General features: G+C 39.0%; 3 protein-coding genes and 1 long non-coding RNA gene across 7 annotated transcripts; 3 read left to right on the top strand and 1 right to left on the bottom strand.

Annotated features, from left to right (window-relative positions):
• The first annotated feature begins 24,846 nt into the window (after positions 1 to 24,846).
• On the top strand, positions 24,847 to 102,689 carry card14 (caspase recruitment domain family, member 14). Of its 4 annotated transcripts, none has more exons than XM_073026160.1 (21): positions 24,847 to 24,937; positions 47,653 to 47,875; positions 48,506 to 48,643; positions 50,838 to 51,163; positions 54,347 to 54,517; positions 55,177 to 55,296; positions 55,764 to 55,889; positions 56,953 to 57,105; positions 58,116 to 58,235; positions 59,951 to 60,081; positions 60,280 to 60,368; positions 73,012 to 73,084; positions 74,307 to 74,496; positions 76,903 to 77,026; positions 86,322 to 86,565; positions 88,833 to 88,896; positions 90,387 to 90,513; positions 91,848 to 92,009; positions 92,794 to 92,918; positions 96,631 to 96,746; positions 101,121 to 102,689. In XM_073026160.1, exons 1-21 carry the CDS (start codon positions 24,881 to 24,883, stop codon positions 101,323 to 101,325), a joined length of 3,084 nt encoding a protein of 1,027 aa, XP_072882261.1. In that variant the 5' UTR covers positions 24,847 to 24,880; the 3' UTR covers positions 101,326 to 102,689. The 4 variants fall into 4 exon arrangements, with proteins under 4 accessions (XP_072882261.1, XP_072882264.1, XP_072882262.1 ...); XM_073026163.1 differs by lacking the exon at positions 24,847 to 24,937 and adding an exon at positions 35,802 to 35,914; XM_073026161.1 differs by lacking the exon at positions 24,847 to 24,937 and adding an exon at positions 35,815 to 35,914 and having other exon boundaries at positions 47,630 to 47,875.
• A 1,185-nt stretch (positions 102,690 to 103,874) lies between these two features.
• Positions 103,875 to 111,632, bottom strand: anapc11 (APC11 anaphase promoting complex subunit 11 homolog (yeast)). The gene is made up of 2 exons (XM_073026169.1): positions 111,373 to 111,632; positions 103,875 to 104,303 (listed from the first exon to the last, which is right to left on the bottom strand). Exons 1-2 carry the CDS (start codon positions 111,479 to 111,481, stop codon positions 104,158 to 104,160), a joined length of 255 nt encoding a protein of 84 aa, XP_072882270.1. The 5' UTR covers positions 111,482 to 111,632; the 3' UTR covers positions 103,875 to 104,157.
• Positions 111,633 to 111,761: 129 nt separating this feature from the next.
• On the top strand, positions 111,762 to 140,080 carry LOC140714700 (uncharacterized). The gene is made up of 4 exons (XR_012095975.1): positions 111,762 to 112,108; positions 130,810 to 130,936; positions 131,199 to 131,243; positions 139,105 to 140,080. It is a non-coding gene; the product is annotated as an uncharacterized lncRNA (long non-coding RNA).
• An 8,157-nt stretch (positions 140,081 to 148,237) lies between these two features.
• On the top strand, positions 148,238 to 243,016 carry gna13a (guanine nucleotide binding protein (G protein), alpha 13a). The gene is made up of 3 exons (XM_073026194.1): positions 148,238 to 148,805; positions 213,514 to 213,564; positions 235,432 to 243,016. Exons 1-3 carry the CDS (start codon positions 148,293 to 148,295, stop codon positions 236,002 to 236,004), a joined length of 1,137 nt encoding a protein of 378 aa, XP_072882295.1. The 5' UTR covers positions 148,238 to 148,292; the 3' UTR covers positions 236,005 to 243,016.
• Positions 243,017 to 243,793: the final 777 nt, after the last annotated feature.

A 243,793-nucleotide genomic window follows, 5' to 3' on the forward strand; every position in this document is an offset into this window, starting at 1 on the left:
AGGAGGCCAAGAGAAATATATCAGGAAGAGACCGGGAGTTTCCTGAAGACAGTCGTCACCCCCTTCAGAAGAGCCATAAGGTTTGGCTAACTTTAAAAATGCTGAGAAGCTAAACGGAAGCAAAAGTACATGTGATATACCTATCTTGAGAAATATTTATTATAATGTGGATTTTATATTACTTAGTTGTTATTCTTTTCCCCACCAAAATGAGAATATATATATATGTAATGTATGTGTGTGTGTGTGTGTGTGTGTGTGTGTGTGTGTGTGTGTGTGTGTGCATATATATATATATATGTATATGTATATATGTAGATATAGGAGAAGTACACGGAAATCTTTTCTGTGTAATGGATTCGTTCACTGACTTTTATGAATACTGCAATGGGGGCCGTCAACTCACAAGGAGGAGGGGTTATCCCCCACAGCTAGACATTTCATCTAGCTCAACGCAGGGTCATCTACTAGAGACCTCAGCCTTGGAATCACACGTTCGTTGCCATTTTTGTTATTATATGCGTTTCTTGGTTCTTATTTGTTCGGGGAGTAGATCGATTAAGTTTTATTCTAATTTCAATGATACATTGACAGATAAATACAGATGGCTAAGGACAAGGTAAAATTAATTTCTTTTAATGTCAATGGGCTATTAAATCCAATCAAACGTAAAAGAATTTTATCCAATTTGGAACAATTTGATTCATACTGGGAAAAATGGTTTAACTACATAATGCCTCATAGGCCTGATTTTATTCTCACAAATCAATGAATCTGTTGTAAAAAAAAATCACTCCCTACTTGTACATAGTTCTTTCCTTTTGCTTGTTTTTTTCTTTCCACTCTTTTCTATAAGTGTGTACCTCAGATAAATACTTTGTGGAGATTTGTGATTATATGACATATAGGTACAATGTCTGAAATACATCTTATGGAAATGTTTGTTTGATAATGAACTTCAATAAAAAAATAAATTACAAAATAAAAGAATTTCTGATACAGGATTTGGTATATTCAAGCTGATGAACGGCATTTTTAATATGTTGCCTAGATTTTATTCTTAAGCCATTGGTCATCATTATACTTGAGACTTACAACAACATCCAGCAATTGTGTGTGGAATTCTGAAGTAGGTGTTGATGATACCGTGCATCCCCTCAAGGTCTACTGTCTTGTTGCCATCTCCAGCAAGGTCTCTGGATATCCATGAGTTGATGAAAACGCCAAGTATTTGCAGACTATTCTTTGTGTAAGTTATCTGAAATTCTCACACTTTGCAGCAAAAGATGGAAATTATTTTGTTTTAGTGGCATTATGGGACAAATCTAAAGCAACAGATATATTGGCTGATTGGTGAGAAGTAAGGAACAAGCAGTTGTTTTAAATATCGTTATTATTTCCACTTCTACAAGGGCTTTAATAGGATTTCCTAAGTCCTCAATTATCAGTGTAAATGTTACTGAATAAGTAATGTTTTTTTGTCAGATCAGTGAGGCATTGACCATTAAATCAATTTAGATTTAGTACAAAATATAAAAGGAGATAAAGATAAATTTATTTAATTGCAATTGCTTCACATTAAGAACTTGAATCAAGGGGGAAATCTTTCCAATAGTTAGATTAGCACTTTGCACAGAAGAAGATGGTTGGATGTCAATCATCTATCAGTATGTTGCTGCAGGAATTTCTCAGGTCAGTACCCTAGTTTTAGAACATAGAACATTACAGCACAGTACAGATATTACAGTCCATTATGTTGTGGTGATCTTTTAACCTACTCTAAGACTAATCTAACCCTTTCCTCCTACATAACCATCTATTTTCCTATCTAAGAGTTTTAGGTGTCCCAATGTATCTCTCTCTACCACTACCCCAAGCAGGTGTTCTATGCATCCAACACTCTGTGTAAAGAACTTACCTCTAGCATCCTCCCAATACTTTCCTCCAATTACCTTAAAACTATACTCCCTTGTATTGGCCATTTTCACCCTGGGGGAAAAGCACTCTATGACTATCCACTTAATCTATGTCTCTCAGCATCCTGTATACCTCTATCAAGTCACATCTCAACCTTCAAAGAGAAAAGCCCTAGTTTGCTCAACTTATCTTCATAAGCCATGCCCTCTAATCCAGACAGCATCCTGGTAAATCTCCTCTGCTCCTTCCACATCTTTCCTATAATGAAGTGACCAGAACTGAACACAATATTTCAAATGTGGTCTAACCAAGGTTTTACAGAGCTGCAACGTTGCCTCATGGCTCTTGAACTCAATTCCCTAACTAATAAAGGCCAACTCACCATACGCCTTCTTAAAAGCCCTATCAACTTGTGCAGCAACTTTGAGTGATTTATGGGTGCGAACACCAAAATCTCTCTGTTCTTACACACTGCAAAGGGTCCTGCCATTAACCCTGTATACTGTCTTCAAATTTGACCTTCCAGAATGAATCACTTCACATTTTCCAGGTGCCGCTTCTCAGCCCAGCTCTGGATCCTGTCAGTGACCCATTGGAACCTACATCAATCCTCCACACCCTCCAACAACTCCAACAATCTTCGTGTCATCTGCAAACTTACTTACCCACCCTTATACTTTCTCATCCAAGTCACTTATAAAATTTGCAAAGTATGGAGATCCCAGAACACCAATGGTTCTTGACCTCTAGGCAGAAAATGCTCCATCTGGGCAAGCCAATTCTGTATCTACACAACCAAGTTTGTTTGAACCCCATCTGACTTTCTGAGTGAGTGTATGAACGGGACCTTTCTCAAACACCTTATTAAAATCCATATATACCACATCCACTGCTCTACCTTAATCAATATTCAGATTTCCGAACAAACCATGAAACCAAGAACACTACCCCTTTTGCTCGATTTATTTATTTTTGTAATTTTTATGTCTTGCATTATATTGTTGCTCATAACAAATTTCATGGCATATGTCAGTAATAACAACCTGCTTCTGATTCTATATGTGATTCTCATGCTCTCCAAAATAGATATTGTGGAGAGAATTAGGAATTGAATTGTGACAAACAGAATGCTTCCCCATGAAGTTTAGAGTTAGGCAAAGTTACCCACTCCTATCTTGTTTGTATGTATTGCCCATATCACTTATTGGGAGCCTTGGATCAAGGCTTCCCTGTAGATGGATGATGTCATTGCTTGATCCATAGTTGGCCCTCAGATTATTTATCATCAGCAACCATTATGCATTGCCATTGGGGTCCACAGACTACCATTGGAAGAATATGGACACACTCTTTGACCCAACCACCCTCCTTATCTTTCACCTAGTTTTACTACCTGATGATCTGATTTGGAGAAGGCAGGCATCCAACAAGTGCAGGCTGGAGTAGATAGGCATGGTCCAGCTAAAATTGAAACAGTGGGAGCAGTCAAGAAGCTGGTAATCTCGGGGTTGCTGCATATGGCAAAGTCTGGCGCTTACCCTTCTGACCATGGCAGTTACTCGAGTCATCTTCCAGGTCATCTAGATGGAACGCATCTGACTGGATGCACAAATCTTCAGAGAATTAGAAGAAGCATATTCAATACTCATCCTTGTGCGCGACTGTATGACGCTATGCGTCAAACTAATTTACACAAGCACCAAGTGTTACTTTGTTCTGAAATGTTACCTGCCCCTGGCCTTTGTGCCAGTAATGTTCCATTCATTTGAAGCTTGCTGAACTACCTTGTCCTTTGTAGCATGGTTTCTGCAAAAGAAAGGTCATTTGACCGTTAGGTACAGGGTGTCCTATAGGCCCTGCTGAAGGACACACTGAGTCAGGCATCATTTGTGGAGGGAAACAGACAGTGAATGTTTCAGGCTGAGGCTGTTCATCTTGACAGAAATAAAGAGGGGAGAGAGCCAGTATATAAAGAAGGAGTGGAGCAAGGACAGGCGGGGACACAGAATCATAGGCAAATGAGGAGTGGGGATGATGTCACAATCTGAGAGGTGATAGGTGGAAGTGACAAAGGGCTGAAGATTGAATTTGATAGGAAAAGAAGGTGGAGCATGGAATAAGGGGATGAAAGTAGGAAGGGGAGCCAGTGGGAGGAGTGTGAGGGATAGGCCAGATGGAAAGGATGAGGGAGAGGAAAGAGAGGGAGATGGAGCCTGGCAGGTTGGTTAGGAGGAAAGGCAAGCAGCCATTTGTCACTGTTGTATCCTTGATACGTACCGTGGTCTACTAAGAACAAACCATATTCTGGAAGAACATAACTAGAACTTTTATTTAACAACAAACAGCAACCATACGAGCTTCTCAAACATTCTGTCAGTTTTGCACATGCTCCAAACTCTGTCACGTGGCACATGATATCACCACAGTCACTTCTTTCTGTTATTACCATTCCTTCACTCTCATTGGGTTCTAAATGTAGGAAAACCCTGTCCAACACAGATGGGGAAGTCCAGAAGGACAACAGTGGTGAAAAAGACAGTTCACTAGCACATTTGCAAGAGTAAAATGAGATGGCTTTACAGTAAACACATAACAGAGTACGGAAACTATATATTATCAATTACATCTCCTATGGAAAAATAACACTTTCCTGTATATTCATAAGCCTGAGTGTTCCATCGCATTTGCAACCAAAGCAGCAATAAATTAACATTGATAGAATGAATTCTGTTGCAATTAGTACCCACACTTTGTAAGAATTTGAGCTGAGCTGGGCTCCAAGGTACTCTGGTGTAGAATAGTATTGAGTATTGGGTAATTTGCATCAGTCATTTGCTTGAATATATTCATTGTGCATAATTTTGTGAATATATTTTAAAAGATTTGATGTATTGTTTCACTGAGACATAAAATACCTTTTTTGGTGCTTTTGTAAGATCTTTAGCAGCCTGACAAAGGGCATCCAGTAGTTTGCCATTGTAACCTACAGAAGGCAACTCCTCCATTTCTGAGGGTTTTACAGATACTTTGAGTATTTTATGACTGACTTTGTGATAGGTGAAAATAATTGTGTATGTTTTATGCTTAAGCACAGAGATTAAAAAGGACATTAGAGGTGGATATATTTTTCTACATAATTAACTTAAACCTTAACTGTTGCAGCCCAAATATTCTTAATCTGTATTTGAATTCAACTCTGCTCCTTTTAATTCTGCATAATTTCTATATTTCCCCAAATCATATTATGTAATATTTTGACACCTGTATAGTAATTATTGTTGAAAATTAAATCTTTCATTTGTCTGAATATCCTGCAGTCCTGCCTTGGGATGTTTAAAATGGGAGAGTATCAACCATGTTTCCTAGCAACCTAATCAATCTGTAACCATAGCAATAGAACATTTCAGCAGGGTATACAGCCATCTTTTTCTATGCCATTCTCTGCTGAAAGTAAGGTTTCGCCAGACTTGATTAGTTTTATTCAAACATTTCCTCTTTAAATCCTTAAATACAAAGTTTTGTTTTATCTTGAGTTTAAAAATACATCAACCCATTCCATTTATTTTAGTTATTGATTACAGTGCAGTCATTTTTAGAATGATACTTTTTGAACACTCTCAAAATGTGCAAGAATACCTCATTACAAATGGCACGTTCTTGAGAAGCCTTCACAACTGCAGTGTTCACAAGTCTGTCAAAGGGAAGTAAGGAGTGAATTACGTTTACTTATTTGAAGGAAGTTCTTGACTCATGCAGCCCGAACTCCTTATTCACCAAATGTATAAATCAGATTAAGCATTATTTATTTATTTTTATTATTTAGGGATACAGGATGGTAAATGACCCTTCTGGCTCAATGAGCCTGCACAGTACAATTATACCCATGTGACCAATTAACCTACCAACCCGTATATCTTTGGAATGTGAAAGGAATTTGGAGAAGCCGGAGGAAACCCACACGGTCACGGGAGAACATGCAAACTCCTCACGGACAGTGTCAGGAATTGAACATGGGTCACTGACATTGTAATGTGATACACTAACCACTACACTACCATTCCACCCTTGAGCATCTTAAAAACTACTGATTTTTTTAAATTCAAATCACTTTTAAAGGGTCTAATTAGCAATAAAATAGACTTTGTAATTGGTGATAAAAAGCTAGCACTCGCCACAGAGGACCAAAGTGAAACTAATAATGTCTGGATTTGTATATTTTGAATACTAATGTGCAGACACCAGTTGATTTGAATTTGCCAGCGTGTTAAAAGAGATTGTGGTCATTTTCTTGATAATTTTCTTGTCTTTGTGATGCTAGTTTACAACAAAATCTTCAGAAATATCTAAGCTAGCTTGCTCATGGAATAAAACCAGTAAAATCTGAAAATGGTTATCAACTCAGGCAGCATGTGAGGAGTGAAGGGGCAGATCGCATCTGTTTGAATGTGTATGACAAGTAAGGCTGCTGAACCAAGGGTGGTAATTAACTTAAAATGAGATGCTACTATTGCTATCACAGAGCAGGGCTGACAACTCAATGTTCCAGTCGATAGAATCTTCAAGAAATATTCGCATACATTAAAGGCCAGCAGATATGCAGTGCCTTTTTCATAGTGGAAATGGAACAGATAATTAGTCTGCTTCCCTCATTTGTATTTTCTCCAAGTCAAGATTTTAGTAATCCCCTTGGCACCCACTTTGACTTTTATTCACATCCATTTTGCCATTTCACCAGGTGGCCATTTTAAAATGGCCACTGAGTGTATACTTGTGGTCTTCTGTTACTGTAGCCCATCCACTTCAAGATTCAACGTGTTGTGCATGCAGAGATGTTCTTTTGTACATGTAACACGTGGTTATTTGAGTTGCTGTCATCTTCATTTCAGCTTGAACCAGTTTTGCCATTCTCCTCGGACCTCTCTCATTAACAAGGTATTATAATCCACAGCTTGCTGGATTTTTTTTCTGTATTTTGGGCCATTCTTTGAAAACTCGAGAGACTGTTATGTGTGAAAATCCCAGGAGACCAGCAGTTTACTCAAACCACCCCATCTGGCACCAACAATCTTCCCACAGTCAAAGTTGCTTAGCTCGCATTTCTTCCCCATTCTGATGTTTAGTCTGAGCAATAACTGAACCAAATCATGTCTGCATGATTTTATGCTTTGACTTGCTGCCAAATGATTGGCAGATTAGATATTTGCATTAATGAGCAGATGTACCTAATAAAGTGACCATTCTTCTGCCTTCCAGTGGTATCCCCTTGAGTCCCCTCCCCACTTCTCTCCAACTTTTCTGCTTTTTAGCCTGTTTATCTGTCATTTCTTATGTATATTTCTGGTGCATGGTCATCAACCTCACAAGTCTTTTCCCACAAATGGTTCTTGACCCTGCTAAGCTTTTTCACATTTTCTTTTCTTCTTACAGCCTCTTGTAGGTTTTTTTTTGGCTTTCAGCTTCACAGAGGTACAAGGAATGTGCCTCGCTTTTGTAAAATATCTCTAGCAGTTGTAATGTTCAGAAATAAGTGACTGAATGCAAAGGCAGAATTTGAAGTGACAACATCTGCGAAAATGATGATACACGAGTATTCATAAAGTTACACCCTCAAAATCAATGAAAGACCATGTGACTTGATCCACCTTAAGCTCATACTGCTAATACTTGTGAATTCTTCAATTAGCTTGCAATATTTTGGCCCAAGTATTTTTAAGAATAAGACGACCAGTGTTGTAGTGGCATTGGCGCCAGACTTTTAGGCAAGTGGTCCTGGGTTTGAATCCGGACGGTTCCTTGCACGCATTCCATCCATGTTGGGTTGAGTATCAAGCTAGCAACTCAGCCTCATAAAAAGAAACAGGCAAAAATGCTAAAGAAACGGCAAGGTTGCCACCCAGTGTACCACAAGGTGTGGAAAAGAACAACAACAAATTTTAAGAATGTTTAATTATTGTTATCATATGGATAGTAAGTCTGTGATTATCTACCGTCTGCACTTCACATTATTTTAGGAAAAACTTCAATGTAATACCATCATTTTTGTACATAATTCCAGTTCCTAAGTAGATACATAAATACGATTATTAATAAATTTGAGGTGTTACAGCTTAATAAATTGGGCTCAACCACTTTGACGAGATTCAAATCTCTTTTTCATTAATATATGTAAAGAAAAACTAGCAGATGTAGCAGTAAAGCTTCTGTGTAAAATGATTGAATGTTATCAATATTACTGCTGGGATATTTAAATTTCTATTATCTATCTCACTGAGAGAAGCCATAAGGACTCAGGTGCAAGAAATGGCAAATTTGGACTGGCAGTGGAAGGTTTTTCAAATCTGAGTATTAAAGACGCCAATGACAACATTACTGCAAAGCATTTCAGTGAAAGCAATTCGGAGACGAATGATGTTTATATCAATAAAGGCAAATATTATCATGAACAGAAAAAAACAAAAGCAATGAGATTGTTAACTACTGAACAAAATTGCCATATGTTATAAATGAAATGTGCCAGAATAGTGATTTTGTACATTACTTTTCAGGTTCTGATTTAGCCAATATTTATTTCATTTGATTATTTTGCCTGGAATTGTTTTAATTCCATTTTTTCTGTTCTTTCATTATTGTACACTGTGCCTTCCTTTACCAATGAGTGTCTTCCAGTGAAGTATATTTCAATGTGTGAAAGAATCTCACTAATACTGACCCAAATACAACTTTCACTTGCTTTACACAATTCCTGTCTTCATGTCGCCCTAAAGCATTGGAAATTAAGTACTAATTATTGACAATGTAGACATGACTTTCATTAACTGTACTGCTCTGGTTGCAATAACAGATTGATTAGCCTGACCTACTCAGTTCCTCCGGCATTGTGTGTGTTTTGATTAGATACTATTTCCAGAGAGAGTGAGAGGGAAATGCTGAGAAAAGGGAGATGAGTCTAAGTGGGTGTGGCCATTTTAATCGCTGAAGATGTTGGTGAGCTTAGAAGAACTTTTCCAAGGGTTAGGTTTGACATTGTCAGCTACACTGTGAACTTTTTTCAGTTATTTAACTACTTCAGCAAAAAATGCATTTTGGGACTGGTGAAAGAATATGCAGTTCCTTTACTGTATTTGTGTAAAATTTCTCCCATCAACTTTAAGGCATAGAGTTCAAGCTGATACCAAAACACATTTCAGGATCGGAGTCACTGCCTTACAGTATATGGCATGAAAGTTGTTTTGTAGAAACAGTACAGTGTAAAGACTTAAAATTACTATGAAGTATAAAATAATTATAGAGTGCAAACAAAAAGAATAATGAAATAGTGTTCATGGATCATTCAGAAATCTAATAGTGAAGGAGAAGAAGCTGTTTTTGAATTGTTAATTGAGTCTTAAGGCTCCTGTGTGTTCCTGATGGCAGGAATGAGAAGAGAGCATGTCCCAGGTGGGGATGGTCCTTAACACCCCCTTCTTGGGACACTGCCTCTTGAAGATGTCCGCAATGGTGGGGAGGGTTGTGCCCTTGATAGAACTAGTCCAGTCTACAACCCTCTGCAAGTCAAGTCATTTTTATTGTCATTTCGACCATAACTGCTATGTACAGTACATAGTAAAAATGAGACAATGTTTTTCAGGACCATGGTGTTACATGACACAGTACAAAAACTAGACTGAACTACGTAAAAAACAACAGAGAGAGAGAGAAAAAAAAACAACTACACTAGACTACAGACCTACCCAGGACTGCATAAAGTGCACAAAACAGTGCAGGCATCTTTTTTGTGATGCCTGAATAATCACAAAAAATTATTTGTGATTTTTTGTCACAATAAATAAATTTTATTGTGACAATAAATTTACACATAAATTTATAAACAGTAAATTTATAAATTTACTTATTTATATAAGTATAAATAATAAACAGGACAATAGGGCCTCTTATGATCCTCTGCACTGGAGGAGCCCCCATACCAGGCTGTGATGCAAGTCAGAATGCTCTCCACAATACATCTGTAGAAATTTGCAGGAGTCTTTGTTGATGTACCAAATCTTCTCAAATTCCTAAGGAAGTAAAGCTGCCTTCTTCGTGATGCATCAATGTGTTGGGCCCAGGACAGAACCTCCAAGACATCCAGGAACTTAAAGTTCCACCGTTGACCCCTTAATGAGGATTAGTGTGTGTTCTCCCAACTCCAGCCACCCCACCCCCATCCTGAAGCCAAATTTCCCCACCGTCTCAAAATGAAAACAGTGCAGTATTCTTAAAGGACATGATGTACTATGGAGCTGTGACCTGAATAAAACAAAAAATATAACAATAATATTATTACATGTTGTCCTGTCTTTAATTATTTTCAAATAAATATGAATTAATATCTTATTATTAGTATCTTTAAATGTGTTAATTTCAAATTCTTTACGCTTATTCGATTTTAAGCATTCTTTTTTGATTCTGTACAAGATAAGGTAAGGAATTTGTATTTTTTCCTAAGTCATAGCAGTGTACAGCCCTGAAACTGGCCCTTTAGCCCAACTCACTGATGCTGACCAAGGTGCCTTCATTAATTAGTCCCATTACCTGTATTTGACCCATATCCCTCTAGATCTTTTCTATTTTTGAGCCTATTTAAATGTCTTTTAAAGAATATGACTGTACCTGCCTTAACCACTTTCTCTAGCAGCTCATTACATATTTTCCTCACCTGTGGGGGAAGAACTTGTCCTTCAGATTCCCCTTAAATCTTTTCCTTCTCACCTTAAATCTAAACCCTCCTTATCCTGGGGAAAAAAACTGTGACCCTTCACCTTATCAATTCCCCTCATGATTTCACAGGCTTCTGTAGGGAGAGCCTTCAGCCTCCTTCACTCCAGAGAATACAGTACCAGCCCATCCAGTCTTTCCTCATAACTCAAGCTGTTCAAACCCAGTGACAACGCTATGAATCTTCTCTGCTTTCCTGTGAGCTTAGTCACATCCTTCAAATAGTTTGGCAATATACAGAGCGTGACACAATATTCCAGATGCGGTCTCACCAGCATCTTAAGACCATAAAGCTTAGAAGCAGAAGTAGGCCATTCAGCCCATCAAGTCTGCTCTGCCATTCCATCATGGCTGATCCCAGATCCCATTCAACCCCATACACCTGCCTCTCACCATATCCTTTGATGCCCTGACCATTCAGGAAACTATAAACTTCCGTTTTAAATATATCCATGGACTTGGCCTCCAACACAGTCTGTGGCAGAGCAATCCAGAGGTTCACTGTTCTCTGGCTAAAAAAAAATTCTCCTTACCTCTGATCTAAAAGGTCACCCCTCAATTTTGAGGCTGTGCCCTCTAGTTCTGGGTATCCCCACCAGACAAAACATCCTCTCCACACCCACCTTATCTCGTCCTTTCACCATTCAGTTTCAATGAGATCCCCCCACTTTCTTCTAAATTCCAGTGAGTACAGGCCCAAAGCTGCCAAACACTCCTCATATATTAACACCTTCACTCCCAGAAACATTCTCATGACCCTCATCTGGACTCTCTTTTCTGAGATATGGGGCCCAAAACTGTTGATAATACTCCAAGTGCAGCCTGACTAGTGTCTTATAAAGCTTCAGCATTATCTCCTTGCTTTTATATTCTATTCCCCTTGAAATAAATGCCAACATTGCATTTGCCTTCTTTACCACAGACTCAACCCGTAAGTTACCCTTCTGGGAGTTTTGTCCCAAGTCCCTTTGCACCTTTGATGTTTGAATTTTCTCCCCATTTAAATAATAGCCTACACTACTGTTCCTTTTACCTTAAAGCATTTCCCAACACAGTATTCCATCTACCACTTTTTTTCCTATTCTTCCAATTTGTCTAAGTCCTGCTGCAATCGAATTGCTTCCTCAGCACTACCTACCCCTCCACCTATCTTCGTATCATCCACAAACTTTGCCACAAAGCCATCAACTCCACTATCTAAATCATTGACAAACAATGTGAAAAGTAGTGGTCCCAATACTGACCCCACTCATAACTGGCAGCCAGAAGGGGCCCCCTTTATTCCCACTCTTGTAACATGGCATCCCAACTCTTGTACTCAGTGCGCTGCTCGTTGAAGGCAAGCATGCCGTGCACCTCGTCTACCTGTGTCACCACCTCCAGGGAACAATGTACTTGTACCACAAGGTCTCCCTGATCCACAGCACTCCCAAGGGCCACAGAGCGTGCTTCACCCTGTCTAACTTCCCAATACATGTCACTTTGCAATTGTCTGAGTTAAATGCCATCTGCTACGTTTCCCACTTTCCCAGGTGATCTATATCCTGTTGAATTGTCCACCGTACCATTAATTCTGAGGTTGATTGCAAACTTACTAGTCACACCTATTTTCTCATCCGAATTATTAATATTTATCAGTAACAACAGGGGATCCCTGTGGCACAACACTGGTCACAGGTTTCCAGTCTGAGGAAACCCTCCACTACCATCTTCTGATTCTTTCCACCAAGTTAATTTTATTTGTAATTGGCCAGCTCAGCCAAAACCCCATGGAATCTCACCTTTTGACCTGCATAGACTATGGGAAGTTGTCAAAGGCTTTGTTCAAGTCCACATAGACAACATTTACAGCCTTCGTCAATGTTCACCTGTTTATAAAGTACACATCTGAGAGACCCGTTTTTCCATGCAAATGACAACTTTCCCCAAATATGATATTCCAAATTAATGACAGATGGAAGTTTTGTAGAAAGACACTGAGAAGTTATTACCAGAATAACCTGAGGTGGCTGTCTCTTTTTATTCAAGAGCAGCTGTCCACAAGGGGTTGGGCACATCAATTTTATTCATTTACTGCATTTTGTGTCACCAAGATATTCCGAATTCCTTAAACCAATTGATTAACTTTGAATCTAGATGATTACTCTTTCAAATCCCTTGTGTCCTGAGTGAAAAGAATGAAATATATCTTTCACCAGTTTGCCAAAAAAAAGTCACTCTTGCTTTCCTCGGTGTCCTTTCTTGTGTCTCCTTTCTGGAGCTTCAGGTTTTCCTCTGCAGCTTGTTTGTTATTGATTTTCTTGCATGAAAAGTCACTCCTTGTTACACTGCAAAGTACATCTTAATAACAATCACCTCTTTAAGAAACCGGTTCAAGATAAAACTGTTCAAAGCTCAATTTGAAATGCAACAAAAAGATGAACATCATTGTAATTAGGATGAAATTGATTAGAAAATTGTTTTTTTTTTTCTTGTCTACTACACATAAATTCTTTCATTCCCAGTTGCTTTGTGCTAAAAGGAAACTTAATGAGAGGGGAGAGACTACTGAACCGTTTATCTAAGAATCAGTCTTACTTTTTCTCACTGACGTGCTTTCGGGCCCATCAATTTTGCTGTGTCGCCTCTTTGCAAAGTCATTGATTTTCTAGCTGGAAAAGGATATTATTTTTCTTAGAGCTTTGGGTTTATTGTTTACCTCAGCATGCCTGTGATGTTGGCCATTGATCCTTTCTGTGCCCAGTCCTCCAGGCAGTTTTCTGCCTTAGTATCCGTGGAGTAATTGTTATCTGTAGATTGTAGTAACTAAAGTGAATTGCATGATCTAAATCGCTTCTGACTTAATTGAAAGCAATCCAGGGAATATATTTACCTTTGAATTCTTGACAAACCGTTCTTTCCAAAAACATCATAATTTATTACCCCCCCCTGATATCTGGTTACATTTTTCAGTAAGAAAATACTGATCAACATAACTAAATCAGAAATAGGTCACAAAATCAACAATGCTGGTACATACCACCTGATACTTCAAATGCAATAATTGTGTTGAATCATTATGAACACAACTACAATGAGAAACAATCTCGAAGTAACTTTTCTTTCTTTTTCAATCTTTTTATTAATATCAACATATTGAAGATAACAGATATTGGTACAGAATTATTGGGATTACATAGTTAATAGTTAACATACATGAATAACTATTTTTATAACTATGTCCTTTACAAATGGAGGTTCAAATTATTCAAGTAAAATATTAAAAGTTATTCAACAAAAGGAAGAGACTGAATATCTAAAGGAAAATTGCCCAGATATTTAGTTTCATTTAGCTTAGTCTATCGTCACGTACACCAAGGTGCAATGGAATCCTTTGCTTGCATAAAGTTCACAGAGTAAACAGCATGCAATGTAATAATAAATACAACAACAAATAAAATAATGAGTTCAAAATGATAGAATGATGCAAAGATTGTACTGGCAGTCTGAAGCAGAGCAAAATGAAATCCTGAAGTGACGATAATGTAATAGCGAGATATTCTGTTCATAAAAATTGGGATAAATCCAGTCTAACTACAAAGAGCAGATTTCCACAAGAAAACAGAGTAAACTCTTTGATATCATGGCAGCATTAAAACGAGTCAAGCTGAAGTCAAGGAACTCCAATGAGAAAACATCTCACTCGCTGGCTTCTCCATTCTTTTTATCCAAAAAAAATGTAGCAGTTTCTTAGTGTAGCACATTCATTTTTACCTTGCTGGTCTCTCTGAAACTTGAAAATCTCACAATCTTCATTTTCATTGTTCCTACATATTTTCAATTGCCCAGACAATTAGGTTTTGAATTCTTTCATCAGATTTTTGCACTTCTCTCTCTCAAACTGTCTGTGCTTTTGATCGCATGTCCTTACATCCTCTAAGCAGAGATAAAACCAATAATAACATACAGGAAAAAAGGGGGTGATGAGGAGAGAATGAAAAGGCAGATTGAAAGGCAGGAGTGATTAAGTGTCAAAAAGAATGAGTCTAAAGGCTAAAGGAAGATTGTAAAAGAGTGAGTAAAGGGGAAAAAATCAAATATGGAAATTAATCTCAATCATTGTTAAAGGCATTTGTAGAGTGCCTGAGAGAAAGATGAGGGACAACAGATTTCATTGGAACACCATAAGGATTGAGAGTGAGAAAAAGAATTTGAGTGACAGACAACTGAAGCTCTGGATCATTAAGATCATAATAAATAAGAGAAGAATTAGGCATTCAGCCCATTGAATCTGCTCCACCATTCCATCATGGTGGTTTTATTTTCCCTCTCAATCCCATTCTCCTGCCTTCTCCCCATAACATTTGATGCCCTTACTAATCAGGAACATATCAACCTCCACCTTAGATTTACCGAATAATCTGGTCTTCACAGCCCTCTGTAGCTATGAATTCCGCAGATTCACAACCCTCTGGCTGAAAAAATGCCTCCTCGTCTCTAATTCTAACAGGACACTCTTCTATTCTAAAGCTGTGACCACTAGTCCTTGATTCTCATGTGTACACTGAGCAAAGACATTTTGCAAAGCCATGACCCAATGTTCAACTATTTGAGAAAATACTCTTCACAAATTTGAAACATTTCGAAGAATTCCACAATCACTCAGGAACCTTATAGTCACTATTATAATATAAAAATATGCAGTCAATGGCACAATGCACAAATAGTAACCAAATTAATAAATAGATTATGTGTATAGATTCTGAGTCGATGATCTGAAATGTTTTTCCTGGTTCTCTCCCTGACCTGTTAAATATTTCCAACCTTTACTAATTTTATTTTAGATTTTCAGAACCCACTGTTATCTGTATTAGGTATTAGTTGAGGGAAATATGATGGGTAGAACACAGAGAATTTCCCTCTCATCTCCAATCAGACTTGCAGCGCACACAATTCTGGAGGAATAACACACACAAAATGCAAGAGGAACTTAGCAGGTCAGGCAGCATCTATGGAAAGGAATAAAGAGCCAACATTTTTAAGCCAAAACCCTTCATCTCAACAGAATTTAGGGTGTGTTACTCTGGATTTCCAGCATTTGCAAAATCTCTTGTGTTTAACATCCGAATATAGTACATATTAATATTTTATCTACTGATTTCAATCATAAGCATACATACTGTAGGTCTTTTGGCATTTTTGGCTTTGCTCCAAAAGTCTTTGAATGTGTTCTTCGCAAAAGTGGGTACTTCTGGTTATTGGAATTCAACTTGAAATGCAGCAACTTTAGATACCTAAAGAACAATATATAAATCAAAATCAATAATAATACCAATCATAGATTGGGTCAAGCTCTACTTGAATTATTTCTTGGACAAAATTTTAACTTCCTTTCTTAAAATTGCAAACAACTTTAATTGACTTAACAACTATTAATATAAATAATTAATCTACGTATATACTTATTCTAATTCAGTTTAGTAATATATTTATCATGTATTACCACAAAGTTAACAAAGTTTGTGACATATACAGGTGATATTAAACTGATTTATCCTTTTTCCACCCCTCTCCCTTGATCACCATTACTATCTTTCCACCCGTAGTCTTAGTCTTTCGCCTTCTTACCCTGCTATCATGCCACTTATCAGTACATCTCTCAGACAGATGGTATTTTCAAAGCAATGTGTGACATTTTCAAAGTAATATTAATGAAAATATAAATCTGGCTTTGTTAACATTTTATCTGTCGTAATGCAATGAACAACTATTTCTGGGAGATTATTTGAGATTATTTCATTTCAGTTTTATAAGCTCAAAAAAATCACCTGTTCAACAATGGCAGTTTTACTTTTTCTATTTTGCAATCTATGCATGTTATCATGCTTATTTAGGAATCTTAAAACAATCTTGACAAGCCAGTTTATCTACTTTCCATCTTTCTATATGCCATCACTAAGAACAGCGTGCTCTTTGGAGTCAAAGTCATTTGTTGTTGAAGTATGTTACAGGTTAATTAAATTTGATTTAATTAAATCCAGTATCACTCAATTATACTAAGGTAAGCTACTCTTTCACATTTCTTTTCATGATTGTTGCATAGAATCATCTTGGCAGGAAATTTAAAGTACTCATTCTGCAGCTTATTTGTATTCCACCATTCGTATCACAAAGCTACACCAAAATGCTTGCACTTTTAAAGTTATTTTTCTTTAATTAACATGCCTACAGCATTTCATAGTTGACTCCTTAAATTTTTTTCAAAATGAATTTATGATGAATTAAATTTAAGCTAATTGCCTAAAAATCATTGTGCTTTATTGATTTGCACTTTAATTTTATGGACAAAATGATTAAGTTATTTCTAAGAATACTATTAAAATTTAATTTACCATGCTTATGAATAATTTTGCATATAATTCTATTCAGTTTTGCCCTTCTCTGCTCTACCTCATGCCAAACTCAGGATTTTTTTGTTTTGTTTTATCTCTATGAGTTTAATGAAGAATAATTGGACTAAACTTGGAATTGCATTAGAAATATTTGAAAAGGGGAAAAATGGTTTAACTACATAATGCCTCATAGGCCTGATTTTGTTCTCATAAATCAATGATTCTGTTGTAAAAAAAATCACTCCCTACTTGTACATAGTTCTTTCCTTTTGCTTGTTTTTTCTTTCCACTCTTTTCTATAAGTGTATACCTCAGATAAATACTTTGTGGAAATTTGTGATATATATGATTATGTGATATATATGTACAATGTCTGAAATACATCTTATGGAAATGTTTGTTTGATGATGAACTTCAATAAAAAAAATTTACAAAAATAAAGAAATATTTGAAAAGATTGAAGAAATGTTGAACATCCGAAATAGCTGAAAAATATTACTGGAAATGGAGAGAAATATCAAAGTAGTTCCATGATTAAACTAGAAGAAAAGCCAAAAGCAGAATAGATCAATATTAGTTAAAATGTGTGTAACTCACTCGGATGATCTATACATAATGTATACATGGCACATAAAGAAATCAGCTGTCCACAGCCTTTTAATAAAGAATGCAGGCAAGCTCCATGACTAGCAAGTGGAATGGAACGATCATATCTCCCTGTTAATAAGGGTTATGTGGCGCAATACTTACTTGGTTTATTTTTTCCTCAGTTAAGATAGAAAGCCTCCCAGAATTATCATAGTATTACAGGAAGATTGGTAATATGTTCTAGTGTGGCATAAATATTGGAATATTATCAGATCCTAAACTTGTTAGCTTACATTACACTAACAGCAAGCCCTAAAGTGTACTCTGCAGGGTGACCTAAATGAGCATTGAAACCATCAGTGCTGTCAGACAGATATTATTTGAAAAATAATGGGTCATGAACTTGGATCTCGTTGAGTGAATACTGAGCTGGAGAATAAGAGAAATTTGTTGCATTTTCAAAAAGAAGTTTATCAAAGGTGTTTAGGTAAGGGAAATGAGAACCTCGAAATATTGTCTTAGTGATTTATTTATCTTTATGGACTTTTCTTCATGATCAGGGATGAGATCCTGCAAAGCCTGGAAATATATTTTATCCTGAACTAACTTGCGCCTCCAGTTCCAGATTTTTATGCATCCTATGTCTGCTTCTCAAATATCAGGTTGCCCCACCATCATTGGCCATGTCTTCAAGTATGTTGATCTTATACCGTAGGGAGTATTCTGTAAATCCTGCCTCTTCAGCTCGTTTAAGATCTTTGAGCAAGATTTTAGTCATCCTCTATCAACTTTGACTCTAAACTACACCCATTTTCGATTTTGACTTTGTAAAGCATGTTGGCGTGTTTCCATGTTAAAAAGTTCTATTTTGAGAATTTTATATTTAATTTGCAAAATTATAATTAAAATAAATTGATTCCATGCCAAGAGGCTAAATTCAGCAGTGATAAATGATAGCAGAATCTCAGAAAGGAAGACAAAAGTTTCAGCAGTATGCCAGAAGCACAGCTATCAATCATGATAGAGCCACTTAATTCAGTATTCCAGCTGTCTGGAGAGCAACTGTTGATCTGACATTGGTGTTGATCTGACGTTGGTGTTGATCTGACGTTGGTGTTGATCTGACATTGGTGTTGATCTGACATTGGTGTAGTTTCTGCTATAATTTGAAAGAGTTACCTGGTTGGAAGCACATGTTGTGATGATACAATATCTTGCATTTATAAAGTCCTTCCATTTAAAAATGTCATTGACCATCTCAAATGAAAAGAAAATCACACCTTTCATTGAGGTTCCCTGCCCCACAGAGCCTCTCACACTGAAAGAAGTTGTGTCGGGCAAATTTAGTTGAATAAGTTGGATTGTGTGATCAATTTCAAATAGGTTCTCAGTTTTCACAGATTAGCTTGAAGGGTCCAGGAACAAACGGTCAGTTTCCCACAGATTGATCTAAAGAGCCCAGGAGAAAAACTGTGGGATTCAAAAAAAAATCTGGTTCCTTAGATATTTTCATCAATAAAAATAAAAAAGAAATTAGATAAATGCTGTTTGATAGACCGTGATGACATTGCTAACACCTGTACCATACTGAACCAGTAAATGTTAATAAATGACACAGTTTATGTCTATGTTTTTGCGTGGCTATGGCCGTAACCAAAACACAGAAGTAATTGATAATCCAATATGTGAATTACCAGCTCCAGTTAGTTAATGTACATAACTGACATTCCTCAGACTGCTAAAGGCTTTCTTCGAATTTTTTGTACTGGGGATCCTGATTAACAGATTCTTTGTACATTGGTATATTGAAAGCTAAGGGCTAAGCTACCAAAGTGACGCAATTGAAACATACTTTGAAACTGATTCACTGTTGTAGTAACATTTAACAAAACATTCAAAATCAATGTAGAGAGCAAATAATGTTGTGTCGGGCAAGTTTAGGCATAATCAAGGACAAAGGGCTATTAAAAATAAATAGCATTTATCAGAAACATTTATTAATGCTTAATGTATTTGATTTCCTTGTGGCTCTTTCTACCTTCTGATAACTCACTTGTTAAAATGTACATTTCAACCTTCAATAAATCAATATCGACTTCATCTAACTGGGCGCACGCTTGCTTTAAGACCATACAATAGTTTATGTTCAAACCACACCATAGGATATGGCATTCCAGTCCAGATTGTAGCTGAAAACTATTTGCATGACCAGAAATTAAGCCAAATTCTCAAATTACCATAACAGAGGATCAGGAAGTTCTGTCCAAATTAACACCCAACCTCCCACACCCAACTCTGGGCACTATTCCAACCTTCTAGAAACAGATTGTCTCATTGATATTTGTGGGAATATGATATTAATAAACCATTTGTTGTCAAAAGTGATCAATGTTCAGACAACTTTCCATGTAATGAAATTTCACTATGTGTCTCAAATCATTCTACAAATTCTACTCTTTCAAAATCTAAAACTAGGAAATATTTGTTTCATGTCTTAAATATTATCACAATGATGCTTGCCCATTCGATTTTAGCTTGTAAATCTGATATTGAAATCAGGTGATTTGGAAAATATTTAATTTATTGTTGAAACTATCATGGCCTATTTCATTAAGAAAAGAGGAGGAATTTTGTTTTTGCTTCTTGGAGGATAATGGGTTGCTTATGAGGCACTGATGGGTAGGATAAGATTAATGATAAATGTGGGTGAAACCTCTTAAAGAACGACACAGACTTTAATGGATTAGCTCATTTCTTTTTGTCCTTTTTGGTAAGTGTTTTTTGTGAAGGGCTACAGTTCCAGTCACACAGTGTTCCTCTTTTTCTGTATTTAATCAAAGATGTAAAAAGTTCACTTATTACTACAGAAGGCAAGACTGGAATTCAGAGCTATGAACCAGTGTCCTAAAAGAGTCAGAGATTAAAATTCCTTGTGAGATACTTCGTTGCAGTAATTAAAAGCTAATTCAACAACAAATATATGGTCCACCATGGTAGCACAGCGCATTACAGAATTCAGGGTTCAATTCCTGCACCTTGTACATTCTCCCCATCAGCGTCTGAGTTTCCTCAGGGTGCTCTGGTTTCCTTCCATAGTCCAAAGACGTACCGATCGGCAGGTTAATTGGTCACTGTAAACTGTCCTGTGATTAGGCTAGGGTTAAATAGGCGGGTTGCTGGGCAGCGCGACTCATTGGGTTGGAAAGGTCAGTTCCACACTGTACCTCTAAATGAATAAAATAAATAACATGTTCCTAATTGCTGCTTAGAAAATAAAGTATTGAAGATTTTCAGACATTACATGAGGTTCTTTCACAACTGTAAATGCAGTAAATATGCTTGATCCCAGAGAAAAAGAGCAATTTTCTTTCTAGGTCAATTATGGTTTTCAAAACTTCCAAATGCCCGGGCACCAAAGAAATATAAACACCAACTTGTTTCTACTTTTGGCACTGTGCAGGTTATTGGAAGCTCTGGATCAAAATATTTTCTGTAATTAGCCCCAAAAAAAACTAAGTAATTAGAGATGATCAGACTTCTGTTCACAACTTGGTAGAAATCTGAAATCCTAAATCCTTCATCTCATTTTTGAATGTAATAAAACAGCTTGTGACATTTACATGAGACCTGAGGGAATTGGGTTTGGCTCCTAGATTACTGGCAATTACTTGCAGCTTCCATCCCTTGTGCTGCAGGCAAATGAGGTTCTATTTTGATAGTACAATACACTGTTGGAAGTGAAGGCACAGTTCAACTGCGCAGTTAGTGTTGCTTTTAATCATGAAATAGTTTCTGTCCATGAGTTCACTGCTGCAGTCAGTAATAATGCCAATTACAACTGTAAATTTTGAAAATGAGTATCTCAGGTTCACAATGATTACCCATTATAGGTAATTCCAGAAACGTCTAGTGAGCATACTTGCAACGAAGCATGTATGTTCATATGGGTTGCTCAGCGACCTAATGAAATTTTTGTTCCTGGCATTTTCATGCTTTAAGTATTCATCCCATCCTCTTGTGGCATTGTTCCCAATGAGTAAACACTTCTTCTCTCTGTAATTCTTACAGTGACATTTTTTTCTCTTGCCTATTGCAAAGACGTCTGAAGTTGGAATGCATTAGCGAGTCAAATTAAAGCCGACCTTTCCTCCTCTTGTGAGGATGCGTCAGTGCAACTGCCAATAAAATGAAACCTACTCAACCATTTGATGGTGACATTGATGGTACAGGAAATGAAGTTTTTGTTAAATATTTTTGTCTGGAATATCCTACTTGCTTCTTTGAGGATTTTTTTTCACTCATTTTTTTCAGGATCTAGGTATCCCTGGCATAACGTGAACCCGGATTGGAGGGAAGCATATCTGGAGTAGCATTAAAAACATAAAAAAATTGGAGCACATCACTTCTTTGTGTTCTCCCCACACCCTTTGACTCACTTGTATTTCAAGTCTCCACCTTGAACATACTCGGAGGCACCACCTCCAATCTGCTCTGGGGTAGAGAATTACAATGATCCCGTGAAAGAAGAAATTCTTCTTCTTTTCCATCCAAAATGGGTAGCTACGTGTTTTGTGACCTCTATTAGGAAAAACATCCTCTCAGAATTCAATCTGTCAGCTCCTCTCAGAATTTGGTTGCTTCAGTTTACTGAAGGTTACTGGAAGGGGTTCTGAGAAGGTGAATCCACTTGCATGGGCAGAGGCAGATAGACTAGGGATCGTCAGCTTGGCTTTCTATGTTGGAAATTCTACCTCCAAATGATGTCTACGTCGATGTTAACAAGGCTGTTGACAAGCTCCCGTATGGTAGTCTGGTCCAGAAGGTGGGATCACATGAGATCAAAGGTGAGCGAGCTGATTGGATATAGAATTGGCATCGTGGCAAGAGACAATGGATGTTGGTAGAAGGTTGTTTTTCAGATTGGAGGCCTGTGGCCAGTGCTGTGCACCCTGTTGTTTGCATATCCAGTAGTGATTTGGAAAAGAATATAGGTGGCACAATTAGTAAGTTTGTAGAGGACACCAGATTTGGTGATGTGATAGACTGTAAATTTATCACAGGATCACTGGGAAAGTGGGCAAAGAAGTAGCAGATGGAATGTAACACGGACAACTGCAAAGTGATGCATTTTGGGGAATTAAACCAGGGCAGGAGATACACAGGTCTTTCGGGAGTGTTACAGAACAGAGGAACCTTGAGGTACTAGAACATTGTTCTCTGGAAGTGGTGAAGAAGGTATATGGCATGTTTTGTACTCTGACCTTCATTGTCTCCCGAATCCCTTAGACCATATATGTCAAACTCAAGGCCCACGGGCCAAATCCGGCCCGCGGTGGAATTATCTTTGGCCCGCGAGATAATATCTAATTATTATTAAAGCTGGCCCCAGTAATCAAAGCGCCTATGGCGTATGATATGGCTAATGCTGAGTTTATTCAGGTACCAGGTTTTCAGGGTTTTTAGTGTTTATTCGGCAGTCTTGCTCGGCAGTCTTCTTCATAAGAAACGGAATTTGTAAAGTGAAACACTTTGTAGTTATAGCAGAGACTGAGACACATGAGAGCAGGCTGAAAAAACGGAGGCAACGAAAGCTGCGTTCGCACGCGTCCGACTGATCCGGCCTGCATGAAGCTGCATTTTGCTCAATCCGGCCCGTGACCTAAAATGAGTTTGACACCCCTGCCTTAGTGCGATATATTAAAGGGTCCAGTTGTCCTCTTCATTTCGTCCTTAGGTTGTATGGTTATTTCCATATTCATCTCCAGCCTTTCCTCAGACCACCTTTGTTCTCCTTACCTTGACAGCTTATGCATTACTCCTATTTTTTTCCTCAGCAATATAGAGCTTCTGGTTGCCTTAATTATATCCTCTGGAATTCTCTGTCCAATCTTCTCTGCTTTTCTCCTGGAATAAACTTCTTTAAAGCTAATATTTTATTCAGACCATTATTACCCAGAACCCCCCCCCTCCCCAATTAGTTTTCTTGAACTATTGACATGTTTTTTTACATGTATTAAGTACATTCTAGTACATTGTTGTAATATTAAAGGTGCTTCCATCACTAGTCACCAAGATATTTCTTGTTTTTGCATTGCTCTCTGTAAACACTAGGGAATTATGTGTGAAAATCCCAGGAGATCCACAGTTTCTGATATATTAAAACCACTCCATCCGGCACCAATAATCATTCCACAGTCACTTGGATCACATTTCATCCCCCATTCTGATGTTTGGCCTGAACAACAACTGAATCTCTTGATCATGTTTTTATGCATTGAGTTGCTGCCACATGATTGGCTGATTAGTTATTTATATTAACGAGCAGGTGTACCTAATAAAGTGGCTACTGAGTATTAATACTGCCTGACCTGCAGAGTTCTTCTAGAATCTTGTTTTTTTTCCACTCTCTATTCTGGCATCAGCTTCCCTTGGGTCTCCCTTAGGTTAAAGACCTGACTTACAAGGACAGATTACAAAGAGGAAATTGTCAGCCTTGATTAGAGATAGAGAGATGATCTCAATCAATATTTGTTGAACAGTGAACTCCATAAGAATAAATAATCCCGATAACTATTATTAAATTAAATTCACAATAGGACAATATGTCGTGAATTGAAATGGGAAACTTATGACTAATAAGAGAACGTTCATATTAAGTCTCCGTATTGTTTGACCTCTTAAATTATTCTCCAGATAAGCATTTTATGTGCAAGGAGGGTAACGATCAATCTCAAAAAATAAAAGAAGGAAGACTTTTTGCTCGATATTTTTGGAGCTTTCTTATCAAGTGCCTTGTGTAATAGTACTGACATGAAAGAAAATTTGGGAACCTGAGTTGATGCAAGTGATGTTTTACATGAATAATAATTGTATGTTAATCATAAAATTCTTTCACGAAGTAACCGCCTTGATTGAAGCGATGTATTATACTGTCAAAGGAAATGTTCTGAAGGGGATTTTGATTCTGAAGCACTGGAACAGTTGAAATATTCCAGAAAGCTTGTGTGACTGTAGAAAAGATTTGCTCTGTTATTTTCATTCTGTTATTGGAATGAATTATTAGCATATTATGTTTTGATTTCATTCTGCTTCATTTGTTTGCAGCAAAATAATCAACTTATTGGTCCCCTCCAGATGATGCTGTAAAGAGGAAGAAATTACTTAATGTGGCCGTGAAATGTCATTTTATGACATGGGAGGAAACATTTCAGCCCACCAACTCTGCTGACAGATGAGAGCTGCCCATTCTAATGCTGTCTTCTGATGATAATTGTAGCCCTATCGGTCACGGCTCACCAAGTCCGTATGTAAGTATTTGTTGAAAATAAGTGTTTCTTGTCTGTACCATCTTTTGGGCAGTTCCATCCCCATAGTAACATTTGCTTGCAAAAGCATAGGGGCATTTAAATCCCATATCTGATGAACATCATCAACATGTGATTTTAGCTTTACGCCCACTCCTCAGATGCTACCCAATCCTCCCTATAGAGTGGCGCCCAGAATCAGAATCAGGTTTATTATCACTGGCATGAGATGTGAAATTTGTTGACCAGAAACTATATGTAATACTCTGAGAATCTAGACAAAGGGAGGAGGGACTGTAATTTGACAAAAGAAAAATCGCTTCAGAATGAGAAACATGTGGAGTTAGGTTTCGGCCCGAAACGTCGTCACTACCTCCTCCCATAGATGCTGTCTGGCCTGCTGAGTTCTGCCAGCATTTTATGCTTTTATTTTGAGTTAAAGGTACATTGATTGCTTTAAAAAGTAATTTAAAACAGTACAATGAAGTTATTTTATCTGTTGTTGTTGCTGCTGCTCTCAGAAACCACTTGCAAAAGGCCATAGGTTTTCCCCCTGTTAAATTCTGAGTGTTCTTTGAACTCACTGTATAAAACAAGTGAACTTGGCTCTTTTCTCACTGCAGTTACTAAATATAACCAAGAGGAAAAAGATAAACTGAATCTTCCTGTTTGAAGTTGAAGAGCACTGAAGCTAAAACATAAGTAAATGCTGAGCTGATCAAGAATGAGTATAGTTGCCCATAAATTCCACATAACTTGGTTCTATTACTTGTAGATCTACCTAAGCACCATAATTCTTTTTAACATTTAACCCATTCTGATCAAACATTAGAATGTGGAAGAAATATCCTCAAAGTTACTTTGCCAATAAAAAGTAAAGTTGGTGGTTTAAGTATCTCAGAAACTGCTGCTCTCTGGGAATTTTCACACACAACCATCTTAAGTACTTACAGAATGTGTGGAAAATGACAGAACATCCACTGAGTGGCAGTTCGGTGGGCAAAAACACCTTGCTAATGAGAGAGATAAAAGGAGGATGGCCAGACTGGATCATGCTGTCAGGGAGGTGACGGTAACTCAAATAACTACACATACAACTGTGGTGTGCAGGAGAGTATCTCTGAATGCACAACAAGTCGAACCTTGAAGTAGATGGGCATCAAAAGGTCACGGAAATATGGTCAGTGGCAACTTGATTGGGTGTAGAAGCCAGCTAATAAAGCTGCCGCTGAGTCTATATATCAGGTTTCCTTGTGGACATGTGCTAATCCTCATTGAGGGGTTAGCGGTGGAAAGGACGAGCAGCTTCAGGTTTCTGGTTGTCGGCATCTCAGAGGTTGTGTACTGGGCCCATCATACTGATGTACTCATGACAGAGGCCTACCAGCGGCTGCACTCCATTGAGAGCTTGAGGACACTTGGTACATCACTTGATTTCTACGGATTTACTGCGGAGAGCATTCTGATGGTTGAGTCACTGACTGGTTTGGAAGCTCCAGTGCACAGGGCGGTCGTAGATTCGCCCAGCTCCATCACGAGCACAAACCACCCTGCCATTGAGGACATCTTCAGAAGCTAGTCGGGACATGCCCTCTTCTCATTAGATGCAGGAGCCTGAAGACCCACACTCAAAAGGTTCAGGAGTTTGCCCTCTGCCATCAGATTTATGAATGGTCCATGAATATCACCTCACTTTTCCTCTTTTTCAGTATTGAATTGACCTTATGCTTCCACCCTTCACATACACGAGAAGTAAAACTCTTTATGTTACATCTCCATCTAAATGTGCCATGTGCAATTTATAATAAACAGTATGTACAACAGGACAGTCAATATAACAGAAGTACAATTGTATCAGTGTGAGTTAATCAGTCCGATGGCTTGGCCCAGAGCCTGTTGGTTCTGGCTTTTATGCTGTGGTACCGTTTCCCGGGTGATAGCAGCTGGAACAGTTTGTGGTTGGGGTGACTCGGGTCCCCAATGATCCTTCGGGCCCTTTTCTCACACCTGTCTTTGTAAATGTCCTGAATAATGGGAAGTTCACACCAAAGATGTGCTGGGCTCTCTGTACCACTCTCTGCAAAGTCCTGCGATTGAGGGAAGTACAGTTCCCATACCAGGCAGTGATGCAGCCAGTCAGGTTGCTCTCAGTTGTGCCCCTGTAGAAAGTTCTTAGAATTTGGGGACCCACACCAAACTTATTCAACCGTCTGAGGTGAAAGAGGTGTTGTTGAGCTTTTTTCACAACACAGCCGGTGTGTACAGACCATGTGAGATCTTCAGTGATGTGGATGCCAAGGAACTTAAAGCTGTTCACCCTCTCAACCCCAGATCCATTGATATCAATAGGGGTTAGCCCGTCTCCATTCCTCCTGTAGTCCACAACCAACTCTTTTGTTTTTGCGACATTGAGGGAGAGGTTGTTTTCTTAACACCACTGTGTCAGGGTGATGACTTCTTCTCTGTAGGCTGCCTCATTATTATTTGAGGTAAGGCCAGTCAATGTAGTATTTATCTATTTATGTTTTATTGTAACTTACAGTAATTTGTAATGCCTGCACTGTACTGCTGCCACAGAACAACAAATTTCACAGATAATGTCAGTGACAATAAACTTGATTCTTATTCTTAAGCATCTTGGTGTCCCGTGGTGCAATCATTAATGACAATGTCCTTATCCCATCTTGGGATTGATGCTTAATGATATGAGGCATTGTACTCTCCACATCCTGTTTTATACCCTGCATCAGCACACGCAGGAACTGGACCTCTCTCTGCTATAGCACTGATTTGAGGCACTATATCGTTAATTAACTTTGACCAGAAGAAATAAGGTGCCAGTAAGTAAATATGAGCAGGAAAATGAAGTTCAAAAATGGATGACTCTCCAGACCCCCTGAATCCATTTGCAAACCTCTTGGGACTCGTGGATCTCAATTTGAGATCCTTTGCTGTGCAGGGGCAAGGTCAAATTGCGGTAAACAAGACATGAAATTATAGGCTTGTAAAACCGAGCTGTTACTAGGTGCAGCAAATCATATCACTCTTGTAATTATTGACAACTCACATCTGAAGTTGTGTGGCTTCCACTCAAAAACCTTTACATAAAAGTCAAAGGCATCATGTTTGCCTGTCATGTGAGAGTTAATGGAGTCCATCAAAGAAAGCAGATGTTTCATTTTGCAGAACTATCAAATTTCATACTCAAAAAAAAACTTACAAGTGCAGTTAACTGCATTGTTTCAGAAAGCAAGGAAATCACCACAAGTTTTTCCTAATCCATCATTTTTACACTGGATAGGAACAATCTGTACATTAAAATGCCACTTGATCAAGCTTGAGACCAAGGCAAAACCATTTATACAATGCAATCATCTTTAAGAAATCTGCCTATTCTACTTTAGCTTAATCTGGATCAGGGGTTCCCAACCTGGGCTCCATAGACCATAGTATCCAATACATCTTCAAGGAACGGTACCTTAGGAAGTTCAGGATCCCACCACCCAGGACATGCCCCCTTCACACTGTTACTGTCAGGAATGAGGTACAGAAGCCTGAAGGCACACACTCAGCAATTCAGGAATAGCTCTTCCTATCTGCCTTCCAATTCCTAAATGGTCACTGAATCATGAAAGCTACCTCACTATTTTTTTATTTGTTATTTAGCACTGCTTATTTTAACCTAACTACTTAATAGACATATGTATATATACTTAATGTAACTTATTTTTTCTCTACATTTTATTTATCATGTATTTCACTCTAATGCTTCCGTAAAGTTATCAAATTTTTGAAGACATATGCTAGTGATATTAAATCCGATTCTGATTCTAATTCTAATTAATGGTAGGGGTTTGTGGCATAAAAAGAAGTTGGGAACCCCTGATCTAAATAGACAATTAAAATAATAAAGTAGAAAGTTTGTTCATTGTAATTGAAAGGAATATAAAATATATTTTATTTATTTGTGATGCATGTTCAGATCTTCCATGTTTTCTTTAAGTTCTTTCAATTATAAATATAATTTTTTAAAGAAGCATTGATATCATACTTTGGGACCATTTGAGACCTTGCAGGCTGGGAATACATACACACAACTCTTTAAGAAAACTATTAGAATGATGCTATTGAAAATCAAGTTAACCCCTGGACTTCTATCAAGTTTCTGCGTATTTCTTTGAGTCTTAGGAAATTTGACTTTCAGAGAGCTTTTTACTTTCTCTAGATAGGTAGATAGATACTTTATTCATCCCCATGGGGAAATTCAACTTTTTTCCAATGTCCCATACACTTGTTGTAGCATAACTAATGTATAACTTTCCCAAATAATGTCAATGTTGATCATCCTGCAAATTTGTGCCAAAAAGTGACAATTCTTATCAATAGGCTCATTTTACTTACTGTAGCTCCAAAATAATTTGATACAAGGAGGCACAGCTTATTGTTTCAGAAAACAATTTTTATTTGTATCCTTTAGCTCAAATATTGATAATCAATTGAATAGGTGCCGGTAGGTAAACAATCGCAGGAAAATATAACTCCAGAAAATGGATGGTCTTACAGACTCCATAGAATCCGTTAGCCTCCTGGGGGCTACGGATCTCAATATGAGCACATTTGCTGCACAAGAACAAGTTCAAACCCCAGTAAACAAACTTGAAGTTGTTTGTGTGCACAGTTGAACCATCCTTGTCTACAGCAAATCATATTTGTCTTATTATCGTTAACAGTAAGTCCTCAAAATCACAAAACCATAACAGCAAATGCAGCTTCTGTGTGATTAGTTTTAGGATATAGGAAATATAACTAGCAATCATATAGCCCACTGAGTCTTGTCCACCACTCAGTATGATAATAGCTAAATATATGTCTCAAGTCCAATCCCTATTCTTTCTTCATATACTCTAAATTAATTATGAGCTTTTCCTTCATATTTCCAGTATGTTATTAGCATTTTGATGCAATCTTTCCTTAATTCTTTGACAACTGACAGAAATATGGTCAAGGTGTAGAAGTATAGCCTCTTCCCCATCTACCACCTTACATCCTTCTGAAAAAAAAATCATTCAAAAAATTTTGAACAGAGTTAGGTTATGGGTGTAAATGCATACACATTTGTATCATACACAAAAGGAAATGTACATATGCTCCTCTTAAAGCAAACTAAGTTAAATTACTGCACCTCTTCCTGGCATTGAAGTTCAAAGTTCAAAACTTGGAAGTTAATTTTATTATCATAGTACATATACATCACCATATACAGCCCTGAGATTCACTTCCTTGTGGGCTTACTCAACAAATCTATAGAATTGTACCTAAAACAGAAGTTGAGTGAAGTTATCCCCTTTGTTCTAGAGCCTGATGTTTGGGGGTAGTAACTGTTCCTGAACCTGGTGGTGCAAGTCCTGATGCTCTGTACCTTCTACCCGATGGCAGCTGTGGGAAGAGAGCATGTCCTGGGTGGTGAGGAATGTTATGATTGAATTAAAAATACTCCACACATTATAGGACCTGCCTCAAAGGCCCTATTAATTAAGAAACCTCCTCTTAAGCTGTTTCTCAGGTGGGAGATGACCTGCTTCCACAAGAGCCCTGTAGGATGTTGGTTGGCTGATAAGGCCAATGTAGACTGCTACAGATGGGGGCTGAAGATGCCTGACAGAATGGGGCTAGTAAAGTAACATGGGGGCCGGTACTCACTTCCTATTGGTTTTGCTGGACTGCTGAATGTTCCTGATAAAGATACTCAGAGTTCTTAGGTGGTCCTCCATTTTCGGCAGTGTTTAGACAGGGATTCCCTCAACTTGGTAAGGATGCCACCTTTTAAAAGAGCTTTAATATCATTCTTACAGTATTTTCTCTGTCTTTCTCATAATCTTTTACCATGATGGTATCCACATGTGAACAATGCACTTTATCTATTAAACTGAGTGAACAGAATTAAAAACTCAATGCAGAGCATTCAGGGAAAAATATTGGTGCTGTTGTCCTTCCAGTAGATTTGGATTGTCTAGATGCAGCTTTGGTATGGCTGCTGCACTTAACCTTACAAAATCTCATCACCGGTAGACCATGAATTTATTTTTCTAGGAAATGGTCAAGAATCTAGCTCTTCCTCCAAAGATATTTTGTGTGTACACTCCTTGTCCCAACCACCATTGATAACTCTGCTGGGTCCCAAGCTCTTGGCTTAATCTCTAAGTATCTCCACTGCCCAAGCCTATCTTGAGACCTAAAACTTCCAAATTTGATTAAGGCCTTCATTATCTCCCTTTTTGTCTCAATGATTATCTGTGATTTCCCCTTTTATGAAGTTACTTTGATTGTGGTTATTTTGAATTGGTCAGCACAGTGTGCAACAGGTAGAGAGTCTTGCCTCACAGATAGAGTGACCACTTTGCTCCCATTTCATAAAGAAGCGCAAGTTAGTAAACCACTTCAAATTTCCCCGGTGTGTAGCGAGTGGTGGGGAGTTGATATAAATGTGGGGAGAATGGGCTCCATGAAAAGTTAGTGGGGAAATAGCATCATTCTGTGATTTAGCATAGATTTGATGGGCCATAATGGCCTTCTTTGCTGTAAGCAAATATACTCTAGAGTATTCTATATAATAAGTATGTGATATAAATGCAAATTATTCTTGTTTTTTCACTTATTAAGTGTTCCTGCTATATGAGAGAGGTGGCTTTATGAGTAAAATTCATATTCCAATATGTCATCGCTTCCAGGATAAGAAAACATCATGAGGGTCTCAAAAGTTGCCAGGTCTCAGGCAAACATCAGTAAAGATCCGATCATGAAATTATTGACAGATTTTGGAAATCTGAACAAAAAAACAGGCAGCATCCTTGGAGAGAAGAATAATCAACCATTCAGGTTGTCTACCTAACATCAGGACTGGAAATGTGAGAGAACTATTCTGTTTAAATCTACAGTAAAGGATGGGTGGAGGTAGCAGAGGATTTAGTCTGGAGCAGGGCTTCACAACCTATGGTCCACAGACATAAGAACATAAGAAATAGGAGCAGGAGTAGGCCATCCGGCCCATCGAGCCTGCTCCACCATTCAATAACATCATGGTTGATCTGACCATGGACTCATCTCCACCTACCCACCTTTTCTCCATAATCCTTAATTCACCCAACTATGCAAAAATCTATCCAACCTTATCTTAAACATACTTAACTGAGGAAGTCTCCACTGCTACACTAGGCAGAGAATCCATAGATTCACCACTGACTCTGAGAAAAGCAGTTCCTCCTCATCTCCATACTAAATCTACTCCCCCGAATCTTGAAGTTATGCCCCCTAGTTCTAGTCTCACCTACCAGTATAAACAACTTTCCGGCCTCTATTTTATCTATCCCTTTTCATAATCTTATATGTTTCTATAAGACCTCCCCTCATTCTTCTGAAGAGAGCAAGATTGCTTTGCTTAATGATATTGGTCCATGGCATAAAAAAGGATGGGAGCCTCTGGTCTAGCGGGGAAAAAAGGTTTGAGTGAGCTTTCTTCATCTCCTGCCCTAACTTTGGGTCTGACTACATGACCTATTTAGTATTATCTTTGTGTTAAGGTGGGAAAACAGGAAAAGCTTCAAAAAGAAAGGGGAAAAATATAAGAATTTAAAATAGGAAGGATTATTGACACAGCAGACTGGATACTGATTGGGTTAGATAGTAGCAAGGAAAATCATAGGGAATTCATATTCGTGCAAAGATAAAAATGCACATAGTTTCCTGTTGATTCAGACAGAAAGGTAAACAAAATCTCAGACAAAATAGGCAGTCTTGAGCAATGTCTGGCCTATAATACATTTACATGAGCTGCACAGAGGTGTAACAGATAGACTGCCAGCACTGTGTGGGGACTGCAGTTTCCCAGTGGGGTTTCCAACAGCCTTTGATTTCTGGCAACAGTCTACATCATTAGGTATGGTAAGAAGGATTATTAGTTAAAACATTAAAAAGGATGTATTTTATTTTGTAAATCCACGTGGGTGATTTATAAATGGTTTAAATGAAGATGTTTAGAAATGCTTGATTTTTGTAAAAGGTCTTGGAGTGGATTGTTCTGTCTACAATTTGCTGTTGATGAACATATGGTGTTACTGCAAGATAACTTAACAAGGATTGGCCTTGATAGGAAGGTAATTTGTACCTGCTCTTATTTTGTTCTAGGAGGCTTCTTATCAAAAATTATCACTATAGTAATGAAATTTGAATGGTTTGTATGCGTTATTTCCAGCATATCTGTTCAACGGAACCAAGGTGTGACCATGTACAATTGCACCTGTTATCAGATTTTTAAAAAAATCTTCTGTATGAATACTTGCTGTTTAGGTTCAGCTTGTTATCTTATGTAAATGACATTTAGAGGGCATGCTTGCCTTTCTTTGTTGAGGAACTGAGGCCCAGAGTCAGGAAATTAGATTGCTCGCATTTGTGTTGCATTCAATTCTGGTTGCCCCATTATAAGAAGGCTATTGAGGCTTTGGAGAGGGAGCAGAAAGAGGTTTATCAGGGTGCTGCCTGGACTAGAGGGCACATGCTATGAGGAGAGGCTGGAGAAATTGAGTGTTTTCTCTGGAGTAGCAGAGGCTGAGGAGGGAAACGTTAACAACTTTATACAATTATGAGGGGTGTAGAGTAGACAACCAGTATCTTTTTTTCAGGGTGGAAATGTGTAATACAGAGGGCATGCATTTAAGATGAGAGCTGATAAGTTGAAAGGAGATGTCCAGGGAAAGTTTTTTTTTACTTTGAGTGGCAGGTGCCTGGAATGCAGTGCCTGGGCAGTGTGGAGGCAAACACAATAGAGACAGGCACATGAAGGATATGGACATTGTGTAAGGAGAAGGGATTAGTTTAGTGGGGCATTTCATTACCAATTCAATTAGTTCAGCACAACATTGTGGGCTGAATGTCCCTTTCCTCTCTGTATTCTGGGTTCCAAAACTGTAATGTTGATTAAGGTAAATCACAAGTGTAGTTTCAGATGTATCATTGAAGAGATCTGCTTCATTGAGGAGAGGCAAAAGAATATTAAGAATTTTTCAGTTTTTCATTGAATATTTTATTTTTTCTCCCCATTGATTAAGAACCCATGTAAGTGTTGAGACATTATATTGCAACCTTGGAAAACACCAAGCAGACTGCTTTTGAAGTAATGTGTGTAATTCTGGTGACCACACCAGAGGAAGGATGTGGTTCTTCAGGAGAGAGTGCAGAGGAGATTCAACACGATGTTGCCTAGATTGGAGGACCACAGTCATGAGGAGAGATTGGATGGGCTGGATTCTTCTTCTCTGGACTGATGACCCCGCAGAAGCGCATAAAATGAAGAGAGGCACTGATAGGATAGCTGGTCAGAATCTTTTTCCCAGGCAGGGTATCAAAATTAAAAGAAGGAATTTTAAAGGGGTTCTAAGGGGAAATTTTTTATACAAAGAGTGGGAAATTTCTGGAATGTGTTGACAGAGGAGCTGCTGGAATCAGAGGTAGTTGTTGTATCTGAGAAGAATTAGAAAGCCTATGAATGGACAGCCATAGAAAGACAGAGAGGTTCTATATTTGGGGCAAATGGAATTAGTGTGGATGAGTAACAAGGTCAGCATAGATGTTGAGAGCCATAGAGCTCACTTTGGTGCTGTAGGATACTACGATATCTGGCAGTGGAAGCTTGGGGTGAGGAATCATTTCTGGTAAATATAATATCTCTACAATTCAGTAAATCAGATCATTTTAAATTTAAATCATAAGCAATGAAGGGTGAAGGGAGGGCAGATAGGAAGAGTAAGTGGCAAGGGAGGGAGAAGGGTTGTGGGTGGAGTGGAAGACAAGGGCAAGGAGAAAGAAGGAAAGAGTACAAGGTTAATCTTGGGGGTAGGCAGATGGAAGAGGTGAAGAAAAAGGGGTGAGAGAGGGAGGAAGGCAGTTGGGAATGGAGAGTGATTTCTCCTGCCATTCCTCCTTCACCACTTTCCTCTCCTATTTCCACTTCCTCTACCATCCTGCTCACTTTCCAAATCCTTACCTCTTGCCTTGGCATCATCCACTACCACTGTCCCTCTCCTTCCTCCTATCCCTGCTTCTTTCCACACTTACCCCTCTGGAGCCCCCATCCCAATCCTCCTCTCTCTCTCCATTATTCACTCCATCCTGTCACACCTCCTCATATTTTACTCCATCACTATTTAACCCCACTCCACCTCTCCTACCCCCTCCCTCTTCCCAACATTCTCTCATTTCCTGTTCCCTCTCTTTCACGGCCTTGACTTCACTCTCTGAACCTTTACCCTTCCCTATGTCCAGCAGTCCCTCGCCAGCTCTTCCTTCCACTAATCTAGCTCAATTCTGCATCCTTTGCTCATCTGATCTACACCCTTTCCCCTCCATCACAACTCACTTCCTTACCTATCGTGTCTTCCACCTTCTCCCCTGTCCTCTCCCTACCACTCATCCGCCCCTCACCTCTCCCTCCTACTTTCCCCTCTCCTCCCCTCTGCCACCACCACACCACTATCCCCTCCCGCGTCTCCTCCCCACGTTTATCCTTTGCCCGTACCCTCCACTCTCTCCTCTCCTCTACCCTCCCTCCTTGCTCTTCGCTTTCATGATCTCCTCCCATCTTGCTGCTCTCTGATCCCTTCTTCCTCTCTCCCCTCTGCTGCCTCTTACCCCTCTCTCCTCATCACAACACCCCCATCCACTCCTCCTCTCCCCGCATCCTTTCACTTCCCCTATTCACATAAGAGACATTGAAAGCCAAAAGGTATTTTCTGAGAACAGACTTCCAAGGGTTAATCCAAGGCAGTAGCATTTTCTTTTATTTCCTGAAGACATTTACTTCCTTGTTTTCTTTCCTCTCTGCTCACAGCTCCATTAACTCCATTCGGTGTTATCTGCTTTGCGTAGGAAAAAATTGTACAGCAGTAGAGCGCCTTATCTGGTTTATTCAAACGGAGTTATACTCACACAGTAAGTGAAGACATTGTAAGGTTTTAAATATTATCAAGGTTGATACGTAAGTGATATGATTCTGCAAGATATGAACATTTTACAAAGCAGGTTTGCTATGTATATACTGAGTGACAATCGGAATTAACACCTGTTGCTATAATACAGCTTTTAATGCCTGTTTGTTTATCAGTGTTTCAGTCGATGCCTGCTCCTATCAGAGAAATGTTTTTTAGGAGCAGAAACGTCTTTACTTGTCACTGTATTGATATATTCGCAAGGAAAGGCTGAACGTGGGATTACACCTGTGAGTCATTCCAGGGTCAGCTTCCCAACTTCATTTCAGTTCTGTGCCAGGAAGAATTAAAGATTTCCACATTAGAAAGAGAGTGTTCTATTCTCCGTGATGAATGTTAAGAACAAGTTTGGGTGTGTGCTACACTTAGAAAATGCAATATAGAATGGAGATCTGCATATATCAAATTACAGAAATGCACAGAATGTTAATCAAATGTTAATGATTGATGCTGTTGAATTAAATGCAGTATTAGTTTGGGCATATAGGCTTGATAAAAGTATATAAAATTATGAGAGGCATATAAAGGCTGGACACGCAGAATCTTCCAATATCCATGTGACAAGTAACATGGTAGAAACGTCAAGTACTAAAAGCCATGTGTTTAAGGGTAAAGTTTAAAAGAGATATGTTTCACTGTATTATGTTCTATAAAATATGCAGGACAAAATTTTTACACAAAGAGTGATAAGTACTAGAATGGGATGCCAGGGGACGAGGTGGAAGCAGATATGGTAACAGTGTTTAAAAGATGTTCTTTTGGTACATGAATCTGCAGGGTTTGGAGTGATAGGGATGATGTGCAGGCAGAAGCTGTCTGCAAGGTTACATATTCTGACAGAGATTTGCTACTCCATTCCTAAATTCCATGTTGTTTATTTATAAATTTGTACACAGTACTGTTCACGATAACATATAGAGTCTCATGAAAATGAAGTATTTCTGGACTTGCTTCACAGTAGGATCGATAGGAAAGGACATGCCCTTTTCTCACTGTTACCATCAGGTCGGAGATACAGAAGCCTGAAGGCACACACTCAGCAATTCAGGAACAGCTTCTTCCCCTCTGCCATTTGATTCCTAAATGGACTTTGAAGCTTTGAACACTACCTGACTTTTTTAATATACAGTATTTCTGTTTTTACATATTTTTAATAATCTATTCAAGATACATAATTGATTTACTTGTTTATTTATTATGTTGTAATATTTTATTTATTATTCTCTCTCTCTCTCTCTCTCTCTCTCTCTCTCTCTCTCTCTCTCTCTCTCTCTCTCTCTCTCTCTCTCTCTCTCTCTCTCTCTCTCTCTCTCTCTCTCTCTCTCTCTCTCTCTCTCCCCCCCCCCCCCCCCCCCCCACCCCACCTCCCCAGATTACGTATTGCATTGAACCGCTGCTGCTAAGTTAACAAAATTTCATGTCACATGCCGGTGATAATAAATCTGATTCTGATATGGTGCAATATTCACCACTTGACATTGTGCTGTTTAGTTTCTGCAATGTTGTTCTGATTTGTTGTGCTAAACTTCCATGAAGCCTTTTAGAACAGCACCCGGAGGGTTATATTGAGAAGGTCTTTGGAACCGTTGTTTAACTTCTAAAATGACCGTCTAGACCTTGCAATCAGTGCTAAAATGGCAAAATCAGCAGCCAGCCTCGAAGAAGCATGGCCTGGATTTCCCCTTTCTATGCATCAGTGGTAACCAGGCCACTGAGGGATTGAAGGTTTCAAACTACAGTGATATTATCAAGCTGGTTGAGCAGTTATTCAGATTATAGAATTCCAACAGATGCAGTAAATAAAGCAAGAAACAAATGGCTTGAGTCATAACTAAGTTTTAAAATAGAACTGGGAATGAAGAAAAAACTTGGTCACATATGGATTGAGATAAATGTTGAATACTTAGTAAAAGACCTTGAAAACTGTAAATTTTAAAAACCATGGAACTTTTTAGCAGCTAAACTGAGGGAATGCTAATCAAAACAGATAAAAACAAGTTTCTAAGCTCCAAAGAGGTTGCTTATTTGTAACTTCATGGATTTTTACACATTTTTAAAATTCAGTAGCAAGCCACATCAGCAATTTCAGTTTTACAGAGAAACTAGTTCATAGAAAGTTGAAGCTTCCGTTGGTTGCAACTCATTGATTCCTTCAGATAGGATCATAGCTGTTAATCCTGTGGAGTTTGATGCACCATCAATAACTCTGAGACGTGGGTTAAGGTAGGCTTTTATTGGCTGGAAGAAAGCACAAGCAGCAAGTGACCACCACGCAACATCCTGGAGACAGAGGAAGGGACTGTGGCTCCAATCGCCTTTATACCGGGGTCTGTGGGAGGAGCCACAGGAGCAGTCAGCGGGGGTCTGTGGGAGGAGCCACAGGAGCAGTCAGGGTGGGTCTGTGGGAGGAGCCACAGGAGCAGTCAGCAGGGGGTCTGTGGGAGGGGCCACAGGAGCAGTCAGTGGGGGGGGGGGGGGGGGGGAGGCGTGTCCAGACAGGTATATGTAGTTCACCACAGAGTTCATAACAGGAATTTCTGGATGTGAAATCTGCGTATTTTATGTATGTTGATGACATTAGACTACTTTCTAATTCCCCTGAGCAAAAGGCTACAAACCTACAAGTATAAATATACTAATCAGGCACTGGCATCATCCAACCATTCCTTCATGTTAGATGGGGAATATTGCAGGAGCTTCCACTGCTCTTTGTCTCCTAGTCATTAAAAGTGGGTTTATTCGATTTTTTCTACAAGTTTTGGTGAACAACAACTTCCCATTTAGTCACATTTTTAACTTACATTCATTTATTCAAATGATAGATAATTTATATAATTCATACTTTTGTACAAAAGAAATTGGTTTTTTTTAGGAGAGAACAGAGCTGATTCCTTCAGCCGTTGCGACACAAAATTATTAATCATCATCCAATGACTAATAACTTTAAATGCTAAACAATCTATATTAAGTGTATGTACACATCTGCTTTACAGAAATTAAAATCAACTATTACTAAGCTTTTTACATCGTAAAATGTTTATGGTTGTTATTAAAGTGCACCAAGTGTGACGTAGGTCAGTGTCATTAATGAATATCAAACAAGCTTCTAGATTGGGGTACTAATGAGAAAAGACAGCTAATGTTGGCAGATGTTTCTGTTTACCAGCTGCAGCGTTAATTGGGGATTATCTCCAAGAATGACCTCTAGCTCCCGAGGAGACTATTATTTCTAACTGTCATATACTGTTCACTCGCTTTAACCCTGTCAGGTCTTTCAATCGCGTCTCTTCTACATTGAACAGTACAGCGCAGAAACAGGCCTTTCAGCCCACAATGTCTGTGCCAAACATGATGACAAATTAAACTAATTCTTTCTGCCCTCTTATGGTTCATATCCTTCCATTCCTTGTGTATTCATGTGGCTCTCTCAAAGCATTTTGAAAACCACAATTACGTTTCCACTGTAGTGGATTCTGGTTAATTGGGGCAGGGGCATTAGAGATAACTCTTAAAGAACAAAAAAAATTGAGAAAATTACTGGGATTCCCTCTGTTTATTTGGGACACTATGCCCCTTAATTGGGACAGGAGACTATGTCGAACAGTTTCTAACTAGCATTAGTCGCATGCACTTGCGTAGGCATTAGACACAACACCATGCTTCGAGCGAAGCGTCTTTAAATAGCACCAGTTCTTTCCGTTTGTGTTCAAAAAGCAGTTATTTTTGTTACTGATAGTTGACAAGAAATAAGTAAGACAATTTAGAATTGTCTTACCACAATTAAGAAGATAATTAAGACCATTTTGTCACTGTCATTTCCAGTATTCAGGGTTTGAGATGCCAGAAACAGCCAGGAATGAAAATGAAATGATTGCACACTTCAGCAAGTTAGAGACTGCAAAGAATTTGAAGCTTTTGAATTGTTGGTAGTTTCCGTTTGAAGATAACATCTTGAATGTTACAATCAAAGTGAGAATTGGCAGGATACAATCATCAAAAGCATTGTATAAAGACAGAGCATTGTCTGCACTAAATGTCTGCACTGATTTTGTTTATTTACAGTAAAGGAATGCGAAGCAGATGAATTCCTCTGTTGATAAGTTTTAGGAACTAATTCACAGTTTTATAGTAAGGTAGTAGCATTGGTAGTGTTCTAATTTGTTCTGTATTTCATTGAAATACGTAATTTTTTACACAGTTAGTCTTTTTTTATACCTTATTAACTATTTCCATGAAATTTCAGCTAATTGGGGAAACTGCCTAATTGTGCCAAAATGTACTGGTCCTGAAATGTCCAAGTGAACCGGAATCCACTGTATCACACCTGGCAGCACGTTCCAGCCACTTTCTTTAAAACAAAAACAAGCTTGCCCCAGACATCCCCTTTAAACTTTCCCCTTTCACCTTAATGCTACAACCTCTTATGTTTGATATTTCTATCACAGGGAAAAGATTCTGGCTCTCCATGCTATCTGTGCTTCTCATAATGTTATACACATCTATCATGTTTCCCCTCAGCCTCCAATGCTTCAGAGAAAACAATCCAAAGCTGAGCCACCTTAATCCTAAACCACAATAAATTGCATTTACCTTTCACTTCCATGCTTGAGTCCTCACAGAAGAATGAGGTGTGGCCTTGTAAAAGTGTGTAAAATCAAATCGATAAGATGAACATGTTGCCCTTCCAGTTCTCATTGAATCTTCATGGTGAGAGGGGAAAGATTTAAAGGTTTATTGTCAAAGTATGCATATACAATACAACTCTGATATTTGTCTTATCCAGATGGCCATGAAATACAGAAAGACCATACATCAACACCCCCCCCCCCCCACACACACACACACACAAAAAAGAAACAAAACTCACAAACCAGGTCAGTGGAACTAGGCAGAAAAATGGTTCAGCACAGCCAAGAAGGGCCAAAAGGCCTGTTTCTGTGCTGTAATGTTCTATGGTTCTATGCTTGTGTACATTGAGCCCTGAACAAATGTATAGCTCATATTCTACGCCACGGCAGTGTCGCAATTAGTGCGATCCAATACAGATCTGGCTGTCGGAGTTTGGAAGGACGTGTCCCCCTGTATCTCTAACTACTGTAAATAAGAGCAAAGAAATCCTACCTGTCTTTAGTATGCCATATTAGAATACCCACACGCTATGCCTGAACAACATTTAATATCTTAGCAATAGTATATTCTCCAAAAAGAGTAATTTCTCCATTTGACAAGCCTCTTAGGGATCAGTTTGTATGTTCAGAGGTTGCCAGGATATTGCATGTTCTTAGTGTACTCTCAAATAAGAATCCGGTAATTCCCTGTGATGTTCATTGCAACAAATTCTAGTCTACTCATGTTGCATGGTTTCCAGATTAACAACAGTGGACATGCAAATTTTGATTCATATGCTGAACTTCAAAGAACAGTGAAGAGATGAGTTTTTCCAGTTTTAAGACCATAAGACATAGGAGCTGAATTAGGCCATTTGGCCCATTGAGTTTTCTCTGCAAATTGATCATCAATGATTGATTTTGCCTCTCAACTGCAGTCCTCTGTCTTCTCTCCGGAACCTTTGATGCCCTTTACTAATCAAGAACCTATCAAACTCCACTTTAAATATACCCAAAGACTTTACTTCCACTGCCGTCTGTGGCAATGAATTCCACAGATTCACCACCCCCGGCTAAAGAAACTCCTCCTCATCTCTATTCTAAAGAAATGTCCTTATGTCCTTCTATGTTGAAGCTGTGCCCATTGGTCCTAGAATCTCCTACCATTAAACTTACAATTTTTGGTCAGTTTCAATGAAATTCCCTTCATTCATCTAAACTTCAACGAATACAGGCTCAGAGTGATCAAGCACCCCTCAAGTGTTAACCCTTTCATTCCTAGGATCATTCTCGTACACCTCCTCTGGACCCCCTGTAATGCCATTGGGTATATCTCTCGTTGCATATGTTTAAAGTGGAGGTTGCTAGGTTCTTGATTAGTAAGGGCATCAAAGGTTATGGGAAGAATGGGGTTGCGAGGGATAATAAATCAGCCTTAATAGAATGAGGGAGCAATCTCAATAATCCAAATAGCCTATTTCTGCTCCCATGTCTTACATAGAGTCCAAAACTGCTTACAATGCTCCAAGTGTCATCTGACCGATACCATGTAAAGCCTCAGCATTACACCCTTGCTTTTATATTCTAGTCCTTCTTTGTAATGAATGCTAATAATTGGATTTGCATTCCTAGCTACCGACTCCACCTGCAAGTTAACCTTTAGGACTCCTGCATGAGGTCTCCCAAATCACTTTACCTCTTCAATTTCTGAATCTGCTTCCTCTTTAGAAAATAGTCAATGCCTTTATTCCTTCTACCAAGATGCATGAACATACACCTCTTTGCACTGTAATTCCATCTGCCACTTCTTTTCTCATTCTCTTAATCTGTGCAAGTCCTTCGACTCTCTGATTCCTCAACACTACTTGCTCCTCCACCGCTCTTTGTATTGTCGACAAACTTGGCCACAAAGCCATCAATTCTGTCATCCAGATCATTACCATATAACAGGTAAAGTAGCGAACCCAACACCAACTTTTGTGAAACAACACTACTCAATGGCAGCCAACCAGAAAGGCCTTCTTTATTTCCACTGTTTGTCAATCTTCTATCTATATTAATATCTTCCCTGTAATACCATGGGTCTAATCTTGTTTAGCAGCCACATGCGTGGCACCTTGTCGAAGGCTTCTGAAAATCCATGTAAACAGAATCCATTGATTCTTCCCATAGATGCTGTCTGGCCTGCTGAGTTCTGACAGCATTTTGTGTTTCCATTGATTCTCCATTGTCTATTCTGCCTGTTATTTCCTCAAAGTGGCTACACAAGATTTCCCCTTAAGGAAACTATGTTGACTTCCATCTATTTTATCATGTGCCTCCAAATACCCCAAAGCCTCATCCTTAATAATAGACTTCAACATCTTGCCAAACAATTAAGTGATTTTAACTGACATATAATTAGTTTTGCCTCCCTCCCTGCTTAAAGTGTGGAATGACATTTGTGATTTTGCAATCCTCTGTAATCATTCCAGAATCTAGTGTTTCTTGAAAGTTTGTTACTAATGTCTCTACAATCTCTTCAGAACCCTAAGGTGTAGTGTTTCTGGTCCAGGTGATTTATCTACCTTCAGACTTTTCAGCTTCCAAGGCATCTTCTCCTTAGTAATAACGGCTATACTCACTTCTGCCCCCTGACACTTTCAAATTTCTGGCACCCTCCTGGTGTCTCTCACAATGAAGACTGATGCAAAATACTTATTCAGTTTGTCCACTATTTCTCTGTTCCGCATTACCACTTTCCAGTGTCATTTTTCTGCAATCCAATGTCCACTTTTGCCTCTCTTTTACCCTTTATATATCTGAAAAATATTTTGGTATCCTGTTTTATAGAAACATAGAAAATAGGTGCAGGAGTAGGCCACTCGGCCCTTCGAGCCTGCACCGCCATTCAGTATGATCATGGCTGATCATCCAACTCAGAACCCTGTACCTGCTTTCTCTCCATACCCCCTGATCCCTTTAGCCACAAGGGCCATATCTAACTTCCTCTTAAGTATAGCCAATGAACCAGCCTCAACTGTTTCCTGTGGCAGAGAATTCCACAGATTCACCATTCTCTGTGTGAAGAAGTTTTTCTTCATCTCGGTCCTAAAAGGCTTCCCCTTTATTCTTAAACTGTAACCCCTCATTCTGGACTTCCCCAACATCAGAAACAATCTTCCTGCATCTAGCCTGTCCAATCCCTTTAGAATTTTATACGTTTCAATAAGATCCTCCCTCAGTCTTCTAAATTCCAGTGAGTATAAGCCTAGTCGATCCAGTCTTTCTTCATATGAAAGTCCTGCCATCCCAGGAATCAATCTGGTGAACCTTCTCTGTACTCCCTCTATGGCAAGAATGTCTTTCCTCAGATTAGGGGACCAAAACTGCACACAATACTCTAGGTGCGTTCTCACCAAGGCCTTGTACAACTGCAATAGAACCTCCCGGCTCCTGTACTCAAATCCTTTTGCTATTACATTATTGGCTCGCTCACCTTCATATTTAATCTTTTCTTTCCTTATTTCTTTTTAGTTGCCTCCTGTTGATCTTTAAAAGCTTACCAATTCCCTATCTCCCCTCTAATTTTTGCTGTATTGTATGCCCTCTCCTTTTCTTTTATGCTGTCTTTGACTTCCCTTGTCAGTTGTGGTTGTCTCATTCTCCCTTTAGAATGCATCTTCTTCTTTGGGCTGAGCTGATCCTGTGTCTTCCAAGTTACTCCCAGAAACTCCAGCCATTGCTGTACTACCATCATCCCTGTTAGTGTCTCCTTCGAGTCAATGATGGCCAGCTGCTCTTTCAATCCTCTGTAGTTAATTTTACTAAACTGTAATACTGATACATCCATTTTTACCTTCATCCTCTCAAACTTCCAGATGAATTCTGTCATATTATAAACACTGACTCTGGAGGGTTCCTTTGCCTTAAGCTCCCTAATCAAACCTGGTTCATTATAAGACAGCCAATGCAGAATTGTCTTTTCCCTAGTGGGCTTGACCACAAACTGCTCAAAAAAGCCATCTTGTAGGCATCAGTTTTTTCTCCAAGAACTGGTAGAAATTGAAGTTTCTAATAAGTAAGTTAAATGATCAAAGTTTAAAGTAAATTTTATTATCAATGTACATATATGTCACCATATACACTAGGATTCATTTTCTTTTGGGCATACTTAATAAATCTAGGGAATAAGACCACCCAATTAGGCTGTTTAACCACAGTGTTAATACAAAAGAAAAGATACTAATAATAAATGAATAATCAATAAAAATGGGGAACATGAAATGAAGAAACCTTGAAAGTGAATCCATTGGTCATGGGGACATTTCAGTGATCAAGCAAGTAATGTTATGTGAAGTTATCCCCTTTGGTTCAAGAGCCTGATGGTAGAGAGGTAATTAATAACTCTTCCTGGACTTGGCGGTGTGAGTTTTGAGGCTCCTGTACCTTCTTCCTGATGGCAGCAGCGAGAAGAGAGCATGTCCTGATCGGTGAGGGTTCCTGATGATGGATGCTGCTTTCTTGTAACATCGTTTCAGGCAGATATGCTCAGTGGTCGGGAGGACTTTACCCATGATGGACTGAGGTGTATCCTCAACTTTTTGTAGGATTTTCCATTCAAGACCATTGGTGTTTCCATACCAGACTGTGACACAGCCAGTCAATATACTCTCCAGTACACATCTATTGAAGCTTGTCAAAGTTTTAGATGAATGTTGAATCTCTACAAGCCCCTAAGGAAGGAGAGGCACTGCCGCGCTTTCTTCTTAATTGCACTTATGTGCTGGGTACAGGACAGGTCCTCTGAAATACTAACACCCAGGAATTTAAAGTTACTATTCCTCTCCACCTCTGATCCTCTGGCTCTTGGACCTCTGGTTTCCTTCTCCTGAAGTCTATAATCAGCTCCTTGGTTTTGCTGAAATTGAGTAAGAGGGGTTGTGATGGCACCTCTTAGCCAGATTTTCAATCTCCCTTCTATTCAGCATCACCTTTGTTATGGCCTACGACTGTGGTGTCATCACTGGCAGAGCTGAGGATATGTATCCAGTTTCAGCACTTCTGAACACAAAACTGAATCCTGACACAGGAAGACAATGCTCTTACTATCATCCACACCAGTGTGATGATCAGAAACAATGTTAAGTATAAAACCAGTTGGAGACTCCTACACAAATCGGTATGTAAGCCTCTCACACACTTGGCATTGTCCTTTTATATTCTTGTGCATCCGTATGACGAACTAACTGATGTCAGGTGTGAGATATTCCCTTCTTAAACTGCAAGATATTTTTCCTGGTAGAGTTCCCAGGGAATCTGAGCTACTTGAACTTGGAATGGCCCTGGCATCATCCAGAGGTGTAAGAGAAGCCTGAGATCTGGTTAAATCAGATATGGATCTCAAGATATTACTTAACTTACATCTTGGAGAGGGTCAAGAAACACTGCAGTGAGTGGTACTTGGAACATTTTATGCAGGTTCCAGGATTTGGCGATTTCAGCGTCTATCTATTTTCTTTGTGTAGCATTCCCTGCCTTGCTAACTCTGAATTATTGTTTGTTAAAATTTTGAATCAATGATTATGATTTTATGACAGAAAATTCTCTAATAAACTCTTAATTCCATCAGAAAATACCCTGTCTCTTGGATCAAACCCTTCCAGCCACTTCCTCCCCAACTAAAAGCTGAATCACCGCAGGCACCTGTGACGAGAGACCCTGACGAGAATGGTGAGGACTCAAGCGTTGGAGTATCCGAGGCTAGGATCGAGATACAGTAGGAGACGGAAACGAGAACTGAGCACTAAACAAGACGCTGGACAATAACCCACATTGATCTTACAATTGAGCACTGAGCCTCCATTCAGCTGTTCCTTGTAAAACAAAATCTTTCTGCCAAAACATAGCAGCCAATTAGTGGGACAGTCCTGAATCCTTAAGGAGGCTATCCATACTCCAGAGAGTTAGAGCTTTGGAATTCCGGAACCTGGCGCGGCTGGATGTATATCATAACAGCACCATGGAGATGGGAGAGAACAATGGGGATGGTAGGATTTTCAATTGGTGAAGTCCCCTTGGAAGTGATTTAGTATGTGCAGACTGAGAGAATTATGTATTCAATCCAGCAACTTGGCAGATGTCCTTTCTCAATTACCATTTATCTTATCTCTACTCTTTCCCGGCCTCACATGTCCGCCCAGTAACACTGTTGTACTTCCAGCTGTTTTTCTTTCTCCAATTTCCTCATTTAATTGTGAACATTTAATTGGACTGACCTTTGATAGTGGTTTCCCGACAGTTATTGATCACTGCTACACACTGCCTCAATATGAGGCCCAATACTGGGCTCCTAAGTTTTCATTATTCAGTCCGATGAGTCACTGCACTCATAAGGATAGATGAGGCTAAGTGTTTGCAGGTAGATAAAGTCTTATGCTAAAATATTTAATAAAGGCATTAGAGAATGGACAGGAAAATTGTTGTCACTGTAAAATGATTGTTCTTGTCTTTGTGCATACTTTAGACTTTTTATTAATTTTAGTTATTATGATAAAAACATTATAGTTGCAATAGAACTCAAAAAGAATGTTGAGAACAGAATGGGAACTTGGTGATTGTCCTGTCACTGCGGTGTGCCACATTGAATGACATATCTACATGGACCATTACATTCAAAGCCAACCCCACACCAGATTACTATAATCGATTTTTAATGAAACTCACAGTCCACAAATGCAAAAAAACCCATAATCTGCTACTTTGAAGAAAAGGGCAGTAGGCACATGGGAACATTACCGCTTGCAAATCCTCTCCATGTCATATACTCTCCTAACTTTGGAAATGTACAGCCGTTCCTTTATAACACACACAAAGTGCTGGAGGAACTCAGCAGGTCAAGCAGCGTCCATGGAAATGAATAAACGGTTGACCTTCATTTATAAGCCTAGAACTCCCTATTATGTTCACTGCTAGAATTAAAGCGGTTCAAGTGGATGGCCCGCCACCACTTACTCACAGGAAAAGTTTTCTTTGCCAGTAACTCCTACATATTGCAGCTAAGTAAAGTAGAGTGTTTGTTAATGTCCCTTTTCAGCCGTTATTGATCATGGATGAAACTCCCTCAAGTGACAAGGAAATAAAAGATCTGGATGAAGAATCAATATGGGACCTAATTGAAAGCCAACGCCACATAATCACCAATAATGTTCGACCCTGCCATGTCACACCCTTTCTTCGCCAGTGTCATGTCATTGGGGAGACAGATGAGGAAGAAATTCTATTTGCCCCTCACCTTAAACACCGGTGCATGAGAACTGGTAAGGATTTGTGTTGCTGTTTGTTTCATTTCAAAAGCACTTTAATTTTGTCGCCTTGAAATGGGACACTGACCGCTTTGCCGTGAATTTTTCCGTGACAGTTAGCTATTTTAGGGAGATATCTTTCATGTTGGCCATCCTTCAACGTGTGAGTGAAACAGGCAATTAGAGCCAAAGCTGATCCAAGCAGATTTCTGCAGCTAAAAGACCCTCTGGACCAGATTTCAGTTAATGTCATAGACTTATCTGGTAGGTTGTGGAGGGAAAATATTACTGGCAGCACAATTCTGTTACATCAAAGCATTCTTTATGAGCTGAACTGCGTGTCTTCACAGCAAATTCAACTGAATCAGTAGATTTTTAAAAAATGTAGGTTTGTCTCACTTTCTGTTCTCAGGACCCTCAATGTTCCAGCAGGTTTCACTGGTGCAATCAGGGATGCATAACCCTTTTTGTCAGCACTAAATCACATAAAATGCACACTAACAATTAGCCAGATACAAGTTCATTAAACGATTTCAAAATAGCCAAACCAGTTGAAATTATTTTAACAATTTGATGTTGACATTTATCATTTTTTCCCATTATTTTTCCCTATCCAGCTCATTGGTGTTATTTTTTTATTTCTAGGATATATGCTTGATCTTTTGAGAACGCGTGGAAAGAAAGGAGCTGTTGCCTTTTTGGAGTCTTTAGGTTTCTATAATCCTGAAATATACACGTTAATAACTGGGAAAGAACCCACTAAGGATTGTAGCAGTATATTTGGTAAGATTGATTTTTATTTGCTTCTTTTCATACGTTTTACTCCCATTGTTCATATCCTGCATTCTTCATGCCAAGTCAGGAATTGCCTGTGAGAAGGAGTACTTTGCTTCCGAAGTTCACCTAAAACCTCTCTCAACCAATTTCTCTAAGATGCATAGGAATATTTGTCCACCTCTGAATCTTTCTAATATCTATTTTTCTATCCCTAGCATCCTCTTTCTTCCTTCACTAAAATGCTGTGCACAATAGCTTGCACTGAGATTGGGAATTTTACTCACAATATTTGAACCCAAGTACTAAGCAGTATTATCCAACATCTATAAGACATAGGAGAAGAATTAGGCCATTCGGCCCATTGAGTCATTCCATCTTGGTTGATTTGTTATCCCTCTCAATCCCATTCTCCTGTCTTCTCCCCATAACCTTTGATGCCCTTCCTAATCAAGACCTGCTAACCTACGCCTTGAATATATCCAGTGACCTAGCCTCCACAGCTGCCTGTGACAAGAATTCCACAGATTCACCACCCTCTAGCTAAAGGAATTCCTCCTCATCTCTGCTCTAAAGGAACATTCTATTCTGAGGCTGTGCCCTCTGGGGCTATATCCTTCATGCTTCTGTTGATGAAGTTTGAGGACAGTATCAGGTTGACTGTACCCCCAGCTGAGATGAACTCCAACAGCTGGCTGATAAACCACTGATATTTTCAAGCTCTGAGTGATAATGTTGCCGTGGTGCTGGCCAACCTGCTTACACAAGCTCATACTGCCATCTGCAGATGCATAGCAATCCTCCAGTATTTAAGAAAACATGCTGCTCTTGGAAAAGCTTCACTTAATTTGGATATATTCTCATTTTAAAAAAGCTGGTGTATAACAAAAACCTTTCCTGCCTCAAGATGAAGATGCACTGCAAATAAGCCAGCTATTTATAGAGCTGTGTGTACTTCCCTTTTGCATCTTCTGCCTTTTACTACTTCATAATAATTACCCCTCTCTAGACATTGCACAACTTAGCTTGTTTTTGAGTTGCTTATATTTGTTTTGTCTTGCTAAGTTATGAATCTAAGTGATTGCTCATCATGTGCCTACCAAGGCAGGGAGACTGCTCGGTTATTTGAGTGCATCGGGCTTTATCACTAAGCTGATTCTACAATGACCCAGTAATCACACAGATTCACTCGGTTGCAGAAATCACCAAGAGTAATGGAGCAGTACCTTTCATCTGATTTTCTCTCCAATAAACTAATTATATCTTCCTTGCTGCTGGCCTGTTTGCTCTCTCAGCACATTTGCCGTCGAGTACAAACTGGGGAAAGGGAAATAATTCTAAAATACAAATTTTAATTGCTTAGGTTCCAAGGAAAAAGAGGGGAGAAATTTTACTATTAGTCCCTGTGGGATCCTTCAGCACTTATTCCAAAGATTATATTTTACAAAGCTATCAGAATTTCATTTATCTCTGGGTAACCTTTATTAACTGTGTTTACAAGTTTAAAAAGCACAATTATACTCATTGTACCCTTTCTTTACAATGTCTCTCTTCTCTCCTTCCTGCTTGATTCTTGACACTAACCATCTTGACACATAAACTAATTAATAATCATCTTCAGTATACATATTTAAACCCCACCTTGGTAAGTCTTACCTAAATAACCTAATGCCTGTCAGTAGCTCCAAGGTATGATTAAATTTACATTACTTTTCTTGTAAATAATAATGATTTTCTATTAATAGAGCCATTTCTCTAGGGAAGGCAAAGACTGGGAATTGTAAATGGTGAAAGGTTTCTAATTTTTAGAGTTAATCCTCATATTTGTAGGAAGAGCAACAGTTATCAATGGAAAAAAAACACACATTTTTGGAGTTGTCCTGCAATAGTAATAGTACAACTGGAACAAAATTAACTTTAAAGGTAAAATGTCAGTTCAATAAAAAAAAAGCCTAGAATTCAGATGTAGATTCCAACAACATTTAAGAAACTTGAAAATGTTTTGCTACTTTAAATTGAGGTCCACAAAAATCTTATTTAATTGTTTTTAGTAGCATTGAGGAATCAGTTTCTTTTATCCATTCAAATATCTGATAGGTCTTAGAGTTTTCAAATATGGATGTACATAAACCAATAAACATTTAACAATAAGTATTAAAGAAAGGACAATGAAAATTGTTCCATTTTCTTCCTTTGGTTGTAGTTGAAAAAGGAAATTTGAATTTGATTCAGTTTCTGATGAATGAGGTAATGAAGGCTCAGAAATGGTTAGGAGAAGAAAAATGTGTCAAGCATCGGTTGAATGAGAAAGTTCAAAGCTTGGAAGCACAAAATCAACAACTGAAGACTGAGCTCAGGAGTTTGAGGGCAGCTGAGCTTAACTTAAGCAGAATGAAAATGGACTGGAATCGTCACCATGATGAAATGATTCGTCTGAAGGAAGAAAATTATCAGATATTAATGCGGTATACAAACAACCTCCAGGAGAAAGAAATGTCTGTGACACGAAGCAGAGAGTTGCAACAACAGGTATTGCTTTTTCTCATTCAATCAGACATTCCTGATATAACCCAAGTTCAGTTCGGAATGGTGTTCAGAATGTACTTCCAGACCTTTGACAGCATTTGTTCTGAGTAGGGAGGGTGGATGTGAACGGGAGGATGGGAATGTTATGAAGTTGTGAGTTGTGTGGTAAAGGATGGGTAGGAGGTGCGAAGAAATGCCAGTTTATTTTTTCGATACATTTGACTGTATAATATTGGAAGCCAGAGATTAAGTGAAGCCTGCAAGAGATTTTGAGACAGCTTCCTGATCTAGCTCATCTCAATAGTGAACTATCTTGTGTTTAGGTAGAGTAATTCCAACAGCTCTCCGTACTGTGCAGAAAGGTACACTTTGGGGAGATACTCCAAGAATCACTGAGTCAAAGATTCATGTTCACAGAAAGTCCCTCTGGTCCACCATGTGCATGTCAACAAACTGGTACCCACCCATACTAATACTGTGTACCTGTGCCTACCTTCTATGTGTTGTGATTCATCTGATTGACTGGAAGCTCCTTAAGTCTTGTGAGACCCTCCATCACCCCTTCAAGCAGATTCTGAATGAAAAAAATCATTCCTCATGTACCCTCTACAATTTTTAACTAAGCCTTTACTTTCTAGTTTTAGATAGCTCAGAGGTGGTAAAAAAAATTTTTACCATCAACTCCTCATAATTTTATGTACTTCTGTCAGGTTATTCCTTGGCCTCTTCTGCTCATCCATCCCTCTTCATAAATGAAACACTCCATCCCAAACAAATCATGGTAATATATGCACCCTCTCCCCTGTAATCACACCAACCCTTCTGTGTGGTCGTCAAAACCGAACAAATACTTCTGATGTGGATTACCCTGTGTTTTACACAGCTGTACCATAACCTTCCCTGATTTTATATTCTTTGCCCTGACAAATGAAGACAGGCACCCTGGGGAATCATTGGACTTGTACCTCAGTTCCCTTCTATTCCTTAATACTGTGTGTCCCACTCGTGTAACTTCAACCAAAGTGCATCATCTTGCAGTTATCAGGATTAAATTCCTCCTGTTGTCATACAGCTCCCAGGAAAACTTCCACTGAATCAGAAACCAACAGCTTTTCTGCCCTATAACACCTTCATACCATTCACTAATCCGATCTCTACCTCTGTCCCTATGCTCACAAGTTTGTGGCACCAGATGTAATCCAGAGGTCCTGCATATTATTCTGCTATCTAACTCTCTACATTCGTGTTTCAGGACTTCATTCATATTTTCATCTACGTCAATGGTACCAATGTGAACCCCTGGCAGTTTACCTTCACACTTTAGAATGCCCTGAAATCATTCTGTGACATCCTTGTCATTGGACCCAGGGAGGCTCCTTGCCATCCTGGAGTTATATTTACAGCAACAGAAGCACCTATCTATTCCCCTCTTTTTCCAGTCTCCTATTACTATCATCCCTGGACTCTTGTTCCTCCCCACAGGTGCAGCTAAGCCACCCTCAATGTCATAATCATAGACTCTAGGCACAACCTGGGTTCATGATTACAGCAGTAAAAGTAACTGCCTACTGGGTATCACTGCTATTCTGAGCTCTTTCCATCCCCCGTTCAACTGAGCTACCCACAGTACCATGCTCTTTATTCAAGAAAATTAATCTCATCAATTTTTAAATACAGAAGATCTGAAAAGCAATGAGAGAGAGTTAAGTCAGAGAATAGAGAATTGCAATTTGCTGGTATTCCAACAGAAAGGAAAGGTTCAAAACTTTGTAAATGATTCTTTTTCTTCTTTTTTATGTAAGTGAATTGATGGTCTTTTCTTATAACAACAACGAGAAGTCTCAGTAACAGGGATCTTTTATGCCCACATGCAGCCAAAAAATAATTTAACATGCTATATCCATTTGTTAGTTTTGGCCATCATTTGGAGTGTGCTTCAGTGATAGCAAAGTTTGACTTTGATCTATTTTTTTAGTATACCTCAGAGGTATAGCTTCATCTTTCTTTAATTTCGAATGGAAATAAATAGATATCGTAGTTTGCAAATATTTTAAATGAATAACCAATGACTGTTAAAAACATGAACAGAGAGATGGTCTTTGTTAGAACAGATGCACTTAAATACGGCAATCTTTCTCTCTGATTTCTTGAAATTGTATTAGGTTTGCTTTTAAACTGCCGTCTGCATTGTTTGTATTGTAGCACTGAATGAATTTATTTAATTATGCCATTGTAAAAATAAACTAATAAATCAAGGAGACATGCAGCATACGACTTCTCTCCTTCCCATGTTGCCCTGCCCTCCGACTAGATTTAATAAACTTTACTGAAGGCAATAGCTCATGAAATAGCCTCATCCCTCAACATCACGTTGCAGGTACCAACTGACTGCATTGTTAATACAAGGGTGAAAAATTACAAATGTGGATAATTAGGCAATAGAAGTTCTTTAATTTATGCCTGTATATTTGATAAGAGATTTATGAGAATGAATACTTATGGCTTGAAAATTGTATAGCCTTTTAAATCATTTATTCAATTTATGTTTTGTTGTATACAAATTACAAACTTTTGGAGTCCATTGGTTAAAATTTTGTCATTGTCACCTGCTCTTATTAATTTTTCCAAGTATTTAATTGAGAAGGGTTGTGGTTTAATTACAACAATTATATCTGATAGCTTTTTCTGCAACCCATATAAAAGTGATTTCAACGCATGTAGGTATTCGGCCACATTCATTACATCCCCAACTCCAAATCTGTTTTATTAGAATGTAGAGCCTAATTTGGAATGAAAATAATTCTAATATGCATCATTCAAAACCAGTCTGTTATACCATCACAGTAAATAAAGAGTGGGCCAGCAAATTAATTGCAACCTGAAGAGAGTTTCTACTAAATTACTAATTATAAGTTAATTCCAGTGGGGCTTTTCAGCAGTAACCTAAATGATATCGTTCTTATCAACTAACTATCTCTAAGCCAACCCTTTCACCTTATTGTTATTTTTAGAATACAATTATAAAGATCACTTCCAGTTAATAACCATTCTTAGAAGCAAAGAATATAGAATGCTAGACTGGTGATTATTTATAGATGGTTTTGGATTTCAAAGCACTTTAAGAAAAGAAAATCCCCTTTTTTATATGTTGGCTGAGTGCCAAATCCTGTTTGACTTCCTTTAAAGGTGGACAATCTTACAATGGAGAATAAGAAACTAAGAGTGGAATTTGATGTTGAACGAAGAATGTCATCAAAGCTACGAGAGGAATTCAAGCCCAAACAAAAAGAACTTCTACTTTTAAAAGAAGAAATTGATAAACTGAGACTCAGGATCCAAGAGTTACAAATGAATCCAGTAAGAATGTTGTATTTTGATTATTTTCATGTATTTATATATAAATTTCTTCATTCATTCAATAGCTAATTATTTAGTAACATTGGCACGTTGTACTCTGCATTTGAAATGTATTTCCATTTTGAATTTTGTTCTGATGTTATTAGATGGCATCCAGATTTTACAAGGGCAATACTATACTTATTTCATCAAGATCTTCAACCTGATATGTTAACACTGAAATGCTGCCTGACCTGCTGAGCAGTTTCAACATTTTCCATTTTCATTTCAAAAGCCCAAAACCTTATTGTATTTAGTTTCCTTACACTATAAAATACATTTACCACAATCAGCTAAGGATGGTTTCCTGTATGTTTCACTCAAATTCTTTTATCATCATTTGAACTTTTCTTTCAAGTTAATGTCAATACCAGAATATAAACATTTGTTTTTATGATAAATGATTAGATCTTATGGAGGATGTGAAAACACTTAAGAAAAAAAAATTATGCTTAATACAGTTTGTGACTTTGAAATGTTGTCATTGTTGTAATATTCACCATTACTTCTGTTGCCTCTATTACTATAGAGACCTATTTGCCTTTCAGAACATGAACAATTTACTTGAGCAACAATTTATGCATAAATTTCTAAAAACCATGTTTTTTAAAAAAAATTAGGTGACAATAGATATCTTGGAACAGGATCGTGTAGAAGCTCAGGAAGAAAGGCAGGATCTACTGAAAGAAATGAGTTCACTGCGCTTGGAACTGGACCAGGCTGAGCAGCTAAGGAATGAGGTGAACATGTTTGGGTCAGACTTTGTAAATGGTCTTTGAAGGTGTAATTAGAGAACTAGAAAGCAAAAGAGAAATGAACAGCTTCAAAGCTTTATCCCCTGAAAAGTATCACATGAACAAACTTTACATTTCAGATTGGAAAGAAGTTAAACATGAAATTGGTAAAAGGAAAAAAAATCACTCATTCAAAAGGGAACTGTACAGAAAATTTACCACAGATATTCCCATTTATATAAAGTGCAAAGATGAACAAAGTTTCTGCATGTCTAATTACTTCCCATTGCTTGACCATTTTCTACAGCCACCATTTAGAATGAATCCAGCTTTGATTTACCAAACCCATGCTCCTAAATGTTATTTGAACTTGTTAATAAACTTGTTATTTGAACAAGGCTCAACCTTTGTCCATCTGAAACATAAATCAGTATAAAAATATAACATCTGTTTTACTTCCTTCTACCTACCAGTATTTAGATGAGAAAGAAAATATGTTAATGGAATGTGCCACTTTGAAGATCGACTGTGATATGTACAAGGATAAAATCAGCTCACTCCAGTCACAAGTCTTAGAACTACAAAAGGAACGTGATGAGGTAAGAAAAGATAAACATGGCATTTTCTTTTAGTTATAAAAACAAGTAGCTCCCGGCCAAAAGTCAGGTGTTATTTAAGAATTATTCAAGCTGCAGTTGACAGATTTCTATTAAATGTATTCAAGGTTATGAATAAAACAGGAAGATAAATCACAGAGTAGACAAAATTACGCTGAATGATGGAACAATCTTGATGGAGTAAATAGTCAAACCCTGTTGTTATGTTCCTACATTCAGTTGTAACACTTTGTGAGGTTTCACTGCTAAGACTAATGTAATAGCTTCTATGTAGTGCTCCACTGTTGAGGTAATGGTTTCTCTGTCGCAGCGATGTTTGGGTTATGACTAGAGATAACAGGACTTTGGAATTCAGTGGCTGTCCAATGGGAGAAATGTTGTTCTTTCTTGTGCGTCTGGGAGCCGGGTTTTTCAGTCTTTTGTCGAGGAGAGAGGAAGAGGGAAGACGCGTATGGAGAGAGCTGATAGACCACTGACGGAGTGGACTGGGAACTGAGGGTCCGAAGGTCGGCGACGTTCGGTGGAGACCGATGGTGGAAGAATGACGACTGAGTGAGCTCCAGCGGGGACTTTGACTTTGACTTGGGCCCTTTTTTTCTGTTTGTTTATTTTCATTACTAACCCTATATTCAGATTAAGATTCATAAAGTCCATCATTTAATTGCATAAGGTGTACTGTCTGATATTTTGCATTGTGGGTTTGTAACCGGGGGTACGTTACACAGCATCCACACAAACGTGGTTACCCAGTTTGGCGGGACCGAAGGCTGATTCCCCTAGACGAACGCGAGCTGGCCGAGCCTGAGGGTCACACAGTCTTTGGGCAATCGTGTCCAAACATAATCCTGATTTCACTCGTGCACATACACCAAGAATTATTTGGAGTAAGACAGCAGGCTTTTGGTTTTTTTTTCATTCCATTCCCTGGAATAGTTAAACTATTTTTCAAATATTTCCACAGCAGAGGTTATCCAGTGCAACATAGACCTTGATAAAAATGTTATGTAACAATACAATTGTTGCTTGGCTTTCTTATTTTCCACAGGCTTATACGGCTAGGGATGAAGCCCAACTGCATATTAGCAAAATGATCATAGACAAGGATCTATGCCGTCGTGAAGTAATTGAACTTCAGGACACATGTCGTCAGCTGAATAAGGAAATTCTACAGATAAAGACAAACAAAGACAAGCAGGAGGTATAACAATTTTCCATCTGTTCGGAAACATTACGTTGGGGTTTCATCGATCTTTAAAGTAAGCTAGACTCTGTCTGGTGTCTAAAACAGCGCTGTGGCCGACTTCAAACCCTTGCTAAAGCAAGAGACTCCAGAGATCCCAGAGCAGGTCAGCATCTTCAATCTAGGCCTTTCTTACAGTTTTCAAAGTGTATCTTGATCAGCAGCTATTAAGGTCCACTTCCCTTTCCTTTCTTCTGACTTCTAATAGTACACTAGATAGATTTTGCTGGCCAGAAGCGAATGAAGAATGACAAAACGAATGTCCCGATCTTTCGTTGTTAATTGTTGCTTCAGAGATAAATGACAGCCAGCGGACTGAGCAAACAGCTTTGCTCTTCTGGGAATGGTACAATGGCATTGGTTACCTCCACCTGGCTGTGCAATGAAGGTGTCAGTTCAACACCTCATCCAAAATCAGCACCTCCATTGCTGAGTATGCCAAGGTCATGGGGTGGAATTTGAACTCGTGACTCTCTGACTGAAGTTAAGGGTGAAAGCAAGAGGTGAAACAGGTGCAAAACATTTTCTTGCAGGTGGATGCTTGCTCGTTACATTATGTCTTTGACATTTCCTATCTGTGCAGGCCTCACTTTTCAAAGGCCTTAAAAAGTGAGGCCTCTTTGCCAGAAGAATCTACGCAGTTTGTGATAAACAGCAAATCCAATAAGACAATATTATGGACAGCTCCCAGATTAGCTGAAACATTCTTCATTATATTATTAGTATGTTAATTTATTATTGTAGTGTATAATGAAGGATTTTGCGTTAGTTAGTTTGACTCAGGCCTGTACTGGCCAATTACAAAATACCACTGCATTATGAACAACAGACACCCATCATGAAGCTTACGGTTCCAATCAAGTACATTTTCTCCTTTATTGTAAGCTCGCATTGAAAGATGTTGGTATAGAAAGAAAGAACTTTTGGTTTAAATGTGCTTCAATTTCCCTTTCTTTATTCCCTGTCAGAAAACGACCATGGGTTATGAAACCCTACCACGTGAGAAACCCAAACTGAAGCGACTCCGAGCAGTGAAGCCCAGGACGGTCAGCTGTGAGAGTGATGCCAGCAGCAGCAGCCAGAATGATGTAAGGCAGGAAAGCTTCCACAAACAGTTCTCTAGACAAATCTGCCCACTGAGAGAAACAATAATGTTCTGTATCAGGAACATGAAATGGGACCATTCAGCTGAACACTCGCTACGGCATTTAGAAATCATATGAATCTACTCCCATATAAGTTGCATTTTTTTGTCATAGCACTATTACTACTCTAGGTACAGTGAGGTACAAGTATAATGAAAGACTTGCTTTACCAGTGGCTGAGACAAAAAGGTACAGGAACAGAAAAAACAGACTATAAAAACTAGACCTTATTACAAAAAGATGCTATAGAAAAATAACATCATTTAATCCTTTCAGTATATATTTCTATTCCTTTCTCCTTTACATATTTATTTAATGCACACAGTTTTCCACCGATCAACAATCCTCCCTAACGATACTTGGGAATTCTGAGAAAGCTGTTATTTGGGTCAGTTGTCTATTATAAATTGACAATGAATATATCCATTTAATTTTTTTTTAGACACGTTACTGATTTTTTTTTTGTTGCATTGTCCTGGTGATGAAGGATTCTGCATTAGTTGTTCTCATTGAAGACAGTCCTGAAAATACAACAGGCCATAATATTGTTCAATCGGGCTGGAGAAATGTCAGTTTAAGATGCTGTTCGTGTTTAGTGTGAGTCGACTTGCAGCTAGAAAATGCAAATGTTTGAGCAGTGTGGGTTTCTGGCAGAAGGCTCATCACAACAATAAAGAAAAGGCATAATGAATCAGCTTGTTATTCCTATAATTACTGTATTTTACTCATGCTTTATTTGTATCTGTAAACGTATCTTATTTCCTACTTTGTAATAATTTTAAGTTGAGCCAGAATGAAATTTGGCACTTGGATCTTATTCATTTTCTTTCTTCCTTATATAGTTGAAAATATTTTGTTTGACTGAAGCTTATATCTTTATAAAATTCCGTGAAGTAAGTTGTGAGAACAAGATGTAAATCTCCCATAGTAAATAGCAGACTTGTTTTATCAATAATTCAATTTCTGGTTGATTTCTACCTCATCACCAATAATCCAACAGTGATATCCTATTTTTTATTTATTCTTTTTTTTGTTGGGGGGTGGTCAGGGCATAGATAGGTAAAGACTTATTATGCTGTCCCTCACTTCCTTTGGAATTTCCTACTGGACTACTCCACATTGTAGAGTCTAGGGTCATAAAACTGTCAGATGACGTAAGGAAGATAGATTTCTTCCTCTGAAAGACATTGATAAACTATGTTCAGTGTTCAAAGTAAATTTATTATCCAAGTATGTAAATGTCACCATAATACCCTGAGATTGATTTTCTTGTAGGTACTTACAATAGAACAGATAAGAAATGTGGGTTCTCACAACCAGCAAATATTTTGGTTGTCATTATTTTCCTTTTTATAATTTCAGATTATTAACTGAATTTAAGTTCCACGCCTGCCTTATAAGATTTGAATTTGGGATTGTTAGACCAGGCCTTTGAATTACTATTTGATTTTATCAAAAATTCTATTCAGTCAGCATCCATAGAGTTTTCTTTCAGCCAGATGTTCCTCTTTTCCACTACCCTTTCTGAAGAAAGTACTTGCTGATTTCCTTGCTAAATGGCTGATTTTTAATTGTATTTTCTCTCAGTTTGTATTCCTAGTAGTTTTATTATATGTAATCAACAGCTGCAGAGTTTATTAGATCTTATCATTTTACAGGTCTACACAAATCTAAAGAAAAGTGAAAGCTGTGAGTCACTGAGCAGTGTCAGTTCTTACTGCGTTGAGCCACCAAGCAAGGAATCTATCTACAGGCGGCGAACTGAAGATGACATGGAAAAATCATTTAGGTAAGATGCACGCGCGCGCACACACACACACACACACACACACACACACACACACACACACACACACACACACACACACACACACACACACACACACACACTCACACAAAGTTCAAATAAGAAGACTTAAAATAGACAATTAGAGGAAGAATCTTTTTACAATTGGGTAACATTGCTGTTTTATTTCTCTTTTTACAGCAACAGAAATTCTATTGATGATGATGTTTTCACATCAGTAGATGATAGCACTGGTACAGACAGTTGCACTAAGAATGTTCCTGATGTCAGTGAGTTTTCAATTTCTCATTTATGTTCTGGGTATAGCATCAAAGTATGACTGAAATCTTAGCAACCTGATAAGAAATAATTTAATGAGCCAATCTCAACCATATTAATGACAGGCAACTTCAAGGGTAACGTAGCGATTACTGAGGGACTCGACACTGTATGAAGCAACTCTAAATAACTGAGTTCCAAGTCAAGGAAAGTACGTTTAATCATTTATTAGGAAACCAGCAAAGATAAGCAATCAAAATTAGTGATAGCAGAATAAGCAAAATAAGTGAAGTTAGTGAAACAAGCAAGTTAACAAAATAAGCGGTCAACAAAACATATCCAAACCCTACTCAGTGTGTCTCTAACTAAACTAATGGCACAAAGGGGGAATAAATGACTATGCTAATTTGCTTCTACCATTCCCCAGCCCAAAACAAACACAAAACCCAGCACAACACAAATACCATTCAGATAGACAGTAAATCAATACGTGGTTCCTACATCCAAGCCCCTATAATAATTACAACTAAATACAGTACTACAGCAATAGGAGACATGAAATCTTCAAAGATAAACATCTTAACATTTGTACAGATGTCCCCTTTCTACTTTTTCTTCAGATCAAGTCATGTAATAGTCACCTAGGCCAGAGATTACCAGCACTTAGCCCAGTTCAGAGTGATCTTTACCATCAATCTCTGTCAAATTAGTAAGTCAAATCAAAGTCATGAAACTTCTAGAGCTGTAGCTCCTCCAACCTCTTAATAAGCTGGTAAGGAAGGCGGGCTCTGTCGTGGGCAAAGTACTGGAGAGTTTAACATTGGTAGCTGAGCGAAGGGCGCTGAGTAGGCTACGGTCAATTATGGATAACTCTGAACATCCTCTACATAGCACCATCCAGAGACAGAGAAGCAGTTTCAGCGACAGGTTACTATCGATACAATGCTCCTCAGACAGGATGAAGAGGTCAATACTCCCCAATGCCATTAGGCTTTACAATTCTACCGCCAGGACTTAAGAACTTTTTAAAAGCTATTATTAATGCTTTTTGAGATAGTGATTTAGATGCATATCATATTTTTTTACTGAGTTAAGTATTGTATGTAATTAGTTTTGCTACAACAAGTGTATGGGACATTGGAAAAAAAGTTGAATTTCCCCATGGGGATGAATAAAGTATCTATCTATCTATCTATCTATCTATCCTGTCGAAGACAGATCCTGGTTATATGCCTGTCCAGACAGCTGAACTTGGAATTGGTATGCACTTGCAGCACAAATCATCTTCTGTCTCAAAAACTCTTCCCATGATCCTTGAGTTGCGAGGTGCTGTGACATCGACTATGAGCAGAATGTTTCCTGGCAGGAAATTGTGCTTTATACCTGACCATTTCTGATGTTCCTGTAACTGCGGTAAGTACTCCTTGGCCCACTGTTTCCAAAACAAGTTTGACATGTATTAGACCTACTTCCACCTACAATGAGCATAAATGTCTTCCTTTTGGAATTCTCCTGGTAGTAAGGATGGTGCGGTCTTCAGAAGCAATGGACAGTTGTGTGTTAGTGCTTCCAAATCATTGGGATTGGAGGATGCCTTAGTAATTGGGGACAACCATTGATAGTAGCCTTTACTTCACAAAGGACTGTGTGGATGCCCTCTTCGTCAAGATTCTGTATCTTCATGGTAGAATTGAAGACCTTTCACACTGACCTGATCAATCTCTCCCATGTTCCTTCATGATGTGAACTAGCTGGGAAGGTGGGGTTAAAAATTCACGTCATTCTGTTTTGAAGGAAGACATCACTGATCTGTGAATGGTTCCACTTTTCAAGCTTCTCCTAACTCGTGCTCAGCTCAAGCAAAGTTCATCGCATTATCAGAGCTCAGTTCACAAACCTGTCCACGCCTTGCTATAAAGCGTCGAAGTGCATTAACAAAGGAGTCTGTGGCCCAAAGATGATGCCACTTCAATATAAAAGCTCAGATAGCTAGACTGGAGAATATGATCCCATATCTCTTCACTGTACTGTACTTCTTTTGCTCCTCACCTCAAAAGGTCCAAAGTAGTTCACTTCTACACATGTAAACAAAGGTTCATCTGAAGAGGCTTTGTCCAGAGGTAGATCTGCCATGTGCTGGCATCCTGGGGCTGCCTGAAACCACCAACAAGCAACACACTGAGACAGGATTCTTCTTATAGCTGTACAAGCACAGGGATCCAGTATTTTTGGCACAACCTGGACTACATGTGGTTATGGCCACCATGTCCCACCTCTTGATGGACCTGCCTCAGAATGATGTCTGAGATGTGGAGCTCCTTTGCCAGTCTGACAGAATGTTTAGGTTCTTCAGGCATGGATGGCCTACTAAGCTGTCCACCAATGTACAAGGCACCATCTTCAAATATTGGATTGATCTTGAAAACATGGCTCATCTTCTTCACACTTTTTCCCCTTTGCAAACTTGAGAATTCATCTGGAATTCTCTTTCTTTGGCAAAACTCCATGATCTCCATTCCAGCCTTTCTGAGCTCCTCCCCTAAGAGACAACCTTAGCCAATCTGACCTTTGACCCTCTCAGTCTTTCACTCCAAAGAATCCCCTTGTTGTTCTTCATTCAAGAAAAAAGAGCAGGTTCTTAAATCTAAGAATCCAGGCCACTGTCTTCCACAAATGGGTTCAAGACGAGAAGCGATGGATTATACATGTTACCGAATCCACCTCCTCTTCAATCTGCTTTGCATTCATTGTAACGCTCTACTAGTCTTTGAGATCATCTAGCAGGAGCTCTTCAGAACAACTGAGATGCATAGGCAACATTCCCTTTCAGGCTGAAGAAGATACTGAGGCCCTGACACCAATGTCTCATTCTTCAGAAATGCTTTCACCTTCAACCCTCAAAAGGTCACATCTGTCAGGTTGCTTGAAGTGTTTGCACACCTCCATTGAGATGCCTGTGAGATCTTAAGAATTTCTGAAACTCGTTTTGCAAAGAAACCTGGAAGTTCTGTTCTTGATGTACTTCACTAACAAAGCACGTTTGTACTATGGGTCCAAAAAACTGAGTCATGAAGCTGCAAGTGGAGCTCCTTCCTCCACAATGCGTCCATACAACTTGCTATCATAGCAGCAGTGAGCTCCATATGAGGGATGGTAACTGACCACAATAAAGCTACCCTAGATTTTCTCACGATAAAAGCACTGTGCACCTGAGAGCACTTGTGCAACACTGGGTAGGCTACTGCTCTATAGCTATCTTTGCTTGCATCTGCAAAGTGGTGCGACTGTGCAGCAGTAACCTCTTCAGAATCAATGAGCTTCAAACATCCAACAACCTTGAAGTCTTCCAACTAACAGAGTTCTTCTAGCTAGCTTGTCCACGCATGAGCAACTGATATAGATATAGTGGGATCCTAGCCAAGCTCTTTCTTACATAGATCTTGTAGGATAGTCTTGGCAGATAGCACCATCAGACTCAAGATTTCTAACAATCATAGATGGAACAAACTGTGGAGAGGATCCACCTTCTGGTAAGTAGTCCCTCCTGAATCGTAACCTTAAACTTGAAAGTATCACATTGAATGCACCATTGCACACCCAGAACTCTCTCCACTGAAGGTATATCTTGATCCAGATTCTTCAGGTCTTTCGCTCTTTCCTCCTCTGATATCACCACTACCACATTTTGTTGCTTATGCACTTTGTGAGTCAAAACCTGCCTTTAGCACAAATGGATATAAGACCATAATAAGGAGAAACCGCTTCTTCCTCGAAGGACACTGGTAAAAGGCAGTCATCAACACAGAAGCAATGCAAAACCTTATCCACCATCTCACACCTGAAATGTTCGTCATTGTCTTCTGCACAATTCCTAAGAGCAAAGTTGGCACATCTTGGTGATGAATTGCTCCAAAGTGATATACCACCATTCTAAAGTCCACCGTTTCTTGGCTGAGAAACCTCAGCAGATCAGCATCTTCTACTGGTACTCTAACCTGATGAAGCATTGGTTCAATATCTGGCATGATCATCACTGGTTCTTTTCTGAATCTGGTTACGTCTCCAATCTGTGAGCTAGTAAGATCTAATGCTGTAAGAGCTGAGCATTACGTGGTGTTCCCTGAAAAGTCACTCCACAGTCAAATATGGCATGAAGTTTCCCTTTTCTGGGGTGGTAAACACCATGATGTGGGCTACCAAACTTCCCCATCACAGTGTTCCAGATCCTCTACTGAAACTCTCTCAGCATAAGCTTTGGAGATGACATCTTTCATGTAAGCTGTGTAATCAATGTGAAATGACAAATCCTTCTGAAAGACCTCTTCCTTAGATTTAGAGCATGCCATTCTGCAGTCTTCCTGTTTCGGCATGTTAACATACCTCAAAGGAAAACTAATCTGCTAGTGGCCATCGACCAGCTTTGCAGAATTTGTAACCAGTACCATGAACTTGTGATCTTCTCTTGACAAACCCGGTTGTTCATCGTGACTGCATTTGGGAAAGTCTGCCCCACACCGCTGCTGCCAAAGTTCATCCGAGTTCGAAACTGAGGCCCTCTTAACTGTCAGCTGTCTGTGAACAGTCTCTCCCATCACCATTGCCTCTTTTCATAGTCCAACCCAACATTATTCTAATTCATAAGGTCCATTATTAACACTGCGAATCATTTGCAATGGCTTAAATGCTTTAGGGACATTTTCCCCTATCAGCAGCTCAATTTCCGAATCAATCTCTGGCAAATGGATATTTTTCAGGTGAGACCATCCCTGGAGATTCCTCTGTCATGGAATGTTCCCTCCATCGATGGGCATACTTTCCTGTGTATCGATGTTAGGTAGTTCACAATAATTTTCACCATCTAAGCTAGCCTCTTCCAATCCTGAAACAACGTAGCTACTCATGACTTTCACCTGGCCCATGATGCGTAAGAGAATGCATGTCCTTTTTCCTGTGAGGTTGAGCTTGTTCATTAGGTCCACTGTGCAGAACACTGCTGTACACCCAAAGCATAAGTTACCTTTCTTAGACTTCATTTGTACTGGAATTATGGGAAGTTTGTAGTAATGGTGGCCAGTCCCTGTAAGGACATAGGTTGCAGGGCACTGCACACTGCTGTGTCTGATTCTTTCATGGTTTATTTTGATTCTGCGCCCTTTTCGTCAGAGTGAATATGAAACATAGAAAACCTACAGCACAATACAGACCCTTCGGCCCACAAAGCTGTGCTGAACATGTTCCTACCTTAGAACTACCTAGGCTTTACCCATAGCCCTCTGTTTTTCTAAGCTGCATGTAAGTATGCTGGGATGCTTAAAACTGCACGTCTTGCACGGAAGAGGCTTCCTTCAATCTCTGCTCATGTGTTCTGTTCACAAAAGCGCCAAAGTAGGCACTGTTTTCCTTTGGGAAGGCAATCTACTCACTATGAGCCCTTTTAAACTGCTGAGTGTTCACCCTCAGAGAACAGACAAGCCCCTTTGGCTGACGAGACCATTTCTCTTCCATTCCTTCCCAGTTCGGTTTTAGCTTCTCACCGTGGCCACGATAGTCGCAAAGCTGCTTCCTTTGGCCCCAGAACGAAGTTGTGACTGAGTTTTGTTCACACCTTTGCTTATTGCCAGTGATGTAGCCTCCTGTATATTCCCAAACACTAGGCGTGCAATCTCTACTTGCCTTTCAATAAAATCAACAATGCCGGTGAAAGTAGTTTTACAGTTGTGCCTTTCTTGCACTTAACAAACCACCATTCTCCATTTACCCCAAAGTACATGGGGCAATTTCTGTACGAGAATCAACATACTGGCAGGCATGTCCAGCTCATTCGTGTACTGCATTTCTTCCACGGCACTGCAACAACCTCTAAGAAAAAGACTGTAGTCTTGAAGAGCTTTCACATCTTTAGATTTGATAGGTGCCCAACAAAGAGCTTTTTGCATGTATGCAGATGCAGTTTTCTGTTCATTACCAAAGTATTCCTTTGGCAAAGCCTTAGCCTTGACATATCCTTTCTTACGTTCGACATGATGGCTACTTCAGACAGGTTCTCTAGGGCGACCCCTAGTGTACTGTTCAAGGAACTAGAGGTAATCACTATGGCTTGACAGTCCTGCCTTCAATACTGTTTACAAAAGCCTTCATGAATGCACGAAACTGCAATGGGTCGCCATCAAGGGTTTAATTCACTTTTTTAGGCAAACATGAAACGAGTATTTGTTGTGCCAATAAGGTTGTTATTTCATTTTGTTTCCTAAAAATATCCACAACACTGTTTTGACCTGTATCCTCTGAAACAAGGATATTTCCATGCTGTAAGTGAATACCCCCTTGAGCCTTTGAGCTTTTGGTTATGACATGGGTTCAGAGTCCCTGTTAGTGCAGACTGAGAGTAAATACCCTGAATTACCTCTTGGGGGTCTTGTTCATGTTTCACAGACACAAGGAACAAATGAATCCACTCTGATATTAAGTGGTTTTGTTTTCTTTATGCCTTTTCAATATAGGAATTCATGCCATTGAACTGTGCTGCTGGATCACTTTGAGCACTTACCACACTTAAAGCTCATTAACTTTGACCATATATCTGCGGCAATATCTTCCTCCAACTTAAGTTGCTCCTTCCTTTTCCGTAACTGCTCCTCCCATCTCCATAGCTCCATAGCTAATCATTCCTCTTGCTCTTCCAGCACATGTTTGTCCTTCAATAATCGTCGCTGTGCCATTAATGCAGCTAAATCAGCCTCTGTTTCAATGCATGCAGAGCAGGTAGTTAGTACAGAAGATTTTCTTCCTGCAACAGAGCTTCAAGTACTGACACTTGACACACCTTCGAAAGGTTTCACATCATCTAGTGGGTCATTTGCTATATGCATAGTCAAAACCTGTCTTGGAATTTGAGAAACATCGTCTATTGGGAGGTGAGACACATTTTCACTTATTGCAGCAACATGATCTTCACTGGAACTTATTTGGGTCAACCATTGTTTCACATCCTCTTTGAATGCATTACCATAGCTATCAAGGCTCGAAAAACATTTATTTTGTTTTCCTGTTCATCCTTGTGGAAGCAAAGAGATCAGTATTTGATATTGCTTAGCAAGGGCTTCACAGAGATTAGTCAAACTCTCAAAATGATATTGCCCTTGAAAGGCATTTTCCTAATTTTTCAGAATATCCTTAATTGATGGTATTAAGCCTTTAATTTTGTTCACATTTGATTTATATTACTTTTGAAGACTTTCGATTTTACTCACCAAAGCTGTGGCAGTAAGCTTAATTTCTCTTTTGCCAGCACCGACTTCCGGATTGCTGACATCAGTTCCATGCTTTGATTAACTCATGTTACTTTCTCCTTGTTGTGCAACTGGTAATGAACCCTTTGTTTGCCCATAGCACATATGCAAAATGCACCAGCGATATTCCATTCACAAACATAGGCAAGCAAACTGTCAGGTATCCATGGTGCTGAACAGAAAACAAATTATCAACATTCAATTCAAATGTTGAAAACTGGGATAACATTTCAGTACCTCAATAAAACAAAGAGACACCACAGGCAAACACCACATGACTGAGCAACATTCACCAATGGACAGACAGTGCTGACCATTCAAAACTGTGTTCAAACCACAAATACACACCACGAATCAACAAAAGGTTGCAGATAATCCTACCTCAAGTTGTGGTTCCAATTTCAGCAAAAGGTCCCAAGCAATCCTTTGCTGGTGTTTGTTTGGTAGAACTATCTTTGTTGACCAAAAATGTAGAGGTTACTTGAAAGCAAACAAAAGCTGCAGAGAGACTGGGTGAGAGGCTCGACATTGTCTGACGCACTTCCAAATAACTGAGTTCCAAGTTGATAGAAGTACATTCGATCATTTTATTACAAAACCAGCAATGATGAGTGATCAAAATGAGTAATGTCAGAATTAGCACAAGAAGCAAAAGAAGTGGAGTTAGCAAAAGAAGCGAAATAACAAAATAAGTGATCAACAAAAAATATTCAAGCACTGCTCAGCCTATCTCTAATTAAGCTGAACTAAAGCAACAGCACCAAAGGTGAATACATAATTATTTGATTCTACCACACCCCAATCCACGTTGACGAATTACCGTAACCCAAAATAAAATGAGCAACACAAAATATAACACAGACAGACAGAAAACAGGTAACACACTATGAAGGATAACTCATTATGTCCACAAGGTAGAATTTAGCACCTTAGTTAAAAATCAGACCCGAGATCTACGTGTAATATTAGCACCTTGTCACAGAGTTGTTAAAGTCCTTTAGAGCAGGTTTTAAGGAAGGGATGCGACCAAATTGACTTGCTTACTTTTCATAATCTGGAAGGTTTTGTATTGCCTGGCTTGATCACTGACAACTTGACAATTATCACCAAAACCTTCCTGGCCAAACAGCAGCCTTGAATGTGTAATTTCAAGAGGTGCCTGTGCTCAGTGACTTACATTGCCAAACACCGGAATGTCTTTCTACAATATAGGCAGAATGTTGATTGGAAAATGAGAGCAACAACATTCATTTGTGGACACAGTCCGGTTCTTCTCCCATATTCTTATTTCATTTGTTCGCTAAGTATTTTTAACATCTTGTCATGCTTATTGTAGGCGCGATACCAGTGGGAATTGGACATAACTTTAAAAATATTTCTTCTTATCTTTTTCTTTCCTGGATGCCTGCATTGCGTAGCTTATTCCAGCTGAAATCGATCAACCAACATTCTCCTAAGTCCTGACTTACATTAACATAAAATGAGCTAATTTCCAGGAAAGCTCCATCCTCTGGCATAATTTCTACACTTCATCAGATCTTGAGTCTTTTTGGCTTTTAAAGATTCATGGAAGATATAGTTGTGGAATAAAGAAGGAAATATCAGTGGGTGAAAGTAGCAGTTTTGTGCATCTGCAACTGAGTTTATTGTAACTCAGAGGAAAGCATGATATACAATAATGGTTTCAAATTCTTATCGGCCAAGAATGAGAGAATTTTAGCAGTTGGAATTTCTCAGCAACAACTATTTTTTGGTGAAGGAACAATTGTACATAACCTCTCATTTGAGGCCTGTCTGTCTAGGTATCATATCGGATATGAACATTGGTGACCATGGTTTTCCATACAGATCTATCCCTCTTTCTTTGGTTGACTTCCATTTCCTCGATGTGTAGCCACCTGGCTTGGCTTTTGATGTACATAAGCCAAGGTCTTCCTCTCGGTTTGCTCCCCTCGATCTTTCCAGAGAGTATGAGATTTTCTGGTTCATCTTTCCGCATGATGTGTCCGAGGAATCTGAGTTTGAGTTTATTGAGTTTATTGCTGCCTTTGAGATTTCTATTCCTTCTGGTTGTCAAGACCAGTTCATGGAAGCTATGCCAAGTAAATGGAGTTCTAATAACTGGTCATCCACCTGAAGTGTTACTTCTCCATCACTGCTTCCTGACTAGCAGGGTATTTTGAACATGCTCTGTGTGTTTTTGAGATAATTTGAGCAACTTTTCCACTTGTGAGTCCAGGACAATCTGAGGCTCTGGATACTTGGAGGAAATGGTGAAGAAAGTTGAGAAGGTTGTAATTCAGAAATTTGATCCTGACTTAATCCGATTTTATAGCATTTTTCTAAGATTATTCATAAATGAACGCTGAAGATCTTTCATGTTTTTATTCAGTCATGTTCTTGATCCGTGGCCTCTTTTCTAATTATGGAAACAAGCTTAACTGTTGCTCGGTTTTGCACTCCTTTCAGAGCATCCTGTAATGCTACTAACTATTTGACAACCAGTGTGGTGACGGTCAAACCATTCGGGGTCATAGCCAGCTGGTTGTGCTCGGCAAACAGTTAGGAGCCAGCTCCCTGCCAAATGCCTGCACCCAGGACCACAATGGAAGCAATGTGATGCGTGAAGAGGTAACTGGTAAACTTGGATTACTCATCAAAAAATCTGGCACGTTAAATCCAGTGTGCACCACAACCAGTGTGATCACTAGCACAGCCTTGTCTCTCCTCTCCATCTCCAACTTCCATCTTCCTAAAATGGCCAGAACTAACACCCCCACCACCACATGGAAAAGGTGTTCAGCTTCCTCCCATTTCCTTTTGTCACATCTTCTCCTCTTCCAAGAAAGAAGAACAAGTTCCTGAGTTGTTTTGAGAAAGAGCCCTTAAAGTTTAAATAGACATAGTACAGTGCTATAAGAGATCCTCCTCATCATTATCATCAGTCCATTTGAAGGATCTTGGCATGAAGTATTGACTGTTCATTTTCCTCAATAGATGCTCCCTTACCTGTGAGCTGCCCCAGCATTTTGTGTGATTACCAATACACAGTACAATGTTGTTTATATTAATGATGCTAGTAGGAAGAAAAGTAGAGGAGGCATGACAGTTCACTCTTCGATGTCTGATTCTGTTTTACATTCGGTAGCTTTATGCATTTGCTTAGTTTTGTATTTGAGATGTTTCATTCTGTTGTGCTTTTTGTCTGCCTTGCACACACTCTCCATGTGACCTTGTCCGTGACACTTCCTGTAGTCTTTTTTTCTTTGAACCAACAGTCACTTGCGCCACAGGAGGATTTGCCACATTGATAACGTTTTTGGCTTTTTGCACCGTTCAGGGACATTTTGTGCATTTCACATTCTAACTTTCTGTTCTATGGTTCTGCTGCATCCTTTGCTGCAGTGTCTAACGATATTGCAATGGTCAATGCCTGTTCTAAGGATAGGTCTCTTTCAGACAGTAGCCTCTTTTGAGTGCTTTGACTATGCATGCCACATACAAGCATGCCCCTTAATGCATCAGAAAGTCACAGTACTGGAAAAGTTTGTAGGGTGTTGCAACGTCTTCAGAAATGCTTTCATCCTTTGACATGTTCCTTTCGTAAAGTCTAAGTCTCTCAGCTATTACCAGCGGTTTAGGGCTCAAGTGATTCTGTAAATTGTAACAATTTCATCAAACATCTTGCTTGCTGGCTTTTCAGTGGTTACTAAGTTGCATAAGAGACGGTATTTTCTTGAGCCCATTAAGCTAAGAAGCATAGGGTCTTTCTTTTGCGCCTCTACATTGTTTGCATCACAATACAGTTCCACCGTCTCAATATACCCTCCCAGCCTTCAATAGTGCTATCAACTTCGTCGGCTTTCCCAAGTAAAACTATCGCCACATTATTTTGACTTTAATGTTTCGATGCAGTGAACTCACACCTTTGTTGGCACCCATGATGGCCTTCTCTGTACTGTTTAACTCTTGCTGTTTCATCCGGTAATCACGCTGTAGTTGTTGGTGCAGTTCGTGACACTCAGGTTCGTACTTGTAGCCGATGTGTTGTGTCTGTGCACAAATACACATCAGTTGAATATGGCTTTAACTGGGGAGAGAGAGAGAGAGAGAGAGAGAGAGAGAGAGAGAGAGAGAGAGAGAGAGAGGAGGGGAGGGGGAGGGGGGAGGGAGAGGGAGGGGGGGAGAGAGAAAGAGAGAGAGAGAGAGAGAAAGAGAGAGAGAGAGAGAGAGAGAGAGAGAGAGAGGAGGGGAGGGGGAGGGGAGGGGGAGGGAGAGGGAGGGGGGAGAGAGAAAGAGAGAGAGAGAGTGAGAGAGAGAGAGAGAGAGAGAGAGAGAGAGAGAGAGAGAGAGAGAGAGAGAGAGAGAGAGAGAGAGAGAGAGAGAGAGAGAGAGAGAGAGAGAGAGATGCCTGCATAGACAACAGCACAATATGTAGTGCTAAAGTGGGGGTGGGGTCATTGCTCTAAAGTAAATCGATCCATATTATTACATCCTTGGCGTCCCTGGTAATCTGTAGCAAACTGCACTGCTGATCAGTACTCGGTGCAGCGTGCCAATGAGCTGCTCCACTCAGTACACCTCACTATCTTGCTAATTAATTCTGGCAAACTCCTGACCCACATTCAGCTTTACCATAGAACCCTGCTGAATACACCTTGTTTAGCAGTTTTTCAAGTAAAAGATTAAGTGAGGAACCCTGAGCACAAAGCCACATCCTTTCACGTTACAACGCATCTCTGCAGTGCCCAAGTGTTGATATATATTTCACAGTTCCAGATAACTTGTGTAATCATGGGTGTGACATTAAGCTGCAGTGCTTGATATTTTCTGCTTTACAGCCAAATAGTGATAGCATCACTTAGAGCTGGAGAATGCACCTTCAAAGTTAAAACTAGATGCAATTTGGTCATCTGATCAAAAGCCACAAAGAAAGCGTTCACAGTTTGAATGTACACACTGAATTTAGTTAGAATTTAACTAGAGCTAAGGAAACTATGAATGGTTAAGTTTGTGAGAATAAATACACTTATTAAGTTTGCAAACACGAGGAAATCTGCAGATGCTGGAAATTCAAGCAACACACACAAAATGCTGGTGGAACGCAGCAGGCCAGGCAGCATCTATACGTAGAAGCACTGTCGACATTTCAGGCCGAGACCCTTTGTCAGGACTAACTGAAAGGAAAGATAGTAAGAGATTTGAAAGAAGGAGGGGGAGGGGGAAATGCAAAATGATAGGAGAAGACCAGAGTTAAGTTTGCAATTTGTTTTTACATTAGAGAAACTGGACTGAAGCTGTAAGTACAATGTAGCATTTAAACATTCACATAAATCATATCTAAATTCTGTCAAATTCATTTCAGTACCAATCAAACTGTCTGACTCATCCACTCAAAGATTACCAACTGGAGCCAATCCATCATCTGGGCAAGACCGGTAACAATTCATTTTCATTCATTTAAATATATTTCTTCTTGTATTTTTCAAATTTCTTCTTGTGTATCACTGAGGGGAACAAGTGTTTATTTTATGCAGAACAATAACAGTGCTTAATAAGGAAAGATTTCATAATACCAGCTTCCCCACCCATCTGTTCTGCCCACTTCCATTTTCCTTCCCTAATTCCCATATACTGTACTCGGATAAAATATTTTAACATCCATTGTCAGAGAAACATTTTTTCATTCTTACAATGAAGAAATCACTAAAGGTTGTATCACTGAAGGTTTTGTACCATAGATATCTCTGGGGATTATCTTAAGTTACATATTCCATGTCTACCACAATGATATTGTTCTCTGTGTATGGCCATGTAAGTGGACAATATAGTAAAATCTACAATAACTAACATTGTGCTGATTTACTGTGGAATAGCATTGTTACTGGCATCACCTTGGATAAATGAATACTATTGTCATCTTTAGCTAAATAGATTCTCCATATCTGTCTAGCAAGATACATAAAGAAAAACAGAACTTTCTAGCAATAGACTTCTCTCTAATTTCCTATTTATTTAAAAAAATTGCTGTCTTGAATAGCTCAACTTCGGAAATTTATTGAACGCACCTTCAGTAAGTGATGTTTCCAGCCTTTCAAAAGATTTAACCTTGTACAATCACTTTCCTATCAGAAGCAAAGGAGATCAATTGAAGTATATCCATCAAAAGGGAAGGCAGAATCATTATTGTCCCTTGCATTATCCAGTTTTCAAAAATAATCCCAAGTATTGCCAAGTAATAGAGTAAGATAGTCTCAGCTGCCTCTCTGGGTCCAACAAATGGTGCATATGTTTGTCTTGCACATTTTTCTTAATGATCACAAGACCCTATTGGACTCATTCTTAACCATATGTGCTGTATTTTGCACCTTGGCCCCTCTTTTGTGCCTTGTTTTGTTTTGCTGTATGCGCGTCTAAGGTTGAACAACAGTAAACTTGAAGTTTATGTGGTATCACAACATTTCACATGAGATTTGTATTTTTTTTCTTAAAAGAGGCTTTACCCTCACTGTGAGAAACTGAAAATAACTGACAACAGCTCTGTTCGAAGGTCTTATTTATTCCTGCAAAATAAGTGGAAATTAAAGTAACAGGTGTGGAAATTTTCCATGAGCACCAAATTCAACCCTTGGGATTTTTGTGATTTCATTTACGCTGCAGGCCTTTTCTTCCTGGACCTTCACAAGCAAAGTCAATGAGAGGGACTTCTTTATTTGAATTCAATGGAGATGACATTCTGGATCAGATTGAAATAATTGGCGGGAATGCAACAGGAATATTCATTCACAAAATTAAACCTGAATCTCCAGCGCATAACAGTGGCCTTGAACTAGGATTTCAGATCATGATGGTAAGGTATTAGACATGGTGCAACTTTTTTTGGTCTGCCTACAAGTTTAGAGGACAGATTGTGAGAAGCGTGTTTGGTTTATCATTAGCTTACGTGGATGATTAAATGCATCTTTTAGACAGCTGTTTTAAGATCATTCAAAACCAGTGTGCCACAGGCATTATCTAAGAAAGGATGTCCTGTCATTGGAGGGTGCCTGGAGGAGGTTCACAAGAATGATTTTGGGAATGAAAGGGTTAACATGCAGTCAGTGTTAGAGGGCTCTGGGCCTATGTTCGCTGAAGTTGAGAAGAATGAGGGAATCTCATTGAAACCTCTCAAATATTGAAAAGCCTAGATAAAGTGGATGTGAAAAGGATGTTTCCTATCGTAGGGGAGGACAGAGCCTCAGAATAGAAGGACATCCCTTTAGAACAGAGATGAGGAGGAAAGTCTTTAGTCAGAGGGTTGTGAATCGGTGGAATTCATTGCCATGGACGGTTGTGGAGGCCAAGTCATTGGGTATATTTAAAATGGAGGTTGATAGCTTTTTAATTAGTAAAGGTATAGAAGTTTAACAGGAAAAAGTGGCAGAATGGGGTTGAGAGGAATAATGAAACATCCTTGATGGACTTGCAAAGCAAACTTAATGGGCCAAATGACCTAATTCTGCCCCTATAGCTTAGAGTTGTGTGGTCTTACAACATTCTCTAACATTGGAGCAGGAAAATGGCCTCTCAAGCCTGTGTTGCCATTCAGCGTGGTCATGGCTAATCTGTGTCTTAACTCCATACAAGTTTCCCATATGTCGGTGAGGATGTACAGCACGGATGGTTAGAAAGTAGACGACATAATTATTGAGTTTCCTTATTCCATCTTGGAGTCACATAGATAAAAATGCATTGAATTAGCTGGATTGGTGTGGTGAACTACATATACCTGTCTGGACACGCTCCCTGCTGACTGCTCCTGTGGCTCCTCCCACAGACCCCGGTATAAAGGCGATTGAGGCCTGAGCCCGGCCTCTCTGTCTCCAGGATGTAGTATGGTGGTCAACCACTGCTTGTTCTTTCTTCCAGTCAATAAAAGCCGATATCTCGCCTTCACATCTCAGAGAGAGTTATTGATGGTGCATCAATTGGTTATAATTTATATCAGTTAATCAGAGTGGTTTACAGCTGCAGGAACAGATCTGTGACATAAAATACTAATGTAACAGAATGCATGTTTAGCAGGATCCTCAATTACAACTATCTAGTCGAGTGACCTGTCAAAAGTCATTACTCAAGGTGACTTGTGGGTGAGGTAACAAAATTCAACTATTGCCCTCAGAGCTTGGAGCCTCCTTGCAGAGGAGGAGGTCAAAAAGAAATTCAACTATTGCTGCATTTCTCACGGTACAGAGGTGGAAATTGATTCCCTGCTGTTATCTCCTATTTTAATGTCTGAATGCTCATGCACTTTATCTTTAAATGCTGGAATAACCACATCTTAATGTAAGTTAACAAACTGAAATCCATAAGATACTGTGCACACTTCTGTAATTGTGTCACTATCTCAAACTTATAACAAAATGCTTACTTAGTAAATACCCAGTGTTGTCAGAAGCATACCCCTCAAATTCTGACAACCACAACCTTGGTGCTAATAGCGCAAGCTAGGCTCCACAGTGTTAAGTTTTGTAACTTCAAAACATTTAACTAACTCAAAAGAAAACAAGGGAGCCAATGATGTGAGTCTTAAGTTTGTTCTTTAAGTGAAGCATGCACATATCACATGGTAACATTATGACGTAGACATTTCACATATTTTTACGTATAGCCCGTAATGAATTATTTAAACAAACAAGAATGCTTAATCAGCCAATGTATATACCAGTTTACTCAAATATTACTGAAATATTAAGTACTCAACATAAAGACTTAATTATAACACAACTATTTTACTATGACATCTTGACAAAGGTAGTCTATTCTTCTACTGTTTACAGCTCCTGTCCTTGTTTTCAATTTACAGATCAATTGTACAAATTATGTTAATAAGCTGAAAAGACTTGAATTTTTCTAGATTAATAATATCATAGATTCTACGACTCCATTAATAATATCATTATTGATGGAGCAGCGGTGGCGTACATTTTACAGTGCCAGATGTTTGGCTCAATTCTTCACTGTTGAACTGTTCTCCCTGTGATCACATGGATTTCCTCCAGGTACCCTGGTTTCCTCCCACATTCCAACAACGTCCAGGTTAGGGTTAGTCAGTTATGGGCGTGCTGTGTTGGCACCAGACACACGGAGACATTTGTGGGCTGCCCCCACCACATCCTTGAACTGCATTGTTCAGTGACACAAATGACACGTTTCACTGTATGTTCCGACGTACTTGTGACAAATGAAGCTGATCTTTTTACATCTTAATCTGCAGGTGGAATGCAGTGGCAGAGACCAAACCAGGACCATACTGGAGGATGCCAGTTTAGAGGAGGCTGTTTGGAGCTTGAAGCAGATTAAAGGAATATGCTGCATGGCCATAAAACACAACAGTCAGGGTATGTTATAGACCAACCAAAACAAGTATTTAATCATTCATCCAAAATGCCTGCATGTACAAACATTTGCATTTAGTCCATCAATGGTCTCCAAAAAGATTAAACTGATAATCTTTTAAAATTACTTAGATCAAAACAAAAAAGAGGGTCATAGTATGCAGATTACTTGTAGATGTTTATTTGGTGTCTCATTGTGATTTTGTTTAAATAGTGATAAGTTATCAGAGTTTCAAGCTGATTGAGTTACTTAGACTAGCTGCGTAAGAAAGCAGCAGTTTTCTCAGTTAATCTACTGACTCTGAGAATGTTTTCAAATGAAATTTCCTTTTAGTGCTATCAACACTCACAGATTAAATGAGCATGCTTGAGTAATGTTGCAATAAATTTTTAAAATTAATGATTTACCAAAGTTTTCCATTATATTGATGTTCTCAGCATTACTTATTTATTTCATTATTTATTGGTATTTGCAGCTTGTCCTCTTTTGCTCATTGCTTGCTTGTCAGTCTTTGTGTGTAGTTTCTCATTGATTCTGCTGTACTTCTTTGTCCTATTGTGAACGCCTACAAGAAAACGAGCCTCAGGGTAGTAAATGATGACATATACGTACTTTGATAATAAATTTATTTTGAACTTTGAACTTTGTGCAGGAATCCACATATTCAGATGCTTAAAAATGAATAACAATTACAGGTGTCCCCCCGCTTTACAAATGTTCGCTTTATGCCACTTCGCTTCTACAAAAGACCTACACTAGTCATCTGTTTTTGCATTACAAAGAGGATTTTCGCCTTTTGGAAAATTTTTCCCGTATAAGTTAGTGGTTCTTCGCTTTACGCCATTTCGGCTTAAGAAAGGTTTCATAGGAACGCTCTACCTTTGTAAAGAGGGGGACACCTGTGCTTACTTGTCTCCAGTTGATCATCACGTTTCTGTGAATACATTTTGTCAAAATTGCACACAAATTTAATTGCTATTTTAACAAAAATATTTTGCTGTATTAATCTAATGTTAAATGTGATATTTAGCTATGGAAATGGAATTAAGAACTTCAGCCACTGCCCAGATTTCCACCTTGGCCTACTGTTCAGACAGAGCTGGGTGGTGAGGAGGAATGAGGCCTTCCTGCTAAAATATTCTGATCTCCACCAAGACCCTCACACTTGGTTATAAAGAGTATTTAAGATTCAAAACTACAAAAAAATCTTTTAAAAACTTGTTTAAAATCATTAAAATAATGTGTAACTAACTAAACTGATTACTCCTCCTTAGCCAGACGGTTAGGGTTTTCGATCCTATGATAGCTTTGGCAGAGTGAAGATGCTACATATAACTGAGACCTATTTATTGTGAGTGCTTGAAGCCTAGTGGTTCCTCAAAACCCCTGACAATAGCCAGCATAATTCAGCCCAAGATTTTCTCTTCATTGTTCCCACTGTTGGAGATATTGTTTACAGCTGAGAGTAGTTTGTCAATTAAAAAGTACCGGTAGTCAAGGAAAAGGGAGTGACTTGGGGAAAAAATTGAGAAGGAAAAATAGAATCTGTGTTTACTTATTCTTAAATAGAAGTAACTTGGCAAAATTATATAGATTGAAACTGTACAATAGAAGACAAACTAAATGACTTTGTAGTGGTTATTGGAAAGAAACCAAAACTGATGAGCGACTAAGCCAGGGTAATCAACACTGTATGACAAACTTCCAAATAATGAATTTGCAAATCAAAAAAGGCATGTTCAGTACTTCATCACGAAGCCAGCAAAAAGGAACGAGTTTGTATCAATAAAAAACTAACAAACTAAATTAGCAATATAAGGATTTTAGCATTCAAATCAGCATAATTAAGCATTCTAATAAGCAATATACCCAAGCAAAACTAAGCCTAATTAGCAGTCGAACTAAATTAGTGTTCCTTTAACCAATGCTAGTGTACTTAAGCGGTCAACAAAAAGATATCATTCCCCATGTCTCACACCTTCTGGCTAACCACTAATTAACCCCAAGTGTGAATATGTAACTACCGGAATTCTCATTTGCTTCTACCACGCCCCAACCCACATGATGGATTATCATAATAAACATGCCACAAAGTACAATGCAGACAAAAAATAGACACATAGCTCGTATACAACAAAAAATGGGTACATGGCTCCTGCATCCCAGCACCTAATTATTTCACTGTAATAATAACAACCTACTACTAAAATAGGAGACATTAATTTTTCAAGGACAAACATCATAACATTTATACAAATGTCCTCTTCCTTTTTTCTTCCAGTCAAGTCATGTCGGTCATCTAGGCCAGAGGTTACCAGCACTTAGCCAGTACAGAGTGATCTTTACCACCACTCTGTGTCCAGTCAGTAGGTCAAGTCAAAGTTATGAAGTTAAACAACCAAAGTAAGTGAAGCTTCCAGAGTTGTAGCTCCTCAAAGTCTTGTAAAGGACACATCTTGGTTAAAGGCCTGTTCAGACAATTGGTCTTGGTCCTGCTGCACAAATCCTCTACTGTCTGGAAAGACTTGAATGACTCTTCGCATGATCCATGAGTTTCGAGGTCCACTGTGTCATCATCTATCTGCTGGGAGCAAATTGCTTTTTAGACCTGACTATTTCTGATGTTCCTGTAGCTGTAGTAAATAGTCCTTGACCCATTGTTTCCAAAATAAGTTTGACGTGTATTGGACCTGCATCGATCTTTACTGAGCATAAATGTCCTCCTTTTGGAACTCTCCTGGTGGTAAGGATGGTGAGGTCTACAGAAGCAACAGATGATTGGGTGTTAGTGCTTCCAAATCACTGGGATCAGGGGATATTTTATTAATTGGACGACCATTGATAGTAGCCTCTACTTCGCAAAGGACAGTGTGGAAACCCACTTCGTCAAGATTCTGTACCTTCATGGTGGAACTGCAAACCTTTCACACAGACCTGATCAATCTCTCCCATGTACCTCCATGATGGGAACTAACGGGGAGGAGGGGTTTAAAAATTCACATAATTCGTTTTGAAGAAAGACATCACTGATCTGTGAGTGGTTCCACTTCTCAATGACTTCTCTTAACTCACGCTCATCTCCAGCAAAGTTTGTCACATTATCAGAGCGCAGTTCACAAATCTGTCCATGTCTTCCTATAAAGTATCAAACATTAACAAAGGAATCTGTGGTCTAAAGAAGATGCCACTTCAATGTGTACAGTTCAAATAGCTAGACAGGAAAATATAACCCCGTACCTCTTCATTGTACTCCTGTTCTTTGCCTCAAAAGGTCCAAAGTAATCCACTTCTACACATGTAAACGAGGTTCATCTGGAGAGGCTCTGTGCAGAGGTAGATCTGCCATGTTCTATCATCCTGAAGTTGCCTGCAACCATTGACAAACAACACACTGAGACAGGATTCTTCTTATAGCTGTACTAGCACCGGGAATCCAGTATTTTTGGCACAACCTGGACAGCACGTGATCACGGCCACCATGTTCCACCTCTTGATGTACCTGCCTCAGAATGATGTCTGAGATATGAAGTTTCTTTGACAGTATAACAGGATGTTTAGATTCTTCAGGCATGGCTGCCCTACTAAACCGTCCACCAATTCACAAGATACCATCTTCAAGTACCGTACTAAATTGAGCTTGAAAAATAGCTGTTCCTTTTCACACCTTCTCCCTTTTGCAAACTTGAGAATTCATCTGGAAACCTCTTTCTCTGGCAAAACTCCATGATCTTTCTGAGCTCCTCCACTGAGAGATGATCTCTGCCAATCTGACCTTTGGCCTTCTGAACCTTTCTCTCCAAAGAATACCTTTGCTGTCATTCATCCAAGTCAGACAGAGTAAGAGCAATGTTCAATTGTTCTCTCTTCCAACCAAGAAATAAGAGCAAGTTCTTAAATCTAAGAATCTAGGCCTCTGTCTTCCTCAAACAGGTCCAAGAGAAGAAGTGATAAATTATACATGTAACCGCATCCACCTTCTGTTCAATCTGTATTGCATTCATTGTAAGACTCCTCTTAACTTTCAGATCAACTAGCAGAAGTTCTCAAGAACAATATAGATTCATAGGCGATTCTCTTTTAGGCTGAAGAAGATACTGATGCCCTGTCACCAAAGTCTCATTCTTCAGTAATGCTTTCACCTTTAAACCTCAAAAGGTCACATCTGTCAGGTTGCTTGAAGTGTTTACACACCTCCATTGAGATGCCTGTGAGACCTTAAGAATTTCTGACACTCTGTTTACAACAAAAGTTTGGAACATGGAAGTTTCACTCTTGATATACTTCAGCACCTAAGTACTATCAGTCCAGAAAACTGAGTCCTGAAGCTGCTTGTGCAACTCCTTCCACCACAGTGTGTCCGGACAGCTTGCCATTGGGCAGTGATGAGCTTCACACGAGGGGTGGAAACTGGCTTCAAAGGAGCATCCCTAGATTTCGCCATGATGGAAGAACTGCACCTGAGAATGCGTGTTCTTCAACGCTAGGCAGCTCACTGCTCCATAGCCGTCTTCGTTTGTGTCTGTAAAGTGGTGTAACTGTGCAGCCGTAACTTCTCCAAAATCCAGGGGTTTCAAATGTCTAACAACCTTAAAGTCTTCAAACTGGCAGAATTTTTCTAGCCAGCTTGTCCACTCTTAAGCAACTGATGTCATCCCAGGCAAGTCCTTTCATACATAGATCTTGCAAGATCTTCTTAGCAGATAGCACCACTGGACTCAAGATTCCTAAAGGATCGTAGAAGGAACTAACTATGGAGAGGATGTCATCGCAGGCAAGTCCTTTCATACATAGATCTTGCAAGATCTTCTTAGCAGATAGCACCACTGGACTCAAGATTCCTAAAGGATCGTAGAAGGAACTAACTATGGAGAGGATCCCCCTTCTGGTGGGTGGTCTATTCTGGATTGTGATCTTAAACTTGAAAGTATCAGACTGCATGAACCATTGCACACCCACTGAAGTATTCTTTCCACTGAAGGTATAGAGGAAAAGAGAGAAATTGATGGCCTGCATAGGCCATCAACTTTTTGTAGCAGGCAATTTTTTTTTTTTATGAGGTCAAGTTGCTAGCTCGACGGTCAAATGGAAAGTGTGCACAGGAGCCGGCTGGATTCAAACTCGGGAGCCTTCGCTCTGAAGTCCGGTACTGATGCCACTACGCCACCGGCTGGCTTCTGAAGGTAGATCTTGATCTATATCCAAATCCTTCATGACCTTTGCATTTTGCTCTTCTGCTATCACAGCCAGCACACTATGTCTGACGAAGGGTCTCGGCCCGAAACGTTGACTGCTCGTTTCAACGGATGCTGCCCGACCTGCTGAGTTCCTCCGGCTTGTTTGTACACTATGTCTGTTGCTTGTGCGAGTTGAAAGATGCCTTCAGCACAAATGGATGCAAGACCACGATAGAAAGACACCCCTTCTCCCTCAGAGGACACTGACACAAGGCAGTCATCAACATAAAGGCAAAGCTAAACCTTATCCACCATCTCGCAGCTGAACTGTTCTTCATTGCCTTCTGGGCATTGCCTAAAGGTGAAGTTGCTCCAAAGAGATATACCACATTTCTAAAGTCCACCAAATCTTGTCTGAAGTCATTATCAGGCCACCAGGGAAACCTCAGCAGATCTGCATCTTCTGCTGGTACTTTAACCTGATGAAACATTGATTCAGAATCTGCTGTGATCATCACTGGTTCTTTTCCAAATCTAGTTATGACTCCAATCAATCATCTAGTAAGATCTGGTCCCTGAAAAAGCTGAGCATTTAGTGATAGTCCCTGAAAAGTCGCTGCACAGACATGAAGTTTCCATTCTCTGGGGTGATAAATACCATGACGTGGAATATAGCAGACTTCCCCATCACTGCGTTCTAAATTCTCTGCTGGCACTCTCTTGAACACTTGGAGATGACATCCTTCATGAAAGCTGTGTAACGTTGTGGAATATTCCATTTGTGGACAGGGATACTTTTCTGTATATAGATGATAGGTAGCTCACATTAATTTTCACCCCATCTAAGCCAGCCACGTCCAATCTTGAAGCAATGTAGCTACACGCGTCTTTCTCTTGACCTGTAAGAGAAGGCATGTTCTTTTTCCTGTGAGGTTGGGCTCACTGTGTAATTCCTTGACCTGGGAAAGCATAGGTAACCACTGTCTTGTTACCTTTCTTAGACTTTACTTGTACTGGAACTATGGGAAGTTTACAATCATGATCACTAACCTATGTAAGGCCTTTAAAAGCCAGGGCAGTACTCACTGCTGTGTCTAAGATTTTCACAACGTGTAGTGATACTGCACCATTTTCATTAGACTGAATATGAAGTTTGCTAGGATGCTTGCCACTGCATACCTTGCATGAAAGACACTTCCTGTAATCCTTGTTGATGTGTCCTGTACACAAACAGCCAAAGCAGGCACTTTTTTTTGAGGAAGGTAATCTTCTCACTATGAGCCCTTATTTTTCCAGCAGAGGGCACAAATCCAATGTATGTTTACCCTCACAGAACAGACAAACCCCTTTGACTGACGAGACCATTTCCCGTCCATTAGCTCCAGTTTCAGATTTAGCTTTACTTCTCACAGTGACCACAGTTGTGGTTAATCTGCTTCCTTCTGCCTTAGAACAAAGTTTTGACTTAGTTTTGTTCACATCTTTGTTCATTACAGGTGATGTAGTTTCCTTTATCTTTCCAAATACTGGGTGTGTAGCAAAATTTACTTGCATCTCAATAAAATAAACAATGTAGCATTATGGTTGTGCCTTTTTTACAGTTTACAGACCACCAGTCTCCACTTTGGGCAATTTTCTAACGACAATTAACATATAAGCAGGCACGTCCAGTTGATGCTTGTACCACTCTTCTTCCAAGGCATTGCAACAGGCTCTTAGAAAAAGACGATAGTCTTGAAGGGCTTTCATGTCTTCAGATTTGATGGGTACCTACTGGATACCCAAGAAAGAGCCTTTTGCAGGTTGGCAGATGCAATTTTCTGTTCATTACCAAAATGTTCCTGCAGTAAAGCCTTTGCTTTTAGATATCCTTTCTTAGGGTCAACATGGTGGCAACATCGGACAAGTTCTGCAGGGCAACCTCTAGTGTACGATTCGAGGAAATCGAAGCAGTCCCTATAACCATCAGTCTTGCCTTCAACACTATTTTCAAAAACCCTCATGTATGCATGATACTGTAATGGATTGCCATTGAAGATTTCAATCTCACTTTCTGGCAAAGATGAAATGTGCCTCTGTTGTACAAATAAGGTTGTTATTTCATTTTGCTTCCTCAAAATATTGATTGTACTATTTTTGACCTCTTGTCATTGAAAGCAAGAGTGTTTCCATTCTGTAAGTTAATGTCCCCATGAGTACTTTGAGCTGTTGGATATGACATTGGTTCAGAGTACCTCATTAGTGCAGGCTGAGAGTGAACACCCTGAACTACCTCTTGGAGATCTTAAAAAGCAAACACGAGGAAATCTGCAGATACAAGGAAATCTGGCCTGCTGTGTTCCACCAGCATGTTGTGTGTGAAATCTGCAGATGCTGGAAATTCAAGCAACACACACAAAATGCTGGTGGAACGCAGCAGGCCAGGCAGCATCTACAGGGAGATGCACTGTTGACGTTTCGGGCCGAGACCCTTCGTCAGGACTAACTGAAAGGAAAGATAGATCTTTCCTTTCAGTTAGTCTTGGAGATCTTATTCATGTTTCACAAACACTTGAGGAAGAAATAAATCAGCATTGACATTGAGTGTTTTTATTTTTCTTTATGCCTCTTCAGTGTAAGAACTCACACCGTAGGACTGTCCTGCTGGATCACTTTGAGCACTCGTCACGTTTGGGGCCTTTAGCACATTAACTTTGACCATATCTACAGCAATTTCTTCCTCCAACTTAAAATGTTTCTTCCTTCTCCATGGCTGTTCCAAGAGGAGCACACCTTGGTGAGCCACATATCCACTTGTTACAGCAACACGACCTTCAATATAACATGTTTGGATCAGCAATTGTTTCATATCCTCTATCCTTTGCTGTCGGCTGCTGTTCATTTGGTATTTTTTTTTTTGTTGACAAAATGCAGTGCTTACTTGAAAACAAACCAAAACCACTGAGAAACTAGGCCAGGGTACTTGGCACTGTATGGCATGCTTCCAAATAATGAATTTCCAGATCAAAAATGGTACATTCAATTCTTTATTATGAAACCAGCAAAGCCAAATGATCTTGTAGCGATAAAAATCTAGCACAACTAAGTTAGCGGTCTAGCAATCTTAGCATTAAAATCAGCATAACTAAGCATTCTAATTAGTGATATAACTAGGCAATACTAAGCGTAATCAGTGGTCAAACTAAATTTAGCAAAGATAGCATATTTAAGCGGTCAACAAAAAAACTCATTCCCCATGGCTCACTCCCTCTGGCTAACAACTAACTAACCACTAGTGAATACAGATCTATACTCATTTGTTTCTATCACACCCCAACCCATCTGACAGATTACCATAGCAAATGTGCCACAAAATACAATACAGACCTAAAAATAGATTCATGGCTCCTAAAGACTTGTTAAGGCAAAGGCAACACGAGTGAATCTGCAGATGCTGGAAATAAATAAAATCACAAAATGCTGGCAGAACTCAGCAGGCCAGACAGCACCTATGGGAGGAGGTAGTGATGACGTTTCGGGCCGAAACCCTTCATCAGGAGTGAAGTAATGAGGGATGGTCGAGGGGGGATGAGAAGTGGGGGGAGGGATGAAGTAGAGAGCTGAGAAGTGATAGGCTGAGGGGATATGGGCTACGGGGAAGGTGGAGAATTATGGGAAATAAAAGAGAAAGAAAGGTAGGGCTGAGGGGAGATTATAGTGAGGGGGGGGAAAGAGAGAAAGAGAACCAGACTAAACTTATAGATAGGGATGGGGTAAGGGGGGGGCAGGGGTATGAACGGAGGTCTGTGAGTTGAATGTTAAGGCAAAGATTTTTTTCCACTTACAACCAACATCTTCAGGGCTATCATGAACTTTTATAAGGTAAATTCCCGCACTTGGGCAGCAAATATAAGGTAAACACTAATGTTTGTGGACTTTGCACTACATTAGATTATTTGTTGTAATTACTTAAAGTTTTCAAAAGTTGTTTTATGTTCTTTAATAGGTAAGAAATATTTTTCTTCTAATAAAATCTTGCTTGAAACTTTGCAATTACTTTTTTAAACCTCATGATCTTATTGAATTTAAGATCCCAGAAGGTAACAACTCAGAACTTATATTGTGTTATGCTTTGTTTAATTAGCTTATCAAACACTGGTGACAAATATTGAAAAAAAGATCATTACTTCAGGGGATTCCTTCTTCATCCGAGTCAACATAGCACTTGATAAAGACAGTGGAGCCCTGGGTGGATTTCTTGTCCAATGCAACGAAATCTTACATGTCACTGACACTATGTACAGGGGCTCTAGTGAGTGGAAGACCTTCAGAGTACATCCCCACAAAATGATTGACATGGATGGTGGTTCTGTTCCAAATTACTACCGGTAAGAATGTAACATCAGCTGTGCCTTCAGTAAATGTGAATCATATTTACTTAGATCTTTGCAGTAATTATGGCAACATGCAAAAATGATGAAAATATATTTTAATCATATATATGCTTGTCCATTTTAATTCCTTCTTAGTTGATCACTGGGAGTTGAACAGCTATAGCCCACAACAGTTAAATGTTGGGCTTTTGCATTCATTGGTGAAGGGACATTGAATGGTTTCTTACTGTTCCCCCACCTTTGTTCACGCAGCTGCGAAATAGAATAAGACCTCAACCTGTCTATTCTCTCAATATTATTTATTGTTTTTATTTTCTTTTTTTATGATTACACAGTTTCTCTTATGTGCTTTATTCATTGATTCTATAGTGTTTCTTTGTATTTACTGTGAATGCCCACAAGAAAATTAATCTCAAGGTGGTATATGGCGACATACACACACTTTGATAATAAATTTGCTTTAAGCATTGACACACCACTCTAAAAATTGCCTACGCGCTGCAAGAAACACTTGAACTTGTTCTCTGTGAATAGAACGTGGGAGTCTTTCAGAATAGAGAAGGCCAAAGAAAAACTTCACACCTCTCACCAACACTACTTTATCATTTCCTGTCAGTCACCTTATCTACAGACACTCCTGTGCCTGGAATCTATGTATTTAATCTATATTCATATTTATTGTGATTTTATTGTTTTTTTTTTGTTCTGCATTGGATGGAGTGACAATTATTTCATTTTCCTTTACACTTGTGTATAGGAAAAGACAGTAAACAGTCTTGCATCCTGAATCTTGAATCTTGGTTCTATTCCTTTCTTGGTAATTATTTTCCTTTTGCCTTATATTTTCAACTTTGAGAGAATGGATTGGCTAATTTTGTAATCAGCCTGGAGAGTGCATAACTAAGACTGACTGATATTTATTCACTCAGTTTTCTGGATAAAATTGAAAACTAAATCTCTGAGAAATGGTGCTACAAAGCCATGCATCATTATTTTTAAATACAAGTTTACCTGTCTCCTTTGATCCTAAATTTAATTACAAGACCCCACCTAAATTTCAGTTTTGCAGAAATTGCAGATTCTGGGGCATCAGGCCTCTCTCTCAAAAGGGTAGATTTGTGACCTCTGGCCTATCCCCTAGCCAATCACAGAGCTTGCCATCTTCCCACTCAACCCAGCATCATGACTTTTGCTGCAGCTGAGACTTGTGCCCAAACCAATCATGTCCCTCGATTGGAGCACTGAACTACAATAAAATTAAGGACTGATATTAATTTAAACATAACAGTAAACTACTCTGTAGGTATACTCTAATGGCATGATTTAAACATTTCAGAAATCTATAACATGCAAATCTATTTTAAATGGCTTTTATCCCAGAAGCCAATGACTTTAGCGAATTGCAGCAATGAATAAAATATTGCTCTTTGTACAATTCTGTCAGCCTTTTCTGCAACTTTGCTTCAATCTATTAAAGGTCATCCTACTTAATTATCAATGTATATTTCACAATGTGGAGTCATTCAAAGGTTAAACATGACCTGACCTACAAGCCACATAATCTATTTCTGTTCTCTTGAATCCAACAACACAGGTTGCAAACCAAAATTATAAATGCATTGAGTAAAATCTGTCGCACAGTTCAACTAATCAAGTGAGCAAGTAACCAAATTATACAGATTAGAAAGTTTGCTCAGTACTGAGTTAACTCCTTTCTTCTACCTGGTACTTACAGTATTAGAGCAGTTCTTTGTAATTTTGTTCTTCTTAGTTTATATTGAAGTCAATATGATGTAATTGAACTACATAAGCTTGAAATTATAAAACAACTTATGTATGCTCTAACACGAGGAAATCTGCAGATGCTGGAAATTCAAACAACACACACAAAATGCTGGTGGAACACAGCAGGCCAGGCAGCATCTATAGGGAGAAGCACTGTCGACGTTTCGGGCCGAGACCCTTCGTGACGAAGGGTCACAAAACGTCGACAGCGCTTCTCCCTATAGATGCTGCCTGGCCTGCTGTGTTCCACCAGCATTTTGTGTGTGTTGTATGTATGCTCTCTTTATTGTATTGGTTAACATAATGCCACTGGGAACACAATGAAATTTCTTTCCCTGGTCTGTGCTGAGTTACTATATATAGGTCAGGAATTCTACAATTGACTTTGACGACGCATGGAGATATCAGGTTTCCTGCAAGTGAAGAAACAATATTCTTTTAGGTTAAAATATTGATCATGCCTTGTTTCTGTTTAGGGCTCAACAGCTGTTGATAGGAACTATTCAGAACATGACTCGGCAGATTCCTTTCCCTAAAAAGGTGAAATAATACTTACTATTAAAACATTTTTAAAGCCTCTCACAAGTAGTGGGAGTTAGTATTTTATCAGTTAAGCAAAGTGATGAGGAATGGAAAACAATTAATAACTTGCACAACAAAAAAGTTGAAATATGCAAATTAAAATACATCAGAACTATAGTTTTCAACTTTTTTGCTTTATCCATTTCATATCCTGGATGTTAATTATGGAATATTACTAATACTGAGATTCATCTCCATAATTAACATCCAGGATATGAAATGGATAAAGCAATCTGAGTTAGAGTGATGGATTTCAGCAGTGTTGCTTCACAGAATGAATAATTTATTATATCAAGTTTTCATACAAGTAAAACCAATTGATACAAATATTGAGTAAACCTGGCATAGACTGGTTGTGATTAAATCAACTTACTGCAGAGCTGGGGCTTTAAGAGTACCTACTATGCTCATGTAATCATATTTAATACAACTTCCATATGCCTGCATTACAAACTAAATAATGGGTTTGCTTTATGAACCTAGGAAGGAACAAACGTAAATGTAGCACTGAAGCTAACAGACTAGTTGTTGAAGGAAGTTGTCCCAATGCTTGAGAAGCCGTGCATGTCTCATAACTGGAGAGTGCATACATGTTCTGTACGTGATATTCATATATAAAATCATATTGTGTGAGCTACACCTCTCTCAGCAACTACCTTATAAAACACAAAACATAGAACTGTACAAAGCAGAAGCCCCTTTGGTCCACACTGTTGTGCTAACCTTCTCACCTACTCCAAGATCAATCTAACCCTTCCTCCCGCATTGCCCTCCATTTTTTCTTTCATTCATGTACCTACCTAAGGGTCTCTCAAATGTCCCTAATGTATCTGCCACTATCACCACCCCCAGCGGCATGTTCTCTCCACTTACCACTCTCTATAAAAAACTTACCTCTGACGTGCCCCCCCGATACTTTCCTCCAATCACCTTAAATTTATGCCCTCTTGTATTAGCCATTGATGCCCTGGGGAAAAGGCTCTTGCTGTCCACTCTGTCAATGCCTTTTAATGTCATATATTCCTCAATCAAGTCACCTCTCATCCCTTTACTCCAAAGGGGAAAACTCTAGCTTGCTCAACCTTTCTTCATAAGATATGATCTCTAATCCAGGCAGTATTCTGATAAATATCCTCTGCACTCTCTCTACAACTTTCCCATCCTTCTTATAATGACGCGACCTGATCTGAACACAGTACTCCGAGTGTGGCCTAACCAGAGTTTACAGAATTCAGGGACCATCCACACACTGAACCAGGGAGAGAGAGAGAGTGAGAGTCCAACCATCCACACACTGTATCAGGGAGAGAGTTGAATTTAAGTGCTTACATTAATTTCACCCATATTGTCTGACCCTTCATCACAAAACCGTTTACTTCTTTGAACTGTTTCAAACCAGACTCACGCCTGGCTTTTCCTCATCTTCTGTACTGTGCTTGTTTTTTCAGCAAAAGCGGAAAAGTTCTTCCTCGAGTCAAAATAAACTTGTGCGAATTGTCAGTACTGACAAAAGTCAAAGAAATCCACTGTGGTTATCATTTGACTATGGCATCATTGACCCCGACAAAGAGCAAGGTCAGATTCAGATGTTGCATACTAAACTATATCTATTATGATAAATGTTGTTACTGATTATTATGCCTTTAGCTAGTTGTCATTCAAGTGGTAAGTTAATTATGCAAAAAAAATCTTCAAATGAAAGATAGGCTCAGGTCAAATATAAGCACAATACAGTAGTTCACTTCCATCTAAATCTCTATCCTTTTGTAGTAAGGTGCTGTCAAATACGAGCATTTTTCTCTTTTGTTTGTAATTTATTTGATGAGGAATTATATCTTAATTGATACAATTTCATATTGTTATTAACACTGACAGATTCCTGATGAAAGGTCTCAGCCTGAAGTGTCAATTGTTTATTTCCTTCCATAGATGCTGCTTGACCTGTTGAATTCCTTAGGCATTTTTGTATGTGTTGCTCATTTTGTCCTTACTGGCTTGGTGCCAGAGGTACTATTTTATATCACACTGAACAACAAAGATTTTGCTTTCTGAATACTTTTGGGTATATCTCATGGATCTTGGGCAGCTGATCATGAAAATTGCCAATGAAATTTCCCTATCACGCACCATTCTTTAGAAATTGCCTGTATCTGTTAATTTAATTCATAATTCAAGTCAGAATAACTGATGCCAAGATTAAGGAAGGCATTTTTGTTGGTCCACGAATCAAACAGGTCATCAATGACAGACAATTTGAAGAACTTCTAGTGGGGCCAGAGAAAATCGCATGGAAGACATTCAAGGATGTTGTTGAAAATTTTTTCGGCAACTACAGAGCACCAAACGAGGTGCAGCTGGTTGACAACATGCTTTAAGCATACAAAACCATGAAGTGCAATGTGTCACTAAAGATTCATTTTCTGCATTCCCATGTAGATTTCTTCCTTGCAAATCTTGGTGCTGTCAGTGATGAGCATGGTGAAAGGTTTCACCAGAACACTGGTTATGGAGAAACGGTGCAGGACACCTTGAATTCATCAGTGCCAGCTGATTATTGTTGAACACAAGTGAGAAGTCTCAGACACTGAGTACAAATGAAAATCATCAACAAAACATTTTTAGCTTAGTTGAACTTTTGCAAAGCATCAGCACCATTATGCATTAAACCTATTATATCCAATAAAAGTTAATGTCTTGTTTCTCCAAATTCCTACGTTATATAAGTCATCTGAAATTATATTTGAGTTCAGTTTCAAGCGGCCTATCATAAAAAAAAGAAAACTGTGAAGAAGAAAATTGATGTCCAATGTCGTAAATTAACTTTGTTATTTAAATTCTGGATTTACATGCAAAATGATCACATAATCATTGTGTTCCATATTTTATATTTTTACATTATTTTGTTTTAGACAACCAGCCTGTTGGCAATTGCTTTACGTTAATGCCTTATTCACTGGTCAGGCCTTGCCACCCACCATCTCTAAGACCAGTGATTATAGCACCCACCCGAATTGGAAAAGTTGTGCTTGAGAAACTGAAAGATCTACCGGACTATGAAAAATGTAAATCTGGTAAGATGTTTTTAAGTGGCACACAACATTTTGATGAAAATATACAAAGGAAAAAATAATTTATTTAAATGTTCACGTAGAACTTTTTTGAGGTAGAGAAATTTATATGTTCAGTCTTAGTTTTTAATTCACATCACTGCTGGAAATTAATGGAAGAACTTTGACTCAGGACATAGAAACATAGAAAACCTACAGCACAATACAGGCCCTTCAGCCCACAAAGTTGTGCCGAACATGTCCCTACCTTAAAAATTACTAGGCTTACCTATAACCCTCTATTTTTCTAAGTTCCATGTACCTATCCAAAAGTCTCTTAAAAGACCTTATCGTGTCTGCCTCCACCACCATTGCCGGCAGCCCATTCCACGCACTCACCACTCTCTGAGTCAAAAACTTACCCCTGATATCTCCTCTGTACCTACTCCCCAGCACCTTAAACCTGTGTCCTCTTGTGGCAACCATTTCAGCCCTGGGAAAAAGCCTCCGACTATCCACATGATCAATGCCTCTCATCATCTTATACACAATGTAGAATGTAGACATGGATGATAACTAATCTAAAATAGTCTGGCAAGACAGAACATTGAACTAAGGGCCTACATCTTGTTAAAATTAAGTTCACAGAAAGCTAAAGTGTATATACCTAGAGTATTTAACCTACAAGAAATTGCGTATCACACACAGAGGTCCCAAAAAATGTTCCAATGCTTCAAAATAAAATATGCATTATTGTAATTCATAGATTTTATTTATTTGCTCAGAAAATCTTTGTTATTTTCTTTAGAGTGCTTGAACAACACTGAGTATACTGAGAAGAACAAAAAAGGAGAAATTTTGGGTGTGCAAGAAGCACAGAATTTCCTTCGATCCTGTTACACAAGGAAGGGAGTAGAGACAGTAGTTGCCAAGGTAATAGTGTAAATTTCATGCCAATTATTGTGACTAATTTGGATTTTTGCATTCTTTCAATGTTCTTTTGTTTGCTTTATTATTCTTCCCTTAACGATTCTTGTTTAACTCTCCTACTTCTTGAGTAATATTGAAGATTACTTCTGCAAAATAGGTTTAACATTGTTTCTTTTTCACTTTTCCCATTGTTCCCTTTTCGTTGCTTAATGCAGGGGTTCCCAACCTTTTTTAGCCATTTGCCAATACCATTAAGCAAGGGGTTCATGGACCCCGGCTTGGGAACCCCTGGTCGTATGTATTGATAAAGCAGTCACAAAAACTTACAAAGTTATGGAGGATGAATTTGAGTGCCACTCAGTACCTGAGAGCTTTTGTGTAGTCTATTGTACAAACGACTTGGGTTTACTTAATGCATACATTCTACATTAGCACATACACTTTATAAATGCATGCTTTTTTAGGTACAAGAAACTGAAAGATAATGCCCATTTATCCCATCGACATGGGTAGCATGGTAGCATAGCAGCTGGTGCAATCCCTTTACAAAACCAGCAGTCACTGAATGGGGTTTGATTTCAGCCTCTGTAAGGAATTTGTACTTTCTCCCCATGACCATGTGGGTTTCGTCTAGGCACTCCAGTTTTGTTACACATTCTAAAGATGTACAGTTGGGGTTAGAAAGCAGTGGGCGTGCAATGTTGGCACCAGAAACGTGGTGACAGTTGTAGGCTATCTTGCTAATTTGATTTGACACAAAACAATGAACTTCATGGTATATTTCAATGTACATGTGACAAATAAAGTTAACCTCTTTAAACATCCCACCTCCATAATCAATATAAATGGAAGCCAATTCCATTTAATCATTTACTCTGCTGAAGAGAAACAGCTCAGGATAATATCATTTAATTTAAATACAGTGTCCAGAATATGAAAATACAAAGCAAGTTTTACAAATAATTAATAGTAACAGAAAACATATCTGACATTCTCCTTCCAGACTTAACGACATTTATTGCAACTGAAGCACAGCTGAGGTTAATTGATTCTGGTATAACTTGGGATAAAACGGAGACATTCCTGACTCAAATTAATAAAAAGTGTTATGCTTAACAAATAAATTAACAGAGAAAATTATTGCTGCATGTTTGATTTTATTTTCATTCAAGTTGTTTGTTTCTTTTTTTTTAATCTCTCCTGAAACTTATTTTCATGTAAACTGTATTTCTTTTCTCCTGAGGCAGTTTCATTTGTGCTGTCTGAAAGCTCATCAAAACATATGATGTTCAATCATGAGATGAGGTGCCACTCACTACCTTAATCAACTTAATATTTGGTTTTCTCCCTTTAACCATTACAGTGGATTTCAGTTGATTGGACCATTGGTTAATTGAGGAAGTGACTTATTTGGGCCAAAACACAAGTAATAATCTTGAAAATATCCAGGATTCCCTTTGTTTATTTGGGATAAGATGTCACTTAACTTGGGCAGGAGGCTGTTGCCGAACAGTTTCTAACCAGCGTCAGTCACATGCAGTTGTGTGCTTTTAGACACTCCAGTGTAATTAGAGTGGACAGCTTTTAAATACCGTCAGTTGCATGTGTTTTGTGTTCAAAAACCAGTGATTTTTGTCACTGAGAGTTGGTGAGACATAAGCAGTAAGATAATCCAGAACTGTTTTGATCCCTACATTTTTAAGCATTTGGGTTTGGAGATACCAGAAACAGCCGGGAGTAAAAATGAAACAATTTCACAACTTCAAGTTGGGAATTATGAAGGTCTTGAAGGAATCGGCAATCATCTTGAATGATGCCGTGAAAATGAAGATTTGGAGGGTGCAGTCATTGAAAGAATAAACAAAGGCAGCCCATTATCTGCTCTAGGTGTCTGCGCTGATTTTCATAGAATCATAGAAACCTACAGCACATTACAGGCCCTTCGGCCCACAATATGGTGCTGACCATGTAATCTACTCTGGAAACTGCCTAGAATTATCCTACTGCATAGCCCTTTATTTTCCTAAGCTCCACGTGCCCATCTAAGAGTCTTTTAAAAGACCCTATTGTATCTGCCTCCACCACCTTCGCTGGCAGTGCATTCCACACACACACCACTCCCTGTGTGAAAAACTTACCTCTCACATCCCCCTTGTACCAACTTCCAAGCACCTTAAAGCTATGCCCCCTCATGCTAGCCATTTCAGCCCTGGGAAAAAGCCTCTGGCTAGCCACATGATCAATGCCTCTCACCATCTTATACATCTCTAACAGGTCACCTCTCATCCTCCGTCGCTCCAAGGAGAAAAGGTCAAGTTACTCAACCTATTCTTATAAGGCATGCTCTCCAATCCAGGCAACATCCTTGTAAATCTCCTCTGCACTCTCTCTATAGTATCCACATCCTTCCTGTAGTGAGGTGACCAGAACTGAACACAGTACTCCAAGTGGGGTCTGACCAAGGTCTTATACAGCTGCAACATTACCTCACAGCTCTTGAACTCAATCCCATGGTTGATGAGGCCATCACACCATATGCCTTCTTAACCATACTGTCAACCTGCGCAGCAGCTTTGAGTGTCCTATGGACACGGACCCCAAGATCTCGCTGATCCTCCACACTGGCAAGAGTCTTACCATTAATATTATATTCTGTCTTCAAATTTGACCTACCGAAATAAACCACTTCACACTTATCTGGGTTGAACTCCATCTGCCACTTCTCTGCCCATCTTTGCATTCTATCGATGTTCCGCTGTAACCTCTGACAACCATCCAGACTATCCACAACACCCCCAACTTTCATGTCATCAGAAAAACTTACTAACCCACTCTTCTACTTCCTCATCCAGGTTATTTATAAAAACCACAAAGAGGAAGGGTCCCAAAACAGATCCCTGCAGAACACCACTGGTCACTGACCTCCATGCAGGATACGAGCCATCTAGAACCACCCTTTGCCTTCTGTGGGCAACCCAATTCTGCATCCACAAAGCAAGGACTCCTTGGATCCCATGCTTCCTTACTTTCTGAATGAGCCTCGTATGGGAAACCTTATCAAATGCCTACTGAAATCTGTTAACACTACATCCACTGCTCTATCTTCATCAATGTGTTTTGTTACCTCCCAAAAAATTCAATTAGGCTCATAAAGCACAACCTGCCCTTGACAAAGTCATGCTGACTATCCTTAATCAGGTTATATCTCTCCAAATGCTCATAAATCCTGCCTCTCAAGATCTTCTCTGACAACTTACCCACCACTGAAGTAAGATTTTGTTCACTTACAATCAATCAAGAGAACATGGCAGTGTACACTGGATGAATTTCTCTGTCGATTATCATTGGGAACTAATACATCGTGTTATAGCAGTGTACTAGTATTAATGGTGTTCTAATTTGTTCTGTTTTTTTTTCATTTAAGTACATAATTTGTTACTCAGTTAAACGGTATTTTTGTTTTCTCTTATACCTTTTTAACTATTTCCACGAATCTTCAGCTAATTGGACAAAAATGTACCCAATGTGTCCTACTACACTGGACTCCACTGTATTGTATTTGCAATTGGACCGACTGTGACTTGAATTAATTTGTTTTCGTTCAAAAGCAGCCACATTAATATCAATCTGGATTAAGCATTTTCTACATATCACTTCATATTACTGATGAGTTAACAGAATGAAAAAAAATAAATTCTATGGTATTTAATTGCAGAATGTTCACTGCCTTTTGGAACTTGGTCTGGACTGTGTGAAACAGTTACATAATGTTGAGATCTATCCCATTATCATTGTCATTCACCTCTGTGAAAAGAATATTAAGAAAATTAAGTGAGTATTACTTAACCCCCAAAAACTAAGATTATTGTTGAATTATGTATAAATGTTATTTAATCTCTTGCATTGATTGTAATTTGAAAATGTATCTGTCTTTTAAATATTATCTCATTCATTGCAAGATTTGTATTGCTGTTAGTGAAGGAGTTGCATCATCAGTTGTTTATTTATAGAAATTTTTCTTTTAATGATTTCTTAAGAGGTGCTAACAAACAAAGCATGTGATAGATGACTGCAACCCAGACTTATGAACACATCATGCTTCAGCCTTACAGGTAGAAGTTGCTCAGTACATTAACAAAAAAAATGGAGAGACAGAGACAGCAGATACTGGAAACCAGAGGAATAGATAAGCTATTGGAAGAACTCAGCAGGTGAAGCCCCATTGTGGAGGCAAAGAGATGGTCGACATTTTGAATTGAGTCCCTGCATCCTGAAGATTGTCTGTCAGGCGGTCCCGTAGGGTTTCAACCTGAAATGTTGCCCATCCATTTGTCTCCTCAGATGCTGTGTGACTTGCTGAGTTCCAGCAGTCTTGGAAAAAGTAACAGCTCCTGTAATCAGAATATCCGGCTTTGCAGCAACAATACACTGGCATGCACGAATGTTTGATCACACATTATTAAAGTGTACCAGGCTGACTCAGGAACTGCCCCAGCATAAACTTCCACGTAAGATATTTTTTATTTGATCAAGCAAACCTTATATGGTTTCAACGTATGCAAATTTATGTTGTTGGAACTTTTTCACTGTATCCTATTCATTTATGCAAAGTCTTTTGTCTGTGACATTTGAAAAAAAACGGAAGCTGTAAGGCACTTGAAATAAGCTTTTGTTCAGTTCAAATTGCAAATCAGCATCTTTTGTGACTTGTTTTTCACCATTAAATCTATCAGAATGATTGATCTGCTGGTTTTTTGAAGTCAACTTTAGAAATGTAAATTGCGTCTCTGCAATTTGAACTGGGTGAAATCTATGTAAGGTACAATATTCACATTTGTTGAATATTTTCAGCTATTATATCTTTTCTAGCATATCATTATGTGGTTTATCTGTTATCATTTTTCAAGATACTAATAATTTGTATACTGTCTATCATCAGAAGGAAGCCTTGGCTTCTCATTTAGAATGATTCATGGCTCTGGGCCTGTAATTGCTGGAGTTCAGAAGCATGAGGAGGGAATCTCATTGAAACCTAATGAACATAGAGTCAATGTGGAGAGGATGTTTCCAAAAATGGAGGCGTCTGGAAGCAGAACGCACAGCCTCAGAATAGAGGGATGTCCTTTTAGAAAGGAGGAATTTCTTCAGTCAGAGGATGAGGATTAATTGCCAGAGACGGATGTGGAGGCCGAGTTGTTGGGTATATTTAAAGCGGAGGTTGCTTAGTCAAGGTATCAAAAGTTACGGGGAATAAGCAGGAGAATGGGGTTCAGAGGGATAATAAATCAGTCATTGTGGAGTGAACTTGATGAGCTGAATGGTTTAATTATGCTCCTATGTCTTGTGGTCTCCATTAATTTAAATACTAAGAACTTTCATATTAGTGCTTAGATTGCAAAAACAAATGAAATATTAAATGAGAAAGCTGCCTTATGTAATTTTTATCAGAATATTTTTATGAACTGCTTCCCTTTAGTAGTTGATAGGAGAATCAGAATTTTTTTTATGCAGGACTTCTGCTACTTCACAGTTTTAGAAAACACTAAAGTACTCTTGTGTATGTATGGAACTTTTTATTGCATCTGCACAATAGATACAGCAAACCAGCATGAGCAGGTTTTAAGTCTCTTGTGTCTCCTGAGTTTAAATCTGTTTGAAGTGGTACTAACAACAGATGAGTGGATGCAATTGACTTTCAATGTCTTCTCCTTCATGCCTCTTGCTAAATTCCTAAAGATTTATATTTATCATTGACTTTAAAAAACATAGCAGGGATTCTGCAAGCCAGAAGATCAATATTTATGTCTGCAAGCCAATTTGCATGTGTGCTATTTGTTTGCAAGTCTTTTATTTTTGGCAATTTGGCATTGCATAAAAAAACTGCTTCTGCAGCATTTTGCAGCTCAGAATTGCCTCCAGCTTAGGCAGCAGCCTCCAGTCATAATTATATCAGCTTGTAACTGAGCTCAGACAATTTCTTCAAGTTGACCTGCAGGTAATTTCATCTGACTGATTCTTGTATGGCTGCAAAGATTATCATTGTATTTAATTTCTAACCCACTATAAGACTTCTGGTCACAATGACACTGAGCTGAGATATTTGTTGCGGTCGTGGTTTAGATTTGGTTGTTCATTTTTTCGGTTCGTAGTGATCTGAAGGTCTTCATTATGGCACAAAAAGTTGGAATGCAGGTACAGCAAGATTAATGAAATGTTCACCTTTATTACAAGTGTTCGGGAAAAGTAGGGAGCTTTTTTAGTGCAACTATGCAGGACACTAGTGTGACTGCATTGGAATATCTACATACATTTTTTGGTGTGTATTTGTTTCAGTCTCCATATTTAACATTATACGCTAACATCAGAAATGATGCAGAGAAGGTTCACAAGGATAAAGGGTCGTGCAAAAAGATGATTGATTGATTCAGTGGTGTTGCAGCGACAACCTTTCACTCAACATAAGACCAAAGAATTGATTGTGGACTTCAGGAAGGGGAACATATACCAGACCTTATTGAAGAGTCTGCAGTTTCAAGTTCCTGGGTGTCAACTTCTCTGAAGATCTATGCTGTGCCCAACCTACTGATGCAATTACAAAGAAGGCACACCAAACGGCTGTGTTTCATTTGGAGTTTGAGAAGATTCGGCATGTCAGCAAAAACTCAAGCAAATTTCTACAGACGCACAATGGAGAGCATTCTGAATGACCAATACATAGGATCAGGAAAAGTTGCAGAAGATTGGCCAGCCACATCATGGGCACTGCCCTCCCCTGTATTGAGGACGTCTTCAAAAAGGTGGCATCCATCACTAACGGCCCCCACCATCCAGGTCATGCTTTCCTTTCATTACTGTCAACAGGCAGGTACAGGAGCCTGAAGACACACACCCAACGTTTTAATACAGCTTTTTCCCCTCTTCCATCAGATTTCTGAATTGACTATGAACCCCTGAACACTACCACTCTGTTTTTGCCCTTTTTCCTTATTTATTTTGTATTTTTATCTTATAGTGCTTTGTAGTATATTTTGTGTATTGCACTGTTCTACTACCTCAAAACAAGTTTTACAACATATATTAGTGATAATATACCTGATTCTGACTCTGAAAGGGTTAGACTAATCAACTTCAGCACCTTGAGCCTGTACTCAGTATGAGAAATTTTATCAAAATATAAGATGTGAAGGGGATCAACATGGTGGATGCTAGGAGCATATTTCCCCTAGCTGGGTGTCTAGAACAAGAGAGTACAGTATACATTTAGAATCAACCAGTTATGATAGGAGGAGGAATTTCTTTCCTGAGTTTCATTAATCTTTTAAGTTCTCTATGCCAGACAGCTGTGAATGTGAAGTTGATGAATGTATGCAAGGTGGATTTTGTCAGACCTATGCAGAAGTTAAAGAATATGAGGAGGGAATGGGAAAGTAATGTTAAGGTCAGGAATGGTTTAGGCTTGATCTCACTGAGAGGCAGAGCAGGCTCAAGAGTCTGATTGGCCTACTCCTCCTCCTGTACCTTATGTCGCACCAACTTGCTCATAATTCATTCGGCCGTATCCTGTCATTTGTCTATCTGTTCCTTTTAATCCACAACTCCCTGTCCTCCAAAAAATCAACTTGACCTTGAATCTATTTAGTAATTCAGACAACTATTTCTTATCTTCACCTGCGTTCATTGAACTATTTGGTCTTCTGGCCCAAGATCATATATCACTCCTTTCCTGAGCTCATCCTTTATTAACAGAACTGCCCAATCATCTTTTCCTTTCTGTTGATCTGTCCAAAATGTCAGGTACCCTGGCATATTTAGTTCCCAGCCTTGATGATCTTACAACTATGTCTTGGTCATTGGTTTCAGATCATACCAATTTAATTCCATCAGTTTATCTATCTGGTTGCAAATATTATGTGCCTCAGATTTGGAGTTTACAATTATTTTACTGTTTTCCCAATTCAGGCCATATACAGTTCTGTCGCACACTTATTATTACGCCTGTTACTATTTTACATTACCACCTTGCCCATTCTCTTTTATAAACCTTCCTTCACTACTTGGTTAAAGACCTAGCTACAGATTTATAGGTCTGGAGGGGAATCAAACTGCCTCAATTGAAGTTGTTAGTTTTTTCACATTTTGTTTGTTTTTTTAGATATTTGTAGCAGCAAATTGTTTTTTTTCTAATTAATCTAATCTTGTTTTTAGAAAAATCTTGCAGAAATACGGAGTTACAGAGGATTTGCTGGTGGAGTGCTCTCGAAGGGAGGAGATTTTACTGGACAAACTTCCATGCCTATATAAGTGTATTCCTGATAGCTGGAGTGATCTTGATTCACTTGTAACTACAGTAAGAGCAACAATAGAGGATGAGCAAAAGAAAATTGTCTGGATTGAACAAGCACCACTCTAATATACATACTAAGGACTTTTACTGAGTGAATCTTAAAATTCTGTAATCTGTGGCTAATTTTTCCCTTGTTCTCAATTCTATATATGCAAGATGGATCATAAAGGAAATTCCAACTCGTGCTTCAGAAAAAGCACACTTTTTAAATTTTCACAATTGTTCTAGTCTTTATGATACATTGATAAATGTCTATTGTATAGTTTCAAAGGCATTCAACTCCTCTCTCCCTCCCTTTAATTCATTCCTGGCTAGTTTTCATCATTACACTTTGAGGGAAAAGAAGGATACACATTAACTCTTATTGGGTTGAAAACAAAAGTGCAATCTTCTATTTCTACAGTGATATAAACTGTTTTCCATTCAATCTTAATTTCTTTGAGGCTTTTGACCACAAATCTTAAAATAATTTATTCTTTATGATTTGCTTTATTTGTATAATGGAATGGATACTTCCAGTGTTGCCACATGCCCATGATTAAAGATATTACATGATCTTATTGCAAGGCTGCTGCTTAGGTTCCTTTCCTTTCTTCTCTATTAAGTAAAGCATCTTATGATACCTCTGTAAGAAAGATATCTAAGAATGTCATTAAAAATGCCACACTTATAATAAAACACAAGTTGGCTCCTTTAAATGCAATGGAACACTATTGAACTCATGTATCTGGCTTTGTTTGATAGCAAAATGTGACTTGTCTTCATAACTTATTGGCCAGCACCTATAATACTTTGTTGTGTAATTATTACATATTGTCCTCTACAAACAATATTAGCTAGTTTTGGAACTGTTGTGAATTAAATTACTATACAAAACCAGTTTCTTTTTTGTATGAAACTACAAGGTTGTAAATATGTGACGTTTTAACTTGACAGCTTTGCATGAACTTCTAGAACCTTATGAAAGCAATTTTTGCAATCATGAAATGTTCATTGAGCAACGATTGCTAGCCATTGTCTAGTTACCGCCAGAAATGTATTGTAAATGTTTCAGTTATATAAATTAAATAATGCACATCTAAAACTCTGCTAAATAATTTAGTGCCTTTGATACATTATCCAATTTGATTCAAATATATCATATTAATGCGACTCATAGGGTAGCAAAAACTTTTGCTTTATTTCACAATAATTGAAAGCTAAATGATTGACTTCCATGCATGGGGACAGTGGTGATAATCAACCTAAGATTCCATTTGCAACTCTCTATATGGGGAAGTATATGTATTCAAGAAATTGAAATTGAAATATCTTTATTGTCATTGCATAGTACAATTTGTATTGCACCAATACGGCGAAAATGAGTTTGCAACTCTCGTACTCAATGCTATAAAACAGCAAGTAAATAAACAATAAATAAAATCAAGTAACCAAGCCAGTACAAGCAATGTCTAGCCGTACAAAAGCGCAATTCAGATGCATGACAGCCATAAAACTATTCTTAAAAGTAGCAGTATAACAAATTTTTGGATGATGCTTGATCGATTGGTTCAGAGTAGTTATAGCTCTGGGGAAAAAAAGCTATTTTTCAGTCTGGAAGTGCGGGCATGGAAAATCTTGTAATGTCTGCCAGATGGAAGAAGTTCAAACAGATGATTGCATGGGTGTGTATTGTCCTCACAGATGCTTGTAGCTTTTCTTAGGCAGCATAAGCTGTAGGTGTCCTCCAGGGTTGGGAGCTGTGTCCCGGTGATCTTCTGTGCCCTAGAGATGAACTGCTGAAGTGCTTTCCCATCAGCTGCTGTACAACTGAGATACCAGACAGAGATGCAGTATGTTAAGATGCTCTCTATGGTGCAGCAGTAAAAGGTCACCAGCATTTGTTCAGGTAGGCCAGCTTTCTTCAGTGTCCTGAGGAAAAACAAGCGTTGCTGTGCTTTCTTAACTATTGTTGTGGTGTTTGTGGACCATGTAAGGTCTTCTGAGATGTGTATTCCCAGAAACCTAAAACTGGACACTTGTGGACATCGTAGAAGCATTCTTTTTTTTTTTGCAAACAGAATATAAGCTCCATGAGGCAACTGAATGAGTAGTTCAGGAGGGTAGAATTACGCATCAGGAAGAGGAAGTCACTGACCGTTGACTTTAGCAGGGGATTCCAGAGCAGAGCTACATTTAAGCTGTTATTTATAGAGGAAATTGTTAAGCCACAAAAAGCACTGTCAGAGAAAGAAGCCTTACCCCGTTTTGAAAAGGGAAGAAAATTTTGAAACGACTGGGTTTCAGAATGCAGCAGTGAGGGATGATAGTCTGAATAACCACCCGAATTCTGTACAGCTTTTAAAAACAGTGTACTGTATTTAAGTACATGTTTGACACAGCACTGTGGGCCGAAGAGCCTGTATTGTGCTGTAGGTTTTCTATGTTTCAATGTTTCTATTCCTTGTAACCAGAATCACATTGGCTAACCGTGGAATGTATATTTTTAAACATTGCTCCCTCAGCATATTATTTTGGCAAAGGTGCAGCTAACAGTTTCCCTGCTTTCTTATAGGAATTGATATTTTCAAAATTACCTCTATAACTTTGAGAAGTAAGAAGCAAAGAACAACATATATTAAACAAAATACTTTATCAATTGCTCATGAATTGTTATAGTTAGTAATCAACACATCACATTGGTTTCTCATGTAAAACAGGCATCCAGCTGCTCATCTGTCTTTCCAACTATAATGTAGATTAGTTCTTCCAGCTTACTAATATTTACATTATGTTACATATTAAGTATGCCTTAATCTTCTGGTAACATGCTGAAGTTCATGATCGCTTTTCTCTTTTTCTGAGAACCAAGGTTTGAATGAGCTTATTAAGATTCCTCTCTCAATTTCTTACATCTTGTCATTCCTTGAACTTCCACTCTTGTCGACACATTGGACAATGCTGCTGTACTTGCTGAGAATTCAGCCATTTCAGGATACAGTGCATGTGGAAACAATGAGAGCACTGGCCCCAAACCAATGGACAGTCATCTCCAGGAACTTTACCTGAAAATCAGATACGGCTGTGAGAGATTGTGTGAACATTCCCAGCCACAGATGGCAAAACATAAAAGTAATTCATACACTTTAAAAGAGTAATATTTAGATCTGAAGGTTTTCAGCTTCTTATCAAAATAATACAAGATCCAAAATATATATTCAGCTGTGGCAGCTGATACCATGCAAGGTGTATTTTCAAGTCCTAGCCCCAACTAATTCCAAGCTTTTCAAACAGACTGAAATCTCCTTTCATATCACTAAGAGGTGATTCTACTATTATGTAACTTAAATTATGTAGGAATCAAACTAAGCTACCTCATACTTAGATGAAGGTAGTATCTTATGGATTGCTCTCGCTATCACACTCAATAAGTTAAAAAGAAGTCACTACAAATGGATGCATAGCTGGAGAGATGGTGCAGAAAGAGAGGCTTTAGGTTCTGGTATATTTTGGAAAGATCCTCGGAAGTGGGTACCTGTGCAGGCCACTGAGGTGGTACCTGAAGTGAACTGAGATCCTCATAAGCCAGTTTGCTATTACTCTTGGCAAGAATTTAAACTAACTTGGTACCAAGAGAGGAAGCATGGGGAAGGTTTAAACCAACCTTGCGAGGGGAAGGTTTAAACCAACCTTGCGAGGGGGAGCATAGGCGGAGAAATGGCAGATACAGTTTAATTCAACCAAGTATGAGGTGTTGCAGTTTTGTAGATCTAATAAGAAGGGACAGTACACTGTTAACAGTGTTGATATACAGATTGAGAGAGTAGCAACAAAGGCGTACAGCATGCTTGTCTTTCTGAGTTAAGGCCCTGAGTTAAAGAGTCGGGGATTATGTTCCAGCTTTACAAAATTCTAGTTGGGCTGCTCTGGAGTATTGCATTCCATTCTTCCCACAATAGGAAGGACGTGGAAGTTTTGAACAGGTTGGGAAGCAGCTTGTTAATATGCTTGATTACAGGACAGGTGCTACGATAACATGTTGGGCAAACTTGAGTTGTTTATTCTGGAGTGGCAGAAGCTGAAGGGAGAGATTTATAAGAAATCCATATGATTCTGAGAAACACAGATGGAATAGATAGCTGGCATCTACTTTCAGGGTTGAAATGTCTAATACTTGAGAGAATGCAATTGAGGTGAGGAGGACAAGTTCAAAGGAAATGAGTGGTTAATAGATGAATAAAGATTATTAGTATATAAAACAAAAGATACTACAACTATGAGACCAAATACAGCAGTAGCTGGAAACCTAAAATAAAATAACGATGGAAATACCCAGCAGATGAGACAGCATCTGTGGACAGAAACATTTGGTTAAAATGGATGACCTTACATGAGAAATGGTCAGTTCCAACACAATTGGGAGAGGCTGGTTATCTGAAATTGTCAAATTTGTATCAAGCCCTCACTGTTATATCTTGCCTTGATATAAGAAATAGGAGGAGTATGCTATTGGGCTCTGGTTTGCTCTTCTACCTCCACACATCTTTCTTGACAAACCTCTATGCAACTGCAGGAGATCCAACTCTCTCCCTATTACCTTATCCCACCTCACCATCCAAAGTCCCCATCTCTCCTTCCAGGGAAAGCTGAATTTTATCTGCATTTCTTCTAGTCTCGTGTATTGCATTTGAAGTAACACACACAAAATGCTGCCAGGCCAGGAACTCAGCCTGAAACATCAACTGTTTACTCTTTTCCATAGATGCTGTCCCCTTAGTTCAGTCCCTTCCTACCTACATCTGTGACACTTCACACACTCTGGATCTTTTCAATGATTTCAGGTTCTCTGGCCCCCAGCATCTTATTTTTACTACGGATGTCCAGTCCCTATACACCTCCATCCCCTACCAGGAAGGCTTCAAAGCTCTCCATTTTTTTTCTGGACACCAGACCCAACCAGTTCCTCTCCACCACCACTCTCTTGTCCTCACTCTTAATAATTTCTCCTTTGGCTCCTCCCACTTAATTCAAACAAAAGGGGTAGCCATAGGCATTCACATGGGTCCCAGCTATGCCTGCCTGTTTGTTGGCTACATGGAACAGTCCATGTTCCAAGCTTACACTGGTGATTATCCTGCACTTTTCCTAAGCTACATCGACGACTTTATTTGGTGCTGCTTCCTGCCCCATGCTGAACTTGTCAACTTCATCTAATTTGCCTCCAACTTCCACCCTGCCCTCAAATTTACCTGGTCCATTTCCAACACCTCTCTCCCCTTTCTCGATCTCACTGTCTCCATCTCCGGAGACAACTTATCCACTGATGTCTATTGTAAACCCACAGACTCTCACGGCTACCTGGACTCTCACCCTGTTACTTGTAAAAACGTCATCCCCTTCTCTCAATTCTTCTGTCTGCTCTCAAGATGAAGCTTTGCATTCTAGAATGAAGATGTCCTCCTTTTTCAAAGAAAGAGGCTTCCCTTCCTCCACCATCAACGCTGCCTTCAACGGCATCTCTTCTATTTCACGCACGTCTGCTCTTACCCCATCCTCCCGCCACCCTACCAGGGATAGGATTCCTCTTGTCCTCACCTACCACCCCACTAGCCTCCACATCCAGCACATATTCTCTGAAACTTCCACCACATCCATTGGGATCCCACCACCAAGTACATCTTCCCCTTCCCCCCACTTTCTGCTTTCCGCAGAGATCACTCCCTACACGACTCCCTTGTCCATTCGTCCCTCCCCACTGATCTCCCTCCTAGCACTTACCCTAATGCCCTTTATACTTGCTTTGAAAGGGAGAATAAAACAACAGCTATGAGGATCCCTGCAGAATCCGATGACCCTGTGATCTCTGTCTTGGAGGCTGAAGTCAGGCTATCTTTTGAGAATGTGAACCCTCGCAAGGCAGCGGGGCCCAATGGAGTACCTGATAAGGCTCTGAAAACCTGTGCCAACCAACTGGCGGGAGTATACAAAGACATTATCAATCTCTCACTACTACAGTCGGAAGTTCCCATCTGCTTCAAAAGGGCAACAATTATACCAGTGCCCAAGAAGAGCAGTGTGAGCTGCCTCAACGACCATCATCCAGTAGCATTCATATCTAGGGTGATGAAATGCTTTGAGAGGTTGGCCATGGCAAGAATTAACTCCCGTCTCAGGAAGGACCTGGATCCACTGCAGTTTGCCTATCCCCACAATAGGTCTACTGAAGACGCGATCTCAATGGCTCTCCACACAGCCCTGAATCACCTGGATGATGCAAGTACCCATGACAGCTATTGATTATAGCTCAGCATTTAACACCATCATTCCTGCAGCCTGGATTGCTTAGCCCACTGCTCTACTCTCTCTACACCCATGACAATGTGGCTAGGCATAGCTCAAATACCATCTATAAATTTGCTGATGATACAACCATTGTTGGTAGAATCTCAGATGGAGATGAGAGGGTACAGGAGCGAGATATACCAACTAGTGGAATGGTGTCACAGCAACAACCTTGCACTCAACATCAGTAAGACAAAAGAGCTGATTGTGGACTTCAGGAAGGGTAAGACGAAGGAACACATACCAATCCTCAGAGGGATCAGAAGAGGAGAGAGTGAGCAGTTTCAAGTTCCTGGGTGTCAAGATCTCTGAGGACCTAACCTGGTCCCAACATATCGATGCAGCTATAAAGAAGGTAAGACAGCAACTATACTTCATTATGAGTTTGAAAAGATTTGGTACATCAACAAAAACACTCAAAAACTTCTAAAGATGTACTGTGGGGGAGGGGTGCGCTACTGCACAGGACTGAAAGAAACTGCAGATGGCTGTAAATTTAGACGGCTCCATCTTGGGTACTAGCCTACAAAGCACCCAGGATTCTTTCAAGAAGCGATGTCTCAGAAAGGCAGTGTTCATTATTAAGGATCCCCAGCACTCACTGTTACCATCAAGGAGGAGGTACAGAAGCCTGAAGGCACACACTCAGTGATTCAGGAACAGCTTCTTCTGCTCTGTCATCTGATTCCTAAATGGACATCGAACCCATGAACACTACCTCACTTTTTAAATATACATTATTTCTGTTTTTGTATGATTTTTAATATATTCAATATACATATACTGTAATTGATTGATTTATTTATTTTTATTGTATTTTTCTCTTCTATATTATGTTTTGCATTAAACTGCTGTTGCTAAGTTTACAAATTTCATGACACATGCCAGGGATAATAAACCTGATTATCATTCTGAAAAGCTACAGAACCTAGGCTTCTGTACCTCCCTCTGCAACTGGATCCTCTACTTCCTAACCGGAAGACCACAATCAGTGCAGATTGTAAATAACATCTTCACCTCACTGACAATTAACACTGGCGCTCCACAGGGACGTGTGCTTAGCACACTGATCTATTCTCTCTACACCCATGACTGTGTGGCTAGGCATACCTCAAAGGTCATCTATAAATTTGCTGATGATACAACCACTGTTGGCAGAATTTCAGCTGGTGACGAAAGTGAAATGTATATATACCAGTTAGTTAAGTGGTGTCACAGTAGCCTCCTTACACTCAATATCAGTAAGACCAAAGAACTGATTGTGGACTTCAGGAAGGGTAAGATGAGGGAACACAAACTAATCCTCAGAGGGATCAGAAGTGGAGATAGTGAGCAATGTCAAGTTCTTGGGTGTCAATATCTCTCAGAACCATACTGATGCAGCTATAAAATGTAGGATTTGGGGAGTCTTGATCTGTCAACTAAAACACTCAAAAACATCTACAAATGTACCATGGAGAGCATTCTTACAGGCTGCATCACCATCTGGTATTGGTGGGGGGGGGGGGGGGGGGGGCTTCAGCACAAGATGGAAATAAGTTGCAGAAAATTGTAAAATAGGTCAGCTCTATCATGGGTACCAGCCTCTATAGTATCCAGAACATCTTCAAGGAGCAGTGCCTTAGGTGACTGCGTCCATCTTAAAAGATCCCCACCACCCAGGACATGACCTCCTCACACTATTACTGTCAGGAAGGAGGTACAGAAACCTGAAGGCACACACTCAGCGATTCAGGTACAGCTTCTTCCCCTCTGCCAACTGATTTCTAAATGGCCATTGAACCCATGGACACTAAGTTACAACATTTTTTTAAATTTCTGTTATTTTGCACTACTTATTTTAACTTAACTATTTAATAGACATTTATATATTAGTGCAACTCTTTTTTTCTCTATATATTTACTTACCATGTATTGCATTGTACTGCTGCTGTAAAGTTAACAAATTTCAGACATATGCCAGTGATATTAAACCTGATTCTGATTCTAGTTCTCATAGGTCAATGACCTAAAAATAATTGATTCTGCTTCAGTCTGTTGCCAGGCCTGCTGAGTGTTTTCAATGCTTTATTTTTATTTCAGCAAATGGATGGATCTACCAAATCTAGAGCCTGCTTCATAGGGCATAGATTTTGAAAGACATCAATAAAATACTACCAAAAGCATGGAAGAGAATAGAAGGTGAAATTAAAAAGGAAATTAGCAAAGAGAGGGCATAAGAATGATGGGCAAGTACAATCAAGGAAAATACAACTTTCTTTTACAAGGAGCAAGTAAATAACCAAAGAAAAGGCAGGGCATATTAGACACTAAAAAGGTGTGAAGACACAATCAGATTTAAATTTGTTATTACTGTCTTACCCAACGTGAAAAGTGTTGTTTTGCAGCAGCAGTACAAAGACATGGCCAAGTTTCTTAATGATTTCAATGAGATACACAAAGAGGAGAATAGCATCAATGTTGAACACAAAAAGGGTGTGGGATAAACAAAATATGGATAAGTGCTATAACTTCAAAGGCTACTGGCTGAAAAGAGGGCGGTGGGATTCAGCAAACAATCTTCTGTGTTTTTTTCATTATCAATATGTCATCATTATGAATATTTCATTCATTACCTTAGTGATTTTGCATATTTGCATTCAGTTATCCAATCCTGCACATTTTAGGAATAATGTAGTATTTATTTCGATAGTACAGTATTTTATTTAGTCATTCGACTCACCTTTAAAGGTCAGACCCTTAGATCTGCAACAAATCTCATGTTCTTTTTCTGCACAATACCCACAACCTGTGGCAAATCTGTCCAGTGTTTTAAGATCTGAATGTTTGTATAACATGCAGAACAATGTGAAGTCATTTGCCTTGGAAGAAAAAGGTTGAATGAGAGTATACTTCAACCTTTTTTCTACCAAGGCAACTGACTTCACATTGGCGAAACATTGAAAAGTGTTACTATTTGGAAGGGCCTGGCTGTTCTGGTGTATGAATCAGTAATTAATACGCAGCTTTGGCAAATAATCAGGAATGCAAATTGTATGCCTTTCTTATTACAAGATTTGAATAAAGGTATGTGTTAATTTTACTTCAATTATATAACATCTTAGTGGGTTAGGCATCTGGGATATTATGCATAGCCTTGTTCTCCCTACCCAAAGAAGAATAAACCAGTAATTAAGCGAGTACAGCTAAAAACCACATTGATGATGGCAGATTTGTCATTTGAAAGAGACTGCTCCGACTAGGCCTTTACTCGAAACACAAAGCTGAAAATCCAAGCTATCTACTGGAAGAAATCAGAGAGGGTCAAGCATCTTTGTTGGTCAAGAGATTGTCAGCGTTCCATGTACACTTCTCCCCTCACCACAGATGCTGCTCGTCCCTCGGAGTTCCTCCAGCAGATAGCTCGTTCTTCCAGATCCAAGCAACTTTTGTGTCTCCGAGAAACTGAAAATATTGAATAAAAGCAAACCATGCTGGTGGTCTCTAGCAATCCGAGCAACATTTGTGCTGCGAGAAAGAGAGACGACGATTCAGGCCGACAAACAGAACAGGAAAATAAAACAAGACTGTGCTTTAATTTGACGTCGGATTCGGGGAAGAGGGTGTCTGAGTTAGGATGCAGACCAAGTGACAACATTATTGTTGGCTATCGGAGGGTCTGAATCTTCCAATGAGAAAAAAAACTCGCAAGGGTCAAGACGACAGATCAAAAGCGATGAGGGATGGGCGATAAAAGAAAACTCTGCAGAAGGGGCCCGCTTCAAGCAAACATTTTTTTTCAAAAATACTCACAGTCTGGACAGCAGCCATTAAACGCCGTCCGGCAAATGCCACAATTCTCATCATTTGCCACCCAATACCAAGTGGCGATGGCGTTCCACCGCTTCACCTTCACCCGCATGGCGGTGACCAGAGTAGGAACGAAAAACCGGGGATCGGAGAAGGTGGGCGCGGCGGACCAGAGAATCGGGAACACCAAGCGTTTCAGTTCCTGGCTCTCGCTCACTTTCAACCACTGAGCTAAACGGTGACGCCGAGCTCTTAAAACGACCTTTTATAAACTGGCTGCCGCGAAACTATAATTTTCAAAGTACCACACTGGGAGAGCTTTTGAGCGGTTTCATTTTTTTCTTCTTCGCCTCTTGATTGGCTGATGAGCGCCTCTCCCTGATTGGCGAGGCCGTACTCTGTTGGCGAAGATGGGTGGATCCACCAGGGGATGAAGTTGCTGAACCAGCAGGTTCGGGGTGCTTTGGAGGCACGACTTCCGAAAGAAAAAACAAATTTTCCAAATTATGGAAGAAAGAGCACAACTAGAACAAAAAAAAAGCCCATTGTAGTGCAAAGTGTCAAAAATTTTCTATTCTGAAGTAGTGACCAAGATCCTCAGGCCCCTGATAAGGCAAAGAAGGAGCAACACACACAAAATGCTGGTGGAACGCAGCAGGCCAAGCAGCATCTATAGGAAGAAGCACTGTCGACGTTTCGGGCCGAGATCCTTCGTCAGGACTAACTGAAAGAAAAGATAGTAAGAGGATCTCTTTAAAGAAGGATCTCACTTTTTTTGAGGCATCGCCTCTTAAAAATTCCCCCCGTGGCAGGGAGGATGGTGGAGTTGGTTGTAGCTCTTGCAATCCTTTTCTTTAAAAGCTCTATATCATAAATAAATAATACTGAGAGCATGAGTTATAGAGTTTTTGAAAGTGAGTCTATAGGTTGTGAAGTCAGTTCAGTGTAAGGTGAATGAAGTTATCCACAGTGGATCAGGAAGCTGATGGCTGTAAGGTAATAACTGTTTCTGAGTTTGGTGGTGTGGGACCTGAGGAACTTGTCCTCCTGCCTGATGGTGGTAGTAAAATATTGAAACAAGGATTGACAAGGGCACTCATGATTTATTAAATGTTAACGGTTGGGAGGGCACTGATGATTTTCTTGCTGGCACTCTTAAATCAAATTGAATATTAGCTGCATAACAGTGTTTACTAGTTGCCACATCAATAATTATAAAATGAAGGAAATACGCAAGATGTTAACACATTCCTTGTGAGATCAACAGTCCAATCCAGAGATTTGATCACAATTAAGGGTTATACTTAAGTGCAATGGTGAGGGACTGTTGCAATGTCCAGTGGGGTCATCTTTCAAATGAGATGCTTACAGAACATCTGTGTAATCAGATGGATGCAAGAGTCAATGGTACTATTGAATTCAAACATTCGACCCTCAAACAACACCATCTAACAGTTGATGTAATTTGTTACTTGGCTTGTGGAATCTTAAAATATGCAATTTATCAGCTATTTTAGCCTACGTTACCATTACAGCTGAGCCCTTCTGTTGGTCAGGGTCGACAGTAGATGTTGCATCCCAGCTGTCCACATGATACACAAGCCAAGGCAGTACAATTAGATGCGCAAGGCTGCCCCCCTTCACGTAGATGATGAATCCAAAGGAACTTGTATCCATCAAAACTATCTGTAATTTCCTTTGTCAAATTTAAATCTGGGAGAGATTAACAGAAAAGCGCTCCAAACTTACTCTAGTGAAGAGCATGGTCTATTTTTTTTACAGATTAAATCCCTTGTTCTGTAATTTCCCCATGCAGAAGAAACAGTTCCTAACTCTCAATGTAAAAGATCCCTTGACAATCTAATGTTAAAATAAAAAAAAATATAAACCAAATTTAAAATCTGCCTCTGAGGCCTCTATCGGTTGGGGTCAACCTTGGATATGTGTCCTAGCTGTTTACATGATAGGCAAGCCAGGGCAGTATGATATGGAGAGCAGGCTGTTGCCTCTCTTCATGCAGCTGATGAATCCAAACGAACAGCAGGAGTTGCCATTCAGCATTGAACTCAACGTAGGACTGCCTTAGGGACTCCGGCTCCAGATCTTTCCTTGGGGATTACAGCCGAAATCTTCCCCTTGAGTGGGTATAGCCACAAGGCAGTAGAGGTTTGAGAACAGAGTTTTCCTTCTCTGAGATGAGCTGCCAACTACGACTTTTGAGCCCCATCTACCTGAAGCGACTGGTTTTAAGGTGCCAGTAACCTGCCTTTACTCCTCTCCTGTTGGTAGAAATGGTTCTGTGGGCTTAGTAAGCCATATGTGAAGGCCAAGAGCTGAAGTTGGTTGTCAGACGCTATTTGAGATGCATGCCATTGGGAGCATTTAATAGGTAGTGGGAGCTTATCTCCCCCACGCCATGGCCTTAAGGAACCTACACTTTTTTTAAAAAAAACCTTTTATTCAAGTCATTCAACAATCAGCAGTAAAACATGTACAGAATTAAGTATTGTTGGATGAACTAGAATTTCTTTTTCATTTTGTTATTGAGACAAGTTATAATTTCTGATATACACTCAAGGATTTGGATCTCTGCTTCAAAACAGTTGACACTGTTTCAACTTTCAGAAGGTGGTGTTTATGACATAAGATGTAGTTATATCTTGGCAATTTACATATGTTACGAACCCCGTAACTGGGTCACTTACCAGCAAAGATGGAGATGTCTGTTGAAGTCTGATGATACTATTTTTACCAGTATTTATTAGTAAAAATACACAAAAATAATATCAATGCAAATATACAGATAATATACGTCGTCAATACTAAATCTAAAAGTGCGGGTATAATAATAATAAGAAATAAGCTCTATCGTTGTCTAGGGGATAATGTATTGTCCGATGGAAATATAAAGTTCACTCAGTTCATGCAGGCTGCAGCCTTTGGGGACCGCTGTGTTGCAATGGTGGGAGAGAAAGAGATTTTGGAGAAAAAACTTGCCGGCTTTCCTTTTATGATTTTGATCCGTCGGAGTCTCGTTGGTGTGGCCATTCACTTGTGGCCTCTCCTTTAGCTAGACCGTTCTTCCGTGGTGAGCCCACCAACCCAGGCAAGAGAGGACGCACACGGGCCCCACCGGCTTTTGCTATAAAATGGGATTTTCAGCGTTTCTCCTGGTGCGTCTAAAGGGGTTGTTCCCCAGACCCTCTTTTATCCTTACTCACGGGGTCTCAGATGTCAATCAGGTTGGGATGATGCAATCCCTCAACCAGCCCACTCTGGTTGTCCCCTGAGGGGTTTCAATGAATAGTACAGTACTCAATACACAATTCCGTCTCCAAGAGACAATAGCCGTTATCAATGGTTCCGTTTCACTGAGGCCAGGACACATTCCAAACCCTGTGTATTCTGGACGTCTCTCTCTCATTTCCTGGGTCCCAGACCCGAATTAATAGCGATCTTGCGATTCTCAAAAAGGAGGGGGCAACTTTGTACCCTTCGGCCCCTCAGAATTGCTGCACATTCATAACACCCCCGTCCTTCTAAGATTTTAACCACAGGTAAAAATTAATTAATACAGAGTCTTACAGGATTTCAGAATCTAACACAATACAAAAGAGTTTTTTTTTTCACTACAGAGTAATACAGTTATACATTCAATTCAGCATCTAAACAGTTAGCGATTACATTGTCACTTCCTTTAATATCTTAACATCTTGTACCTTAATAATTCTTGTAGCATCAGACTCCAATTTAATAACCACCTATTTTTTTTTCCTTTTCTTCAGCAAACAAAAACTAAAGAGTTGTGATCTTAGCTTACATGTATATTACAAAAGTTCATGCAAATACTAATCTTTATTTTACTTTCAAACTTAGCAGTCAATCTTCCATGGGGTTGTCTTTATTAGTTACATGCTTTGTCGAAATCCCTTAAAACCGGATCCTGTTATTTAAAATGGCATCCCGTCAACCCTCCCCCCTTTTCCAGTTAACTCCCACGTGGTTAACTTGTGCACCAGTGTGGAATGGGCTTTTGCATGCTCCTTTCAGAGGAGTTATTTTATCAACAAGGTTTCCCAAACGTAGCCCATTGGCTGAATCTCCACACAATTCTTTATTTTTAAGCAAGTCATTAATTTTATCTTCAGGACCCTTCATTCTATTAGTTTTCAATTTAAGATCTGCAAGCGATCCCTCTTTGTCCAAACAGCATTTCAAATTCTGCCTCTTCACAGCACACTCTTGAATAACAATAGCGTGTGGGGCACCTTTACATTCCAAATCAACCTGTAATTGATTCGCAGGCACCGTGTTACCAAGCCATTGTCCCTGTAGCCTGGTTGCTGCTTCTGACATCAATCCAGACTTTAAATTTTCTTCATTCAATTTAGGAACTACACTCTTCCCTTTCCCTTCAAAAATAATATTCACCCCACCACCTTTTATCTCCTCACTAACTTTTTTTTAATTAGTTTTTTCTATACATTTTACAAATTAAAAAACCCGAAATCACAATAAGGAACATTGATACAGTGCAAAATTAAGCATACAATGACAATATGCTACAAAGGAAGAGAATTTAACAAAAAAGCACCTAAATTAAAGACAAGTAAACTTAGTATTCTCCCCAAGCCCCACAACACAAAAAAAACTCCAGACCAACCACAACACAATATAGAGAATATAAATCAGGACAATCAAACTCCCAGACTGTGAATACACTTAGCAACAGAGGATAATAATGCCTACTACCAGAAAAAAAAAGGGAGCTGAAAGCAAGAGACCGAAAAGAAAAAAAAACCCTAGTCAAGAGGAAGGTTATGAGAGTACTTGATAAAAGGTCCCCAGACCTTATGGAACTTTAGATCCGAATTAAGAACTGAGTAATGAGTTTTTTCGAGGTCCAAGCAGGCCATAATGTCGTTAAGCCATTGCGCATGAGTGGGCAGGGCAACATCGCTCCATCTAAGGAGGATCAAGCGTCTAGCCAGGAGAGAGGCAAAGGATAATATTCGGCATTTGGTCGGACTCAGACGTAAATCTGTCTCGCCCCAGAAACCGAACAAAGCAATTAAGGGGTTTGGTTCTAGGTGCTGATTCAGAATATACGATAAAGTAGTGAAGACATCTTTCCAAAATTTCTCCAAGCTAGGACAGAACCAGTACATATGAATGAGAGAGGTCACGCCCCTCTTGCATTTATCACAGAGCGGACTAATGTTAGGGTAGAATCGAGATAGTTTAGATTTAGACATATGGGCTCTATGAACAATCTTAAACTGTAAAAGGGAATGGCGCGCACAAAGAGAGGTTGAGTTATCTCCTCACTAACTTATAACACACCTTCGAAAACAAACAACTGGGAATTCTCACTTCCCACTAGTACCACAGTTAACCCTTTCTTCACTGAACCAAGTCCATCTGACCCACAAGGACTGCATTCCTTTTCAACTGAATCAAATACCTCAGACTTTTTCTGAGTTCCATTACTAGGTTCAGTACCACATGCATCCACATCTTGAACACACTCGAACGGGACATCTGCCTCTTCCAGACTTTCAATACCCTTACCCTTTTCAAATTCTAAGTTCCCCTGATCCTCCCAGTTACTCTCTGGGCAACTCCCTTCCGGAGTAAACTCAACCCTGCGGGCTGAAACAACCTCATCTGCCAACCCAGCAGACTTCTTCAAGGTAATGGCATCCTTTTCATCTAGGACTGCCCTCATTTCATTATCGGGAACACCTTCAGAATTTTCAACTTCTTCAAACAGTTCTGCCAAACCAGACAGATCATCCATGTCCAACCCTGGACCTTCTAACAGCCTTATCTGTTCCTCATTTTTACTCCGTCCCTCTATAAATTTCCTCCTGGCTAAGGACAGGACTACCTCCTCTCCCTTACTCTCTTTCACTTTCCTATTCTCCGTCTTACCACCCTCTAACTCCTCTTGGTACAGGGTCGGTAAAAACGTCTCGGCCAAGTCGATACTGGCCTGATTTAAACTGGTCTCTTTCTCAGCTGCCTTTTCCGACATGCTGCGAGTGGTCGCGCATGCGGGATAGATCTTGGAATCTAGGGGTGGGTCCTCAACACTTACAGGCTGGCTCATCAGCTCCATGGCTGACCAAATTTCACCACCAGCTAAATCGTTACCCAGAAAGATGTCTACGTCAGTTCTCGGAAATTCTGATCGCACCCCTATTTCAACTGGTCCAGATACCAGCTCACAATTTATAATGATCCTATGCAAGGGCACCGCTTCTGTCCCTTTTCCTATGCCTCTCAAAGCTACCTCTCCAGTCTCGCGACCAAAATCTAGTACCGTACTGCGAATCAATGACAGCTCAGCTCCCGTGTCTCTCCAGATCCGCACTGGAACTGGTGTGTCTCCCTCTTTCACAGACACGGTTCCTTCTGAAATAAATTTCTCAGACCCCTCTCATATTCTGTCTACCTGGGGCTTGCTCGTCGATTTACTGATCATCGCAACACATCCTGTAGGGACTGCTGCTCTCCCTTTTCCTACCTCCTTCCTCGAAGCAAGGTACTTAGATGCAATATGACCCACCTTTCCACAATTAAAACAGGTCAAGCCAGGACCTCTCCTGCCGTCTTGCCTTTCCTCCTCCTTAATTTTACCACTAGCTCCCGGCGGGATCTCTGCCTCAGCCGGCGGGCTTTCTCTACCGTTCCCACGGTCTCTCTGGTAACTTTTATTCGAGGAAAACTTTGTCTTGTGGGTTAGGGCATATTCATCTGCGAACCTAGCAAATTCAGATATGGTCTTATTCGGCTTCTCATTCAAATACATCCGGATATCATCCGAAACACAACCTTTAAATTCCTCAATCAGAATTAACTCCCTGAGACGCCAAAAATCTTCTTCCACCATTTCTGCTGCACACCAGCGATCCAAGAGTACACCCTTCTCATAGGCAAACTCTGCATACGTCTGATTCCACCCTTTCTTTAAATTTCTGAACTTTTTTCTATATGCTTCAGGTACCAATTCATAGGTCCGAAGAATGGCCTCCTTTACTTTCTCATAATTCTCAGACTCCTCCTCCTCCATGGACAACGCCGCATATGCCCGTTGTGCCTTCCCTTTTAACACACTTCGTAACAACGCCACCCACTGATCTTTGGGCCACTTCTGACTCACTGCCACCTTTTCAAAATGCAAGAAATAACTATCAACATCCGTCTCCTCAAACGGAGGTACTAACCTAAACTCCCTACTAATATTAAACCGCTCCTCTCGGTCTGACCCTTGAGCTCTTCGCTCTTGCCTTAACTTCTCCATGTCCAAGTCATGTTGCCTCTGTTTCTCCTTCTCCCTTTGGTTCTCAGTTCTTTCCCTCTCCTTTTCAGCTCTTTCTTTTTCCTTTTCAGCTGCTTCCAGCTGTTTTAACTTAATTTCATGTTCCAACCTTAATTTCTCCAACTCTAACTGAGCCGTCCCACTAGCTGGTACCTTTTCAGGGATATTTTCCAATACCTCAGCTGAAAACACATTCTTCACAATATAATACTGAGTTATGGCCCTCCACACCTCCCGCTTTTTCATCGACAACCTCACCTCTGCAAGATTTAGTCCTTTCACAATATTTATCAAGTCCAACTTTGTGGCAGCCTCTAGCGCCTCCAGAGTCGAGTTTTCTATAAATTCGTCTACGTCCATCTTTGCTGGTTTCCCGTCTGGTTACCCACGCAACCAGATCCAAGTTTGGACTTAAAAGCCCGATTTACTGGCCCTCCACTTTGGTATCAAATCCCAGACGAGCCCCCATGTTGTTACGAACCCCGTAACTGGGTCACTTACCAGCAAAGATGGAGACGTCCGTTGAAGTCTGATGATACTATTTTTACCAGTATTTATTGTAAAAATACACAAAAATAATATCAATGCAAATATACAGATAATATATGTCGTCAATACTAAATCTAAAAGTGCGGGTATAATAATAATCAATAAGAAATAAGCTCTATCGTTGTCTAGAGGATAGTGTATTGTCCGATGGAAATATAAAGTTCACTCAGTTCATGCAGGCTGCAGCCTTTGGGGACCGCTGTGTTGCAATGGTTGGAGAGAGAGAGAGATTTTGGAGAAAAAACTTGCCGGCTTTCCTTTTATGATTTGGATCCGTCGGAGTCTCGTTGGTGTGGCCGTTCACTTGTGGCCTCTCCTTTAGCTAGACCATTCTTCCGTGGTGAGCCCGCCAACCCAGGCAAGGGAGGACGTACACGAGCCCCACCGGCTTTTGGTATAAAACGCTGTCACTGGATTTCCAGCGTTTCTCCTGGTGTGTCTAAAGGGGTTGTTCCCCAGACCCTCTTTTATCCTTACTCACGGGGTCTCAGATGTCAATCAGGTTGGGATGATGCAATCCCTCAACCAGCCCACTCTGGTTGTCCCCTGAGGGGTTTCAATGAATAGTACAGTACTCAATACACAATTCCGTCTCCAAGAGACAATAGCCGTTATCAATGGTTCCGTTTCACTGAGGCCAGGACACATTCCAAACCCTGTGTATTCTGGACGTCTCTCTCTCATTTCCTGGGTCCCAGACCCGAATTAATAGTGATCTTGCGATTCTCAGAAAGGAGGGGGCGACTTTGTACCCTTCGGCCCCTCAGAGTTGCTGCACATTCATAACACATAGAGAACATCCATCATATGTATGGGCCTCAGAATTTTGATGGGAACTGACATTTACTTTCATCATTCTATTTTAGCTTTGAGAATGAGAAAGTGTAAACAGTAGAGTTTTTTATTATGTCTGTTTTAATGGTTGTTAAATCTTTCTCCTGTTTAATTATCCTTGTAAAATACAATGTTGGTGGCAGAGGGAAAGATAAATCTTACCCTTTGACAACAGGTGAATGAACAGTAATGAACTGAAAGCAAACATAAATTTAAATACACTGTCATATTTAACGCTCTACTTAAGAATTAAATAAAATGTAACATTCTATTTTTACTTGGTGTGTAATTTTGGGTGATTTTATACGGTATGTGATTTTGATGAACCCTTATGCTGCAGGGCTCTATTCATCAAGTAACAAAGGAGAAATGAAAATGAAAATATTACGGTCCTTTGGGCATTGTGCATATAAATTGATAATGAACCAACCTAAAAATAATACCTTTTAATGCCTTTCATTTCTGCTTCAGGATGTCCTTGTGAGGTTTAAAAGCAATGAAGTAACTTCAATGTTCTTTTAGTGTAGATGTGAAGTACTTACTGCCCATTATGCTGCTGCTATTTAGGGCAGCAATGAAGGTCCTCCATCTCTGGTGGTGTTCAGAGCTTCCTTCATCATATCAGTAGCTTCCTCTTGGATTTCACTATTGTCAGTCATGCAAGTCACAGGTGGAGATTCAGGAATACCATCACACTCAGATGTAGAAGATATCTTCACTGCTGTTTCCGTAACAATTTTGATTTACCAGTCAGGGTTGTTAGACCTGAGCTGAACCCCCAAATCTGGAGGACCGGTGGACCACTAATAGTTTGGCCTCTACCCTTTCACCTGTTTGGCATGGGTGACCCTACCAAGAGCCAAAGCATAAAGCCCTGACTCCAGCCAACATAGCCCTCCGGGTCACTGGGGCAGATGTCTCCAAACTCTATGACAAGGTTGTGGTCCCCTTGGAGGTTTAGTGTAGATATGGCATTACCTAATTGCAGAATGAACTTGAAAGTATTACAGGCAAAACAGACAAATTTGTTGATTGACATTTTATTAATAGCAGTAATTTGCAGAAATTGATAAGCACTATGATGTGTTTGGTGAAGCAATTTAAACTGCACAAATACCTTTCAAATAAACATTATTCTATGTGCTAATAAAGGTGTTGCATCATGGTTCTGGTTACTAATCAGTTGCCAGCTAAGGAAGTAGAGGCGCTTCCATGGTTTCTTTGTAATTGCACTTAGGTGCTGGGCCCAGGACAGATCCTCTGAAATGAGGAACTCAAAGTTGCTGACCCTCTCCACTTCTGATTCCCCTGAGGAGAACTGGTTCATGGACCCTGCTTTCCTCTTTTAGTCAATAATCAGCTTCTTGGTCTTGCTGACATTGAGTAAGAGTTTGCTGTGTTGCCATATTTTCAATCTCTCCCTCCCATATACTGATTCTTCACCACCTTTGATTCAACCAACATCAGTGGTCTCGTCAGCAAACTTGTATATGGCACTGGAGCTGTGCTCAGCCTCACAGTCGAAGTATAAAGCTAACAGAGCAAGGGGCTAAGCACACAGCTCTGTGGTGTGCCTGTGCTGATGGTGATCGTGGAGAAGATGTTGTTGCCAATCCAAGCTGACTAGGGTCTGTAAGTGAGGAAATTAAGGATCCAGTTAAACAAGGAGGTATTGAGGCCTAGATCTTGAAGACTATTGGCTAGGTTTGAAGGAACGATAGTATTGAATGCTGAGTTGTTGTCAATGAAGAGTATGCTGCATCTTCACTGTCCAGATGTTGATATGTTTCATCACCAACCTGTCAAGGCATTTCATCACAGTGGATGTATGTACTACTGGATGACCGTTATTGAGGCAGTTTATGAAGTTCTTCTGAGGCACCAGTATAATTTAAGCCTGTTGAAGAAGGTGAATACCTCAGACTGCTAAAGAAAGAGGTTAAAGATATCAGTGAACACTCCAGCCAGTTGGTCAGCACATTTTTAAATACTCAACCAGCTGTTTTCCATGGTTTTCCAGAGATTGTTCCTGGACATCTTGTATTTTACTTGGTTGCCAGACTTGAATGCCATTGATCTGGCCCTCAGTAGGCTGCCAATCTCATGGTTCATCCAGAACTTCTGGTTGGGGAAAATTCTGAATGATTTTGTGGGGACTCACTCATCTCTTTTTATAAAGTCTGTGACAATGATGGTGTATTCGTTCAGATGCCCTGATGAATCCTTGAATACGTCCCCGCCCACTGACTCGAAGCAACCGCATAGCCGCTCCTCTGCCTCCCACAACCACTTCTTTGTTGTCCTTGCTTCTGGAGCTTTGCTCCTTAGTTTCTGCTTGTATACAGGTAGGAGAAGGACAGCCAAATGATCAGATTTCAAAATGCGGACTAGGGATGTAACGATAGGCATTCCAATTGTAGTATAACAGTGGTTGAGTGTGCTGGGACCCCTGAGTGTGCTGCAGGTGATATGTTGATAATAGCTGGACAAAGCTTTTTTTCAAAACAAGCCTTATTGAAGTCTCCAACAATGTCGGGTAGTCTGTTTCTTGTTCGCTGATGACTGTACTCATTCCTCGAGTGCCTACTTAACATCAGCCTGTGGTGATATGTAAACTGTGGTCATGAAGGAGAACTCTCTTGGTAACTAGAATGATCAGCATTTAATCATTAGATGTTCCAAGTTGGGGGAACAAAAGTGTGACAAGACCACTATATCCAAGCACCATGAAGTGTTTATGAAACACAGACCTCCCACCTTTTGTCCTCTAAGAATCAGCAGACCAATCTATACAATGGATTGTAAAGTCCTCAAGTCTTACCAATGTATCCAGCTTGTCCAGAGAGAGCAATGTCTCCGTGAAACACAGATTGCAGAAAGCAGTGTATGTTTGGCAGGGGAGAGTGGCACATGGAAATCTCCACACACGACTCTTTGTCCTTTACACCACCTCTACAGTCACTTTGTCCTGTGTCTTTACTTTTTTCTGGACTTGGCAACCAGAATGGTAAATTTTAAAATATATTATAGAGAGATGGAATCATTGTGTCAACAGGGCAACCCTCAGCATTGATAGCCAAGGCAAAAAAGATCTAAATATGTGAAATCAACCATCAGGTTGTTCAAAGCAAGCACCAACAAATAGCTTTGTAATAAAGACCAGTTTTTTAGTGACGTTTAGTAATAGATATTAGCAAGGATGCAAGAGACAAAAATTTAACTGGTTTTTGATCACTTACATCCAACTAAAAGAGTCGATAAGGCTTTGTTTAAAGTTTTGTTTAGAAGTCAGTATTTCTAGTGATATTGAACTCCCTATTTTCTGTACAGAAGAGTGAACATAAGCCTTTCTGTTCAATTCTCTGGACTAGAACTTCAACCATACAACTCAAAGTTAGGAGTACTATTTAACAAAATGAAAATTACACATATTTTAATCTACATGCCATTCTGTCTTTATCTTTTGCTTACCAGTTCAGTTTTTAGCAATTTGCATGTTCACTATGTTTCAAAACAAAACATAACAGAGATATTGTTCACTTGGCACTTCCATGGTAGCTCTGCATGTTTATCTACAAACGGTTTGTATTAATTTATGACCCATAAGCAGGAAATATCTAGATTTGATGCAGTCTGTGCTGAGTTATCTGTATCATACCAGAACAACAGTAAAAACGCTTCAGTTGGCCTCTATTCATGAGGTTAAACGAATTGCGGAAAATATAGCTTTCGTGCTAGCCTCAATGCATTCTGGCAAAATAGTTGAAAGTGGGTGTACTTGTAGGTAGATACACTGATCAAGATTGGGTTTGAATGTGATATCAGTCAGCACATAAGATTCTCAACATTTTTGTGAGTATAGAACAGAAGAAAATAGCCAAGGAGAAAATAAACACCAAAACTCAAGTTTTAGGTATACAGATATGATTTTTATTATCGTGACCAATTGTATTCAAAAAGTGGTAAGCAAAATATAAATGCCAGTAAGTGATACTCGTATACTAAATCACCAGAAAAGATGCTTTCAGTTTGTAACCTCGTATTGCTGAAATACTGAGAATGCTTACTTACTTACTTACTTACTGCCCGTTATGCCTAGTGGCATGTAGGGCAGCAACGAAGGTCCTCCACTCCTGTTTGTTTTGGGCTAGCTTCTGAATGGTACCCCAGATGTAGTTCAGGGTCTTCAGCTCTCCCTCTACAGTTCAACGCCAGGTATTCTTGGGTCTTCCTCTTTTCCTCTTTCCTTCTAGCGTCCAATGGAGGGCTATACGTGTGATGTTATCAGATTCCCTTCTAAGCAAATGCCAAATGCAACTCTATCACCTTCTCATGAGGATGGTTTCAATGCTGTCTTGATGGCATTGAGCAAGTAGTTCATCATTTGAGATGATGTTTGGCCAGAATATTCTTAAGATTCTTCTCAGGTTTTTTGTGTGGAAGACTGACAACTTAGTGAGTTCACTTCCTGTCATTCTCCAGCATTCTGATCCATAGAGGAGGGTAGAAAGAACACAGCTCTGATACAATTTTAGCTTGGTCCTGATGTTGTACTGTTGAGACCTCCATACGTTGCTGAGCATTCTGAGGGAATTTCTGGCCTTGCTTAGATTGTTCTTAATGTCGTTGCCTGCTCCTCCATCGTGTCTGACAGTGCTGCCCAGGTAGGTGAACTCCTCTGTTGTAGAAAGGTCTTCTCCATTCACTTGGATTGTTGAGGGGTTTGAGATGTTCCACGTCATCACCTCCATTTTCTTCAGACTAATCTTCAGGCCAATCTGCTGAGCAAAATCACTGAGGTCGATGTTTTTTCTTGCATGTGCTGGTGAGTGTGGGAGACCAGAACCAGGTCATCAGCAAAGTCAAGGTCTTCCAATGTTGAGAAGAGGGTCCATCGTATGCCTTTTGTCTGATCTTCAGTTGTTCGCTGCATCACCCAATCAATGGCAGCGTTAAAGAGGAGTGCCAACATCACACATCCTTGTCTCACTCCTGTTTTCACTTAAAAGCTTTAATCACTGTTTCCAACTCTACATTTAAAGTTGGCATAAAAATTCTTAATGAGAAGAACTATCTGTTGCGGGATCCCGTACATGCGCAGTATATGCCAAAGGCTTTCTCTGTGGATGCTACTGAAGGCTTTCTCGAAATCCACAAAGTTGATGTAGAGCTGTCTCTGCCACTCTGTACACTGCTCGATGATGTTACGCAGTGCAAACATCCCCTACCTTTCCGAAATCCTGCCTGCTCCTTTCTGAGTTGTCGATCTACTGCATCTGACATACTTTGTCAAGATCTTGCTTGGATTTGACAAATGTGTGATACCATGCCAATTGCTACAATTTCTCAGGGTGCCTTTCTTTGGAAATCTAACCAAAGTTAGATTGTCCAGTATCTTCTTCCTTTCCCATGTGGCTATAAAGAGTGGCAGGAGTATTTTGGCTGCAAGTTCTGGGCCTGCCTTGAACAGTTCTGCACTGAGGTTATCTTGGTCAGAGGCTTTTCCATTTCTGAGAGATCTAATGGCTGCAATGATTTCTTCTTTGGTTACTAGTTCAACACTAATGTCAAGATCAACCTCTGCCTCTTTGGCACATTCCAAAATCCTATCTTGGTCCTACATTTGCCATTCAGAACTTCCGTCTTCCTGTCAGTGACTTCCTTTCAGCTTTCACCACTGACATTCATACAAGTATCTACGGATGACTCTGGAAGCCCATCACACCTAGTAGTTTTGGTTCCTTCTGTTGCTGTTTCCATAACAAAAATCTTTTTCCGGGACTGGGTTGTTAGCCCTGTGCCCAACCCCCAACCTGAAGAACCAGTGGATCGCTCTTAGTCTGGTCTCTACCCTTCGACCTGTCCAGCTTGGATGACCCTACCAGGAGATGAATCTCCTGCCGGCATAGCTCTCAGGGTCAATGAGACACGCAAGCTCCCCGACCACTCCAAGGTTGTGACCCTACGGGGAGACTGAGAATATATCATGTTATTAATTACATTAATCGGTAAAGTAAAATAATTGGCTTTTGGTTTGAGTATGTTTATTAGTTACCTAACATGGGTAAAATTCCTTTAGATGAGTAAAGTGCTTATGCCACAATACTCAATTTAAAATGTATGCCCTTATTTTCAAAGTTTGAAGTAAATGTATTATCAAAGTACATATTGGATCTTGAAATTTGTTTTCTGGTGGGCATACTTGGTAAAAGTGTTGGCATGTGGCCAATGGTTAAGGCTTTCGTCTAGTGAGCTGAAGGTCGCTAGTTCAAGCCTTGGCTGAGGCTGTGTGTGTGTCCTTGAGCAAGACACTTAACCAAACATTGCTCTGCGATGACACCGGTGCCAGGCTGTAATGCCCTTATGCCCTAATCCTAATGCCCTTCCCTTGGACAACATCGGTGGCATGGAGAGGGGAGACTTGCGGCTTGGGCAACTGCTGATCTTCCATAAAAAAGAACCTTGCCCAGGCTCGTGCCCTGGAAACTTTCCAAGGTGCAAATCCATGGTCTATCGAGACTAACGGAGGCCTACCTATTTAGTAAAACCAATAACCATAATGACTGAAAGACCACACCTAACAGGGCAGATGACCAGTGTGCAAAAGACAACAAATTGAGCAAATACAAAATAAAGAGAGGAAATAATAATATTAATAAATAAGCTATAAACATTGAGAACATGAGATGAAAAGTCCTTGAAAGTGAGTCCAGAGGTTGTGGAAATAGTTCAATGTTGGGGCAAGTGAAGTTGATTGAAGTTATTCCCTTTGGTTTAAAAGCCTTATTATTTAAGAAGTAATAACTGTTCCTGAACCTGGTGATGTGAGTCCTGAGGCACCTGTACCTTCTTCCTGATGGCAGCAGTGAGAAGAGAGCATGACCTGGGATGTGGAGTTCCCTGATGATGGCTGTTGCTTTCCTACACCAGCACTTCGTATAGATGTGCTCAGTGGTGGGAAGTGCTTTACCTATGATGTACCTTTATATCAAGTTACGCAAATGGAGTTTCTTGTAAAAAGCAAAAAATGGGTGCCATTTTGTCTTGGCACTTTTTGAAAAGAGCAGTATTTCACATATTTCTTTATGCCAGCTCATAGATCAATAGCATTTCTCCATTTATGTTGTTGTAACCTATTCTCTCTCACTTGCTCATCTTGATTCTCTGATTCTCCGGCCACCCACTCTAATAGGCATATCAGCACATATATGGGACATTGGAGGAAATGGACATATCCTGTGGGAAACCCACACTGTCAGAGAAAAAGTGAGAACTCCTTACATTACTGGAAGTGAAAATCAAACTCGACACACAGAAGCTGTGAGTCCGAAGAACCACCAACTGAGCCACTGGGCAAATACCAGAAACTGTGGGGTTTCATTTTAATAATCTTACTAAAATTTTAAAAATGCCATCTCATTCTTCCTTAGATATTGGGTGTAACAGTTAGTGCAACACTTTACAGCCTCAGCAATCACTGAGTGCATTCAATTCCCGCCACAGTCTGTGAGGGGTTTATATGTTCTCCCTGTGATCATGTAGGTTTCCTCCGGGTGCTCCAGTTTTCTCCCACATTCTAAAGATGTACGGGTTAGAATTAATAAATTGTGATGGTGCTGGAAGTGTGGTGACATTTATGGGTTGCTCCCAGCACAACCTGGGACTGTGTTGTTTGTTGAAGCAAACAGCACGTTTCACTATATGTTTCAATGTATATGTGACAAATAAATTATTTAATCTTTTAATCATAGGAGTTAGCAGTGTTTACTTTGTCTCCATTTTCCATGATAAGGTTTTTGGCACTGTACGTTATTTGCATTGTGCCTTAGGCCATAAGACCAGAAGACACAGGAGCAGAATTAGGCTATTTGGCCCATAAAGTCTGCTCCACCAATCAATCATCTTGATTTATTATTGTGTGTCAATGGTGTGACCACAGTAATTGATCCTTGGATTAAAAAAATTTATACTTGTTGTGTCATGCTCTAAGCCAATAATCTTCTAATCTTTATAAAACTCTTGAGATTTTAGAGATGTTCTTTGTCAACCTCACCGGTAACAATCCACACAATGAGTGCCTTGGCAGCCTTGCAGCATCTGGTTCATATTTTTCTGCCAGAGTCCCACAATGTTGACTCTCCTGTTTTTAACACATATAAGACCAATTTGGCTTGTTGGTTATTGTATTTCACTGTTACAAATGTCATTCCCATAGGAGTTATCTTTTCTCTAGAATAAGTTCTTAGTTAGATATCTGCCAGCTTCAGTTTGAAGTGCCATTTAAATTCTTTTTGTAGAATGACTGAAACATCCAAGCCAATGTCCAATTCTATTTTAATTAATTTGCATTCATTTCTAGTGTAAGTCATATTGCTTGTCTCTTGTTAGCTTTCACAAGGTATATCTCAAGGCTACCTAGTCTTGCATCACTCTCATCATCATCAGATTTTTCATCAGCAGCATGCAGACAAGTGCTCTTTGAGTGTGTCCTACTTTGCTGTGTTTTCTGTGAGTTTTGCCTTTAAACCTGCATTGGGGTCTGATGTATGTGAGCCACTGCCACAACAGTAATACAATTGTTTAGCTTGACCAGTTTCTATGTAGACATTGCAATTTTGTTCATGATCACTTTCATTCTCAACTGCAACTTAATTGTGTCTCTGGTGGTGGTTTCCATTGATACAGCAATTTCAACTGCTCTTTTAAATGTGAGTTGTGCATCAGTTAGGAACTGTATTTCAATGCTTTCTTGAAAGATTCCACAAACTAAATAATTTCTCAGTGCATCAAGCCCATCACTGAACTGACAATGCTCAGACAATTTTTTCAATTTAGCCATGTTAGCTGAAATAGACTCTTCTTCCTTTTGATTCCACTTATGAAACCTAAAATGCTCTGCAATCGACAATGGTTTTGGTTCTGAATGTTCCTGCATTACGTTCACGAGATCAGAAAAGTTTATTTTGGCTGGCTTGGTCGGAGCAGTTAAACTTCTAAGCAAACTGTATGCTGTTCCACCTATTGCACTCACTTTTCATTGACTATTTAATTTGCTTCAGAATTCATTCAGCATACGTCGTCCAGTTATCTGTTGTGCAATCACACGTACCTGTCTTTCAATGTAACCAGCCATTTCTGCTATTTATTTATTATTATTGTCACCCGGTTCTCACATCTTTTGAGCCCGTGAATTTAATCTGTTTTCTGCCTTTTTTAAAACTCAACTGCATCTCCCCCCCCCCCCCCAAGGAAACATGTGCTGCATTTTTTTTAAACACAAATGTCTCTCTGTCCCCCTTCTGAACAAAAATCTGCTGCACCTCAACAGGTAGATTGTCATCTTGAGTTCATTTTAAAACTTTCTCGTCACCGCTGTTATGCTTCGTAATGCCAGAAACTAATCAAAAGAAAAACACAGGAGCCGGGGATATTTTATGTTCCTAGTTTTTCTTAAGTGAGATGCTCACATCTGACATGGTGGTATATTAACATATGCCATTTATGTATTCCTTACATATAACCCGTAATAAATTATTTAAAGAAACAAAGAATACTTAATCAGACACTATATTTACAATACTATGCAAATATTATTGAAATTTTAAATTCACTTCAGCCTCCACTGACACCTCATTCCAGATACAAATTCTTTCCTGCGTGAAAAATCTATCTTGCAGATCATCTCTTCCTTCTCAACTTGTGCCCTCTAGTTTTAGACACCCCTATCATGAGAAACAAACTCTCATTATCTAATTTATCTATATCTCTCATAATTTTAATAAACCATTGCAATGTAACCTCTCAGCCTCCTGGGAAAATAGACCCAGTTATCCAATCTCTCCAGATAACACAGGCTTTAGATTTTAGCTTCTCCCTCTCAAACTGCAGTGTAAATTCTATCATATTATGTTCACTGCCTGCTAAGGGTTACTTTGCCCTGAGCTCACTAATCAAATCTGGTTCATTGCACAGCACCAAATCCGGAATTATTTTTTTTCTGATGGGCTTGATCACAAGCTGCTCTACAAAGCTATGTCATAGGCATTCCACAGATTCCTTCTCTTGGGATTCAGTGCCAGCCTGATTTCCTCACTCTACCTACATAGCAGATACCTCCCATGACCATGCCTTTCTTACATACTCCTTCAGCAGAATTTCCTTCCTTGTTCTAGCCACGTAACTAGTATCCACGTGCACCAATACAACTGGATAATTTCCCCTTCCACTCCAAATTTCCCTGCAGTTTAGATGAGATGTTCTAAACCTGGGCACCAGGCATGTTTCACAACCTTTGGGACTCTCAATTCTTGCAACAGAGACCCAAATACAACTACATTACTCTTCTCTCCCCACTCTTGAATGGCTCCCTGAACCACCGTGCATGGTTAGGTTGCTCATTGTCTGTACAGCCCCACTCGCATCTGCATAGGAAGCAAGAATCTCAGACCTGTCAGACAAGTTCAAGGGCTGAGGCTCCTCCAGCACTACCTCTTAGATCTCCCTACCTGCCTCACTCATAGTCACACCCTCTTGTCCCTGACAACCAACAGAAACAAAGCAGTTAATCTTGATTAGGTTTGGGAGGGAGAGAGAGAGGGAAAAAAACTAGAAGGGAGCTATTGCAGGTGAGTGATGTCATGGCATTTTACTGTATTTCTTCTAACCTACAAGGAATGTAAGTTTGTAAAATTATTTTTCTTTTTCATTTTTGGTGTCTTAATTGCTCCTTTTAGAGTGCTGAGGTTGATCCATTCTGTCTAGGTGAATTTCTGGAAGGGACCCTAAATAGACTCCTAAGCCTTGGTCTGCAGCAGAAAAAAAAACTACCTTTGTCAATATTGCAAACCACTGGAGAGACAGGTGAGAAATAGGCCCATTTTGTCACTTTTTTTCAGAGAACCGTGTTTCTCGCATGCTATTTTCAGTTTCAGGTAATTAATTCTATCAGGGATTTCCATGAGGTGGTTTCATTTAGCGATTTAGTACAGCTGTATACCAAACTGCACATTAACACATGAGATTCTTGAAAAACATGAGGTTTGACTCAGTTTAGCATAGTTCACTTAAATCAAAAAGTAGCAGAAGTCACTTGCCTGAGTTATGTCTTTGCTTTTATTTTCAGAATTGAAATAAGCAGAACCTGAAGGGAATTTGATCTGGAAATACTGTAAGTGCAGTGATAATGCTCTCTTAAATCAAGAGGAGTATGACTTACAAAAGTTAAATTTCTCTTCAAGCAAATTAGCTTCAAGTATATTTAAAGTCACTAATGATAAGATTAAGCTTTGTTGATAATTGTTTTCTGTTCAGTGGTAGGGTACATGTGGATAAATCAGCTTGTAGGCTTTCATTTAGTCTCAGTCATTAGAGCGTTTATCACTTCCTGAGGGTAAGAAAAGAACATAAGTCAGAATCTGTGAAATTATGGAATGTTCAGTGAAGGGTTTCAATCCACAGTAAAATCAAAAATAAAGAATTAAAGTTTATTTATGATATTGTGCTTTTAAATTTCCAGCATAGCTTCTGGCAGAAAGCAGTAAACTACAATTCTTCCCTCAAAGATGCAGAGTCTTATTGGAATATTACATCCAAATTGTTATTCCTTGAGCATTAGGACATATTAATTCGCTACTTATGAAATTTGATGTATCATTGCTCAATCTTGTGCTCATGTGGTGAACTACATATACCTGTCTTGGCACCCCCCCCCCCCCCCCCCCCCCGCTGACTGCTCCTGTGGCTCCTCCCACGGACCCCGGTATAAAGGCGATTGGGGACACCACCCCGGCCTCAGTCTCCAGGATGCAGTGTGGTGGTCAATTGCTGCTTGTTCTTTCTTCCAGCCAATAAAAGCCTATATCTCACCTCATGTCTCCAAGAGTTATTGATGGTGCATCAGCTCACTTGACAATGAGAAGCATTTCCAGTGACTGGAAAGCTAAGTGCAATTACTTAGCTGTTTCACACTAAAATGGTTGAACTTCATAGTCCTCAGAATATATTTTAAGGTCGTTAAAAGGGTTAAAATCATCAGTTTCTCTTTTACCTAATCCAGTTTGCTAAAGGATCTTTAAATATAGGACAAGAAGATATATCCTGCTTACGTGGTGATGGCACAAATTAAACTACTGGGGAATGCATTTTTTCCCTATCAGGGCAAAATGATCAAAGTTGATTGAAAGGAGATAACTATACTTGAATTCAAAGCGCTGATGCATGTAGGTTATCTGTTTGCTAGCAGTCTGCCTTCTTTACAAAACTTAGAATGTAACTACCAACATTCTCCCAGTGGTATAGCACTGTATTTGCATACAAGCATGTGAAATAAATATTCTGCCTTACAGTATGGAAGAAATCATATTCTAATAGTATGCAAGCTGGAACTCAAGTTAGTATTGTTTATTACTGTCGTACGTTCAGAGGTACAGTGAAAAGCTTGGCTTCCATACTGTTCATTCAGATCAAATCATTACTCAGTGTATTGAGGTAGTGCAGGGTAAAACAATAACAGAATGCAGAATAAAGGGTAACAGCTACAGAGAAAAATCAATGGTGGTAGTTAGTAACTTACAAGATCGTAATAAAGTAGATTGTGAAGTCAAGAGTTCACTTTATCATATTACAGAATCACTAAGTATTCTTATAACCACAAGGCAGAAACTATCCTTGAGTCTGGTTGTATGTGTTTTCAGGGTTTTGTGGCTTCTGCCTGATGGGACTGGGGAGAAGAGAGAGTGTTTGGGGTCAGGGAGGTATTTGATTATGGTGGCTGTTTTGCAGAGGCAGTGAAAAATATGGGGAGAGTCCATGGAGAATCAGAATCACGTTTATTAACACTGACATATGTCATAAAGTATGGTGCTTTTGTGGCAGCAGTACAATGCAAGGCATAAAAAATACTGCAAGCTGCAATGAGATAAATAATGGTGCAAAAGAGGACTGGCAAGGTAATGTTAATGGGTTCAGAAATCTGATGGCAAAGGGAAAGAAGCTGTTCCTAAAACATTGAGTGTGGGTCTTCAGGCTTGTGTGCCTCATCCCTGATGGAGAGAGTGTATCCCGGGTGGTGAGGGGCCTTAATGATGGATGCTACCATTTTATAACCATATAACCATATAACCATATAACAATCACAGCACGGAAACAGGCCATTCCGGCCCTCCTAGTCCGTGCCGAACTCTTAATCTCACCTAGTCCCACCTACCCGCACTCAGCCCATAACCCTCCACTCCTTTCCTATCCATATACCTATCCAATTTTACCTTAAATGACACAACTGAACTGGCCTCTACTACTTCTACAGGAAGCTCATTCCACACAGCTATCACTCTCTGAGTAAAGAAATACCCCCTCGTGTTTCCCTTAAACTTTTGCTCCCTAACTCTCAAATCATGTCCTCTCGTTTGAATCTCCCCTACTCTCAATGGAAACAGCCTATTCATGTCAACTCTATCTATCCCTCTCAACATTTTAAATACCTCGATCAAATCCCCCCTCAACCTTCTACGCTCCAATGAATAGAGACCTAACTTGTTCAACCTTTCTCTGTAACTTAAGTGCTGAAACCCAGGTAACATCCTAGTAAATCGTCTCTGCACTCATTTATTGATATCTTTCCTATAATTCGGTGACCAGAACTGTACACAATATTCCAAATTTGGCCTTACCAATGCCTTGTACAATTTTAACATTACATCCCAACTTCTGTACTCAATGCTCTGATTTATAAAGGCCAGCGTTCCAAAAGCCTTCTTCACCACCCTATCTACATGAGACTCCACCTTCAGGGAACTATGCACTGTTATTCCTAGATCTCTCTGTTCCACTGCATTCCTCAATGCCCTACCATTTACCCTGTATGTTCTATTTGGATTATTCCTGCCAAAATGTAGAACCTCACACTTCTCAGCATTAAACTCCATCTGCCAACGTTCAGCCCATTCTTCTAACCGGCATAAATCTCCCTGCAAGCTTTGAAAACCCACCTCATTATCCACAACACCTCCTACCTTAGTATCATCAGCATACTTACTAATCCAATTTACCACCCCATCATCCAGATCATTTATGTATATTACAAACAACATTGGGCCCAAAACAGATCCCTGAGGCACCCCGCTAGTCACCGGCCTCCATCCCGATAAACAATTATCCACCACTACTCTCTGGCATCTCCCATCTAGCCACTGTTGAATCCATTTTATTACTCCAGCATTAATACCTAACGACTGAACCTTCTTAACTAACCTTCCATGTGGAACTTTGTCAAAGGCCTTGCTGAAGTCCATATAGACTACATCCACTGCCTTACCCTCGTCAACATTCCTCGTAACTACTTCAAAAAATTCAATAAGGTTTGTCAAACATGACCTTCCACGCACAAATCCATGCTGGCTACTCCTAATCAGATCCTGTCTATCCAGATAATTATAAATACTATCTCTAAGAATACTTTCCATTAATTTACCCACCACTGATGTCAAACTGACAGGTCTATAATTGCCAGGCTTACTTCTAGAACCCTTTTTAAACAATGGAACCACATGAGCAATACGCCAATCCTCCGGCACAATCCCTGTTTCTAATGACATCTGAAAGATCTCCGTCAGAGCTCCTGCTATCTCTACACAAACTTCCCTCAAGGTCCTGGGGAATATCCGGTCAGGACCCGGAGATTTATCCACTTTTAAATTTCTTAAAAGCGCCAGTACTTCCACCTCTTTAATTGTCATAGGTTCCATAACTTCCTTACTTGTTTCCCACACCTTACACCATTCAATATCCTTCTCCTTAGTGAATACCGAAGAGAAGAAATCGTTCAAAATCTCTCCCATCTCCCTCGGCTCCACACATAGCTGACCACCCTGATTCTCTAAGGGACCAATTTTATCCCTCACTATCCTCTTGCTTTTAATATAACTGTAGAAGCCTTTCGGATTTACTTCCACCTTATTTGCCAAACCAAACTCGTAACTTCTTTTAGCTTTTCTAATCTCTTTCTTAAGTTTCCTTTTACATTCTTTATATTCCTCGAGCAATTCCTTTACTCCATGCTGCCTATATCTATTGTAGACATCCCTCTTTTTTCGAACCAAGTTTCTAATATCCCTTGAAAACCATGGCGCTTTCAAACCTTTAACCTTTCCTTTCAACCGAACAGGAACATAAAGATTCTGTACCCTCATAATTTCACCCTTAAATGACCTCCATTTCTCTATTACATCCTTCCCATAAAACAACTTGACCCATTCCACTCTCTCTAAATCCCTGCGCATCTCCTCAAAGTTAGCCTTTCTCCAATCAAAAATCTCAACTCTAGGTCCAGTCCTGTCCTTCTCCATAATTATATTGAAGCTAATGCTATTGTGATCACTGGACCCGAAGTGCTCCCCAACACATACATCTGTCAGCTGACCTATCGCATTCCCTAACAGGAGATCCAACACTGCCCCATCTCTAGTCGGTACTTCTATGTATTGTTGCAAAAAGCTATCCTGCACACATTTCACAAACTCTAAACCATCCAGCCCTTTTACAGAATGAGCTTCCCAATCTATGTGTGGAAAATTAAAATCTCCCACAATCACCACCTTGTGTTTACTACAAATATCTGCTATCTCCTTACACATTTGCTCTTCCAACTCACGCTCCCCATTAGGTGGCCTATAATACACTCCTATCAGTGTTACTACACCTTTCCCATTCCTCAATTCCACCCAAATAGCCTCCCTAGAGGAGCTCTGTAATCTATCCTTCCAAAGCACCGCCATAAGATTTTCTCGGACAAGCAATGCAACACCTCCTCCTCTGGCCCCTCCTACTCTATCACACCTGAAGCAACTAAATCCAGGAATATTTAGTTGCCAATCACACCCTTCCTGCAACCATGTTTCACTAATAGCTACAACATCATAATTCCAGGTATCAATCCACACTTTAAGCTCATCCACCTTTCTTACAATGCTCCTAGCATTAAAATAGATACATTTAAGATACTCTCCACCTCCTCCTCTCTTTTCATCCCTAGCAATGCATTCAAATTTATTATCCTTTTCTTTCTTCTCCCCTACAACTTCGGGCTGAGCGCATCCCTCCTCCATCACCTGCCTGTCCTCCCTCACACACGGTCTACTTACTTGCTCTACTGGTGAACTAACCTCCTCTCCCATAGTTTCCTCAAATTGATTTCCGCCCCCCCATCTTACTAGTTTAATGCACTACCTTTTGAAGATGTCCTCAATGGTGGGAAAGGTTGTGCCTGTGGTGGAGGTAGGTAAGTCTACAACCCTCTACAGCCTCTTTCTATTCTATACCAGCCTCCATACCAGATGTTGATGCAACCAGTCAGGATACTCTCCTCCGTACATTTGTGGAAACTTGCTGAAGTCTTTGGTGACATACCAGATCTCCTCAAACCTCCACTGAAGTATAGCCACCGGCGTGCCTTCTTTATGATTGCATCAATGTGTTGGGCCCAGGAGATGCTGTCGCCCAGGAACTTGAAGCTGCTCACCCTTTCCACCGCTGACCCCTCATTGAGGGAGGCTGGTTTCCACAATCTGCGGGGCTATATCAACAACTCCGCAGTTTCTTGTGGCCATGAGTGGGGCAGTTGCCAAACCAAGCTGTATGGGATAGTTTCTATGGCACATTAATAAAAATTGGTAAGGGTTAACAGGGACATGTCAAATCACTTTAGTATCCTAAGGAAGTAGAAGCATCAGTGAGCTTTGCTAGCCATGGATTCCACATGGTTCATCCAGGACAGGCTGTTGATGATATTCACTCCTAGGAACTTGAGGCTCTCAACCTGATGTAGACAGGATATACACCACCACCACCCTCCTGAAGTCAATGACCAGCTCCTTGTTTTGCTAACATGGAGAGAAAGGTTGCTGTTATGACACTATGCTACTAAGCTCTCGGTCTCCTTCCTGTACTCCAATTCATTGTTATTTGAAATACAGCTCACAACAATGATAGCATCTGAAAACTTGTGGCTGAAGTCAGAGTCAAATCTAACTGTGCAGTCATGTGTGCACAGGGAGTAGAGTAGGGAGCTGAGACACAAACTTGAAGAGAACCAGTGTTTAGAATCACTGTGGCTGAGGTGTTGCTATCTGTCCTTACTGATTGTGGTCTGTTGGCCAGGTATACGTCTAGGAGAAGAACTCCAGCCACTCTCCAACCCCACCTCCCGTATATGCAGGTGCTGTGGAAAACAAGTTAATGCAGCGACGCACACACAATATCAAACTCACACCAGATACCGTTATAGAATATACGTTAAAGATTTTACTAGAACTAAAAGGTTACTAACAATACAGTATATATGAAGGAAAATAAAATAAAATAAAAGGCGTCAAAACTTAAAAGAGTTCAGTCAGTTTAGTGCATATTGTTGGAGCTCAACCATCGAACCACTCGACCCCTCGTCGCTTTCCACCGACCTCCACGTCCTTGCACCTGGGACCACCCTGGTGGTCGACCGAGCAGTGTCGCACACATCCACCTTCCTTGGCGTCCTCTTCCCGACTCCCTGAAAAGACTGCAAAAACCCCCCAGCTCCCAGACTCACAAGACAAAATAACATTTCCCCATTGGTTAACAAATGAATACAATCCGGATATCAGCAAGTCTAAAGCTAAACAGCTGCGAGAGAAAGCAATTATCATACAAAGAAGCATTCCTACTCTTAACAAAACAAAGAAGCCATTTTGATTAACATACACAGTACATTGTACATTTTTATTTGCAGTTATTTTGTAAATAACACTTCTTTGCATTTCTGGTTAGATGCTAACTGCATTTCATTGGCTTTGTATGTGTACTTGGCACAACGACAATAAAGTTGAATCTAATCTAATCTAACAGGCCTCTTGAAGTACTTTGTGGTCGTGGATTTCAGAATCACTGGGCAAGAGTCATTAAGTTACATTGCCTTGTTTCTCTTAGGTAGCAGGATGATAGCCATCTTCTCGAAGCAGGTGTCAACCACAGACTGAAGTAGGCAAAGGGTAAAAATGTCTGCAAATACCTCCACCAATTAATCTGTACAGGATCTAAGGACATCACCTCGGCAGGCCAGATGCCTTCTGCAAGTTCACTCTCCGGAAGACAGCTCTTATGTCTGCAAAATTGTCTGGGTTCAGGTGATGCACCATCAATAACTCACTCTGAGACGTAAGAAGTGAGGTATCGGCTTTTATTGACTGGAAGAATGAACAACACTACATCCTGGGGAATGAGGCTGGGCATCAGGCCTCAATCGCCTTTATACAGGGGTCTGTGGGCGGAGCCACAGAAGCAGTCAGCAGGGGTCTGTGGGAGGAGCCACAGGAGCAGTCCAGACAGGTATATGTAGTTCACCACATCAGGTGCATTGGAAGCTATCAGGTGGGTGGTGGCAATCCCCTTCTGTTCAAAGTTCCATGTTTATTCCCTTGAACACAGGAGAATAAGAGGATATAAGAGAATAAGGTATACAATATTATGAGAGTATAGGGTGAAAGCATGCAAGCATGCAAGCTTTTTCCCTTCACATTGGGCGAGACTAGAACTAGAGGTCTTAGGTTTAGGGTGAAAGTTGAAATATTTCAGCAGAAATTAAGGGAAGCTTTTTCATACAGCAAGTGGTGTGAGTGTGAAATGAGCTTCAAGCAGAAGAGATAAATATGGATTTAATTGTGACAATTATTAGCTTGAATAGGTACATGATGTGACTGCTATGGAGGGCGATTGTCAGGTTGCAAGTAGATGGGACTAGGCAGAAAGCTAAGTTAGCATGGACTAGATAGGCTGAAGGGCCTGTTTCTGTGCTATAGTAGCCTCACTCCACTAATCATTAAATAAAAAAGCAGTAAATTATATATCTACAAATTCCTTTAAATATAATTTAGAGTTTCTTACTAAAATAACTTTTTTTCCAGAAATTATATTTTTTGTAAACTATTGGAATAAGATTGTACATGTTAGATTCAATGACGAATTTCAGTACTCTGGGGTACTAACTATTTATGATTTTGCAGGAGTGTGAGGATGAAGAGAAAACCTTTTTGTTCAACTTTGCATACTTGGATTAGCTGAACATCGGAAGTCATTAGCAAAATTATAAAAGCATTTGGAATTCTCTCTAGCTCCCCCGTCAGCCTGAAGGAAGAAGAATAAAGTCAACAAATCACACCAGGGAAATAAAACACCAAAGGAAGTTTAAAAAAAAATAGCTAGTGGTTTCTAAATTCTGTAACTGATAAATTTAACAAATAATAAAAATCATTTTACATCATTTTTGTATTATAAACCAGCATTTTGCCTTCCTATGTTCAAAGATTATAGCCCAAATGATATTAAGTTTATATACCTTAATGCATTTACAACTATGATTTCATGGGTATGAATGTTTATATAAACAAACCCAGGAATGAGGGGCAGGAAGAGATCACTTGGTCCTATGCTTTACCTTTCAATAAGATTAGAGACCATTGGTTGATCTGATAGTTGCCCTCACGCATGCATTTCCAGCTACTTCTGATAACTTTTCAGCCTTTGTTTAGCTAGAATTGTTCAATTTTTGCTTTAGTATTTTCCAAGACTCTGCTTTGGCCATTGAAGGTACCAGAAACTTAGAACTCTCTGAGAGAAATAATTTACATTACTCTCCAATGCAGTGCTGCCAGGATAATCAAGGACAAGACCCACCCAGCCAACACACTTTTTGTTCCACTTCCCTCCGGGAGAAGGTTCAGGAGCATGAAGATTCGTACGGCCAGATTTGGGAACAGCTTCTTTCCAACTGTGATAAGACTGCTGAACAGATCCTGACCCGGATCTGGGCTGTACCTTCCAAATATCCAGACCTGACTTGCACTACCTTACTTTCCCTTTTCTATTTTCTAATTATGATTTATAATTTAAATTTTTATTATATTTACTTCGATTTGTACTTAAGGGAGTGGGAAGCGCAGAAACAAATATCACTGTGATGATTGTACGCTCTAGTATCATTTGTTTGGTGACAATAAAGTAAAGTAAAATGGGCATCTCTCTTAATTTTAAACATTGGTCCCTAATCCTAGATACTTCTACAAGAAGATATACTTCCTCTACATTCACCATGTGAAGACCACTTAAGAACTTCTATGTTTCAATCAAATCACATCTCATTCTTCTGAAGTCCGGGAGTACAAGATTAGCCTGTATAACCTTCCCTCCAAAGCCTACCTCCCATCACTCTTCTACAAGTATTTGGCTGGAAGGAACTAGATAAAATGAGCTGAGGCTTAAAGAAAATAAAAATATCAATAAATTTAGATTATAGATTACAGAATGTGGCGGCATATAATTCCACTTCTGCCTTTAGCATCTTGTTGGGTGCCATCGTCAACCTACAGATAGTGTAGTTGACAATAGAGTTTTTGTGGCAAGATACAGAACTAGATTGGCTGGCCCTTCTTCTGCTGCCCAGGTTGGAACCCAGCTGGACTGGAACTCAGGACCATCTGCCTCAAAGTCCAGTGCAGATACCACTACAACACCAGCCAGCCCTTACAGATCTTAGTGCCTTAAGGATACCTAATTTTAGGCCTGCTAGGTCTATCCTAAAGTTATATTGAAATGAAAGGAATGCCATATAACATGATAAAGTGTTTCCATTTGTGAAGACAAAATTTATCAGTTGGGGGAGTAGAAAAGTTTGAACTCAGCAAGAGGATTACCGGTACTTGCCTGATTTGAATCTCAGATGCCATGACAATTCATGGGGATTGGAGTCAGTATTAACTCTCACGGTCATTCCTTCCTAACTATATACTACAGTGTTATGATCTCCAGGATCATGATGGAATTATCTTGGACTTGGACTGAAACAAATTCTATGAGTTTGGCTATGCCAGTCAGTTGCTTGATTGGTCAGTGAGTCGGATTTTCTCATTTAGGCAGGATTACCTATTCTTGGGGTGCTTTGTCCTTCCCGAACCCCTCCCTCAGACAATATTGAGTGTCCTGTCATACTCTATTCTTATTGTGTTTTCACACAATTTTTCCAAGCCATTTCAGAAGGCAACTATGAGTCAACCGCATTGTTGTCCATCTCAACTTGCACATGAATCTGTCTGGGAGATTTCCTTTCACAAAGAGGATTAATAAATCAGATGTGTTTTTGAACAAACACATAGTTACGGAAATCAGAATGATATTAATAATAGATTTATTTAGATAACTGAATGTAAGTTCAGTATCTGGGATCTGAGCTCATTTTCTGATTTCTTATCAATAATTTAACCACTCCATTAAGATCCGTACTGTTTTAATATGGAAGCCAACTTGCATAATGCATCAGAAACAGGTTTATTATCATTGACATATGTCATGAAATTTAAAGTGCAAACACGAGGAAATCTGCAGATGCTGGAAATTCAAACAACATACACAAAATGTTGGTGGAACACAGCAGGCCAGGCAGCATCTATAAGGAGAAGCACTGTTGACGTTTCGGGCCGAGACCCTTCGTCATCACCAGCATTTTGTGCGTGGTGTCATGAAATTTGTTGTTTTACGGCAGCAGTACAGTACAATACATAAAAATTACTACAAGAATACACAATAAGCAAATAAATAAATAGTGCAAAAACAGAGCAAAGTAATAAAGTAGTATTCTCTGGTTCATGGACCATTCAGAAATCTGCTGGCAGAGGAGGAGAAGCTGTCTTTAAGTGATTAAATGCATGTCTTCAGGCTCTTGTACCTTCTCCTTGATGGTAGTAAGAAGAGGGTACGTTGTGGATGGTGAAGGCCCTTCATGATGGATATCGTGTTCTTGAGCGATCACCTTTTGAGTATGTCCTTGGTGGGAGGCTGGTGCCCATGATGGACCTGACAGAGTCTATAACCCTCTGCGGCTTTTTTTCCTGATCCTGTGCAGTGATATCTCAGTGCCAGATGATAATGCAATCAATCAGAATGCTTTCCATAGTACATCTGAAGCAATTTGCTAGAATCATTGGTGACATATCTAATTTTTTCAAACTCCGAATGCAATATAGCTGCTGGCGTGCCTGCTTCATGATTGCATTAATGTGCTGGGCCCAGGATAAATCTTCTGAGACCTGACGCTCAAGACATTGCAGAGTATTTGAAGCTGCTCACCCTTTCGGCTGCAGACCCCTCAAAAAGGACAGCTGTGTGTTCTCCTGATTTCTCCTTCCTGAAGTCCACAATCAATTCCTTGGTTTCACTGACACTGAGTGCAAGGCTGTTGTTGTGACACCACTAAACCAGCTGATCCATCTTACTCCTGAATGCCTCCTTGCCATCATGTGCCATTGGCAAATTTATAAGTGGTTTTTGAGTTGTGCATTGCCACACAATCTTGAGTGTGGAGTGTAGAGTAATCAGCGAAGTATGCCTCCTTGAATTGTGCCTGTGTTGACTGTTAGCGAGGAGAAGATGATATTTCCAATCGACACCAACTGTGGTCTCCCGATGAGGACGTCAAGGATCCAGTTACAGAGGGAGGTACAGAAGTCCAGGGTTTGAAGCTTGTTGGTTAGTACTGAGGGGATGATGGTGTTTGAATGCTGAGCTATGATAACTAAACAGCATCCTGACGTAGGTAATGCTGTTGACCAGGTGATCCAGGGCTGAGTGGAGATCTAGTGAGATTGCATATGATCATTCAGGAAATACATCCTCCCACAACCCTGCAAGGTACACCTGAAAAAGTACCCAAATATCATTCCCATCTTCTACCGCTGCTATCCTTAGGCTGCTTGAAAGAAGAGTACAATGGCCTATTTCATGTTATCTTATGTTCCCAGCTTCTCAGTTTTCCTACCAATTTACATAGTTCTGTGTATCCTTTATTAATCCTTTTATCATTTTCAAAAACCATTTATAAATTTGCCAATGGCACATGGTAAAAGGACTGAAAGAAGCTCCAGAGGGTTGTAAATTTAGTCAGCTCCGTCTTGTGTACTAGCCTACAAAGTACCCAGGACATCCTCAAGGAGTGGTGTCTCAGAAAGGCAGCGTCCATTATTAAGGACGTCCAGCACCCAGAGCATGCCCTTTTCTCACTGTTACCATCAGGTAGGAGGCACAGGAGCCTGAAGGCACACACTCAATGATTCAGGAACAGCTTCTTCCCCCCACCATCTGATTCCTATATGGACATTGAACCCTTGGACACTACCTCACATTTTTCTAATATATAGTATTTATGTGTTTTTGCACAATTTTTGATCTATTCAATATATGTATATTATATGAAGTATACTTATACTTAATAATTTATTATTATTATTTTCTTCTATATTATGTATTGCATTGAACTGCTGCAACTAAGTTAACAAATTTCATGTCACATGCCGGTGATAATAAACCTAATTCTGATTTTAAACACCTCAATATTGCAAGTCAGGATTATTACAACTTAACTCTTGAAACTCTGGGGAATTATACTCTTGAAGGCATTATTCCAAAATGGAATAGTTTGACAAAGGCTCTATAACTGAGATGCAAACTCACTTTTGGTATTTCAGTTGCCTTGGTATTATTTTCTGTTCAGTTTGAGAAATGAATAATAGATGAGCCATATATAAATTGCAGGGTGACGTTCAAGGAATTTTGGCTGACATGGACAACTTCGAAAAATTCTGGAAAATGTGTGCCAGCTTTTTTATTATAAGTGACAATCTGCAAATGTCAATAGGCTCATTTATTTCTGGAAGGTAAAGTGGCTAAACACCTTTTGTTTGAAAATAAAATTTACCTACTAAAAATAATGACTCCATTCCCCACTCTAGCTCCCCTCTTATCTGTTCTCTCCTTACCTGCCTATCACATCCTTCCCTTTTTCACATGGTTCACTCTCCTCTCTATCAGATTCCTTCTTCTTTACCTTTACCTTTTCCACCTATCACCTCCTAGCTTCTTACTTCATTCCCCTCCCACACACCTGGCTTCACCCATCACCTTCTAGCTTGTACTCCCCCCTCCCCTTTTTATTCTGGCTTCCTCCCCCTTCCTTTTTAGTCTTGATGAAGGGTCTCAGCCTGAAACGTTGACTGTTTATTCCTTTCCGTAGATGTTGTTTGACCTGCTAAGTTTCTTTAGCATTTTATGTGTTTCTCTGGATTTCCAGTATCTGCAGAATCTCTTGTGTTAATAATACTGTTGTTTCATGGCATCTATTGAGAATTAACTACTGTCCATCCTCAACTTTAATGGGAAACGAGCAGGGCAGCACCTGAACCCTGATGGTCTGGAAAGGTGAGGGAAAAGTGGTCGTTATTTCATTCCCTCTGTAGGTGGTGTGGTGTCAACAGTCAGTTTGAAATAGCTCATGAACCAGCAGCCGTTCAACCTTCTATCATTATTAGGATGCCCTGATATTTTAGAATCAAAACAGAAGATGATGGAGATCCACAGTAGGTTAGGCAGCATCTGTAGTGAAATATTTAAAGAAGTTTATTTTTCAGAGCACTGAATCTTCATCATTCTTAATGTTCTTCCCTGCAGAGTTGATAAAGCTCTGCAGGGAAGCAATAATAAAAGTTGTTTGTATAAGCATGAACTTCATAAACTGATGCATCTTCAACTTCATTTAATCTGGCTTATTTTGTCAACACTTTAACCGGTATAAAAGGAAACATTATCTATCTTGCAAATCATTCCTTGATATTCTTTCTTGAAATTCTCAGTATTTTAATTATACTCGGTAAGATATTGCAATGGAAAATTGGAATAAAAATGGAGAATTCTGCTAGTCAAGCAACATGGATGAAGACAATGAGAGAACACAAGAGCAAAAGAAAATAGGAGCAAGAAAAGGCTGTTTGGCCCCTGTGCTTTACCCACTAGTTAATAGGACTATGTCCGATCTATGCTGGCCTTAGTTCTTCTTCAGTGAAAATTCCCCATAACCTTTAATTCCTCAATCTTTCAAATGTATTAAGTGTATCTAATGATCTGTAACCTTCAGAGACAAGGACTTCCAAAGATTAGGCACCATATTCAAAACAATTTCAACAAACTGTACCTCAGTTTTAAATGACTGGCCATTTGGTTTGTAGCTCTAATCCTTGTCTGTAATTCCCAAAACATGGAGATATATCAACATCTACTTTGCCAAGCTGCCTTAAGATCTTAAATGTTTAAATAGGCCCAGCCTTCATTCTCCTAAACTCCAGGAAATATAAAACATAAACAGTATACTTTGTCTTGTGGAACAACCCTATCATACCAGGATTTAGCCTCATTAATCTATTTTGGACTACCTTCAATGCTATTAATTAAGGCTACCAAAGCTCTGCACTTCTACAGATGTACTGTGGAGAGCATTCTAACTGGCTGCTTCACCATCCAGTATCAGTGGTGGGGTGGGGGGGGGGGGCGGGGAGAACCACTGCACAGGATCAAAATAAGCTGCAGAGAATTGTAAACTTCAGCTCCACCATTGACACTAGCCTCCGTAGTATCCAGGACATCTTCAAGGAGTAATGCCTCAAAACGATGGCATCCATCATTAAGGACCCCCCCAACACCCAGGACATGCCCTGTATTCATTGCTACCATCATGAAGGAGGCACAGGAGACTAAAGGCACACATTCAACAATTCAGGGATAGCTTCTTCCCCTTTGCCATCCAATTTCTGAATGAACATTGAACCCATGATGTAAATTTATTTTTTTTATTTTGCACTATTTATTTAATTTAACTATTTAATATATATTTACTGTAATTCATTTTATTTTTCTATTATTACATATGGTATTGTACCACAGCCACAAAGACAATTTTTGTGAAATATGCCAGTGATATGCCTGATTCTGAATATTATTGTCACCTCATCAAAATTACATGCAAATAAAAGTAAACCTCCCTATTCTTAAACTCTAATACCTTTGAAATAAAGGCCAATGTGCCATTTTCCTTTTTAACATGTTCAAATTGACTGCAGCCATTTTATGATTCATAGAAATGAATGTTCCAGTTGGATGACATTTTGACAGAACTTATAGTGATATATCAATCCTTCTATAATCTATAGTCTCTTTAATTATCTTAGAAGGCTTCACACACATTGCACTGACTCATCTTCTTCTGCTAGGTCTTGTTCATCCACACCATCTCTCTTTCATATTGATGTCTGACTGCAGTATCTTTATTCTGTTACATTGGTAATGCAGTGGAAAATCATGACCATTGTATTACATGACTGTTCCAGTTCATTTCCTCCTTAATGTTTGTCTCAGTTGCTTAGAAACAGGAATTCACCTTCTTGTGGTGAACTGTATGATTTCCTATAGCACTAAAACCTATTTACTTCCCTTGAAAACCTTGGATGACAAAATATATTAAAAAAAAAGCATTACTATAGTCAGATATACACTCAGTGGTCACGTTATTGGGTACCTCCTGTACCTAACAGTGAGGCCACTGAGTGTATGTTTGTAATCTTCTGCTGCTGTAGCCCATCCACTGCAAGGTTTGATTTGTCGTGCATTTAGAGATGTTCTGCACTCCACTGTCGTAATGTGTGGTTATTTGAATTAATGTCACCTTCCTGTCAACTTGAACCAGTTTGGCCATCCTTTGACCTCTCGAGTACATGGTATCTTTACCTTCAGAATGACCACTCACTGGATGGTTTTTTTTTGCATCATTCTCTGTAATAGCTAGAGACGGCTGTGAATGAAAATCCTAGGAGATCTGCAGTTTCTAAGATACTTAAACCACCCAGTATGGCACCAACAATCATTCCACAATTAAACTCACTTAGATCACATTTCTTCCCTTTCTGTTGCTTGGTCTGAACAACAACTGAACCTCTTAATCAGGTTTGCATGCTTTTATGCATTGAGTTGCTGCCATGTGATTGGCTGATCAGATATTTGCATGAACCAAGCAGGTATACAGCTGCACCTAATAAAGTCACCAAGAGTGCACATGCTAATATTGGATCTGTGCCCTTGATATCAAATACTGCACACAGAGATCACAGTTGCCATTATCAATGTGGCAGTAAAGTAGCAGAAAAGGCTGCTATGGAGGTGATGGAAAATGCAAGGAAGCAGGACATGGAGTTACTCTTTGGGTCTGGGCCTCACATGTTGAAATGGCTTGATTGTTATCCACACTGTTAATAGCCACAAAGTCTTTGCCAGATGCATAAGAACAGAAATACTCTAAGTAGTCATCAGATCAGGCAGTATCTACAGGAACTGAAATAGAATTTAAGCTTTAGGTTGAAAACCTTTAGTCAGAGCTAGGAAAATCAGAAGACAATGCTGGAGAAACTTTGCAGGTCAGGCAACATCTGTGGAGAGAAAACTAGTCAGTAGTTTCAAATTGCAGATAGAGAGAGAGGGGACTGGCACAGGAATAATCTATTAATAATGTTATTTGGTTGATAGGTTCATGAACGAAAGAGGACATGAACAAAGGTGTATAAAAGCTGTAAAATGAGAGCAGTTAGAGATCATAAATAACAGAATGGAAAAGTTATGACTTGCAGAGAAGCGGGAAATCCCCAGCAGATGAGGCCAGGCTAATTAAGAGGGAAATCACTATATCTGGCCATTCAGATATATAAAAAAGAAACCAAGGGAAATTGGAGAATTTGATGTTGAGTCCGGAAGGCTGCAACATGCCTGTACGGAAAATTAAATGTTGTCGCTCTAGCTTATGTTGGACCTTAGTAAAATTGTGCGGGTCAGACAGAAAATAAACAAAAAAAAACAAATTGAAAGGGATAGAAATAAGAGTAAATGAAAAAAAAGCATGAGGGAAGCAATAATTTTCTAAATGATGAAATCTTGAGCTTAATTATTCCTTGGTTAAGAAGGAACCACAGTTGCAAAACTAAATCCCACAGAAGAGAGGGCAAACTAATGAAGAAATATATGGGATGCCAGCATAGGGAAAGAAATCATGTTCTCACAGGTCATGGTTCGGGGAAATAACAGTACAAGTCGATGCATCCTCTGATAAAAGGAATCACCTAGTAAAACGAATGTAGCGGGCACTTTTGTCATTAGTAATTTTGTAATTCAGGGTAAATTTAACTGATTGAGACACTGTAGCCGCCTATTACTCCTCCAGCCAGGAGAGCCGCTGCAGCGAGCATTGGGTGACGTACGTGACGTTCAGCGCCTGCGAGTGGCGGTAACGCGCCTCCTGCTCGTTCCCTCCTCACTATGTTATCGAGTGGTAAAGATGGCGGATTTCCTGCCGTCCCGCTCCCTCCTCGCTGTTTGTTTTCCGAGTTGCGTCCTCACCCAACGAGAGGCCGAACAGCTTCGCAAAAGCAAGCAGATAGACGAGCTCATCTCCAGGGATAAGACTTACGTGCGGCGGCTAGTGAAAATCCTGCTGCTCGGGGCCGGCGAGAGTGGCAAAAGCACTTTCCTTAAGCAGATGCGAATTATTCATGGCCAGGATTTTGATCAGAAGGCCAAGGAGGAGTTCAGGGGAACCATCTACAGCAACATCCTAAAGGGCATTCGTGTCCTGGTGGACGCCAGGGAAAAGCTCCGCATCCCCTGGGGAGACCCCGGCAATCAGCAAAACGGCGAGTTCCTGATGAGTTTCGACACCAGGGCGTTGACCGGGGCCGCTGCAGGCCTCGTGGAGACGCGGGTTTTCCTTAAGTACTTGCCGGCCATAAGATCTCTCTGGGTAGATAGTGGCATCCAGAACGCTTACGACAGGCGCAGAGAGTTCCAGCTGGTGAGTAAATGGGAACCGTGGTTCAAGGAAAGATGCGCGGGCTTTGAAAGGCCTGGCTTTGGGGAGAGGAACGAGAAGCCAGCGTCTTCCTGAAGAGGGTGTGTTCCGAGTCAGTTTTCGGCGGGTGGAGGTCTTCTCTGGTGTATTCAAATACACTTTTGGGCGAGATAAATTATACACATTTTTTAACAATCCGAAATTATTGTTGTATTGCTTCATACATTTACAAATGGACCACACAGCTCTCCATTATCTTCACTTTATTTTTAGACATTGAAAATGATCTGTGTAGTTCCATTAATGTGTCTCAGTTTCTTTGGACGAGGATTCTTAATGTTTACAGAACACGCACTTTTGGAGCGCAGTTATATGTGAAAGTTAGCTTAAGCTAAGTCGATTTTCTAGGTACTTATTTTAACAAGCTTGCATCATTTTCCTTAGAACCAATGTAATCTTAATTAGAAATGCATTATTTATTCTGAACGCCGTGACATCTTGAGGAATGACTTGCTGGGGTTTGTGAATAAGCATTTATGAAGATTTAACCAGTCCAAGGTTACTAATTTTGTGTCATTTCCACATAAATCAATTTTTACCAAATGGCTTATTTGTAGATTAGGTCTGTGCAAACTTTGTATCCATCTTTAAGACAAGTACTGTAAAGCATGCCTATTTTCCAAACTGAAATTCAAAGTATTAAAAAGAAATCACTATTTTCATAGGCATTCTCATATTATAGAATTTGGGTGGATGTTATGCTCATGTTGCATTTAACTTGCATAATAGTCTCTAAGGGTTTCTTTTGAGTAGGTGGAAGTAATGTGGGAGGAAGTGAAATAAAACTTTGATTAAATGGGGACATCACTATTGGGAATGACGTGACTTACGTTTACCGTTTTTTTTTATAACTGCATATCTAGAACAGTTTTTTTTAGCAGAAAATAGTTTATTTTCTGCACCTGTTATTGTGATTGTGTACTTTCTGATTGTCAAATCTTGTGTGTTCTTGGTAAAGAAAAATGGTTTCTGAAACATTGACAGGTTTCAGCTTTGTGATTAAACGACAGATGCAGTTCATGACAGTGATTTGGTCAAGAGCAGATGGAATTTAGCAAATATGGGAGAATTGAATTCACAGACAGTCCAGGAATTTGAAATTTTGGTTTTCTGGTGGTAAGCCAATTGTACTAGCTGTTTAAAATGAAGATGCATCTATGTAGAACAACTTTTGAGTTTTAAAAGCTGCAGGGAATGGAAGATCTTGTAAAATCTGTTCCATTAACTCAAACCCCAACATAATTTGATTTTAATGTTAACCCTTATCCAGATGTGCACATAAAATTTAAGCTGATTTGGGACTGGGGAATAGTAATTGTCTTTACTCCATTTTATCTATATTGATTAATTCTGGTTTTGTTGGCAAATTAGGCTGTTCTTTGTTCTTGAATATTTAATTTTAGGATGAACCATAAAAATCAAACTAATAGATAATATTAGGTTCTCATCCTAATTCATTATCCCTGTGCAAACATAAACATGATGATTATTGAGTTAATGTGAATTAGTTAATGAGTTAGTGTGAATGCAGTGTACTAAGAAGCAAACTTTCTGTTCAGTATTTTAGCTTGAATGCTCATTACTAGTAATGAGTGTAGATCTTCATGTCTTTCACCATTCTGGAGGAAGAAGGAAGCAGTTTTGAATGCATAAATTAATATTAGCTGAAATTGAAATTGCTGGAAATTCTAGGGTCTGGTTACTTGGGGAAAGAAACCTTTAATGTATTGGTGGCCTTTCATCATAAATGTTTTAAATTCTTCCGAAAGGTTGATCTGAAACGATAGATTTGTTTCTCTCTCCATAAGGTAGCGTGACTTGCAGAGAAGGTAAAAGTTTTCCTTTTGGCGTCTGCAGTATTCTGATATTGAATTTAATATTAGGTATTGAGTTACAAAAATATACTGAACCTTCAACTCCATCTAATGACCAGTGATTAGAAGAAATAAGAATTAAAGCATTTTCCTGCTGTCATACATGGCATTATGTAAGACAACACATTCCACAGTTAACCAAGTATGAGGAAATGATTAATGCACACTTCTCATTCCTTCTCATTTCCCTCCTTAGGCCACACTTTTCCTTCCAAGGCTGATTTCCTCCTCCTATTCCCCTGTATGTTTACTTCTTCTGTCCCCACCTTCTGTGCCTACCCCTTCCCCACTGCTGCCTCCACTGCACAGTCTGCCCTTCCTTCTCCCCTCCTCTGCCTTCTATTACCTTTTACACTAGTAATCTTTCTCTTTCCCTGTCATCCTGCACTCCACCCTCCCCCCCCCCCCCAAACTCATGCCACATCACTCCCACTTAAAGCTGTCTTTTGTGGGTCTGTTGGTGTTAACTGGAATATGTTCTGATTCTAAGTGAAGAAGTGCCCTCTTGACATAGAATTGTTAGGCCATATAGTGCCATCACATGGAAGGACCAGAAGTCTCTCCTATATAGCGCCTGATATGAACTTTGACAGACTGCTTAACGTGTTTCTACCTTATCAATATTCTTGACGTGCAGGAACATGCAAAAACATTTTCTAAAGTATATTAAAATGTTAGTGAAAAAGTGACTAAATTTGAAAAGTATTCTATTTAAATAGACAAATAATGAAAACTAAACAGAACTTTAAAAAACAGTTTCTAATTGCTAAATTTTAGGCCTTTTTAGGCATTCCCTTCAATTGAAATAAACATACATTCTGTTTAATCAGGCATAGTGTCCACTGCAAGAACTTGGAATTGCTTCAGATTTGTTCTCTGCTGCTGATGATTGTTTGGTGAAGTGCCAGCTAAGCATGGCCAGCAAACTCAGCTTCTATTTGTGTGGGACTCCCGAGGTTGTGGTACTATTTACTGCAGGGCCATTTTGGCATTTAGAGGGGTACTGCCAATATTTTCTATCCACAGAATAATCTGCTACTCGAGATGCTGAGTATTTTAAACATTTCTTTCAGATTTCCAAATTAAAACTTCTGGAAAATACTGTCTGGTGTCTGAATTTGCTGGTTTCAGTTTGGGCATCTTCCTTAGATTAGTGTACATTTGAGCACAGGGGAAATCAAATTGATTTGAAGTTTTCTATCTGATTAGAAAGTTTATGTACAAGGTTGCAAAATGTCTCAATTTTGGTTCCTGGTTACTTGATTAAATACTTTGAAAGTAAAAATTTTGTAATTTTCGAAGTTTAAAAACAATGAAATAAATTAATGGTAAGATTTACCTGACATGTTCCTGCTAATGAGTTGTTGGATTTTCAAGGATTTGGTATACTTCTGTAGAGTAAGAACTTGCTCATTTTCTGTATGGGAGGAGAGTAAAGATAATTTGGATATATTTGCTTTGTGCAAATGCTTTTTTTGGGGGGGGAGGAGATGTTGACTTGAGTTTCCTGGAGAGTAATTGCAATATGCACTGGTGCTTCATTGACAGCATATATTGGAATAATTGAATGATTGGAATTGGAATAATTTCACACACATTGGGAAAACTACAGACATTGCTGCCACTAGTTTCATCACTTCCCTTTTACTTAACTGGGCAGTAATCTGAGATGAGTAATGAAGGATGATGTTCTGAACTCCCTTTTTGTTTATGCATTTCCTACCTTCTGTCTTTGACTTTGCATCTGATTTTTCAGAGTTGTAGTTAGCTTGAAATTCTAAAGATTGCTAGTTAAACTTCTTCCAAGTGGATTATAATGCTGGATTTTTTTTTGGGGGGGGGGGCGTCTTCCAATGTATTCTCTGCTTGATTCTTTTTTGCCTAGTTGCAAGTTGTTGTTGAATTCCCAATAGTTTGTTATTAACTTTATATATAGTTAACCAGGCAGTTTTTGTACTTTTGTTATAAAAATCAAATATTTGATTTGGAGCTTCCGGATTAGTTGATTCTTAGTGGTAATTTTTGCCACTTCACTCTTCTAATATTCTCACTCTATTCATTCAGAAGAAGAATATTCCCTTGACAAATACAGAATGAGGTTAATTGCCAGTGAGTTACTGTCTTAATGCCATGTTGAGAGTTCTGTTAGTATACTAGAGAATTGGGGTACAGTGTACACTAAAATTTGCTGAGTTCAATAGTGGTTAGTCCATTGGGAAAGTTATTTAAATCAAGAGTTTTATTGGACACTTGAAATTTGAGATAATGGGGCATTGTTTGCTCTGGAAGATGGATTGATTCCAGTTCAAGATTAATAGAAAATAAATCTTAAGCCATTGCTGATCACTAAGTTTAATGCTGAATGAATTCTGGAAGCTTTGCCTCAGAACAATTGTTGTTTGCTTCATGAGATTGCTCATCTTTGCCCCAAAAACAGTAGTACTAATGGCAGTTAGTGTTTGGGAAATATTAAATCAAAGTTTATCAAAGTTGAATGTATCGTCGTATGTGCAAGTACACGTGTGCAATGAAAAACTTGCAGCAGCATCACAGACACATAACATCATGTAAGCACATTCATAAGAAAGCATATAAATTATGCACAAATTTTACTGGAAAGAACACAAAGTCCATGTTAGTGCGAAGTGGTCATTGTGCTGCTAAACTAATTATTAAGGTTCATATTAAATGTAAATATTGATAAAGTTTCTACAGGTCGACCTTCTATAATCCGGCACCATTGGGACCTGAGGAGTACTGGATTAGTGAAAATGTCGAATTACAGAAGGATCACATTAAGCAATAGCTAACTGCCTCATACCTTTAAAATATCATGTAAATCAGCACAAGTTAGATAATGAAACATAAATACTAAATGAGTAGCAAGTGAAATTTTAATAAAGTAATATACTGTACAGGCACATTTAGAGTAAAGGGTACAGGTAAATGTACAGGAATTAACTTGTACAGAACAGTTGAGCACTTCTGCTTCTACAGTGAGATGTTTAATATACTTTCAGGCAAAGTTACATGTCTGCAAGTGTGGAGTTGTCAGGATCATCAACATCTTCATCTTGAAAAATGAGTGAAGCATCAGGAACTGGTGCTGAAACTGGCACAATAGTTTCTTCAAAAATGTTGATGTTGGTGGCAGCACATCTGGGTGAGCAGAAGCAGAAGTCGGAGAAAGAAGGTATTCTATACGCCACATTTCACACGACCGCCAGGCGGCCAGGGATTCGGCACTGGGCTCTTCCCTCTTCACTCGCAGTTACTGAGGGAATCCTCATTAGTTTCTTTTCTTCCACTTAGTAATATGCTTAAATTTAGCAGGTCACCGGGTCTGATCTGAGGCCGTAGGCAGAAGAGAACAGAGCGCTGGCCGGGCGATGCCGGAAGGCAGTGTGCGAGTGCCGGCAGGCAGGCAAGAAGGCCGACCGACCCAGCACACGGCAGCTCCCCCGCTGCTGACGGGTGAGACGGGCAGCTGTGCCTCATGCAAATGATATTAATAAATGCAGGGAAACAAGCAGGAATAGCCTGTCTATGCTTACAAGAGCACGCCAACACGTGAACAGATCTAGCGCAACTGAAACAATGCACAGCAGGTTGGTATGGTGGCCCGGGAAATTTGAAATTTTAGTTGCACGGAAAATTTGAAATCGGTGCCAGATTATCGAAGAAACCGGATTACAAGTAGTCGGATTAGAGAAAGTCGACTGTAGTTGGTTATTTTGTTTTATTTAGAGACACTGCACAGTGATGTTCCCTTCCAACTCAGAGCCTGTGCTGCCCAATTGCACCCATGTGACCAATTAACCTATTAATCTGTACATCTTTGGAAAGTAGAGCACCCTGAGGAAGACCAGGGGAGAACGCCCAAACTTATTACAGACAGCAGCAGAATTGAACCCAGGTCCGTGGCACTGTAATAACATTATGCTAGCCACTAAGCTACTATGCTACCCTTATTGCTTTTGGTGCTTTTACTGCTCGAGTTAATTTCTACTGGAAAGGATCTCCTAGGTCTAATAATTTGAACTCAGCTTCTGGAAAATGGAAAGGCAAGGGAAAGATACAATTCATTCTTGTGAACTTGATACCTTTATTATTTGCATAGAGTCCTTTCAATCTGTCACTGCACTAATTTGCCTTATACCCCACAGCTGATTTTCCATGTGATCATATTCAGTTAGTAGCAACTGAATTTTGCATAACATTTATGTAGCTGATTGAACATATTTTAAAATTAGTTTATTGGAAGTGGAGTATATTTGAAAAAAAAATTATGCAGAGTAATTGCGAAGAAACTTCTGTAAGCAAGATTTACCCCGACTGTCTCATCATGAATACTTACATTTATTTGGCATGTTTTTGAAGTTGCTATGGACATTTGGGTAAGAATAATGATATTTGCACAGTGACAATGCTGCATTTGCTTGACCTACAGGAAGTTTGTTTTAAATATTTGGGTCAACCATGTTCATAGGTATCAGTGGACAATTCCATTGAATTTTCTACTAAATTCAGCTAAATAAGGTATGTTAGCTAAATATGATAGGCGGCATAAGTAAAAGACTTCTGAAAAACATGGATGGCGCCCTGATCTTTCCTCCTGCGCTAGCAGTATGCTAATACAGCCCAGCTTTATTATTCATACTATCATTATGTTCCAAGAGGGAGAAATGTCTCCCTAGTCATATGTTCTGTGATTCTGGAGAGATGAATAGGGTTGAAATAAATAGTCGTGCTGGATATCATCTTTAGAATTTAAGATTAAAATAAAGGCGCATTAGAAATCTGAGCACTGATAGTTTATCTCTGTTTTGTGCTGGTCTTCCCTTATTGCAGATGCTCTAGAGGCACTGGTGTTTGAAAGGGCAGTTTAGGTATTTCACTGAGGTATGAAAGATGCTTGAACTCATGTAAAAGTTATTGGCATAACTGATTTGGTACTTTCATTAATAGAATTTGGTTGGTGAGATTTTTCTGATGTTATTTGAATGGTGGATATTGGAAATTTGTGTGGTTCTTAGCCACCCAGAACACACGTTTTACAATTTAAAAGTATGTCCCTTTGCCACTTGCAATTTTTCATTTAAAGCATTGAGCTGTAAGTTTTTTTTGGGAAAGTAAAAATTAGCTTTCTGATCCAGATTCCTTTCCTTCAGAGGATATGAAAACTATTTTGAATTTGAATATTAGGCAGATCAGAGTCAAACTTGAGTGATGACTTTTATTTTTGAATTAATCTGGCATTCTTGAGCATTATGATTGTTTTGTAAATATACTAGAGCATTAGTGGATGCACTAGAACACAAACCAGTGGCGTCAAACTGAGCAAAAGTTGGAATGTCAGAATCATGTTTAATATCACTGGCATGTGTCATGAAATATGTTGTTTTGCGGCAGCAGTACAATGTAATATGCAATTAAAAACTAAAAAGTGTGTGTGTATATATGTGTATGTATATGTATTTAAAGGAGTAGTGGAAAAAGTTTAAAAAAAAAAGAAAAAACAATCATGGGCTAGTATACAAGAGCGTATTGTCCATTGAGAAATATGGCAGTGATGAAGCTGTTCTTAAAGATTGATTGTGTCTTCAGGCCCTTGCTCTCTTCCTTGAATGTATCAATGAAAAGTGGGTATGTGATGGGGTCCTTAATGGTGGATGGTGCCTTTTTTAATGTATCGCCTTTTGAAGATGTCCTTGATGCTGGGGAGACTAGTGCACAAAATGGAGTTGGCTGAGTTTAGAACTTTCTGCAGCTTTTTTTCTGATCCTGTGCAGTGGTCCCTTCATACCAGACAGTGATGCAGCGAGTTAGAATGCTCTCCATGGTACATGTGTAGAAATTTGCAAGAGTCTTTGATGACATACCAAATCCCCTCAATCTCCTAATGAAATATAGCCGCTGACATTCCTTTTAATATGTTGGGCCTAGGATAGATCTTCAGAGAGGTTGACACCCAGACAGTTGAAAGTGCTTACCTTTCCATTGTTGATCCCTCAATGAAGGTGTGTTCCCTCAAAATGTAGAATTCCTTTTCCTGATCTTACTGATGTTGAGTGCAATGCTGTCGTTGCAACACCATTCAACTAGCTGATCTGTCTGCCTCTTGGTGGCCTGCTTGTTGCCGTGTGAAATACTGCTAATAATAGTTGTGTTATTGACAAATTAATAGATGGTATTTGAGCTGTGCCTAGCCACACAGTTGTGAACGTTCAGAGAATGGAGCACTGAGCTAAACATGCATGATGAATGCCAGTATTGATTGTCAGTGAAGAGGCTATGTTATTTCCGAGCTGCACTAACTGGTCTCCCGACGAGGACATCAAGGATCCAGTTGCAGATAGACATAATTGATGAGTATGCTAAGATTGTCGCTGATAAATCTTAACACCAGAACAAGTCTACAATGCTGATTGTTTTTACACCTTACATCAGACCTTAAAGTACAAGAACAGTGTACTGCAACCTTTTTAATCAAAACAAGGCATCGTAGGCGGAAACTGAAAGCCTGCCTTTGTTTGCTGATTCAGGTATTCTCCTGATCTGCTGTGCTGCTCTTGTTACCCTGTACACAATATATCTGGATTATATTTATGTAGTTTTTACTTTTAAGTACATGTGTGATAAATAAGTGTAAGATGGGCCACTTGCTGGTAGCACACAAATTCAGAGTTGAAAATGATGACTATTCCAATCTATCTCATATATTCTAAAATATGAAACACTTCTGGCCTCAAGCATTTTGGATAAAGGGTACACGACCTGTATTGGATCCTAATAGTTATCAATGGAGGAATGCATCCCGTGTATGCTACCCTGTTTTTTTTGATTGACTAAATGGACAAAATCAGCGCAGTCACCTTAGTGCAGAAAAGTGGTATCGTATACCAACAATAAATTTCCTTGCACAAATGACCAAAAATCACTGATTTTTGAATTGTCATCTGTTGGCCCAAATGGATAATGACACAAACACATGCAGTTGACACTTTTTAAAAACTGCTCTATATACAGTGTAGTGTCTAATAGCCACACAAGTACATGTGACTGACACAGGTTAGAAACTCTTCAGTAGCAGCCTCCTATTGGAATTAAGTCGCATACTGTCCTGGTTATTTTCTCAATTAGTTTTTGTTCTTTAAATTGTCACAAATAAGTGGCTGCCCTGATTAACTGATGGCCCAATTCACTGTATTGCATTTTTCAGCAAGAATGAGGTGAGCATGAACAATAGTTAGCTACAAAACATGCAATTGTTTGTTTTGCAGTGACAATTAATGTGTACCCATTTGAGTATATTGGTTCCAAAGGATGTATTTCCATGTATATTTAAAAATTCTTAATAAGGAAATCTTTGTTTTAAGGTAAAACTGCAGTAAGTTTGCACTATTTAAACAGGTTGTAAAATGTTACCTTTCTGTTTGGTAACCTAAACAATTAGATTAATTGCTTGAAAAATTGTGCCTTCAAGTCGTTTAAAGACCAGCTGGGATTTCATGAAGAATTATGTCCATACACAATATTCAAAGTTAGAATTGGTAGTTTTGACTATACTTCATTAGAAGTTTGAAGAGATTTAGTATGTCATCAAAAACACTCAAATTTCTGTAGATGTACCATGGAGAACATTCTGACAGGCTGCATCACTGTTTGGTATGGGGCGGGGCTACTGCACAGGACTAAAAGAAGCTGTAGAGGAATGTAAAATTAGTTGGCTCCATCTTGAGTACTAACCTGCAAAATACCCAGGACATCTTCAAGGAGTGGTGTCTCAGAAAGGCAGCATCCATTATTAAGGACGCCCAGCACCCAGGGCGTGCCCTTTTCTCACTGTTACCATCAGGTAGGTGGTACAGAAGCTTGGAGGCACACTCTCAGCAATTCAGGAATAGCTTTTACTCCTCTGCCATCCAATTCCTGAATGGCAATTGAACCTATGAACACTAACTCACTTTTTTAGTATAATTTCTGTTTTTGCATGATTTTTAATCTATTTAATATACATATACTGTAATTTATTTGTGTATGATTACTTTTTTCTTCTATATTATATTTTGCATTGAACTGCTGTTAACAAATTTCATGACACAGACTGGTTATAATAAGCCTGATTTTGATTCTGGTGTCTAATTGAGATCTGATGTCATCTTCCTCCTGGTTTAGTTAATTGAACTGTATGTATTTAATTGAACATAAATTAGCTTGTGAATTTGTAATATTTGTTTCATTGTTACTAGGGTGTTGGACAGCAACCTGTTTTACTGTCAAGCACTTGCCAGTTGGGAGCAGTAAGTTTTCTGCATGGAGGGTTTCAATAAGTCATTGGTGGAGTCAGCATGAATTAGCCATAGCTTCCTATAAAGGAGTGGAAAGAAATAGTGAAGGAAACTTTGATTGCTCTTATAAATGAACTGAGGGATGATTCAAAATTGTCTTGGTGTTGGTGGAAATAAACTTTGATAGTGAAGTTTAAAATTTTGTACTATTTTGATAATATTGATTAACTGTCTCCCATGCCACAGATGTTAGTAACCAATGCTTGAAGATTTAAGGTGATCGAGAAAAGAACACAGGGTGATTGGAAATCATTGTGCTCATGGTTTGCCAGGCCAGTGTTTATTGTTGAACCTTAGTTCCCTTTAACTGGGTGGTTTGTTAGACCATTCAAAAGAGCAGTTAAAAGACCAAGTTGATGAGTCTGAATTTGTGCATGGGCTTGGATTGGTTAGATCTGATTTCCTTTATTGAGGGTGTAAACTCACTGTTACTGATTCTAGCTGTCCAGTCCAGTGTTAAATTTCTTGGTTTTTGTGATGGGGTTCAGTGTAATAACTTTGGGTCATCGGTTCTCACATCTCTGGATACAACTGACTGAGTTAACCACTTTACTTCAATGCATAATTGTTCTTATGATCTGTTTTTGCCTGAAAGTGCAGTGGAATAAATTAAATTTTAAAAGGGAACTTGGTGAAATATGAAACTGAGGGAAATGCAGGGCTAATGGAAAAATACAGGGGCATGAGGCTAGTTAAACGGTTTCTTTGAAATATTGGCATGGGTGTGGTGGACTACATTGTCACGTGCTGTGTGATTCCATGCTTGTCAGTTTACTACTTTTAACATTGCTTTTGCATACTCAATCCATGATTGGCTTAATTCTAAATGAAATTAGATAGATGCAAAAGGGGAAATTTAAGAAAATCACAGACGAGAAAATCTGCAGATGTTGGAAAACCAAGCAACACACGCAAAATGGTGGATGAACTCGGCAGGCCAGGCAGCCTCTATGGAAAAGAGTACAGTCAATGTTATGGGCTGAGACTCTTCAGCAGGACTAGAGGAAAAAAAATTAAAAGGTGGGAGGAGAAAAACAAGTTGATTGGTGAAAGAGATACAGGGCTGGAGAAGGGGGAATCTAACAGAAGGCCACGGAAGAAAGAAAAAGGGAGAGGAGCACCAGAAAGAGGCAATGGGCAGCCAAGGAGATAAAGGAATAGGGAATGGTGAAGGAAGGGAGGGGCCATTGCCAGAAGTTTGAGAAATTGATGTTCATGCCATCAGGTTGGAGGCTACCCAGACGGAAAATAAAGGTGTTACACCACCAACCTGATTGTGGCCTCATCGTGACAGTAGAGGAGGCCACAAATTTAAGAAAATTACTCTTGGAAAGACACTAGACAGTGTTTGCTTCAGATATGTTTCACAGGGTAGATTGTTCAAATTTATCATTCAGCCATTATATGGGAGGTTACTACATCTTTAATCCCTCGCCTTGTAACCAACACTGAAGAGTTTTGCTTTCCATAAATGGCTCACTTTCCGATTATGTCTAGTATTTTTTGGTTTTATTGGTGAAATTTCATATAACAGTAAAGTAAATACGTTGGCCTTAATAACAAGAGGATTTGAGTAGAGGAGCAAGGATCCCTTGCTACAGTTATACAGGACATTGGTATGACTTACACCTGGAGAACTCAATGCAGCTTTGCTCTCCTTAACTGAGAAAATATAGAAGAGTACAGCAGAGATTCACCAATCTTGATTTCCAGGATGACAGAATATGCTGAGAGAATAAGTTGACTAGACCTGTACTTAAGAAAAAAAAAGTGAACCTGTTTGAACTTAGATAATCTTGAGAGATATGAATATTTTGGTGGTAGTGTTTCAGAGGGGTTAAACTCTAGGCCTTCCAATAGCCATTAAGAGATGGAGGAACAGATATGTAGGCAGATTATGGAAAGATATAATTAAGCAAGGTACCAAATGAGTATTTTGCATTGGTATTCACTAAGTATAAGTGTCTGAAAGATAGCTGATTTGGAGAGAGGTATTCTATCAAGTTGGTGGTGTTGGGGCTCCTAAGGTGGATAAGTTCCCAGGGCCTGATGAGATCTAGTCTAGGTTATTGAGAGAAGCAAAGGAGATTTCTGGAGAACAATACAGTAGAGACAAACCAGGAAGTTACAGGCCAGTAAGCATTGCATCTATATACAGTTGCAAAAAAATGTTTGTGAACCCTTTGCAATTACTTGATTTTCTGCATTAATTACTCATAAAATGTGGTTTTATCTTCATCTAAGTCACAATAATAGACAAACACAATCTGCCTAAACGAATAACACACAATTGTAATTTTCATGTCTCTATTGAACACATTGTTTAATCATTCACAGTCCAGGCTTGGGAAAAGTATGTAAACCCTTGTATTTAATAACTGTTAGAACCTTCTTTAGCAGCAATGACCTCCACCAAGCATTTCTAGTAGCTGCTGATCAGACTTGCACAACGGCAAGGAGGAATCTTGGACCATTTCTCCATACAAAACTGTTTTCAGTTCATCAATATTTCTGGGATACCTTGCATAAACAGCCCTCTTCAGGTCATGCCACTGTTAAAGTGGAATCTGAATAAAACTCGAGAGACTAGCTTCTTATCATCACCACAGTTTATTGCGCACCCTCCTGCAGGAGTTTGCGACCCACATGTCAAAGGGAAGGCACTTAAGTACTGCCACCATCTGACAAGTGGACTACCTCTTTCTGGTTACAGCCGTATGTTTATACATAGTAAGTCCCATACATTACTGTTGCAAGATGTCATTTGAACTGGTACGCTCACCGAGTTTATTGGTGTAAAACTTACCTGTAACCAAGAGAGTCTGCTAAAGCAAGGTTTAATTACAGATGGATGTGCTGTCCATTCCTGATCAGTTATTCCCTTTGCTAGGCCCTGACTTAATTACAGATGGATGTTCATTCCGGTCCTTATCGGTGAGTCCTCTCCACCCCTACTCAAATGAGGGTACAATGTACCATTTTCAAATTCTCAATGTCTCTCTGCAAATTAAGAGAGAACTATCATAAGCTAGTTTTTTTAACTAACTGCTGAAAACAGAGTTTACTTCAGTTCAGAATTTCCTGTTCAGTCCCAATTATTCTTTTAGTTAGAGGTTACCTAGTTTAAAAATGATTTATTTTATCCACAATTCCTCACCACAGCATCTCAATTGGGTTAATGTCTTAGGTTCTGACTTGGCATTCCAAAACATGAATTTGATTTTTTAAAAACCATTCTGTTGTTGATTTACTCTTTGTTTGGGATCATTAGAGTATTAGCTTTCAAATGAGGTTTACAAAACTTGCATTATTTCCCCTGCAGTATTGGAGATTGATAGAAAGATAAATTTATGGAAGGTATTATATAGATAACTATTTTCTCTAGTATGGAAACATCAAACATCAGAAGGTATAGTTTTATAGTGAGAGGGGCAAGATTTAGAGACTTGTAAGCAAGTTTTTGTTTGTTTAATACAGAGTTGTTGGTGCCTGAAACATGCTACCAGTGGAAATGATGGAAGCAGATTGATAGTAAAGTTTGAGACATTTAGACAGGCACATAAACAGGAAATGGAAGGGTGCAGGTCATGTGATGCAGATGCATTTGGTTTGGGTGGTATTATAGTTGGCTTGGAAGAGTCTGTCCTCTGCTATGCTGTTATAAGACGGATGTAGGAGTAGAGCTAGTTATGACTGATTTTGTTTTTCAACCCCATTATCTTTCTTTCTCTGCATATTTCTTAATCCCTTTACCAATAAAATCTATCAATCAGGCTGAAATATACCCGTTGACCTGGTCTCCACAGCCATCTGTGGCAGTGAATTCCACTGATTCATTCACTGATTCACCACCCTCTGGTTGAATAAATTACTCCTCACCTTTTCAAAGGAACATCTCTATTTTCAAGCTGTGTCCTTAATGTTCTCACCATGTTCACTCTCTCCAGACCTTATAGTATCTGATAGGATTCAATGAGATCCCTCCGATGTTCTGAACTCCATTGAATACAGGCCCCTGTTACTTGTAATCTCTTAACACTGATGATCAGCCTGAAATAATAGGATGTATGACATAAAGCCAAATATGTTACCAGAATCAGGTTTAGTATCACTGACACATATTGTGAAATTAGTTGTTTTGTGGCAGCAGTACAGTGCAATACATAGAAAACTATAGATTACAATAAGATATATTGGGACCAGTACATTTTGGCCCAATGAAGTGGCTGCCCCAATTAGTCAAAGGTTCATGGACATAGTCAGAAGGGATACAAAAGATAAACTACAGTTTAACTGTTTAATAATTTGTGTTTAAATAAAATACAGAATAAATTAGACCACTACCAATACTACTAGAGTACTATAAGCCTGTATATTAGTTTCTATTTAATATTGACAGAAGAATTCATTGGTGCTGCATTCTTTTGACTGTAAATGAACAAAATCAGCACAGATACCTAGTGCAGATAATAGACTACCTTCATTGTTGTCTTGCATTAAGCCAAAAAACATGATCAAAAATCACTGCTTTTTGAATCGGCATCCATTGGCCCAAATAGATAACACAATAGAAAAACACGCAATTAACACTATTTCAGAACTGTTCACTCTGCAATGTCTGAATGCTTGAAAGCGCAGTGAGCAAAAACAGTTCTGAGTTGTCGTAGTGCTTTCTTACCAACTATCAGTAATGAAAATCACGCTTTTTGAACACAAACACTTGCAACTGGTACAAATTGTTCACTCTAACCATGGTGTTGAGTATAACAGCAACAGTCTCCTGTCTCAGTTAAGTGGCATAGTGTTCCAAATAAAGGAAGGGAATACTGGTAATTTCTTTGATTAGTTTTTGTTCATTAACAGTTGTCCAAAATATGTGGCTGCTCTGATTAGCCAATTAAAGGGAATCCACTGTAGGAATGATATACTGTATATGAGAGGTGTGCAGTGCTTTGAAAGTGTATTTAGCCCCCACAACTATTTTCACAGTTTACTGTCTCATTTTCTAAACTTAAAATGTACAGAAGTAGGAATTTTTTGAGCTAATCTACAAAGCACCCTCAAAAATAAAAATTCCAAAACCTGTCAACAATTTACTAAAAATTAAAACCCAAAATTGTGATGCTGGAAAAAAAATATGAATGCTGCTAAATACAGCGAGATTCTGGATAAAAACCTGTTAGCCTCGGCCAGAAAGCTTAAACTGGGAAGGAAGTTTGTCTTCTGGCAGGATAACAACCCAAAGCACACTGCCAGAGCAACCATGGTGTAGCTTTAAATGAAGAAAATTTATGTCCTTGAATGGTCCAGTCAAAGTCCTGACCTTAACCTGATTGTGTATCTCCAGCAAGGCCTCAGATTGCTGTCGCTCAGGAAGGGAGGGCAGTGTATATACTTATGTCTTCATCAAACATACAAAGTAAATTCATTATCAAAGTATGTATATGTCACAATACTACCCTACAATTCATTTTCTTGTGGGCATTCACACTAGATACAAAGAAATGCAATGGAATCAATGTAAACTATACGCAAAGATGCATGAACAACCAATATGCAAAAGAAGACGTGCTGTGCAAATCCAAAAAGTAGTAATAATAATAAATATAACTGAAATAGTATCTGATAAATGATAGTATCAAAGAACAACATGACCAAAGGTAATGTCCTTCAGATAGTTCACGAAACTACTACTTTCTCTTCTTTTACTATTACTTCGTTCAAATATGATTCTGCTACTATTGGAACCTGTGGTTTATTTTGATGGTGTGTTTTCAGGCAGATTGAGCAATCTAGTACTTTGCTGCTTTGCTGTCTCTGAGATAGTTCTGTGAGATTTGGAGCGGTCTGTAGGTCAAGAAGCCTGGAGATGGGGTGTGAGCCCAGCATTTTTTGTAGGTGCGCTCAATAGTGGGGGGGGGGGGGGCTTTTCCTCTGATTGACTTGTTTCTATCCACTACATTTTGTTAGCTTTTCTGTTCATGGGCATTGGTGTTTCTGTAACAGGCCATGATGCAACCAGTCTGCATACTTTCTGCTGCATTTATAGAAGTTTGTCAAAGTTTTAGATGAATTTCATTGAGCATTGAGAAAAATGGGTTAATCTATTTTAGGTAGTAATGTTTGAAGCATGAATGTTGGCAGTAGAATTATCCATTGTGTGTCCCTCTTGACAGCCAGATGTAAGAGGTGTATTGGAAAGTTTTGAGTGAATGGGTTCTGAATTGGGAGATCACATGAAGTGAAAGGAAGTTCAAATTTAATTGTCATTCAGCTATACGTGTATGCTCATGAATACAACCAAATGAAGCAGTGTTACTCAGGGAGGCCAAGGCAAGACACAATACCAATGGTCACACCAGCACAAGGCATTTATAGCACATATAAGATATCAGTAAAATGCAGTCACACAAAAAATATAATCCAAAACACTCTTTAAGTTCATGAATGTTGCAGCAGTCTACAGTCGAACACAATACAACTTGTCTTCTGCCGAGGAAACACTGGGGGGAGTTGGGGGGGGAGAGACTTCGATTCTAGCTTGGATGCAGTGCCACATCTCTTCTAGTTGAGTACACTGACTCCAATGCCCCTCTCCTGGGTGGCTGTAAAGAGGTAACGCCGTGAGTTGAGGCCTAGTTTTTGCTACGACCGTGGCCATACAGTTCCCCTACCACCCACCAATAAATCATTGAATTGGATTTGCAGCATTCTACATTAACAACGTCCAACAGGGTCTTGTGATTACAAGAAAAAATGATTAAGACAAGAAAAAAATGATGGTCTGTACACTGCATTTGACTCCACTGACAAGTGAGTGGCATTTAAAGTCTAGGATGCTTTATTTTGAGGGGTGTTTATGGAGAGGGGAATTAAAAAATAAAGAAACGGGAACTATTTATATTGGAAATATATTTGGATTGGTATGAAGAAACCAAAGGGCTTTAGGAGTTGTGTTGGAATTGGAGGAATTGTGTAATGAATTGTTTCATAGCAGAAGTATAGCCTCAAATTAATGTACTCTTCATTGAGTTATATGCAAAACAAAAAAAAAGCAGGAAATGCTTTGCAGAGAGAGCATTTCAGGTGAAAACCTGAAAGATCGATTGTTCCTCTTTCCACACATTGCTTGACCAGATGATTACCTCCTGCATTTTCTCTTGTTATTTTGATTTCTAGTATTCTATTCTTTGATTTCCTCAAACTAGTGAGCAGTTTTAGAAAAGTGAGGATCTGTAGTAAGTCAGCTTAGAGCTCTGGCAGTGGACATCTCAACCATTACAAACATGCATCTTCCTTTTCCATCTTTGAGTAAAGGTTGGGCCTGTACAAAGGAAGTTATGGGCAAAACACATGAAAACCAGATGTCTGGAATTGGTTTGGCAATTTAGCATGGGTTTTGTAGGTGGAAAATAATGATGACTGAGAGTTTCAGTTATTTTTAAATGTTTTAATATTTCTGTCAGGTATTTAAAGCAGTTATGTGGGACCCCGTTGGTGTTTCCAACATACCAGTTTTGTTATAACTAAAGTAATGGTCGATGTGAAGGTGTGGCTTCTCCCAATCTATCTAGACTGGTGCTTTGGCCAAGTAATCAAAGTTACTGTTCTTTTGTTATCTGGAATAAAATCAAATTGGAGCTGAAAACAGTTCTGGAGAATTTAGCATGCTTGTGATTTACTCTGCATTGTGGATAGCAAGACTTGTGTTGTGCATGTTTGCAAAAAAAAAGGAACAAAGGAGAATATTGATTTTATGGTTCAAATCTAAAATGCACTTTTGTTGGAACTGAAACCCAGTGGTCCTTCTTGCTGCTGCCTGTAAGGAATCTATACATTCTCCACGTGACTGTGTAGGTTCCTCCGGGTGCTCCAGTTTCCTTCCACAGTTCAAAGATATACCAGTTGGTCGGTTAATTGCTCATTGGTTAAATTGCTGGGCAGTGGAGTTCAAAGGGCCTACTTCATGCTCTATCTCAATTAAAAACCCATTTTTTTGCTGTGTCAACATAAAACCTGGTCCCTGTACACTTCTATTCACCCTTCAAGAAGGCCTTAAAGCTCTCTGCTTTCTCAACAAAAGAACCAACAACAAAAGTTCCCCTTCACCGCCACCCTTCTTTGTCTGGCAGAACTGGTCTTTGCCCATGACAATTTTTCCTTCAGGTCCTCCCACTTTCTCCACACCAAAGGGGTGGTCATGGGCACCCTTATGGGTCCCAGCTATATGTATCTTTTCATTGGCTATCTAGAACAGTCCAAGTTCCAAGCCTTCCCTAGTAATGCTCCCCCAACACTTCCATCGCTACATTAACCATTGCATCGGTGCTGCTTAATGCGCCCATGCTGAGCTCATCAATTTCATCAACTTTGCCATCAACCTCTACCCTGCTTTTAAATTCACTTGCTCGATTTCTGACACCTCTCTCCCATTTCTTGATCTCTCTCTGTGTCTGGAGACAAGCTGTCCACAGACATCTTTAATAAACCTACCAATATCCACTGTTATCTTGGCTATACCTTTTCCCACCCTGTCTCCTGTATAAACACTTCTCCCTTTTTCTTAGTTCCTTCATCTCTGCCACAACTGTTCCCAGGATGAGGCTTTTCTTTTCAGGACATCAGAGATGTGCTCCTCCTCTAAAGATTAGGGTTTTCCTTCATTGATGCTGCCCTCACCTGTATCGCCTCCATGTCCTAGACATCCGAGCTCACCCCATCTTCCCACCGCCTAAACAGGGATAGTTCTTGTCCAAACCTACTACCCCATTAGCCTCTGCTTCTAACACATTTTCTGCAACTTCCGTCAGCTCCAAAGGAATCCTACCACCAAACATATCTTTACTTATGCTTTCTGTAGGAATCGCTCCCTCTGTGATTTCCCTTGTCCATTCATCCCTCTCCATCAATATGCCTCCTGGCACTATTCCTGCAAGCAACCAAATTGTCTCACCAGCCCATTCACCTCTTCCCACACCTCCATTCAGGGCCCCAAACAGTCCTTCCAGGTGAGGCAACAGTTAACATTCAAATCTGTTGGTGTCATCTAATGACGCTGTTACTGCAGCCTCTACATTGATGAGTTCTGTTGTAAATTGGGGGTCCACTTCATCCAGCACCTCTGCTCCATCTGCCAAAAATAGAATTTCCTGGTGGCCAACCATTTTAGTTCCTATTTTCATTCCTGTTCTGAAATGTGGGGTGGAGGAGCAGAATCTCATATGTCTGGGTAACCTCCAGCCTGATGGCATATACATTGATTTCCCCTATTGGTTAAAAAAAATCTTTTCCTATTCCCTACTCGGATCTCTTGCCTCTTCTCACCTGTCTTATCATCTTTCCCTGTGCCCCTCCTTTCCTTTCACCTATGGCCACTCTCCTCTCCTATTAGATTCCTTCCTTTCCGGCCCTTTGCCTTTCCATTCACATGGTTTCACCTTTTAGTTATCCTCCTTTCCCTCTCCCCAACATTTTACTTTGGCATCTTTGCCTTTCCTTTCCAGTCCTGAGGAAGAATCTCAGTCTGAAATGTTGACTGTTAGTTAATTTCCATAGATGCTGCCTGACCTGAGTTCTCCAGCATTTTATATGAAACTTGGGTTAATTTAACTTAAAATTAAAAACTAAGTAAAACTCTTGAGAAGCAATCCTCCTTATTTTCATATTAGGAATTAATTCCATCCTAATAGGAAGAAGTAATTGTTGGTATTCTAGAAGGAATTTTGTTATATTTCAATAATATACATTCAGTTATATAGTTTACATCGATGATCTAGTTTGAGAGGCACAAGTAATCAAATATTAATGGATTGAATTCAGACCACCTTTTAATCTCAGAAGCAGGCTCATCGCCATCTTTGGGGTTATCCTCGAAAATCATGACAGTGAGTTTCCTGGCTGAACCTCCGTGAAGATTGACAGTCAATAATGAGGGATACTAAGTTAGTCCTTAGAGAATGGATATTTCATAATGTTTCAACTCTTTAGTGTCTTAACCTAATAAATCTTGCAACTGGCATTTCAGTTCATTGTGCTTCTTAGATAAGATTAGAATGTCTTGAGTCTATTTTGCTTTTTTTAAGGAATACTATATATTTTTAAGTCTTAAGAATGCACAACATTCATGTTTTTCCAGAAGGCACATGAACAGTGTGCTGTTCAATTGTATAATCACTTCAGCTGACATGCACAGAGAATTAAAAAATTATATTTCTATTAATGCTCTTTTCAACATTGTAAACACCTGGATAAAGTACAATGAATTTGCCTGCTCCATGTTGAGAATACTTGTCTTGATAGATTCTAGAATGTGGCAACTAATTGAATGCACTTCTGCTTCAATCAGTATGATAAAAATGTTTGAGGAATTAGAAACTAGCTTGTTTCATTACACTGTAGTTATTGCTCAATGTTGCTTGCCACACTCTCTAGTCACGAAGGTTTTGTATATGGGGTAAAAAGTTGTAAAAGATTCTGGGAGTTCCCAGTGGAAGATTTGGTGCTTTCAGTTTACTTGCAGTTCTGTCAACAGTTTACCATTTAGGTAAACTATTGGCTTGTTGAATTGTATGTGTGGATAATTTTGTGCTGCTTGTTATCTGTTACATAAACCACATGGTGACGTCTGCTAAGTTCAATGATGAACAGTTAAGATTTTTTATTTCTAAATTAAAGTACCCTAACATGAGGAGCAAAAGGAATTTACTTGGTATCGTGGCTAAAGTTGTCCTAGCCATCCCAGCAAAGAAGCAATTAGCAAATTAAGTATTTTCTTCCACACCTGTCATCAAAATATTTAATTGCACTTTAGGAATCAGAATTAGGTTTATTATCACTGGCATGTGACGTGAAATGATCAGTTTTTAGGTCCGAGCTACTCTTGTAATGCTGTACAAATGCAATTAGTGTCGATGGGGGAAGGGGGTGGTCCTCATTATTTGGTGCTACAAATACAATGATACTTAGTAGCATTAAATGTGTCATACAGGTCACTGTCAACATCATCCTTGACATCAACATTAACTAAAATCTTTACCGGACCAACTGCACATATTCTAACAGTCTCAGTATATAACAACTTGACATTATGATGCCTTTCTGCCATATATTAAGGCCCAAGTCAGCGGCATGAATTCTCTTGGCTGGAAGAGCATAACTTCAATAACACCTGAGGTTTGACGGCATCCAGGACCTAATATTCTGCTTAATTGGCAAGATATTTGCATCCTACATCCCATAACATTCCCATTTAAAAGTTAAAGTCTGTCCCTAGCCTCACAGGCTCATCAGGCCAGTGCTTATGCTGGTTTCCGTGGCGTAAAGCGACTGAGAGTACGAGACTCCCACCCTCCCGGATAGGATGCCAGTCTATCGCGAGGTTATAACATTCCCATTTGCAGGGCATAAAATGGATGCAAATTTAATGACTTATCCACTGGATTTAAAAAGATGTATGGAGTGGAGTTTAATGAATTAAATCTCATTTTTCAGGATGGAATATTATATTAAGCAAATTGTAAGTCGTGCAGCTACTTCATCAGAGGAATGAATTTATATTTGATCTTTTGAGAAGGTCAAGATTAGATAGCATCATATCGGAAAGTACAAAACTTTCCACATTGTGTATACTTTATAAGCATCAGGTATCTTCCCATTGAATATGAATTTAATCCAGGACAGCAAAAATTTGAGGCTGCTTGTAGAGCTAACAATTTTTCTTATTTTTATTTTTGGAGGCTTGCCTATTCTGCGGCAGTTAGTGCAACATTATTTTGCTTGTTTGTTCATCTCCTATAAAGCAGTTCTAGGTTTTCAAGCTAAGATGAGGATTTCAATAATTCTACGCATTCCCTTTGGCTTAAGATGTTGTAATTGGAAGTAAGTTGTTGAAAAATTATATGGTTGATCCCATACAAGGACAGAAAATCTGAGGTCCATTTGCTGAATTTTCAGCAATTACTTAAAGGTAATCCCTTGTTAAACAGATACAGTAAATGTTTTTTGATTACATTTATATTTGCTTAGTTTTTGCTTTTGGTATATGTGTATATTACAAACTCTTGGACTTTAAACCTTTTAGTATATATACATACTATTTTAATGCTGTAGAATCAAACTTACTCCAGAACATTGGTTCATGTAGTACAATGTTTAATATATTTAAACGATTGGTATGTGAGACAGTTAATAGGCTATTCACATGTAACTGGTCTTGCAGAGATGACACTCCAATTTTTATTACATTTTTGTCCGCAGAGCTTAAAATTAGATTTGTTGTGACTAGAGAATCAAAACAGGTATTTTAGACCATGGGAAATTTTTGGTTATTTGAGGGTACTGTATCTGCAATCTGGGTTTAAGAGCTGGTCTAATGGGCTGAAAGTTCTACAGTGCAGCCCTAGCTCAGCTTTGCCGTGAAAAGTCGGTCACTTTATCTTTGAAGTGGAGTTCAACACCACAGCTTTCCAATCCACAGATAAAACATTATATCTGAGATGAGACTGACATTCAAATCATTTGCATTTAGCTCTGTTATCATGTTTTATATTTAGCTGGTGCATTTTTGTCACTTCAGCAGCACCATAGTATTTGATTAGCCCACTCCAGAATGTATATAAAAAAGTAAATTAACAATTACCCCAAGAACAATTGAAAAATGTTCTGGATGCTTACTGGGATGTTCATGTTCAAGAAATAAAATGAATGGTTAATTGCTCCTTGGATAATGAGGTTTGCATATTTTATGACAAGGTTATGTGTGGTATTGGGAGGATTTTTTCAGTCTGGTCCCCATGTGAAATGAGTTCTGGTAGCCTTGGCCTAATTTCCTGCTCCAACACAAATGAATGTAATTTGGCATAAACAGATGGATTCATTTCGTAGACCTTAAGAATTGGTTGTGGAATAGAATTTTATTTTAAATTATATCCATTGCACTTTGTAAAGGAGAGAAAACTTGCTTCCTTAATGCCTGCTTGAGGAAAAATGTTTCAAGTTTAACAGCGTGAAAAAGACAAATAAATGAAGGTCTTGTGGCTGAATCAGTTGTTTGCATTAGAGATAATTATAAATTTATAACAAAATATCCTGCAATTTTTAAAGGAAGTGAAAATAAGCGGGGAGTTTTTGCAGAGGTAAAGCTGTTGCCAGTAGTCACAATAAATGCTTAGAAGGTGCTAGAGTTTGGAGAGAGACAGAAAGCTAAATCATATTACTAAGATCTGTTGGGCCAAAGCTACAGAAGCATTTAAAAATGAAAATTTAACATAGAGGCAAAAAGAACTGAAAAGCAGTAGAAACAGTAAGTTTATTTTGTGATGACCAGATTTGTTTTTAATTTTGAAAATAAATTCTCAGCAAGAACATTAAAATAACTGGTTTTTCCTTTTGAAAGTAGTGTTTAATTTGGATGATTAGATATTATTTCTGAAGGTCAAAACGGTAGGTCAAACCAAAAGAAGATGGTGCAGTGAATACCGAAACTAGGAAGTGGTTTATTAGTGCTTGCAAATACTTCATCTGTGCTTCATAATAGTGACAATTTAAACTTGTGCTTGATTTTGTTCAAGCCTCATTTGATCATCTGATAACAAACTAGTAATTTTCATCAAATGCAGCAAAATATTTTACATCCTCATTCCACCTGTATGCAACCTTTTTTATTCACTTGATTGAAACCTTCATAGTTATAAGAGCAAGTTCTGACTGCCGTGAGAAAATTGTATTCTAAGAATGTTTACTGTAAATTGTTAACTTAATACGACATTTTCAGATGGATGGGACTTGTTGGCTGTAATTGGCAGCTCATGTAGAAAGAAAACTGCGATCTGAAGCCCTCACTGTTTTAGGGCTATATCCACTTATGGGAAAGGCATCTGGAGTAAACCCTGAGGGGAAAATTCCAGAGCTGTAGGCTGTAAGGCAGTCCTACGTTGAGTTCATTGCTGAATGGCAACTCTTGTGATGCCACTGGTGCCAAACTGTCAGTCCTTGCTGTGTCGAGAGGGGGGAGCCTGCTGCATGGGCAACAGCCAGGTCAGAATATCCATGGTTGACCCCAGCCAACTGTGACATCACACTTTTGAGAAATATTGCCCAGAAAGTTGTTAAATGTCCAGGTTTCAGATCTAAATGTAGAAATGTTATTAAATATTGCTAATTTTCTGATCTTCACTAGAAGTTGAAAGGGAGCATAGGAAAGCTTATTTGGATATTCAGATGCCAAACTCTAATGATTTTAAAATACTTGGATAATGGTTGTCACAATATTACTCTAGCTAGACTTTGGAATGAGTTGATTTTAGGCTTCACAAGCCTAAATAGAATGGTCTGAAATATCACAGCACACTGTCATTATTCTGTTCCTAAATTCATGCATCTAATTTTTGTGTCCTAATTGTTGCTTTGTCCAAGTAGCTGACAGAATGATAAATGAAATTTCCCAGATTAAAGATTAACTTTGTCACTTGTATATCAAAGCATACAGTGAAATGCATTATGTCATAACAAATCAGCGGATTTTAAATCCCAATTTAGGATTTCTGTCATAACAAATCAGCGGATTTTAAATCCCAATTTAGGATTTCTGTTAATGCTCCGTTGATATTTCTTTGCAAATCAAAATTTCCACCAAATGTTATCAGGACAAATCAAATGAGGCAAAATAGAAGTTAAACTGATTTATTTATTATTAGTACTAGTATAATATTCAGTATTATCAAAAGAGGAGACTTCTTTCATAGTTGAGCTTTCCAGGTCCCTTTCAGAAATGCCAATTCCACTCAAATAAGTGACATACTTCTTGATGTGTTTTTGTTGCTATAGTTCAGACAATGCAACAGCTATGTTATATGTAATGTGATTGGTAAAATTTTATTTATTTTATTTGGAGATAACAGCATGGAATAGGCCTTTCCAGCACTGAGCCGTGCCACCTGGCAACCCACCCTATATTTAACCCTAGCCTAATCACTGGGCAATTAACCTATTAACCAATGCATCTTTGGAATGTGCACACACCCAGAGGAAACTCGTGTTCGCGGGAAGAACGTACAAATTCCTTACACATAATGTTAAATTCTGATGCCATGAGCTGTAATAGTGTCATGCTAACTGCTATGCTAGTATGACTTACTGACCCAGCACTAATCCCTGTTGTACACCATTGGTTGCAGGCTTCCAATCACAGAAACAACTATTGGCCCTCGTCCTCAGTGTTCTGGGTTCCATCTTCAACTCCCGTTCAGATTGGATTTACTGTGGACTACTCCATTTGCCTGCTTGAAAAATTCAATTTAATCAGTCAAACCCAACTTTCCTGCAGTAAAGCCATATTAACTACCCTCGACTAATCCTTGTCTCTCCAAATGCCCATTAAGTTTTGTCCCTTTGACCCTATTTCTCTCCAATTAATCTTGGTCACTGATGAACTGTAATTAACTGGCTTAATCCTAAACAGATTAATTCATTATAGTACACTGAGGTAGTACAAGGCAAATAATAGAATGCAGAATAAAATGTAATGTAGAGAAAGCGCAGTGCAGGAAAGCAAATGTGTAAGACCGGGTGAAGATAGATGGTACGGTCAAGAACCTATCTTACTATACCAGGGAACCATTCAGTTGTCCTAAAACAGTGGGTAGAAGTGGCTCCCAAGCCTGGTGACATGTACTTCCAGACCCCTGCATTCCCTAAACAAATGAGAGAAGGGAGAAGAAATAATGCCCGTGATGGGTGGGGCGCTCAATCATGCTGGCTGCCCCACTGAGGCAGTGAACTGTTGACAGAATCCTTGTAAGGTAGGCTGGCTTCTGTGACATGCAGAGCAGTTGCTGCACCAAGCCGTGTTGCATTCAAATAGGATGCCAGCCAGAGTACTTCGATTTAAAAACTGGTAAGGGTTGACAAGGACATGGCAATTTTCTTTAGTCACCTAATGAAGTAGTGTCCCACCATACTTTTAATTTCTTCCTCAAGTATAAGGTAGAAGCAATTTAATGTATTACCACCTGAGAGGGATCCAGATAAATGCCTGTTAACTATGCCCTGTTGTCACTTGCAGCAATAAATCAGCTCATTATTGGTAGATTAGTCCTGCCAGACACAGGAAAGGACACCACCAATGATAACCTGTTTTGTGGTTTTGATAATATTAATAGTGACCAGCATACTGGGGTTTCCTCCCTACCCTTTTGGAAATAATGTAGAATGTTTTATGTCCATTTGCTCCAGATGTGAAACTAGAGCTCCAACTGAAGATTGTGCTCCAGTTTGACATCTTAGGGAGTGGAACTTGAGCCCACTGTGTTCTGACTCCAAGATAAGGTATCATCAACTGAAATGCATTTTGTTGGTCAGATTCGTATGTTAATATTTTATTCCACTTTATAGGTGAAAGAAGTATCAACTCAGAGAGAGAATTACTTTTACGCTAACTGATAGATTCACACTGTTTTCTCCATATATATTTGATTCCTGCTGAATCAATAAATAGTTTTGTTCCAGTTTCATATTTCTAGTATTTAGACTTTCTCTTGCTTTTCATTTGGCATGTAGTGCACAAAAACCCAAAAGTGCTTTTGTTTTGCTAAATGGGGCAACCATTTCGTACATTGATTTTATCAAATCTTTTTGAGTATTTCCAGCAAATTTATCTTTGTATTCCAATCTTATGCATGCATGAGTTTAAACAGAACTTAAATATTTATAAATAATGGAAGTAAACAATTAAATAAGCCAATTACCAGTTTAGGATTGTTAAAGCAATTTTGCTTAATGTCAATTATATATTTTGTATTGTAGTTGATCACTGATGTTAATTCAAGACAAATGCAAACAGTTGACAAAATCTTGAAGTCAAAATCAAGTAAATAAGCTCTTAAAGCATCATTTCTTTGGAAAGGTGGGATTCAGTGACCGTTAGTTGTACATTCATAATTTTGTGATGTTTTGTAGATTTATTCTGTAATTGTTAAATGAAATTTAAAACATTAAATATTTTTTCACTAATATTTAAAAAGCAACTTTGAAACTGAAAGCTTGGGATAAGAGTTCTTTAACATGTACATGGAAACTTGACTTCACAATTACCTTAAGTTTATTTTTCTGAGAACAAGTAATGACCATTTTGCAAAATCACTGTATTCTTTAAAGGAAAGGCTGGTTCAGACTTGATTTCTGTTGATAATTGCTTGTTTTTCAATGCTATGATAATGATCCTGTCATTTCCTGTAAATGATGGGTGGAGTTCATACCACCATATGATGCAAATTAGATGCTTCTATTTCATCTTGCAAAACCATTTTCTTGAATCACAAAGGTCAGCTCAAGGGAGAAACTGATATCTTGATTCCAGATGAGTCCCACTCATGCATCATTTTTTTGAAAAAACGTAGTTAGATTGCTTGATACCATGTCAAATCAAAGGTGCCACAGTGGCTTACTTAGTAAAGCTGTTGACTCTTAGTTTCAGTCACGTGCATTAAATCCTGACCTCTGGTGCTGCCTGTGTGGAGTTTGCATGTTCTCTTTTTTAAACTTTATTTTTATGGTTTTGCCAATAACAAAACATATTGGATAAAAACAAACAAACAGGGTCATCATAGGTGAAGTAAAATTTTTATCTTGTAATAGAAAAAATAAATAGAGAAATGGGTTACGTTGCTGTATCAAGGTTAACCAACTCTTATGTCCATAATTGTCCTTCAGAGTCTCAGGGGACCTTAAGATCCACACCTCTGAAGTCCATTCTGCAGGTAGGTTCCTTCATAAGAAGAAATAAAACAAAGTTCTTCAAACCAAATAAATGTACAGTGAAGAAGTCATTTCAGGCTCAAACAAAATGTCCAATTTTCCCCATATCTTTCAAATTTTTTAGTGGCATGTCTCAGAGAGAAAGTCAATCGTTCCATTAACGTAAATTTCTTGAACTATTTCTATCCATTCCAGGACTGCATAGCCATTTCCTGGTAATCACTTTCTTGCTGCTGGTAGTACTTGTAACAAATATCTTTCATGTTTTTTGAGCCCATTTGGTGCATTACCCAAATAAATAACATTAAAGTCAAAATTAATGTCTGGGCTGATTATTGACCTTATCTCTGTTACCGCATCTAACTAATAAGACAAAATCTTTGGACACTCCCAGAAAATATGAAAATGATCAGCCAACATATTATCACACATTCTCCAACATTGACCTTGTTCAGGTCTGTTACTTTGTAACTTCTTTATTTTTGCCATTATGAAAAATCTTAAGATATTCTTCCAGGTGAATTCTCTCCACAGACCTGAGCTTGAAGTAGTCGAATGTGTTCTGCATATGTTTAACCAATTATTTTCTGTCAATTTTATGTTGGCTTCTTTCTCCCATTTTGATTTAACATACATTGTGGAGAGACCCCTGTTAGATTGTAAAATCAAGTAAATCCTGGTTATCAGTTTCTTTTTAATATTACCTTTATACACATCAATGAATATATTAATCAGACTTAACCCTTTCCAATAGTTTTAATATTATTAAAATATTGTCTCAGTTGAAGATATCTAAAGAAGTCTTGTTTCTCTAGGTGATACATTTCTGTGACTTGTTGAAAGGACCCCACACTCAGTGGAGGATATTGTACAGTATGAGGTCATTTCCTTACTTTGTCCAATGTGTAAATCTACCATCCAATTGTGCTGGAAGGAATTCTGTGCCATGTGCCACCCAAAGTAATATTCTTACATTTCTTTCAAATTTTGGATCTTTAAATTCTTTATACCAGAGGGACTATTGTCCACTTAGTTTATTTAAATGCTTCTTTGGGAGTGTTTTATCCCCTAGTACAGATTGGAGAGGGATATTTATTAGACTTTGTTCTAAATCTTTCCACTTTGCCTCACGATTAGGGTCACACCAACAGACCAGACTCTGCAGCTCTCTGATAGTTTTCAAAGCAGGACACAGCAAATCCACCTTTATCCTTAGGCAGCTGTAATGTCTGAAATCTAATTCTTGGTTTCTGTTTTCCCCAAATTAATGTTGAAATCATTCTTTTCCGTTCATTAAATTGCTTAAAAGGTACTTCAACAGGCAATGATTGAAAAAGAAAGAGCAATCTAGATAGTACTTTATGGCTTCTATTCGATTATACATACCATTGGCAGCAATGACCATCTATTTACGTCTGCCTTAATATCAGCTGTTATGGGAAGATAATTATGTTCGTAGATAGTAGACAAGTCTTCAGGTTTTTGCACTCCTAGGTATTTAATAATATTACCTTTCCGTTTGAATTTACTCATTTTATAAATGTTTTCTTGTGGTTCGTAATTAAAATTTAAAGTTTGGGTTTAATGTAATTTTAATTTATAGCCAGAGTAGGAACCAAATTCATTCAGCAGGGATAATAATTTAGGCAAACCTGCATTGGGTTTGGTAAGAGTCACAAGAATGTCATCTGCATATTCTGTATTTCTGATCAGTATGCCTGTTATAATCTTGTCTTCTCTAATTGCCTGGGCCAATTGCTTGATAAAAAGAGTGAAAAGCATGGGGCTTAGGGGACATCCTTGTCGACATCCCCTTTCAAGAAATATTGTTTTGGATAAATTCCCATTTATTTTAATTGCATGTTCTTTTTTTGATTTAGATTTTGGGTTGGGGGGGAGGGTGTGTGCTAATTGGGCACTCCATTTGTCTCATGTGAAGGTGATGGTGGAATCTCGGGAAATTGATGGAAATGTGAGAATCATAAGTGTATGATAATGAGTGTTTTGATGGCTAGTATGAACTCGGTGGCCTGAAGGATCTGTCTCCTTTCAACATGATCTGTGATTAAAATATTGAAAACTAAATTTGTCATAAGTTGTAGAATTAGAACTCTACAGCAACATTCAAATATTTTTTTTTCTAAATTTTATTTAAATTTTTAAATGATTACAAGTGAAGAAAAAAGGATATGTGACCCTTCCCCCCTCCCCTTAATCCCTCCCCCCTAACTACCCTATATAAAAAAAATTAAGAAAGAAAGAAAAGAAAGAAAGAAAGAGTGCCTGGTTGTTGGTAGGTCTCCACATGCTCCATGGAGTTCTTAATAACTTTAGTATATGTATTTATTTCTTTCCCCAAGTAGCCATTAATTTTCTCTTCAGAGCACCTATATATTTAATCCTGACTTTTGTAAATAAGGGCCCCAGATTTTCAAAAATGTTTCATATTTATCTCTTAAGTTATAAGTAATTTTTTCTAATGGAATACAGCCATAGATTTCTTTTTTCCAACAATCTATACTTAAATATGTATCTGATTTCCAAGTAATTGCAATAGCCTTTTTGGCTACAGCCAGCGCAATTTTTATAAATTCTTTCTGATATTTATTAAGTTTGAGTTTTGGTTTTGTCCCTTCAATATCACCTAGTAAAAGTAATATTGGATTATGAGGAAGTTTTATTCCCGTAATTTGTTCCAATAAAAGTCTTAAATTTGTCCAAAAAGGTTGAATTTTAGAGCAAGACCATGTAGAATGTAAAAATGTACCAGTTTCTTGGTTACATCGGAAACACTGATCAGAACATTCAAATATTGAAGCAGCAAGGCTATCTTAATCATAAAAATCTTCAATCCTCCATTTACAGCTTTCAATTGTTTATCTGTTCGCGAAATCCATTGCATGTTATCATTGTGTATTCTTAATTCTAAATAAGTCACTTTGGTTCTGAATATGCCTTATAACAACGAAATATTAACAGGGAGCAAGGAAATGGCAGATGAACTAAATGAGTATTTTTCATCGGTCTTCACTGTGGAAGACTCTAGGTGCCAGGTATTGAAGAGTGTGAGAGAAGGTAAGTGAGTGTAGTTACTATTACAAGGGAGAAGGTGTTCAAAAAGCTGAAAGACCGAAAAGTGCTTAAGTCAACAGCACCAGGTGAAGGTGCTCCCTAGGATTCTGAAAGAGGTAGCAGTAGAAATTGTGCAGGTATTAATTAGTAACGATCTTTCAAGAAACATTAAAGTCTGGTATGGCTCTGGAGGACTGGAAAATTGCAAAAAGAAAAGCAGAAAACAGCAGAAAGGTAATTATAGACCTGTATGCCTGACCTCAGTGGTTGGGAGGCTGTTGGAGTCGATTGTTAAGGATGAGGTTATGGAGTGCTTGGTGACGCAGGAAAAATCTTGCCTGAAGAACCTTGACTTGGGCAAAGTCAGCATGGTTTCCTTTAAGGAAAATCTTGCCTGAAGAACCTGTTGGAATTCTTTGAGGAGATTACAAGTAGAATAGATAAAGAAGATTCAGTAGCTATTGTATATTTGGATTTTCAGGAAGGCCTTTGACAAGGTGCCACACATGAGGCTGTTTACCAAGTTAAGAGCCCATGGTATTACAGGAAAGTTGCTAGCACAGATAGAGCATTAGCTAATAGATAGAAAGCAGCAAATGGGAATAAAAGGAACCTTTGGTTGCCAGTGACTAGTGGTGTTCTGCAGGAGTCAGTGTTAAAGACCAGTTGTTACAATGCTGTATATCAGTGGTTTAGATGATGGAATGGATGGCTTTGTTTCCAAGTTTGCAGATGATACGAAGATTGGTGGGGAGGGTTAGGAGGAATTTAGAAAATAGGTTGGCTGCCAAAGGACAAATGAGGAGAATAGGCAAGGAAGTGGCAAATGAAATACAATGTTGAAAACTGCATGGTCATGTATGTTAGTTGAAGAAATAAATGTACAGAATATTTTCTAAACATGAAGAAAATCCAAAAATCTGAGATGCAAGAGGGGCTTGGGAGTCCTTGTGCAGAATACCCTAAAAGTTAATTTGCAGGTTGAGTCGGTGGTGAGGAAGGCAAATGAAATGTTGGTATTCATTTCAAGAGGACTAAAATATAAGAGCAGTGATGTGATGTTGAGGCTTTATAAGGCATTGGTGACACCTCACCTTGAGTATTTTGAACAGTGTTGGCCCTTTATCTGAGAAAAGATGTGCTGGCATTGGAGAGGGTTCAGAGGAGGTTCTCAAAAATGATTCTGAGAATGAAAAGCTTATCATATGAGTTAGGTTTGATGGCACTGGGCCTGTACTCACTGGAATTTAGAATGATGGGCGGGGTGGGGGGGATGATCTCATTGAAACCTTTTGAATGTTGAAAGGCCTAGACACAGATGTGGAAAGCATATTTTCCCTGGTGGGGAAGTCTACGGACAAGAGGGCACAGCCTCAGGATAGAGCGTTGTCCATTTAAAACAGAGCTGGGGAGAAATTTCTGTAGCCAGAGGCTGGTGAATTTGTAAAATTTGTTGTCACAGGCAACTGTGGAGGCCAGATTGTAGGGTGTACTTAAGGCAGAGGTTAATGGGTTCTTGAACATAGAACAGCAGAGCACAGGACAGGCCATTTGGCCCAAAATGTTGTGTTGAACCAGCTTAAAAAGCAAATTAAAAACACCCAAACATTAATCCCTCCTACCTATATATCCTTCCATCTTCCTCCATATGCCTATCCAAACATTCTTTAAACACCTCTATTGTATTTACCTCTACCACCATACCGGGCAGTGCAATCCCAGGCATCCACCACCCTCTGAGTAAAAAAAAACCTTCCCCTCACATCCTCCTCCAATTTCAGGTAATTATTTCCCCTTCCCATTTCAATCTTTTTCAATTCCCCATCCTGGTTTTCTTCTCCTCACCATCTTCTTACTTCATCCCTTCTCTCCTGCCATTACACCTTTCCCCTAACCTGGCTTCATCTATCAACTGCCAGCTTGCACGTTTATTTTTTAAAAATTTATAGATACACTGCAAAACAGACCCTTTTGCAACCCACCTAATCAAACTTAGCCTGATCACAGGACAATTTACAATGACCAGTTAGCTACTGTGTAGAACTTGGGAGTAAACCAAAGCACCCAGAGGAAACCCACATGCTCATGCGAAGGACGTAGTCTTGTTACAGCTTCAGATTGAACTCTGAACTCTGACGCCTCAAGCCGTAATAGCATTACGCTAACTGCTTATGCTACCGTGGTACCCCCCCCCCCCCCCCCCATCCCCACTTCCCCTACCTCCACCTTCTTTCTGGCTTCTTCCTCTTTCCTTTCCAGTCTTGATTAAGATTCTTTGCCCAAAATGTCACCTATTTATTCCCCTCCAGAGATGCTGTCTGACTTGCTGAGTTTCTCCTGCACTTTGCATCTGTTTGTAAAAACTTTCAGCGTAGTCAGTCAGAATAATACAGGACAGAAACAGACACTTCGGCCCATTTAGTCCATGCCAAACTAGTATTCTGTCTAGTCCCATTGAACTGCACCCACACCTTAGCCCTCCATTGCCCTTCCATCCTTGTATTGGTCTAACTTAAATGTTGAAATTGAACCCACATCCACCACTTCTGCTGGTAGGTCATTCCACACTCTCAGCACCCTCCCTCATGTTCCCCTTAAAAATGTTACCTTTCATTCTTAACCCATGTCCTCAAGTTATAGTCTCACTCAACCTTAAGTGAAAGAAGCCTATTCACATTTACTGATCTATACCCCTCATAAATTTGTATGCCTCTTAACAAATCTCACCTCATTCCCCCTACATTCCAGGGAATCTGCATCTGCAGAATTGAATGTTTATAAATTCCAAGGAGAACATTTGATCTGTTCTTTGTACAGTATGTCTTCCATTAATACTACATAAATGCCAGGTCACATTTAAAATGATAAACATGAACCTCAAACTAACAGACATAAATCAACTGGCATCTAAAACAGAGAGCAAGCTAATGATCTTTTTTGCCAAAAATTGTTCTTGTCAGGCCAGCTCACTTTCAGAACGGGGTACTCTTCCTATTCAACATTAATATTGAAAATCATTAACCCATGACACTCTTCTGCATCATCTGAAAACAGGTTCACCCCAGGTTACAACCTTGCCTGTCTAGAGATACTCCATACATATGAAGAAGTAGTTGGAAAATTAGACCATAAGACATCGGAGCAGAATTAGGCCAGTTGGCCCAGCAAGTCTGCTCTGCCATTTCATCATGGCTGATCCATTTTCCTTCTCAGCCCCAATCTCTTTGCCTTCTCACCATATCCCTTCATGCCTTGACTAATCTCCGCCTTAAATTTACTCAGGCTACACCCACACTACACCGGATAAATCCGTAACTGAAGCTTCTCTTCGTTTTTACCCTCCATCCACACTAAAATGGCGTTTTTCATCCCCCGAAACCGGAGCTTTTCAGAAACGCTTTCCAGGATGCATATTTTTGAAAAGGCTATTTGGCAGATCAGTGTGGATGGGGTAACCGGAGAAATCTGAAAACGCTGTCAGACGGCAGCGCGCTATTTCATTGTTTTCTTGGATGCAACCTAACAATTTCAGAACAGACGGCAACAAGACTGTCGCCAGAAGAGTTAGAAATGTACTCACCAAATACTTTGACCCATAACTTACTGAATAAATAAGTATACTCACTTTGCCCTGTTTTCTGTCCTTGCTCGTATAAAGGTGGTTTACCTATTTATGCAAGTACTTCTCTGACAATAGATGTGTAACAGCCTAATGTAACATTGTATGGAAATACAAGATAACTCTGATGCAGACATGTTTTATACATTTAACAAGGTGCTTTATCAATGCAACAATAGTCAGTTTTTCAATGTTCATCATCAGCCGGGTCAATCTATCCGTGAACTCCCTGTCGGTTGCCTCCGTATGCTCCGGTATTTCTTTTTACTTTTTACAGTATTTCTTTTTACTTTTAAGTTCTCCTGCGTGAGAGCCAACAGCTGTCCGTCGTTCTAAGTTTTTCTAGTCTGTAACTGCACAAACACGCACTTCCGTGGCGAGAATTGACACCAAACATGTCGCTTGTTTTTGGTAGATTTGTCCTGTGCATGCGCAGTAGGAGGAGATTCGCCAAAATCTCTGTTTCAATGTGGGCAGAGATATTTTTGAAAACGCATAGTGTGGACGCCTATCGTTTTTACGCGCAACCGGCGTTTTCAAAACCGGCGTCTAATGTGGATATAGCCTCAGTGACTTGCCTCCACAGCTGCTTGTGGCAATGAATTCCTGTTTCAGCACTCTCTGGCTAAAGAAATTTCTCATCTCCATTCTGAATGGACATCCCTCTATCTTGACGCTGCATCCTCTGGTCCTAGACTCCCCCACCATAGGAAACATCCTCTCCACATCCATTCGATCGAGGCCTTTCAACATTCAATAGGTTTCAATTAGGACACCCCTCATTCTTCTGAATTCCAGTGAATACAGGCCCAGAGCTATCAAACTCTCTTAACATGACAAGCCTTTCAATCCTAGAATCATTTTTGTGAACCTCCTTTGAACCCTCTCCAATGTCAGCACATCCTTTCTTAGATAAGAGCCCAAACTGTTCACAATACTCCATGAGGCCTATCCTGTGCTTTATGAAGCCTCAACATTATATCCTTGCTTTTATATTCTAGTCCTCTTGAAATTGGTGCTAACATCACATTTGCCTTCCTCATCACTGACTCACTTGGTTGTATGAATGGACTTTCCTGCAACTACCTTATGTTCTACCTTATGTCAGGTAGAACACGGCAATTCCACAATTCCACATGCTTTCTCTTCTCCTACCCCCCCCCCCCAAAACCCCACCTTATTCAACTACAATCAGTGGCTGGGTCAAGCAGACCCGAGCTCTGAGCAGACTCACTCACTGGGTCAGTGAGTCTAGCTGTTAGCTGCGCTTCTATTACAGCTGTTTCTGTGATCCTGTCCCCCACAAGTTTTCTTTCCATACTCAACTCACAAATAATTCAGGTTATGAAATGTTCCCAGGAATAAAATACTGTCACAAACTGGGGACAGCCTGTATTATCCAATATGTAGTTTTTCCACTCCCAAAATAACACAATTACCTTGAAATCTCATTTGATATTCGTAATACATTATAATTAAAACATATACAGGGAATTTAAGTAATCCTGTCTGTGTTCATCAGTATTTATGCCAACAGAAACTGCACTGCATGTTTGTCAGGTATATTTATTAAGTTTCAACCATGGTCACTAACAAGATGATAGATGCTTCCAGATTTTAGATAAACTACCTTGCATCCAGTCTGGAAGAATACATGTAAATATTCAATATAGGATATAGTAATGAGAGGGATTATCAGAGGCTTGCAAAAGTTTAAATCTGGTTTACTCTAGATGAGAACTTTAAATAGAGATATATGTAAACACACATTTTTGTAATGATCTTTGGGATGGTCTATGTACCTGATGGATTTGAGCTCCACTCTCAAATAAGGTTTAATATAGTCCGACAGGGAATTTGGATACAACGCAACTGGGAAAGTTGAGGCTGATATAAAGCTCATTAAACAGAACAGGAAAGAAGCTAGGGAGGGAGTAACGAAGGCATGATAACAATAATATACAAGAGTGACAGGTAAGGCAGAGCAACTCAACGCATGGATTGGCAATTAGACTAGGATATTATAACATAACAGAAACTTGACTGACGGAGGAGCAGGACGAGCAGCTCTTTACTCCAGGGTGAGATGAGGAGGTAAGAGAGGAGGGGACGTAAATTTTTGATGAAGGAGTACTTTCTTGGGATACTGTTCAGTGAGGCTATTCAGTTTGGAGCTTACAAACAAGGAGGGAGCATCTCTTTGATAGGATTGTATTGTAGACCTCAAATATCCTGTAGGAATTTGAGAAGCAAATAATCAGTGAGATTGCAGAAATCATAGAGTAATAGGATAGTAATTAACAGGTGATTTCAATTTCCTTCACTGCAGGTACAATTACATTTAAAAGGCATTTAGACAAGTACATGGACAGGAAAGATTCAGAGGGATATAGGCAAATGTGTAAATGAGATTAGCTTAGATAAACAACTTGGTTCACATAGATGTTGGGCCTGTTTCTGTATTGTATGATTCTATGACTCTAACAAGAAGCCATTGTAGATTGTTGGGGAAGGGACACCTGGAGGCCAGGTCATTGAGTATATTTAAAACACAGGTTGATAGGTTCTTGATTAGTAAGGACATCTATAAGGTTACAGGGAGAAGGCAGGAAAATAGGGTTGAGAGGGATAATAAATCAGCAGTCTCCATGGGACCAATGGCTTAATTCTGTTCCTATGACTTATGAGATCCTGGGGTAGGAACATAAAGCATCGGCTCATTATTGTGAAGGGCAAGGGTGAGATTCTGAACATCAGTCAACAGAACCGGTGTCAGTCAGCATCCGTTACGTGCATTGACTTCTCCGTGGATATCAGTACAGGATTCGCCATGGTGGAGAGAAGGCCAGGGAGTGGGGCTAATGGGGGGGGGGAGGGGTTGGAGAGGAGAGAGAATGGATTAGTCATGTTTGAATGGTGAAACAGACTTGATGGACCAAATGGCCTAATTCTGCTACATTGTATGGTCGTATGGACTGCCTTCACAATTTAAAGTAACTTTTCACATTTACAGTTCTAAAGTGTCAAGTTCTTGCTTTACTAAGATTGCTTACAAAATTAGAATGAAAATAAACCCTTCAGAATCAATCCCTTAATGTTTATATATGTACACAATATATGTTATGTTTTATCCATCGTAATAGGCCATGTTTATGAAGAGATTACATTGCATAATGTTTATGCTTGCACTGAATTTCGTCGAGTATTATTAGAGTATGTGATTAGAAAATGTTTATTGGTATGGTTTTAAATAAAGCATATGAATTAAGAGTGAGAGTGGGCCACTTGGCCCTTTGTACCATTCAATAACATCTTGGTTTGATCCGATAACACAGGATAACAAAGATTTTGCTTCCTGAATACTTCTAAGTTTACCTTATGGATTATGAAATTTGGACGGCTGATCATGAAAATCACCATGAAATTTCCCTATAATGCACTACTTCAAAAAATATCGCCTATATTATTTCAACTTGTAATTCAAGTCAATTAAAATGTTGCTCACAATGTAAGCTGAAAAGTTTTCTTGTCCAGGCATGTCTGGGTATACTTAGGCAGGGCAGATGCTGCATGGCAGGACGGGTTTTAGAAAAACAGGACATGGAGTCGAGAGGAGGCAGGTGAAGATGCCATGATGCATGAGTTGAGGATGGAAAGCGACACTGATGCTGATGGAGACTTTGGATCTTTTATGTTGAGGGAGCCTCATTTGATGACTCAGTCTGAGCTAAATGACCTGGTCAGAGACTTGGGTTTGTCAAAAGCAAAAGCAGAGTTTCTGGGTTCAAGACTTCAAGGTTGGAATCTGCTGTCACCAGGCACAAACATTTTCGTGAAAGTTTTAGATATTTGAGACAGATATTTCCCAGAATAACTGATGCCAGAACTAAGGAAGGTGGTTTTTGTTGGTCCACAAATCAAACAGGCCATCAATGACAGGCAATTTGAAGAACTTCTAATGGGTCCGGAGAAAATCGCATGGAAGGCATTCAAGGGTGTTGTTGAAAATTTTCGTGGCAACTACAGAGCATCAAACTATTGCTTGACAACATGCTGCAAGCATACAAAACTATGAAGTGCCACATGTCACTAAAGATTCATTTTCTGCATTTCCATTTAGACTTTTTCCCTGCTGTCGGTGACAAGCATGGTGAAAGGTTTCACCAGGATATTGCGGTTTGGAGAAGTGGTATCAGGGCACTGGAATCCATCACAATGCTGGCTGATTATTGTTGAACACTTAAGTGAGAAGCCTCAGACACTGAATAAAAATGAAAATAATCAACAAAACATTTTTAGCTTTAACTATTGCAAGCTGTCAATACCGTCATGCAATGAAACACATATTCAATAAAAGTAAATTCCTTGTTTCTCCAAACTCCTACATGATGCAAGTAGTCTAAAATTATATTTGTGTTCAGCTTCAAGTAGTCTATCATAAATACAAAAAATTCTGAGGAAACAGCACTTCCAAAAAAAAAATTATCCAGTGTAATCTCAAGTCTAATGCCTCATCTGTCATACATGATCAGTTCCTTATTTTTGTACAGTGACTCTCTGTTCTGGTTCTTCCACACGAGGAAACCTTCATTGTAGAACCCCTCATGATCCAAGTATTTCAGTCAAGTTTACTCTCTACATTCTGAGTTTATATCCTTCTGCTTGGGCAGAAGGGATTAATATAGTTCAATATTTAATTGGCATTGGTTTTCCTCAACATTGTGGGCCAATTGGCCTGTCCCTGTGCTCTGTTACCCAGTTCTCTCCTAAACTACAGTGGATGCAAGTATTCTCTCCAACTTCTCTGAGATCTGCCCATTCAAAACTCTAGTCTAGTCGACCTCCATACTGCCTTCAGTGCATGAACGCCATACATAAAAACATCAGTGTGGTATGCAGTAGTCCAAATGTGTTCTCATGAATACCCATCACAACCACTTAATTTTGTATTCAATTGCCCTGAGCTGTAATAAACAATTACATTATTAGCTTTAGCCAGATAACTTTGCTATACCACTGTTAGCTGTAACATGTAGCATTGGGATCATGATTGAAGTAATGGTTAAATGTTACAGCGTGGCTCTTACCTTTGATATACTATCTTGACATGGATGTAAGATTTGCTGGCACATAGAACACTTTTGGCATAATTAAATCTTGGTTTGCTGATAGTAATCAATACTGTAACAGGGATTGGTATTGTCTTCTCTCTTTCAATTTGTAAAATGCCTGGAAGTATTTTTCCTAACTCTAAAGAAAAGGTATAAGGAAAGCTGTAAAGGGTTGCAGATAAATGAGCAGGCAGAGTTTTGGCAAATGGAATATAGTTTAAGGAAAATACGTATTTGTTCATTTTGGTGAAAAGAATATTATTTAAATTAGAGGTAGTGGTCCTTGAGTCTTCTGGACAGTAGAATTTAATAGAGTTCTTCAAAAGGGAAATGATTTTTCCCTTGAAACTGACTGCGCAACATTAGACAGAATTGTTAGATATTTAAGTTGTTAGGGTTTGCTGGAGATGGCATGTATTCATGACATTGATCAGTGATGCATATGCAGCTTTCTGTCCATGTAAGTTTGGTTTCCAGGGTAAGATTACAGGATGTTCAGTCACTGCTGGCTACTGCTTGATCATTTGGATCCAGTGACTCTTGGAGGTCTGAGACGACGATCATGTACAGCTCTTCCCTCAGCTTTAAGCTAGGGGGAAAAAATTGGCATACAACTGCTGATCCCTTTCACATAAATGGAGTTCAGAATCTGTAAGCACATGACTAACTTTGTTAACGTTTTTATTTTTATTACTATTTTCATGTTTTCCAAGTTTATTTGAATTAAAATATTTAATTTTTGAATGTCTCCTGTTGTCAGAAATTTAAAAACTGTTTTCAAAAGCATTTTATAGATGCTCACAGCTGGTGTGCTGGCTGCAACTTCCAGGGTGGGGTCAAAGTATATAGCATCTGATGTCTGTTTGTGGCTTGGAGCCCTGTTGACTCTCCAGAGACTCCAGATGCCAAGGGTCCTTTCAGCTAGTGGGAAAAGTGAACATAGTTAAATTTTGTAATTAATTTAAATTTGATTAGTCTTGCTGAGTGAGGATTGTAGAATAATTTGCAGATTGAAATTCTTGGGTGTGGTAGATTTTGAACTGTATATAATTAATTCTAAGCAAGATCTAAAATTAACTAAGATTTGTACTAATCTGCAGCTAATTAACATACCAGTGCAACATTAGTGATTTCAGCTGACACCAGTTCTGACTTGGAAAATTGAGTTACAGATAGTTTTTGGAAACCCAAGTGTGTCTAAGGTGATTGTGCTTTTTTAAAAAAAGTTATGCTCAGTAGAAGATGGGCAAGAGCATTGTCTGTAGTCCAATAGTGTTCATGTTCCAAAGGTGTGGACTATAGTGTTTCAATTTGTGCTATATTTATGGTTCAGCCTGTTCAAATTTTTTGGGGAGACTATGTTTTATTAAATTTTATTTTACTGACTTATGGTGTGGAGTAGGCCCATTGAGCTGCACTGCCCAGCAATCCCCCAATTTAATCCTTACCCAATCACAGGACAATTTATAATAATCAATTAACCTACCAATCGGTACATCTTTGGAATGTGGGAGGAAACCATAGCACCAGAGTTCATTGTTGGCAAGGTTACCTCTTATTTTTCAATGCTAGTAGTCCTTTACGGTAGTGGTAAAGCTGTGACTCTTGGTATTCTGGAGATATGCAATATAGCAAATATTAATTTCAACAGCCACCAGTCTTAAGATCTGAAGACTGATTGCTGTTGAAATTAATATTTGCTATATTGCAAATCTCCAGAACACACCACAACATTGAAAGTGCTCCCAAAACATTGGCCAAGGAGCTTCAGGATTTAGGTTCTGACAGTGAAAGAATAGCAATATAATTTCAAATTGGTGTTATATGACTGAGAGGGATCTGTTGGTAAAGTCCATGTATCTTCACATTATTCCGTTCAAAAGCTTGATGTTGCTACATACAGTGGCATGCAAAAGTTTGGGTACCCCTGGTCAAAATTTCTGATACTGTGAATAGTTAAGTGAGTAGAAGATGAACTGATCTCCAAAAGTCATAAGGTTAAAGATGAAACATTCTTTTCAACATTTTAAGCAAGATTAATGTATTATTTTTGTTTCGTACAATTTTAGAATGGGGGAGAAAAGGAAAGGAGCACCATGCAAAATTTGGGCACCCCCAAGGGATTTGAGCTCTCAGATAACTTTTATCAAGGTCTCAGACCTTAATTAGCTTGTTAGGGCAATGGCTTGTTCACAATCATTGTTAGGAAAGGCCAGGCAATGCGAATTTCAAAGCTTTATAAATACCCTGACTCCTCAAACCTTGTCCCAACAATCAGCAGCCATGGGCCTAGCACTCTGAAAATTAAATTAAATGATACCCACAAAGCCGGAGAAGGCTATAAGAAGATATCAAAGCATTTTTAGGTAGCTGTTCCCTCAGTTCGTAATGTAATTAAGAAATGGCAGTTAACAAGAATGGTGGAGGCCAAGTTGAGGTCTGGAAGACCAAGAAAACTTTTCGAGAGAACTGCTCGTGGGATTGCTAGAAAGGCAAATCAAAACCCCCATTTGACTGCAAAGGAAGATTTCACAGACTCTGGAGTGATGGTGCACTGTTCTTCTGTGCAGTGACACCTGCACAAATATGACCTTCATGAAAGAGTCGTCAGAAAAAAACCTTTCCTGAGTCCTCACCACAAAATTCAGCGTCAGAAGTTTGCAAAGGAACATCTAAACAAGCCTGATGCATTTTGGAAACACATCCTGTGGACTGATGAAGTTAAAATAGAACTTTTTGGCCGCAATGTGCAAAGGTATGTTTGGCGAAAAAAGGGTGCAGAATTTCATGAAAAGAACGCCTCTCCAACTGTTAAGCACAGGGGTGGATCGATCATGCTTTGGGCTTTTGTTGCAGCCAGTGGCATGAGGAATATTTCACTGGTAGAGGGAAAAATGAATTCAATTAAATACCAGCAAATTCTGGAAGCAGGCATCACACCATTTGTAAAAAAAGATGAAGATGAAAAGAGGATGCTTCTACAACAGGATAATGATCCTAAACACACCTCAAAATCCACAGTGGACTACCTCAAGAGGCGCAAGCTGAAGTTTTTGCCATGGCCCTCACAGTCCTCCAACCTAAACATCATTGAAAATCTGTGGATAGACCTCAAAAGAGCAGTGCGTGCAGGTTGGCCCAAGAATCTCACAGAACTAGAAGCCTTTTGCAAGGAAGAATGGGCAAAAATCCCCTAAACAAGAATTGAAAGACTCTTAGCTGGCTACAGAAAGTGTTTACAAGCTGTGATACTTGCCAAAGGGGGTGTTACTAAGTACTGACCATGCAGGGTGCCCAAACTTTTGCTTCGGGCCCTTTTCCTATTTTTGTTATTTTGAAACTGTAAAAGATAGAAATAGAAAAGTAATCTTAAAATATTAAAGAAATATGTCATCTTTAACTTTATGCCTTTTGGAAATCAGGTCATCTTTTACTCGCTTAGCCATTCATAGTAACAGAAATTTTGACCGGGGTGCCCAAACTTCTGCATTCCACTGTATAATAAAACTAGTTTCCTCTCTTTTTCTCTCTCTCCCTTTTCTCATCTTTAGAACAGAGATGAGGGTTTTTTTTGTGAAGTCATCAAATTATCAAGTTCAAATTTACTGTTGTCTGTGCATCTATACAACCAAATGAAACAATGTTCCTCAGGACCACATTACACCCATAAGACGTAATCACATACAGCATACAAAAGAAGATATTACCACAAACAAGTTAATAAAATATCATTCAAAATGCAAGTTGTGCACAGATCAGGTAAACAGTAAACACTACAGTAAATGGCTTGCTGTCCTAGTGATGAGACCTCGGTGGTACTAGGGTATTTGTTAGTCTCACAGCCTGAGGGAAGAAGCTGTTATCCAGTCTGGCACTCCTAGCCCTGATGCTCCTGTGTAAGGTGGCACTGATGAAGCACAGTAATAAATTGCTGGCAGCAAACACAACTATTAAGTAATTTATTACATACACTTTTTCTTGAAAACAATCACTACAATCACTAGCCTTGTTGGAATTGAGCTTTAGAGCCTGTACGACCTGGCATTTTTGCAGTGTGAACTGGAGTTGGAAGATGCAGAATGGTTGTGGTGTGTTGTGCATGGGATGAATCGAGGCAGCGGAGCCTGGTTCTGAATGTGGGAAGCAAGCTGTCGTTTTGCTGCTGGAGTGGACTTGGAGGCACTTCAAAGTGGTAGAACGGGGGAGAAGGAAGAGTTGAGGCAACAGGACCTGGGCCCCAGAGTGGGGAGCAACCCAAGGTTTGGCCAATTTAAGTGCCAGGCCAGATTGAAAAGGTCGTGTATGGGCCAAATGGAGGCAGTAGTCCTGGTCTCAAGAGTAAGGAACAGCCTGCTGTTTTAAGCTCCGGGCCAGATTGAAAAAGTCTGGGTGTTGGGACCAGAGGAGTGTGACGGACTGGTGTTCAGCTCACTGCTCCTTGAGGTTTACTCGTCTCTGTGCTGAACTGAGGTGGTGGCCTGCGAAATGGGCTCCTGGATTGGTTGTGACTGGATTTGTGGCTGTGAACTCACTTTTGTGAACTTCAGTTCTGTGTTACTTGCTTACTTTTATTGTTGCATGATTCGTTTTTTTTACACATTGGGTGTTCTTTTTTCCACAGGTTCTAAGGAGACAAGTCTGAAGGTTGTATATAGTATACATACTTTGAACCTCCTTCCTGTTGCCTATAGGTCAAGGATTTTGTGGGATGGGTAGTAGGGAACGGCAACAATGCTTTGGGCCTTTTGTATACAACGCTGCTGGTAAATGTCAAAAATGAGTGGGGAGAAGACCCTGGTGATACCATTAAATATAAGACTCTGGAGGTATGATTACCAAAGAGTTTCTTTTTTTGTGTATTTTCTGTCTGACTTTGCCCTTTACAGAATGTCTGTGAGAAAACAAACACCAAGAAAGTGTTTATTACTGGCAGTGGTTCTTTGAACTTCTGGCTACAGGTAGTGCAGGTTGCAGAGGTATGGTAGATTGTACAGATTTACAGTCAAACACCCTATTATCAGATAACTAAAGGCTGTGCTGGTAAGTTGAATATGAAATCTGTCATTCATGTCTGAGGGTAGCCCCTGTAATATGATCTATGTTTTCTGATGTCTCGCCATAAAGCTTTTACTGTTGGAGGGCAGTGTTTGGTTACTTTTGTTCTGTGGATATTATACAAGGCCCCTTATACAAGTGCTTTGATAAGTTGGTAGTGGCTTGGAGCTTGGCTTCTAAGCATATACAAATGCAAGCATCAACTGCATACTGCAGTGTGACTTGAAGTTAGGATGAACCTGATGTGGTACCCAGTATTGCAGCAAAGACTTTGGCAGAGGGAATAGCCCTAGGGCAACAAATAGAGGTCTCCAGTGAGCTCATCTCTATGAAGATCAGATCAATGTTTGAAGCTTTTAAGTTTGCATTTTCAGTAAGAAGACTGGACTGTTGGAAGTTTAATTTTCACAAGGGAGCTGAGCTGACCGGTACAGTTTATTTAGTAACCCCTTGCTGTTCTCTTAAGGTTTGAAATGGTCTAGAAAGAAAGATAACAGGAGAGATGTCATGCACAGAGGCTATAAATAGTATTGCTTGCACATTAAAATTTATTAACTCTTTCAGAGTCCTTTAATATCTGAAATATACAGGTGAAGAATGTTCCAAGATATCCTTGATTAGCACAGGGATGAAAGAAATGGTTATGAATTCCTCAGACAAACAAGAGAAAATCTGCAGTTGCTAGAAATCCAAGCAATTCATACAACATGGGAAGAACTCAGCTGGCCAGGCAGCATTGTTGGAAAAGAGTCTCTGCCCAAAACTGTACTCTCTTCCGTAGATGCTGCTTGGCCTACTGAGTTCCTTCAGCATTTTGTGTGTATTGCTATGGATTCCTTTGTCCTGGTTCCTTGGTTAGAAAGGTCTGCCTGTTTGCCCAAGGTTTTGGGATGTGCAGTGATGCCTTGCTGAGGGTACATGTACATTTATCATAATATAACTTGCTTTTTAAAATTGGTAAGCTTGCCTGTGATCATCCATATGTCTGGTGGAAATTTGGAAAACTTAAAACTGCATTCTTGAGAAGCTCAAATTTAGGCAAAATATTAGGGTATTCAGATGGAGGTATTAACATTTTTGGGTGTAGAAAAAATATTGAATGCTTTCTAAATATCTTTACCTAAAATAGAATGTAGAAGACTAACCTAAACAGTTACAAGATCAATTGCTTTGTCAGATTGCAGTTAGTCAGGTATTTATTGTCTAGACTTGTGTAATACAGTGGATTCGTTAATTGGAACCAATATATTTTGCCCAATTAAGTGGCTGTCCCAATTAACTGAAGTTTCATGGAAATAGTTAAAAAGGTATAAAAAGACAAATTACTGTTTAACTGAGTAACAAATTACATAAATGAAATACAGAACATATTAGAACACCATCAGTATTACAGATCGACCTTCACTAATCCGGCACCATTGGGACCTGAGGAGTGTCGGATTAGTGAAAATGCCGAATTACAGAAGGATCACATTAAGCAATAGCTAACCGCCTCATCGTACCTTTAAAATATCATGTAAATCAGTGCAAGTTATATAATAAACAGAAATATTAAATGAGTAGCAAGTAAAATTTTAATAAAGTAATATACTGTACAGACACAGATAAAATAAAGGGTACAGGAACTAACTTATACAGGAATGTTGAGCACTTCCGCTTCTAAAGTGAGACGTTTAATATACCTTCAGGCAAAGTTACATGTCTGCAAGTGTGGGGTTGTCAGGATCATCAACATCTTCATCTTGAAAAATGAGTGAAACATCAGGAACTGGTGCTGAAACTGGCTCAACGGTTTCTTCAAAAACTGTTGATGTTGGTGGCAGCACATCTGGGTGAGCAGAAGTCAATGGCACTGGATTTTGAAATGTTAGCTCCCCGTTGCACTTCTAGCAATTTTTTTTTTGAACATATCTTCCAAGGTAAGCTGTTTCATATATTTTGGTCTCTCTCTGATTAGTTTATCCTGCAGCATATAAACACTCGTTATTTCTTACTCAGTTATAAAACATCATTGCTCTAATCCTTTCAGCAATTCACCTGTCAACTTAATTAGCCTGTCAATAGAAAGTATGTCTGCTACAACTTCCTCATCTTCATCACTGCTTTCTCCTCCAAAATCTTCCTTCTCTGGATGTACAACCATCTGCACAATTTCCGAGTCAGTATAAAGATGAACAGTAGGCTCATCCTCATCTATATTCATCCAATCTTTAACATTGTCATCATTGAACCTTGATACAAGATCCTAGGAAGCAGGATTAGTTAGCACTTGAGCAAAAGAAAGCAGTTCACGTATCATCTGTTTTTCCTGGGGAACTCTAAAGCCTGTAAAGTCATTTCCAGTGTCTTTACCAGGTGCAGACTCAAACATTGAACCTGGAGTAATTTATGCCAACCATTTTTCAGTGTGGATGGCTCTACAGACCTCCAAGCATTAGCAGTACAGCTAATCATCTCTTTGGGAACTAAATAATTTTCAAACCATTCTAGTGCGATGCTAAGTTGTAATCCATCTGTTTTTGTTAGCATGGTAAATTACAGGAAACTGTGTCACACCCTTGAAGGCCCTGTGATGTAAATTTTTGTCAGTGACCAGTAACTTACATCTGTGGGTTCCTGCATCATTAGAGCAGCCTAGCAAAGTCACACAATCTCTCCATGCCTTGTACCCCGTTGGCAATTCTGCATCTGCTGTTATTAGTGTTCTTCTTGGTGTACATCTCCAATGCAAAGCAGTCTCTTCAGCATTATACACCTGCTCGGGGCTTAATGTTCTCACTTCACGGCACAAGTTGCATTTCCTTTACTCACTGGGGCCATAATTGGGGCTAAAAAAGAGCAAATGATATTAATAAGTGTAGGAAAACAAGCAGGAATCGCCTGTCTGTGCTTACAAGAGCGAGCCAACACCTGAACAGATCTAGTGCAACCAAATCTGCACAGCAGATTGGTATGGTGGCCTGGGAAATTTGAAATTACAATTGCGTGGAAAATTTGAAATCAGTGCCTGATTATCGAAGGAACCAGAGTACGGGTAGTTGGATTAGTGAAGGTCAGCTGTACTACAGTACCATAAAACTGTGTTCATTCTCAATTGCTATCAGTGGACGAATTTGGCCTGTGTACCTCTCTGCTGTTGCGTTCTTTTGAGTGTAAGTGAATAAAATCAGCACAGACACCAGGTGTAGATAATGGACTGCCTTCATACAGTGCTGTCGATGATTGCATTCTCCAGATTTTCATTGTAACATTCAAGATGATTGTCGACACCTTCAAATTCTTTGTAGTTCCTAATTTGAAGTGGTGTGGTGAAATAGTTTCATTTTCACTCTCGGCTGTTTCTGGCATCTGCAACCCTGAATGCTTGAAACTGTAGGGAACAAATCCAGGTCTGTATTCTCTTATTGCTTATTTCTGGGCAATTATCAGTTACAAAAATCACTGCTTTCTGAACACGAGCATGCAACAGATACTATTTAAAACCTTTTGCTCTAAGCCTGGAGTAGTGTCTAATGGATGCACAATTATAAGCCGTCTGATGCTAGTTAGAATTTGTTCGACAACAGTCTCCTGCCTCAATTAAGTGACAGTGTCCCATATAAACAAAAGGAATCATGGCTATTTTCTCAGATAGTTTTTGTTCTTTTAGAGTTATTACTCATTGTACTCCAAATGCGGCTCTTGAGGAAATACGGTCTGCCTCAGGAATTGCTGCTGCAATTCTACACTGCAGTCATTGAGTCTGTCCTGTGCACCTCCATCATTGTGTGGTTTGGAGCCGCCACCAAGCAGGATAGAACCAGACTACAGTGCACAGTGAGGACTGCCGAGCGCATTATTGGAGCCTCCCTGCCCTCTATTGTGGACCTGTACTCTTCCAGGTTGAAGAAGAGGGCGGGGAACATCATAAAGGACTCCTCCCATCCTGCGCACGGACTGTTTGATCTGCTTCCGTCTGGTAGGCGCTTCAGATCCCTCCAGACTAAGACTAATAGGCACTGGAGAAGTTTTCCCCCTGCTGCGGTCACTTTGCTGAACAGTTAACTGCCGGTTAACTGTCAGCTAACTATTACTTGGATTGCACTTCCTGTATGTACAATTTATATTTTCATTTATATTTATCACTATTATTGTTATGAGCAGAGAGACAACATCTGCCGGAAGTAAATTCCTTGTATGTGCATAGGTACTTGGCGATTAAAGTCTGATTCTGATTCTTCTGAGCCCTCAACATTACATCCTTGCTTTATATTCTAGCCCTTTCAAAATGCATGCTAACATTGCAATTTTATCTTCTCTATTTACTTAACTTGCAAGTTAATCTTTAGGGAATCCTTGTACAAGGACTCTCATGTCCTTTTATACTTCTGATTTTTGAATTTTCTCCCCATTGAGAAAATAGTCTAGTTTTTATTCCTCTATAAAGTGCATGACAATACACTTCCCTACATTATATTCCTTCTGCCATTTCTTTACCCATTCTCACAATCTGTCCTGCAGACTTCCTGCTTCCTCAACAGTACCTGCCCCCCCCCCCCCCCATCTGTTTTCATATCGTCAGCAAACTTGGTCTCAAAGCCATTAAATCAGTCCCAACACTGACCCATGTGGATCACCACTAGGCACCAGCAGCCAACTGGAAAAGGCTCCCTTTATTCCCACTTTTTTTCCTCCTGCCAATCTGTCAGTGCTCTATCCATGCTAGTTTCTTTCCTGTAATACCATGGGCTTTTGTGTTGTTAAGCAGCCTCATGTGTGGCACCTTGTGAAAAGGCCTTCTGAAAATCCAAATACACTGCATCCACTGGCTCACCCTTGTGTTGCTTATTGTTTCCTCAATGAATTCCAACAGATTTGTTGGGCACGATTTCCTCTTCAGCCCTTGCTGACTTTGGCCTGTTTTATCGTGTGCCTCCAAGTATTCCAAAACCTCATCGTTAATAATGGACACCAACATCTTACCAACTATTGAAGTCAGACCAACTGCCTATAGTTTCCTTTCTTATTCCACCCTCCCTTAAAAAGTGGGGTGACATTTACGATTTTCCAGTCCTCTGGAATCATTCCAGAATCTAGTGACTCTTGAAAGATTACTAGAACTAGAAGACATAGCGTCAAGATTCAGGGGAGTAGATTTAGGACAGAGATGAGGATGAACTGCTTCCCCCAGAAAGTGGAGAATGTGGAATTCTCTGCCCAGTGAAGCAATGTAAGTATATTTAAGTCAAGGTTGGTTCGATTTTTGCATAGAAGGGGAATTAAAAGGTTATGGGGGAAAAGGCAGGTAAGTGCAGATGAGTCCATGGCCATATCAGCCATGATCTTAATGGTGGAGCAGGTTTGACGGGCCAGATGGCCTACTCCTGCTCCTATTTCTTATGTACTTACTAATGCTTCCACGATCTCTTTAGCTATCTATCTTCAGTGTTTTCAGCTTCCCAAACATCATCTCCTTAGTATTTGTAACTACACTCACTTCTGCCCCTTGGCACATTCAAATTTCTGGCATACTGCTCGTGTTTTCCATAGTGGAGTTAGTGAGTGGGGCTCTCCTTTGGTTGGGTTTGTCCATGGATGTTGAGTCCCAAGTGTCTTACAAGCCAGGGTAGCATGAAATGGAGAGCCAACTGATGTCCATGCAGCAGGCTCCCCATCTTCATGGAGCTGATGAATCAAAAAGAACGGCACAGACTAACACAGTTTGGTGCCGGCGACATTGCAGGAGTTGCCAGTTATTTCCTCGGTTTACTCCCAAATCCTTCCCCTGAATAGGGATAGCCACAAGGCAGTGGAGGTTTGAGACAGTTTTCCTTCTAAATGAGCTGCTAACCATGGCTGATGAGCCCTACCTATCCAAAACAACTGATTTTATGTCCTTTTGCTCCTTCTGTCAGTAGAAATACTGAACGGTATAGAGTTGGGTAAGGGAGTAATACAAAGAGATCTCGGAGTCCTTGTTCATCAGTCACTGAAGGTGAATGAGCAAGTGCAGCAGGCAGTGAAGACGGCTAATGGTATGTTGGCCTTTATTACAAAGGGAATTGAGTACAAGAGCAAGGAAATCCTCTTGCATTTGTACAGAGCCCTGGTGAGACCACACCTGGAGTATTGTGTACAGTTTTGGTCTCCAGGGTTAAGGAAGGACATCCTGGCTGTAGAGGAAGTGCAGCGTAGATTCACGAGGTTAATTCCTGGGATGTCTGGACTGTCTTACGCAGAGAGGTTAGAGAGACTGGGCTTGTACACGCTGGAATTAAGGAGATTGAGAGGGGATCTGATTGAAACATATAAGATTATTAAGGGATTGGACAAGATAGAGGCAGGAAATATGTTTCAGATGCTGGGAGAGTCCAGTACCAGAGGGCATGGTTTGAGAATAAGGGGTAGGTCATTTAGGACAGAGTTAAGGAAAAACTACTTCTCCCAGAGAGTTGTGGGGGTCTGGAATGCACTGCCTCGGAAGGTAGTGGAGGCCAATTCTCTGGATGCTTTCAAGAAGGAGCTAGATAGGTATCTTATGGATAGGGGAATCAAGGGATATGGGGACAAGGCAGGAACCGGGTATTGATAGGAATTGATCAGCCATGATCTCAAAATGGCGGTGCATGCTCGAAGGGCCGAATGGTCTACTTCTGCACCTATTGTCTATTGTCTAAATGGTTCTGCTAGGCTTAGTAGTTAAGCCGCAAATGAAACCCAGGAGGTGGACTTGGTTGCCAGAGGCTGTTTGAGACGCATGCTATTGGGAGCATTTCATAGGTAATGGTAGCTTATCCCCAATATCACCCCCAGCTGTAACAACCTTAAGGAACCACAGTAAAGACTGATGCAAAATACTTACTAATTTCATCTGCCATTTCTTTGTCCCCATTACTACCGGTCCAATATCTAGGCGTGCCTCTCTTTTTTTTTACACTTCATATATCTAAAAACTTTTGGTATCCTCTTTTATATTATTGGCTAGCTTATACCTTTGTATTTCATCTTTTCTCTTCTTGTAGCTTTTTAGTTGCCTTCTGTTGGTTTTTAAAAGCTTCCCAATGCCCTAACTTACCACTAATTTTTGCTTTATTATATGCCCTCTCTGTTGCTCTAATACTGTTTCTGACTTTCCTTGTCAGCCACAGTTGTGTCATCCTCTTTTTAGAAAACTACTTTGTCTTTGAGATGTATCTACCTGTGGCCTTCTGAATTGCTCCCATAAACTCCTGCCATTGCTGAGCTACTGTCGTCACTGCTAATGTCCCCTTCCAATCAACATTGGCCAGCTCCTCTCTCTTGCCTCTGTAATTTCTTTATTCTGCTATGATACTGATACATCTGACTTTAGCTTCTCCCTTTCAAACTGCAGGTTGAATTCTATCATGCTTCTGGCTCCCAAGGGTTCCTTTACCTTAAACTGCCTAATCAAATATGGTTCATTGCACAACACCCAATCCAGAATTGCCTTTTCCCTCGTAGGCTCAACCACAAGCTGTTCTAAAAAGTCACCTTGTAGGCATTCTACAAATTCCATCTCTTGGGATCCAGCACCAACCTGCATTTTTCCCCCCAATCTACTTGCATATTGAAAATTCTGCCCCCCCACCCTTAATTATTGTAACATTACCTATTTTACATGCCTTTTCTAACTCCTGTTATAATTTGTATCCCACATACTGTTCCGAGTGCTGTATAATACTCCCAGCATGGACTTTTTGCCCTTGTAGTTTCTTAACTCTACCCACAAGGATTCTGTATCTTCTGATCCTGTGTCACCTCTTTCTAAGGTTCTGCTTTCATTTTTGAACCAACAGGGCCACCCCACCCCTCAACCTAACTTCCTGTCCTTTTGATATGTGCATCCTTTGATGTTAAGCTCCCAACTATAATCCTGAGATTTCTATCCTGGAGGTCTTGCTTTTCAGCTTTTTACCTAACTCCCTATTATCCCTCTTCAGCATCTCCTCCCTTTTCCTACTTATGTTGTTGGTACCAATATTTACCATGACGCAGGGATGCCCACAAGGTGATACCTGCCAATTTTCAACTGCGCTACAAGATCATCTACCTTGTTCGTATAATACATGGATTCAAATATATCACCTTTGGTCCTGTATTAATCAGCCTTTTCGATTTTGCTCCCATGTTACACTTTAGCTCATCCCACTGACTACAATTTTGCCCTATTATCTGTCCTTCCTCATAATATCACTACACTCTATCTATTTGTATACCAACTGCCCCATCCTCAGTCCTATCACTCTGGTTCCCATTCCCGTGCCAAATTAGTTTAAACAGCCGCGGGGGTACTCTGCACTGGTTGCTTATCCCCCTTTCCCTCTCCTGACAATCATCCATTTACCTGTATGCTGAATCTTGGGTGTAACTGTTTCCTGGTGTGACCTGTCAATCAGCCTCCCAAATGATCTGGAGTTCATCCAATTCCTGCTCCAAATCCTTAAGATAGATGAAAGAAGCCGCAGTTAGGAACACTGGAGATCTCCTTGCCTTTCTACATTCTAAGAAGAGCATTTCACGATCCTACCTGGCATTGCTACTGATCTAAGTGCAATAAGAAAGAAAAAGTAATCAGGAAGATCTACCTGCAGCCTCGGCTGTCCTCGCCAAAGTCTCTGAGCCAAAGCCTGATCTCTCCACTCTTACTACTGACCCACTCCAACAGTGGTCGTTCCATTTAAACCATAACTTTTTAATGGCCCTTGCCAAATGCTTAATTATGCACAATCCAACGTTTCCTTGGAACCGTGATGCACAGAACATTCTGACTGCCCCCACTCACTTCTTTTCAAATCTCTCTTCCGCTACGCAATCCAGTCTCCTCAGAAACTGTTGTGTACAGAATGTCCCAACTGCCCCTGCTCACTTCTTTTGAACTTGCTCTCCCACTACACAATCCAACATCTTGGGACCTGTGACGCACATAATGCTACTGATGAACAGGCAGGCAAGACACAGTAGGCTCTTCTGTATCGTTCTATGATTAAGTGTGGTTTATGTGATTTTAGAATTATTTATTCTCTGATAAATTGTCAAGATTTATTCTCCTCTCTATTGTTATCCAGGAAATATATCATTCAGATCAGAAGTTTATTATTAAAAGTCAGTCTGTGCTTTTGTAGTTGTTCTCAGCCAAAAATAGTCTTCAGTTTCCTTACCCCCGTTGTTCATCCTTTCATGATTCAGTAGTACCTGGTATTGTGATATTTTTGTTCTCAAGGAGGGGTAGCACCTTTGGTGAAGGGGCTTGTCATGTCTATTCCAGGGTAGCTCACTCAGCTGTGGTCCCCACTGGACAGTCATCTCTCACCTTTGACTCTTAAGAAGCTGTTTGCATGCTGCAATGTTCACACGCCAGTGAGATTGGGACATGTTTGTCCAAGCAGACAAAGTCAGCTCTGGCACACTGAGATCTACAGTGAAATTCAATAGCCAGGAAGGTGGTACAACAGCACTCCACAGAGAATGAAGGGCATGACAAGGCACAAAAGGTGTCATCGTTGTCCACTGCAGCAAAGGAAAACCCCAGTTTGCAAAGCGTGTTTGTCCCATTGGGCCTGGAGTTCTAAGGTCTAGAGAGTGGAACTGCCCTAGTGCAACGGCCTTTCCACTTTAAAAACTCTTCCACTCACAGATTCCTGTTATTGTCAGACACTATAGATGACTACCATAATGCTGGCTACCAGATTTCTATCTAAGTTTTATTTTTCATTTGAAGTGAAGCAGTTATCACATACTTAGTCCGATTTCAAGTCACATTTGCCATGAATTGTCAGAAGAGTGTTTACTGTAATTAACTCTTTGATACTGATAAATTTTGCTTCTGATTAGATACTGACTTTGGTGAAACAAACACATTAGATGCAAAGCCTTCCCACCCACCACTCACCCCACACTCACCTTCAGACAATGCCTTGGGTGTCGTAATGTGTTATCTGTGCTGCATTTGTGATCCATTTTGAGCTCTTGGGTCTGAGAATCAGATAGAGTAGGTAGTGCTTCTGAAATCAGATAGCTATTCTGGGTTTCAATGAAAGCTTTGAAGTAGAATGATTGTATTGTGAAGGCCTGGTATTGTGGACTGAAATCACCAATGCAAAATAGGTATATTCAAATAGTACTTTTTGAATGAGGTTTGACCTTTATAATAATCACATGCATCTTAGTCAGAAGAGCTGGAGCTTTGATACACCCACTTGGAGTTTTTCATTATTTAGTGAAATCATTTGGTCAAAATTGTAGATACATGATTGAAGTAATACTTCCTGATTATTACTCAAATATGCAGGGCACAGCTTCAACAGTAACTTTAGAGAGTTTCAGTGCATAGCTGGAAAATAAATAAGTGGTCAAATAAATGTATTGCAATAAAGATTTCAAGACCCTGAAAAGCATTTAAGAAGTCAAGATGAGCATTTGAATTGCCCAAGCATAGGAAGCAATGGATTAGATGCTGGGATTGATATGAGCGGGTGTTCATTCATCAGCATGGATGCAGTAGTGAAATGGCCTATTTTCAATGTTCTATGGCTGTGACCTTGGCAAATTCAAGTGCGTATGAAGTGCAGTGTCTCTTGTGGTTAACATGAATGTCAATATATGCACAGCAGTGTAATAATGACTAGGCAATGTGCTTTATTGTTGATCAAGGAAAAACTGTGGCCTGGTACAAGAGAAAGAACTCCCTTGCTGTTCTTCAAGAAAAAGTGCTCAGGAGGTTTTTTCATCCATTTAGAAGAATTGGTGATTAAGTTTGTTTAGCAGTTTCCCTTAAAGCATGGCATTGCACTGGAATTTCATCCTAATTTTTGTGGTCAAGTCTCTACAGGGAATCCACATCCTTCTGATTCAGAAGCTCTTGATAAATTTGAATACAATGGAATTACTAAAAGATCATTACGTAGGTTTGCAAATTGAAACATGGTTTCCTTTTACCAAGTAAGGCAACCGTGTTTGGAAATAATCTTTGAAATATTCCTTATTTCCTCGAAATTCTACATCTCACTCATTTATTCTTTGACTTTTAATGGCATTATAATTTTTATTTAATACAATTCATTAACAGAAATTGTTATGGTCATATCAGGATGTTTGTATCACTAAATGTCAAGTAATATTTTGTATCTGTTGACTGGTGCAGTTAACTTTCAGAATAAATGTTGTCATTACTATATACTATCAATGGCTCTAAAGAATGAGGACAAAGAACAGTAATTGCATGCAGAAAGGGCAGATGCTTAAACAAGACTAAGTCTGCAGATGCTGGAAATCTGAGCAACCCACACAAAATGCTGGAGGAACTCAGCAGGTCAGGCAGCATCTAAGGAAAAATGTACAGTTGACTTTTTCGGCTGAAACCCTTCAGCAGGACTGGAGATAAAAAGCTGAGGAGTAGATTTGAAAGGTGGGGGGAGGGGAGAGAGAAACACCAAGTGATAGGTGAAACTTGGAGAGGGAGGGATGAAGCAAAGAGCTAGGAAGTTGATTGGTGAAAGACAGAAAGCCATGGAAGAAAGGGGGAGGGTGCGATGTGTGGGCAAGGAGATAATATGAGAGAGGGACAAGGGGATGGGAAATGGTGAGGGGGTAGGTGGAGGCATTGCTGGAAGTTTGAGTAAGTGATTTTTATGCCATCAACTTGGGGGCAACCCAAATGGAATATAACATGCAAACACCTCATTTTGCATTTACTCCTCCCCCCACTATTTTCAAATCTCTTACTATCTTTCCTTTCAGTTAGTCCTGACGAAGGGTCTGGGCCCGAAATGTCGACAATGCTTCTCTTTATAGATGCTGCCTGGCCTGCTGTGTTCCACCAGCATTTTGTGTGTGTTGTTGGAATATAACATGTTGTTCCTTCAACCTAAGTGTGGCCTTATTCTGGCAGTAGAGGAGGCCATGCATTGGACATATGGGAATGGGAAGTGGAATTAAAATGGGTGGCTGCTTGTTCTGGCAGACGGAGAGTAGATGTTCGGTGAAGCGGTCTCTCAATCTATGTCAGGTCTCACCAATATACAAGAGGCATGCCAGGAGCACCGAACACAGTATATGACTCCCAACAGACTCGCAGGTGAAATTTCACCTCACCTGGAAGGACTGTTTTGGGTCCTGAATGGTAGTGAGGGAGGAGGTGAAGGGGCAGGTGAGGTGCTTGTTCCACTTGCAAGGATAAGATGCCTAAGGCAGATGCTTTGCTGTTAATGAATGGATCAATCCCTTCAACAAGAAAAAACTTGGACTGTTTTCTTGTAAACATACCAATATGTTTGAAACATTGAAGTCAGTGGTACCAAAATTACTATGAAAAATAGCAGTATTTGTATATGTTGTACAAAAGTCAATAAAAAATATTCTTCAGATACTCAGCAGATTAAGTAGAATTTGTGAGGTCCTACCTTAGTAGGAAATGCTTGCTTCATGACAGTTGTGCATAATGTGGTCTGTAGGCTGGATCTGGCCTTCAGGGTGGTTCTGTTGCATCTGCCTCTGGTCACTTTACTTTCTCCTTGTAACAGGATTGGTATTTTGTTTCATAAGTCATTTCCTTACTAGCTTTAAGCTGCAAGCACGGCTTCAGAAAAACTTTGACAGTTGACAAAGCTGTCCAAAGCTCACACTGCCAAAACCATCAAAAGATGTTCATACATAGTGAAAGTAACAAAACTAGAAATCAGTGATATCATAAATGAAATGATCTGAAAACAACACTTAAGATTTGAAAACACTTAAGAATAGTCTGTTAAACATTTCATAGATGTAACATTGGTTTGAAAGGTCCCAGCTTGATCTATTTTGAACTTTACGACTTTCAAAATTGTTTTTTGTTCTCAGTATCACTTGAATGAGTTTAGAAAAGTTAATTACATTTTAAAATTCCAGATTTTGTTTAGATATCTTCAACTAAGACAATATTTTAATAATAATATTAAAACTATTGGAGAGAAAGGGTTAAGTCTGATTAATATATTCATTGATGTGTATAAAGGTAATAGTAAAAAGAAACTGATAACCAGGATTTACTTGATTTTACAATCTAACAGGGGTCTCCACAATGTATGTTAAATCAAAATGGGAGAAAGAAGCCAGCATAAAATTGACAGAAAATAATTGGTTAAACATATGCAGAACACATTCGACTACTTCAAGCTCAGGTCTGTGGAGAGAATTCACCTGGAAGAATATCTTAAGATTTTTCATAATGGCAAAAATAAAGAAGTTACAAAGTAACAGACCTGAACAAGGTCAATGTTGGAGAATGTGTGATATTATGTTGGCTGATCATTTTCATATTTTCTGGGAGTGTCCAAAGATTTGTCTTATTGGTTAGATGCGGTAACAGAGATAAGGTCAATAATCAGCCCAGAGATTAATTTTGACTTTAATGTTATTTATTTGGGCAATGCACCAAATGGGCTCAAAAAACATTGAAGATATTTGTTATAAATACTACTAGCAGCCAGTAAAAAAGCAATTACCAGGAAATGGCTATGCAAAGAGTCTCCTACAGTCCTGGAATGGATAGAAATAGTTCAAGAAATTTGTTATGGGACGATTGACTTTCTCTCTTGAGACATGCCACTAAAAAATTTGAAAGATATGGGGAAAATTGGACATTTCATTTGAGCCTGAAATGACTTCTTCACTGTACATTTATTTGGTTTGAAGAACTTTGTTTTATTTATTATTTTGAGGGAACCTGCAGAATGGACTTTAAAGGTATGGATCTTAAGGTCCCCTGAGGCTTTGAAGGACAATTATGGACATAAGAGTTTGGTTAACCTTGATACAGCAATGTAATCCATTTCTCTATTCATTTTTTTCTATTATAAGATACAGATTTTACTTCACCTATGATGACCCTGTCTATCTGTCTATTTTTATCCTGTTCTGTTATTGGCAAAACAATAAAAATAAAGTTTTTAAAAAATTCCATGCTTTGCCTTTGTTGATAACTACTCACAGACTTGTTGTAGGAGATCTCTTGGTAAATTGAACTTGTGTAAGGATAGGATGAACAGATCTAATAGAGTGGTGTTTCCAATAAGTTTGTGCTGAATATTGCATAATTTAGTCCTGCAATATTTAAGTTTTTGTATTTCTATAGTCCAAAAATTTTAGGCACGTGTATAAAAAAAATTCTGCAAAGTGAAGTTGCTATCAAAAATAGAAGCTTCTAAATGTCAGAAACAATACTATGAAGAGCAGTAAACAGTAAAAAAAACTAAATCAGATCACTATTTGGTGTGACCACTGTTTGTGGACTGTAGAGGGGTATACTTGAGTTCCAGTAGTTTCTATGAGTTCAGAGCTGATAGTGGTGCTGGACTTCTTCCGATTTAGAAGGGGCATCAGTTTGATGCATCTTTCTTTTTAAATCTTTTTATTAATTTTTTAAACAAACATAAATGAAACATGAATACAAAGTGTTTGAGAGTACATAATTAATAGTTTAAGTAGACATTCAAATATATAATAATCAGTATATATAGCCTCCCAAACTCAAAGTATTTATGAACAAAAGAGACAAAAAGAAAAAAAAACCCAAAAAAAGAGAAAGAAAAAAAAACTAACCAACATGGGCCATTGCATAATGTTAAGTACATACAATAGTGCCAATAACTCCGAACCTCTATCCAAATAATTAAGGATAATCAAAGTGAGGTTTAGGAAAAGACAATTTAACTCATATGAAAATGTTGAATAAATGGTCTCCAAGTTTCTTCAAATTTAACTGAAGGATCAAAAACAATACTTCTAATTTTTTCTAAACTCAAACAAAATATAGTTTGAGAGAACAACTGAAATATAGTTGGAGGATTAATTTCTTTCCAGTTCAATAAAATAGATCTTCTAGCCATTAATGTAACAAATGCAATCAATCGTCGAGATGAAGAGGATAAATGACTATTATCCACCATTGGTAAACCAAAAATTGCAGTAAAAGGATGCGGTTGGAAATTGATATTCAGAACTCTTGAAATAATACTGAAAATATCTTTCCAGTAATTTTGTAAACAAGGGCAAGACCAAAACATATGGGTCAATGAAGCAACATCAGAATGACATCTGTCACAGGTTGGATTAACATAAGAGTAAAATCTAGCAAGTTTATCCTTAGACATATGAGCTCTATGTACAACCTTAAATTGTATTAGGGCATGTTTAGTTTGATGTATCTCTTCACCAATTTCTGTGGCCAGCCACTGCATTTTTGGTCCTCATTGCTTGGACAACACATGATGAATCCCCTATCTGCTTGGACAGGACCTTGCTAATGCAGAATGACCACTTGTGTCTTGTTGCTATCTACACTCATTATTGTCACGGTGTACAAATTGATGATTTGTAGGTTAAACTGTTGCATCTGCCAATCCTAATCTTTTACTTTGGTTGCCCTTCACCCAGTTCGATACCTATATTAGTTTCTATTTCAGTTAACCAGTTTAGTTCATTCAACTCATTATGTCATTAATCCTTAGCACCTGCTTGTATCTTTGTATAACCATGCACTGGGTTATATACCTACAAAATAATCAAGTTTTTATTTGAAAAATGGTCTATGTTACTTTAATGAAATACAAGAATTTCTCTAACGTTTAATTTATTTTAAAAATTATTGTTTGGAAATATAAAATTTGCTTTTTTTCTACTGACACTAATGCAGAAGATAAAAATAAACAAGTTCTAAAACTAAATTTATATTTAAAAATGTAGCGTGCTTAAGACTTTTTCCACAGTATTCTATTGTAAGATTGTTGGGTTCAGATTAATGGCCTTGTGCCATAATAAATCATCTTTGATTCTCAGAGACAGTTAAGGATGAAGAGCAAATTGAGAAAGTTGTTAAGTAAAACATTAAGTCATTGTTTTAAAAATTGTGTACAAGTTATCCTTTATAATATGTTCAAATTAGGGTAGTTCAGTTTTAAATTTGTTTGGTAATCACAATACAGGTGTGTGTCCCCTGCTATCCAAAGGTAGAGCATTCCTATGAAATGGTTCGTAAGCCGGAATGTCGTAAAGTGAAGAAGCAATTACCATTTATTTATATGGGGAAAATTTGTGAGTGTACTTAGACCCAAAAAATAACCTACCAAATCATGCCAAATAACAGATAAAACCTAAAATAATAGTAATGTATAGTAAAAGCAGGAATGATCTGATAAATACACAACCTATTTCAAGTAGGAATACTTTTCTGCAATCATTGCAGCACTGTCCACCGTAGTGAAAATCTCACGCAAGCGCTCTCGGCAGAAGCACTCTCTCCAGTAACCTTTAAGCTATGAAGCTGCCAAACCATACTAAATAACACAAAAATAAACAGCCTATATAAAGTAGAAATGTATGTACAGTGTAGTTTCACTTACCAAAATCGGGAAGACAGGGAGCACACTGATGATGGTGTGTTAGGCTGAGTCGTCGGTGGTTGGGATGGTGAGAGACTGGGGTATCATCTCATCATCGTCTGTATCCATCAGGGTAGGCAGGTCACCACCTTCTATGTCTGCCTGCCTCGATGTCGAAGGTCAAGGTTCCTCGTCTGCTGTGGCTGATGTGGAAGGCTTGAAAAACGACAATGTGCTTGACTTCTTAGCCTCACGCATTTTTCTATCATACAGATCTTTGTAAGCACTCAAACCATCCTGCAAATATGCCCTAAACATGTGTACCCTTTCAAAATTAAAGTCATACTTTTCTGCAATCATGGCAGCGTTGTCAATTGCAGCAAAAATCTCATGCACTTGCTTCATGTTCAGTTCCTGGACGACCTCACTTTCCGGCCGTTCGCTACGGCGCTCGGGTTCGATTGTTATCCTTTCCTCTTCATCAGCTCTTCATCTGTCAGTTCTTCATCATGGGATGCCGAAACCTCTTCAACATCATCTTCGTCAACTTCCACAAACCCAGCCTCCTTAGCCAAACTCACTACATCCTTCGTTCGCCAGGATCGAAACTTTTAATTATGTCTAGTTTTAGGCTAAGTGTAACACCCTTACGTGCTGTTTTAGGGTTTCTCGATACCTTAGAACTCACCTTGCTAATGGATGCACAAAATAAATTGACATAAAGTATAGATGCTTACAGGCATGTGTTTAAGCAATGCCGGCTAGAATGCAGTTCCGGGGGAGGAGTTTGGCTGTTTGGCGCACGCGCTGCCTTTTTTCACGAGCTGCCTTTTATCGCGCGCTGCCTTTTTTCGTAACAGCGAGGTGTCATAAAGTGAGTGTTCGAAAAACGGGTGACACTTGTGCATGCATCAATAACCTAAACTGGCTTGGACAGCTTATCTCACTGGTTCTGTGCATACTCAAATTGGTTACCAAATCAATGTGGCAACCCTATCTTGGGCAGCAGAGTGAAAAAGCTCTGATTCAGTAACTCCTTATCAGAATTTGAAGGCAGAGCTCAAAAGACACCTGTTCAAGCTGTTGCTGATTTCAAGTTTGTATGCATCTCTGATGTTCAACTTAGTGTTTTATTTTTAATTACCATGGATTACTCTTGGATCCTGTTAGTTATTTGAAAATAATTATCTTAATGTTTTAAATTTTTAAAAAATGCCTTTCCCTTTTTCTCTTAGTCTGCAGGATGGTCAGATTTTAATAGAAAATAATGGTCTCTCTGATATCTTGCCAAGTCTGATTTGGTGTAGTATTTAAGGGGCAAATACCATCTCTTTTTGACATTTAAAATTTCCAATCCCCACCCCCTTCCTTCAGACTTGTCTCCAGCATTGGATTTCATATGGAGTCCAGTGATAGCCTGATAACTAAGCTCTGTCATTCTATCTGGTAAATTTAAACTTCCACCTTTAGACAGTTCTGTGGCAGTCTAGTCTTGTTTAAATGGCTGAGTGCCAATGGTTTTGCTTGATTTGGTCCATCATATTCAACATAAGAGCATATGTTTTATGCTACAAGAGCATAAAACTGCACACTGCCTGCTTTTATTTTTAATATTTGTATTTGACTCAATTGACACTTTCAAATGCCAGTTCAAACCTGTTTGTTTAACATTTTAACTAACATAATTTTGTCTTCTATTTTTGTTTGTACTTTATCCTAAAAATAGCTAGCATTATTTTCTGAATATCAGCCTGCTACTTTTGCAAAGACGAGTACTCATATGGCACCATTTGGTATTTTTGTAATAGGCATATTTTTGAAAGCAGTATTCTTTTAACACCATTCTTTGTAAAGCAAAACATTGGCTTTCCACTGAAGTTGGGTAAGACTATAACGGGAGCTCATGGGCAATGGGTGAAAGGTAAATGTTTAAGTGGAACATGTTGGGTAACCTTTTCACTCAGAGTGTGAAACAAGCTTCCAGTGGAAGTGGTGGATGCAGAGTTGATTTCAACATTTAAGAGAAATTTGGATAGGTAAATGGATGGGAGAGGGGCATGGTGAGCTTTGGTCTGGGTGCAGGTCTATGGGGTGAGCCAGATTAATAGTTCAGCACAGACTAGGTAGGGCGATATACCTCTGCCATAGTGTTCTATCACACTGTGGTGAAACAGCATTACTATTTCCACACAGATTCCCTAATCACAATGTGTGGATGATCATATAATGTTATTTTGCAATGTTCATTGAGGGAGATATTTACCAGGTCACAGGAATACCCCCAAGCATCCATGTTCCTGTTCAAATATAATAGTGCCATGGCATCTTCAACCATCCAGGAAATGGGTTTTAGAGAACTGAATCTATGATGGCCATCAATCACCCACTTATTTTACACCAATACTTTCTTTTATTCTCTGCACCTTCTCATTATTTCTCCTTTTCCACCCCCTAGCCTCCCACCCCTCTACATTCTACCAGTCAGCTCCATAGTTCCATGCCAGGAATAAATTTGCAGTGGCCATTTAACCTAACTATTTACATATTCTTGGGATGTTTGAAACTGGAGCTCTGGAAGAAACCCATGTCTCTACAGGGAGAACCTACAAGCTCCACATAATACTAAAAAGTCTCTGCTGTAATCTGATTCTGCTGATTCTCTGGCACTTAAAATCAGAATCAAGTTTAATGTAATTGGCATATGTTGTAAAATTTGGTGTTTTGTGGCAGCAGTACATTTCAATACATAATCTTAAAAACCCTACACATTGCAATAAGTATATATTGAAAAAAAATAAATGGTGCAAATGGAGAACTATTGGTCTTTCTGACATTGACTGCAAGGTTGTTGTTGGAACACCATTCAACCAGCTGATCTAACTCAGTCTTGTAAGCCGCCTCATTGCCACCTGAATTCTGCCAGTAATAGTCATGTCATTGACAGATTTATAGATGGTATTTGAGCTATGCCTAGCCACAGTCATGGGTGTATCGAGAGTAGGAACAGTGGGCTAAGCACGCATCCTTGAGGTGTGAACAGTGTTGATTGTCAACAAGGAGATGTTATTTCCAATTGATTACTACTGAGTGTATGAGGGTATCAAAGGTTATGGGGAGAAGGCAGGAGAATGGGCTTGAGAGGGGAAATAAATGTGCCATAATGAATGGTGGAGTGGACTTGATGGGCCAAATGGCCTAATTTGTTCCTGTGTCTATGGTTTTATGTCACTAATCTAGTTTTTTGTGTTCAAGTCTCTGGTGTTGGACTTGAATCTACACCCTTATGCCACCAACTGACTCGAAGTTAACATTTCATTTCAGGGTAACTTGAGTCTTTTCTAGGATTGCAAATCTTTTGATTTGTTTTCAACAGAATTGAATTAATTTGCAATGAAAATTGTATTTTACTAGTTTAAGAATACACTCCAGTGACTTAGTAAATAACAACTTGTCTGTTCATTTTCAGGGAGAATCTGTGAAATATTTTCTGGACAATTTGGAAAGACTAGCAGATGCAGTAAGTACTATTTTAGTAAGCTTTATACATTGTCTTAACATATATTCTGATCAAAATTTTAAATAAAACAATGCCTCATTGCTTTCTGTACGGAGCAGCACTAACACTAACTTTTAGGGAAAATGAAGATTTATAGTATGTAAATAGTTGCAAGTAGAAATAAAAAGAATTGATTTGAATAATGAAGAAATGTCCATTCTGAATAGGTCTTTATTGATGTTAATAAGTATATCTGATGCCCATGTCATAAGTGAGTTGTACAGTATGTTAACAGAATGAAATTAGTATTTTTTAATACCCCCTCCCTACTTCTCATTCTTCCCATTCCGTCGAGCTTAGGGGACCCAAAGCCAAATGCTCATAGGTCTCTGGGTATTCGATTCATTATTTGTAAGCAGTGATTACCTTTGTCGTTAGGGCAAGTAAACAACCTGTAATGATTTTTCTCTTGTGTACTAACATTCATTTTTGATTTTTATCTTCCCCATGTTAATTTCCTGCATGAGGTCATGTTATGAGCTTCCCTTCTACAGTTGTGTATCACTTTGTAGTAGTCATTTATTATACAATTAAAAATGTTAAATGCATCCCAAAATGTCTGAAAAACAAGCTGCTGTATCATTAATGTGCACTAATAATCATGCTATCATTTTACAATTCATTAAGTCAGTAAGAATGACTAATGCACGTTTTTACACTCTGGTTTAAAAACCTTGGTTTTTGCAAAGATTCAAAGAAGAGTTTAATGTCATTTCCTTTTTACAACTGTAAAGGTGATGGAAATAATTGCTACTCCAGATCTGATGCAGCACAAAATCCCAGTAAGATAAAGAACACAATAGTAAAAAAAAACTACATTAAATATAAATGCATAAGATAGATTATATACAAGTGTGGATTGATTGTGTGCCACAGTTTTTAAAGTTCCTTTATAAAGTGTATTCTTGCAGATAAGAGACATTCAGAGCTGCTGTTGAAATGGATATAGATTACTGTAGAGTCAGGAATCTGGAATCTTCAGGTTTAGGTGGATACATAAATTGAAAGGATCTTTAGGTATGGAGAATCTACTGAAGTGACTGAAAACTCTCAGAAATTTCAAATAGAAATTTGCACAGCCAAATGGAGAAAATCACTTACTGGGCTGCACATGGGGTCCTACTGCACACATTGCATTAACACCTCTACGTAATTATGCTATATATCATCCACTGGTTTAATATGTCATCGAAAACTGTTGCCTCCACTAATACAGGGTTGTCTACAAGTGTTGGAGTCTCTCAGTCCCATGAATGTTGACTTGATAATGTGTTCAAATTGCTAGAATGCTATCATATAATTTTTTAACAAGGCCAGGTGTTGATTATCAGCTTTGAAATCTTGATCTTCTAAGCCCAGTACTTTATTTTCATCAGATGTGTACTCATTGTTTAAGCAAAACTAGGATTTTGAACACAATCCTACTTTTCAAAGCATTTGTTTTAATTAGCTCAGTTTTGGAGTTGATATTTTTGACTTTGACTATGTGTAGTTACAAATTAAAGTATATTGTTTTGATCTCTCAGATTATAGAGGTTATAATAGATTTTTAGAGGTGATAAATTTTTGTAACATCCTGTATAATGAAAACATTTTTAAAAATTGTCCTGAATTCTTTTCCAATTCAGCAAGGAGTGTTCATGTATGTATTCACAAATAAAGAGGTCACTAGGTGAGTTAAATGACAAGAAATTGCTTCATTAAAGTTACATAACACATACAATACAGAAAGGAAACAAATGAAGTAGTATAGAAAACAAACTTAATACTTATCTGCTAAATGAGCTGATCTGCAAAAATAGGCGGAACTGTAATGAGGGCCAAGGAAATGGTAGAAGAACTGAATAAGTTGTATCAGTCTTCACTGTGGAAGACACTAGCAGTTTGCCAGAAGTTGCAGAGTGTCAGGGGACAAAAGTGAGTGCAGCTGCTATTACTCAGGAGAAGATGCTTGGGAAACTGAAAGGTCTGAAGGTAGATAAGTCACCTGGACCAGATGGACTGCACCGCAGGGTGCTGAAAGAGGAAGCTGAAGAGATTTAACTGGAGGTATTTGGTAATGATCTTTCAAGAATCACTCTATTCTGGAATGGTTCCGGAGTACTGGAAAATTGCAAAGGTCACTCCACTCTTTAAGGGAGGGTGGCAGAAGAAAAGAACCATTTTTTCTGTGGTTGGGAAGATGTGGAGTCCATTATTAAGGATGAGCTTTCAGGGTACTTGGAGGAACATGGCAAAATAGGCCAAAGACAGCATGATTTCCTTAAGGGGAAATCTTGCCTGGCAAATCTGTTGGAATCCTTTGTGGAAGTAGCAAGCAGGATAGACAAAGTAGAGTCAGTGCATGTTGTTTACTTGGATTTTCAGAAGGCCTTTGACAAGGTGCCAGACATGAGGCTGCTAAACAAGCTAGGAGCTCATGGTATTACAGGAAAGATACTAGCATGAACAGAGCATTGCCAGCTTGGCAGCAGTCATAGAGTGGGAGTAAACAGAACCTTTTCTGATTGGCTGCCAGCGACTATTGATGTTCTGCAAGGGTTGCAGTTAGGACTGCTTTTTCACTTAGTCATTGATTTTTGGATGATGGAATTGATGGTTTTGTGGCCAAGTTTGTGGAAGATATGAAGGTAGGTGGAGGGGCAGGTAGTGTTGAGGAAGCAGGGAGTCTACAGGACAGATTGGGATAATGGGAAAAGAAGTGGCAAATGGAATGCAGTGTTGGGAAGTGTATGGTCAGACAGTTAGGTAGAAGGAATAAAGGCATGAACTATTTTTTAAACTGGGGTCAAATTCAAAAATCTGAGGTGCAAGGAGACTTGGGAGTCCTCGTGCAGAATTCCCTAAAGGTGAAATTGCAGGTTGAGTTGGTGGTGAGGAAGGCAGATGCAATGTTAGCATTCATTTCGAGAGGACTAGAGTATAAAAGCTAAGTTTTTATATGAGTATTGATTCATGGCCCTGGGCCTTTACTAGCTGGAATTTAGAAGAATCAGAAGGGGATGTCATTGAAACCTATTGAAGTTTGAAAGGCCTAAATAGCATGGATGTGGAGAGGATGTTTCCTATGGTGGGGGAGAGTCTAGGGCCATAGGGCACAGCGTCAGAATAGAGGGATGTCCATTTAGAACAGATACAAGGAAAAATTTCTTTTTCAGAGAGTGGTGAATCTGTGGAATTCATTGTTACAAGCAGCTTTGGAGGCCATGTCATTGGATGTACTTAATGGCAGAGGTTGGTGCATTCTTGATGAGATAAAGCATGAAAAATTATGGGGAGAAGGCAGGAGAAGAGGGTTGAGAGAGAAATGGATCAGCCATGATGAAATGGTGGAGCAGACTCAGTGGGCCTAATGGCTTAATTCTGCTCCTATGTCTTATGGTTTTACCTGAGACAGATCTTCAAACTTTCATAGTCTTTTCTCACACTTGCCCTCGTACTCTCTCTCGACATATTTATCTCTATCTTCTGGTTATGATCTAGTGTAAGAGAAGCTTCCCCCTTTTCACAAAGAATGTGTCCCTTTTTATACCCTTTAAAACTCTAAGATAGTTCTTGCCTCAATACCTTACCATAATATGGCACCATTTGATACCTGCACCTGTACAATGACCTCACCTACCCTAGACAGACAGGTATTTATCATCATCTACTCTCAAGGCTGTAGCCTTGTACTCCTTTAACTTTCTCAAAACAATCCATTTCAGGCTAATACCATGTAATCTTATAGACTTGCATTTTCTTTTATCATATACCAAGAAAGAATCACATTTAACTCTTTCCTTATGTCCTGAGAATTGAAGTCTCAGAAGAGTGGCAGATCTTATTGAATAGTGAAATAGTCTATAGGAACCAGGTAGCTTACTCCACCTATTTTCGTATTTTCTGTTGGTAGTTTGTACACTCAGTGGCCACTTTATCAGGTAGACCAGTACATTATTTGTTCTTTAATGCAAATATCAGCCAAGCATGTGGGAGCAACTCATTGTGTAACCACATGCAGACACAGTCAAGAGGTTCAGTTGTTCAGACTAAACATCAGAATGGGGAAAAAAATGTAGCCAAAGTGACTTTGACTGTGGAATAATTGTCGGTGCCAAGCCAGTTGTGAGTATCTCAGGAACTGCTGATTTCCTGGGATTTTTGCGTGCAACAGTCTCTAAAGTTTACAGAGAAATGGTGTGAAATTTTTTTTTTAAAATCCAGTCAGTGGCAGTTCTGTGGGCAAAAATACCTTATTAAAGAGAGAGATCAGAGGTGAATGTCCGACTGGTTCAACCTGACAGTAAGGTGATGGTATTCAAATGACCACATGTTTCAACAATGGTGTGCAGGAGAGCATCTCTGAATGCACAACATGTTGAACCTTGCAGTGGATGGGCTGTGGCAACAGAAGACCACACAGGTTCTTCTCCTGTAAATAATAAAGTGACCACTGAGTGCAAATAGTGATTGTAATTTATTTCAGTGGATGCTGTTTTCAGCATTATAAATGAAGGTCTCATTCTAAACACTAGGTAATATCAACTTGCAATTTTACTTTCCATTCTGGATTTGCATTCCGTATGTGAAAATCATTTCCTGATGCAGGTAATCAGGAAATTTTCTTGTGTTTGTCAAAGCATACGTTGACATTAATTATCTTTGAGTGATTGGAGTGCAGCCTCAACTGGATTTTTTTTTTGATCTAACATGTCACTATTATTTTTCTGGGGATTTGAGGTAAGTGAAAGTGGGGTAAAGATCCAATGTACAGCATTTATGCTTCACTGTTTTTATGCAGAAAGACAAAATTACTTGTATCCTGAAATATTTTCTCATTCATATTTTTGAGGTAGCCATAATGAACTTTTCCCCCTGCTAGTAAGTAATTTAAGAATAGTGATGCATTATTTTCTGGTGCACATAACTGCAGTTACTGGAAATCAGAACAAACATAGAATATGCTTGAAGAATTCAGCAGGTCGTACACCATCTGTGGAAAGGGGTCATTGGCATTTCAAGTTGGTGGCCCTTCATTAGATCTGGAAATGTGAGAAAACAAGCACGTTTTAAATTGATATAAGAGTGAAGACAACAATGGGCACAACAGTGATTGGCTGCAGACCAATACTATCAACGTGATCTTGCTTTAAATTGCAGCAGCGAAGACAGAAGATAAGATAATTGAAATTGCAACTATCTATGTGGAGGCAATGAAAAGCTGTCTAGGTGAAAAATTGGATACTTTTCATTGAATTTGCATTGGACATCATAGGATGCCATTGTTGGAGTGGGACAGACAAAAGTGATCGGTGACGGGAAGCTCTGTCATCTTTATCAACTTTATTGCTGGTGTTCTGCAAGGCAGTCGTCAACCAGTCTGTTTGGTTTCTGCACTGCTGAGAAGTTAACACCATAAGCACCTACAACACACACAAAAATGTTGGTGGAACACAGCAGGCCAGGCAGCACCTATAGGGCGAAGCGCTGTCGACGTGTCGGGCCGAGACCCTTCGTCAGGACGAAGATATAGATGCTGCCTGGCCTGCTGTGTTCCACCAGCATTTTGTGTGTGTTGTTTGAATTTCCAGCATCTGCAGATTTCCTTGTGTTTGCACCATAAGTACCAAATTGGTATTTTAAATTGGATGGTACAATGAATTGTTACTTTATTTTAAAGGACCATTTGGGTCCCTGGATGATGGGAAGGGAAGTTACAAGGGCCATCATTGTTTGGGAAAGTGCTATAAGAAGAAGAGCAGCCAGAGGAGATGAAAGACTGAACCGGGCAGTCAGAGAATGAATGGAACCTGACAGTGAAAATAATGTAATTTTCAAATAAATGCTGCTGCTTTCCATCCTGCTCTCACTTTCACATGGTTGATATCAGATTTTCTCTCTTCCTATCTCAGGAAATAAGTCAAATTGAGTTTATTGTCACATGCACAAGTATGATAAGTGCAGATACGTTGGAAAGTCTGATTGCTGCAACATCACAGGTACATAAAAAGCGTACAGGACATAAATTATACACAGGTAATCTGAGAGTGAAGGGAACAAAGACATTTGTACAATAAATCTCATATTAGTGCAAGAAGTAGGTTAGTAACCCGAGTCCAACATCACCACACAGATTCTACAGTTAATTCAACTTGCCCTTTTCGACTACTTTTGCTCTCCAGCTTTTAATTTCCTTTAACTGGGAAAAAGACTGCTTCATCATGTCTATGCACCTCTATAAAGTCACCCTTCAGTTTTGTATGCTTGGGGGCTTTGAGTTTTAGTGACACTCTATTAAATCTTCTGCACTTTCTAGCTTATCTTTTCTCTAAAACTGTACATATTGTCTTGTACAACTGCAGAATAACATCCCAAATCTATACTCAGTGCCTTGACAGATGAAAGACAAGATACCAAGTGCTACCTTCACCATTTTGTCTCCCTATGACACCACTTTCAGGGAACTCGACTTGTACTTAGCCTCTCTGTTCTACAACACACCCCAGGGCCTTACCATTCACTGTATGTTACCCTGGTTTGACTCCACAAAGTGTAACACCTTGCACTTATCTGATTGAAAACCATTTGCCATTCCTTGGTCTGCTTACCTTGTTGATCAAGATCCCATAATTTTTGATACACTTCACTGTCTAGAATGTTATCTATTTTTGTGTCATCTTAGTGTACTGCATTTGGGTTTTACAGGGAGGTCTTCACTATCGGAGAAATTAAAGCATGTTAAAACTCAAGTCTGACAGCATTTGTAGAACAAGAAAAAGTCATTGTTTTGGATTTATGATCCTTTGTAGAAGAACTCAATTTACCAACATTGACCATTTTTCTTTACACATGCTCCTTGACTTGCTGCGTTTTGTGTTTTTTTTTATTTCAAATTTCTAGTCTCAGCAGTTTTTAAACTTTTCACTCTGAACTTCCAGTGACTTAAGTTTTCAATCTTTCTGACTTTTGAATAATGCCTATTGTAAATTCAAGGAATAACTTAACTATCTGGCACATTGCAGCCCTCTGTTTTCAGGTAACCAGCTTTTTGTTTTCTCTACAGACGTTGCTGAATTTTTTGCTTTCAGTTTGGTCTTTAGTGTTTATTTTCACTGAAATCTCTAATTAGTGTCTTTGATCTGCATTCTCTTACTGGCATTCCCTCTGCTTTCTCCAGCCCTTCCACTTTCTGCAAATTACTACACACTTACTGTGTTTTTTCACTTTTCTAATACACAGCGCATGTTGGAGCTGCATGTCAGGAGAATAAATAGAGGAAGTGCCAATTGCTATTTTTTGGAAAAAATACTAGATAATTATCTGAAATTGGAAGGATATGGGACAAGAGCAGGCAAGTGGGACTAGATGGATTGCTCTTCAGAATTAATATGGATGTGAGAGGCCAAGTGGCTCTCTTCCATGCTGTATTGAAGTATGATTATACAGCATAACTATGTCAAAGACAGAAGCCATTGTAAAAGATGAATAACTTTCTAGCAAACTACTAAATTAAAGCCCTTGATAATCACTCTGGGGCTTGATTAATTAGTTCTGGATTTAAAGCTTCCGATTCCAAATTCACTTTCTAAAATATAATTAGGTTAAAGAGTCCTGTGAAGTTCGGGTGGTGTTAAGGTCATAAAGTGCTAATTTTAAGTATATTTTCTATTGTGTGGTTCAGCATAACATTATCTTAACTTGAGTGGAATTTGACATCTTTTGGGCCTATACTATATCTTAATCGCTTAACCATAGAGGACCAAATGCTCGGTGATGTGGTTAATATGGAACGGTGCTCACAGATCATTGTGGATGAGTTGGGTTGAATGACCTATTTCCATCCTGATTAATCCTATGAACTCTTTTAAATTGCCAAGTTCACAAAGTTCAAAAATAACAAAGAAATAATCTTTTTAAAAACATATTGCTGCTTGTGTTAAATGTAGATGAATCATCTGTGACAAACCTCTGTTTTCTATAGAAATACTTGGAGCTAATTATATTTGAAGTCTTAGTGAGCAAGTGTACCAACCAGAAGCCAAGTTTTAAAAGATGACTGCTTTGTGATTTTACAAAATTAGGTTTGGCATAAAGGAATTGCTTCAGTAATTGTTCTTGGTGTCCTTAGCCTGGATCATAATCTTTCTCTCCAGTTCTGTAGAAGCTATTTATTTTGCCACAGGTGGAGCAAGAAGAACTGGATGGGGTGGGCAAGTATATGATTCGGAAGATCTTTTTGAGAATTAAAAAAATTGCAAGTGTTGGAAATCTGAAATGAATATGGAAAATGGTAACAACTCAGCATCTCGGGCTGCATCCATGGTAAAAAGAAACCTTTGGAAAGAGGTCCAGGATGCTTTATCAAAATGAGAAAAGAGAAAGCTATTTATATTTCAGAAGCAAAGAAAATGAAAGAATGGGTAGAACAGAGGAAATATTTCTAATGTGAGACCAAATGTGTAAATGTTGCAATTCAGATTAGATTCTACTTTGACTGTACATGGTGTTGCTAAATGTAAGGCAGTGGGACATGGCCAATAAGCCATACTGGACAAAAAGGGAAGTAGAAAATGAATTAAATTGATGACATGCTGAAATTAGCTAATTCTGTTTTGATTGAACAGTATGTTTGCTTCCATGGACTAAGAAGAAAGGATTTCAAATATTCATCAGCCCACTGTAATAAACCTAACCAATGCTTTGTATTCTACTCTGATTTACTAAATTTGTAGTTTTCTGTTCTTTTGATTCAAGTGCTCATAGTCATAGATCACTACAGCACAAAGCAGGCCCTTCAGCCCATTTAGTCTGTGTTAGACTGCTTTCCTGCCTAGTCCCATCTACCTGCACCATAGCCCTCCATACCCCTCTCATCCATTTACCTATCCAAATTTTTCTTAAACATTACAATTGAACATGTATCCACTACTTCTGCTAGTAGGTAATTTCAACACTTGCATCATCCCATGAATGAAATAGTTCCCCCTCAGATTCCCTTAAATATTTCATCTTCCACCTGAAACCTGTGGCCTCTAGTTTTAGGCTCATTGGAGGGGGCGGAGCTCTATATATTCATCCCCTCTATTTTGTATACCATTATACAATCTTCCCTCATTCACCTGTGTTTCAGGGCATGAGTCCTAATCTATTCAATTGTAATTCAGGGCCTTGAGCCTCAAGCCCCAGCAACGTCTGTGTAAATTTTCTCTATACTCTTTAAAACTTACTGATATTTTTCCTGTAGGTAGATGGCCAGAACTGCACACAATACTCTGAATCTGTCCTCACCAATGTCTTATACCACTTCAAGATAACATCCCAGTTCCTGTACTCATTACACTGATTTATGAAGCCCAGGAATTATTCGTCTCTATTTGCTGGTCCCTTTGTTTTACTGCACACCTCAATGCCCTACAATTCCCTGTGTAAATCCTACCTTGGTTTGCCCTTCCAAACGGAAGCATCTCACACTTGTCTGCATTAAATTCCATCTACCATTTTTGAACCCATTTTCAAACTGGTGCAGATCACTTTGCAACTGTAACACTTACCCAACAGGCTGGTATATGTCTAGGGGAAAAGGAGATCCAGCCACACACCAACCCACCTCCCGTACACGCAGGTGCTGTGAGAATCACGTTTATGCCTCGCGCCCGCCAACAGTATCAAACCCACAACAAATACCGGTATGAAATACACTTTAAAGAGTTTACTAAGATTAAAAGAGTATTAGGCAATACACTCGGTGGAGCTCATCCAGCGAACCATTCGACTCCTCGGTGGTCGTCCTCCCGACTTCCACGTCTTCCACCTCGGACTCCCCGGTGGTCGTCCGAGCGCACGTCCTCCTTCCTCGGCGTCTCCCTCCGGACTCCCTTCACCCCCAAGCCCGCGCAACCCCTCCCCCAAGTTCCCAGCCTCACAAAACACAATAACATTCCCCATTGATTAACAAATGAATACAATTACCATATCAGCCATTCTAAAGCGAAACAACGGCAAGAGAAACATTTAACAGACAAAGAAACATTCCTACTCGTAATAAACCAAAGAAGCCCTTTTTTTGTAACATACACCGGACATTGTACACAACCTTTGATAGCATTCTTCATTGTCCATTATGCCCCCCCATCTTGGTGTCGTCTGCAAATTTGCTTATCCTGTTTACCACAGACTATTCTACATTAATATTTCTGATAAACAACAATAGTCCCAGCACCAATGGCTGCAGGACACCACTAGCCACAGGCCTCCACACAGAGAAAAAAAATATACTATCATTCCCTGGCTTCTGCTGCTAAACCATTGTTGAATCCAATTCACTGCTTCATCCTGAATGCTAAATGACTTAACCTTCTGGACCAGCTTCCCTTTTCAGGACTTTGTAAAGGTCTATATGGACAATGTCCACTGCTTTTCCTTCATTAGCCTTCTTAGTAGTCTCTTCAAAACTCAAAGTTTGGTTAGATATGACTTTCCCCACACAAAGCCACATTGACCATCCCTAAAAGGGCCCTGTCTATCCAAATACTTAAATATCCTGTCCCCTATAATACTTTCTAATAATTTTCCCACAGCTAGCGTTAGACTCATCAGCCTATAATCAGGATTATTCTTAAAACCTTTCTTATGGAATGGAACAGCATTAACTATATTCCAGTTTTTGGGAACTCAACTGTGGCTAAAGATGTTTTGCGTATCTCCGCCAGGGCACCTTCAGTTTCTGCACTAGCCTCCCACAAGGTCCAAGGGAATACCTCATAAAACCCTGGGGATTTATCCACCCTAACTTGTCTCAAGGTAGCAATCACCTCCTCTAACATAATCTGGATATGGTCCATGACTTGTTGTTTTTTTCCCCAGTTCTATAGATTCTGTGTTTGTCTCTTGAGTAAATTACCGTAGATTCCGGACTACAGAGCGCACCTGATTATTAGCCGCTGGCTCTAATTTTAGAAATAAAATCAATTTTTTAATTGTAAAGGCCGCACCGGATTTTAGGCCGCACCGCTACTTTTAAATATACATACGTATCGGTAACACAAATTACGTTGCATATACTTTTTTACTGAACAGCACGAACAACATTCCAATATCTCCTAGCGACTGGTAAAAATATATATATTGCAGCCTACCAGGAAAAGTTATTGATCGACTTTAACTTAAAAGCAGCGTTTTCGATCGGGTCTAATCGGGTCTGACGCTTGCGCAATGCGCTCGGGTCTAATCGGGGCTGACGCTTGCGCATTGCGATCGGGTCTAATCGGGTCTGACGCTTGCGCAATGCGCTCGGGTCTAATCGGGTCTGACACGCTTGCGCAATGCGATCGGGTCTAATCGGGTCTGACGCTTGCGCAATGCGCTCGGGTCTAATCGGGTCTGACGCTTGCGCAAGGCGCTCGGGTCTAATCGGGTCTGACGCTTGCGCATTGCGATCGGGTCTAATCGGGTCTGACGCTTGCGCAATGCGCTCGGGTCTAATCGGGTCTGACGCTTGCGCATTGCGATCGGGTCTAATCGGGTCTGACGCTTGCGCAATGCGCTCGGGTCTAATCGGGTCTGACGCTTGCGCATTGCGATCGGGTCTAATCGGGTCTGACGCGCTCGGGTCTTGCTTCGAGTATTTTCCATGTTGATGAGGGTGAGTACAAATGACTGATTTACAATAATTTAATTGTGAAAGTGCGCTTGATTTATCGTACAATTTCATTGGACCTCTGTGAACTACTCATCAATTTTATTGGTCTACTGTTACGAGGCAAAATGTTTACGAGGCGGCATGAAAAAAAAAACCATGTATTAGCCGCTCTGGATTATTGGCCGCAGAGTTCAAAGCTGTTCAAAATGTGGGAAAAAAGTAGCGGCTTATAATCCGGAATCTACGGTAATATTAAAAAAAATTAAGATCTCCCCCATTTCTTTCAACTCTATGTATAGATGGCCCACATCTAATTGCTTTTTAAATGTTCAAAATTTCTGCCTTCAGCACTGTTGGATTTCTTTTGTTTTAATCCAAGGTTCTTTTAGAAGTCAAGAACAAGGCATAAAACTTGTTGCTTCCTGATCGTTTTATTAAGAGTTGATAGAACAAAAACTGAAAGGTGCCGAGGGGTCACTGCGGCTTGGAGAGGAACTACAATGATGTCTAGCATAAAACAGCTACTTCTATACACTAACAATAAGAAAATTTCATAGATAAGAGACAATCACTTAGAAAATACTTATTCAATACTGCTGTAAGATCAACCAAAGAGAAAATACTAGCCACTTATGATAGAACAAATGCTTTAGAATTGTGCTTTGTATAGCCACCAGAGGCATATTAACTGTTATGTATATAAACACTATGTAAAATACAAGTAGATAATTGATTATTAAACTTGCAAAAAAAATGATGATCAAAATAACAATCAGATCCAACAATCCCACTTGATTCTAAATTGCACATTTAGAATCATTGCATCTGGAAATTCAGAGGCAGAACGTGATAACTACATTATGTATAAAATCATAAGACTACTTGGATTATAAAATATCAAAGAGTACATAATCTTCAAAGTACTCAGAAGATTATTAAGCAGATTAGTAGTCACATGGGAGTTTGAACTATTCCGTTAATAATCGCCTTTAACAAAGTTTTAAAAATAGTATAAATTATGAAAAGCCATATTAGAATGAATGATATGGCTCCTAAGTAATCCCATGCATCAGACTGATGCATTTTAGCTGCTTTTAATGAATATTATCAGCCAAATTAGTTGTCTACTGACTCATCAAATATGTAAGTACAACACTCCTTGCTTATAACTGCAAATGATTTCCCCACCCTTAACTGCTGAGAGAAGACCTAATGCCATAAGATTTTTAAAGGGCCTCTTACACATGGCAACCTTTTTGGTTGTTTCCTTTCCCAAGGCTTAAGTGGTGTCTTCGCTTACTGTAAGACTTACACATACTTGCAATTACCGCAAAGACTACATTGCTCACCCGATAATTCGACATGCTGCAGGCTTGCTCTCTGTCCTAATAAAGGAGAAAGATGTGACTCCATTTTCCAACGAGTGGGGAGAGATAACAAGCAACTCGCTGGTTTATGATGTTAAAAGTTTGTTACGTCGCTTTTTTCGAGCTCTGTGCCTGGAGGTCGCAAGGATCCCAGGTCCCCAGGCACACAGCAGATGTTCCGACTCCCCGAATGACACGCGGATCCTCTGTGGTGACACCGACCCTTGATTCGCCCGTCTCCAGTTACTCAAGATCCTAGGCTCCTGAAACCATGCCAAAATCTTAGACTGAGACTTTGGCATGCCAAACAGTGGCCAATTGTAGAACTTTGAGAGTGGGTCCCATTCCCAGAAAGAACTATAGTCAGCGTGTAACTCCAGGTGAGGGTCTTCAAAAGAACCCTGAAAGGGAAAAATAAAGTAAAGATGGATATAGGACTGTTTACAAAGATGCAAGCAAACGCCGTTGGGAGCCATAACTAAGTTCCGCCTCCCCAATTTATGGAGGAGAACCCGCAGATGTTCCCATATGCTTGTTGTACTAGTCCTGTTTAGTTTTAGGAGCTGCTGTTAAGTAGCCTGCAATGCAATGGATTTTGTAGATGTACCACTGCAATACACCTTGACATGTTTAATGAACAGCTGCACATTAACTTGTATACCAATTTTAAAAATTTTGCTACCAAGTTTGTGTTGCTGTTTACAAAGTTTCTAAAAATATGAAACTGGATTTTATTGGTGAATCTTTTGCTTATAAAACTCAGCAGCACCTTTTAAAAATATACTGATAACTATCTGTGATTATCAAAGTAAAATCACTAACTTGCCCTATCCACAGCTATTAGTATTTGTATTTGCTTTTGTTGTATGTATGTCACATACATGACTTAAACAATGTTATTCATAATCTGCAAATTATTTTGCTACTTTGCTGTTTAGATTCATTGTCCAGTTAACTGGGAAATACAGAGTGTACTCAAAGCTTCTTTATTTGTGTCATGGCTATTGGAAATTTAAAAAAAAAATGGATTCTTGAACCTAGTGAGGTTATTGAGCTGGTTCTTACAACCTAGTGTACTGTAAAGAGAAGTTTATACAAGAAGAACCCTCAGCTTTCAGCTAATGTTTCATTAATCCTATGTCAAATTAAAAGGTAAATTGTACTGTCGCAGACAGGCTCCATTCAGCAATTTGCTGCTATCAATAAACTCTTTGTTAAAACATTGGCATATATTTCCATACAAATTAGATTTATGTTCAGTGTAATGTTTATTATGCAGTTGTCTCTAAAACAATGGTTTTAAACAAATAGTTCACCTCTGATGCAGAGATATTAATTTTGAATTTGTTCCCTATTTAAAAAATCAGACTTGCACTATATTCCAGTGTGAATAAATACCTTTTTTATTAAGCAGTCTGAATTTGCTGTGGTTGGTAGACCATGTCTACTACTAAGAAGGGAGCTTCACCTGAACCATGTTGAGACCAGGGTCCTGACAAATTGTGTAACTAAGGCTTTGGATAGGACTTTAATCTAAACAACAGGCGTGTAGGTTCAGCCGTTTGGAAAAATGAGGATAAAGTAAAAGGGAAGGAAAATGCTGGAGAGGTTACAAGGGTCTCCAGGAAAAAAGAAAAGGACAAAAAATTAGAAAGGGATAAGAGTTTAATTTCTGGTAACATGTGAGTAGAATTGAAAAGGGTATTGAATACAGATCTGGAGGCATTCTATTTGAATACACATAGTATATAAAATAAGTTAGATAATCCTGCACTACAGCTTGAAATTGGGAGGCATGATATTGTGAATCATAGCTGAAAGAAGACCAAGTTAGGAGCTTAACATCCAGGGATACAGATTGTATTGGAAGGACAGACAGGTGAGCAGAGATGGTGTGGTGGCTCTGTTGGTTAAAAAAAAATCAAATCCTTAGAAGGGACACAGGATCAGAATATTTATAGAACCCTTGTGGGTATAGTTAAGAAAGTACGGAGTGTTTTCTTTAAAAAAACACACCCTGATGAGAGTTGTATACATGCCTGTAAGCATATATATCAATCACATTACAGGCCCTTCGGCCCACAGTGTTGCTTCGACCATGTAACCTACTCTGGAAACTGCCTAGAATTTCCCTACTGCATAGCCCTCTATTTCTCTAAGCTTCATGTACCTATTTAAGAGTCTCTTGAAAGACCCTATTGTATTGCCTCTACCATCTTCGCTGGCAGTGCATTCCATGCACTCACCACTCTGTGTGGAGGGGGGGGGGAACTTACCTCTGTCATTCCCCCTTGTAGCTATTTCCAAGCACCTTAAAACTATGCTCCCTCATTAAGCCATTTCAGCTCTGGGGAAAAGCCTCTGGCTATCCACACGATCAATGCCTCTCATCATCTTCTACATCTCTATCAGGTCACCTCTCATCCTCTGTCGCTCCAAGGAGAAAAGGCCAAATTCACTCATTCTCATAAGGCATGCTGTCCAATCCAGGCAACATCTTGTAAATCTCCTCTGTATTCTTTCTATAGTATCTGCATCCTTCCTGTGTTGGGGAGACCAGAAATGAACACAGTACTCCAAGAGGGGTCTAACTAAGGTCTTACATATTTTGGTGTGTGTGTGTGTATATATATGTTTATATATATATATATATGTGTGTGTGTGTGTGTGTGTGTGTGTGTGTGTGTATATATATATATATATATATATATATATATATATATATATATAAAAAGGTCTTGTATATTATAGATAAGGAATTTGTAGAATGCTTTTGAGGTGGGTTTTTAGAGCTGTTGTCCAGCCTCATAGGCAAAAGGCAATTCTGGGTTGGATATTGTGTAAAGAACCTGATTTGAATAAAATTCAAAGTTCAAGTTCAAACTAAATTTATTATGAAAGTATATATGTCACCATATACTACCCTGAGGATCATTTTCTTGTGGGCATTCATAGTAATATTTAAAGAAATACAATAGAATTGATGAAGAATGCACACAACAAAGACTGACACACTATCAATACAAAAGAAAATGAGTGCAAATATAAAAAAGCAAAAAAAAAGCAAAATAATAAATAACTAATAAATATTGAGAAGATGAATTGTTGAGTCCTTGAATGTGAGACCATAGGTTGTGGAATCAGTTCAGTGTTCGGGTGAGTAAAGTTATCCACTCTGGTTCAAGATCCTGATGGTTGAGGGGAAACAACTGTTACTAAACCTCGCGGCCTAGGAGGCAGTGATCATAATATGATAGAATTAATTCATCCTGCAGTTTGAGAAAAAGCTAAAATCAATATTACAGTGGAGGAAAGGGAATTACAGAGGTACAAGAAAGGAGCTGGCCAAAGTTGACTGGAAGGGAACACCAGCAGAGATGACAACTGAACAGCAATGATTGGAATATCTGGGAGCAATTTGGAATGCACAGGATAGATATGTCCCATAGAAGTAGAAAGGGAAGAAGACACAAACGTGGCTGACAAGAAGTCAAAGCCAGCATAAAAGCAAGAGAGAGGGCAAATTATTGGGGAAATGACTGGGAAGCTTTTAAAAACCAACTGAAGGCAAATTTTTTTAAAAGCCATAAGAAGAGAAAATACGAAATATGAAAATAAGCTAGCCAATAATATAAAAGATAATAGCAAAACTTATTTTAGGTATAAAGAGTGAAAGAAATGAGTGGATATTGCACCACTGGAAAATGATGCTGGATAGGTCGTAATGAGAGAGAAAGGAATGTTGAATTAACTCAAAAAGTTTATTGTATCAGTCTTCACTGTGGAAGACATCAACGGTATGCCAGAAAGTTTAGTGTCGGGGCAGAAGTGAGCGTTGTCACTATTATAAAGGAGAAGATGCTTGGGAAGCTGAATGGTCTTAAGGTAGATGGGTCACATGGACCAGATGGACTGCACCCCAGTGTTCTGAAAGGTAGCTGAAGAGATTTTGGAGGCATTCGTGGTGATTTTTCAGGCATCATTAGAGGACTGGAAAATTTGAAATGTCATTCCACTCTTTAAGAAGGTAGGGGGGCAAAAGGCAGGAAATTATAGGCCAGTTATCCTGACTTCAGTGGCTGGGAAGTTGTTCAAGTCTATGAAGGATGAGATTTCAGGATACTTGGGGTACATGATAAAGCAGGCCGAAGTCACCATGGTTTTCTTAAGGGGAAATCTTGCCTGACAGATCTGTTAGAATTCTTTGAGGGAATAACAGGAAAGATAGACAAAGGAGAGTCAGTGGACATTGTTTACTCAGATTTTCAAAAGACCTTTGACAAGGTGCTGTATATGAGGCTGCTAAACAAGATAAAAGCCCTTTGTATTACAGGAAAGGTACTAGTATGGATGTAAGACTGGGTGACTGGCAGAAGGTGGCATGGGAATAAAGGGTGGCTGTTCTGGATGGTTATTAGTATTGCGTAGTGTTCCACAGGGGTCGGTGATGGAACCGCTTCTTTTCACATTATATGCCAATGGTCTGGATAACCGAATTGACAGCTTTGTGGCCATATTTGCAGACAACACAAAGATAGGTGGAGGGGCAGATGGTGTTGAGGAACCAGAGAATCTGCAGAAAGACTTGGGCAGATTAGAAGAATGGGCAAAATGGCAGATGGAGTACAGTGTAGTGATGTATATGGTCATACACTTTGGTAGAAGGAATAAAGGCATAGATTATTTAATCACTGGGGAGCAAATTCAGAAATCAGAGGTGCACAGGCACTTGGGAGTCCATTTGCAGGATTCCCTGAAGGTTAACTTGTAGGCTGAGTTGGTGGTAAGGAATGCAAGTGCAATGTTAGCATTCCTTTCAAGGAGACTAGAATATTAAAGCAAGGATATAATGCTGAGGCTCTACAAAATATTTGACTTTATGGTGTGCAGTTTTAGGCCCCTTGTATAAGAAAGGATGTGATGGCATTGAAGAAGGTGCTCGAGAATGATCCCAGGAATAAAAAGGGTGTTCTGTGGCTTTGTGCTGTACTAGCTGGAGTTTAGAAGAATGAGGGGTATCTCATTGAAACCTATAAAATATTGAAAGGCCCAAACAGAGTGGACATGGAGAAAGTGTTCCCTGTAGTGGGGAGTCTCAGACCAGAGGGCACAGCCTCAGAGTATAAGGATGTCCCTTTAGAACATAGATGAGGAATTTCTTTAGCCAGAGGGTGGTGAATCTGAGGAATTCATTGCCATGGATGGCCAGGAGGTCAAGTCATTGGATATATTTAAAGTGGAGGTTGTTGGGTTATTAATTAGTTAGATTGTCAAAAGTTACATGAGAAGGCAGGAAAATGAGTTTGAGGGGAATAATAAATCAACCATGATAGATTGGTGGAGCAGACTTAATGACTGGTATAATTCTGCTCTATGTTTTATGGTGTATGTGATTGTATTTAGCTTGTTCAGCAGCTTTTTTTTTTATTGTGTTGAGCATCTTCTGATCTTTATAGTCATATGGTGTACAGCTGGGGAACTGTCCCTTCGGCCCAAATTCTTCAAAATACATCAGTCATCTTTCTGTTGATAATCTGATCAACAGTTATGTATTTAAAAATCCTCCCCTTTAAAAACTCTCCCCTAAACTCTTCGTGCAAACTACTTCCTACTTTAAATCAATGCCCCTTTGTTTAGAAATTCTTGTCACGTAAGGTGGAGGGGAAAGATTAAAGCTGTTTCATACTGCCTCCTAATATTATATATTAGCTTTAACAGGTCACCACTCCGCCTCTTGCGCTTCAGGGAAAACAATCTCAATCTATCCAGTTCTTCAAGTAATTAAAGTCTTCTGATCCATTCAATGTCCTGGTGGATCTACCCTGCACCGTCCAATGCAACCACATTCTAATTATAACACACACAAAATGCTGGTAGAACACAGCAGGCTAGGCAGCATCTATAGGGAGAAGTGATGTTGACGTTTCGGGCCAAGACATCGACATCGCTTCTCCCTATAGATGCTGCCTAGCCTGCTGTGTTCTACCAGCATTTTGTGTGTGTTGTTTGAATTTCCAGCATCTGCAGATTTCCTCGTGTTTGCACATTCTAATTATACTGTGTTGACCAGAACTGCAAACAAAACAAGTGTGATCTAAACATTGTTTTGTTATGTTGCAAGATATTACGCAATTCTTAGGTATTACATCTTGCAGGTCAGCAGTGCCATTTGCTGCCTACCTACTTGTGTTACCACTTTCAGTGAACTGTGGATTTTGAACCCCAAAGTCGCTTTCTTCATCAGCGTTCTGTTGTGCCCTACTATTCAGTTTAAATCTCCTACCCATTTTGACTTCTCAAAATGCAAGATACACTGTTGCTCTGTCTAGTTTTTTCCCCATTAGATCAAAATTCACTGTAGTCTTAGAAAACAATCCTTGCTGTCTACACCAGCAACAACTTTTGTGTCATTCTCAAACTTAGTAATCATATCTTCTACATTCAAATTGTTTATATTACAAAACAACTGGGGTCTTGGGACCAATCTATTTTGGTACACCGATGGTCATACACTTACCAATAAGAAAAGCCATTACAACCTCTGCTTCTATCATGAAGCCAATTTTTGATCCAATTTTCCAGCTCGCCTTAATCCAGCTTTTTGGACCATACAGCATCTTAGATTCATGTGTCAATCCTAGTAAGGTATATAAGTCAAACAAATTAATCAGGCAGGATTTCACTAAGCAAAGCAATGATGACCGTCTCCCATCAGCCCCCAACCTTTCCAAATGTACATTGAATTTTGGGATTTTCTCCAATATTTTCTCTACCTCTGGTGTAAGGGTGGCCAGCCTACTGTTGGATTTCCATTTACTGATGTCAGGTTGTCTTTTTACTGGTATATTTGCAGCATTTTAAATTATTTTTCAGATACCATTATTCCAAAGTTTATACTACAAGTTATTGTTCCATGGAAGATCCATTTTAATTTGGCTTTGAATATGAGGCAGATTAATGATCTAAAACCTGATATACAACTCTTGTATTGATCTCCCTGACTCTGAACAAAAACATCAATATGAAAGGATTTGTTTATAAATGGGCAAAGAGATTGCCTAATCCATATGTATAACTGTTGGCATGTTATTAGCAATTCCTTTCATATCATGACTTCCGGTGTTCTTTAATGAAAATATTCTTGCAGATCTACTTTGAATGTTTAACATCTCACTTTCAATTCCATATTTTAATAATGTTCATGGCTTTAAATAAAGTAGTAATTAATTTACTAAGCTTCAGAATGCTTGATATTTTTTGAAAATTTCATTTCCAAAGGAAAGAGTTCATATAAAATGTCTAGATGAAAATGTTGTCTTGTGTATGGAGCTTTTAAAACATAACCCACAAATAGCTTTTTCAGTAGATAGAACAGTATAGCACAGGAACAGGCTTTACAGCCCATAATTTTGTACCAAACTAATTCAGCTAATGTTGCCTAATTAATTCCCTCTGCTTGCATATGGTCCATATCTCTCCATTTTCTGTACATTTATGTACCTTTCCAAGAGCCTCTTAAACACCTGTAGCACCACCACTGGTGGGATTAGATTGTGATGATAACGATTGTAGAGCAGGTGAGGGGTGGTTGAGTGGAACTGGTGTCAGTGGAAACTGGCTTTATGGTCTGTTATTGTGATGTCAATCCTAATGGCTGAATGGGTTAATTACTATCTCCAAATAAAACATTTCTACCTGTTGCAAGAAGGCAAACTCATGCTGCAATCAATGGTCCTCAACAATTGAGGGAAAAGAAAAATAACGTGGAATGGGGAACCACTGGGTGGTTTGCTACAACCATGGTTCTCGAGAAAATCTGAGATGACAGGAAGGACAGAGCTACAAAAGTAGACCTTACAGCAGTGAAGTCCTTCGTGGATGTGCAAATTAGACCAGTCCATTTTACAGCATTAAAGAAACCACCTCGTGACAAAAGGGGCCGACTTCTCTATGAGTGTTAAGCAGCATCACAATGTGCATTCCCCTCCCAAACCCCTACCATCTCACAAACACCCAATTTACCAACAGATTGAGGATGTTTGCTGTTTGCTGTTATGTTTCTCTTTTTTTGAACAGGAGCACGTACTTATGAGCAAATACAATTTGCCGTTGGATTTCTTAATGAAATATGGTCGAGGGCCTTCGTTGGTCAGTGTTGACCATAAATATTGTGTCCTAGCTGTCTGGGTAGTACAATACAGAGAGAAAGCTGTTGCCAATGTAGCAAGCTCCCCTCTCCACACATGATGAACCCAAAGGAATGTCAGAGACCTATACAGTTTGATACCAGCAGCATCATAGGAGTTGCCAGTCAATATTGAATCCCATGTAGGACTGCCTCAGGGACTCCATCTCTGGGTTTTTCCCTTGGGGTTTACTCCCGAAGCCTTCCCCATGAATGGGTATAGCCGCAAGGCAGTGGAGGTTTGAGATCAGAGATTTCCTTCACCTAGGTGAGCTGCCAATATGTCTTAATTAGTTGGAATGATGGCACAATAATGATAATGTAGGTTTTGCCTAAGATTTTTGTGTATGAATCTATATTTGATTCTAGTTGCTGTTCTTTAGGTACAAAAAATTGTTATACAAGCAAAGCTCATTTACCACAAACTTTGCATTCCTGAACAATTGAATCTATTTGACATTTTTATTGGCACTTTTCACTAAATAAGGGCTGTGTCATAAAATGGTCTATATTTTTTTCAAGCTTTTTATCTATATGCATGCTAAGTTCATGTGCACACAAGAAAGCTGCAATTTGTACCATAGTTGATTGGATTTTTTGTCTTTTAATTATACACTCTGTACCAGGTATTAATTTGGCTCTGATTTCTTCTTTAGGAATATCTTCCAACGCAACAGGACATTCTACTGGCTCGGAGGCCGACTAAAGGAATACATGAATACGACTTTGAAATTAAAAATGTGCCCTTCAAGATGGTGGATGTAGGTGGACAAAGGTCAGAACGGAGGCGTTGGTTTGAATGCTTTGATGGTGTGACTTCCATACTCTTCCTGGTGTCATCAAGTGAATTTGACCAAGTGCTCATGGAAGACCGGCAGACAAATCGCCTGAGTGAATCGTTAAACATCTTCGAGACAATAGTCAACAACAGAGTCTTTAGCAATGTCTCCATCATTCTTTTCCTTAATAAGACAGACTTGCTGGAAGAGAAGGTCAAAACTGTCAGCATCAGAGACTATTTTCCTCAATATGAGGGAAATCCCCATGATCTCGCTGATGTCCAACAGTTCCTTGTGCAGTGCTTTCGTGACAAACGTCGAGACCAGCAACACAAACCACTATACCATCATTTCACCACCGCCATTAACACCGAAAATATTCGTCTGGTCTTCCGTGACGTCAAAGACACTATTCTCCATGACAACCTTAAGCAGCTGATGCTTCAGTGACATCTGTTTACTTCATTAATTTTAATTTTTGGCATTGACAATAGCTTACACCGGAGTGTGATTACGGTTGCATTTCTTTCAAAAACTTGAGGCAGCCGCTGTAAACTGCTTGACCAGATTAATGCCAAATTTGTTTTTCAGACTTCAGCTTTTCAATTGCTTTTGCTCCCAGTTGGGTAGTGCTAAGGTACATAAATGTGCACTTAAGCAACCCAGCAAGTTTACGATCTTATTTCTTCAACAATGAAGATGTGTGAAAAAAAAGTTGCCAGATAATGCAAAGCTGTGGTGTTCATTGTGGGGATGTTAATGTTATTATCTATTCTCTTCCTCTTTCAACCCCCTAATAGCTTCCACCCCCAAAATAAGGGCTATTACAGAGCAAAAAATGTTTTTGAATATTACAGAAACAAGTTAGCAATGCCTTAACAATTCCCTTTGGGAGTGATTATTGCTTTTGTCATATTCAAATTGCTTTCAAAACCTTCTGAGAAAGTTTTAAATTTGTATTATTGAGGTGTGGTAGTAAAAGTGTGAAACGTATTGAGATGTGAAGCAGTTGTAATTTGCGCAAGTTTGGATTTATTAAGGGAAACTTCTCCCCATTGGAAGTATCACAAGAGAGAATTCACTTAATGTTTGCAGTCTAGCTGCATAGTATTATCGGAATAGAAATACATGCCAAATTTAGTGGAATTGCTTCAAAATTGTATTGAAGTTGAGGTCAAATTTAATTTACTGTTTTGAATAGTGCAGGTACAGATGCCATACTGACTAATCCTAACCTGATGTAGTAAGCCAAAATTTTCTTTACTGTTTGGTGCTTCAGTAAAATTGGCTGCTTTATGAAAGTTCACGACCTAAACTTCTGTGATTAACAGCTATATGTTTACCCTGTGGATCATACCTCAGTAAAAATGCCATTAGATGAGAGCTTTTCTATTATTGAACCAGAGGTCTTCAATGCAAATTGTAGCTAATATGTTTGGTATTAAGGTATGTGATAATGCTGTGCTTGAAATAACCCCACTGTTTATTTAAAATAGTAATGACATAATTTGTGATATAATCTGACTAATGATGCCTTGTTTTTGAAAGATATGGGAAAATTAACCTTCAGTTTTTAAAAAGACTGCAGCATACAAAAATACTACTATTGCAGTGCTAATCATGGATAAATATTAACTTTTTAAATGGTTTAACTTTGAAATTGGTTTTAAATATGACCTAATTAATAACAGGGTTTAGAATTCACTCATGTATCTGCAAGCCCATTTCAGCTGGGTAGTCATTACTAACAACAAACTTGCTAAAACAAACAATATACAATTTACAGTGAAAATGTATTTTTGATAGTTTTGTTATAAATTTGGGTTGCTAGAGCTACATTTAAAATTTTGAAACTAAGTGATAACTGAAGATTACAAGAAAACCATTCTGTTTCATTATGGGTTTTCTGAACTGCAGCATATATCAAAATATATTTTGTTGCCTTTATCTATTTTGATAGTTGTTAAAACAATTACCTCAATGTTTGGGTTGTCAGAAAGAAGTAAATTCAAACCCTAATGTACCTTTGTCATGATTGCTGAATAACAGGAGTGCCACATTTTGCTTACTATCTTCTATTTGAATAGTTCTATAAATCTACACATTAAAACAATTTTATGTTGTCTTTCATATTGGTTTCTTAAAAACTGCATTGCAAATCTTTGCAGCTGCTTTCTTTCAGTAGTTTTGGTCAAAGATAAATGGTCAACTCGTGCAATAGATCTGTAGTTTGTCAAGTAAATTTCAAGACTTGCTGAATCTGCGTTCTTAAAATGAAAAATCAGAATTTGGAATAAAAATAAAATGCTGAGAATGTTTGGCAGATCAAGGAGCATTTGTGGAGAGAGAAACAATAGGTTGATTTAAAAATAGAAATTGCCAGAAAAATCCAACAGATTAGGTAGCATGTGGCGAAAGAGAAATTTGTTCAAAAACCTTCCTTGACTTGGTGCATTGAGTCTTGTTCTCTCTGCAGATGTTGCCTGACCTGATTATTTCCATTTTCCAGCATCTGCTATTTTAGCTTAGATTAAGATTGAGTGTTTGAAAATGATTTGAAAAGTTAACACAACTTCTTTCTCTACAGATGCGGCCAGGATGTTGAATATTCACTGTAAGTTTTGTTCTTGGTTTCAGAACGAGGGGCCATTTGGCTGCATATGAGGAGAGCAAAAGAAAAAGCTTGTGGCATATTTGGTGGGCAGTATATCTTGAAGGACCCCTCTAATGTCTTCCTGAAAAAGACATTCTTTGTAACACTGATTTCTTTTAACAAAGTGAACAGACAATTCATTACTGATTTGTTGGTTTATTGCCATTGCTTCCAAGCTTTATCAAGTGGGGAGAAAAGTAATTCAGAACGTATTTACATGTTTTCATAAAAAGCAATATATTAACACCCTAGGAAATTTACTGAATACAGACAGTATCTTTGAATGTAGCTTTTAAGAAAATGGTTTTGGCAAGAACGAGGTCTTGAAGGAAATCTTGGTTAGATCTGTCTACGTTAGTATGTTACAGTGTAGTCTATGGAATGTATTAAAATGTACTGTGAAGTATTAGGCTGTTATGACTGGAGTAACAATACTACCATCTGTATATGATTATCAAACTATATTCTTCCAAAAATACTGTGCCCCATATGTAGTAATTTTATGCTGACATTGTAAAGACTCAATTTTCATTTGAGTTACTATAGATATATGGGAAGGACTGGAAACAATTACTCATCTGACTGAACTTCAGATGTCATAAAATAACCATGTATTCGAATCGGGCACATTTATCATTTGTCCCAGAGACAAATTGCAAACAACTCTTAAATGGAACAGGTAATAAATGTGCCTATTCTTAATAGTTTTTTTCTGAATAAAAAGTGATAGAAATGTACTGATATACCTTGCCTTTTAAAGGCTTCTGATGGAACAGGGCCCTTTAAAATAAACATTAGTTATTTTTTTTCTCTAAATAACCATGAAAGTACACAGCCTGAGGCTATTACTGCTATTCTCCTCCCATTGTGTGTTGTAAATTCATACTGATTTAAGTTTAGATATGCATAAAATATCCAAATATTATTATAACTTTTTGTCCATCATTCATTAGCTTGGAGTGCTGTATTGATTTGTATCATTTATTGAAATGGCCATTTAGAGAGGCTAATACTACAGTAATGACCATAGCAACTAAATCTTTACTAATTCAACAACTGGAGGCTTAGTTCTCTTCAATGAATGAAAAATTATCTGTTCATTCTTTGTAGCAGTCAAGATCAGATTCTTATGGATGTTCATCTTCATCTGGTCTGTTACCATTGTTAACAATCCCTCTCAGCATACTTAAAATTAGTGCTATTGAATATTTATGATGAATTACACCGCACTGCCTATATCACATCTCCCCCTCCTTCCCACATTCTACAAGAATGTAGAAAGATTCAAGTGCCTTCAGTTGAAGACCGCAAAATTTTCAGCCCTTCAACTGCCTTGGGACAAATATTGCATTTTTCTTGAGGCCAAAATGAAAGTATTGACTAACCAACTGTTGTATTTATTGATTAGGAATATGATGACTGTACCCCTTGTTGCTTTCTGCTCTGGGGAAGCCACATAATTTAGTTTTTCTCCCCCACAAGTGTTGTTAATTTGTTTAATTCAAAGTTGTGGCATAAATTTAAGATCATCAAGCAAAACTTTTTATCAATTTTGTTTTCAAATTTTTTATACAAGGTTAGCATTTTCTATAGTGAAGGCATTGATCTAGTCCTTCATTTTAATACTCTGGAAAATCTGGTTGAGTTTTGTTTAATCACATTTTATTTGAAAATAAGAGAGCTTATTAAAACTCTTATGAATTCCTTAATAATGTGTGTTTCTCACTTGCCAATAACTCCTAAAGGCTGTTTCTGAACTTGTATCACTTCTTGCACTAGCCCAGTTAATTATTTATTTGATTTGTTCTTCCATTCAGTTCAGAGCTGTATTTTTTAAACATTACACCCAGGTACTCTTAGTCAATAAATGAGGCGCTTTTATTTAATAGTTTTGCAGAATTTAGGTCTTAATCAGATGACAACATATTTAATGTAACCATTTCCATGTAGATGAGATTCATTGTCATATGTAATTCAAAGCACATTTTGTTTTGGGGAGATATTTGTCTTCATTGCATTCTGTTGCCTTTGCATGCGATGATTATTGAATGCACTTTCCAATAAACTTGAAGTTGAAAGGGTTAAAATTTAATTTTATAGTCTTAATATACCAGAAAATTCACCAGTCTTAAATGTTAAAACTAATGGTGATTCTTATTTTCAGAAGAGAAATCCAAAGTATTTTGAGTTAAACTTAAATTTGCTTTTCAGAAATGTTTGAGATTGTGCATGTTAACTGTATATACACAAATGGATGTCTAACAAGCTAATAAAACATCTGTAGAAACAAAACTAGTGAACTTCTGTGTAGGTTGCTGTCGGTTATGCTAACAACGGATGGAATGAAAAATAATTTTACATTACAAGTGTGATAAAAGTTAAGAGTCTATGGCTAGCAGTTACAGTAATTTGATTATTTCATAAGGAAGCTTTGAAGTCAGTGTCATTTTTCCAAGAGGTGGATAATAACATTACTGGAATGTACAGAGGTAACTTTTCTGAAAGGCTTAATAATAGAATAAAATCTGTCCAGTGTGTTTTATGATTAGACAAAGGTTTATTGAGTTCATGAGAACAAACTGACAAAATCACAATCCACAAATGCAAATGGCTTTTAACACTTTCAGTCAGAACCATTAAACAGGCATGCTCATAATTTAAACTGACTCAAAATTAATTCAAAACCTTCTATCCACCACAACCTTGTGCATATATCAAGTATAAAAGAGTAACAGCACAGAATTGTGCGACTATCTATTTTGTTTAAAAGTTGGAAAAATAGTATCTTCTGAAATGAAATTGTGGTCTCCAAGTGTTATCAGTTTTGAAAATCCAAGATGGTGGCACACTAGAGTACACCATGAGATATTTTCCAAAGTCGATTTCAGTCGTGATGCTCCTGAAACAGAGTATTGTGAAATACCTTGTTACCAGTTCATCTGCAAATACTAAAGTGTTTTATCCAATTGTCTTTGTTTTCTGGGGCACTAACTTTGGAGGTACTATTTCATGGGTGCAAACATTAGTTCTCTGGTACTATATTTGATTCAACGTGCAAATGAAGTACTGTTGAACACTTCCACTGTGATACCATCATAGGTCAGATTTCATTCTCAGGGCTGCAGTTCTAGGGTTCTGATCTACGTATTTGCTTTGAAGTTTTAAGTCTTGTGAATGCTCTATCCTTAATTAACATTCTCAAATTTATCTTGCACTGAAATTGGCAAGAAGGGTGAATTTAAATCAAAACCTGAGATAAATTAAAGCTCTTATTGAATTACTTCCTCTTTTTCATCTCTGCAATTGTCATTTTTGTCTCAAGGGTTTGATGATTGATCGGTATGTTTTCAAAACGTTAGAAGCCTTGCTATCTTTACGTAGCAGCCAGCATTTTTCTGTTGATTTGGATAGAATATACGATCAAAGTTAATCATAACCCTGGTGTAATTCCTATTGGTATTTAGTGTGCATTTTCCAGTAAAGACAAAGGTTGTTAGGTCATCTCCGACACCCCTCCATATCCTTTCTGAGTTAAAGAATGTCAGCAAAAACTGGAAATAAACTCATGATCTTAGATTTGGTTCTACACTGAGTCCCTTTTTCAAGACATCCATTCTTATTTAAATGTGAGGTGGTGTGGATACCTTGTTATGTAAGAAGTTTAATTAAGGCATTTTCATGATTCCTTTATTTTCTGTTGGCTGAACAATTGAAGTTTCTGAATTTCTATTATTGGAGAAAGGTTATTGGCAAAGAGATGCCTTAACACATAACTGTACATTGCTTAAGTTAATCCCAATCCCTTAAAAGAAATTGTATTGTTTCCTTGCAATGCCATCAGCATCCTGAATTCTAAATGATTAATAACTGTAATTTTTTGGACTAAAATGTTTGAAAAATGCTTTCCACATTGACATAGGAACAATTGAAATTAACAAAGTTATTTAAATCCATTAAAATAATTTAATTTGTCTCTCTAACCGGTCTTTTGCAGCTGGCAATTTGTCCATTAAAGATACCAGTGTATCTTTATACCACTTCATGTCTCTTTCCACCATTAATGCCGTATATATTATTTAATATTTGAGATGATTATTTTAACAAAGTACATGGTGTCATAAATCAAGTGATTACATGCATTTTACAAGTTAAATTAATGTTTTCTTTCACCGGTGATAGGTGGTGAGATGCTGCTCTAAGAATTTGTGCTTGTTACATTTTTGTGTGCCTATGCAGTCATGTTGCCTCTTTTCTGAAAATATTCAGAAATATGCACATTTTCAGCATTTGTACAGCATTTTCCAGTAGCCTTGACATTCTTATATGACCCTTGATAATTTCAGTGGCATTACTTCAATTGGAAATATTTTAAGCAAAAAAATCAAATTTATAAGCAAATCTGCTCTCAGCGTGGGGATGAGTTCAACCATCATGCGTTTTACAATGAGCAAAAACTGGTTAAACAAAGCTTTAGCTAAAAGTATTTTAACTTTTCATTTAACTAGTATACTATATTGTATAGGAACGTTTTTTGTGGTTTTATCTTCATGGATTTGTGGGGGGTGAATGTGGATTGAATCTTTAACATTTTATTTCCACTTTTTGTTGTATATTTTTCATTCAAAAATGCCAGTAAATTATTCAGATTGAAAAGCTGAGAGTAACTGCTTGTTTTGATTTAATGCATTAGTTAAATAGTTAATGCTGTTTCCATTATACCTCTGCTGTTATATTGGTCTGTACATACAATGCAGAAGTTTGCCTTTACAGCCATTAAAGTCTAAAATAAATTTACTGACGTGTATTAAACATGTACAATTTTTGTTGGGTCTGTCATGACTTTGTATTACTGGATATTCAATCAGCTTTAGTGTTTGCCTTTAGAGGTGGAGAAATAAGTTAAGTCCTTATTTAATTATAATTTTAATTGTAAACTTCTATCTATTGGTATCAATAGGCGTTTCTCTTCATATTACTGAAGGAGAGTCAGAAAATAATTAAGAATGAGCATACACATTTAATCCAAGGTATTCACTTCCATTATATCATGAAGGTAGTGCCATATATCAATCATTTGTAGCAAGAAGTGTTTAGTTTAATCTTAAATGGGCTTTTTACAGGTTATCATTTCTTTGCATTAATGCAACTGTTAGCAAACAATGTGTCTGCATTACGTTGCAAATAATTTTCAAAAAATGTTCGGCAGCACTTGCTGCAAAGTAACCATGTGTAGCAGAATTTCATTTTGTGAGGGGCGAATGGTGGGGTCGGGGGGATTGTTAGAAACATGGAAAACCTACGGCACAATACAGGCCCTTTGAGCCACAAAGCTGTGCCAAACATGTCCTTACCTTAGAACTACCTTGGCATTCCCATAGCCCTCTATTTCTATAAGCTCCATGTATCCATCCAGGAGTCTCTTAAAAGACCTTATTGTTTCCGCCTCCACCACCGGCAGCCCATTCCACGCTCTGACCACTCTGCGTTTTTTAAAAAAAAACAACTTACCCCAATATCTCTTCTATACCTACTTCCAAGCACCTTAAAACTATGCCTTCTCATGCTAGCCATTTCAGCCCTGGGAGA

The sequence above is a fragment of the Hemitrygon akajei genome, chromosome 22 (assembly GCF_048418815.1).
Source record: "Hemitrygon akajei chromosome 22, sHemAka1.3, whole genome shotgun sequence".
NCBI lineage: Eukaryota > Metazoa > Chordata > Chondrichthyes > Myliobatiformes > Dasyatidae > Hemitrygon > Hemitrygon akajei.

Coding starts and splice junctions, on each gene's coding strand:
- card14 (XM_073026160.1), top strand. CDS start 24,881: ATGCTGTCTTCTGATGATAATTGTAGCCCTATCGGTCACGGCTCACCA. Junction 48,644..50,837: donor GGATTGTAGCAGTATATTTG/GTAAGATTGATT, acceptor CTTTGGTTGTAG/TTGAAAAAGGAAATTTGAAT. Junction 55,297..55,763: donor CTGAGCAGCTAAGGAATGAG/GTGAACATGTTT, acceptor TCTACCTACCAG/TATTTAGATGAGAAAGAAAA.
- anapc11 (XM_073026169.1), bottom strand. CDS start 111,481: ATGCGGGTGAAGGTGAAGCGGTGGAACGCCATCGCCACTTGGTATTGG. Junction 104,304..111,372: donor TAATGGCTGCTGTCCAGACT/GTGAGTATTTTT, acceptor TCTGATTTTCAG/GTAAAGTTCCTGGAGATGAC.
- gna13a (XM_073026194.1), top strand. CDS start 148,293: ATGGCGGATTTCCTGCCGTCCCGCTCCCTCCTCGCTGTTTGTTTTCCG. Junction 148,806..213,513: donor GGCGCAGAGAGTTCCAGCTG/GTGAGTAAATGG, acceptor GTTCATTTTCAG/GGAGAATCTGTGAAATATTT. Junction 213,565..235,431: donor TGGAAAGACTAGCAGATGCA/GTAAGTACTATT, acceptor TTTCTTCTTTAG/GAATATCTTCCAACGCAACA.